The sequence below is a fragment of the Paramisgurnus dabryanus genome, chromosome 12 (assembly GCF_030506205.2).
Source record: "Paramisgurnus dabryanus chromosome 12, PD_genome_1.1, whole genome shotgun sequence".
Lineage (NCBI taxonomy): Eukaryota > Metazoa > Chordata > Actinopteri > Cypriniformes > Cobitidae > Paramisgurnus > Paramisgurnus dabryanus.
Window position 1 is genome coordinate 3,243,892 of NC_133348.1, and position 288,358 is coordinate 3,532,249.

At 37.5% G+C, this 288,358-nt stretch overlaps 8 protein-coding genes, 1 long non-coding RNA gene and 1 other non-coding gene across 23 annotated transcripts in view; 4 read left to right on the top strand and 6 right to left on the bottom strand.

Annotated features, from left to right (window-relative positions):
* Window positions 1-3,093: 3,093 nt before the first annotated feature.
* On the bottom strand, window positions 3,094-18,258 carry dnajc5ga (DnaJ (Hsp40) homolog, subfamily C, member 5 gamma a). Of its 2 annotated transcripts, XM_065256187.2 has the most exons (6): window positions 18,108-18,258; window positions 10,374-10,507; window positions 9,907-10,120; window positions 9,232-9,391; window positions 6,701-6,783; window positions 3,094-3,679 (listed from the first exon to the last, which is right to left on the bottom strand). In XM_065256187.2, the coding sequence occupies exons 2-5, from the start codon at window positions 10,496-10,498 to the stop codon at window positions 6,704-6,706; spliced, it is 579 nt and encodes a 192-aa protein (XP_065112259.2). In that variant the 5' UTR covers window positions 10,499-10,507; window positions 18,108-18,258; the 3' UTR covers window positions 3,094-3,679; window positions 6,701-6,703. The 2 variants fall into 2 exon arrangements, with proteins under 2 accessions (XP_065112259.2, XP_065112258.1); XM_065256186.2 differs by lacking the exon at window positions 6,701-6,783.
* A 1,648-nt stretch (window positions 18,259-19,906) lies between these two features.
* Window positions 19,907-42,965, bottom strand: cad (carbamoyl-phosphate synthetase 2, aspartate transcarbamylase, and dihydroorotase). Of its 2 annotated transcripts, XM_065256189.2 has the most exons (45): window positions 42,526-42,965; window positions 39,402-39,541; window positions 39,180-39,309; window positions 38,940-39,082; window positions 38,722-38,863; window positions 38,443-38,614; window positions 37,050-37,235; window positions 34,396-34,505; window positions 34,128-34,270; window positions 33,915-34,046; window positions 33,534-33,767; window positions 33,200-33,421; window positions 32,906-33,094; window positions 32,705-32,829; window positions 32,493-32,626; window positions 32,300-32,412; window positions 31,968-32,218; window positions 31,606-31,852; window positions 31,427-31,525; window positions 30,237-30,461; window positions 29,953-30,135; window positions 29,239-29,457; window positions 28,981-29,148; window positions 28,715-28,897; window positions 28,526-28,630; window positions 28,174-28,416; window positions 26,971-27,052; window positions 26,699-26,865; window positions 26,445-26,609; window positions 26,194-26,325; window positions 25,889-26,090; window positions 25,508-25,698; window positions 25,282-25,422; window positions 25,082-25,171; window positions 24,832-24,991; window positions 24,643-24,681; window positions 23,901-23,939; window positions 23,461-23,627; window positions 23,278-23,352; window positions 22,179-22,391; window positions 21,351-21,476; window positions 21,071-21,226; window positions 20,881-20,982; window positions 20,701-20,795; window positions 19,907-20,594 (listed from the first exon to the last, which is right to left on the bottom strand). In XM_065256189.2, exons 1-45 carry the CDS (start codon window positions 42,617-42,619, stop codon window positions 20,495-20,497), a joined length of 6,774 nt encoding a protein of 2,257 aa, XP_065112261.2. In that variant the 5' UTR covers window positions 42,620-42,965; the 3' UTR covers window positions 19,907-20,494. The 2 variants fall into 2 exon arrangements, with proteins under 2 accessions (XP_065112261.2, XP_065112262.2); XM_065256190.2 differs by lacking the exons at window positions 23,901-23,939; window positions 24,643-24,681 and having other exon boundaries at window positions 42,526-42,964.
* Window positions 42,966-43,744: 779 nt separating this feature from the next.
* On the bottom strand, window positions 43,745-47,090 carry LOC135738248 (epidermal retinol dehydrogenase 2). The gene is made up of 6 exons (XM_065256191.2): window positions 46,620-47,090; window positions 46,051-46,185; window positions 45,864-45,963; window positions 45,365-45,509; window positions 45,162-45,287; window positions 43,745-43,980 (listed from the first exon to the last, which is right to left on the bottom strand). Exons 1-6 carry the CDS (start codon window positions 46,983-46,985, stop codon window positions 43,812-43,814), a joined length of 1,041 nt encoding a protein of 346 aa, XP_065112263.2. The 5' UTR covers window positions 46,986-47,090; the 3' UTR covers window positions 43,745-43,811.
* A 2,267-nt stretch (window positions 47,091-49,357) lies between these two features.
* On the top strand, window positions 49,358-49,429 carry trnaa-ugc (transfer RNA alanine (anticodon UGC)). The gene has a single exon. It is a non-coding gene; the product is annotated as a tRNA-Ala (tRNA).
* A 167-nt stretch (window positions 49,430-49,596) lies between these two features.
* ift172 (intraflagellar transport 172) lies at window positions 49,597-89,109 on the top strand. 2 transcript variants are annotated; one of them, XM_065256193.2, is made up of 49 exons: window positions 49,597-49,737; window positions 49,987-50,130; window positions 50,571-50,683; window positions 50,785-50,824; window positions 50,925-50,990; window positions 51,067-51,146; window positions 51,250-51,337; window positions 51,420-51,634; window positions 51,725-51,848; window positions 52,283-52,378; window positions 53,369-53,530; window positions 53,936-53,989; window positions 54,103-54,206; window positions 55,870-55,955; window positions 57,274-57,386; window positions 57,615-57,782; window positions 59,904-60,040; window positions 60,156-60,263; window positions 61,826-61,910; window positions 62,061-62,153; window positions 62,236-62,313; window positions 62,436-62,684; window positions 65,251-65,329; window positions 65,430-65,550; window positions 65,666-65,810; window positions 65,905-65,994; window positions 67,190-67,287; window positions 68,455-68,590; window positions 69,030-69,146; window positions 69,351-69,493; window positions 69,703-69,796; window positions 71,396-71,460; window positions 71,565-71,745; window positions 72,659-72,756; window positions 73,471-73,600; window positions 75,141-75,239; window positions 75,441-75,550; window positions 78,040-78,103; window positions 78,644-78,730; window positions 78,814-78,930; window positions 80,153-80,263; window positions 80,374-80,493; window positions 80,819-80,914; window positions 81,236-81,295; window positions 82,544-82,642; window positions 82,720-82,873; window positions 83,108-83,199; window positions 83,486-83,586; window positions 88,949-89,109. In XM_065256193.2, the coding sequence occupies exons 1-48, from the start codon at window positions 49,699-49,701 to the stop codon at window positions 83,573-83,575; spliced, it is 5,238 nt and encodes a 1,745-aa protein (XP_065112265.2). In that variant the 5' UTR covers window positions 49,597-49,698; the 3' UTR covers window positions 83,576-83,586; window positions 88,949-89,109. The 2 variants fall into 2 exon arrangements, with proteins under 2 accessions (XP_065112265.2, XP_065112264.2); XM_065256192.2 differs by lacking the exon at window positions 88,949-89,109 and having other exon boundaries at window positions 83,486-83,891.
* On the bottom strand, window positions 85,937-88,942 carry LOC135738252 (uncharacterized). The gene is made up of 2 exons (XR_010528672.2): window positions 87,608-88,942; window positions 85,937-87,385 (listed from the first exon to the last, which is right to left on the bottom strand). It is a non-coding gene; the product is annotated as an uncharacterized lncRNA (long non-coding RNA).
* A 557-nt stretch (window positions 89,110-89,666) lies between the features above and the next one.
* msraa (methionine sulfoxide reductase Aa) lies at window positions 89,667-186,550 on the top strand. Of its 4 annotated transcripts, XM_065256197.2 has the most exons (7): window positions 89,816-89,955; window positions 108,179-108,284; window positions 143,846-143,914; window positions 145,051-145,170; window positions 155,581-155,685; window positions 160,001-160,107; window positions 186,273-186,550. In XM_065256197.2, exons 2-7 carry the CDS (start codon window positions 108,224-108,226, stop codon window positions 186,441-186,443), a joined length of 633 nt encoding a protein of 210 aa, XP_065112269.2. In that variant the 5' UTR covers window positions 89,816-89,955; window positions 108,179-108,223; the 3' UTR covers window positions 186,444-186,550. The 4 variants fall into 4 exon arrangements, with proteins under 4 accessions (XP_065112266.2, XP_065112268.2, XP_065112269.2 ...); XM_065256194.2 differs by lacking the exon at window positions 108,179-108,284 and having other exon boundaries at window positions 89,667-89,955; XM_065256195.2 differs by lacking the exons at window positions 89,816-89,955; window positions 108,179-108,284 and adding an exon at window positions 102,992-103,743.
* A 3,854-nt stretch (window positions 186,551-190,404) lies between these two features.
* rcan2 (regulator of calcineurin 2) lies at window positions 190,405-269,664 on the bottom strand. Of its 2 annotated transcripts, XM_065256198.2 has the most exons (5): window positions 269,478-269,664; window positions 266,726-266,939; window positions 215,425-215,598; window positions 215,135-215,306; window positions 190,405-192,724 (listed from the first exon to the last, which is right to left on the bottom strand). In XM_065256198.2, the coding sequence occupies exons 2-5, from the start codon at window positions 266,933-266,935 to the stop codon at window positions 192,570-192,572; spliced, it is 711 nt and encodes a 236-aa protein (XP_065112270.1). In that variant the 5' UTR covers window positions 266,936-266,939; window positions 269,478-269,664; the 3' UTR covers window positions 190,405-192,569. The 2 variants fall into 2 exon arrangements, with proteins under 2 accessions (XP_065112270.1, XP_065112271.1); XM_065256199.2 differs by lacking the exons at window positions 266,726-266,939; window positions 269,478-269,664 and adding an exon at window positions 228,204-228,455.
* A 3,564-nt stretch (window positions 269,665-273,228) lies between these two features.
* Window positions 273,229-284,947, bottom strand: cyp39a1 (cytochrome P450, family 39, subfamily A, polypeptide 1). 3 transcript variants are annotated; one of them, XM_073816346.1, is made up of 13 exons: window positions 284,808-284,947; window positions 284,149-284,254; window positions 283,224-283,359; window positions 282,856-283,030; window positions 282,093-282,242; window positions 281,645-281,738; window positions 281,393-281,488; window positions 281,190-281,280; window positions 280,284-280,417; window positions 279,810-279,905; window positions 278,866-278,954; window positions 274,382-274,469; window positions 273,229-274,023 (listed from the first exon to the last, which is right to left on the bottom strand). In XM_073816346.1, exons 3-13 carry the CDS (start codon window positions 283,318-283,320, stop codon window positions 273,955-273,957), a joined length of 1,179 nt encoding a protein of 392 aa, XP_073672447.1. In that variant the 5' UTR covers window positions 283,321-283,359; window positions 284,149-284,254; window positions 284,808-284,947; the 3' UTR covers window positions 273,229-273,954. The 3 variants fall into 3 exon arrangements, with proteins under 3 accessions (XP_073672447.1, XP_073672446.1, XP_065112276.2); XM_073816345.1 differs by lacking the exon at window positions 284,808-284,947 and adding an exon at window positions 284,363-284,712; XM_065256204.2 differs by lacking the exon at window positions 284,808-284,947 and having other exon boundaries at window positions 284,149-284,712.
* A 400-nt stretch (window positions 284,948-285,347) lies between these two features.
* reps1 (RALBP1 associated Eps domain containing 1) overlaps window positions 285,348-288,358 on the top strand; it is a 25,515-nt gene continuing 22,504 nt past the window's right edge. For all 5 annotated transcript variants that reach the window (XM_065256200.2, XM_073816344.1, XM_065256201.2 and 2 more), the window contains exon 1: window positions 285,348-285,500. In XM_065256200.2, the coding sequence (XP_065112272.2) occupies window positions 285,348-285,500 (153 nt within the window). The remainder of the gene's footprint in view (window positions 285,501-288,358) is intronic.

Consider the following 288,358-nt stretch of genomic DNA (forward strand, 5'->3'; position numbering starts at 1 on the left):
GAGAGCATGCAGGAGCTCAGTTCTTCTCTTCGCTCTGTTTACAAGTTTCTGTCGGCATGTTTACCGTGTCTGTGCGGTTCGTGACTTGTGCCAGGGCTAGCATCGCAAATCATAGCTTACATCAACTTTTACTAGCAGTGATTTTAAATGGATTTCTCCACATAGCATGACAAAATGAACCTTTCCTTTAGAAACTTCGCGTGGGAAGCCCAACCTGTCCTTTAGCTCACGCCAGCGTGTGAAATAGTCTCCCATAAACATTCTGGTCTTGTTTCTTTATTTATAGTCCTTTCTCTTCTTGTCATACAATTCGTAGACACTTTTTCTCTTGCGACCCTCAGACATTTTGAAAAAAACACAGTGAGAACGCGACCTTCAATGAATGGTTGAAACCGTAGCACAACGCACATACACGTGAAAGTGCGCATGTGCAGAAAGTGAACGTAGAGGCGAGCACGTACAACGGTTATACGTCAACATATAATCAGAATGATTGACATCTGGGATGACCAATAACAGTGGTGATCCACCCGGAAAACGAAAATCTTCCGCTATACCTTTAACTTAGATGAATCAATACATACATTTTTTTACACAGTGAAATGTGAATGTGTTAGCATTTAGCCTAGCCTCATTCATTCCTATGGCTCCAAACAAAAGTTTTATTTTGTGCCACCATACTTATGTGTGTAAATAATCATGTAACAGTCTTTAAATATATACATAGACTCGCCCTGGGCCCACAAATTTGCTAAATCCTCAACTATGGGTAATATACTTATGCTGCAATAGTTAGCCTGTCTGGAACCGAGCTGACTTATACCACATCACTGTGTGACACTTGCATTACATGTGAACGGCCTCTACGCTTATAGGATTTTGTTTCTCGCTCCGTTTCGTCCTCTATCCCCAGGACAATGAGACAAACAGACCCAGTTCCAGTAAATGCGATGGTCGGGCCATCCCTGATTTACTAGCCGTCCATCAACGTGATGCCCAGCTTTTGCCTGACCAACGACCACCGGCAGAACCCGTTTAATCTCCTTACTCGTTTACATATATACAGTATATACAGTATGTGTATATCTCCCAAAAGGTTTTTTCCTCCTATGACTTTTTTGCCCCCGGCTAAAAAGTCCGGGTTTTTTATCCTAGGGGTTTTTTCAACACAGGGAGTCAGTCTTCATTGGCTTAACTTAGCACCGTCTTCTACACATTACATTAGTAATACACTCGCTTATAATGTTGATTCATAGCCGCCGCAAATTCTGCTGCTTATGCTATCTGTATTATGTTATGCTATCGTTGCCAATTGATAAAAGCGCTATATAAAAAAAATTGATTTGAATTGAATAGGGAAAACATGGAAGTGTTTGTTGGTTTCTAAATTCATCCCTGTTTGGAACCATAGGACTGAATGGAGCTAGGCTAAATGCTAACACATTCATGAGGTGCTGTACAAAGATTAAAAGTACATGCATTGAAAAAAGATAGGTATGAATTAATTTGTCTAAATTGAGGTAAGGACATAGTAAAATATTGAAAAATTGGTTTTCCTTTAAGTTTGTTGACAGATGCATCTGCAGGGAGTACTGTAAGCCGATTACAAGCTTACGAGTACAAATATAGCACATGGACCTCCATTATAGAGTTGCCAAATTGAATACATAAGCTATTGTTAATTTCCTAACCAATTAAAACATGAAGGTCATATTTCGAGAAGGTCACATTACAAGAAAAGCACAAAAAGATTCACTACAAGGTTATTACAAATCCCCATTCATTTAATTCAGATTTAATAATATAAACATACAATGAAATGTGTGATGCATAACAAATCATGTTGCATAAAAACAGGAAGAAAGTAAAGGTGAAGCACTAAATGTATGCCGTGGTTCTCAGAGCACAGCATGTTGTTCTGCAGTTGTATTTTTTTGTAATTGTCAAACACACCCCTCGTCACCGAAAAAAAGGTTTTCAAACACAATTGTACAGCATTATAAAACTCAATGTGGAAGTCTTCCTCGACTTACATGATTTAAAATAGTAACTATTTGCTCCCTAAACAAGTACCAGCAATGCATATGTAAAAAAAAAATTTTGATTGCAGAAATGGGCCCTATCTATTAAAATAAATGGATCCAGTGACCATGGAAATGTAACATTGACAAAAATGCCTGAAAGACAGCAGATTGAATTCCACTACTTTCTAATGAATGTCAGTTTTCATAATATTTTGCATGAAGTTTATTTACTGAAAGCAATATCCATCCATACCAAATAAAAGAAAACGTCTTCGCTATAAGAAAATGCCCTCGAAACAATCAAAACTGACAGCTGACCACACAATGTTTTGAAAATTATATTTCTATTCACACGCCAAAACAAAACAGCCTATCAGCATGGATATGTAGTACTATTGCTATTGAGACATCAAAACAACATTTGGCATTTACTCTAATAATGTTTAGACTCTGGAGTCCTTCACATTGAACACGGCGGGCATTTCCTTATTGCTAAAATCAATTTCAAGTATACACAGTGCATCATTTCAGTCACAACATGACATACACGTTAATCTCAAAATGTTGATATATTAAAAATAAATACGATTAAAAATATTTGCGTTTTGTCGTACATACGTAACAGCATAAAGAAAACAGGTGTGATTTGGCATAGCGTTCACAAAAATTACGTTTGTTCCCATTTCAGCCCCGTTTAACAAATAAAAACTAATTTACAAGTACAGATATAATAGCCTTTCCGGTTGATAAATAGCTGTAAAGGCTAAAGCCATTAGATTTGCATTGGTGTCTTGAAGTTTGTATGTAGGTAGTGGAAAGAAAAGTGCATAGAAAAACATCTTTCACCTGCAATTTCAAGTGTTACGATCTTAGGGAAATACGGTACCACCCTTGCATATGGCACGTCGGCTGCGTTTGTCGGTAGGATTAACTACACATTTATGTGTCATTTGCATACGATGGCCGTATTGAATGCCATATAATGCAAACGCACCATGTGAGATGTGACTGCACACCTGAATCTCCCATTTTAAAAAGCAAAACGAAAAAGTGGCAAGCTGAGGCTCCATGTTTTTTTTATTTTATTAGGAGGAGGGCTTGTTCGCGCACAAGTTCAAATGCTGTATACTAGAGGCATGCGGCTAATTTTTGGCATGCACTCACGTGAACATTCCACTCACATCCATGCTTCTAACACAGAAACAAACCCAGAGCGATAAAATAAAAATAAATAGTCCCCGAAAATAAAACCCACTCCCTTCTGGAGCACAGCCTGATGGCACCGGTTTCCCAGCTATATTAATTCGAGATGTTTGGTATAGACAGACAAATGGACATACACACCAATGGAGATACGGTTTAAATGAGCTTGGCAGAGGGTTTGTGTCTTTTGGCAAACTGCCGCTTGTTTCCAGTGGGTCTGAAAAGGAATATAGTGGTGCGGCACGATGTCCTGGTGCCATGATGCCCTGCGGTCAACACACTACATTGGGGATCTCAAGTGTCTGTGAGTAGGGACCCCTCGGTGATGATGAGCAGGACCAGGCATGTGGCTCACTTCTTAGTGGTGTGGATGGGCTGGTTGGAGGCAAAATGTGTGGACTCTGGGGTGTTGACAGTGGAACTGGGCTGGACAAAAATAGGGATATTTAAGTCTACAAAAAAAAGAAGACAAAATTGACAGAATTAGTAGATGAACACCATGCGACGTTCAATAAGCATTTTTTTCACAGATGCATTTCAAAACAGCCAACTACAAAGCAATAGGTCTACAACAATTGGAGTGTGAAGCATGCATCTATTTGCTTCTGTTTTGCATTAACCCATCAGACGTTGTGGATTAGACAGACAGAACTACATGCATTTTATTGCACATGTCGTTTGTCACGAATAAACACTGGCCCTGCTTTGTTGTCAGATGTTCATCTCATGGGAATAAGCATGGATCTGCTCCTAAGAATGTACCTCCCTTCCCTGACGCAGCTCTTCCACATCACTGCCCCACTAACAAACACATCCACGTGCAGCACAGAGTGAAACAAGAATATAGTTTTTATGCCGCAAGTATGATATTATAGTATTTCAAGATTCAGGATTGTGTCTGCGGTCAATAGAAGCCTTAGGACTGGGACACACCAAGCCGATTGCTGGGCAGTTTTTTTTATATTGGTCGGTCTAGTTTATCGATACCTGGTAGGTAATCTTTGGCAGATTTTGCATCAGTGGCGTAACGTCTGGGCATGCAGGGTATGCACGTGCAAATGGGCCGCGGGCAATAGGGGGCCGCCCCAGCCCTGGGCCGCCCCATCTTTTAATTACATTTTTTTCAATTTTATTTTTATTTGTGACCGCAATAAATATATTTTTGTTGCATATCATGTATAGTGATATCTTATTTCTCCGTAATGTGTAATTTCTCCGTCATTTCTTGTTTGTGTTTATTAATTTTTTTGACTACCTTATTAAAATTATATGTTGTTAAAGGGATAGTTTGGCCAAAAATGATATTAAACCCATGATTTACTCACCCCCAAGCTGTCCGAGTTGCATATGTCCATCCTTTTTCAGACAAACACATTTTCAGATATTTTAGAAAATGTTTTAGATCTTTCAGTTGATTAAATGTAATGTTACGGGGTCCACGACCTTCAAGTCCAAAAATAGTGCGTCCATCCTTCACAAAATAAATCCAAACGGCTCCAGGATGATAAACAAAGGTCTTCTGAGGGTAATCCGCTCGGTGTTGTTGTAGAAATATCCATATTTAAAACTTTATTAACTAAAATAACTACCTTCCGGTATCGCCGCCATCTTAGTCGCGTCCGCATTCAGGATGAGAGCTTACGCAGCCTACGGAGGCTACTCTGCTGCTGCTCTGTGCCCCCGCCCTCCGAATTTGTCATACGTCACTAAGAAAAGTGCGTACACTACGCTTATACTCTCTCCTGAATACAGAGGAGTCTAAGATGGCGGCGCTACCGAAAGGTAGTTATTTACGTTAATAAAGTTTTAAATATGGATATTTCTACATCAACACCGCGCGGATTACCCTCAGAAGACCTTTGTTTATCATCCTGGAGCCGTTTGGATTTATTTTGTGAAGGATGGACGCACTTTTTTAGACTTGAAGGTCGTGGACCCCGTAACATTACATTTAATCAACTGAAAGATCTAAAACATTTTCTAAAATATCCGAAAATGTGTTTGTCTGAAAAACGATGGACATATGCAACTCGGACAGGTTGGGTGTGAGTAAATCATGAGTATAATATCATTTTTGGCTGAACTATCCCTTTAACAGACCTGCACGCCACAGTTAACAGTGCCAACGGGGAAGGTTGGGGAGGGGCTTTGGCTTAAGGGGGCCCGTAAATTTTTTTTGCATATAGGCCCGGGACTGCATCCTAAATCAGTGTCAGAGCTTGCGAGATTAGATCACTCTCATGTAGTTCATACGGTTTAAATTTTAAGAAGCTATAAAAATCCAAATATTGAGGGTGACATTTTTATCTGTACCTCCACTGGTTTTGCTGTATGAATAATGAATACAGACTACTGCCACCTGCTGTTGTGTAAATGTATGTGCTTGGCTATAATCTTTGTGGTGTTTTTGTGTCCCAGGCTTTACAGTAGCAGGTTTATCAAAGAGGTGAAGGGTTGGCAGGGTTACAATTATAAAGTGACATGCTTTACAACAGGTTGGTAAAATAGAGATGTGAGAAGTTGAACAGATGGATGTGGTGACAGGTGCTTGTGCGAGTTGTCTCATGCGATTACACGTCTATCAATGAGATTCAGCTGTTCTGACAGCTCACGGTCGCGTAACCTTCCTGAAAGAAATCCCATTACCTGACTCACTCCTGCACCCGCCGGTCTTCTAACATCTAGACCACTAGTGATACCATAAACAAGGAATTATGTCCACACGCTTTAAAAACATCCAGAAATTTTTAGGCCTTTTTATAAATTTCCTATGCATCTTGATTTATTAAGTCTGAAACTCAAGGTGTAATGGCACTAAAACAGCATGGAAATGATTCAAATCGATTCCAAACTCAGTACGGTTTGCCTGAATTGATAAACTAAGTCTGAGTCCAATGTGCCTGTTGAAAAAAGGCATGGCCTCATGCAAAACATGGACATCCAAAGCTTGCACATGCAAAAGCAAAGTTCATGGGCAGGCATAGTCAAGCAAATATAGCCAAATTGTTCTCAGGGTCTCCATGTATGTGATTTAAGGTTTCAGGTCATTGCATGAAGTTTTCGAACACAGAAAATGTCTATAAGAGTACAATCATTGTTTTATATCAACCAAACCATACCCTGAGATGACCTCTGCAAAGCATACCTGGGTATGCCGCACCCTGGTACGAAGCGATCACACTGGCCAAACAAACCGTACTTTGGGGTCAAACGAACTCGGGTATGGTACAGTTCACATAATGTAAGTGTGACTCAAGATACATGTACAGTGCGATCATCTTAGGTTTTAGACAACTACATACAGTGACCGAAACCCAAATCCTTTATAATAGACAAAGACCAAACACAGTAAATTAAAGGTTAGTAAAAAAAAAGACAAACATTGAAGGGCGGATTGCAGGGGGGGTTTTATGAGTGAAATGAAGCATCAGGAATGGGTTCTGACGGTTCGATAATTAACGTAAGAGTCTTACGAGTCATTTTGAATCCGGTAAAGTTTCGCTGCAGATTTCTTGGCCAGGACTAGATATAGGCTGGACAATAATAATAGTTTCACCTGTCGAGTAAAAGGAACATTCTTCAAATTCACCAATTTTACACTGATAGAGAAAAACATATTTAAAAAAATATATAAAGATGGCACTAAGAAAGATCATTTTAACATGAAATTTAAATAAAATAGCATGTCTATAAACCGAAATGATTGCTTAAAGGGGAAATATCATGAAAATCAGATTTTTTTCGTTTAAGTGCTATAATTTGCTCCCCAGTGCTTCTATCAACCTAGAAAATGTAAAAAAACAACAACAACAGTAGCTTAGTTTTGGTAAATCATTTTCTGCAAGCATGTGAAAAAGGTCATTAAAATTTGGCTCCCATTGTGATGTCAGAAGGAGATAATAACGCCCCTTAATCTGCACTATCCAAACACGGCACTGCCATTTAGTGCAGAGATCAGCTCCTTTGCATTTTAAAGGACACACCCAAAAACTGCACAATTTTTGCTTACACCAACAAAGTGGCAATTTTAACATGTTATAATAAATTATCTATATGTTTTTTTTGAGATAGAACTTCACAAATGTACACAAATTATACCTGTAAAACGTGCCAGAATTTGTCATCTACTTAAAGGCGGGGTGCATGAGTTTTGAAAAAAAACTTGGAAAAGGGAGTCTTCTGACTACCAAAACACACTTGGAGCAAATCAGCAGTAAGGGGCGTGTCTACTAAACAACATCTTTGCCTGGGTTGTGTATGTGTGGGGCGGGTCTATCAAAAGAAGGTCCAGATTCTATTGGGGTAGGGGTGTGTTTGTTTAGGTGATTTTAAATGTCAACATTGGCTTTCAGAGATCATGCACCCCGCCTTTAACCTAACTGTCATAAATACACAACCTATCAATAATATAAAAGCTACATTAGCAATGTCTCGGTTGACTGATGTAAGCCTCTTCAAGTAAAAGGATGAAGCCAGTCAAGAGCTGAATCATTTGACACATTCATTTTAGTATTAAAGGTCAAATGGAACAGCACACACCTTAAACTCAATTCAAACACATGGATCAGACCAGCATACATCTCTTATCTTAATATAAAATGTAAGGCAGCAGATAATGGGGTGACCCTGACTTTTCGTTTTGAATTTAAAACGCGCCCTCATCCCTTAGATCAAAAGAAATGTCCTCAATAGTATGATTTAAACAGCCTCATATTTAAAACAAAGTCAATTTTACCTATCAGAGTGCATTAATCAAACTTTAACAAACGGACATAAGTGAAGACTAAACTAGATTCACATTCGTGAAAACACAAGTGGTACTTGCTGGAAAGATGCTAAGAAAGGCCTGTAAGGGATAATAAATTAAATACGATTACACATCATTATCGTCACATTTCGTTTGGCAGTACTGTATCTATTCTCAAAAATGAAATGGATATTTTTAAAGGACAAGTTCGGTATTTTACACTTAAAGCCCTTTTTTCAGATTGTTTATGGTGAAATAGAACGGTTTTGACTGAAATTTCGACATATGCGGCTGCCCTGAGAATTTTCGGATGTTTGTGTTTCACCTCACACCTCTACAATGGGTTTAATGGTGCACTGGAACAATCCTTTCTAAAATGCATTAAACTTTTATATACAAAGATGTGAGTGGTCAGGGGTGTTCGCTGATATGCTCACACAAAAATCGCTGCAAAAGATGCTTTCCAACAGCTGTTTTAGCATTCGTTGTTAACTTGTGGACCTATTTTTCCAAACGCCTCACACCCGTACATTCTTCCGCTTAGAGCTTGAATAATAGACACTCCAGCCCAGGTGGTGGCGCTAATCCGCCATTGCCAATTGCAAGAATAGAAACAAAGTTCCCGGCGCGGAGTAATACCGTACCTCACAGCACAACTAATACAAATCAATGGAGTTGGCAAAAACTACAATAAAACCTGTTGGAATGCGTATTTTGCAGCGATTTTTGTGTGAGCATACCAGTGAAGACCCCTGACCACTCGGTGAGTTTCACGTCTTTGTAAACGAAAGTTTAATGCATTTTAGGAAGGATTGTTCCAGTGCACCATTAAACCCATTGTAAAGGTGGGAGGTGAAACACTAACCCCAAAAAATTCTCGGGGCAGCCGCATATGTCGAAATTTCAGTGAAAACCGTTCTATTTCATCATAAACAATCTGAAAACAGGGCTTTAAGTGTAAAATACCGAACTTGTCCTTTAACATAAAAATCATAGCAAGGGTCATGGCAGTTATTTTATTTACATAAACTAGATAGCATTTTTCTTATCTCAAAATAGTGACAGGAAGTACTAGCATAGGTGCGCGCCACAATTTTTTTGTGCTACGGTTTGCATATGGTGACGTGTTCCCAAAAATCCTATTATATTCCTAAAATAGGAAATATCCCAATATCACACATCATTGTGACCCACAAAGAGCGATACGTATCGCATTGCCGCTACACAGCCCTATTTATCACAATGCTCGATGCTCACCTCCTCCATCCTGCTCGGCTTTAATCTGCGCCTCCAAGTCTTCTGGGTCCACGTATTGGTAGTTCTCATCGTCCTCCGGTGGTTTGCACTTTCCACAGCAGAAGCAACAGCAGCAACAACAGCAGCAGCATGAGAAGAGGGTGCAGCACATGACCGTAGCCTGCCGCAGAGATACAGACCTCAGATCAGTGACACAACTCTCAGAAAAACACATCATGAAACACACGAGGACGACGACGGGGCCAGTTTGCACGATTTTCCAGGCATCTGCTCACAACTGGAAGTTAAATAGGAGTCTGTACCAATCGAAAGCTCCCATACTAAGACGCAAAGTAAATTATTTTACGCACATGAGCATTTATTTATAACTTTGTAGATGAAAACAAGCTGGTGTGCAATCTGCATTAAACCTATATGAGAAAATGGTCTCAGGATGATCAAAGACCACATTAACTTAAGTAATTCAAAATGGCAATGAGAACAAAGCTCGCAAATTCACAGAATGCATTTGGCAGACATGAAAACCAAAAGCAGAGGTCTTCGGTTACATCTAAATTGCTAATAAATGACTATGGAAAGTCACTGTAGGTGAACAGTGAGTTTACAGTAAATATGACGGTTAACTATGGGATATTGGTTTAAGCAACAGATCCAAAGTTGTAAACAAACTCTCACCTTGAACCACCACTTTGACATGAGGAAGTAATATTTGACACTATCTTCTCCAAACTGCTCGGAGACGTAGAGACCCATGGAGCCGTATTCATCGTAGATCTTGCGCTTGGTCTCATCGGCGAGGATGGAATTAGCGTTGTTGATTTCTTTAAACTTTTCTGCAGCTTCTGGGTTGTCTGGATTTTTGTCTGGATGGTATTTTAGAGCCAGTTTTCTGTAGATCAAACATCATTTAGTTCACTCAGGGTGTGTAAAGGGAGACATTTAAAACAAACACTTCCATTTGTTTTGTAATATAAAACGTTCATCAAGACTAACATTTTTAGATCACCTATCCTTAGAATGGATTAAACAAATGTTGTGAATGTAGTCCTCAATCTCTCCATGAACAGGATGAAGAGATTTCCACAAATTTTAGGAGGCAGCCATGCTAAATAATTGTGGGAACACCGGCAGTGTTTAACTACCTGTATGCTCTTTTAATGTCCTCTCCTGAGGCACCTTTCTCCAGTCCCAGCACCTTGTATAAACTTTCCCCTGCGGTGGACATCTTCCTCTGTGGCCTATCGGAGGGCTGCTTGGTGTCTGCCATGTTTGAATGCTGAAGAACATGAAAAACAGATTAATTATGCATCCATTTCACATCCAGAAAATGTGCAGTGTCTCTGATGTGCGATTACTCAATGTACACAACACCATTTTGTTGATACAAAAAACAATGTACACGGCAAAAGCAAGCACAAACCACTTAACAAACACACTGTGTGGACACAAGGTGTGGTGAAGACGAATTATTGTTCATGCTGAAATAAAAGGTGTAAGGTAAAAAGCGGAGTTAAGTCTTTATGCATACGTGAACGAATGTAAGCACAGCCTTGCAAAGTATAGTTTATTTGACTCGTACATGCACACAGACATTCAACATAAACGCATTGCATCACTACGTACCACATTATTCTGAAGGTACATACACAACTTAACCATACAATGAATGCAGGGTTTCAAAAATTTAGCGGTGTGTGTACAGTCACCCATACTCTTCTGATAACGAAAATTGCATCACGCGGACTATATGCTAGGGCTGTCACTTTTGAGAAAAATCAAATTCGAACGGATTTCGAATATCATGCAATGTATCCGAATATATTCGAATATCTAGCACCCCACCCCCGACCCCCGCGCGCATAAAAAAAACACCGTAATGGAGATTCAATCAGAGGCGCGGGAAGATATTTCCGGTAGGGGGTGCGGATGCAGCCGGGGGGGGGGGGGGTTTGGTATGGAGTTATAACATTTTAAAGTTGTTCACAAGCTTTTTATTCTGCAGACCACTCTACCTATAAATGTCTTCTTTTAAAAACTCACTCGCACCTCCCATCCATAAAGTAAAGATGAGCTGACGGCGCATACAAACTATATAGCCTATTGCAACTAGTAGAGTTTGATTTCTCTGCCAGGGTCGTTATTTTCTGCTACTATCCTCTAGCCGGGCCATTGATTAAGCATATTTTTCATTATTACTTTATTAGCCTCATTGGGTGGGGAGAAAGCTATGCCATATAATCAGAAATATTATATATAGACTAGGCCAAAGTAAAAAAGGTGTCCAAAAAGTTACACAAATTACAAAATGCTTTGTAAAAGTTAATAAATGCAACGCGAGTCATGTGCGGAGTCTTCTCTGGCACGCATCACGCACCGGGTCTGCTGTTGCAGCGTAGCTTAAGTGCAACATGGAGTATAAAGATGTAAAGAAAAAAAGAAAAACAGGAGAATTAATTTGAGCAAGTTTGCAGGAAAGTCGAAGGCATGGAAACAGTTAATGTATATATTCTCACTCGTGCCAGTAGCCTATACGCCTTTTTTGTTTTCCTTTGCTTAAGTTTTTACTATTTCTAAATTCTAACATGGAAACTTTATTGACATCACTCGAGTTAAGGCGATTAGTAACCTTTTAATTCACGGTTTCATTTAATTCTATTTTTACACGTAAGTGTAATATTTGTGTGTTAAGTTTTGTTTCAGTTTGCCATGCCTCCTGCACGGCGGTGTAAAAATAAGATATTTTTCGACTTTAAAATTCGAACATCATATCCTAAATTGTCGGAATATATTCCATATAGATTCATTTGAATTTATAGAGGTTTAACATTAAAATCGATGCATGGGAATAATTTATATAAATGTTTGAAATACCCACCACTCTTAAATGCGCATGTTCCTTGTTGTACATAGAGGCTTTACACTTTAGTTCCTTTCATGTCCTTTTAATCATTTAATTCAATCTTTTTTTACTTTAAAATGTTACTTTTAATGTTCTGTAACATTTACATGTGCGTTAAACACCGCGAAACAAGTTGGCTTTATTTTTAAATAGTTTTTGAAAAGATGACCTTTCTCTGATATGCAGGATGAGGAGTCAGTTGGAGAAATAACGCTAGTCCTCGGGACTTTTGGGCTGTGTGATTGAAAAAATCCAAAATTCTCTTCTGAGACATTGCGAAGCTGATAGATACAGATAGCCTAAATGCATTCGTCATTGTGGCTGTGAGTGTGCATGCTTGTCTGTTATGCTTATACGTATAGACGGGTTGCAGGTTTACTACAGGGTGCCCAGCGCGCATCCAGGAGGCAGAAAGCCCGCTTGGTGAGCTGATCCGCTACTGCAACAACCTTAATTATTGAAGCGTTCTTTATTGTATGTATATAAATAAAACTTGATTTTAGTTGGATCTGTTTTTCTGTCTTTATTTTTGCAGTGTTACTGTGATACATGTCTGAATTATAATGTTAGACTAGTAACGTAATAGTCGCATCTATGTTAACATCAGGCACCCAGCACTGACTCTGTTGGTACTATTTTCCCACGCAACAACTCCTTGGCATTTTGACCTACAGACACAGCTACTAGCCTACAACACAATGGACATATCTTCTTTCTGCCTCTCGGTTGCGCGCAACCAGTTATGTTGCCGTGCAACCCGTCTCTTCGCAGGGCTGAATCGCAATCACGTCGTCAAAACAAATCTGATTGGCTAATAAACAATTAATTAAATTAAATAATTTTAAAATTACTAAAACTATCCCTCTCTTCATCACACACCCCAAGCATGACATACAAAATGTCTTGGAACAGAAACAAACAATCAGAGATATTTATAAGCCATCATTTTATTGTCATCGCAGTTTTAAATCTTTGCCACCAGGGGGTGCAACTTCCCGCGCCCATGGATTCAATCACAAAATTATTAACAGTGACAGTCATAAACAGGGTTGTCTGGATTACTTTTTTACTTAATGTTTGAAACAGCAGGTTATTAACTTATGAATAACAAACTTATATATATAAAAAAACGATTCAGAACAGTTACAAACCATAACGTGACAACTTAAATAGCAGCAGGAGTATATAGGCGGACGCAAACGAAATTCGCGCCCGCAGATTTCGGCAGAAAACTCCGCGGAATTCGACAGATTTAATGCCCGTCATTGACAAGCACACATATCCCACGCTTGTGTAGCATTATAGATGTCTGTCTGCTAATGTGTATCATTTGTTCTCAACTTAATGAAAAACTACAGCACATGACCAAAAACGCAGATGCATGTCGCCTTAAAGCACAGTAAAAAACAATCGTCTATGCCAGAAATGTCTCAGCAACAATTTTTTTTTGAATGTTATTTAGTACAGGCGCTCGCAAACATTGGTGAATCATGAAGTGGGCTTAAAAGGTACCAATCTACCGATTAAGCCCACTCAAGACATGAGATTTTTATATAAAAAAATATATAAAAATATATTTGAAAAAAATATAAAAATATATTTGAAAAAAATTAATATACATCAACTAATTAATACATTTTTAAAATCTAGCATTTTACTAAATTATATATCTTATTAACCATCTCAATGAAGACACTCAATGAAGACACACAGATTTTGGTGGGTTTAAACCTTTACCTTAGTCTTCGAATGTTTATCATGAGCCATTATTCAGGAATTCAGTGAAACACTACCAAGATGTTAACACTCGTTGAATTGAGAATCTATAATGCATACCAGGCTACAATGGCTTGTATACTCCTATAATACCCTTGTTTATGTTAAGATGATGTCAGAGATTACAGATGCTTTATACATCTGAAACTTGTTTCCATGATAATGAAAACCTATTTGAAGTTAGAAGAAGTGTTTTGCTGAAACATAGACACACCCTGGTTAACCATATCACCACTACTTTGCGATTTATCCTTCCAGAAATGTAATTAGCACCAAAACACACCTCATTCTTTTTTAAAATGTCCTAAACACTGAAACGTTTTGTTTCCCTTTTTCATTCCGATTCCAATACCAGAATTCCATATATCAGCTGATACCAATTTCTGCCCGATACTATTGTAATTAAATGTGTATAGTGCTTTCTGCTACATCTAGTATCATTTTAAATGTTAAAATCAATAATTTAAAATGATTTACAAGTTACAGGAAACATTAGTAAATATTAATCATGACAGTGTTTAAGAGAACATATAATAGGTACGTTTAATCAATTAAGTATGCTTAATTTTTTTCTTAATTGCGTTAAACTGTCATAGTAAAAAAGATTTAGCGTGCGGATGGTTATTTTGGGAATTACGTGCTTGACCGGACTTTTTATGCACATTCCGGGTGCAGAATTGATGCGCCTAAGTCATTTACTGGGCTTTCTGGTTGCAGAATTGATGCCCTTGAAGCATCCTCTCATGGGAATCCTCGCACCGCAACGGAAAGTTAAAAGGGCAAAGGGCAAAACTGTCATGACCGCAACAATGAAATTCATTGTCGACTATTTCTATTATCGATTTTTGTCGACAATGACAAGTAAAGTATCCTGGTCTGTCCTGTGTGTCAGCACGATGTCAGTGTCCTCCCTGCTCCACGATGTATTTTTCAACGGGTGAGAACATGGTGGGGCGTGAGAGCGGCGTATTTTGTCGGACATAGAGACAGTAACTAAGGGGGCCGGGTCTTTGGGAACGGTCAATTGACCTGATATATTCGCATGTTCATGAGTCATCTGCACATCTCACTTATGCTGTTTTCCAAAGAATCAAATACAGTTGAAAACGATGTAGACCATTAATAACATGGACTGTTGACAATTGTTTTTATCAGTATTTAAACTTTCTCTTTGATAATAAATGTTTTTTAAAATATATTTTAATAACACGATTTTGGCGGTTATACAGTTCTAATGACAGTGTTCAACTATAACCGTCGACCTCAAGGTTATATAATAACCGTCACAACCCTGACAACAACCATCGCCAACTATCGTCATGGAAGCCCGCTATTGGCGATATGTCTGACGATCGTCGATATACGATCCTATCATCTATTGGCACATTCCTAATGTGCAAGCATCAAACGTTAACGCCAACACTCGTGTATGCTTAAAAAACAAGACTATACTCCAGCTTAAAGGAATAGTCCATTTTCTTAAAAGAAAAATCCAAATAATTGAATCCAAAATGTTTATGTCGTTCTTTGTTCAGTCGAGAAGAAATTATGTTTTTTGAGGAAAACATTGCAGGATTTTTCAACGGAGTTTCAAAGGACTATAAACGATCCCAAACGAGGCATAAGGGTCTTATCTAGGGCAACGATTTCATTTTTATTTTTCTTGTCAAAAATGACAATCGTTTCGCTAGATAAGACCCTTATGCCTCGTTTGGGATCGTTTATTGTCCTTTGAAACTCCGTTGAAAAAAACTGTTAAGTGTTGAGTTAAGTATTAAATGTTGGGCTCTATTAACTCTTTCACCCCCATTGACGAGATATCTCGTCAATAAAGAGAAAACGCTTCCCCGCCAATGACGAGATTTTCCGTCTTTCCGCAATACCGCTATTAATACCTTCCGCAACTTTTTAAACCCGGAAGTATTGCCCTATGGCAAGCGGCTGCATGTCCGTGCCTGTTTTGAAGATCGCTCTGAATGGGATCTCTATGAAAAGTCCGTCACAAAAATTGAATTATCTAACAAAATGTGGTGTTTTTGCAGAAACCTACCCATATTCAAAAGCTGATTACAAAAGAACCACTGAAGGTAGGATGAAACGTTTTTTTTTTGTTTGAAAGCAGAGGGTCTGTTCTTTCCTTTCGTATATTGTATGTTTATATATTTAAAGAAGAACATTTTCTGGAAGGCATTAAACTTTGGTGAAAATCATGAAAAACGCTGGCGCTGGCTGGCAACTTTTTAAAAAAACGCTGGCGGTGAAAGAGTTAAAGTCCATTAAAATGAGAAAAATCCTGCAATGTTTTCCTCAAAAAACATAATTTCTTCTCGACTGAACAAAGAAAGACATCAACATTTTGGATGACATGGTGGTGAGTAAATTATCTGGATTTTTCTTTTAAAAAAATGGAATATTCCTTTAAGTTGCTTTGGGATAAAGCGTCGGCCAAATGTGTAAATGTCGTTTTTTGGGGAATTTGATTCAAAAGAGATTTGATTCGATTCACAATTAAATGCACCCGATTGGACAGGATTTGTAATTGACGCATAGAAAAATTATTAAATTGTTACACCCCTAGTATGAAGAAAACAACTGAGATTTTTACTTCTGGTACCCTACTGACTTTAAGCTCAAAATACCTCACCTCGATTGATGAAGATCAAACATCCACAGTGAAAACGATAAACAGACAATTTTGAGTCAGTACCAGATCTTCATTAAAGAACATAACGCATCCAAAAGCCAAACAATGACCCGTATCAGACTGCAGCTGTGCAGCTTCAGATGAGGCTCTGATCATCAGATCCAAGATTATCCCAAGCTTAACTTTACAGCCAATGCACTTCAGACGAATCCAACAAAGCATTAATCGAAACGTTAAGAAATAGCAGTACGTTCATGCATTTGGCAGACACTTTTATCCAAGCGATTTATGATGCATTACCAGTTATTCCCTTTATCATTAAGCGTGCTCCTCGAGATCGAACCAATGACCTCTGCAATATGTCAACTGCAGGCAAAAATGGTTTTTCCAATTTTTTACCCTTTTAAATGGGTACAAACTACAAAGTCTTTCAATACAAATGAGTTACCAGTAAATAAGAGCTTTATATTAAGCAAATAAATCCCTGCACAAAGGTCAGAGCGAAGGGAGAGCTGAGAGAGAACTACTCTATTGGAAGTCATATGGACACCTCCAGGGCATATTTTGTGAATGAACTCAAAATACATGGTTTAATAGTAAATCATTACCTCTCCTCTCAATGACCATGACTGGGTAAGCATGTGGCCTGTCTATTTAAAATCTTACTGATAGATTAACAGATAACATTCTAGATATGATTCAGACAATAGCTGGTTCAATACTCATCATCAATAACAAACAGTGCTACTATTAATAAACTAGTAATGAAAAAGACTACCCATGTAAAATACGACTGATTTCATTTACTTAAAATCATTGATTTTTACAGGACATCATAAGTGCTTAATCAATACAGTATAACAAAGCAAAAACAGATCCAACACAAACCCAGTAACGCTCCAATTCACAGATACGTGAATCTCTCTATGCAAACACACCTGAGTCCTGTGACGTCACGTGTGTAATGATAGGGTTTATTTTTTATCACGCAATGTATCAATACAATGCAATGTATCAATACAATGCAATTGTATTAGCAGTGTCATCGTATGTATACCACTTGTTGGCCGTTATAACAGGGGTATGTCTCTGTAAACCCATAATCCATTTCTAATCTAGTACAGATTACTCTCCCTTCAGATCCCATCTTCTTTCCTTTACTCTCTCCGTTTATTCATGATTTGTTTGGTTCGACCTTAACAAATCCCATTAAAATAAATGTGCACAGCTCAGATAAAATAGTAAACACTGGAGTTTGCATAGTCGTTAAATGTGGACAAATTGAAATAAAAACACGAGACTGGCTAATTCACACACAAGTGTCACACATAAGAGCCTGCTGAAAATAAAACATCGGACATATTTACATTGGTAACAGTCATATTGAAAGATTCAGACTCTATATTAATTGATTCATTGGTTCATCATACATTACCAACTACTTTAGTCGATTAAGTAAACGGCTGACTAGGCAGCTAGCATTAGCATGCTAAACCACGACCGCGGATTTCTAATGGTTTTGATTCACAAATTTAAATATTGACGACCAAAACTCACCTTGAACTAGGTCCTAATGTGATAAAGTGAACTGTGGCTGAATCATAAAAGATTCAGCCGATTAATGTATTTAGATCCACTCTGCACAGCTCCTCATTGCTATCGCCGCATGTCCTCCCTTCAAAGAGTAGAGATTTAAGGACGCGGTCGAGCGTTGGGAGTCGACTCTTTTGAATCGTTTTTTGAACACGGTTTACACCCTTGAATTCGTAGAGCGCGATAGGCGCGATTGAATCGTGGGAGTCGTGTCGTTAAATGAGTCGTTTCATTGTTCCGATTGAAACCACTGTATGCTAAGGGGCGTTATCGATGCTTTGACTCTGAACAATGCAAACTGTTACTGAGAGTGATTGAATTTTGTGTTTCACATAACCTTCAGCAGTTAAGATAAGAAAATTTCACGGACTAATTTTGAAAGTAAGTAAGTGACGTATTAATCACGTAAAAACTAAAACTGTTAGTCCAGCCTTTATTTTTTTTAATGCAAGTTTCTCAAAATAAAAGTCTAAAAGTATATATATATTTGTGAGCGGGCACTTCTATATTGTGAGCGTGTATATATATATAATATATATATACACATATATATAAATGTACACAAACATATATACACATACATATATACATATATATATACACATATATATATACATATATACACATATATATATACATATATACACATATATATATACATATATACACACATATATATACATATATACACATATATATATACATATATACACATATATATACACATATATATACACACACATATATATATATATATATTATATATATATATATATATATATATATATATATATATATATATGGCTGTCAAAAGTTTAATCACATACAAAACAAAAGTTTGTTTTTGCATAATGTGTGTAATTATTTTTTTATATATAAATACAACATATGTATTTAAGAGATATTTACATTTATATATATATATATATATATATATATATATATATATATATATATAAATGTAAATATCTCTTAAATACATATGTTGTATTTATATATACACATAACTTGATAAATTAATTTATACATGTATGTGTGTATTTATATATACATAATAATTACACACACAAAAATATTATGTACACACAAACTTTTATTTTGTATGCGATTTGCATAATATATATCTCTATCAACTTCTAAATATTTTTATGGTTCGACATTGTGCAGGTTATTTGTACCTCTAGTGTCGTCTATGGCAGTGGTTTTCAAATTGGGGGCTGCGAGATGGTGCCAGGGGGGCCCCAGTTTTGTAACATTTTATGAAATATATTAATTTATCATGAATTCTGTGTAATTAAACCTAAAAAAAAAATAAGGCTACTAACCAAAAGCACAACTTTTTTGTATAATTTAATGTTTTTTTTTATTAAATTTTGAGTTTTAGAACAGTTTTTTGTCACAAATTTTCTTTGGGGGGCCGCAAAGGAATGCACCATACACAAGGGGGGGGGGGGCGCACGCTGAAAAAGTTTGGGAACCACTGGTCTATGGCTTGAATAAAGACATCACATTATTTCACTAAAGAAGTTTTTTTCATGTATTCAGGATTTTTTATTCATCATTCCCATTATTATAACATTTGCATGTTAAGATGACATGTTTGTGACGTTTGGATAGACCTACTGTAAACTTGGGGAATAAGGTTCATCGGTTCAGTTGTCCTATAGATATACAGTTTATTTCTGAGTAATAGATGGCATGGACTTTGTGAAGATTGACTTCGCTCATGTTGCAGGGGAAGAACAGAGAGGTAAAAACGCAGATCACAGATGCACGTTTTTATTGTCTAAAATACATTACAAAAGCAGTTGCATTACAACACATCTGGTCGATTCTTCAAGTTTCAATCAGGAATGTAGTGATAAGATTATGTCTCAAATATTTGCATTAGGAAGGTAATGCTATTAAAGGCTGGACCCCTAATAATAATTTTCTGGAATGTCAGAAGATTCAATACACTGTGTAATTTTAATATACCTGCATTTTTGCAATACACAATTGCATTCAAAAAGAGAGCAATACATAAACGGTTTTGCTGAATCTGAAAGGAAATTGTGAGCGGGCACGTCTATGAAAGACCCCAAACTCGAGAGAGTTGCACAAACACAGTACAAGAATTCAATTACAAAGCAGAAATCAAGTGGAAAGACTTGATTTCGTCCCCACTGTGGTTTATATTACCATTAAATCAAAGAATTGTTTAATTTTATTCATTCTGAAAATCACAATTAAAAATTCTTTAGCAGTACAGAGAGTACACATAACAAACTATTAACTAGTAATGTAACTAGTGTGTTGCCAGGCACAATATTTCCCTTTAATGACGAATTGTCCGGACCACGACGGCCTTCTCACCGACCCAGCACAGTGGCCAGCAGTGCCATCCTAATATACATCCCATTCTCAGCTTGTCGGAAGTAAGCAGCCCTGGGATCCGTGTCAACCTCCACACTAAAATCCAAATATATGTTTGAGATATTGCATTAAAGCTCATGTTCAGCAATAAACTTGAAAATATTTTGGTTTTGAGCATACGGTCACTAACAATTTAACAAACCTGATCTCATTGACTCTTGGGAGAGGATGCATGACCACCATCTTCCTTTTGGCTCCAGTCATGATGTGTGGTGTTAGGATGAACTGGCCAAAACACTGTCAGGAAAAGACCGCAAATAATTTATAAACGTTATAAAATTAAACAAAAAGCTCACATAGTGAATGTAACAAGATATCTGACCGCTTTGTACTCTTCTTCAGAGGCGAAACGCTCCTTCTGTATTCTTGTCATGTAGAGTACATCGGTTTCCGGAAGAGCCTCTTCAATGCTGTTAAACTCCTCCTGTGGACACAGTGGGAGAAGTTTAAACACTTAATTTAAGGGAAATAAAAGCATCTAACCATATCAGCTCCTTTATTTGACAACGCACCTGTTTAATGCCTTTGGAGGCCACAAATTCAATGATCTCGTCGGGCATGCTGAGGTTCTTCGGAGCCACGTAGCGCAAAGTGATTCTGTACTGAGTGAGAAGTCTAGCCAGAGAATGCACAGTGCGCCCATGTTTCAGGTCACCAACCATGGTAATCTGAGATGTACGCAATAAAAAAAGTCCAATTCTTAGAACAATTCATTGGCACATTTAAGCGTATATTATTTCAAAAGAGCTAATGAGATAATAGTCGGAGATGAAGATATTTTGACCAACTCACAGTCATGCCATTGACCGTGCCAAGCTCCTCTCGGATGGTGAAGACATCCAAAAGAGCCTGAGTGGGATGTTCTCCAACCCCATCACCAGCGTTGATCACCGGCCGCCGACAATGTCTTGCTGCACTCTATAAACCAGCATTAATTAATTAATTTTAATAATTTGGTACTCATCGTTTTGGATCATGAGACGTTACAGGCATAACAATAAAATATAACATAAATTTGGTTAGTATGCTTCGCACCGTGCCACATTACCACCTTGGGTGCGCATTTTTTTCAAATAATTAAACAGCCTGTCGTCAATTATTTCTTACGTAATCACTTTAAAAAACTTCCGATCTCTGGTGAAGCCAATACTGAAGTGACTTAAACTGCAATTCATCGGCTGGCTCCAAAATGAAGTCAATTCCCATAGAAGTCCATGTTAAAATGCCCAACTTTACAGTAGAAAATAATATTTACAGCCTGGCACAAAAAGTGTTTTTGGTCATTATAGCTAATTTTGCCTTTTATGACAACTGTGAGGAGGGTGAATTTTTTGTAACTCATCCGTTTAAATAATAAGCCTTAAAGTTTTGCATAATTAAGAGCGTGGCCACTTGAGTGACAGGTGAACTGCCACTGCCATCACTAGAATCCAGGTAAGCGGGCGTGGTTTCAGCAACCAGCCACATCAGCTTCACACATGGCACCGCCTACTTTAAGCTTCAAAAATGCTCTTCACAAACCTAAAGGTGACGTCACGGACACTACGTCCATATTTTTTTTACAGTCTATGGGTAAACGTATCCAATGTTATGTCTAGCCATTGATGTAATGTCATTCACCTCTACAGCTCCAGGTATGGGATGCCGCAGAACTATGACATCAGCATAGCAGCTCATGCTGTTGACAGAGTCTGCCAGAGATTCGCCCTTCTGCGTGGAGGACGTGGACTCGCTGAAATGCACCACCGTGCCACCCAAACGTTGCATGGCCGCGCTGAATGAGCTGCTGGTGCGAGTGCTCACCTCATAGAACATGGAGGCCATGACCTTACCCTGGAAGAAATTGAGCACAAGGTGGCAGACATGTAGGTCTCTTTAGCTTTTGATTAGATTTTTTTAAAATAAGCTCCAACTTGTGCTACCAAAAAAATATTTAAGTAAGTTCTAAAGTAACTTAAATGATTCGTCCATTTTCTAAAAAAAAAAATCCAGATAATTTACTCACCACCATCTCATCCAAAATGTTGATGTCTTTCTTCTCGACTGAACAATTTATGTTTTTTTGAAGAAAAACATTCCAGGATTTTTCTCATTTTAAATGGACTTTAATGGACCCCAACACTTAACAGTTTTAGTGCAGTTTAAAATTGCGGTTTCAAAGGACTCTAAACGATCCCAAACAAGGCATAAGGGTCTTATCTAGGAAACTATTGTCATTTTTGGCAAGAAAAATAAAAAAATATACACTTTTAAACCACAACTTCTCGTCTTCCTCCGGCTATGTGACGCGCCAGCATATTTTTTTTTCTTGCCAAAAATGACAATCGTTTCGCTTGGGAAAAAAAGACCCTTATGCCTCGTATGAGGTTGTTTAGAGTCCTTTGAAACTGCAATTTTAAACTGCATTAAAACTGTTAAGTGTTGGGGTCCATTAAAGTCCATTAAAATGAGAAAAACCCTGAATTGTTTTCCTTAAAAAAAAAATTCTTCTCAACTGAACAAAGAAAGACATCAACATTTTGGATGACATGGTGGTGAGTAAATTATATGGATTTTTTTTTTTTTAAGAAATTGGACTAATCCTTTTAAGATTTTGACTTTTTATTAAACAAAACATAATAATTACCATTTAAATGGTTATGATAGTCATAAGATATTAATCATAGTTGATTCCTTTTTTTTAAAACAAATTGTGTTACAACAAATCACTAAAAGTTACCTTCAAAATATCCAATGATTTCTCTTTCTGCACCAGGAGACGCAAAGTGTGTGCCACATTAAACAGATGAGACATCTGAAAATCCAACCGAGACAAAATATTATATGTAAGATACATACATACATAAAATTATCCTTTTAGACACAGAAGCTGCATTACTAAACTGGTAATGGCTTGCGTTACCTGATCCTTACTAAACTGTCGCACAGACACTATGTGCTGGCCCACCAGTGGGTGGAGCAATGGAGACGTCTGCAGGTGAGGTACAATCTGCTGCAACCCAGCCTTAGGTGACAAGATCCTGGACAAAGGAGGAGGGGGCATGGATGCATCCAATGGTGGTGCCAATTCTAAATAACAGAAGATTGGAATTAATGCTGATTGAAAATTCTACATTTTATATCAAGATGTTGCCCAAAAGCTCATTGGGATCAACCTCAATTAAAGGGCCTGGCATGCAAACAGGTCACAGAATATAAAGAAACAAACTCGCATGTTTTTGAGTTATACCTAAAGATTTACGTATTCCCATGAAAAGGAATTCAGGATTGAATCCAATTACATACAGATTAGCAGACAGAGGTCGGCAAAGCTCTGATAAAACATCACTACAAACGTCTAACCTGTATCATAAGGTGGACTTAATGAAATGTCTTCTTTATCTACTCAGATCAAATTAGAAAGTTTGAAAACATTATTAGTAATGTAACACTTCGTTTTTAATTTTATAGATTTGTAATAGAAGTTCACATTTTTTTACATTTTATATTATTATGAGATTAAAGAAATATTGTTAAGGTTATTATTTAAAAAAAATATATAATTTGAGGGCTATATATATATATATATATATATATATATATATATATATATATATATATATATATATATATATATATATATATATATATATATATATATATATATATATATATATATATATATATATATATATATATATATATATATATATATATATATATATATATATATATATATATATATATATATATATATATATATATGATAGTAAATTTGATCAAAATATATTTTAGGCATTTCAAAGAAATTAACTGCATCATTGATTCGGTTTTTCTCCAATGAAAGTAAACCTTTAAAAAGGTGAAGCCTGTACTTTACTAAAATTACATAAACTTTCATAATTTCTGCAGTGTTTGCATGCAAATTTTGGGGGAAACCCCATCCAATAAAATAAATGTTCAACGGAAGAATAGTTTTAAATAGATGTAAAACAAAACTTAATAGTTTTTATGATTTTTCAATTTGTCAATTCTTCACAATTCATTGTTTTGTTTCATTTCTGATTTTCTGAAACTTTTCATGTAAACATTGCATAGACATTACCCATCTTCTTTAGAGGTTTTATGGTGGATCTTTTGAAACCTGCATACAAAACACCCCTCACTTGAAGTATGGTAACATGCTAACTTAAACATTGATGACAGCAAACAAAACGGAAGCAATCCAGAAACAAAAAACTCAAATACAGTGATCACTTAAACACAAATGGGCTACACATCAAATCCACAGTACCTGGAGGCAGACCGGGATCAGATGCCCGGTGAATCCGGGGTGGAAGAATGAACCGTCCATCTCCGGCTGACCGGCGTGGGCTCAATGCATGGTTACGAACTGCCTCGGAAGGGAGTACGGGACGTGGTGGTCTGTCAGGAGTCAGGGCATCACTTGCACGCTGTAATAAGAGTCAACCAGGACATAGAGAGCATTAGTTAAACGTACATCAAAAGGGTTGTTTATGATGAGTTATCTTTTAGCGCATCACCTTGGGTCCTTCCTTTAACAGCTCTGTTGCTCCTGCAGGGGCCGTGGGCCATGACTTCACATCCTGACCATAACCTGGAGGTACCAACACCTTAGGATAAACAATGAAACAAAGTGGTTGTGCTGGGAAGGTCACGGAGGATACAGATTTTCTTGCCTCATCTTCCCAATAATAGACAACTTTTAGATTTGAATCCATACCTGTCCATCAATATAAGCCACCTCTCCTCTAAGCACCACCCGCATGACTTTCCCTTTAACTTTCATGCCCTCAAACGGAGTCCACTTTGACTTTGTGAACTGCATGTGCTTGGGAATCGTCCACTCTTGCTCCAAATCCACCTAAGGAGGCAAATTATTGCACTGAAATTCTCAAACGTACGACAGAAAAGCCATCGACCCTTTACACTTTTCAGCATTGCAATACCTCTACGTAGGTGTCCTCCTGAGGAGGAAGGGAGAATATTCTCCTGGGGTTTTCGTATAGCCTCTTGATGATGTCATCAACGGTAAGGCGCCCCTTACTGACGGCTGTGAGAAGCAGAGGCAGCATCGTCTCCAGACCCGGGTAACCTGGAGGTGGTTTCTCAGAGTTTTTCTCTTCTACTGAATGAGGGGCTGCAATTCAATAGAAGAAATGGAATAAACCTTTCCAGAATTTATCAAACAATGAAATTTAGACAAGGATCCTTTTCTAGAAATTAAAAGATCCTTGTTTTTTTTCTTGCCATTTTAGGCCTAATGTACTTGGGATGCATTGGCATTCTTGTACTTGTGGTACGCAGTGATTGGTTAAACCCATTATTACCATGATCTGTGGCAAAACAGTCAATGATTTCAAGATTTTCCCACAACGCCTCCATATCCTCTCGTGTACCCAGCATTGGTCGTACTTGCGCCCGACCGTCCCCAATGGTAGCCACATTATCGTCACACAGGAAGAGATGATGAGGAGCTACTTCGCACGTCACCTTGATCCCCTTTTGTTTAGCAGTTCGGATGATCAAAATCTAAAGAACAAAGCACGTTAAGTTCTTCTGGATGGAAAACATGACTAAATATAAACTACAATGTCAAATAAATCCAATTGTAGGATCATCTTGGCATGCTTACCTCTTCTTTCTTGGCAACATGGCAGATGTGAACGGATCTCTGATAAAGCTGTGCTACCATCAGTATAGCCGCCACGGTTTGTTTCTCAGCATGGGCTACGATGGGCAAATGCTTCGGCCACTTCTCAAAGTGCTGCGTAAAATTGCAAACTTGATCAATTACCTTATTCATCTGCGATTTGTCATAAAACGCACAGCATACTTTTATATTTTTAAGAAGCGTCTTGAAGTAAAGAGAAAAACGTTCCTTACCTCCATCCACAAAGAAACATTGTCCATTTTCAAAGTGGAAAATGTGTCATTCAAGTACATCTTAAGACCAGCTGTGGAACTTGCAATGGATTGAAGAAGTGTAGCGTTGTCTGATGAAGCCCCCACGAAAAGCGCATAATCGCAGCAACATCCAGCCTTGGCAAGCTACACCAGTTCAAAAAAAAAAAAAAACACGTTTAAAATGGTCATTGCTCTTAAATAACCGAACAGATCACTACTCGTGTTGACTTTACCTTCTGTGCCATAGCGAACGAGCTCGGGTCAATGATGGCCGGGTTGGTGTTTGGCATGGCACACACCATAGTGACTCCTCCAGCCAGGGCGGCAGCTGTGCCCGAGGAGAAATCCTCTTTGTAGGTGGCACCAGGCTCACGCAGGTGCACGTGGACGTCAATCAAACCTTTAAATAGAAAATAACATGAATTTATGCCTAATTTATAAAGAGACAGAACGCTTTAGTTACAGATGGGAAGGAGGCTGTAATCCAATTAAATGCGGTTCTCACCAGGCAAACAGATGAGCTTATGTGAGGTCATACTGTCCACATTTGTCTTTACACGAGGGGCGCGACCAATCTGCCTCAGTGCCTGCAACCCAAAAAAAACCATTAAAACCTTACAAGCAGTTAGGATATTAGATTTTAAATATTAAATCAAAACCCTTAGATGTACTGTATAATAAAACGCTGCATTAGTGGGAAATACATTTAAGACCTTTATAATTCAAAACGTTTTGATTAACTCTTTCCCCGCCATTGATGAGTTATTTTGTCAATTAAGAAAAAACATTTGCAGGAAAAATACCGGGATAATACCGGGATTACCCAATTTATAAAAAGTGAAGCAAATTTTTTTTTATTAATTTTACACTCCAAGTATGTTTTGATAATTGTTCTGAATCTGATTTCTAACAAAATCCCTTTACAAAAAAAGCAATTATTTTAGCTTTTTGTTGACATTTTTTTTATGTTTTTACCCATATTTAAGAGTTTATAAGCTGAGAAAAAATATAGATAGGATGAAATGTTTCTTTGTTTATGGTCTGTGTTTTCACTTGATATATTTGTATGTTTATATATTTTTAGAAGAACATTTTCCTGAAAGGCATTTAGTGAAATTTTTGGGGGGAAAATGCTGGCAGGCACACTGAAAAAAAAATGATTTTTAAGAAAAAAAAAATCTTATTTTTACTTAAAACAAGACAAAGATACAATCTAAAAATTCTTTTATTAAGATGCTTTTTCTTGATGAGCAAAACAACCAAAGAAAAAAAAAGTCTAGTTTTTGGACCAAAAATATCAAATTTAAGTGATTGTGTCCATAAAATATGCAAAAAAACCCACTAAATTCAAGAACAATTTGCTTACCCCATTGTCAAATTTTATTGCTTGTTTTATGCACAAAATCACTTAAATTTGATATTTTTGGTCTTAAAACTAGACTTATTTTCTTGGGTTGTTTTGCTCATCAAGAAAAAGCATCTTCATTTAAGAATTTTTCAGATATTTTTACTGAAAACAAGACAAAAATACTATGAAATATTTTTCTTGAAAATCATTTTTTTGCAGTGCAACTTAAAAAAAAAAAAAACTGGCCTGGTGGGGAATGAGTTAAAATGAAAAGCCATCACAAAAAAACTTTTTTTTAAAGCATTGCCTAATGATACGGTTTAGGCACAATAATAGCAAAAGGCAAGTATGGACGCTCACCTTAACAAAAAGCTTAGTGCACTTGATGTCAGTGATGAGAGGTACAGAGTAGTCGATGGCCATTCGTCGTGTGCGGTAACCTTTGGTCACAAAGGAAGACAAACGTCTTCCACCGGAGTTCCTCAAGGACAGATTGATGACCAAGTCGAAATGGTTCTCCTCCAGATAATCCATTATGTTCCTCTGCTTGTCTTTGTTTGGATAGTCACTCTCCTCTTCGAAAGGCCACTCCACGGCCATCACCTGCTCGGAAAGATAAAACAGCGAGGCATCATGTGCATGCTTCCTAAATTAAGGCTATATTTTAGGATGGAGCCAATGAGTCATGCAACTGTATGTAATTCCACTGTACCTTGACTCCATGTTCAGTGTAAAAGTCAGCGGTGCCCAAACTGGCATACAAGTTATAACCAAGAGTCTCCAGAGTCTTGATTGTGGGCAGTAGTTCACTCTTGGCCTAAAAACAAGCCAGAGACTCATTTTAATACATGACATGCAACACAATGAACCACAAAAAAATTGGAAGGCGAGATGTTTATACCTTGAAACTACCGATGGAAAGAAGAATATTCTTTTTGGGAATTTTGAAGCCAGTGCTGATTATTGCTTTTAGGTAGGCCTCATATCTGTTCTCTCCAAAGCACGCCACTTCTCCAGTGCTGGCCATCTCGACACCCAAAACCACATCTGCTCCAGCCAGCCGTGAGAAGGAAAACTGAGGAACCTGAAGGCACAGATGTAGATTTTGATTGAGACGGTTCACAGTTACAGATATACAATTAAAAATAAGAAAAAAAAGTTACAGACCTTAACTCCCACAATTCCATTTCCATTCATCAACCCAACATCCTCAACTTCCTCTCCCATTATGACTCTTGTTGCCAAGGCAACAAGATCAACACCAAGCGTTTTGGACACGAAGGGGAAGGAGCGTGAGACTCGAACGTTGCATTCGATCACCTTCAGCTGGTCATCCTGATAACAAAGCAGCAAAATGCACTTATAGGTGCAAATATTCGAAAAACATACTCGTAAATGTATTTTTGACCAAATTGATAAACGCACCTTGGCAATCAGCTGCAAGTTAAAGGGTCCGGTAACCTGAAGCTCCTGGCCGATAGCGTGAACGATCATCTTAATGCGTTCCATGGTTTTCTGGTTGATGTCCTGAGGAGGGGTCACAAGCGTGGCATCTCCAGAATGCACGCCAGCGTTTTCCACATGCTCACATACAGCGATGGCGATGACCGCTCCATCACAAGCAACAGCGTCCACATCTATTTCCTGTTGGGATCACATTGCAACTTTTGTAAACATTGTCCATAGACAGCTTGGCATGAAAGATTTAAAGCATTATTCATGTATTTAGCACACTAGTTACACATGAACATTCAATACTTGTAACTTGGGTTTAAAGGGATAGTTCACCCAAAAATGAAAATTACCCTATGACTTACTCACTCTCAAAGTATATAATTGATTGTGTTTGTCTGCAAAAAGATAGTTATATTAGAAAATTTAGTCATTTTGATGTTTCATTGATAAAAGCCTTTGTACCATAAGTCAATAGACAGCAACCAGAAATAAACCAATCCTAAATTCCAAGAGAAAATGACCTGTTCAAACCAGAATTGCTTCACCTTGTGCCAAATTCAGTAACACTGCATTTTCAATTGTATGGCACAGTAACCAACTCCTACCTCTCCCATGTATTTACAATGGTTAATTGGAATTGCCTAAGGGAGGAACACATTTCACCAAACGCTAGCATTGACTTGCCTTGGCCTCCTGAATAAATTTGGAGATGACGACAGGATGTTCCTTAGACAAAGCCGCAGCGCTTCCCAGGTACTTTTCCAGTTCACTGTCAGAAAAAGCCACGTTCATAGCAGCTCCGCTGAGAACATACGATGGTCTCACCAAGCAGGGATATCCCACCGTCGCACAGAAACCCATGGCAGACTACAACAGAGAAAAGCTACATTCATCATGTGATCCCAAAATGGCAACCATAATGAGGGCGACATATCCTTACGCAGAATGAAACTAAGACAGGAGTTTACCTCAGTATCAGACAGCTCTTTCCATCTGGGCTGACTGATTCCTATTGTGTCCAACATCCTGGAGAACTTAAAGCGGTTCTCCGCAGAATCAATGAAGTCGGGTGAAGTGCCCAAGATCCTACACTGCTGTCTGTGCAGAGCCATGGCGATGTTGTTAGGCAGCTGTCCACCCATGGACAAGATCACACCCTCTGGGTTCTCCATCTCATAGATGTCCATCACAACCTGCCGTTAAAAAGTCATGCATTTAACCCATCCCGCACTGCAAGTCAATCAAACACACGTGGAGCAGTAGGCAGGTTGCTTAAAGGCACCTCAGCGACTCGCAACCTGCCTCTTATAAGCATTATAATATACAGACAGTATTTTAGCAATCTTGACTCTAATGCTTTAAAAGGACACTCCACTTTTTTTAATATGCTAATTTTCCAGCTCCCCTAGAGTTAAACATTTGATTCTTACCGTTTTGGAATCCATTCAGCTGATCTCCGGGTCTGGCGCTACCACTTTTAGCATAGCTTAGCATAATCCATTGAATCTGATTAGACCATTAGCATAACGCTAAAAAATAACCAAATTGTTTCGTTTTTTTCCCATTTAAAACTTGACTCTTCTGTAGTTACATCATGTACGAAAATCGACGGGAAATTAAAAGTTGTGATTTTCTAGGCCGATACTCTCATTCTGGCGTAATAATCAAGGTTTGCTGCCGTAACATGGCTGCAGGAGGCGCAATGATATACATAGTGCCTGAAAATAGTCCCCTGCTATTGTAAGATACTAAGGGAACTACTTTCGGCTGCTGCGTATTTTCCTTGCACCTCCTGCAGCCATGTTACAGCAGGAAAGTCCTTGATTATTACGCTAGAATGAGAGTATAGTTCCTAGTCATATTAGACTAAAAAATCGTAACTTTTAATTTTCTGTCTGTCTTAGTACACAATGTAACTACAGAAGAGTCAAGTTTAAATAGGAAAAATATCGAAACTCTTTGGTTATTTTTTTTAGCACGATGCTAACGGTCTAATCAGATTCAATGGATTATGCCAAGCTATGCTAAAAGTGGTAGCGCCAGACCCAGAGATCAGCTGAATGGATTTCAAAACGGTAAAAATGCTTAACTCTTGAGGAGCTGAAAAATTAGCATATTTTGAAAAAAGTGGAGTGTCCCTTTAAATTCGACTTCTTACCTCAAAAGAGATCTCATCGAAGTAGAGTCTATCGCACATATCATAATCTGTGCTCACGGTTTCTGGATTATAATTCACCATAATCGTCTTGTATCCCATCTAGGAAAGAGTTTACAAGGCCAAATTAAGTAATATACTTCTAATCATATTTTACTCATATTTTTAGGGAAATTGCTCACCTTCCTCAGCTCCATAATACATCCGACAGCGCACCAATCAAACTCCACGCTGCTTCCGATACGGTAAACCCCGGAGCCGAGTACCATAACATGGGGCTCTTCGAAGACCACGTCGCTTTCCGAGCCATGATAGGTCAAGTACAGATAATTGGTTTGGGCAGGCCACTCGGCAGCCACCGTGTCAATCTGTTTGACCACAGGAAGGATCTTCCAGTCCCGCCTCATCTTCCTCACAGCCAGCTCAGTGCTATGGACAGATCAAAGGTAGCCATTTACTTGAAGTGCCCATGGTCACAATGCATCGCTCTCTAATCGACACAAAGTCTACCACATACTACACAGGAAACAATGTGTCTTGATACCTTTGGACAGCTTGGGCAATCTGTTTGTCCGAAAAGCCAAGCTGCTTGGCTTTCCTCATCATTTCCAGGGGCATATCGCTCTCGTCCCGGTTATACATCTGGAGACGCTTCTCGTGGTCCGTGATGTTTTTCATCTTGTGGAGAAACCAGTGGTCTATTTTGGTGAGCTCATAGAGACGCTCAATAGTATAGCCAGCATGCAGGGCCGCAGCCAGAACAAAGATGCGCTTGTCTGTGGGTGTTTGTAGCTCCTGAGAATCGAGACAAAATTTGAATGTACTTAAAACTCTGCATTAGCAAGATGACAGATGTCGTCCAAGTTAAGTACAAACCTCTTCAGAGACTGGTTTAATGGTGTGGTCAAACCCTACGCAGTTCTCGTCGACCATTCTCAAAGCTTTCTGGAAGGCTTCTTCGAAGCTGCGACCAATCGCCATTACTTCTCCTGGAATGAAAGTGAATGAGATTAAATCCAATGCGATTAATACATGATCAAAGCTTCTATATTCGACACGGGAAGCTCACCGACGCTCTTCATGGAACTGCCGATTTTGGTGCTGACCCTGAGGAACTTGCTGAGATCCCAGCGGGGAACCTTCACCACGCAGTAATCCAAACTGGGCTCAAAGTTGGCTGTTGTGGAATTAGTCACAGAATTCCTGGAAAAGAGTCCAATTTAAGCAACTCCGAAAGAAGAGAGGGGTACATATCTACCTATTTTTATGGATAAAACTCACCTGAGGACAGGCAAAGGTATTCCCAATCCGAGTTTAGCTGCCACATAGGCCAGCGGGTAACCTGTGGCTTTACTGGCCAACGCGGAGCTTCGTGAGAGACGAGCGTTGACTTCAATGATGTAGTACTGTCGGACACAAAGTATGGGATTACTACCACTTCTGGAGTATGAAATATTTTTGAATATTTATGGATAAACGTACCTGCTCAGATTCTGGATTTAAGGCGTACTGAATGTTGCACTCTCCCACAATGCCCAAGTGGCGAATAACTTTGATGGCCGTGTTTCTCAGCATATTGTATTCGTAGTCGTTCAGTGTCTGACTTGGGGCGACCACTATAGACTCCCCAGTGTGGATTCCTAGTGGATCTATATTCTCCATGTTACAAACCTAAATACACAAAGCATGAAATTGGCTTATGAAAAACTGCGTACGTATATACGCTTGTTTGAATCCCAAAGAAAACTTTGGATAACCAAAAGGCACGTTTCATACCGTCACACAGTTGTCGTAGGCATCCCGCACCACTTCATACTCGATTTCCTTCCACCCTTTAAGTGATTTATCCACAAGGACTTGTGACGTGTGAGCAAAGGCCTGCGTGACCAGCGTTGTCATCTCCTCTTTATTATTAGCAAAACCTGAACCCAGTCCACCTAATGCAAACGCAGAACGGACCAGGACAGGATAGCCAATTCGTTCCGCTGCAGCCAGTGCCTAGAAACAGCAAATCACACAAATCAGACTAGTGGTTCCCCTATATTTGGTAGACTGTTACACAGCACCAATTTTTGTATAATTTTGATGTTGTATTTGGAGAAGGACTAACATGCTCTACGGACATGGCCGCCTCACTGGGAGCGACATGCTCGCCGATTTCCTCCATCTTTTCTACGAAGATCTTCCGATCTTCAGTCATCTCTATGGAGGCTACTTGGGTTCCAAGCACACGCACTTTGTACTTCTCCAGCACTCCCTGTTTGGTGAGCTCCACGCCACAGTTTAGTGCCGTCTGCCCTCCGAATGTGAGCAAAACACCATCTGGACGCTCATTCTTTATCACCTGTTTAGAAGACAGAATAGGGTAAACATCGTACCATAGATTTGGTAGCGACAAACTAAACACAACCAACCAAATATTTACAAGTGAACGCCAATGTTCATAAGCTGTAAGCGGAGCACATTCAAGGTCACTCATGCTTTCTTTTACCTGTATGACATACTCTGGTGTTAATGGGAGGAAGTAGACTTTGTCTGCCAGACCTTTTGAGGTTTGCACCGTGGCAATGTTTGGGTTAATGAGAACAGTCTGAATGTTCTCTTCCTTTAGAGCTTTTATAGCCTGAAATGAGTATAACACATGAAAAATGTATCAGTCTTTATTTGTACTCAATGAAGTTAGCCGCAGTGAATCCTCGCTCACCTGAGATCCAGAATAGTCAAACTCTCCCGCCTGTCCAATAGAAAGCCCCCCTGAACCTAGAATTAAAACTTTACGAGGTCGTACAAACTCTTCTGGTTTAGGAGATCCAGGGAACGTCAGATGCTCGGTCAGTCTTTCCTTAACTGTTTATAAAGATATTCATGTCAATTATTCAAGTCAACATCAAGACTATATTAAATGTTCTCGATGGATAAAACAAAATTTTTTGATGTTGGACAGACACATCTCTAAAAAGCAAGAAGCTCACCTGATTTCCCAACTTTGCCTTCTTTAACATCTTTAACTGTATCCAGAAAGACATCAAAGAGGCTGACTAGGTCTGCAGGCCCAGCCATGTGTTCAGGATGGAACTGCACACTGAAATTTGTGCAGAACATAGACGTAAACGTAAGGATCTACTAGGGCTGTAACGATTAATTGTGCAAATGCACACTCTCTCAATGAATGAATTTTAATGAATTACAGTAAAATCCCGGCACATCCCAAAGCCAGAGGGCGCTCTCATGCAGAAACTCCATGAGTACAATTACAAACACTATTCCAGGAAATGTTTACAAGAATATTTATAATCGCTGTTCTTCAAATTGTTTTTAGGTACTTTCATGATAATAAAGAAGATTTTGAATCATTTTGTTTAATGAGTGTTGCTTTTTTAATTCAGCTGATCCCCGGTCTGGCACTACCACTTTTAGCATAGCTTAGCACAATCCATAAAATCTGATTAGACCATTAGCATCGCGCTAAAAAATAACCAGAGAGTTTCAATATTTTTCTTATTTAAAACTTGACTCTTCTGTAGTTACATCGTGTACGAAGACCGACGGAAAATTAGAAGTTGCGATTTTCTAGGCAGATATAGCTAGGAACTAGGGCTGCACGATTTGGGTATTTTTTCCCATCGCGGTTATTGATGCTAATATTGCGATGTGCGATTGCGATTATACTAAGTTGTATCATGAGTCAACTTGATGGGTTTTAAGGAAAGTCCACACACAGTTTAGCTAAAAATGTATTTGTAAAACTAGAAATGTTTTCGTATTGCCACGTGATGTAGCAACTGCTCAGTGTCAGTAATCCTAAATCCAAAATACCGCCATACAACAGACATCGTTTTTTTTTTAGCTACCAGATCACTTTCAACCTCCTCTGCATCCATCTTCGCTCTGGTATAAGTGACGACGCACACCACACACGTGCATGCCACACGTGCACTGCCTTTTTTGTTAGTTTTTCTTTCTTTTTTTAAACAGCAAGGAAAATCATCAAACTGTTATCAGAAAGTTTGTGTTAACAAGTCCACACATTTATTTATTTAATATAATTGCAACATTTTGCTGTCATATAATCGCACAGGCTGAAATCGCGATTGCGATTGCGATGCGATTAATTGTGCAGCACTACTAGGAACTATACTCTCATTCTGGCGTAATAATCAATGACTTTGCTGCTGTAACATGGCTGCAGCAGGTGTAGTGATATTAAACACTGATAGAAAATAGTCCCCTGCAATAAAAAGTTACTAAGAGGTCTATTTTCAGGCCTGCGTAATATCATTGCGGCTCCTGGAGCCATGTTACGACGGCAAAGTCCTTGATTATTATGCCAGAATGAGAGTATAGTCCTAGCCAAGGATCTGCCTAGAAAATCTCAAATTTTAATTTTCTGTTTGTCTTAGTACACAATGTAACTACAGAAGAGTCAAGTTTTAAATAGGAAAAATATCCAAACTCTTTGACTATTTTTATCACGATGCTAATGGTCTAATCAGATTCAATGGATTGTGCTAAACTATGCTAAAAGTGCTAGCGCCAGACCCGGAGATCAGCTGAATGGATTCAAAAACGGTAAAAAATCTAATGTTTAACTCTAGGGGAGCTGGAAAATTAGCATATTTTCAAAAAAGTGGAGCGTCCCTTGAACAAACATTTACGAATCTTTTTTCGAATCATTGGTTCGGAGCTTGTTTCAAACTGTTTAAAGTCACGTGATTATAGTAAACGAGGCTTCATTACGTCATAACGGTTTCGAAAATCCGACGATTCACCACTAGGGGTGGTTGATCACAAATGACCAGTGTAGGTGAATTCGGTTCAGTTTTATTGTAAAAGTTTGTAAAACATTCGATCCTTCTGACTAATAACACTACCATTTTGTCTACTTTTTGTTTATGATTTAAATAACAAAAAATGTGCATAATTAAAAAGGGAGTTCGTATTAATTATTTGTTTGCCATAAATAAAACTAAAAACACAGAATACACCTTTTATTTATGTCTTATTTAAATTAAATAATTTATTTTCTTAAAAACATATTTTTTAGCACAATCTTGCTATTATTTTGTAAAAAAAGTGTAAAATGTTTGGACAGATCTGGCTGCTTTTACACTATTTTGACCAGCAGGTGTCGCCAGCGTGTATGGTGTTTCGAACGCTTCGAAAAACTGAATCAATTTACGAAGCATTTTCGAAAAGCTTTGTTTCTCCCATCACTACTTGCCAGCTTTTTTTTCAGTTGCCAGCCAGCACCAACATTTAAAAAATTTTCACAAGAGTTTAAATCTCTTTAAATATATAGACGAATTCATTGGACACATGTGCGTTAACGTGGTTAAGAGTCTGGTCAGAACTTTACTCAAAATTTTTAATGGTCTGACTAGTTGCTAAACTGAACTCTTAAACAAATACCTCGTTGAAAATAACAAATGTTTTGGTTTCCTAGGTAATCTACGTGTTGTTTATTTTGCATGTTATATAAATAAACTACTTTATTTTATTTGTTGTTATTTATTCTTAGCGGAGTTTACCGGAAGTAACGTGTTGATCACGAAAGCCGCTTGTTTATGTTGTTACTGCTGAAACCGTTTATGAACATACAATACATCAAATAAAAAATAAGAGCAACCTGAAGAGTGGTTTGTGGTTATGAACGATGCCTTCGCTGGTTTGGTCATTGGCATTGGTGAAGAGCACGTCCCAGTCTTCTGGAAGAGTCTTGGGATCCACAGCAAAGCCATGATTCTGAGAGGTGATGTAACATCGGTTTGTTCCTTTATGAATGCAGGGCTGGTTATGACCCCGATTACCATATCTAAAACACAGGAGAGCAAACAATGAAGAACCTGCTCTACTTTTGATTTACGATTATAAGAGACAGACATAACAAACATGAGAATCTGGATCAAGTCCCGCTGACTTCACGCTTCTGAAGAAAGCTGCCACCTCATCTGGCCTTGAGCACAAGCAAACAAGGCAACTATCCCAGGACTCTTACAAAAACACAGCAGCTTATGCCAGGACCAGAGTAATGTAGTGTCTACAGGCTAGACTGCTGAACTCAGCATAAACTAGATTTCACACCATGTTTCTCTTTTTGTGAAAACTGAAAGGCATGGGAAGGCCAATGAACCAACATTTTGTTTCTCTACATACTCAATAATCCACTGTAACCTGTTTATCTCAAATACCTTACACTGCAAGAAATCTGCTCTTACTCAATACCTTTATCTTGTGTTTTGAACAAAAATCCTTAAACAAGATAATCTGGAAATACAAATTTGAACAAGATATTTGAGACCTGCGAATGTATATTGAACACAAGTTTACAGTTTTCCTCATTTTGAGAACAAACTTACTGTAACCGGATAGTTCACCCAAAATTGAAATTTCTGTAATCATTAACTTACCCTCATGTCGTTTTAAACTTGTTTAAATTATAAAAAAATATTATATTATATTATATTATATTATATTATATTATATTATATTATATTATATTATATTATATTATATTATATTATATTATATTATATTATATATATATATATATATATATATATATATATATATATATAAAAAATTTTAAAACTCTAGTCATTCAACGGCTCCAGACTAACTTTTTTGTTATTAGGAGCACTGTAGCCCCTGACTGAAAATTTTAGGAGCACCAGCTGAAAATTTAGGGCACACCTTGACTCAGCCTGCAAGCAATTATTCACATTTTCCCAAAATAACTGCATTACTGAAAAATACTAAATAGACTTAACTTTATGCAGTTGCTGCACATGTCATTATGCACAATTGATGAAACTTTCAGAATAGAAAGTTATGGACCAAATAATAATACAAAATTATTAGAACAACAACAACAACAACAAAAAAGTTACAGATTACAGCTTTAATAAAATAAAAAAAATCAAATAAATGTCCAAAAACAAGTTTTGAGGAGCATTTGCATTTAACTCCTCTTCAACATCAAATATGTGGATAAAGGCATGCAACAGGAACAGATTGCTTACTTCATTTTGTATGTCTTTGCACCAATGACCAAAGACAGCAGCTGATGGCCCAGACAAATTCCAAAGACAGGTTTGGGCTTTTCCACACACACAACTTTCCGTATATTCTGGATCGTCTCCTTACAGTACTCAGGATTTCCAGGCCCATTACTGATAAAGAGTCCATCAAAGTCTAGTAAAAGACAAACTGTATTAGTATATAGTCTGCAATGGTTTTATTGGTAAGAAATGAATAATAAAAAAAATACTGCAACATGTGGAGTACAGTATATGGTTCACCATTGACATCCAGCGGATGATCCCAAGGAACCAAGGTGACCCGGGCTCCTCTTTGGCAAAGGCAACGAATCTGGTTGTACTTTATACCACAATCTATGGCAGTGATTTTCACTGTACCTTCTGGATTAAAAACCCTTGGTTCCTTTTGAATCAAAAATAAAAACAGTTAACTGTCAGAAAATCAATTAATAAAAGTAAAAACAGAGCTAGACACTTACTTTCATGGAAACTTCTTTAACAAGGTTTCTAGTGTCCGGATTTTCAAATGGAATGTCAGATGCTGAAGTTCCTTCCACCACAAGTTTTCCCAGCATGGTTCCCTTTTCTCTGATTTTTTTGGTCAAGCGACGAGTGTCAACGCCTATTATTCACCAGGGGAAAAAAGTGTAGGATTTCAGATTAGCATTAACGCTCATAATCAAACATTTATTGTATAGAATTGACCTGCACCGACTGACCTTCTAGTCCCGGGATGCCCTGCTCTTTAAGCCACTGATCCAGAGACTTGGCTGAGCTCCAGTGACTGGGATTTTCAGAAACCTCTCCCACAATGAGAGCAGCAGCATGGATTTTGGACGATTCAAACCACTGGAGGATCACAGATAGCAAAAGCATTTATCAAAGTTTTCTGACCAGTGTGGTAGATGCATTATGTACTTCACACATATTAAAAAAAACACCTTGCTGAGTCCAAACTCTCCATCTTCATCAGCAGGAATGCCGTAATTGCCAATTAGTGGGTATGTCAGAGTAAGGATTTGAGACTTGTATGATGGATCCGTTAGAGCTTCAGGATAACCCACCATTCCTGTCTGGAAAACTGAGAACACACACACAATATATGACATGGTATGATGATTGGGGTCAGTGTGAACATGAAATTTAGTGGGGAAATATGGGTCAGAGATCTTTTAAATGGGTACATAACTTTATAAATAAATATACCTGTTTTTACTAATGGTTTTATGATTTTACACAATTTTCTGTAACAAAGATGAGTATTTATATTACTTTTCTCTCTCTATATATATATATATATATATATAATCTTGGTTTTCACAGTACATATTCATCTAGTTTGTTCTGTACTACCAAAAATGACTTTCTCCGTATTTTTGTTTTGTTTTCAGTAGAAATATCTAAAAATTCTTAAATAATAATGTATTTTCTTGATGAGCAAATGACCTAAGCAAAATAAGTCTAGTTTTTAGACAAAACGTATCAAATTTAAGTGCATTTTTGCTTACAAGAAAAATTTAGCAAGACAATTCTTATTACATTGGCAGATTTTTTTTTTTTTTTTGCTTGTTTTAAGCACAAATTCTCTTAAATTTGATATGTTTTGTCTAAAAACTATATTTATTTTCTTGGGTCGTTTTGCTCATCAAGAAAATACATCTTTATTAAAGCAACACCAAAGAGTTTTTTTTTTTCTTAAAATAACATTTTCAAAAAAGTTTCAGTGGTTCATCCACTCAAAACCGGGTGAATGGCACTTTCACATTCACTTTGCAGCCCTCTATCGGCCAAAACCGCACTAAAGAAGTTTCCAAACGTCGGGTAGTTGTCCTGTTGTTCGAGTGAAAACTACAAAAACTTGCTTTACGGCAGACCTACAATCTAATCAGAGCCAGCTATACTGCAGTATTTACGACAGTGCTAATGAACAATTACGCATCTAACCTGTAGGGGGAGCAAAGAGCAATAACTCTTTAGTGTTGCTTTAAATAATTTTTTTGATATTTCTATCGAAAACGAGACAAAAATACTAAGTAAGAAAGTCATTTTTTGCAGTGTGTCCCATATGATGAGCAAAACGACCCAAGAAAATACTAGTTTTTAGACAAAAAAAATTAAGTGATTTTGTGCATGAAACAAGCAAAAAAAATCTGCCAATGGGGTAAGCAAAAAAATCTTGAACATTTTTCTTTGACACTAAATTCAAGAAGAATTCTTGAAAAATTTTCTAACCCCATTGGCAGATTTTTTTTTGCTTGTTTTATGCACAAAATCACTTAAATTATATATTTTTGGTCTTATTTTCTTGGGTGGTTTTGCTCATCAAGAAAAAACAACTTAAGTATTTTTAGATATTTTAATTGTATATTTCTAATTTGAAAACAAGACAAAAATACTAAAAAAATTTTTTTTTTGAAAATAATTTTTTGCAGTGTAATGCATGTTTGCACTGCAAAAAAAGACTTTCTTACATAGTATTTTTATCTTGGTTCTTTGTAGTACAAATATCTAAAATTTCTTACATCAAGATGTTTTTTCTTGATGAGCGAAATAACCTAAAAAATAAGTATAGTTTTTAGACAAAAAAAAATAAACAATTTAAGTAAATTCAGGCTTAAAACAAGCAAAAAAATCTGCCAGTGGAGTAAGAAGATTTTTATTGAATTAAGTGTTTAAAAAAAAGTTATCTTAAAGATTTTTTTTCTTACCCCATTGGCAGATATTTTTGCTTGTTTAAGCACAAATTCACTTAAATTTTATATTTTTTGTCTAAGAACTAGACTTATTTTCTCATCAAGAAAATACATCTTAATTCAAGATTTGTTAGTTATTTGTACTGAAAACGAGACAAAAATACTTATATTTTTGCAGTGTGTATGTACATTATGATTGTGATACATGTTGGCATTTTGCACATTTGTAAATTCTGTCCATCCTATACAGTCTTTACAAAGATTTATTTTATTTACACTATATTGTCAATCTGTTCTTTACCATGACCAATTTATATATATAATGAAATACATTTTTATTTAAATCTAGATGCAAACTATATGGTTTGCTACAAAATGTAAAAAAACATTCTGTAAAAATGTACTTTAATATTGACAAAGTAAGGTCCTGTCAAAAATTTAAATCAATGTAAAATCAATGAATGACATCACACCGATGCACCCAATCCCATAATCAGATTGGAAACCTTTGGCCTGGATTTTAAAGACAGGGTCACATATGAGACAACACAAACAGGAGTATGGGAATTATGTAGAGATCTACTGGGAATAAGAACTTTTTTAACATACTCGAAATAAAGGGGGTTATAAACAGATTCGTATGTAGGCAAAATTAACATTTATATTTTTGTTCTTCCTCTTCTTCTTTAAGTCAACATATAAAAAAAAAGTTATGCGAGTGCTAGTCTATTTTAGGAAAATTAACCATGTTTTTATAGCAAATGTGAAGTAAGCATGGTTTTGGCATATTGATTTCTATTTGTATTACCACAGTTTAACAACAAATATCACAGTTAAACTATGGTAAGCCTACTTTACTGAAAAAGTGGTAAAATGTGGTTAATATGGTTTTGCTACAAATAAAACCAAAATAATACGTATACCATAAAAACGTTAATTTCATAAAGGGTGTAACACTTAATAAAATAAGGTTACAATTTGTTGCATCATTCCAGATTGAAGTGATAAATCTAATAAACTTTAACCTAGATAAACTGCCAATAGTCGAGGAAAAAACGTGTGTTTACAAGTTAACCATCCCCTCTGCCAAGTTGGTGAGTAATTTGTTCTGAACAATTGCGAACAAGATGTCCTTGGGTGGTGTCTGGTGACGATGCCTACTAGCAAGTGTTCACTTTTAAATATTTAAGCGCGCGCACACACCCACGTGTAACATCCTGTCGCTACGCAGTTATAAGTTTAGCAGGATCGAGCACAGGACCATTTCGCAAGAAGAAGAGGAAGATGCAGAACAAAAAACAAATCAAAGGATCGGATTGATACACTTTGAATACATTCGCTTTGAAGCCACTAGTGAAGTGATTTAACTTACCAACTTCACCAGACACAGAGGCAACGGCGCCAAACAGCCTGCCATTAAATGTCGTCCCATCCTCCAAAACTAAAGATGCCGTTTTAACCAACATGTTTGCTCGTTAGCACTACTAAAGCTTAAACGTTACCACGGAACTCGATCTATATAGCATAAACTATAAGAAGCGAACTGGATGAGCCGTGGAGCGAGCGCGCGTACTTGCCGGTGTGCCCACGTGAGAACCACGCTGCTCTCCGAGATGATCAAAAGGATGCGAATATCGTTGATTAAATGCAAATAAACGCGATATCAGCGCGGGTCAGAGACCACAGTGACCCGATGAAGATGGCGTTTATCGATCAATAGCGATGTTTTATGTTGGTTAAAGGCCGCGCGACGTGTGGTTATAGGAAAAAGGTCCACGCTCTGCTCCAGCCACAGCAGCGTGGAGCCGAGGTGCTAAACTGCACTTGCTTTTATACGAGCTAGCAAAGGCACGTCATATAAAGGAGGAGACAACGTGAAATATGTGGATTTCATTCAGTAAAAAGGAGAAGGCGTACATTTACGGCAGAAATAACAATAGTAATTCTAATGGTTTTGATTTAAAAAAAACCTACTATTATGAAGCATCAGATGTTACGATTTAAACCATTACAACATTATGTTTGTGTTCACATTTTTTATTTTGAAGATAATGATTAAAAACTTCTTAAAGGGATAGTTCACCCAAACCTTTTAAAAACCTGTATACATTTCTTTGTTCTGAAAAGACATTTTGTGGAATTTTTGTGACCAAACTGATCAGAAGCACCATTTAATTCCATTGTATCTCTTTTTTATACTATAGAAGTCAATGGTGCTTCTGATCGGGTTTGTTACAAACATTCCTCAAAATATCTTCCTTTGTGTTCATCAGATGAAATACATGTATACAGGTTTGTATTTACTTGAGTATGTTTTTCATCAATACAACCCAACACATTACCAAAGGTCCACAGAGGCCATGAGTTTCCATTAAAACCAGTACAACTCACATTATAAATCTTTTAGAATTTCTTGCAATGGTTTCTATTGTTTTATAACAGAATTTTGTTGGTTTTACACGTGACATACAAAGATAAAGTTAAAATCAAGTATGAATGAATCCTTATGCATGAAGAGGTTTGTTTTATACAATATGTAGTACGAAAAATGACAAAAAACACACCACAGAGAATTTTTTGATTTAAGTCAAAGTATACAAAGCAAAAGGTTTTGTTCATTATATATTCTATATTTTCATAATATAAAACACAGTTTGTCTAGTTGTAATAGATAAGTGGGGTCTGTGGATCACTGACACTATCATTTCTTTGGCGCTGAGGCTTTTTGTAGCTGATAATGGGTACTGGAATCCCTCTGAAGTGATCCATTAAATCCATACCACCGAAGAAGTTAATAAAGATGATGCCAAGTTTGGTAGGCATGAGACTGCAAGAAGATAAATTAAAATGAATTAGTAATATAAATGAACCTAAAACTTAAAGGGACATTCCACTTTTAAAAAAAAAAATATACTCCTTGTCCAGCTTCCCAGAGTGAAACATTAGATTTTCACCGTTTTGGAATCCATTCAGCTGATCTCCGGGTCTGGCGCTAGCACTTTTAGCACAGCTTAGCATAATCCACTGAATCTGATTAGACCATTAGCATCGTGCTAAAAAATAACCAAATAGTTTCGATATTTTTTCTGTTTAAAACTGGACTCTTATGTAGTTACATCATGTACTAAGACCGACGAAAAATTAAAAGTTGTGATTTTTTTAGGCAGATTCGGCTAGGACTAGGCTATACTCTCATTCCGGCGTAATAATCAAGGACTTTGCTGCTGTAACATGGCTACAGCAGGCGTAGTGATATTACGCACTGCCAGAAAATAGTCCCTTGCCATTGAAAGTTACTAAGGGGACTATTTAGGCTGCTGCGTAATATCATTGCGCCTCCTAGAGCCATGTTACACCTGCAAAGTCCTTGATTATTACGTAAGAATGACAACTTTTAATTTTTTGTTGGTCTTAGTACACAATGTAACTACAGAAGAGTCAAGTTTTAAATAGGAAAAATATCGAAACTCTTTGGTTATTTTTGAGGGTGATGCTAATGGCCTAATCAGATTCAATGGATTATGCTAAGCTATGCTAAAAGTGGTAGCGCCAGACCCAGAGATCAACTAAATAAATTCCAAAACATTAAAAATCTAATGTTTAACTCTAGGGAAGCTGGAAAATTAGTATATATATTTTTTTTTAAAGTGGAATGTCTCTTTAAATATGTTCTAAAGACATTAAACCAAAGAAACTGCTTTGAAACACTCTAAAAAATGGGGCTAAATAAATAGTACTAAAAGTGGTTTACTGGCTCTTTCTCGTAGGGGAACCATTTTTAGTGCTAAACATCACCTATGTAGAATCATATTGTGCTATGTTGAACCATAAGTAGTGCTATAGTCACGTTTTAGCACCACTTATGGTTCTACAGAGGTGCTATATAGATATATCTGTGCAAAAATGGTTCCCCATTATATATATTCCCCTAGATTGCAAGCTTTTAATAGCACAATTTTTTATGTATTATACCTTCATATAAGAAGTGTTTTTATGGGTGTATCGTACCTTTTGAGTGCCATCATGAAGTATAGACTTGAAGGTAACAACAGGTACATCTGCTCTCTTAATATGGCATCCACAATCTTTTTTGCTGTATCATGCTTATCCAAGATTGGAAGAAAAGATGGTCTCCTAAATATAGGTAAAATATCAGTGTTAATGCATGAGCAAAGGAGAAATTGCCAATCGAGTAAAATATTATCACTTACTTTGTTTGACATCCCGCAAACATTGTAGTATTTATAAGATAGGGGCATACTATTGTTGTTTTGATGCCTTCCTTTTGGAGGACAAGCAGCTCCAGTGCAATGGATTCTGCAAAACTCACCGCCGCAAACTTGCTCGCACAATAGTCTGTGTACAAAACACATGTCGGCCATCTTGTTTCATCATTTAATGCCTTAAAGGGATATTTCATTCGTAATTTTTGGACTCTCATGTTGTTACAAACCTGTATAAATTTCTTTTTTCTGATGAACACGAATGAAGACATTTTGAGGAATGTTTGCTAAACCGATCATGAGCCCCATTCACTTTCAAAGAATACTCTGGAAGTGAATGTGGCTTTGGTTACAATTGTTTTTTTTTTTAAACCTCTTCCTTTGTAAATTATAACAGAATTTTCATTTTTTGTGAACTATCACTAATTGCAGCAACTGCATTTAACACTAATCTTCACGTATGGATTAACAATGAAATGCATTGTACCTGAAAGGCCATTCATAGCGAACAACCCTCCATGGCACGCCACACAGACTAGATGCCCATGGTTCCGTTGTAACATAACTGGCAAAAACGCCTTGTACGTCTGTGAATTAAAATATCAGAAAGGATTAAAATATGCAAATTGTTCATCAAAAAGAGGAATGTGAAACCCAATGAAACACTGTTTTACCCAGAAATGAGCAGCAACATTAACCCTTAGTGTTCTGTCCACTAAATTGTCAGGAGCTTCAATGAAAGTATATTTTCCTGTTACCACGCCTGCATTATTCACCAGGATTGTGACGTCTCCAACTTCCCTTTTAACCTGTTGAAATATTCAAATTACATAAAAATCACGAATAGAAAAGTTACCAACATACTCCTCTTAATTTAAAGGGATAAACTGAAAATTTGTCATTTACTTTTCCTCATAACCTGTATGACTTTCTTTATTCTGTTGAACACAAAAGAAGATATTTAAATACATGATGGTAATCATACAGTTGAGTATTTTTATTTTTTTTTGCCTATATGAAGGTCAATGGGTTCCTTCAACTGTGTGAGTACCATCATTTACAATCTTATTTTGCATTCAACAAACATAAACTTTTAGAACAACATGAGGGATAATGTTCATTTTTGGGTGAACCATAGTTTAAATTATCACTACAGATGATTCACAAATTCTATTATTAATGTTCAATATATATTGATGACAAGCCATTGATATCTTTTTTAAAGCAATTAGGAACTATTTACCAGTTCAGCAACTTTGTAAACATCAGTTCTTCTGCTGCAGTCACAGGCGTAGGCATAAACACGCACATCTAATGCTTGCCGTAATTCTTTTGCTGCCTTATCAAGTGCCTCTATATTGATGTCCCATAGTACTAATGTTGCTCCATGGTGGCCAAGTTCTTTGGCAATCAGTTTTCCAATCCCATTTGCTGCTCCAGTCACTAAGGCGATCTCCCCCTCCACATCTTTTCTGGGATGAGGAATAAAGAGTCGAACAAAGGCTTCGAAAAAGTAGAAAACTGTTCCAAAGATGAGCTCAAAAATCTCTTTCACTAACCAAAGGTTAATCGGCATCTTTTCAAAGCTCCGAACAACCTTCTTATGCATGTTACCGGTCCAGTGGGCACCGCACAACAATTAGTTAGTGAAGCTAAGGTACGGCTTGTTCAAGGTACGGCATTTGCTGGTGTCTTGTCACAGTCGTGTTTGTTTGACCTGTTACCTAGAGTAGGCCTACATTAGTGAAGTTAATTTTAGATGCTGTTTCTGCAGCATGTGATCACAGTCTGATTCCATGATGACCATGAGGTGTATAGGCCATCTCTTAAAAAGCGCATACTGTGACAGTACATACTGAAATGGATTAAGTGCATACTACCAATTGTAGGCTACTGAACAGTATAGGCATAGTGAGTGCAGTATATAAATTTATGCTATGTTTTCATTTTCATGTGACTGATGTTTGTTCAAACTTTCTGTTTTTTGTAAATGTAGGGCTGTTAACTTTATTAAATAAACGTATTAATGAAGCGCTCCTCATTTCCCGTGGCCCCATGGGATAGAAAAGTTTCCATCCAATGCATATTGCCCAAATAATTCTTATATACTGCAGTTGTGTCCATAATAATAGTGGACAACATTAGTGCACTCATTAAATTCAATGATGCACCGCAAAAACGAGTGTACAGCTTTAAAGGGAGTAAGGGACACTCCACTTTATTTGAAAATAGGCTTATTTTCTATCTGCCCTAGAGTTAAACATTACATTTTTACCGTTTTGGAATCCATTCAGCCGATCTAAGGAGATTGGACCAACTGCAGAAGCGCAGAACCATACGTCATGACAGTCTGAGACCGACAGCCCCAGCCTGACAGTCTAAGGCTGGAAGTGGCGGGGTTGTAATGTCAGACCGGAGATGAACGGAGAATTATTAAACGTTAAAATCTATTAAAATGCTTTTCATTCAAATCAAATGCTCAAGCTTTATTTTTAAGATTTGTGTTAAATTTATTTTCATTCATTTATGACACATAAAAAATGGATAAGAAATTTAACAAAAAAAAAAAAACTATTAACAATTGTCTGTAGCAAATAACAATTCTTACGTTTTACATTACTTTACACAAATACATAAACACAAATAACTTACATACATACGTGTGTGTATATATAAAATATAATTCATCTCAAATGGCAAAAAGTGCCTCAGTCATTCTGAAATCGCCCTATATATTTATAAATAATATACAGTTGCATCTCAAATATCGCAAATATATATATTTTACATCAAATCTTTTTAATACATTTCTTAAAACAAGCACAACATGCACTCTGATCTCACGGTACTTTGATGTCGGGTGAATCGCTCTGTGCAAGCCCTGGATTTTTTTTTATCGACGTGGGTCTTGATCACAGTCCATGCTCTTGATATAATGGGTATGATTGGCGGTCCCACTATTAGCATAGCTTAGCATAATCCATTGAATCTGATTAGACCATTAGCATCACGCTCAAAAATGGCGGCAGCAGTGATATTACGCAATGATATTACGCATTGCCCAAAATTAGTCCCCTGCTATTGAAAGTTACCAAAGAGGACAATTTTCGGGCGCTGTGTAATATCATTGCGCCTGCTGCAGCCATGGTACGGTGGCAAAGTCCTTGATTATTACGCCAGAATGAGAGTATAGTTCCTAGCCATAACCGCCTAGAAAATCGCAACTTTTTAATTTTCCGTCGGTCTAAGTACATGATGTAACTACAAAAGAGTCAAGTCTTAAATAGGAAAAATATCTAAACTCTTTGTTTATTTTTTTGCGCGATGCTAATGGTCTAACCAGTTTCAATAGATTATGCTAAGCTATGCTAAAAGTGGTACTGCCAGACCCGGAGATCGCCTAAATGGATTCTAAAACGCTAAAAGTCAAATGTTTAACTCTAGAGTAGCTAGAAAATTAGCCTATTTAAAAAAAAAGTGGAGTGTCCCTTTAACCCCTGCTAAAAAACAATAGACACCATCACATAAATTCTATTGGTTTTATTGGGAATTTTATTGGTTCTAATGGAATATGGCCCAAAACACACTACGGTGTAGTGGTTTTTATGGTAAAAGTTAAAGGTTCCTATTGGTAGTTTAATGGAAACCATTAGAATTTTCTGTAATGGTTTTATAGTTTTTTTCAGCAGGGACGCCTAGCCACTAAATGAAATTCCGCGTCTCGACACAAGATGGCGCCCGCTGCGCACACAATTTTTCTTACGCATACTTTATTTACCATAAAGTATAGATAGAAGTAGGCGATCTAGTACACAGGGCACATATTCTGTATTTTATATTTTCTGTGTTTTCTATCCTATTTGTTCTAAACTGCACCTTCTATAAAACTGCTTGCAACAATGCAAAACTGCGAAAAGCTCTACAAAAATAACATCTTAAGTGTAGCATAAAAACATTGAGAATCTGTATGTGTGCTATGTAGGGGATGTAGCTCAGTGGTAGAGCGCATGCTTTGCATGTATGAGGCCCCGGGTTCAATCCCCGGCATCTCCACAATGTTTTCCTTTTGTTTTTCGGAATTTAACACGTCATTATAAAACAAATCATACTTAGTTTATTGCTAAAAAACAACGTTTTCGTTAATGCATTAAACGACCCAAGCACGAAGCGTTTCAATCCAAATACGTAATTACGTCATACGCAACTCCCCTGACGACGGTAACCAGGGAGAAAGCTATGTATATCAAAATGTCTGCAGCCTGACAACTATCACGCAAAACATGTCTATTTCAAACCTTTTTAGTGGTTTGTAATCGTAAAGCATGCAGCTGAAGTATCTGAAGACCCTTTTAACTCCTCAGGTAAAATGTTTTATCACGTATTTTAGCGTAGCTAACAGTGAACGCTATTTAGCTTAGCATCTCTAGAACGATTCAGTTACATGTCTAACTTAGCAGATTTATAGATTAAATGTTTAAGTTGTGCACATAAGCTATACAAATCATCAACAGTGCTATGACTGAACATTTTTACACCTCAACGACTGAATTCAGCCTTTATCTGTCTTTAAGTCTGCTTTTATTATAGTGGAGTGTCTTTAATATGTTTAGGATGGAGCTGCTAAAGTCACCTGTATGGCCTGGGCTCCAAACAATGCAAAGTTTGCAGTGTGCACTATTGATAGAGTTGTTATACTGTATGATGAGCAGGGAGAGAAACGAGACAGATTCACTACAAAACCTGCAGACCCAAAAGTAAGTCATGCATTTTTTTTCATTAATTTAAAGGGTTAGTTCAGCCGAAAATGAAAATTCTGTCATAATTGTTTCCATCCTCATTATGAAAGTATTGTGATAAATGATGAAAAAGATATTTTGACAATTGATGGTAAGCACACAGTTAACGGTACCCATTGAATTTCATCGTCATTTGTTTTTCCTACTATGGAAGTCAATGGTTAAAATCTGCTGGGTGCTTACCATAATTTATTAAAATATTCTTTTGTGTTCATCAAAAAAAAAGAAAAAGATGAGGATGAGATAAATAATGACAGAATTATAATTTTTGGGTGAACTATCCCTTTAAAGTTCATTCACGTAATTTAATGTTATATGCTTACTGTATATATCCTTATATACACAATATATTGTTCATGTATTCAAATGTAATGTTATTGCATTTTTGTTTGCTGCAGTACGGAAAGAAAACATACATGGTCAAGTCCATTGCATTTTCTCCAGATTCAACCAAAATAGCAGTTGCCCAAACAGACAACATCATATTTATTTACAAAATTGGAGAGGAATGGTATGTATCTTAGTAATAATAATTTTCAGCTTCAGTATAAACAGAGGACATGATATTTATGACCATGAATGCAATAATAATCTTCTAATATGTTTTTCTAGGGGAGATAAAAAGGTTATTTGCAACAAATTTATACAAACAGTAAGTGTTTTTTGTGATTTGATGATGAATAAAATATTAATCTTATGTTTCACAACCATCAGTAGTCAGAAATGCTTTACTTTGTGTTTTGTTTTTTTAGAGTGCAGTTACGTGTTTGGTGTGGCCATCTGAGCATCTGATAATATTTGGGCTAGCGGAGGGAAAAGTAAGAGACCTTTTTGATGCTTCAAGTCGTATATTGTAATTTCTATATGATTTACAGTGATTGTCGATCATTGCAGGTTCGACAAGCCAATACAAAGACAAGCAAGTCCTCTACGATCTATGGAACAGACTCTTATGTTGCCTCGCTAGCCACAAAGTATGTCGCAACTCCTCATCCTATGATGCTTTTTGTTCCCATGTCAAACAACATCTATTGTGTATAATTCAGCTTCACAACAAAGTCTTACCTATCATTTCAGTGTCTCAGGAAAAGGAATCCTTTCAGGCCACGCGGACGGTACGGTTGTACGCTACTTCTTTGATGATGAAGGATCTGGAGAATCTCAGGTAGATGACTGCTCAGTATTCAAATTACATGGATGTTAAAATAGTAATGATTCAATTTGTTTGGTTTTTTTGTTTCATAAAGGGCAAACTGTTGACTCATGCATGCCCACCGTATGCCCTGGCATGGGGTACCAACAGCATCATTGTGGCTGGATGTGATAAGAAGATCGTAGCCTATGGCAGAGAGGGCCATATCCTACAGACGTTCGACTACAGTCGAGATCGCTCGGAGAAAGAATTCACAGTAGCAGCTGCGAGCCCCAGCGGTCAATCCATAGTCGTAGGAAGCTATGACAGGTGAGTGATTATTTGAACAGATGAAATTTAACAAAAAATATAACATTGCTTTTATCCAAAAATAAGCCACCGTAAAATTGTGTTCCTCAGATTGAGAATTTTCAACTGGAGTCCGCGAAAAGCCAACTGGGATGAAGCTTCTCCCAAAGAGATTCCCAACCTGTACACCATCACAGCTCTAGCCTGGAAGAAAGATGGCTCTCGACTCTCTGTTGTCAGTTTGGATGAGAATTTTTTTTGGGGGGGGGGGGGGTATTGTGCCTTTATTTAGACAGAATTGTGGGCTAACGTAATTGTGTAAAATGAATGGAATGTATACAATGTTAACTAAATATCGTCTGCCAAACCTTCCTTTAAAAATATATATTTTTGTGTGAACTATCCCTTTGAACCTGGGCACACCAAAGGAAAGTTTAATTGATGATGCAGATGTGATAAGACATTGAAAAGTTTCCAGGCGCCTTTTGAAATTTCAGGTGTCAAAAGGCTGTTCTGTTTATGTATGAAGTACGCTTAATAGTTCTTCTGCATTGTACAACACTGTCATTATTTTGGCTTGCTGAGATGTTTTTGTTTCTCAAAATTGAATTATCTATTCAGACATTAGTCAAGATGCTGTTCAATCATGCATTCATCTCTAAATTGCAGGGTACGCTCTGTGGAGGAGTCGAGCTGTTCGACTGCTGCCTCCGTAGGAGTATTTACAAGAACAAATTTGAAATGACATACGTTGGACTGAGTCAGGTGAGCACCTGAAGATACTTCAGTACAGTAAAGAGTAAAAGCATGCACTAGTTCTGCTCTGGCTATTTGAAAAGTTTTGTGGCTTGGCATTTGTCTTTTAAAAAAATACTGTACTGGTGTTGTCAAGATTCCCACAACCTTTGTTCCTTAAAGGATTAGTCCATTTTCTAAAAAATAAATTCAGATAATTTACTCACCACCATGTCATCCAAAATGTTGATGTCTTTCTTTGTTCAGTTGTGAAGAAATTATGTTTTTTTGAGGAAAACATTCCACGATTTTTCTCATTTTAATGGACTTAAATGGACCCCAACACTTAACAGTTTAATGCAGTTTAAAATTGCAGTTTCAAAGGACTCTAAACAATCCTAAATGAGGCATAAGGGTCTTATCTAGCGAAAAATATTGTTATTTTTGGCAATAAAAATAAAAATATGCACTTTTAAACCACAACTTCTCATCTTCCTCGGGTCATGTTACGCACCAGCGCGACCTCACATAATACGTCCTCACGTCAAGAGGTCACGGATGACGTATGCGAAACTACACTCCAGTGTTGACAAGTGTGGAGAAAGAGGACCGTTCTGACGCTGTTGTATGTGGAATGATACTAATTAATGTCTTTGTGTCAGTTTATTGTTTAAAATAATCCGCAAATGTGCGTTTCATATTTGTAACACGTGACCTTTCGACGTCATTACGCAATTACGTGAGGTCGGTTTATTTTTCTTGCTAGATAAGACCCTTATGCCTCATTTGTGATTGTTTTGAGTCCTTTGAAACTGCAATTTATGCTGCATTAAAACTGTTAAGTGTTGGGGTCCATTAAAGTCCATTAAAACGAGAAAAATCCTGAAATGTTTTCCTCAAAAAACATAATTTCTTCTCGACTGAACAAAGAAAGACATTACCATTTTGGATGACATGGTGGTGAGTAAATTATCTAAAAAATTTTTAAGAAAATGGACTAATCCTTTAAACTTTCGTCAGGTGATTGTTAAGAATTTGTCTACTGGCACACGAGTGGTGTTGAAGTCTCAGTACGGCTATGAGATAGATGAGGTTAAAGTCATGGGGAAGGATCGATATATAGTGGCTCATACCTCTGACACGCTCCTGCTGGGAGATCTGGTGTCCAACAAGCTAAGCGAGGTAAGATGCTGTCTTGATTCACTTTTCTTTGGGCAGTATGAAAAACTCATGACTTGAATCTATTCTTGTTCTTGTCTGTATGTAATCCATCAAAAATCTGTCCTCTGTAAGTGTTTAAACAAAAGTGTAGCGTGATGAATGCCTTTATCAGCTCGGCCAATGTTTAAAAATGTCTAATTAAAAGTTCAAGGGCTGTCACGGTTCACTGTGTTAATCCATGTTTAATTGAGTTTCCAAAGTGCCCTTATGCAGGCTGAAAGATAGTTCAGTGTGACAAACAGGATATTGGTGAAGGGCTCTGACTGTGCTGTCGCTCTCTTTCTATCTCTGTCTGTGTAATGTAGTGGAAAACAAAGCTGATGACCATGTCATAGTTCAATAAACAGCATCACACTCCCATTACAGGTGGCGTGGCAGGGCTCCGGGGGAAATGAGAAATTTTTCTTTGAAAATGAAACGGTACTGTCTTGTTTCATTGCATATTATTAAGCGAGCAATGTCTTGGGATTAAATGAATCATACAACATCAGCTGATATAATTAACATCTCTGAATTATGTTGTTTTCTAATAGGTGTGCATGATTTTTAATGCTGGAGAGTTGGCACTGGTGGAGTATGGGAGCAATGATGTCCTGGGATCTGTTCGGACGGAGTTTATGAATCCTCATCTTATCAGGTTGAAAAAAAACACAAACCCATCAAAAAGGTTTTTTTGAAAAACAAACCACTTTTTGAAGACAAAATTTTATCTAATTGTAATGTAAATTTAATCATATTCACTTTTAACGTATTTCTGGTCTTGCTGTGCATTATTAAAACTTTATTGTTAAAGGATTAGTCCATTTTCTTAAAAAAATCCAGATAATTTACTCACCACCATGTCATCCAAAATGTTGATGTCTTTCTTTGTTCAGTCGAGAGCAAATTATGTTTTTTGAGGAAAACATTCCAGGATTTTTCTCATTTTAATGGACTTTAATGGACCCCAACACTTAACAGTTTTAATGCAGTTTAAAATTGCAATTTCAAAGGACTCTGAACGATCCCAAAAGAGTCATAAGGGTCTTATCTAGCGAAACGATTGTTATTTTTGGCAATAAAAAAACACAACTTCTCGTCTTCCTCTGGTCGTGTGACATGCCAGCGCGGCCTCACATAATATGTCATTACGTCAAGAGGTCACGGATGACGTTTGCGAAACTACACCCCAGTGTTTACAAGTGTGGAGAAAGAGGACCGTTCCGACGTTGTTGTATGTCGAATGATACTAATTAAAGTCCTTGTGTCAATTTATTGTTTAAAATTGTCCGTAAATGTGTGTTTCATTTATGTAACACGTGACCTTTTGACGTCATTATGCAATTAAGTGAGGTCGCGCTGGCGCGTCACACAGCCGGAGGAAGAAGAAAAGTTGTGGTTTGAAAGTGCATATTTTTTATTTTTCTTGCCAAAAATGACAGTCGTTTCACTAGATAAGACCCTTACGCCTCATTTGGGATCGTTAAGAGTCCTTTGAAACGGCAATTTTAAACTGCATTAAAATTGTTAAGTGTTGGGGTCCATTAAAGTCCATTAAAATGAGAAAAATCCTGAAATGTTTTCCTCAAAAAACTTAATTTCATTTTGTTTGTTTTCTGAAACTTTTTATTTCTTTTGACTGTCTGACTTGATCTGGACTGCTCAGACAGGAAAAATATTAAATATTAATATTAATGTAAATATAATCTACATTTAACATTGCACTTAAATATAGATGCTATGGCTATATTTGCAAGCAAATGCAACATTAAAGGGATAGTTCACCCAAAAATGAAAATTCTGTCATAATTTCCTCACCCTACTATATGAGTTTCTTTATTACACAAAAAAGATATTTTGACAAATGATGGTAAGCACACAGTTGTCAATAGTATTTGGAAAGTCAATGGGTACCGTCAATTGTGCGCATACCATAATTTATCAAAATATCTCATTTTGTGTTTAACAGAATAAAGAAACTCATGCAGATTTAAAAAATCATGAGGGTAAGTAAGTGATAAAAGAATTTTCATTTTTGGGTTAACAGTCCCTTTAAGGTCACGCTTATATTTAATACCAACCACTAGATGTCGCTATTTATCTTGTTTTTACCAGTTGGCCTTATGCTGTTATTCTGTTCTGTAAACCACTCTTGCTGGCTCTTAGTGTGCAGACTAAGTCATCCCAAATCAGCATTCATGTATAAAACCTGTCAGGTCCTGTCAGACCACATTGCTTGGTTCCTCATGATGGAGCACTGGCAGGTCCCTCAGCACTCACAGGATGTCTTTACGCCTGGATTTGTGTGTTTGTGTTCACAGTGTGCGTCTGAATGAGAGAAAACAGAGAGGAGTGGAGGACAACAAAAAGTTGGCGTACCTGATAGACATCAAAACTATTGCTATCAGTAAGTCTTTACCTACAGCTTGTACCGTACTTTAATAAAGAAGAGATTATTATTAGAAAATCATAATCATATTTCAGAGCAACTGATATAATAAACTTGCTCAACGTTCACACGCTTGCAAAGTGAAACAAATAAGAAAAGAGGCAGAGAGCAGCCTGACCGTACATTCACACGGGACAGTACCGTTAACGCTTGACGGAAGGCTTGTCTGAAGCGTGGCCAACAGCCAATTACAGTGGCCGCAACACGTGCTCCGGTCTTCCATAAACGTAATTGGCTGGCTCTGCCTAGGTTATTTGCATAAGGCAATGTGATTGGCTGACACATGCTTGCCGCTTGAAAAGTTGAGAATCGTTCAACTTATGCCGCGAACAACGGTACTGACGCGGCGCCAACGGATCCACAATTCAGTTCGGCAACGCATGACGTCACCTATTAAAAGTGAATGGGAAGCGTTAACACTTACGCCCTGTGTGAACGTACCGTCAAGACCACACCGAACACTGTGAGTTCACGCTAGAAGTCAGGACCGATGTAAAATCATTTTGCTCTGTACATAACATTAAATAAGTAGGCGGAGAGTAGCAAAGAAGTTTGCAGTTTTGAATATGGTCGACAGTGGACAAGCTCATTTGCACCTGTATTTAGCACCGCCCACTTGTGATCCGATCGACCAAAATGCATCTTAATACCAGGTGTTAACGGGGCCTTAGACGGCGACCCGCTGTGTCATTGCCACAGCTCTTTCCTTTCGCCATCTGCCACACCTCTGACCACTTCCTGTGGTAATTAAGCCCAGGCATGCTCTCTCTGTCCTGCAAGCCTTGTTGTTTTTGAGGTGGTGAAAATGAGAAACAACTTTCATCCAATTTATTTTCCTCTGACAGACAGCAGAGTGCTTTTCCTCCTCACTGCTCCGTGCGCTTAAAACCTGTTCAGAAAGTGCAAATTGGAAAGGGTTTTTTTTCTTGCTTTCATTTTCCCCCTTCGTAAGTGATGCTTTCCATCAGAATGGTTATTGTGAACAAAGAGCCAGAGATGCACAGAAGCGTCACAGAACGTGATTCATAAAAGACTCATTGATTTGTTTTTGTTAGGTCGCGGATGTACAGGGTGTGAATGAAAGAAAATGCTTCATTTTTTGCTGTTTGTCTTTTTTGAGTGCTTATGGTGATGTTCATTGCCAGTAAATGGAGCCGTCTCCAACTCTTTATCATGCCAAGTTTCCATCTAATGCTTGTGTCTGATAAAAAATACAGATTGAAACTGTTTTAAAGCATTTTCAATGTCTCTTCTGTGATCTCCGTCTGATTTTTAGTGGACCTTGTTGGTGGATACAACTTGGGCACCATTAGCCATGACTCCAAGATTGACTGGCTGGAATTGAACGAAACAGGCCGTAAATTACTCTTTAGGGACAAGAAACTGAGGGTAAGGGACAAACTGTCCAAAATAATGCCATCTTAAGCTGGTGGTAGCTATAATTTGAAGCATGTAAGCTGGTTTCTAGTTAGTCCAAGCTGCCTACTAGCTGGTCCATGCAGAAACAGACACTGTCTTCCAAAACACAGCTACCAGCTTTTAATGGATTTCCATTGGAAAAAATTTCATTTGTTTAAAATCATATTTGACCTTTATTTATGTTTCTCTCATGTTTAGCTCCACCTGTATGACATCCAGAGTAGTTTGAAGAGCACCATGTTGAGTTTCTGTCCGTACGTTCAATGGGTCCCAGGCAGTGATGTAGTTGTGGCTCAAAACAGAGGAAACCTGTGTGTTTGGTACACCATCGACAGCCCTGAGAGGGTCACAATGTTTCCTCTCAAGGTGAGATCGCATCTCAGCTAATTCACTTAAATCAGGCACATTTTGCTGGGACTATGCTAGCACTTTTGGTCCCAGGAAATTTCTGTAAACTTGGCAGAGAGCCTTCTGGGTGAACACAACACGTTTCGTAAATGTTCTGGGATTGCTTTCGTAATCTGAGGTAGCTAGTAACATTGTTGTTACATTACGGAAAGCATTATGTGTGAACAAATGGCAGAAACAATGCCGTAAGTTGCGTGATGTAGTGAGGTGCGTGTCATCGTAATAAAAAGTTTTTTGTTCAGCTCTTTGACACGGGGCAATTATATAAAGATTAACAATCGTGATGAGAAATGTCTGCAAACTGGAAGGAAACTGAGGTCCAGGATCCTTATGATCTTATCATAAACAAATAGGCACGCGCTTGGGTGATTCTCACGAAATCCAGATTTAGAGGGTGTCCAGCATCAGATTTTTTTTTTAAAAGCCCTTGAAGCCAATTTTTTTTGCACATATAAGATAACGGTCTGAACTTACTATAACCAATAGTTTTAGAGGAATTAAAAAATATTTCCTATAGAATTATTTACATTTTTTAGATTATCATTATCAAAAATGATCATGATATTACATTAAATATATGCATTTACAAACTCATGTTTCGGTAATGAGAACTAAAATGTTGTCTAGGTACTAAGACAAACAAATTATCAACTTTTATCTGTACAGAAAAATAAAAACTGCTTACCTGGTAGCCATCTTGAGTGTCACAGTCAATTATGTCCCTTCCAACATTTTTATTTTTTTGAAAATGTTAGTTCCTTGAGGGCTTAAACAATGATTAAAAATTGTTGCGGAGGATGAGAAAATTGGTCTTGGACACATTTATATTCCTTATTATTGTCTCTACATTTACCAATGATCACCAAATACCACATGTTTCTTTACTGTAAATGTTTATAGTATAACATGCACGGAAGCTTTTTATTTTTTAGATTTTTTAATTATAAATATTTCCATGTCAAGTAACCCAAATCCAGTCATGGACACGTTGCGGTAATGAAAATTTTCTCTTTAAATGTGGAAAAAACAACAAAATTGGTTTGTATGATGTCATTTGAAATCATGTGCAAAATAGTACATGAAGAGATGTTTGTAACTGTATCCTTCTTATTTTGATACTCTTACTTTGCATTTACTTTTTTATCAAAATGTTTCATGACACCTCATAAGTCTAAATTTGTGAGAATCACTCTTGGTTTCAAGAAATCACAGATTATAAGCAAACTTCAGACCTTGCGCAAAAATCTACCAAGTGCAGGATTTTAAATACATCACATGTTCTTTATGGGATGTGTGTGAATGCACACACAGATTCTGTAAAATCATTGGCTAAATCCCAGACTCATTTTCCGTGTATTTTCCGTAATTCCCGTGTTCTGGTGAGTTCGGCCTATAAGGGCGCACTCACATTATCCCAACCAAACCAAACCATGCCTGGGCGCGATTGCCACCCCTCCCTACTCCCCCAGGTGCACGCACTCACACTGTACTTCTTATCGATCCGAGTCCGGGCGCGCTTTCGTCATTAAGATGCGATTGTTTTGAAAAAGCAGGAAGTAAAGCGCTCTCTTAACACTGGAACCCACCGTAATGATAAGTCTGTGTTTTTTTATTCAGAGTCGTTTGGTGCGCCATTACAGACAGCCCTCTCACATGTCATCATATTGCTTAGTTCATCTGTCACGTGCGCAGCTCGGACATTCACGTAACCCCGCTGCGCGCATCAAAAGGTTTTTACGGAGGCAGATGAAGGTGAGTGGTCGCGCAACTGACGTCTTCACCTTTTGAATCGCGCTCAGGCGCGATTGCGCTCACACCACAGCCTTCCGCGCCTGAGCCCAAGTGAACCGCGCTCTGGCCCACCTCTGCAACCCGGCCGCGGCGCGATTAAACAATCCGCGCCCGGGCGCGGAACGAAGCGATCACACTAGTCAAACAAACCAGGCTTTGGGGGTCAAACGCGCCCGAGCGCGGTTTGGTTTGGATAATGTGAGTGCGCCCTAAGTGCAATTTTGTAATGAAATACAACACAGCGGTGATTACAGTTTTTATTGTGTGTTTAATTGTGTGGTGCCACAGGGAGATATTGTAGACCTGGGGCGATCCAATGGTAAAACTGAAGTCATTGTGACTGAAGGGGTTAACTCTGTCTCCTACACTTTGGATGAGGGGCTGATTGAATTCGGTACAGCCATCGATGACGGGGACTATTACAGGTACCACAAAACATTGCAGACACCTGCTCTGAATGCAAACTTGTGTACTCTAAAAGTATATTTTGAGTAGATACTCAAGTATCTTTATTCAAAGCCGATCTTTATGTGTGTGCAGGGCCACGGCATTTCTGGAGACCCTGGAGATGTCCGCCGAGACGGAGGCCATGTGGAAGACCCTGAGCAAACTCTCTTTGGAGGCCCGACAGCTCCACATCGCTGAAAGGTTAGACAAGCGAGACAACCACCTTTGTGACTCGACTGATGCTGTGACAGACTTAATCATAGCCCTCTGAAATGGTGCTGGTGTCACATCCGGCATTCAGTCAGGGTCCAGATTACATAGGAATGGTTGTCTGTCAGTAAAAATGCTTTGTATTACTATTTAACCATAGTAATAATTCTAACGTCAGAGAGAGGGGTCATAAAAAGTAAAAATCAAAAAAGACTAAAGTAAACCACAGGTTGAACAATAAAAGAAATGTATGTGAATAAATGTATGATTTGTGTGTTTCGTCTAATCTTAAAATCCCCGAAAACATACTAAAATATATAGTGGTTTATTAAAGGTAACCTTATATTTAGCAATGACTTGTTTAATGCATTCCATAATCATTAGTGACAAGAACCCTAAATAAAGCCGCTATTCAAGACGGCTGATCTGTCTGTTACACTTTAAAAGCTGAAAATTGTGTGTAATCTGCTAAGGAAAAATTATTTACCTCAGATGGAAAGCTTGTGCAGACCGATAAAAGCTTGGACACCAAAGAAGCTCCTGAAAAGGCTTCCAGTGATAGCAGCAGACATGTTTAGAGTTTCATTTTAATGTAAACGCATTTTTAAGAGTCTAAAGCTAGAATTTAAATGAGAAGGGCTTTTATAATGTAGAATGGGTTTGTTATGTATCTGCATAAAGCACGCAGAGAAAAAGACGGAGGAGAATGCAAATGTAGAAGTGTTTTTCCTGATCGCATGCTGTCCACCTCATTATGCCAGGGTTTTTAGGGGACATATCATGACAATCTGACTTTTTTCATGTTTAAGTGCTATAATTGGGTCCCCAGTGCTTGTATCGACCTATAAAATGTGAAAAAGAAAAACCCAGTAACTAAGTTTTGGTAAACCATTCTCTGCAAGCATGTGAAAAAATAGCTTATTGAAATTTGGCTCCCCTTGTGATGTCAGAACTAAGGGGATAATACCGCCCCCTATTCTGCACTATCTAACCACAGCACTGCCATTTAGTGCAGAGATCAGCTCATTTGCATTTAAAGGACACACCTAAAAATGACAGATTTTTGCTCACACCTACAAAGTACCAATTTTAACGTGCTAAAATAAATTATCTATATAGTATTTTGGTCTATAACATACCTACTCTGAGGACACCAAAGATTTATATGACATCTTAAAAAATTAGTGTGAAATGTCTCCTTTAAATAATATATTTTAGTTTATTTATTTATTTATATTTAAAATGTTATTAGTATTTAATAATACGTTTTTAATGCATTAGATAATAGTGTTTAACATCGGGACCACCTAGTGTTATCTCTATATACTAGTGGCAGCGTCCTGTTTAATTGTGACAGGTAGTAAAGGTTTTAAATATTAAAAATGATGGTGTATCCAAAAACTAAAATTAATGTTTGCAATATAAACTACCTGACCTGTCGTAATTTACTACAATATTGACATTTGGATGTGAAGTGATATTGCATAAGCTGTTCATTCTTTAAATTTTTGGTTTAGCCTGTTTCTTTCCCGTGCTGTTGTGATTTTCCACAGGTGTTTCGCAGCTTTTGGGGATATCTCCAAAGTCAGATTCCTAAATGAGACCAACAAGATTGCGGATGCAGTCTCAAAGGAATATGTATGTAGCAGACAAACACATCTTTATAAATGTAGTTTGAAGGACCTTTAATGGCTACAGTTTAATAGGACAATAGAAGGTCCTCAGTCTGTAATTTCAATAATGTACATTTTATTTCTTGTACTTATACATTTTAAAATTCGTTTGTAGGGTGGTGATGGTACAGACCATTACCAAGTGAAAGCGAGGCTGGCAGTGCTGGATAAGAACTTTAAGCTTGCAGAGATGTATTACATGGAACAGGTAAAGAATCAATTGCACATAGTCAACTGAGAAAATTGTATCTTCATATCTTGCTGTGAATAATATTACCGTGACCCTATAGAACGCAGTCGATGAAGTAATGGAAATGTATCAAGAGCTCCACATGTGGGATGAATGTATTGCTGTGGCTGAAACAAAGGTAACATCCATTTAAACATTAGCTTACATATATTCATAACCTCTAGTCAAGTGTGTATTGTTTAAATTGTGCATGGGGCCTAGTGTTTGAATAATAATGTGCGTTTCTCACTTTTTTTTAAGGGCCATCCAGAGTTGGACAATTTGAGACGGAGCTATTATGCCTATCTGATGGAGACGAACCAGAACGAGAAAGCCGCAGAGGTGAAAGAAAGTGAGGGAGATGTCGCGGGGGCCGTTAACCTCTACCTGAAAGCAGGACTTCCTGCCAAAGCCGCCTGGCTGGCCATGAGCAGAGATGAGCTCCTATCAAACCATGACATCATGAGCCGCATCACTGGCGCACTCATTAAAGGAGAGTTCTATGAGAGGGTGGGTTTCTCCTGAGATCAGAGATGAACATAATGTACAAATTAGTGTCTAGTGTGCGAGATGGTCGCTGTTAAGATCCACTCATTCACTCCTTTCATCTTAGCAACATCCTGCTGAAAAGACCAGCTGAGGCTAGCAAGATTTTTTGTGCTAGTTTTTTGATCAACACATCCAGTCAAAATTAACCGAAAACGATTGTGACTCGCAGGGTTTTTAGTTGGTTGACAAAAGAAGTCATTCTTAAAGGATTAGTCAATTTTCTTAAAAGAAAAATCCAGATAATTTACTAACCACCATGTCATCCAAAATGTTGATGTCTTTCTTTGTTCAGTTGAGAAGAAATTATGTTTTTTGAGGAAAACATTGCAGGATTTTTCTCATTTTAATAGAGCCCAACATTTAATACTTAACAACACTTAACGTTTTTTTTTCAACAGAGTTTCAAAGGACTATAAACAATCCCAAACGAGGCATAAGGGTCTTATCCAGCAAAGCGATTGTCATTTTTGACAATAAAAATAACAAATATACACTTTTAAAGCACAACTTCTCGTTTAAATTCGGTCGTGATGCGCCAGCTGACCCCACACAATACGTGATGAAATCAAGAGGTCACAGAGGACGAACGCGAAACTCCGCCCCAGTGTTTACAAGCGTCTTGAAAGAGGACCGTTCCTACGTTGTTGTATGTCAACTGATACTAATTAATGTCTTTGTGACAGTTTATTGTTTACAATGGTCCGCAAATGTGCGTTTTATATATGTAACACGTGACCTCCCTACGTCACTACGCATTTACGTTAGGTCGCGCTGGACCAGACCTACACGAAAAGTTGTGATTTAAAAGTACATCTTTTTTATTTTTCTTGTCAAAAATGACAATCGTATTGCTAGATAAGACCCTTATGCCTCGTTTGGGATTGTTTAGAGTCCTTTGAAACTCCGTTGAAAAAAACTGTTAAGTGTTGAGTTAAGTATTAAATGTTGGGCTCTATTAAAGTCCATTAAAATGAGAAAAATCCTGCAATGTTTTCCTCAAAAAACATAATTTCTTCTGGATTGAACAAAGAAAGACATCAACATTTTGGATGACATGGTGGTGAGTAAATTATCTGGATTTTTCTTTTAAGAAAATGGAATATTCCTTTAAACTAGGATTAGTCAATTTTCTTAAAAAAATCCAGATAATTTTTTGTCATCCGAAATGTTGATCTCTTTCTTTGTTTAGTCGAGAGGAAATTATGTTTTTTGAGGAAAACATTCCAGGATTTTTCTAATTTTAATGGACTTTAATGGACCCCAACACTTAACTCTTTCACCGCCAGCGTTTTTAAAAAAAGTTGCCAGCCAGCGCCAGCGTTTTTCATGATTTTCACCAAAGTTTAATGCCTTCCAGAAAATGTTCTTCTTTAAATATATAAACATACAATATACCAAATGAAAGAACAGACCCTCTGCTTTCAAACAAAAAAAACGTTTCATCCTACCTTCAGTGGTTCTTTTGCAATCAGCTTTTGAATATGGGTAGGTTTTTGCAAAAACACCATATTTTGAGCAAAAAGCAGAGATAATTCCATTTTTATGACGGACTTTTGATAGAGATCAGACGCAGAGCGATCTTTAAAACAGACACGGACATGCAGCAGCTTGCCATAGGGCAATACTTCCGGTTTTAAAAAGTTGCGGAAGGGCGCCACCTGGTGGATAATAGCGGTATTGCGGAAAGACGGAAAATCTCGTCATTGGCGGGGAAGCGTTTTCTCTTAATTGACGAGATATCTCGTCAATGGCGGGGAAAGAGTTAACAGTTTTAATGCAGTTTAAATTGCAGTTTCAAAGGACTCTAAACGATCTCAAATGAGGCATAAGGGTCTCATCTAGCGAAACGATTGTCATTTTTGGCAAGAAAAATAAAAAATATGCACTTTTAAACCACAACTTCTCGTCTTCCTCTGGTCCTGTGACGCACCAGCGTGACCTCACGTAATACGTCATCACGTCAAGAGGCAACGGATGACGTATGCGAAACTACGCCCCAGTGTTAACAAGTGTGAAGAAAGAGGACTGTTCTGGCGTTGTTGTATGTGGAATGATACAAATTTTTGTCTTTGTGTCAGTTTGTTGTTTAAAATGGTCCGCAAATGTGCGTTTCATATATGTAACACGTGACCTTTCGACGTCATTACGCAATTACGTGAGGTCGTGCTGGCTTGTCACACAGCCGGAGGAAGAAGGAGAAGTTGTGGTTTAAAAGTGCATATTTGCATAGAGTCCTTTTAATCTGCATTAAAACTGTTAAGTGTTGGGGTCCATTAAAGTCCATTAAAATGAGAAAAATCCAGGAATGTTTTCCTTAAAGAACATAATTTCTTCTCGACTGAACAAGAAAGACATCAACATTTTGGATGACATGGTGGTGAGTAAATTATCTGGATTTTTTTTAGAAAATGGACTAATCCTTTAATAGGCTAGTTAAGAAGAATGGGGTAATCAAAACATTTATCGGTCTTTACATCACCTTTAGCTTCAACACCATTACCATACTATATTTTTTATTGTTTAACAGGCAGGTGACCTGTTTGAGAGGATAAGAAATAATCAAAGAGCCCTAGATTGCTACAGGAAGGGGAATGCTTTTAAGAAAGGTAAGTACGCCTGCAAAAACAAAAAAGACATCAGAGCAATAGGCTGCTTTTTACATGACATCATAGTTGACCTCTGTGTTGATGCATCGTGCCTCCACAGCTGTGGATCTGGCTCGTGTTGCATTTCCCGCTGAAGTTGTTAAGCTGGAGGAAACGTGGGGTGATTATCTAGTGCAACAGAAGCAAATGGATGCTGCTATCAACCATTACATAGAAGCCGGGTGAGTTCAAGGGTCCAACAGGCCCCCCATAGATGTACAGGTATCTCCTCTCACCAGGACTTGAATCAGAATGGGTGTTAAAATTTGAATCAGGCAGCAATTTTTCCCTTTGAAGGCGCTCCACCAAGGCCATAGAGGCGGCGATCGCAGCACGTCAGTGGAAAAAAGCATTGCACATACTGGAGCTACAGGAAGACAAGACTGCTGCCATGTATTATCTAAAGATCGCACAGCACTTTGCCTCTGTACAAGAGTTTGAGGTATTTCATAGATTACATCCCATCAATGATCTTATTTTAAAAACACGATTTGGATTGAATCTGTTTTGGGTTGTTTTGTTTTGCTGTGTAACAGGTGGCAGAGCGCCTGTTCGTGAAAAGTGATCATATCAAAGATGCTATTGATATGTACACACAGGCTGGGCGATGGGAGGAAGCTCATAAGGTAAGAGTCACTTTGTGATCTTCTACAGATCGTCGTATTCATGGATATTTTAGTGGTACTTGCTAATGGCAAACATTACTACTGTTGGCGTTGATCAAATTAAAGCATTCAAAGAATAAAGCCCTCAGAATTAACTCTTTCACCGCCAGCGTTTTAAAAAAAAGTTGCCAGCCAGCGCCAGCGTTTTTCATGATTTTCACCAAAGTTTAATGCCTTCCAGAAAATGTTCTTCTTTAAATATATAAACATACAAAATATACCAAATGAAAGAACAGACCCTCTGCTTTCAAACAAAAAAAAAAAGTTTCATCCTACCTTCAGTGTTTCTTTTGTAATCAGCTTTTGACTATGGGTAGGTTTCTGCAAAAACACCACATTTTGAGCAAAAAGCAGAGATAATTCCATTTTTGTGACGGACTTTTCATAGAGATCCCATTCAGAGCGATCTTTAAAACAGACACGGACATGCAGCCGCTTGCCATAGGGCAATACTTCCGGGTTTAAAAAGTTGCGAAGGGCGCCACCTGGTGGATAATAGCCTTATTGCGGAAAGACGGAAAATCTCGTCATTGGCGGGGAAGCGTTTTCTCTTAATTGACGAGATTTCTCGTCAATGGCGGTGAAAGAGTTAAGGGGTTGTGCACACCAAAGCTTTTAAACGCGGCTATAAAATGCCTGGAGGATGCCGAATGCCAGCTGTTTTTTCAGCAGAGCGCTTTGGTTGCTGTGATACTTCTGCTTATCAGTCGTTGTATGATGTACCGGTTGGTTGTTGTGATATTTGTCCCCCCCTCCACCATGATTGGATGGCCATGTGAGAACTGACATTGACGAGCTGAGCTTTTTACCCAAAGTTGAATATTTTTCAACTCTCAGCGCAGAAAAAACGCTGAACGCCGGCTTTCAGTGCAGAAAAAACACTATCTTCTGGCTTCGGGCTTTTTGAAAAACGCAGAGCTTCCATTGAAAACAATTGAAAACATACACCGACCCCGGGGGTAAAAGCTTTGGTGTGCACGCCCCCTAAAGGAACAGTTCAAATTTTGTAATTTTGTTGAAATTTTATACAATTGCTTTATTACCAGATTCAATTCAAGAAGTTTACAAAAATGAACGATTATGAATTATAATCTATCATTCTCTCTTTGTTTTATCCTTCTCTCTCTCTCGCTCTCTGCGGTTTATCCACACACAGCTTGCAGTAAAGTGTATGACACAAGGGGACGTGTCTGCCCTTTATATCAGCAAAGCTCAAGACTTAGAGAAAGAGGGCAAGTTCAAAGAAGCTGAAAGGTAAATGCACACGCACGCACGCACGCACACACACACACACACACACACACACACACACACACACACACACACACACTGCTGTGCTTTTGATCTTGACAACTATCGCATACTGATGGCTGAAATAATTTACTGTTAACTGCTATGTTTAGTTACTGGCAGTAAAATTACAGGAGACATTTCACCGGACCTTTTAAAGATGTAAAGTAAATCTTTGGTCTCCCCAGAGTACGTATGTGAAGTTCTAGCTTGAAAATACCTTGTAGATAATTTATTATAGCATGTTAAAATTGCCACTTTGTAGGTGTGAGAAAAAATTAACAGTTGTTAGGTGTGTCCTTTTAAATGCAAATGAGTTGATCTCTGCACTAAACGCAGTGCCGTGTTCGGGTAGTGCAGATTAAGGGGCAGTATTATCCCCTTCTGGCTTCACAAGGGGGCCAAATTTCAATGAGCTTTTTTTACATGCTTGCAGAAAATTAACTGGGTTGTCCTTTTCACATTTTCTGGGTTGATAGAAGCACTGGGGACCCAAATATAGCACCTAAAAATGGAAACATGTTTTAATGATATGTCCTCTTTAACTCTTTCACCGCCAGCCAGCGCCAGCGTTTTTCATGATTTTCACCAAAGTTTAATGCCTTCCAGAAAATGTTCTTCTTTAAATGTATAAACATACAACATACCAAATGAAAGATCAGACCCTCTGCTTTCAAACAAAAAAAACCCGTTTCATCCTACCTTCAGTGGTTCTTTTGTAATCAGCTTTTGAATATGGGTAGGTTTCTGCAAAAACACCACATTTTGAGCAAAAAGCAGAGATAATTCAATTTTTGTGACGGACTTTTCATAGAGATCCCATTCAGAGCGATCTTTAAAACAGACACGGACATGCAGCCGCTTGCCATAGGGCAAAACTTCCGGGTTTAAAAAGTTGCTGAAGGGCGCCACCTGGTGGATAATAGCGGTATTGCGGAAAGACGGAAAATCTTGTCATTGGCAGGGAAGCGTTTTCTCTTGATTGACGAGATATCTCGTCATTGGCGGCGAAAGAGTTAAGGCATTTAAATTAAATTATTAACATAAACATAGTTATTACTGCGCAAGTCTGAAGATATAAATAAATAGCTGGAATCCACTTTGTTGATCAGTCTACCTTTTTGTCTATAGGCTCTTTACCACCGTAGATGAACCAGACCTGGCCATCACCATGTACAAGAATAAAAAAATGTACGACGACATGATCCGCCTGGTTGCCATACATCACAAAGACCTGCTGCAGGAAACACACGTTCACCTGGCCAAGGTTTGAAAAACATTGGTGCTGTCATTCTTTAATATTTTAGGTTCGATTACAAAACACGTTTGATCCAAATCTCTTTTGATGTAGCTTACTTTTGTTTATTGGGTACCACTTTACAATAAGGTTGTATTTGTTAACATTAGTAAATGCATTAGCTAACATCAACTAACAATGAACAACAGCATTCATTAATCTTAGTTTATGTTAATTTCAGCATTACTAACTAATTTTTTAAATCCAAAGTCTGTTAACATAAGTTTTATGCATCACAAACTAACATTAACAAAGATTAATAAATGATAAAAAACTATATTACTTATTGTTACTTATGTTAGCTAATGCATTTACTAATATTAACAAAGTACAACCTTGTTGTAAAGTGTTACCGTTTATTGCTTTAAAAAGAAATTCCCATGTATACTAAGTACTAAGATTTTCACAGGAGCTGGAATCCGAATCCAGGTTTCAGGAGGCGGAATATCACTACCTAGAGGGTCAGGATTGGAAAGACGCTGTAAATATGTACAGAGTCAACGATATGTGGGAGGAATCTTATCGGGTATGGACTTTATAGTTGTGTTATTTACATTTTTGCTTTTGTTTGAAGTCACAATCCAAATTAGTACTTGCATTTGCTAGGAATCAAATCCATGACCTTGTTTTGTGAGCACTGTGCTTTGCCAGTTGAGCTACAGATTTGAGTCGATGTAATATAGAGCTATTCAGACACAGAAGATAGAAATCCACTTGTTGTGTGCAACAGATAGCCAAAAGTCATGGAGGAGCCAGTGCCCATAAGCAGGTGGCGTTCCTGTGGGCAAAGAGTCTTGGAGGGGAGGCTGCAGTTAAACTACTCAACAAGTTTGGCTTGCTGGAAACCGCCATTGACTTTGCGACTGATAACTAGTAAGTCGGTGAAAAAGTTTTGGGTGGCATTTAATTTGTTCCTGTATAAAGAGATAATTTATGGCCTTGAAATCTAAAATGGTTATTTCCCACTGACACACTAGAGACATAAAACTTGTTTTGTAAAACATTAAATGTGTCGAAGTATTGGACAGACTGTATATGACCTCAAAAGTTTACTAACAGTAAATGTTTTTTTCATTCTTAAGCTCATTCGACTTTGCATTTGAATTGGCTCGACTTTCCATGAATCAGAAGACTCCTGATATCCATCTAAAAAATGCAATGTACCTTGAGGACCAGGTATTTCTTACCTTCCAGAAATGAATTGTGCAGATATATACAATGAAAATAGCAGATTGTCTCAGTATTGTTGTATTCATAGTTATGCTTATGATATACACTCACCTAAATGATTATTAGGAACACCTGTTCAATTTCTCATTAATGCATTTATCTAATCAACAATCACATGGCAGTTGCTTCAATGCATGTAGGGGTGTGGTCCTGGTCAAGACAATCTCCTGAAATCCAAACTGAATGTCAGAATGGGAAAGGTGATTTAAGCAATTTTGAGCGTGGCATGGTTGTTGGTGCCAGACGGGCCGGTCTGAGTATTTCACAAGCTGCTCAGTTACTGGGATTTTCATGCACAACCATTTCTAGGGTTTACAAAGAATGGTGTGAAAAGGGAAAACATCCAGTATGCGGCAGTCATGTGGGCGAAAATGCCTTGTTGATGCTATAGATCAGAGGAGAATGGGCCGACTGATTCAAGCTGATAGAAGAGCAACTTTGACTGAAATAACCACTCGTTACAACCGAGGTATGCAGCAAAGCATTTGTGAAGCCACAACACGCACAACCTTGAGGCGGATGGGCCACAACAGTAGAAGACCCCACCGGGTACCACTCATCTCCACTACAAATAGGAAAAAGAGGCTACAATTTGCACAAGCTCACCAACATTGGACAGTTGAAGACTGGAAAAATGTTGCCTGGTCTGATGAGTCTCCATTTCTGTTGAGATATTCAGATGGGAGAGTCAGAATTTGGAGTAAACAGAATGAGAACATGGATCCATCATGCCTTGTTACCACTGTGCAGGCTGCTGGTGGTGGTGTAATGGTGTGGGGGATGTTTTCTTGGCACACTTTAGGCCTCTTAGTGCCCATTGGGAATCGTTTAAATGCCACGGCCTACCTGAGCATTGTTTCTGACTATGTCCATCCCTTTATGACCACCATGTACCCATCCTCTGATGGCTACTTCCAGCAGGATAATGCACCATGTCACAAAGCTCTAATCATTTCAAATTGGTTTCTTCACAATGAGTTCACTGTACTAAAATGGCCCCCACAGTCACCAGATTTCAACCCAATAGAGCATCTTTGGGATGTGGTGGGACGGGAGCTTCGTGCCCTGGATGTGCATCCCACAAATCTCCCATCAACTGCAAGATGCTATCCTATCAATATGGGCCAATATTTCTAAAGAATGCTTTTACCACCTTTTTGAATCAATGCCACGTAGAATTAAGGCAGTTCTGAAGGCGAAAGGGGGTCAAACATAGTATTAGTTTAGTGTTCCTAATAATCCTTTAGGTGAGTGTATGAAGTCAGGTCAACACAGAGTTTTTATTTCTATTGACCATTTTCCTAGACATAAACACCACTGGTCCAGAAGCACTTCCTGTTTCAGTTTTTTGTGGTTTTTTTTTACATACAGTATACAACCAATCCTTAAATATGTTTGCTTAACATTTTGATTATATTCTAAATGTTTTGTTGAAAAAGGAAGTACTTCTGGACCAATGTTGTTGTTTACATATTGCAAAAGGGTCTTTGTCAAGGGTCTTTGTTGTTCCCATTACTTAATTAAGTTTCATTTTTCATTTTCAAGGGAAAGTTCAGTGAAGCTGAGACAGAGTTTATCAAAGCTGGGAAACCTAAGGAGGCCGTACTAATGTGAGTAAGCTTTTCTTTAAAAACTGTAGATATTTACAAAGTTATCATTGAACATCTAAAATTGAGGTTTGAATGAGATTGACGTGTCTCTGTGTTGGTTGCAGGCATGTTCATAACAAAGACTGGAGTAACGCTCAGAGGATTGCTGAGGCTCATGATCCAGACAGTGTGGCCGATATTCTAGTGAGCCAGGCCAAGTTCTGCTTCGACCAGAAGGAATTTCAAAAAGCAGAGGCCTTCCTGCTCAGAGCTCAAAGACCTGAGCTTGCCATTAAGTACTACAAAGTAAGAGTCCTCAGTCGAAATGATATTCCGTAGCTTGTTTAGTGTGTTGTCATTCGATAGCAGCTTAGCTTGCCGTTAGCTTTGCTGGCAACTGCCGTATTCCTGTGGGCGGCGGTTAAGCCGCCTTTCCACTGCACACGACATATGGAAACGACAGTCGGAGTTCTCCCCCTAGTGGCAGTCGTAATGAAGTTTCAGTTTAATCGTATATGGGATAGAAGCTCATTTCAGTGCAAGAGGCTTAATTCTAAAACGTTTACCATGGTGGAATAAATAAATGAATGCAAATGAATGAAACAACAAACAGCTATGCATGTATGACAAATATTGCCAATATTTTTGGAGAGAACATATGAAGTCAAGATTAAAATAATAACATACACAAATTAAATTGATAATGTATTTATTATCAGTAATCAAAAGGTGTTTTTAAGGATTCAAGTGTTACTAATAAAGTTACACAAAAAGGATTAATAATTTTCACAAGTTCAAATTTTTTAACGGATCCAACCGTCAAAACGGATCCGATATTTACGCATCCGCAGATGGTCGGCAGCTCACGCAGCCCCTTTGCGACTCTCCATAGGAAATTAATGACTTCCAGCTTATCGGCCGTCGTTTGTCGTGTGCAGTGGAAAGGCGGCTTTAGTCAGAAAACTGTTCTAGTGTCGTCATTAAAGCAGGAAGTAGAGGGCTGTAGTCCAAACTGGCCATTCACTGTAGGCTTTAAAAGGCGAATTCTGTTAAAGGAAATATATCGCTTAGCAGTGAACTTTGAGCTTTATCATTTTGCAGGTATTATTTATGCTATTATTGCAACATTACACGCGAACTAGGGTTTAAAAAATGGGATCAGAAAGAATGTGACCTTTAAGCTCCACTGGATTTGAAAAATCATATTTTCCTCTTTCAGGATGCTGGGATGTGGACCGATGCAATGCGAATCTGTAAAGACTATTTGCCCAGCAAACTGAGCATCCTTCAAAAAGAATACGAGAGCGAGGGGAACTGGTACTACAACTTTTTTCTTAACTTTTGCCTTACTTCTATATGCGTCTCATTGGCTGTATTTCAGATTTTGTTGTGTTATTGTTTTTTGAAAACTAGGGCTCTGCGGAAAGCTAGCAGCTCTGAACTACATTCAGATCCTTCTTTATTTGCTTGACTTCCCTCTTTTATTAATACATGGCAGCTTTTTATCCAACATTAAATCCATAATGAGCAGCTCATTAACGCGCCGACACGCAGCAAATCCGTCTCCACTGATAATTTTCCGATTTTTAATGACTTGTGGGAAAACATCAAAGGCTTCCTTGGGAAGAAAAGGGAAGCGTTTTGCATTGTCAGTTCAAGGCCCACTCAGCAGAAGTACAAGCTTCTTAATCATTAACATATTTTACTTTTTCATGTAAAGGGAAAACATGCACAATACCTCTGCTTCACACAGTAGGCACAATATGCATGTTACAAGGATATTATTTATATTCTTATAAATAATAAAATAATTATAAAACTTCATATTCAAGCATAAACCCAATGTCATAGCTGTCTAAGAGAAACTATATTGTAAAATGGTGGTACTTTCTGCTATTGTGAGCAGTGGGTGTATTTGTATTTTATCTTCCTGGGTGCAATCAATAGAGAGAGAGAAAACAGAGAATGGTAAACAAATGACAATGTCTTACACTGAAAGTCCATTTCGGATACATTTCTGTGTCTCATCAGGGGTGTGGAGGGTATGGTCGAGCAAGCTCAGGAATGGGAACAGACGGGTGAGTACGCCCGAGCCGTGGACTGCTATCTTAAAGTGAAGGACTCTTCTAATATGGACTTGCTGTTGAAGTGTTGGATGAAGGTAAGGTTTCCTCACACTATATAAAGAACACGGTAGTCCAAGAAATGGATTTTGTGACATTCTTATTATGTTACATCAAAATGTAATAACTTTTCATTTCAGAGAATGTTGAAATGTCACTGGATGTGCTATTGGGATGGTGTTAACCAATAGCCAAAGAGCTATTTAGGTATTATTTTAACAAGTTCACATTCAGTTCCCGACTCCATTAAGGAATTTCTGATGGATGAAACCCAACATACATTTTTCTTCTTGTCGAATGCTTATGCTTTGTTTGCTCTACAATACATTACATTATGATAGAAAAATAGGTTGTGCGCAATAACTCTGGAATAACTGCATTTCCATCAGAATCTCAAATTTGGATTTTAGCATTTTGGTTGAAGGTATTGCAAAAATAATGTTTTGACAATCTGTAATGAAGACCAATAACACAAATTTCTCAGCTCCTATAGAGTTAAACATTTGATTCTTACCATTTTGGAATCCATTCAGCTGATCTCTGGGTCTGGCGCTAGCACTTTTAGCATAGCTTAGCACAATCCATTGAATCTGATTAGACCATTAGCATGGCGCAAAAAAATAACCAAAATTTTAGAAGGAGGCGCAATGATATTACGCAGCAGCCGAAAATAGTCCCCTTAGTATCTTTCAATAGCAGGGTACTATTTTCGGGCACTACGTAATATCATTACGCCTCCTCCAGCCATGTTACGGCAGCAAAATCCTTGATTATTACGCCAGAATGAGAGTATAGTCCTAGCCAAATCTGCCTATAAAATTGCAACTTTTAATTTTTCGTCGGTCTTTGGACACAATGTAACTACAGAAGAGTCAAGTTTAAAATTTTTGAGTGCGATGCTAATGGTCTAATCCAGTGGTTTTCAATCTTGTCCTAGGGGACCCACAGCTCTGCACATTTTGTATGTCTCCCTTAACTGACACACCCAGTTCTGTTCATGGATCTCTCCCTTAATGAGCTGATGATCTGAATCAGGTGTGTTAGATAAGGGAGACATGCAAAATGTGCAGGGCAGTGGGTCCCCTAGGACATGATTGAAAACCACTGGTCTAATCAGATTCAATGGATTATGCTAAGCTATGCTGAAATTGGTACCGCTTGACCCGGAGATCAGCTGCATGGATTCCAAAACGGTAAAAAACTTATGTTTAACTCTAGGGGAGCTGGAAAATAAGCATATTTAAAAAAAAGTGGAGTGTCCCTTTAACAATGCAACAGCTATATTGGAAAATATCAAGTTTGCAATTCTGGATATGGGACTGCGAAATGTGTATGTTGAGTATTATCACAGATCATGAATCATTTCTATTAAAGGCACACTATGATAAAAATCCAAACATTGATATTTCAGCCTAGAATAGTTTCAAAATCTCAGCTGACCCAGCCGTGGTATGTGGCAATCCATTAAAGAGAGCTCCTCTGTTGACTTACAATCTCTGTTTCTTTAAGTACATTGCTTTTCAGATCAATTGCATACACATTATGAAAGATGTTTCCTTATCTTTTCTTGTCCTTCAGGCAGCAGAACTGGCTATTAAATTTTTATCCCATGAAAAGGCTGTAGACGTTAGTCAGGTTGTGGGACCACGCCTCATCCAGCTCAAAAAGTACAACGAGGTATAATTTTTTTACATTTTAAAAGCACGACACTAAAAGGGAATAGTGCTTTGGGCAAACTTTTGTGTCCATATGTGCGAGTGTATATTTAGGATATGACACAAAAGAAATCTGACCACAAAAAAGCTCAGAGTCTTTGCTTATTCTTTGGCGTCCTTCAAGCCGTCGACCTATTGAAGTACAAAATGTTTTTTTTTTCAGGCTGCTGAGCTCTACCTCAACCTGGACCTCATTAAGAACGCCATCGACGCATTCATTGAGGGGGAAGAATGGAACAAAGCCAAGAGAGTGGCCAAGGAGCTCGATCCAAGGTGAGCTCTTTGCAGACTGGTCGCCCCTAACAACGCTTCAGCCAACAACGTGACAGCAAATCACAGTTGCACGCTGTCAGAAAAATCACTCACTGGCTTTGTGTTTTCATGCACTTCTGTTGCAAAAGCACAAATCTCAGAGGTGCAGGTGGTGGCCTTCATGGTTTATCTCTGGCTGTTTTTTATTTATGGTAGGAAAAATAAGAATTTGGAATCAAGTCTAAATACTTTCAAGTCCTATGTGAGGTTTATCTTGTTTTATGTTTTATGTTTATTGCTGTGTTAATGTTTTTCCTATCGAAGTTTGGGTGGGACATCTAGTCCTTTTTTTGTAAGTTAGCCCCTTTAAAAACATTGTAGACATATGACATGATTTGCTTTTACATGAAGAGCACTTCATTTGCAGAACTTCCGACCTTGGGCGCAGTAATATTGACGGCCATGTTTTGTTTTGTGCCACCATATTTACTTGTGTCTTTAAATCAGAAAAACTTGGAAATGTTTGGTGGCTTCTAAATTCATCCCTGTTCGGATCCTAAGGAATGAATGGGGCTAGGCTAAATGCTAGCACATTCACAATGTGCTGTACAAAGATTAAGTGCATGCATTGAATAAAGATAGGTATGTATTAGGGTGATTCTCACGAAAACTTGGTTTTAAAAATGTCAAGCAGGAAATTTAAACACTTTTACTTATCATTTAACACTTTTTGTAACATAATTAAAAAAATTAGTCCTAAAAAATCTCATTACCGCAACAGTCAGAAAACATCAACACTGACATATTTTCAATATGACATGACAAACCTGAAAGAACATAATTTGGAGATTCTGCACATGCATTTAAAATCAAAGTATTATGCTTCTATTAATTAAATTAACATTTAATAAGCATCTGTTGCGGTAATGATAATCAAAATGTCGTGTAAGCATTCTGACAAGACAATATTTCAAATTAACTGTAAATAAATGATCTTACCTGATAGCCATCTTGAAGTAACTGGTCCATGTGCTTGGTCACTCAAAATCAAACTTTATTAAAATTCTGTATGTGTGCTTAAACTGTTCTCAAAAAGTGTTACGGAGGATGAGAACATCAGGCATGGACACATCATTTTCCTAATTTTTCTTCATTATTATTATACATGAATATTCAGTAAATATTTTTTCTGTCATCTAAAGTAGTCAAGCAAAACATCCATTTATTTTTTTCTAAATATTTTTGTGTTAATTTGATTAAATTACAACATAACGCATGTTCAAACACAGCCGGACACATTGCGGTAATGAGAATTTCAGCAGAAAATGAGATCAAATTGACACATTATAAATTCTTATGTTGAAATCACACATTGTGCAAGGTAAAACACAGTATTGTGTTAATTCTGATGCTTTTTAATATTACTATATTACACATTTTATAGCTAAAATCATTAGTGCCGTGGTGTTTCAATGGTTTCGTGAGAATCACCCATTAATTTGTCTAAGTTGAGGTAAGAACATAGTAAAATATTGAAAAAGGGTGGTGTTTTCCTTTAAATATGTTTAGCCATCAAAAATGAGGTAATAAGACCTGTTTCTGATGTTTTTGCATAATTTAAATAGTGCATTGTACATTTCTCTTCAAATCTGCTTAATCCCGGCCTCAGGCCATTCAGAAATACAGCTTTGTTCACAGAATGCGTTAAAAGCCACAACGATTTTTCAGCAAAGTCCTCTTAAGTGCACAGAATAAGATGAACGATGACGTGCATATGTTGGATTTCAATTGTTGAGCTGCAAGAGTTTTTTTTACCAGTTTTAAGGAATATATGGATATTGGATAGGATAAAATAGGATATTGACTGAATTTTTAAGCCTTTTAACATTATTCAAAGGCGACAGTGAAGAGTGACTGGAAATGGAGATGTTTGCCAAAAAACTATCGGTATTTAAATTTGTTAAAGGAACAGTATGTAAGAAATTTATATCAATTAATCATTAAATGGCCCTAAAATGTCACTAGACATTAAGAAATAATTTTCATTTCAAATACTTATATCACTCACAACAGCGGTCTGGCCAGGATATTGTCATTTAAAAAGTGGAGTTGCAGCCCTCAACTGATGTTTATGTTGTCGTTTGGTATATTGGCCACCAGCTGTGTGATTGCAGTACCAGTTTTAGCCACACGTTTTGTGATTGCAATACCAGTTTTGGCCACAATCCTACATACTGTTCCTTTAAATACCAATGAAATGAATAAAGTGACATTTTTGCGAAAATCAGGGATTTCAATTAATGACCAAAAACCTTTCAATTGCTATTAAAGTGAAAGTACTGAAGAGCACTAAAAAATGCTAATTTACAAGAAAACATGTTTGATTATTTTTTTAATGATTAGCAGTTCACCTACATGTAGATAAACTAAAACATAGTACATTATTAAAGAATAGTTTTGCTTTAATGGTTAACCCATGTATGATTTTATTGCCTTTCCTCTCCTCACAGGTTAGAGGTATATGTGGACAAACGTTACAAAGACCACCTGAAAAATCAAGGCAAAGTCGACTCTGTAAGTTCACCTTATTAATGAAACAGAATTCTGCTTAGGTTTTTATGCTAACAGAATTTCCTAGCAGTGGTAGTAAAAATGCTTTAAATGAGCATAACACAACACTACAGACAGCAGTTCCTTCACAAGGTTACTTTATTGTTTTCGGTTATTGTTGTGAGGAGGGGAAAATGGAGATGATTGCCTTGATTCAATTTAGAATAACCGATATGAGTCACCAAATTGATGTGAGCGCTTGCCTCTCATTGCAATGCTTCACTGGCAGCGCAGTTACACTGGCAGTCATTGAATGATGGCCAGGGGCTTTTTATTGAAGAGAAAGATGGAATGTTAACTGCGAAATTAGTTAAATGCCCAAATGTTATATTTATAAAGTATAAAGAGAAATTTTACCGTATTAAAGCAATAAGTCCTGAATGGCTATGCTTTATAGTGATTAAACATGTTTTTTAGGCAGGTTTGTTTTAGGCTTTGCAGAATGTTTTTGCATAATTTAAATCAAGTCAAAATATAACAGTTTGATTTTTGTTTTTGAATCAGTTGGTGGGAGTAGATGTGATGGCTGCCCTGGACATGTATGCCGAAAGAGGCCAATGGGAGAAATGCATCGACACGGCTTCAAAACAGGTGCCAATCTGCTTTTTTACCTCAGAACTGTCAGTGTAGAGGCTCAGTCATGTTTTGTTTATTTGCTTTTGTCTTTCCAACAGAATTTTAAGGTGTTGCACAAGTATATCGCCTTATATGCCACTCACCTGATAAAAGAGGGCCAGGCAGAAAAAGTGCTCAACCTGTACGCCCAGCACGGTGTGCCGGCTAATTCACAGGTATATACAGAAAGATCCACCTTTGACATACATCATTAAAATGGTCACACATTGTAGCATTTGTTTTATCTCCTTAACTCATTCCCCGCCAGGCATTTTTTTTTTTTAAGTTGCCCACCAGCATTTTTTTGTGATTTTCACAAAAGTTTCACAAAATGCATGCCTTCCAGGAAAATTTTCTTCTAAAAATATATAAACATACAAATATATCAAATGAAAGAACAGACCCTAAACAAACAAACAAAAAAAGTTTTATCCTATCTAGATTTTTTCTCTGCTTTTAAACTCTTAAATATGGGTATTTTTCTTTAAAAAAAAAATTTATTTACAAAAAGCTTAAATTATTGCATTTTTCTGAAGGAATTTTGTTCTTATTTTGTTTTTATTCAAGTGGAATTGCAAATTTACATAAAAATTAATCAGAAACACATTTTTATGTGAATGTTTTCTCTTAATTAACAAGATAACTCATCAATGGCAGGGAAAGAGTTAAACTGATTGACCCTTGCAGTGAAAGACAATAATTTGCTACTTGTTAGGTTAAAGTTCTTGTAGTATTCGGGGTGACAGTCTCATTCCAGAGTTTGCAATGCAACATTTTCATCCGTTTTATCATAAGAAAAAGACTTGAATTTTTAAATGCATATATCTGCTAAAGGTTAAAGGGATAGTTTACCCAAAAATAAAAATTCTGGCATTATTTACTCACCCTCATGTTGTTACAAACCTGTATACATTTCTTTGTTCTACTAAACTCAAAGAAAGATATTTGTAATTAAGCAAGATACAGAAGCACCATTGACTTCCATAGTAGGGGAAAATAATACTATGGAAGTCAATGGTGCTCAAAAACTGTTTGGTTATAAGCAATGCTTAAAATATCATGAAGAACAGGTTTGTAACAAATTTAGGGTGTGTAAATGATGACAAAATGTTTATTTTGGGTAAATGTTCCCTTTAATAACGTCCTTTTAAAGTAAGGGGCGTTCATATGTAGCATATATATCATGATTGGCTATCACAAATAAAAGCAAAATATAAACAAAACCAGCGTAAATAAAACTTTCAGTCAGTAGCATATGGGTGGGCTTAAAGTAGAGCTTTATATTATAAATATGTTCACATTTAAATAAAAAATTTTTAATTCTGTTTCCCATGATATGTTCTTCTCAGTGAAGTAAATGTTAATTTAACTTTCCTCATCTTTCCTCCTTTCTTATAGAATTTCAACATCTACAAGCGGATATTTCTTGAGTTAGTGAGCCTTAGGGACAGGGATTGCGCGGAAGCTTATCGGATGTGGGCCAGTCTGAGGGACGTCCTCCTCCTGCTGGTAAGCTCTTGGTTGCTATGGTTACTTATTTACATCAGCATTATTTAGGGAGCACTGGCCGTTCAGGTGGGACCGGTTGACATACTCAATCTTATCTCTGTGGTATTCAGTGTGAAAACCTGACCAGATCTTCAGAGGCTAATTCGCCAGCCCATGAGGAATTTGAGCAGATGCTCCAGGTCGCTCACTATTGCGCCACCCGCTCTGCAGCCAGAGGCATTGACCAGCTGGTATGTATATTTAACAAGAAATCTTTGCAAACAGAAACATCACGCATCAGATATCCAGATGTTCTTCTAGAGTGTACACATTTTGAACGATTTAAAAAAATAATATGGTTTCCTCCATCTTGTTATCCATTAGTGCGACAAACATGCTATTCTTTCAGCAATATTGTCAAGATGCACAAATAATACAACTGCAGTGTTAACACTCTTCAGGATGTCAGCCTAACAATAGCTTACGTTTAGTCGCCTCTGCATATTGAACTGGAAAATGAGAAAGTATTTAAACTTGCGTGTCATTGTCAATTTGCATGTGTTTGTTTATCTACAGAGTCCTGTGGCTGCCAAGCTGTCCATCTCTCTCCTGAGGCACACCGAGCTCATTCCGGCCGACAAAGCTTTTTATGAAGCCGGCCTGGCTGCCAAGGTGAACTCATAGCGAGCCCAGCTCCAAACACACATAAACACGCTTCAACCAGTCATGTAAGACGGAGAACAGGAGGTCAGTTCGGAGCCCTGGGAAATTGGCTTAATTCTCTATCGCTTGCCTTCAGTTAGAGCTCACAGCCAGCGTGAATAATTTGATTCGCAATGCGGTCCGAGTTGCCTCAAATTTCGAAGTGGAGGAGGCAACTCGTCGTCTGGTTTCAGTTTTTTTTTTATATTTCTTACACTTTTCATTTTTAATTTGTTGACATGTCAGAGTTGTTTCAGCCTTGTGTGCCAGTGATGAATATTTCTCATGCAGGCTGTTGGTTGGGAGAACATGGCTTTTATCTTTCTGAACCGCTTCTTGGATTTGGCTGATGTAAGTATAAGAGTTTTGCTTTCGTCTGCAGTCTGATGAATATCTTTCAAGTTAGACTCCGGGCTATGTAGAATACTCAGATCATAAGTTGTGCCTCGAAAGTCTTGGTTATTAGGAAATGTACTTGAACTCGACAAACTGCAAACAACCTATAAATTAATAATCATTAAATGGACATTCTACTTTTTTTGAAAATATGCTATTTTCTCAGCTCCCCTAGAGTTAAACATTTGATTTTTACCGTTTTGGAATCCATTCAGCTGATCTCCGGGTCTGGCGCAAGCACTTTTAGCATAGCTTAGCATAATCCATTGAATCTGATTAGACTATTAGCATTGCGCAAAAAAAAGAGTTTTGATATTTGTCCTATGTAAAACTTGACTCTTCTGTAGTTACATCGTCGTGTACTAAGACCGACTGAAGCAGGCACACTGCCTGAAAATAGTTCCCTTGGTTACTTTCAATAGCTGGGACTATTTACGGGCACTGCGTAATATCATTGAACCTTCTGCAGCCATTTTACGGCAGCAAATTTCTTGATTATTACGCAAGTTTGAGAGTATAGTTCCTAGCCATATGTGCCCAGAAAATTGCAAATTTTAATTTTCTGTCGGTCTTAGTTCACGTTGTAACTACAGAAGAGTCAAGTTTTAAATAGGAAAAATATTGAAACTCTTTGGTTATTTTTTAGCGCAATGCTAATGGTCTAATCAGATTCAATGGATTTTGCTAAGCTATGCTAAAAGTGCTAACGCCAAACCTGGAGATCAGCTGAATGGATTCCAAAACGGTACGAATCAAATGTTTAACTGCTCAAATGAGCATATTTTCAAAAAAAGTATAATGTCCCTTTAAGGAGATCAAAGGCGTTGCTAGAACCTTTTAGAAGGGGCTTAAGCACCCCCCAACCACCTTTTCATCTCATTTATAGTGCCATTGTCTATCCGAGTAGTCAAAAAAATAACGCTTAAAGTTGGGGTGTTCAGCAAATACGTTTTAAAATTTAACATATTAAACAGATACTTTTGGTCCTGTATGCTTAATTTATGACCTCTTCATAATTTCATTTATTTTTGCATTTAGCAGACTTTTTCCCCAAAGCTACTTGTAGTGCATTCAAGCTATACATTTTTTTCAGTATGTTTGTTCTCTGGGAATCAGACCCACAACTCATCCTTAGGGATCATGATGTCTTTACCTCATTGCTTGATTCATCTTTATAATTTCTATATTTTGGGTTTGTCATAGGGTATTGATGAAGGCACGTTGGATGCTCTGGATCACACAGACTTCCAGGACACAGATATCCCATTTGAGGTTCCAGTACCTTCGAAGCTGCATGTCACAGTAAGTAAGCCCTCACTGCAAACACTGTACCCACTTTGGAGTGTTTTAAAGGCCTCATCCCTTTACCTGTGTTTCAGGTAGAGAAGAGGGAGGAGATTAGAGAATGGGTTCTTACTGTTTCTGTGGACCAGCGGGTGGAGCAGGTGCTCCCCAAAGATGAGCGGGACACGTACGAAGCCTCCTTAGTAGCGGTCGGCACTGGTATCCGGTCCCTACCTTGTATCATCACAGGTGATGCATCCTGCAAAATTACTATCCAATGGATAGTCCCTATTGGATTGATGTCATCTTGTTTATGACCTCATTGATTTAAACTCCAACCTAAGCAGTTAAATAATGCATACTTTTTTTATAAACGTCCTTGCACACTCCTTAAAAATATGTGCTGGTAAACTGACTCTAATAATAAAACTGTAAATAATTGTTTATAAACGCATTTTTACTTTTGTCTCGTGTGAAACACAGGTTACCCGGTTCTGCGCAATAAAATTGATTTTAAAAGACCAGGGATGGCAGCAAATAAGGATGACTGGAATAAATTCCTGATGGCTACAAAGGTACGTTTCATCACTTCTGTCTTTTCACTATCAGTCTTCAGTCGTGATGCAATGAATTGGATTTGTTTCTGTATCATAAGTTAACAGTCAGGGCTGATTTTATTAGTATATGTTTAGTCAAATTAAATGCAGAATTTCTTTCAGATCATTCCATCATCAATTGTAATATTTATCCTCTGGGTGAATCAGTACTTTTTGCATTACTTAACAGTTTTTCCGCCATTATGCATGCCTGGGGTCGCCTGCGATTCTTTGATTGTGATTGTTTTTTTGTTTTGTTTTTTAGACCACTCACAGCCCCGAATGTCAGGATGTGCTGAAATTTATCTCGCAGTGGTGCGGCGGTCTTCCGACGGCTGGATTCTCCTTCCAATAAGACCGGGGAAGGTGCACAATATCTATTTCTCTATCTCTATTTTGACTTGTTCACCTCTCAGCTGTCACTTTAACAATTAATCAGCCATTTAATCATCAATTTTTTGTAAATGTTCCGTTCTTCTGGACATCTTTTGCATATAAAGTATCAGGATCATGCAGTGATCAGGGTGTGAAGGTCATGCTGAGACTGTGTGTGTTTTGCATTGCATAGAAAAACCCTTTTGATGTTTAAAGTATCTGTATTTATATATTTCTTTAATTCTTGGATATTTTAATACTCAAACACAAAATAAAAGACACATATTTCATAAAGATTGCTAGTGTTTTTGCAAACATTTGTATCGGCAAACTTCAAAGGACAGATTTCAAAGATGTATTGAACTGAAAAATTGCTCATGTCAAATTATTGTTACTATATGTTACTATTATGTAAAATAATCCCCTTAGCTTTCTTAAGACATGTGACATGGCCTGTGCCTGTAAAGATAATTAATAATTCACCGGTCACACGACGCCACCTCGTGGAGATCATAACGTGTTGGGTGTGAGAGGGAAGACGCGCGCGCACACACACACACACACACACACACACACACACACACACACACACACACGCACTCGGCCTGGTACAGTTTCAGCTCATATAGCCTCTAATAATGTAGAACATTCATTTTTATTTTTAGTCCAGATACCAAAAAAAAATGCATTAAACACAGCATCAACTAATATTTGAATAAGTGTGAAATGAATAAAAAAGAGAGTTGTGCATTTCTGGTTTTGATTTCAGCTTCTTCACATAAACCAGCGTTATGCAAATCAGAATCATTGCACTGTTGGTGCTTAGTTGTTTTTCCTCAATAATTTGACACAATAAAAACATTGTGAGGAGTTGTACAGTTCATGTATTTTAAACTTATATTTATTTTTACTTTATGAGCCCCAAGTGTTTGTGATCAATGTGACTGACAGTTATCATACAGACATTAACATTGTCTGTCCATATGCAATTGTCGCGTTATCTGCCTTTACTATAAAGATATTTATAAGTTTTCCTTTTCTGTTTCATTTAAAACCCCCAGCGCAAATCCCACTGAAATGACTTACATTTGTGTCACGCGCAGTGTCCTCGCGTCCTTCAAGAATCAACATTTACAAAAATGTCTCGCTGATTGAAACATAGGGGTCGCTGAATTTAATCTGCGACCTAAATATTCCTTTGATTAATTATGTTAATGTAGGCTACACCTCTGCGTAATGTGCTTGATGTGACATTATACAGTGTGTCCTTACATACCCTTTAAAGGACACACTGTAGCTTTGCGACAAGGCCGCGCTTCGCATCTCTTATTAAACCCGGTAGTGTTCATCACCATATGTCTGCTTTATATCATCTACAATGTCTTTGACGATATAAGGGCCATTTTAGTTTACATCATTCACTTGCAGTAGAAGGCCTATATCTTCCAAATTGCGTAAATGAGACAAATTAAACTTTAGCTCAAGCACGTTCTTTATATTTCCTTGACTTGTAAATAAAATAAAATAGTAATCACGGAATTTACATCTTTCTAAACACACAGTAAGAAGGCATACAAATTCACTTTATTAATACGTTAATATTAAAAATAAATTTGTATGCGTCCTTTATGCGTATCAGTAAAAACGTAAGCGCGTTAAATAGTATTAAATTCCTGGAAGATAATGACTTAATATTTGAAATTCAAAACTTGCATGTTTGCCTGATGGATTTAAGTTTCAGTTTAATGTGAAAAACGATTTGGCAGAAGCCATAGGCCTACATTTCCAAAGGCATCCATTAGTTAAATAAATGACTTTGGAAATCTGATCCACAGATCCACACATATAAAGAGATGATATGAAACATTGATTTGGATGTACAGATATGTCCCTGAAAAAATTAACAACGAAATCCAATGCGCATAGAATTTTAGTGTGCGTATATGTATTTGAAATCCGCTTCTGTTTTCATCACCTTATAACAAAAAATATGAATCGTATTTTTACATTATTGTATGTAATAGTATTTTAGTTTACAAATCATTTAAATGCATACGTTGCGCAGCTGCACGCATTGTAGACTATTTTCACATATTTGTCAATATTTGTCTTAATGTCTTCTTTATTATATATATAAAACGCAGTTTAAACGTTTAAGTTGTAACGTCACGTCTCTAAATTACACATCCAAGCCTGGGGCCTGTAGCCTAAATACGAAATATCAATATTATTTTGTGAATTATATGTGCACGCAGATGTAAGAATAAAGTTAAAATGAACAAAAAATATAAATATGTAGTAGGCTAAACATTACAAAAGAAAAAAAAAAGAAATTGTCTGCTTCATGAATTCGTGTTTTATTGACAGCCTAAAAATGTTTACAGATCTTTCAGAATCATGGATACATTACAAACGAACATTGGAAACATGCTGAACATTTTGTGATGCTAATGCCCACTGATTCTGACACCATATTTCTATTAAACTTTTACAAAAAAATCAGGTATCCGGTTTGTTTAATCTGCTTGGCTGTCATTAGGCCTCACAACTTTCCTCACACATTTGTCATCATCTTCTTAAGGCGGTTCTGTCAAAAGATTGCGGCATTTCTATAGGCTGTTTTTCTTCGCAATCTTTAAATCAAAGTGCTCTATAAATAGACCAAATACGAGGGTATAGGCTAAATAACAAAATGCATAATGTCATCAAGCCTCAATGTTAATCTTCTGTAGATCCTCTGAATGTTTATGATGTTAAATGATAAGCACTTTTCCTAAACAAAATTTTTAAATAGATTTGCACAAATCTATAGACGCAATCAGTTTGGCCGCATTAATGCGTCGGTTTGCTTTAACACACACACACGCGCGCGCGCGCTGTCATTAAACCCTTAAAAAAAAAAAAATACAACCAAACTGTCATGCATTGCAAAGCATCTACGTCGTGATCTTACAAAAATAGTCATCGATGATATTTGCCATCTCTCTTGGCATTCACCGCGTGCCTTAATTGTATGGACATTTAAATCAAGGTCCGCTGTGAACACGAAGAGAAGCGGGCCTGTTTTCAGCCTCAATATTCAGAATTGCACAACAGCGCAACGATGTTGCACCAAAATGTCTACGTCGTCTGTCGACTGGAGTAACATCAGCATCCAGCAACGCATAGAGCGTCATGCACCCCTAAAGCATCGGTTGCAGATATGTATCTAAAAATAACACATAATGTAGAAAATACATGCACGCGTTCTCATATTACATTACCCATAGTTCGAAAGCGTATGGCACGAGCGCGTTATTTCCATAGGACGATGCGCATCTCCTCATCATGATGTGTTGGTGCAACATAAGGCCCGAATGATGGCAATAAAAAGAAAGCGCTCAATGGCTTGCTGCAGTTGGTCCCTTGCTCAACTCCCATGAGATACAAAAAATAGTAGAGGGCCCATCTGGCTCCTCACCAGCTTTGTCAAGTCTCGCATACGGTAAAATGCTAATGACCTACATAGCTCATGCAAAATGCAGCAGAGGTAAGAAAGAAGGGGGGAAACTGTTGGACTAAACCAGAGACAACGCCGCCTCGCGTGGGGGGTCGGGCGGGGTATATGTTAGAAGGTGGGGGCAGTTGAATGCACCTGCATCAGGAGGGGGTAAACTAAATATTGGGAAAAAAGTGGAGGGGACCATTTGTCAAAGCCCAACCTTGCGCCATGCACAAAAAGAGAAACGGTGTCCCCGCAAATAGGATTTTAATTAGGCGATGGGTTCGAGCATCCTGACGTCCATTCACTCTGAAAAATCAAAGAAGCTATTAATATAGCCTGATACAGTGGCACCTCAATCAATGCATTAACAGTCGGCACTTATAAGAGCTATTAAAACAAAAACAAAACAAAAGAGAGAGAGAGAGAGAGATAAAAGAAACATGCTTAATTTGGTCAAATATACGCAGTTTGTTGAGATTAACCATTTGTCAAATCATTAACAATTACATCGATTTCATCAAAACTTACACAAACACACCTTCCGAAGCGGGAATAAATAACAGGTTTATCCCCCCATCAAAATTATTGTCCATATATCCAGTTTAAGGAAATGTCCACGAGCCAGATGATGCTGAAGAGCGTCCGTCCAAAACCATCACCAGAGCGTTTGCGCACGGTGCACCCTGGATGTTGTTGCATGTAACATAACTAATTTTCCCTTACAGTGTTACAGCACAAAAGGTTCTTCACGATAAACGAAAACACAAAGCAAAATGTTGTCTGAAGGAGATAGCCAGAGCAGAAGGTTTCGATGCTTGTTAACGGAGTCGGTCATCATGTGAAATGGTGTGATGCAGAGCGCGATCTGACAGAGAGGAGGAGAGCAGCCCAGTTTATCACAGATACTCAAGCTCTCCGTCCTGCTCCTCTGTTCCCTTCCCATCAGAGAGGATTATACTCTGGTGGAAAGAGGTGGCATCTGTCGGGTCACTAAACAAGTCGCCCTTTGGAAAATATTGGGAAATATTTGCTGCAGTTTTCTTTATTTCACATGCGCCTCGAATCGTCGCTACGACGCACTTGTTTCTTACTGTTTCCTATATTCTTGATGCACATTTTAATGCAGAAATTACGATTAGTAATTTGGTTCAAGTAAAAAGCAAGCAATGGTAAAACATTTACAATTTTAATAAACATTCAAAGCTCAAAAATAAATAATCTACCATCAGCACAAAATCACTGCTCTTAAGGAATGCATACACTCAAAAAAATGCTGAGTTGTTTCTACCCATAGGTCAAATATGGACATTTTCTAGGTTTGGTTTGTCCATGACCCAACCATGGATTTAAACAACACAGCATTTTTAGGCTACTGGTAAATACGCTACAAGCATCATAACGAAATACGGCCATGGGCCATGATTCCAGTTCATGTTCATGATTCGACCAATATTTCGTAAACACGGTAATGGACCTTTATAGACTATTTAGCATTAGTTTATAAAAATTGTGTCCAAAAAAGAAGGCCGACTCCATAGCTTGTCGTCTGCGCGTTGCGTCCCATCCCCCACGCGCGCTCATCCCTCATTGATTTATCGTCGAATACATAAATTGATTTGTTTTTAGCTTTTTCCATTTTATTGTTACATGAACACATCTATCTATCTATCTATCTATCTATCTATCTATCTATCTATCTATCTATCTATCTATCTATCTATCTATCTATGAAAATTAAATGGTTATTGTAGTAAAACTATGGTTACCACAAAATAACCATGATTTTCGTAAGGGATCTATCTATCTATGCATTTTGAATCTGTGCACTAAATCTTTATGTGGGCTTTCTGTCCCTGCGCTTGCTTTAAGGTCACCAGAGGTCTCCTGATCCTCTCTTGTGTTGCAGTTTTAAAGGACCGTCGTCTGCCGCACGCGTGTCTCAAACAAACCCATTCGACACGCAGTGCTCTCCAGATGGTAAAGCTTTTCAATCCACCCTTTATGCTTAATGCTGACGACACATGGATAAAGACACCGTCTACCAGACAACCAGCACCTTCAATGGCTCGGGAATATCATTGTGTTCAACAAAAGAGACGTCTTCTCATGAGTTTGTTTTAATGTTAAGTTTATTTCACATACTCATTACGCACTGTTAACAAAATGCAATGGGATATACGATTAGCACATATAATAAACAATCCAAGCCTTACATTATTTATTTAAAATGATCTTATTATCTATTTGTCCAAGTTTAACTTCAACACTTGATATGTGTGATTTTCATAAACTAATGTTCTAAAAAACCATATATGCCACTACATTTGTTTTTTATAAAAACAGTATATTATCAATTACCGTAAATTGTTACCAATAATCAATCATATACTGATACAAGCATACAAGAACAGAATAAAATGACAAAAGTGCATATTTTTGCAATTTTATTAAAACCATCGTACATTTTTTGCTGACGTTTTAATCCAAATCAAAATTCAAAGCTTAAAACACGATTTACCTGTATATAATATTTTCATTTCTGTTATAAAAATGTATTATTTTTTATATGATATTTTATTTGGCATCCCACGAATCCTTTTTTTGCGCAAGGTTAATAAGATCAGTCTTTATAAACATTCTTATTCATTTACAAAAAGCAGTTGTTAAGTAATTCGGCGCGCGCTTGTGTAACCTTGCATACAGTAGTTACAAAAGTCCAGCGCGTGTTGAGTTTGCCCTCATGCTAGCACGCACACTGGTGCGTTTGTTTCGGCGTAATTTTATCCTTAACGGAATGGGAGATATGTCCACCAAAATGCAAATGCCATCTCCGGAGGACGCTTTACCAGGACGAGAACAAAGCTTGAAAGTATCAGGTACCGTATTTATGAATTTAATCGACTTCTTCAGTTTGGCGTTCACGTGCTAACGTGGCTATGCACGCCATAAACGGCAGTCAAATAAAAAACAACGAATCTTGTCTGACCGAAAGCGACACAAAGTTATCAATAACAATAAAACATAAAGGTTGTTAACGTCATAAAAGTGCAAAACGTACGAAAAACATAAGTTGCGATAGATGCTTTGCAGAAGAAGCTGCTTGTTTACACTTACTGACTTTGCGAGTCGCGCATGCGCAGTGCCTGGTACACACTACACAGAGACGCATCTAATCCCCCCCTTTTTTAATTCTAGAGATATATTTGTGTTTTAGACGACCAGTCACTCTTATTTTTATAAACTGTTATTTCCTTACTCAATTATTCATTTTAATATTATTTTGTTTGTTTCTGACACTGGCAGAACCAACAAAACACATCGATTTTTCTTTTTCAATTTTTTCCCATCCCCAATTTATTAAGGAAAACAAGGTGAAACAAAATGTTTTTTACTGAGTAATATGCCCAACACTCATGGCATTAAATATTCAATATTGTTCTCCTCAGAGGCAGGAGTGCAGAGTAGTAAAGGGTAATAAAAGGGAGGCACACTTGCAGTGCAGCAGAACAGCTGACTCAGGCTCTTACATAAAAATGGTAATGCTGCTTGAAGTAGACTGAAGAGCTCTGATGGGAACAGCAGACCTTCCATGAATGTTAAATCAACCCGGTTAAGTGACATCATTCACAAGTGAAGAAAAAGAATAGTTACAGTTGTAAGTTTAGAAGATTATTTTGTAGACATTGGGCTACCTAGTTAGTCTTTAAGCGTGTCCCATTATTAAAATCATTCCAATGCACAAAAGGTTCTCAGAGTGCATCATAAAAACCAGTGAGCGTTGGCTGCTCATACTTATGTCCTCATGTATTCTGTAGTCTCTCAAATGTGTACCTATTATACTGGTTTGCATATAATAATTCATAACTGGATGTTTTCTATACCCCATAAAAAAATATACAACAAGGATATAGGTTACATTTTAATGTTTAATGTGCGAACCTTGTAAACATGTCGCAGGTCATTGTTTCATCGATGTATGTCCTAATGGTTATTGAAATAAGACCTGTGCTAGTGCCCAAATTTAGGTTGAAAAAAGAAAGAGCACATTTTATTCAAAGCATCTTTTCAGAAGAATTATTAAAGGCCCAATAACCCTGAAGCAACTTCAGCTTTAAAGAATGGAAATAAAAAAGAAAGATAGAAATAATAAAGAAATATATTGGTTTAAGACTGATTATATAATTTATATAAAGTCATTATTTGTTCTGCTTTCAATCTCTTTGTAGGACTATGACTCCCAGTTCTGTTACATACTGTCAACACTGTTACTCTATCTTGGTAACAGAGTCTGACAGTAACAGCATTGACACAAAACTAATTTGGACAACAGGAAATCATGTTTTTCAACTATACAAGGCACTTTAAATTATTATATTGTTATGGCCAATAACTTATTGTGTTCCATTACAATGAGTACCAAATTAATAAAATAATGATAAATAAAACCATTTGAGAAAAAAGAGACTCAAATGTACACTGAAAGAAAATGATTCAGTAAAATTACTCAATTTTTTTAAGGTAAGTGGCTGCAATCAATTTATTTAAGCAACATTTAAACAAAAGTTTTTTTTCTTTTATTTTTCAATTTTTTTTTGTTTAAGTGTAGTTTAAATTATTTGATTGCAACCAATTACCTTAAAGGGACACTCCACTTTTTTTGAAAATATGCTAATTTTCCAGCTCCATTGAGTTAAACATTTTAGTTTGACCTTTTTGGAATCCATTTAGCTGATCTCTGGGTCTGACGGTACCAGTTTTAGCATAGCTTAGCATAATACATCGAATCTGATTAGACCATTAGCATCGCGCAAAAAAATGACCAAAGAGTTTTGATATTTTTCCTATTTAAAACTTGATTCTTTTGTAGTTACATTGTGTACTAAGACCGACAGAAAATTCAAATTGCGATTTTCTAGGCCCAAATGGCTAAGAACTATACTCTTATTTTGGCGTAATAATCAAGGACTTTGCTGTCTTACCATGGGTGCAAAAATAGTCCCCAGCTATTGAAAGTTGCCTAGTTGGGGACTATTTTCGGGCGCTGCATAATATCATTGCGCCTGCTGCACCATTGGAAATATATTGAAACTCTTTTGCCATTTCTGAGTGTGATGCTAATGGTCTAATCAGATTCAATGAATTATGCTAAGCTATGCTAAAAGTGGTACCACCACACCCAGAGATCGGCTGAATGGATTCCAAAACTGTAAAACTCAGATGTTTAATTCTAGGGTAGCTGGAAAATGATTTATTTTCAAAAAAGTGTCCCTTTAAAAAAATTGAATATATTGAATGAATAATTTTTTTTCAGTGTACCTGTAGTTATATAATCACCCATATGTGTACCTTAAAAGGATAGTTCACCCAAAAATTACAATTCTGTCATCATTTACTCACTCTCATGTTGTCATTTTTTTTGTTCTTATCACTTTTGACTTTTATATGACTTTATAGTATCTTTCTTCCGATACTATTGAAGTCAATGGGGCCTCTGATCGGTTTGGTTACAAACATTTCTCAAAATATCTTTCTTCATGTTCATCAGAACAAAGAAATGTATACAGGTTCGTAACAGCATGAGAGTGAGTAAATGATGACAGAATTAAAAATTTTTTGGGTGAACTATCCCTTTAAGGGCACAATGGCATTAACTCTTGCTTTTTTGTGGTGCAAACCAGTAACCTTCCAGTGATCATCTCTGTGCTATAGGCTCAACATCACACAACATTATCCCTTCCTCACACCCTCAGTTTTGTAGATGTTGCCTTTGCATGCAGATTATTTGACTTATTTACATTTAGCAGAAATCTTAAAACTATGTGATTCATTGATGTATAAAAGCATGAACACCATTTATGCATGCATTTGATACGTCTGGTGCATCTGCAGTCTTTTTGACATGCGACTCGTGCAGCGTGCCCATGCAGAGATCCACCCCTTCAGACCGCAGTGAACTGATTATCAGCACTCGGGTCTCTAGGCTTCCCCTTGGCAACAGGACTCCACCACGGAGCTGGAAGGTTGCCAGGTAACACCCGCATCACTGACACACACACGTGTCTCGCTTTGAAGCGGTAATGAACCTGGATGAAGGTTACAGACCACAGAACAGATGGAGGAATGAGATCAGAGCTTAGGGCGGTATGATGTCTCTTTGAACAGCTTTTCAGCTCTTACTTAAAACTTTGAAGGTGCTTGCGTTACATCCTTAGGGAACTATTTCAGTTCTTTCAGGTTTAATAACACTGAATTCAATCTGTAGTTGTGTACAGATAAAGTGTATGTCTGCAGTTATAATGAAAATACAACAATAAACGCCCCAGTCCCAGTTTTTAAGTGATATAGTGAAGTTTTTAAGACTGTAGTAGTTATGGTAAATGGACTGCATTTATATAGCGCTTTTTAACAGACCTATGGCCATCCAAAGCGCTTTACAAGTTTTTGCCTCACATTCACCCATTCACGCACACATTCATACACCGACGGCGGTGTCAGCCATGCAAGATATATGTTCAAGATAGAAGTTAGTGTAGTGGCTGTTCCTCTGCGTTGTGTTAATTTTTGATGGTAAAATAAAAGGATTTTCCACACAAAGCTGGTTTGGCTGATTGATTTATTTTCTGTGCCTGTGTGGTAAAACACACAAACAGACAGGCACTGTTATCTGCTACACTCATTTAGTTGTGCCTCTCCTCTCTAGTGTTATTGCAGGAAAGAGAGCAGCAATACAAACACATTTTACAACACACATTATATAAAAATAACTAAAAATAAAAATAATAGCATCAATGTTTCATGAATACTAATTTACATACCTGTGTGGTAAAACACACAAACAGACAGGCACTGTTATCTGCTACACTCATTTAGTTGTGCCTGTTAACCACAAAATACATATTAAGTACACAGGATAATTAACAACAGAACTTACAATAAATGCAATGTATTAAAAAAAATATTAATGGGGTAGGATTTAGTGTGCTTAGAAAATATACATAAACAGTGTTTATTTGAGTTGTTAGCCACTTAGCTGCTAACACATCTCATTGCAATCTCACTGTTCACTTGTTTACATTACTCAAACAACCTACATTTACAAAGTTGATAACTTGAACTAATGGTCAAATATAACATCACATAGACTACTCTCTCATATTTAATCATTTAAACATGACATGAACACTTGTAACAGCATTTAACATCATATCAACAGAGCTCATGAAATCGTACCTCTCCTCTCTAGTGTTATTGCAGGAAAGAGGACGAACTCTAGATTGCGCTGCGAGTTGAATCTCTCACTACATATGACGTCAGACGCAACGATTTCAAAATAAAAGACCCAAAAACAGATGGTAATAAAAACAAATATAAAAATAAAAAAATAACAAATTATTTATAATCTGGTGTAACAACATATCCCTGCTACATCCACCCCCACTGTTTTACACCAGATTATGCATCACATACAAAGTCTTTCATCATTATAATGATGTCACTTTTTCTGAAATCACATTAGATTTGTTCAGTTTTTAACTATCTCTTTCGAGATTAAGGAAACCCAGGGGTAGCTAATCCCCAAATTACCCATAGAAAACCATGCCTTGTACATAGTTCAACACATGACATCCAGAAAGTACCAGTTACTGTAAATATACTCAGTATACTTGAAAAATAAGTAAGATTAATGAAAACAAAAAGGAAAGAGAAAGAGAGAAAAAAAAAATCAATTTGTTTAGCACTTTAACAAGCCTTTATGTTCTTAATTAAACAGTTCAAACATCACGAATTGCATAAACTTGCTGTGTAGACATTGTCTGTATAAGTCTGTTAACTGGCTTAAGCAATCTCCCAAATCTTGACCTAAAGCCATCTTGTAGACCAGAGACACTCTCATTTCCTTGATCTTGCACAATTGACATTGTTATAGGAATTTCTGCAACAGTTGACATACACTCATCAACTTCAGAAACACTGACATCACTTAAACCCGCTAATACAGAAGAATCATCAGACACCAATGAAGGTACAGATAAAGAAGGGTCAGGCAAGTTGTCTGAATTTGCCTTAGTCACACGTGCCCCAGTCATTTCAGAGTCACAATTCACAGCTGTATCCCCAATAGCATCACCCTGATCAGCAATAGGGTACTCTACAGACTCTACTTGTGTCCTATCTGTGGAAACATTAAGATCTGCAACCCAGCGAGAGGTTCGATCATCACTCTGAGTTTGATCATCATCACATGATACACGAACAGTGGAATCCTCGACATCATCAACACTATCACTGCCTTCCTTCCAAGCCGGCACTGGCAGGAAATTGACAGGCATCAATAGATTGCGATGTACCGTCTTGATACGACCAGTCCCAGAATTTCTTATCTGGTAAGTGTTCAGTGCACCCCTTTTTCCCACAACAACATACACAACCTTTTCCCATCGGTCTGCTAACTTCTTTTTTCCCCGTTCACCCTTATTCGCAAGAAGTACTCTGTCACCCAACTCAAGAGAATGACCTTTACCCTTACGGTCATAATACTCTGCTTGTTTAGCTTGCTGCTTTTTAGCATGCTCCTGAGTAATTATCATTGCTTCCCTCAAATCTCTCCCAAGAGACTGTACATACTTGTTAACATCAACAGTCTCATTGTTCAACATGACATTTTCAAACATGATATCCACTGGTAACCTTGGTGTTCGGCCGAACATCAAGAAAAATGGTGGAAACCCAGTGGTCTCATGTCTTGTACAATTGTACGCGAAAGTAAGTGTGTTCAACATTTGTGGCCATTTGACTTTAGATCTTGGAGGCAGCGAACGAATCATATCACCCAGGGTGCGGTTAAATCTCTCCGTTTGTCCGTTACCCATGGGATGATATGGGGTTGTGTGCGATTTTCCCACTCCTGACAATCTCAACAATTCGACCATAAGCGAGCTCTCAAAGTTTGCACCCCTGTCAGAGTGTATTCGCCGAGGAAACCCATAAATACAGAAAAATTTGTTCCACAAGACACGTGCAACAGCTTCCGCAGTCTGGTTTGGGCAAACATAAGCACAAGCAAGCTTAGTGAAATGGTCAGTGACCACCAATACATCAACCGTCTTGTTGTTAGAATCCTCTGCTGACCAAAAGTCAATACAAACCATTTCAAGGGGGGCACTTGTGTGTATTGATACAAGTGGAGCCCTTGCCTCTGGCTCAGGCCTCTTACTCAAAATACACCTCTTACACTCATTAATGTATGTCTTTATGTCCTCTTCCATAGACTCCCAGAAGAACCGCTGCCTAGCCAACCACAGTGTGCGATGCTGACCCTGATGGCCAGCATTATCATGTACCCCCTTCAGAACAGTACCTCGAAGAGCTGTTGGCACCACAAACTGGTAAGTTTTTTTCTTAGACACTGGGTTCTTAGACACCCTGTACAATACACCCAACTTTAAGGTAAGTTTACCCCATTGACGTAGAATCTTCACAGTTCTTTTAGACTCAAACACTTTTTCTCTGCGAGAAGGACGTCTTCCTCTTTCAACAAAGAACTTAACTCTGTCAATCGCAGGATCCTGACTCTGTTTTTCCAACAATTCCTCAAGAGTCAGACTACGGAGCTCACTTTGCTCTACGTCCGTCAGACTCTCTAAATGCTGCACATACGACATACTTCTAATAGCCGCACCATGCTCCCAGTCACTTTGAGAATGGAGAACAGCTGACAACTCCTGATGTGAGATTTTCCCAGTAAGGTAAGTGGACCCTACATAAACATTTTCACCTACATTTATAGGCTCTGACAGCCCATCTACCGCTTCACCATCCCCAAGATCACACGAAATATGGAACATATCCCGCACCTGCTCAACGGCAACAGACTCGGCCTCATGCAGCAAAATGTCGTAAGGTGTCCTCGTCAATCTGTGCAAAATTCTCGAAGTCGCAAAAGGTTCCCTGCTTAATGCATCTGCCACTATATTTCTAGGCCCGGGGATATACTGAATATCAAAATCATAAGGCGCCAGTTTCGCTACCCACCGTTGTTCGCATGCATCCAGCTTGGGCTTTGTGAGAATGTACTTGAGTGGGTTATTATCAGTCCACACAGTAAATCTGTGTCCCCGCAACCAGTGACTGAATTTATCACAAATAGCCCACTTCATCGACAAAAACTCAAGTCTGTGTGCTGGGTACTTCGACTGCGCATGATTTAAAGACTTTGACGCAAAGGCAATAGGCCTTGCCACAGCACATCCCTCCTGAACCTGTGACAAAACTGCCCCAAGCCCACTAGTGGAGGCATCCACAGACAACAGAAACGGCTTTGAAAAATCTGGGTGCGCAAGTAGAACCTGACTTACCAAGGCAGACTTCAGACTCTCCAGAGCTGCTCTGCAGTCATCAGTCCAATCCGTTGGAGAAAGTGTACGACTGTTCTTCAGCCGTTTCACACCCCTCCCCATTCTAGGTTTTTTTTGTCCTGTCAACAGCTGAAACAAGGGTTTAGCCAACATAGAACAATTTTCTATGAAATGCTGGTAGTACACCACCATACCTAAAAAGGACCTGATCTTACTTGCTGATGGTGTAACACAATCACTCTCCATCAAATCCTTCTCAGATATTTTCACAATTGCCTCAATTTTTGATGGATCACTGGCCACCCCCTCTTCAGACACAACATGACCCAAGAATTTCACAGACTTCCTCAAAAACCTACATTTTGAAGGCGCCAATTTCAAATTGTGGTCTTGAAGTCGGCGAAACACCATCTCAAGCCTGTCCAAGCTCTCCTGTTCTGTCTTTCCAAAAACTAACAAATCGTCCAAATAACAAAGAATGCTCAAAAAGTTCTGGTCACCAAACACAGTCAACATCATTCTCATAAATGTTGCTGGGCTGTTGCAGAGGCCCTGAGGTAAACGGTTATATTCATGAAGCCCCATTGGTGAACAGAATGCCGTGAACTTCTTGTCATCTTCATGTAACGGGATGTTATAGTAGCCAGAAGTCAGATCCATAGTACTAAAGTATGCATTCCCACCTAGCGCTGCAAGAACATCCGCTTGGTGAGGAAGGGGATGAGCATCCTTCACTGTGCGTGCGTTCAACCATCGGAAATCAGTGCATATCCTTAAATCACCATTTTTCTTCCACACTAAGACCAATGGTGACGCATACTCACTGCTCGACTTCCTAATGATCTCCTTATTCTCCATTTCATCTAAAGTCTCTTTTAACTTTAAGTAATGAGCGGGAGAAAGACGCCGGTATGGAAGACGAAAGGGCCTATCATCTGTAACTCTGATACGATGACAAAAACCTTTCGCCTCACCGCAGTCCAAACTGTGCCTGGAAAACACACACTCATACTTCTCAATGAGATCAACTAATTTGTTCTTCCAAAAGGGAGACACTTCACAATCACTGACATTCAGGTTGCTCAGCCCCAGGACATCCAACCTACTGTTGCCTATCAAACTTGCTCCAGATTTAGAGCCACCCACCGTAAGACTGCCACATGACCTGTCAGAATGTACTACATCTGCATTTTGAATAACCACTCTCTCAGTGGTTTGATTAAGGTCCTCTAAAGCGACGCAAGGGTATACATCAGCCACCTTCGCGTTTTTCCTCAACACAATTTCAGCGTTGGTCGGGTTGATCATCTTTACTGGCAGCCAGCGATCGCCCCACAAAGGTGAAACAACCCTCCCAATCAGCACATTCCGATGTACGCAACGTGAAGTACTTGGTTCGATGACTACTGTGCTCCCTACTGACAGTACGGACCCTGCAGGCAAACGACCCCAAACAAGATGTTCGCTCCTTGGCTGGAGTGTCACAGATGACCTCAGTCTCAGAGTACCCACCTTGTCCGGAATCAAATCTCCCCTCCATCTCTCTATACCTGAAAGCATGCGCAAAAATTGGGCATTATCAGATTGCACAATAGAGTCAGGTTTCTTTACCACCTTCCAAAATTGGTCTGTATGCTTCATCTGACTTATTAGAGGTTTCAATACATTTGTGCCAAGTATGATTGGGTCCTTTTGACCACTCACAATCAGAACCGGGACAATGAAACTGACCCCATACACTTCAAGCTTCAGATTACACACACCATCTGGAGTAGTTTGTTTGCCACCACAACCCACCAAGACAATATCGGAAGAGCACAGGATATCCTGGTCCAGCACCCCAGCATCTCGAAGTCGAGGAAGTACTTCCGCACTCAGAGTGGTTGCCATGGAGCCACTGTCTAACATCCCCTGAAGCTCAACTTTGTTCTGTAGTAACACACTTGCATAAAATAAACTGTTACTTTGTTCAACTTGCATGCTGTTCTGAAAAATTACTGTTTTTGTTTTGCCAATACTCTCACAGAAAAATGAATAAACAGACTCAAAATCATTCTCAGAGGAATTACTACACAGCCCCACCTCGCCCTCTGTCCGAAGGGAGCTGTCTAGTTTCCCTGAGGCATGACATTGTCATGCTGACCGGAACCCACCCTGGATGTTACTCTTTGACTTTCGCAGTTGTAGCTCGCGTGTCCAGCTGCGAAACACTTGAAACACAAATTATACATTTTACAATGAGCAGTCGTGCTGTGTTCACTGCTCTGACACACTCTGCATTCTCGAAACTTATTGCCAGTTTGTTTAGGCCAGGGGCCCCGTGCAGACTGATTATTGCACACCAGCGCTTTTTCAAGCAAAGACAGAACTTTATCCAATGCGTTCTCACCAGTTACGCCCACACCCTGTTCAGGCTTAGAACACGAGACAGAGACGTCAACATCTGGCTCTGAGACAACTGTGGTGAATTGTTTGACAGCGTTAGTCGTCAACTTCCGCTCTCTTAACAATTCATCAAGCTGCTCTTGCACCTCAGATGCGTTCCACGACTGTACAGGCTTACTTTTAAAAACAAAAGCTAACTCTTTGTCAGGGCAGTTACGAATGAACATAACTGCTACCTCTTTGCTTCTGTTATCCAGAGTTCTGCCTTCCCATTTTAAACTTTGCTCAGCTACATCTGCTGCCTTGTTAAGTCTTATCCAAAAGTCCCAAGCACTCTCCCCGTGATATGGTCTCACAGAATAGAAGTCAGCCAACGGAATACCAGAACTGCTCTGGTCCCCAAAGTGCTGCTTCAAAACAGAAAATACAGAGTCAACAGTGGGAGTTGTTGAACCATTACGCAGCCATACTCTCATTACATCTCTGGCCCGCCCCATAACTCTGTTCATTATCTCATCAACAAGTTCAGAATCTGTCACATCAAGTTTGTTCAAATACACCCTCATCATATCTTCCCATTCCATGACCGAGTATTTGTCTGAACTATCTCCTCTAAAGTGTGGTGGTGCGGACACCTCAGCTTTCAAGATCAAGTTCATTTTTGACGCATCAATTACCGTAGTATTTGATGTGTCAGTCACATGCGCACTGACACCTTCATGAAATGTCCTAGCAGATGTATGATTAGAAAATTCAGGCCTCATCAAACTTTCTCTAATTGATTGCCCAATCTCAATACCAATTTGTTTTATGAGGTTACTCATTTGTCCAGACATTTCTGACTCCCGAGGGCTGAACTCATAGTTACTTGCTGCAGCGCCTGGACTATCACACATTTCAACTCTCCCACTGGCGGAAACATTGATCGTCCTTCCCCGTCCTGTACTACAGTACTCAGGATCTCCAAACAGCCTTGTTTTGTCAGGCGTATTCACAAGACTGCCCCGCCCTCTACCAGCTGTAAATGTATTGTCCCACCCCAAATCACTTCGTTTGGAAGCCATTCTGTTCAGGCACCTCAATACTCTCAAAATACAAAAATATTAACAAAACTTGATATTTGGAGGGAAAAAAATTTTTTTTTGACCCACAATGGAATAAAAAAAATTGTGAATATGAAAAAAAAAAATCAAATGTCCTTAAACCTCATATAAGATGCAGTTCACTTTATACTTTATCTTTTACTTAGTCCTCAAAAAAAAAATGATGAAGTAAAGTACCTTCAACACATAGTACAGTCAAAACAGTTAGATGGTGACTCTCCTCGACGATCCGACCCGCTGCTCACTCGAACTAGCTCAGTCACCACTCACCAGTCCAACAGTCTATACTTTGTCCACCTGCACCTTTAACGTTTAAAATCTGCAACACAAACCATCAGCAGGCTCCTTCCAGGCACAGCTCAATCCATCATATATCAGCACATCTCGAAGAAACGGTAACAGATGACAGAAGATCCGTCTCGCCTCCAGCTCCCCACCAACGATCACACTCCACGTCAACAAACCCGGCGGTCAACAGCGATCAACCAGTCGACGGGTCACGGCACCAGTTTTGTAGTGGCTGTTCCTCTGCGTTGTGTTAATTTTTGATGGTAAAATAAAAGGATTTTCCACACAAAGCTGGTTTGGCTGATTGATTTATTTTCTGTGCCTGTGTGGTAAAACACACAAACAGACAGGCACTGTTATCTGCTACACTCATTTAGTTGTGCCTCTCCTCTCTAGTGTTATTGCAGGAAAGAGAGCAGCAATACAAACACATTTTACAACACACATTATATAAAAATAACTAAAAATAAAAATAATAGCATCAATGTTTCATGAATACTAATTTACATACCTGTGTGGTAAAACACACAAACAGACAGGCACTGTTATCTGCTACACTCATTTAGTTGTGCCTGTTAACCACAAAATACATATTAAGTACACAGGATAATTAACAACAGAACTTACAATAAATGCAATGTATTAAAAAAAATATTAATGGGGTAGGATTTAGTGTGCTTAGAAAATATACATAAACAGTGTTTATTTGAGTTGTTAGCCACTTAGCTGCTAACACATCTCATTGCAATCTCACTGTTCACTTGTTTACATTACTCAAACAACCTACATTTACAAAGTTGATAACTTGAACTAATGGTCAAATATAACATCACATAGACTACTCTCTCATATTTAATCATTTAAACATGACATGAACACTTGTAACAGCATTTAACATCATATCAACAGAGCTCATGAAATCGTACCTCTCCTCTCTAGTGTTATTGCAGGAAAGAGGACGAACTCTAGATTGCGCTGCGAGTTGAATCTCTCACTACATATGACGTCAGACGCAACGATTTCAAAATAAAAGACCCAAAAACAGATGGTAATAAAAACAAATATAAAAATAAAAAAATAACAAATTATTTATAATCTGGTGTAACAACATATCCCTGCTACATCAGCATATGTGCTAATTGTTTTGATGCTCTGGGTGTTCATTATATGTTAAATGTCACAACACATGGCAACAGTATTGAATAGAGGTGCATACAATGTTATAGCTTGTGTTCCATATAAGTGAGGTTGTTGTTTGGGAAGTACGCCCCTGGGCCAATCCCGCTTTGGCATCTCTGCCATGTCCCCAAAAATGGCAGTAGTTGCACATCAGGTACTGTTTTGGCACACTGAATAGATGTGGTGCTGAAAAGAAGAATAGCAGTTGGATTTTTCCCTCTTAAGACAGTAAGTGAAACTCTTGAGTGCCGATGGCTAACAAAGATGGAGCGGACCGGCCGTGGATGGAGGGAAGCTGGAGGTACGAGTACACGCGGGAGATTGGAATGACTGGCATTCCAGTGTCCTCACGTACCGTATGTGCATCTGGATAGAAAGGAGGGGGGTTCGATCTGGATGGTGGTGGCAGGAAATGACAGAGAAGAGAAATTAATTTGAGATTCATTTTGATCAATTTGCCTAAATTGGCGCTGTTTTGGGGAGGGGAGGCAGACACGGGCTGGAGCTCCGCCAGGGTTTCTCGGGAAAGTTGCCATGCCGAGAGTGTTGGAGCAGAGAGGGAGAGAAACGGCAGAAAAAAACCAAGGCGAGACTTGGCAGGGTTCTATCGCAGCTCCCTTTGTCTGTTTGCTCAGCAAAGGAAATCAAAAATACCCCGAGTGTAGGAGCTCAGATTTAGTGCTGAAAACAAAATCTTTAAACAAAAGTATATTATACTTCGCAGGGAGCCGAGGGCAAAAGGGGCGCGCACCACAATCAGTGGGCTGTCCCCGAAAATTCTGGATTTTGTTGCACCTATTGGTTTTGGATGGGATTTGCGGAAGTTGTTTGCGGCAAGAGCTTCAGGACCATAACTTTTGGATTGACCAAGCATCTTGAACTCTAAAGGTTTTTTTTGTCGTTTTAAGTTATTTTTTTGTATCATCAAGTTCTCAAGGATACTTACTAGTGGCTTCCAGTTTACATGCTTGTTTGGAACTACAAAAGAAGTGCCACAGAAAAAGTTTCCGCCTCAAGTGCAATGATTGGACTGTGTAGTTTTGTTTTTACTTTCATAAGTTTTTCACTTACATAGTAGAAGCCAACATCACTTGGTCCTGGGTGAGAATTGGATGCGTTTGACGAAGAAGTTAGATGATTTAATTAATTCTTTGTATCTCTAGAAGACCAAGAGCAAATTGTAATGTTGTAAACATTACAGTCTTTTCTAACTATTATGGAATTTAATGTTTTACGAGCAGGGGATGGATTGTTGGTCAGCCATTTTGTTTATCAAACTCAAAAGCTTGGTCAACAGCAGTTGTCTGGAAAACAACGAAGGCCTTGGATGTTAATGTCACCAAACCTACTGTATGTAAGTTCCAACTTTTTTAAAGTAAACTTTTTTTAAATATGGAATGACATAGTATTCATTGAAGGGACACTCCACTTTTAAAAAAAAAATATGCTCATTTTCCAGCTCCCCTAGAGTTAAACATTCGAATGTTAGCGTTTTGGAATCCAATCTCCGCGTCTTGCGCTACCACTTTTAGCATAGAGACGCTAAGCAATGATATTACTGAGTCCCCTGAAAATAGTCCCCTGCTATTGAAAGATACTAAGGGGACTATTTTCAGATGCTGCGTAAAATCATTGCGCCTCCTGCAGCCATGTTACAGCAGAAAAGTCCTTGATTATTACGCCAGAATGAGAGTATAGTTCCTAGCCAGACCTGCCTAGAAAATCGCAACTTTTAATTTTCCGTCGGTCTTAGTACACGATGTAACTACAGAAAAGTCAAATTTAAATAGGAAAAAATATCGGAACTCTTTGGTCATTTTTGACCCGATGCTAATAGTCTAATCAGATTCAATGGATTATGCTAAGCTATGCTAAAAGTGGTAGCGCCAGACCCGAAGATCAGCTAAATGGATTCCAAAACGGTAAAAATCAAATGTTTAACTCTAGGGGAGCTGGAAAATTAGCATATTTTCAAAAAAAGCATAGTGTCCCTTTAAGTTTAGTGTTTCTTTACTACGTGGTAGAAAAAACTATTTTGCTCTGTCGACATGTTGTTATGGAAGTTCTTACCAATGTTGGATTATATTACTGTTGGGTTATATCATATATGAGGTTCGTGTGGAGAAATAATTTCTTACACAGTAGAAATCAGCCGCCTTCTGTATCTTTAGGGTTTCTTTTATTATCATACCGCTCTTATATTTGGTTACAAACAGATACACATTTGTCTTTGCTTATTTGTATTTCACAAGGATTTTGGCTGCATCAGCAGGCATCCAGGTAATAACTGTGAAAAGGGCAAAAACATAGAGACAGAGAGATTTGGATGATTCTGTGCCAAGATGAATTTGCCAGATGTGTTTCATCTACGACAGGTGTCCGTGCCTGATAGAACAGGTGCATTGTGATGTTTGCTGTTATATTTTGATAATGTTTTTTTTAAAGGCCCCTAAATTAAAAAAAGTCAAGGCCTAAACCTTTTTAATCACCAGTATCGCTGACCTTTTAAAGATGAATGCAAATTCGATCTCCATTTGTAATTTCTGATTTGTTTCATGGAACTTTTTAGCATCTCATAACAGCTGTTTGGGAAATTGCAAAATGCCAGAAACTCTTCATTGCTTTCTATTCACATTCAAAAATGTTGAAATGATCAACAAGATTATTCATGCACCACCTGGATAGATAGAAATGACCTTGTTTGGCATTTCAATGCATATTTGTGCCTTTTTGAGATTCGGGATAATGCATGCCTATGGTATATGCTGTCACATCGATGTTTGTATAGTGATGGACACTACAGGTGAACCCGTTAATAAGGAATAGCTAACCGTTGGATATGATAGAGCCTCACTATTTTGTTCAAACTTTTGTAACTGCCTATAAACTTGTCGGCTATTCTGACAACAAAGAGAGGAGTCCAGCCATGCATGTGTAACCGTGGCTGTGAATTATTCAGACCTTTTATCACAGATGATAGCACACCTGATGTGTTTGTGCAGATTTTCTAAGGAAGACAGTGTTTCGAAACTATAAAGTGATCTTTAAATTGTTGCAGAAAGCCAGTGATGGGTTTGCTGATGGATTGTTGTGTATGTCGAACCAATGTTAGGTGAATTAATGGCTTGTGAATCTATCTGGCTTTTACAGAACCTGTTATTTATATTTGCAGACAGAAAACCCTAAAAAATATGATTTAGTTTTTGAACAGATTTGTGATTGTATTTGGTCCTGCGTAACTCCTGCAATCTTAGTCTGTGTATGTGATGTTATTAAGTAGTTAATAAGCACTAATGTACTTTCAACTGAAGTCTATTAGGCAAGATATTTTAAGCAGAATACACTTTAAAAGTGTTTCAAAACTACTGGATTTAATAAAAGCAAAAACATTTATTAGTAATTATTATATTATAAAATAGTTGATCTACTACTTTTAAGGGTTCCCGTGGGTCCTTGAAATCCTTGAAAGTTTGTGAAAATTCAAGGCCCTGGGAAGTTTTTGAAAATATGCATACATAGATACAGGTCATTGAAAGTTCTTGAATCTATTTTATGCAAGACGTTTTCTGGAAAAAAATCCATATTATTCCCTGTGTAGTGTAGGATAATATCATAAAAATTCTAGACTTTTTTTAAGAACACGTGCTAAACTGTTCACTTTAAATGCTTATATCTTCTGTATGCGAATGTTGATTCATACCAAAAATGCTTTTTTGCATAGTTGTGTTTGACACATGAAAACGTCTCGGGTTACGTGTGTAACTGTTGTTTCCTGAGAAGGGAACGAGACGCTGCGTCTCCCTTGCCATACTTCCTGCGTCCCTGTAACACCGTCTTTGGCAATATTTCAGATAGCGATATACTTCCTGACTCCTGCGTCACCCTGTCTTTGTCGTTAAGCCTCACCATTGGTTGAATTTGATATACGCATTCAGACCTGGAGGCGTCCCCAAAGTGTCACCGCAGTGGCGCAGTGCGAGTTCCCTCGAAAGTGAACTGTAACAATGTATCTTAAAAGGTGTTACAATGTAACCTTGCTCTCACTTGAAATGTGTCCCCACATTTAGTCCTTGAATTTGAGGGTATTGGACCTGGAAAGTCCTTGAAAGGTCTTTGAATTTTAAGTTAGCCAAGGTGTGGGAACCCTGACTTTTACAACTCATGTTATGACCACATAATACAGAAATTCGCAGAAACTATTTACATATAAAATGCTGTTTTATGTTTCAACCCATAGTTGGGTAACAACAACCTAGCATATTGTTATTTATAACCCAACAGTTGGATTTGTCTATATTTAAATTATAAAAAGTAAAGTTGAAACATACTTAAGATAATTTAACTTAATGTTTATAATTTATAGCAGTGGTCTCCAACATGGTGCCGCGGGCGCCAGATTGCCCACACCGAGTCTATGAGTTGCCTGCCAAAGCACATTAATAGCCTTCATTTTGATTACATATTTTTATATTAGCTTGGCTTCTTTTATGTATATTAACATTTTAAACAAAGATAAAACATATCAACAAGTAAAATAAAATAAAATCAACAAGTAAAACAAAAACGTTTTGAGTAGACTATATCAAAAAGTAGCCTCTGGATTGTTTAATCTACAAAAAGGTTGGAGACCCCTGATATATAGCAACCCTTAGTAGCAGGGCTTTAAACCAGATTTCTTTTCCGATTGGTTAGTTCCGAACAGAAACAGTATTTTTACATTTCCGGATTTTGGTTTAACCCTAAATTTGACTTTCCTGAACAGGTTAGAACAAAAAATTAAGTTCCTGAACCGGTTAATAATTTTCCCAGTCAGCTATAGGACATGCAAATAAGTAGGCTGATCATTAGGACATTAAACTTAAGTCTCTATCTTTCATCAAACATTAAAAAAGGCTACATTATGTAAGCAGCATAACTGAAATTCTGACGATTTGTTGCAGAATTATACATGAATTAAGACAACGACAATTTCTGCCATGTCGTTAATTGGCAAACAACTTAAACAAATATTTTTAATACAAAAAGATAACTGTGGTATTTCGAGATCATTTTGTTTATATGATATAAATTGTATAATAAATTATATTGTTTTATCAAGAACAGAAAAATTGTTCACTTGCTTTTTGAAACGCGTCTCTCCGTGTATGCACTTTTGAGTGCACTTAAACGGCGTTTCGGGAAGAAGATGCAGCATAAACAGTCCCTCCACATAAAGTGAAAATTACGTTGTTTTTTTTAAGTTTCTGGTTTCGTTTCTTTTCCTTGCAAAACATCAAAAGTTTCTGGTTTTCGTTTTCGTTCTGTGAACTTGCTAAGTAGTCAAGGAAGTTTAAATGAATGGTAAATTAAAGTTAATTACACTTAAAAATGTAAGAATTTTTTACAGTGTAGACTTTTACTATAAACCATTGCCCCATAGACATCTATTAACAGTAAATTATCATCTGCAGACAGCATGCTTTAGTTTTTTTATCTGAAAAGTTTAGATCATGGTGCTGATGAGTTAAACAGCCCTTCAAATTACTTTCAGATGAATTATTTTATTTAAAAACTTGTACGTTCATATTTTATCAACGTACTGTAATATCATCATTGTTAAAGTTTTGATTGATCTCTCTCTGCAATATGGAGCATATGCTGGAATTTCTTAGAATAGCAGTATGTTTGTTTGGTGATGTCATACGATGAAACTTTTAAGATGCATCAAGAGATCCAAATATTTTTTCTAAAAATGGTTTGATGTGCACAAGATATATAAAAAACCTCTGTTTGTCACTTCCTTTGCTCAGAGCAAGCAACACCCCAACTGTTTTTGTGAACAAAGAACTGAAGGAATGAAAGATGTGATGCGTCCCTGGTCCTGGAGTGTGCTTCGTTCCTCTGTTTTTACCTCTTGTGAGCAAAACCCCCTTTAATCTTAGCTCCAAAGCACTGCACTGCCGAGCAGGTGTAGAGCGCCAGTCGCCATGTTTGATGTTGACACATAATCGCAAGATGAAGGTTGAAGGAAGCCTTTTCACTCACAAAGAGATCTGCTCACACCTTCACCTCTCCGGCCGCAGGTCTGCCCATTAACGGCTCATTAGTGATCCTGTGATAGTATAGGATCAGGAGGGTAAAGCCCTGACTGTCGCACATGCCCTGCATTGCAACACGAGAGCTGTCGGTCCGATTGATCACGGTAACATTGAGGCTGCTGTTTTTTGTAAGAACGAAGAATCTTAGCGTATGTGAAATATGCCAGGCTTTGCATATATTGTATATTAACTGGCGTTGATAAAATGTGTAAATCACACAACGATTCGAATAAAATTGAACACACAGTAATACGAAAATTCAATGATTATATTCATAATAATGCTCTGGATGTTCGATAATCAAGACACACATGTTTTGTATGCACAAGATTACCAGATGACCTAAACCTTAAACCACAATGTTTATTTCGACTATAAAATAACAAACAGAGACAAAGATGGCAAAATACCCCTGTCTAAGACGATAACCGGATGCCACTCGCTGAAAAATCAGGTCATGTGACAGAAATGTAGCGTAACGCTGTTTGAAATGTTTAGCATAGCATAATGTTTTATATACCTTATATCAGTACTCTAGTATTTTAGTTAAAGCATAGCCACTATCTTTTTAATCACCATGACAAAGGAAGTGATTTAAGTGATGAGCATTATAGACAATGATAGTCTTTTGGCAGTCCCTGTTTCTGTGGGTCACCAGATGCCGTTACCCATGGCGACCATATCAAATGAACCGAAATGAGCTCTTTCGTTTCACAGCTACATATGAGATATTTTAAACGCATTAGGCATGTAAATATAGCTTTGTATTTTATGTGGTTTCTTGCTCTGATTTCGCCTTTCTGTAGCATCTCCGTATCTCTGCTGCCTTCCCCCCACCCTCCTTCTGATTGGTCGAATTAACTCTGCAGCCTCCTGTTGTGAATAATTACTTTTGATCCAATGCGGATCTCTCTCTCTCTCTCTCTCTCTCTCTCTCTCTCTCTCTCTCTCTCTCTCTCTCTCTCTCTCTCTCTCTCTCTCTCTCTCTCTCTCTCTCTCTCTCTCTCGCACACTCTCACAAATCCTCTTTAACCATTATTTTCTAATTTTCTCCTTAAAGCAACACTATGTAGTTTTTTTACCTTTAAATAATGTCTCTAAAATTATTTCAGTGATAGAACAACTTTTAACTGGACAAATTGTACTGTTGCTGCAACCTGAGCAGCCTCCTAGCTGCTACAAGCACACTCTGAAAGTGGCGGTGGAGGGTAGAGCACACGGCCCCGCCCCTCCCCCTGCCTGCAGAAGAGTGTCTGATACCAGGCACTGTTGCGCTTTTCAACCACATGGGGGAGCTGTAAGTCATTTTTACATGGAAACTACATAGTGTTGCTTTAAGATTATCTTCCTGTCACATCCACATACAGTGTGTACACCAGTGGTCTCCAAACCAGGTTGCCCGCGCAGAGTCTGTGAGGTGCTCACCAAAGCACATTCTATTAATAGCCTCAATTTTAATATTTATTTATTACATATTTTTTATATTAGCTTGGCTTATTTTATGTATATTATTAACATTTTAAACAATGATAAAACATAAAATAAAAAATCAACAAGTAAAACAAAAAAGTTTTGAGTAGACTACATCAAAAAAGTAGCTCTTCAGATTGTTTTATCCATTGTAGCCCTTGATCACAAAAAGTTTGGGGACCCCTGGTGTACACAAACAGAAAACACACACACAGTGCTAAAATGTATAGACGGTTTCATCGGACGCATGATTTAATCATTGCGGAATTTACAGAAATTTACATGTGGACCATGAAAGCCGCTTGTTTATGTTGTTACTGCTGAAACCGTCTATATCTTGAATGCTGTATTACGCTTTGAATCAAAGATAACATATACATATACAATCATATATAGTCCGTTGCCTTGTTGTCAACCACTAAGAAAACCTACTGAACGACTAAATAAGGGTCAGATCGAATAACTAACTTTCAAGTATTTGTCTTTACGCGGCACAAAACAGTAATGGGTTGGATAAATAAAGCATGAAATGGTGTTTTGCATGTTTATATGCTGACTGGTGCATAGTTGACAAGATTGTCATGACAACAGCAAAAACGCATCCAAATGCTCAACCAAAATGAAAACTGCAATCGTTTACTCATCCTTGAGTCATTTCATCCATTTGACTTTCTTTTGTCTGTATTCTGTCTGTTGAACACAAAGAGATGTTAGCTAGAATATCTACACTGCTACTTACTATATAATAACATTGAATAAGGTCCAGTGGGGTTGTCAAGCTCTATAAATACAAAATCTCCATAAATATACAATAAACACTATACATATGGCTTGAACACTATATATTTAGTCTATATATTTATACTAATGTATTTTTAAAGTCTTATATAAAAGTATATGTATTTTTATATATCTGTAGAAATTAAAAGGCTCTCTTTAAAGGGGACATATTATGAAAATCTGACCAAGTGTTCTTCCGCCATAAAATATAGTACTCGTTTTTTATTCAATTTTTCAATTCAATTCAATTTTATTTATACAGCACTTTTCACAATTGGTAATTTTTTCAAAGCAGCTTTACATAAATAAAAGCAGTGAAAGCAAAGAAAATCGACAGATAGCACAACATAATACATGATAGCATAAACAGCTAAATTTGCTGCGGCTATGAATCAACATTATAAGCGAGCGTATTACTAATGTAACGTATATTACCACGTTTTGTTTTGTGCCACCGTGTAACTACTCATGTAACAGTCTTTAAATAGGGAAAACATGGAGGTGTTTGGTGGCTTCTAAATTCATCCCTGTTTGGATCCTAAGGAATGAATGGGGCTAGGCTAAATGCTAACACATTCACGTCACGCTGTACAAAGATGAAGTGCATGCATTGAATAAGTATTAATTCATCTAAGTTGAGGTAAGAACATAGTAAAATATTGAAAAACAGTGGTGTTTTCCTTTAAATGAATTTTAGCTTTAAGTTACTCAGTCTACCTATTAAAGGCGGGGTGCATGATATCTAAAAGCCAATGTTGACATTTGAAATCACCTAAACAAACACACCCCTACCCCAATAGAATCTGGACCTTCTTTTGATAGACCCGCCCTACACATATGCAACCCAGGCAATGATTTTTTTTAGTAGACACGCACCTTACTGCTGATTGGCTACAAGTGTGTTTCGGTAGTCGGGCTGATTCCCTTTTCCAAAGCGTTTTTTAGAAATCGTGCACTCCGCCATTAAAATATTACGATTTGTCAAATAAAATATGAATGCTTATATTTCTATTTCATTAATAGCGCAGAATAAAATCATAATTGGCTCTAGTCTGGGGGGTCAGTGTCCCCCCTGCCCCCTTCCCCAAAACTCCGGCTATAGCCACACCAGGTTTATTTGTATGGAAACTTGCATGGATGTTCTGGCCTTTTGTGTTTCACAGAAAATATACTTAGAATGGATTGACATTAAAGTGAGTAAATAACAAAAATCACTAATGGTGAAACTATTTCTTTAAATGAGAAAAATAGGGGTTTTGCCTATATTCTTGTTTCTGATCTAAACTACCCCATCTCCTCACTTCTGTCTTCTGAAAATGGCAGGACACCTCTGGACAGTCTGACAGGTTGGAGAATCAGCATGTCCTACACATTCTGGCCTTTCTTGATGTCCTTAGTGGACCACATGTCATGCCTGCACCCCTCTGTTCCGCCCGGCCGACCTGTCAAAAAATGTTCTAGTCACACAAGTGGGCTTCTACAGTGCGGCCACATGGAAATGACTTGGCACCTTTGCATTAATTTTTCATGGGCCTCACCTTTAGATGTTTGAAAATCGGCTATTTCAAAGGCTCAGCCCTGCAGACAGACCACGTCACTCCCGCTCTGTGGCAGAGGGTTTTAAATGCAACGTGGGGCTCCCATGCTGGCAATGAAACAACATGGAAGTTGCCCACCTGGTGCATCAATGTCGAGATGCATTGTCGTTTATGAGCGCTATAAATAGCTTTCCAATCAGACTTGAGCTTTTCCCCTAGGATGGAAATTGCTTTAAATGTGCTGGCGAATAGGTAAGTTACGTCAGTGGGGGAGGCTGAAGTGTCTTTGGAAATGCAAAGAACGTGTCAGCTGGGAACACTGGGAATTGAATTACAGGAAAGCATAATGCAATCCTTGATATCTACCTACTCTACCTAATGAAATCAGCAGATGAAAGCACAGCTGGACCATCTTGCAGGATATTACTGTGGGAGAAAGTGCTTAGCTGGCTGACTGAGGGTGGGTGGAGTGCACCGGCACCTTCGAGAACAGCATGTGCATGTTCTCATACCAGAAAGTCGGAGTGATTTTCAGACGTTGTTGTGGCTAAATATGATAAACAAGGTTCACGGCCTCTATCTGTTGAATTATAGCGATGGACTTGAGTACTCGATCAGGAAAACAATGTGTTTATTTATTTTTTTTGGTGGTTATGGTGGCATTTGGAGGATTGGTTAGCGTCACAAGCGCCTGTGGTAGTAAAGACTCGGTGCATGTTTGACATCATGTTTAGCTGCGCAGACCGGCATATGGCATTAGTTCAAAAGCAACCCAGCCGAATTGCGCAATGTTGTGAAGCCGAACACACCTCATTACCATCGTGAATTATCTAGAAAGCGTTTATTTTTCTGTCATAGTTTCTTTAAAATCAAGTTTTATTTAAATGTTTTAATAAACATATTTGGGTGATTCTCAGGAAATCCAGATTTCGAAGGTGTCCAACATCAGAATTTTTAAAAAGCCCTTGAAGCCATTTTTTTTGCACATATAAGATTAAGGTCTGAATTTACTATAACCATTATTTTTAGAGGATTTAAAAAGTATTTCCTATAGATTTATTTAAATTTTTAAGATTATCATTATCAAAAATTATCATTACCGCAACATGATATTACATTAAATATATGCATTTACAAACTCATGTTTCGGTAATGAGAACTAAAAAGTTGTCTGGGTACCATGACAAACAAAATCTCAACTTTTATCTGGAGAGAAAAAATTAAAACTGCTTACCTGGTAGCCATCTTGAGTGTTACAGTCAATTATGTCCCTTCCAACTATTTTTTTTTTTTTTTGAAAATGTTAGTTCCTTGAGGGCTTAAACAATGTTGAAAATTGTTGCGGAGGATGAGAAAATTGGTCTTGGACACATTTATATTCCTTATTATTGTCTCTACATTTACCAATGATCATCAAATACCACATGTTTCTTTACTGTAAATGTTTATAGTATAACATGCACTGAAGCTTTTTATTTAAATTTTTTTTTAAATTATAAATATTTCCATGTCAAAGAACCCAAATCCAGTCATGGACACGTTGCGGTAATGACAATTTTTCCCTTAAATGTGGAAAAAATAAATTGGTGTGCAAAATAGTACATGAAGAGATGTTTGTAACTGTATGCTTCTTATTTTGATACTCTTACTTTGCATTTACTTTTTTATTATCAAAATGTTTCATGACACCTCATAAGCGAGAATCACCATGACACGCCCCTTTGATTGCCCCACCCCCAATTAATCGGATACTCGTTTTTCTTTGGATTAATCAAAATGAATGAATGACATACATGCACATTCCTACTTAGTTACTAAGTTTGCAGAGCATTGCATTAGTAGCTTACCTATACAAGATCCAACACAATTTCATGGAACACACCTATTTTATAATTTACATCAGTTTTAGTATGATCTGCTTTTTCCTTTGTGACATTGGGGTAAGAGGTGGGATTTCGTTTGTGCTTTTTTAGATTATCGTTCATTTATCGTACATATCCATGTGAAATCACAACCTTGTACAATATAAATGAATTTTCCTGTGAGATCAGGTAGACTAAATCCACTCATTTTCAAAAATGTACAGAATTTTTTTTAACATAGACAATAATGGCACACTTCGCCTTTTACATGTAATTTCATATATATTTGATCAGTCATGTATGTTACTGCTTACGGTAATTTTGTGGTGTAATACAATAAACGTAACATTATATACCACAGTCCTTCCAGCATCTTACATTTGCTCTCTATCTTCATGCCAGAAGAGAGAGTCATATATCATACAGATAATGGAATGTGGCGTCTTAAGCCCACCGCAGTGAAGATCAACTTATGCATCTGACTTGTGCTTTTAAAACAATTATCTTTTTAGTTCCCTTTAATTGCAGGTAAAACAGCCCCACCGATCTGCCCATTCTTTGGCAGAGGAAAGCAGCAGACTTTCCAACACAAGACATCTTTTATTCACGGTTTTAGCTGCGCCACACAATAGCAAGTAGGAGGATGAGAGAACAAGCATTGGAGGCTTTCATCTTTAGCTTACGATAATGGCACAGTCACAAACTGAAACAATCTTCCTCTTGACTTCAAACACACATTTGTCGTGCTGTGCTAACGCCTGCGCTAGACAGATCATAAAATATCGGCTGCTTTTTTCACCGTTTTCTGTGCTTATTTGAACAATTCACCTGATTTGCTTCTTTTTAACTAGATAGATGTATTTTGTACTGTAAAGACATCATTAATACGCTCTTTTACAAATCATAAGATAGTTTTACAAGAGATGGTCATGTTAACACAGTCATCATCTTAAACAAAGTTGATCCAAATTGGCATCTGATGCAAGCCTTTTGGTTTATTTGTGGTATTTGGAAAGGTAAGCATCACTACTATTATTAATATTTAGATTTATAGATTTGAACAGACCCCCAATTCGAAGTATTAGACTTCACAACATAATATTTTGTGATAAATAAATAAATGATTGTGTAGCGTATTGTGCAACATTTATCAATGATCATCAAATACCACATGTTTCTTTACTGTAAATGTTTATAGTATAACATGCACTGAAGCTTTTTATTGTTTTATTTTTTTTAATTATAAATATTTCCATGTCAAAGAACCCAAATCCAGTCATGGACACGTTGCGGTAATGACAATTTTTCAACATAATATTTTGTGATAAATAAATAAATGATTGTGTTGCGTATTGTGCAGCTTCCTGAAAATTTTTTTTTTTAATAATTGTTTTTTAAATAATTTTTATGTTTTATATTATATAGTTACTTTAATTGTCATAATTATGACAATAATATTTTATGAATTGTAAGATTTTTATTAAAGAGCACCTATTTCACTGCTAAAAACAACGTTATTTTGTGTATTTGGTCTAATACAATGTGCTCGCGTGGTTATGGTTAAAAAAATTTTTTTTCCACATACCGTACATTTTGTAGCACCAGATTTTACTATTTTCCTAAAACACATGGATTTTGTTCAAAACTCATTGATTTAAAAAGCACCGTGTCCCTGATTGATCAGCTAGTCGTTGTGATTGGCCTGAATACTACTGATGTTACCTGGAAATGTGTCGCTCCTTACCATGTTTGAAAGATTCGCTCACAATGCAATGCTAACAGGAGTTAACTTACAGGCTGTGAGACAAAGTGGGAGGAATTATATTAATGTCGGTCTTGTCTACATCACCAATCCCAGGAAGTAAACTGTTGCATACAATCTGTGTGTTTGTTGTAGTCAAGCGTGCCGCACAAGCCCTGAAAAGTGAAGCCAAAACGTCTCGCCTCCCAGTGACTGGTCCCAGCATAGGTCATAAATCCCGCCTCTCCATGTTATTCAATGAGACTTGAGACCAACTAAACAATTTAATTACACTACAATTATCTTTTTCCCGTAGCTAGTTTCTGTCATTTACTGTAGTTTTTATCACACTGATGTAAATTCAAGTGTTTTTAGTTAGTTATTTAATGCTATAAAAACGGTGGTGTCACGTCATGATTGACAGCTGTGATATGCACATTCTGCGAGAGCGAGGGCAGAACTGGTCCCGAAATCGCTACTGCGCAGACTCAAGACCCAAGATGTCAGCGCCGTGTCAGGACACTGACGGCTTCACTTTTCACCAATGGAAGAGAGCGAACGGGCGTCGTCCATCTTTTTTTACAGTCTAAGGTTGTTATCCAAGAAAAGAGATTTACGTTGGAGACGATAACTCGCGTCATTTGTTTACTTTGGGGTATGTACCTTTTGCATATCGTTAACATGTACTAATACACACTTACCGTGGGTTCACACCAGCCGCGTTTGAGGTGTCAAATTCGCGTCTATCGCGTCTAGTTTGCCACTTGAACATTTTGAGTTTACTTGCTTCATTTGCGCGTGAAAGCCTCGCATGAAATTCTAGTCAATGAGACATTCACGCGAAAATTTGCGTCAAGGGAGGGGCTTCGGCGACTCCGCTCGCTTTCTGTAATCACGTCACTACTAAAGCAAGTTCCTGATTGGTTAACGCGGTGCGTTTTTTCTGCAAAGTAAAAATTTTTCAACTTGCGCGTTTCCCGTGGCAACGCTCAATTCGCGTGAACTAGATGCGTGAATGAGGTGGAATCACGTCTACCGCCTCATTCGCGCACATTGAGATCACTCGCGCTTGACGCCTCTACCATGGCTGGTCTGAACGCAGCATTACATATGTAAAATTGTGAATCGGACAATAGGTGCTCTTTAAAAAAGTAGGTGACAAAATTCCTGCAGAACCAAAATACTACAGAGCCAATAAGCAACTACTATATAAGCAATTATGATTATTAGACTAAAAAAAAATGCGTTGGGTCAAAAAGGGACAAACCTGCTGGGTTGTTATTTAACCTACTTTATGCTGAGTTGTTTTCAACAATTTTCTTTACGGCTGGGCTTGTCCCTTTCTGACCCAACACTGGGTTAAACCCACCAGCATTTTTCAAAATAATCAGCATTCAGTTCAAACAAGCCTTGTTGTGTGTATTAATAAGTGTTTGTTTACATCCTAAATCTGGCATGCTAGAGAGCAGTCTGTTTCTTTCTAAAAGCTCCCTGTGCCCATTCCAAACCGGCCTGGCTCACCCCGGAAGTCTTGCCCCAAATCAGACCCCCTGACCAGAAGGGTGACGCATGCAGGGCTGACACAAGAGTGGATAGCACATGCCACGGTGCCTGCTGGGGATATCATCCCTCCCTACACAAAAGCTTCATGCCCTCATCATCAGCTCGCCCCCCCCCCCCATCCGCTCGGCCAGACCGTCGTCCCCCTGTCCTCGAGCAGCATTTTGTTGAGGAATTTTCTATTTCCTATAAAATAGTTGCCAGCTAATGGACTTTTCCTTTATTCATTGGATGTGCTGAGCGATGACTCTCTCGGTACTTCTTAAAGGTGATTTACAATTAAAGGGACTCAGGCTATTTTCTAATGATTCTTTAGCTGAGTGGGTTTTATTGCACTACTAAGCTGCGTTATTAACAAACGCCGCTGTGGCCCGTCCCTGTGGGACATACAGAAATGCTTTGTCCTTTTCACTGTTAGTGAATAAGCCCTTTCTCTGTCTTTGAAGCAGTCCAAAGCTTTTACAGTGTCATGAAAAAAAGATCCTGAATAGCTCACATTCCCATATACGGGGAAGAGACACACACACATGCTGCATTAGCTCATTACAATGTATTAATAAGCAAGCATCACAAATATTCTTACTTATTTTTGTCAGTGTGTACAATCTAAAAAATGCTGGGATATTTTCAACCCATGCGTTGGGTCAAAAAGGGACAAGTAATTTAATCTATGCTGGGTTGTTTCAGCTCAAAATGAATAGTAACCTTTTCTGGTTAATTTACATAAAATACTGGGTTGAAAAGAACCCAGCAAGTGTATATACATCTTGTATCCTCCTGTAATACGACTCGCTTGAGCTCTTACTGTGTGTTTGACAAATGATGTCCTGTAGTGAAACCTCAGACTTCCTCCGAGTCTATGGGACCCGGGTTCTCCAGCGGTTCTCCGGCCAGCTTACGTCTAAGCTGCGCGAGTTTGTATGTGACGGAGCGTCTGCTGTCTGATTGAGGCGTCAGAGCCCCTGCTTCATTAAATGGATGCAATTTACAGCGTAACAGAAGAAGCTAAAGTGTTCTGAAAGTGTTATGGATCGATGTCGAATGCGATCTTATTTTCTCGGACAGAGCTGCACGTGAACGCGTTTAAGCCCGCCCGTGTTTTTTATCCGATTATGCGAACGAGGGCATTACCTCAACGTTCCGTGGATGTATTCTAAATCACCATCTCCTCACAAACCACATACGATCAACTGCTGGAGAAGAGGATCTCCTTCTTGAGTAGGTGGACATCTGGGAACCTATTGACCAGCTTAATGGCAGCACATTAAAAACATCCTGGATGACATGGCCTTTCCAAGTGCCTTGTCTCCTCTTTAAGCCCTGTAATGGATAAAGGCCCGGTCTGAGTCTCATCTTACCATTTCCTCTTCGCACAAAAAGACCCAACTCACCTCCAGACAAAGTGCTCTTAAGACCCACATGGACTGAATCTTCTCTGAGTTTTAGAGGAAACTAATGCAAAAACTATTCTCGTCTGTTTCAGGATGGCAGCACTGGGTTTAGGCGGTGAGTGGCAGGTGGAGTTAGCACACAGTGATTTCTTCCCCTGCATAGGTTTGCCGGTGTTGTCTCGTCTTTTTGTCTGATTATGTTGTGTTGGCAGCCACAGACGCGCCGCCGGTATAATCAGCTAAAACAATGTGCCGTAATGGCTGAGAGCGTAGCCGCTCCTCTCATCAGCTCTTATTATAAACACAGACGCCGTGTTGCAAACTCTAGACGACACAGACATGATCGAAGTGCATGCTGGGAGACGTGCATGATGACATCATGCTCTGAAAGTTTATTGTATGGCTGCTATCAGCAGCACTTGTGGTCTGTTTTGATAGTCTGGTTGACCAGTGTTGTATTTTCTTTCCAGGCACAAAACAATCTTTCTCCTATAAGGTTAATGTATGTTAAAGACGAGAGTGTTTGGTTGACCATTGATAATATGCAGCTATATGGACCATAAGAGCCATGCATAAAGCTTGTTTTTCAATTAAGTTGAACAAATAAACCTTTTTGGGTGGAGTGGGATGTGAGGAGCTATTGCAGCCCTTAGTACTGTCTTAGGGTGACCATACGTGCCATTTTCCCTGGACACGTCCTGGCCAGGATATCTTTCAGGGGGGGTTTACGGAAGTTGGATTGGTCGACTGCATACGTCATAAAGTTTTAATATTTTAGGTTATATTTCAGAAAAGCAACCGTTACCATTTAAGGTAAGAATAAAACTACAATGATTGTATGTCTTAAAGGGACACTTCATTTTTTTTTGAAAATAGGCTCATTTTCCAGCTCCCCTAGAGTTAAATTTTTTTTACCGCTTTGGAATCCATTCAGCTAATCTCCGGGTCTGGGGGTGTCACACCTTAGCTTAATCCATTGAATCTGATTAGATCATTAGCATAGCGCTCAAAAATAACCAATTTCGATATTTTTCCTAATTAAAACTTAGGAACTATATTCTCATTCCGGCGTAGTAATCAAGGACTTTGCTGCCGTACCATGGCTGCAGGAGGCACAATGAAAGTACACAGCAGCCGAAAATATTCCCCTGCTATTGAAAGTTACTAAGGGGACTATTTTCGGGTGCTGCGTAATATCATAATAATCAGGTCCTTGATTATTACGCCGGAATAAGAGTATAGTTCCTAGCCATATCGGCCTAGAAAATCGCAACTTTTAATTTTCCGTCGGTCTTAGTACACGATGTAACTACAGAAGAGTCAAGTTTTAAATAGGAAAAATATCGAAACTCTTTGGTTATTTTTTAGAGCAATGCTAATGGTCTAATCAGATTCAATGGATTATGCTAAGCTATGCTAAAAGTGGTGCCGCCAGATGCGGAGATCAGCTGAATGATTCCAAAAATTGTATAAATGAAATGTCTAACTCTAGGGGAGCTGACAAATGTGCCTATTTTTTTATGGAGTGTCCCTTTAAGAGAAAAATATTTTTCTTAATTTTATAATGTTTTTAAATGAAATGTGATTACCTCGATGACATATGCGGTCAAAAATTGCAACTTTCAGAGGACATCCTGCTCAGGAAAAATGGCACATATGGTCACCCTAATCTTATGTCCGTTAGTAAAAGTTGTGTTGGCCAAACATGACCATTGGGGTATCTGTAGTGCAGTCTGGGAAAACACAGCTAAAGTAATTTTTTGTGATTTATTGATTTCTACATAAAATCAAATGTGTTCTTTAAAATGTAAAAAAATATTTGAAAAATATACTCTTGATATCTCTTAATATTAACTGAGTATGGCCATGCTCCTCATCTCATTATTTCATAGATTAGATAGATTATGACCTGGATTTCACAGACAGTGTCACATTTATTCAACTATTTACTATTCTCACATTTTCTGACAGATTCACCAATTTTTGTACCTCTATATACAAATAGGCAAGAGCTATACTCACATGGCTCAAAATAGCTGCAGGAGAGCATGACCAAGATGGCTGCCAAGCAGACTGACTTGCTCCTAAGAGGATTTTATTTTTCCTTATGTGGGGTTTTACTTGAGGATACAATGAAAGATGGGGAGGAGGAACATGGGTGTTAGTGTGGGAATGTATCTGAATGCATATGCAGGATAAAGAAACCTCAATACAAGGCTTATTTCGAAGTCTGCTAGCATTGCAATTACATTGCAGCTGTGAGAGGACGCAGTGTTGTCTTCTTTTGAAAAGCTCCATCTAAAATTCAATCTTTTAGTCTCCGTCTTTTATTCTGTCTTTCCCAGATTTTCTCAGTCTCCAATCTTTTATTCTGTCTTTCCCAGATTTGTTCTGTATCTTTCTCTTTTTCTCCTCTTCCTCGTTTCCTTTCAACCCCCCGGTTGCAATCTGTCAGTGATTGCCGCGTCTGCAGTGTCTCCAGACTCATCAGCACTGCTGGTGTAATGGTGTGGAACTAGCCAAGGTGAATGGTTATTACTTATTGAGCTACTGATTGCTGGGCAGAGACTAGCAGGCATTTATTAGCACTTGAGCAGTATGGGCCCTGAGTCAACATCTAGACTTACCGGATCTGTTATTTGTGATGTGTTTAATATTGGTAGTAAATCTGTGGCGCTGTTATGTTAGATTTTCTTTCTTTGCTGATTGAGGACAGACATGAGTGTGGTCATTACATTACTTTTACATTCATGTATTATTTGGCAGATGCTATATACAAAGTGACTTACAAGGTATATATGTTTTTATTAGTATGTGATTCAATCCCATAATCATTGTGGTGCTAATGCAGCGATTTACCAATTGAGTTACAGGAACAAGTTGTGTATGAATGCTTGCTTTAATGTTTGTATTCAAACAGGGAGGGAATAATTTATGTAAAAACATTTGAAACATTTTGAGTATTGCATATTTGTGAGAAATTAGGAAATGCATTTGGCAGAGGCGTTTATTCAAAACTATTTACAGTGCTTTTAAGGTATACATTTGATCGCTTTGCCTTTCCAAGGATTTAAAGGGACACTCAACTTTTTTTGAAAATATGTTCATTTTCCTGCTCCCGTGAAGTTAAACAATTGATTCTTACCATTTTGGAATCCATTCAGCTGATCTCCGGGTCTGGCGCTACCACTTTTAGCATAGCTTAGCACAATCCATTGAATCTGATTAGACCATTAGCATCGCGCAAAAAAAATAACCAAAGAGTTTTGATATTTTTCCTATTTAAAACTTGACTCTTCTGTAGTTACATCATGTATGAAGACGGACGGAAATTAAAAGTTGGCATTTTTTTAATCTGATTTTTAGGCATTTTAGTCGCGTCCGCATTTAAGATGAGAGCGTACGAATTTTATGGAGGGTTCTGTGCTGCTGCTCTGTGCCCCCGTCCTTCGAATTTGTCATACGTCACTAAGAAAAGTGCGTACACTACGCTAATACTCTCACCTGAATACAGAGGAGTCTAAGATGACGGTGTTACCAGAAGCTAGTTATTTTCGTTTATAAAGTTTTAAATTTGGATATTTCTACAACAACTCTGCACAGATTACCCTCAGAAGGCCTTTGTTTATCATCCTGAAGCTGTTTGGATTTCTTTTGTTAAGGATGGATGCACATTTTTTGGACTTGAAGGAGTGGACCTCGTAACTTTACACTTGATTAACTGAAAGATCTAAAACATTTTCTAAAATAGCAGAAAATATGTTAGTCTGAAAAATTATGGACATATGCATCTTGGACAGCTTAGGGGTGAGTAAATCATGGGTTTAATATTATTTTTGGCCAAACTATCCCTTTAACATGGCTAAAATGTCTTTCCAAATGTCTTCTTGAAATTGTAATTGTGTCACTATGGGCATTAAAGCATTTTTATTTGTACTGCTGCTTTAAAACAAGGATGAAAATATGAATATTATACATTGTTTATTATGCATTTATGAAATTTTTTTAAAGGTTTTTTACTGTACACAAAAAAATAATACAACTATACGCACCAAAGCTGTTGTTGGGACAGTACCCTTTATTGTATGTACCATTAAAATTACAATGTAAAATTAAATTCGAGGACTTGATTCAACCTCACGCGTCCCTCCTTTTTAACCTTGTGCTTAATGTAGTTTGAAGGACCTAAATCAAGGCACCTTTCTTAAACAGGAGACAGCAAGCCAATCAAATATCACTTGATGTTCTTCTTTTTTAAAGAGATCAAGCAGACCCCAAAAAATGTACTAGGCCATCTATTCATAGTGGCCCAGTATGCATCTACAGTACCTAAAGGCAGGACAAAAGCTTGTTTGTGGGGAGCACATATTGAATGGGATGCAAGTTGTCTTGATAGAATCTGGAGATATATTTGGATCTGTTGATGGCTAATTGCACCGAGTGCATTCAGAGTCCTTTTCTTCAGCAGCCATTGACAAAACGGGCTCCGCAGGGCCACGGTATTGTGAGGACTCTACCCCAGCCCCCCTTACAGCACACAGATTGTTCACTAACCCTTAACTCAACTGATGCCGGACGCTCTTCCTTTTGTTAAGGGTGCATTTGGCCCCGTCCCCTCGTGATGGCGTGGCTCTTAATGGGTTTCCCCATGCATTGATCGAGTCAAGTCCACAGGGAGGCCGCTAGACCACTGAGGGACCAAAGGGCAAGTCCGGAGGGAGCCGGAGGGACCCTTAACAAGAGACACAGCAGTAACGGTCTGAACTCATGTGGCACCATCACTACTGCATCTTGATTCTCTTTCAAGCATCTGTCAATCAAAACCAGAAAGAATAATAACTGCTGAACGGACACTGGTTTACAAGCGGCATCTGATAAATAATTTGTCACCTTTGGGTAAAAATCAAATCACTCCAGAATTGGGCAGAGAAATAATACTTTATTTAAATGACAATATGGAGTCAGACATACATGGGTGATTCTTGTGAAATTAAACTTATGAGGTACATAAAACATTGTGATAAAAAAGTAAATGCTATCAAAATAAGAAGCATACAGTTACAAACATTTCTTCATGTACTATTTTGCACACGGTTTCACATCATACTAACCAATTTTGTTTTTCTATTACCGCAACGTGTCCATGACTGGATTTGGGTTCTTTGACATGGAAATATTTATAATTAAAAAAATCTAAAAAATAAAAAGCTTCAGTGCATGATATCCTATAAACATTTACAGTAAAGAAACATGTGGTATTTGGTGATCATTGGTAAATGTAGAGACAATAATAAGGAATATAAATGTGTCCAAGACCAATTTTCTCATCCTCCGCAACAATTTTCAATCATTGTTTAAGTCCTCAACAAACTAACATTTTCAAAAACAAATTGTTGGCAGGGACATAATTGACTGTGACACTCAAGATGGCTAGCAGGTAAGCAGTTCTTATTTTTCTCTCCAGATAAAAGTTGAAATTTTGTTTGTCATAGTACCTAGACCACTTTTTAGTTCTCATTACCGAAACGTGAGTTTGTAAATGCATATATTTAATGTAATATCATGTTGCGGTAATGATAATTTTTGATAATGATAATCTAAAAAATAATTAAAGTAAATAATTCTATAGGAAAAATTTTTTAAATCCTCTAAAAATAATGGTTATAGTAAGTTCAGACCTTAATCTTATATGTGCAAAAAATTGGCTTCAAGTTTTTTTTTTTTTTTAAATCTGATGCTCGACACCTTCTAAATCTGGATTTCGTGAGAATCACCCACATGTGCGTTAAATATTGTGTTTTAGGATATATTTGTATGTGAATCTGTATGACTACACAAGGAATTGTTGCTTTGCTGTGAATTAATCTGGTTTAGCTACCAAGAATGTTCTATGTCAGGTCATTTTGTTGATGCTCTCTGAGTCCCATTTTGAACTAGGAGAGAGTATTATTTTGTTATTACTTTAACTACCTATTCAAGCACCACAATAATGCATTTAGGGGCAAGTCAAAGAAAACAATCTTTGTTGTGTCCGTTTCTGACCTTATAAGAAAGCTTTTTGGAGAGGAAATTGTTGAACTCTTGGTATAGATGCAGAGAGAAAGAAAATGTCCTCCATCGGGTTAAACAGAGATCTATTTAGGGGTAATAATAAGGGACTGAAACTTCTGACCTCGAGCACTAAGCTTGTATGACTCCTAGTGACATTCAAAAAGTACATCCTCTATATGATCCAACACAAATCTATATGATGTGTTTCATAACTGTATATTTTATATATGTGTTTTCTGAGGTAAGAGAAATTTGTAAAATGCATACTTTTTAATAATAATCCAGTTGAATATGACAAGTATGTTTTTATTACTATTATATTGGTAAAAGTGCCAGAACACATAACATTACTGTTTCTTATCTTAATGTGAATGTCCGTAATTGCAGATGGTATGTTTACCATGTAAAATGTTTGGCCCATATAAATAACAGTAAATCTACCATGAATCCAATTTATAATAATATGAAAATATTAATTACGCGTCTTATTTACATCAGTTGATTTTATTTCTTTTAGTAAGGATTTTGTACACTTTAAAAATGCTAAGTTATTTTCAAACCCAAGCGTTGGGTCAGAAAGGACAAATCGGTAGCCGCTGGGTTAATCTAACCAAGAAAATATTGTATTTGACCCGACAATAGGTAAAAATGTAATCAATAAATACAAACCAAGTAATTGTATGCAAAAGGATAGTTAAAATAAAAATGTTTAAAACATATTATTTTTGTTTGCCTAAACTCATATAATTCTGTACGCAATGCACACATTTAGATTACTTGATCTACTTGAAAACAAACAGTCCCATCTTTGTACAGCAATAATCACTGAGCTCTTGGTAAATAAATTGGTAAATAAAATGCAGACATTGGGGGGTAAGAATTGAAAACTAGTTCAATCTGAACATGGTTTAAAAATGAGTCCTTTGTCGTGTTGGTCTTCAAAGGAGCTGGAGGGTCTGACTTTGAGCACTATGCAAGATTGTATGACTTTCCATCACATTGCACATTGTCTATAGTTTCATAACCATATATTTTCTAGAAAGCTTGACTTCTGCAATATATTTTTGGATCCTCCTGTGTACAAGTTATTGCTACTGCTTGGAAATTGTGTATAGTTTTGAGAGATATACAGAGCAATAAATCAAGCAAAGGCCAATAACTGCAGCAAAAAATATTTGATAGAATGTCTTATGGGGTTTTCTTCCTGACCTAATGATGTCGCCTTGAATTAACTGTTTATCTTTCTCTTCAAACAATTAGAAATCTTCCCAAAATCAAGCAAGTGAGCTTGAACAGCGTTTGTGTGTTGCTTGTTGTACTCCTACTGGGAAATGTATTTAGTTTTTTTTTTTTTAGTGGGGCTATTACGCACATTAGGAAAAATATGCTTTGGGTGGGTGGGTCAAGTAAAGCATTCAGGTAGGATAGTACTTGTAATATATGCACTCTTAAAAGTAAAGATGCTTAAAAGGTTTTTCAAAGCGATGTCATAGAAGAACCATTTTTGGTTCCTTAAAGGGACTGTAAGTAGGATGTTAAGTGTTTTATTAATCAAAATCAATGTCTTTATTCATAAATATGTCCTCGTTGGTGTCAAATGACCTGACTTCTCTTTGTAATCTTAGAATTTCTTCTCTTTACTTAAATTGAACGGGTAAGTCCAAGGTGGCTTCCATGTCCTTCCGCCATATTGAAAATCTATAATAGCAGAGAGGGACAAAAATCACTAGCCCAACAAAGCATTTCCACAACGCGTTTTCATTCAGAACACATGAACCAGCTGAAACAGACAAGGAGATCAGTGATTACATAAGGGCTACAGTAGATGTAACACGCATTTGGAAAAGCGAGGCGCTAGAGAGCACTATTCGTCTGAATGCAAAATACAATTTTACCACTAGATGGGGGTGAATTCTACTTACTGTCCCTTTAAATAACCATTCAGTCAAAGTTATTTCTTTCTGGGGACACACTGCGATTTTTACATCTTAAATTATTTTAAATCTATGGTATACCACAGACTCAGGGACAGTGTCAAGCAATTTTTACCAACATAATCCTCAGAACGCACACACAGAATGATTCAATGAAGTCGATATTCTTTCTCAGTACTCCTCATGTCATGTCTATGAGTGTCTTGTTTTAGCTATTAAAGGGGACATATAATAAAAATATGACTTTATCCATGTTTAAGTGCTATAATCGGGTCCCCAGTGCTTTTATCAATATAATATATAATTTTGGTAAACCATTCTCTGCAAGCATGTGAAAAAATAGGTCATTAAAATGTGGCTCCCCTTGTGTGATGTCAGAAGGGGATAATACCACCCCTTAATCTGCAATATCCAACCACAGCACTGCCATTTAGTGCAGATATCAGCTCATTTGCATTTAAAAGGACACACCTAAAACAATTTTAACATGTTATAATAAATTATCTATATGGTATTTTGAGCTAAAACTTCACATACCTACTCTGAGGACACCAAAGATTTATTTGACATGTTAAAAAAGTCCCCTTTAAAGCATGCAACATCCGGTTGAACCGTCCACGCTCTCATTGGCTATTCCAGTTGTTATGTGAAAGGCAGCACGTTCAAGAGTCGTGAATATTTACGATTTGGGTTGAGGGAGACTCCAGCGTGATCAGGTGCAGTAAAATAATCACAATGACACCACACACCTGAGTTTTTTTTTTTTTTTGCAAAAATACCATCTGCGGTAAATCACTAATCAGGTCACGCCCCCTCTTGATTGCAGTGGGCTTAAAATCTTCATGTGTGTGGCCAGCCTTATTTAAAAAGTGGGTGGGGGTATAATTAGAAAAATCTGATTATCTCTTCAAAATTGGGGGTAAAATATACAAATGTAAGAAAGGTATCAAACTTAAAACAGAATATAATCTTTTCATTGCCATAGCAGAGCCAATCAAATCTGTTGTACAGTAGATACTAAAGAAAATTCTAAAAGTTTCCACACCCCTGAACACAAGCAAAATTACTTATTTTTGCAAAAAAAACCTAGCAAACTTAATCTTGGGTCTGTTGATGGAGCTCAATCTATCATTTGTCTTTTTTGAATTAAGTCAAAGCCTGATGACTCTCCTGAGCGCTGGGTCTATGCCTAAATGTTTTGCGGTGTTTGACCACATTCTCATTTCCTATCCTAGCCCCTGCCGAGGAATCAATGCGGCAAAATACCGCAGGGTCTAATCTGTTTGAATGCTCGGTGCCTACAAATTGCCCATCCTGACTCAATGACGTATTTTAATAGCACATTCAGGCCTATTTATCTTACAATCCACTCTTCTCGTCATTCCAGAAAACGTGTAATTAACTAGACTTTTCAGAAAATCAAAATGAATGCATTTAGATATAGTGCGTGTGAAATTCAAGATGTGACAATAAATAAACCCGTCTGAGAATGTTTTGTTTATTAATTGATGTCACTTTGCATGTGAATAGATAATTGTGGCTCTCTGCATAGTTTGTCATCTCCATTAGCAGTCCATTAGTTTATAGCAGTAAAATGTGCTTGAGTATCGACAGGCCGTATGTATGGCGGAAAGTGTGCATGGTCTGAAGGTGACCGGGTTCTCCGAAGGGCCTTTGGTTGAAGTAATTAACCTCCTACTGCGAACCCTTCGATGCTCTTTCCATCCGGAGAAATTAAAGATATAAGATATAACAACAGAGCGATAAGAGACTTTATTTTATTGTAATTAAAATGAACCGTTTATATGATTGTATTGTATGACCCTGTATAAGAAAGTCATTTTTTATGTGATTTACATAGTCTACATTTTCAAAGATTGAAATCAATGTGGATGGATGCTCCTAATCTCATATTTGAGATTGAGACTTTTCACAGGCAGGGTCACATTTGAATGAAGACCATAATGGATGTGGAGACATTTATATAGTGTGTATGTGTATCCTGTATAAGACCTGAAAGTCTCAAGGCTTGAAATAAGTTGATCAAATTGCACACTATTTCCAAGTTTCACCGTAACACGTTTCTTTAGTTTAATCTCATCCGTCGCCTTTCAACTCCTTCCCTTTTTTCTCCAAAGAAGCACTAATGTTGCTTTAAGCAGAACTGTAGGTAGCCAAGCTAATTTCACCTAATTTCTCTTAGTGTTTACCTGCTGTTTGTGTTTGCCACTCACAGGTCTGCGATGCGGCACTCTCAGATCATAATGGCTGTTTCCTGCATCAAGACGCTCTCACTTCGCTAAGATAATTGCTATTATGGCTCACAATAGCCGTAATGGTGCTAACGCTCGTCGGGAAGAAATGATGCAGCTGATGATGGCCACTGGGTCTGTTATTAAAAAGAAAGGAGGCTGCTCCAATCAGCCGCAGACCGCCATTAGCCTAGCATGCCCATTCATCACTGTCACTCTGAATAGAGGCGGTCATGATGGGGGAGGAAGGGGATCGCCGTGGAGGGGGATGGGCGGAGAGGTGAGCGGTACCCAAGTCCCCGAGCCCGTCGTCTGGCTGCGTGTGCACTCTGACTCCCAGGCCTCTTGGGCCTGCTAATCTGCAGGCGGGGGGAGGACGTCGGAAGGGGGGAGGAGAGGTGCACGGCAGAGATAGCATATCGCCTCCTGCACGCGGTGCTCCGCGCAGACCGATCCCTCCGGCACGACCGTTTCCAATCGCCTTTCACGAGCTCTCTTCATCAGCGAATGAGAGAGAGAAAACCGATGCTCCATTCTCCGGTTTTCTTTTTGATGCGCGGCTCTTTTACCTACGTAAGGGTTATTTTTGAAGTTGCTTGGCTTGCTTTCTTGAGCTGTGAGCCAGCAGTTTATTCAATATTAAACATTTTAATCCATCCTTCATTTGAAGTGTTTCAGTCTCTTTAAGCCACACTTTAAGCATGCTATGTTTATTTAAGGACTCTAGGCCAATTCATTTCTGATAGATTTGTATTAGATTCGCAAGTTATTTACTGATACACAATGAATCCTGTGATGCTTAAATTTCAATCTTTTTCTCTGGAAATGTGTGTTTATTTTGTTTTCTCACCGGACGTTTGTCAATGTTGAGAAAATCAGCAATCAGGACAGCGCGCAAAACCTGGTCGGCCAGATTTCCACACAGTTTGAAATTTCCTGTAGTGCCTGCGGGCAATAGCAGGTGTTATAGAAGTGTGCATGCTAGAGGAACGTTGGAGACCTGGGGCTTCTTGTTGTAGACTTAAAACACGAAAGGGTGAAAGAGCTTTGGTCTTGTGTTGTGCGCTCGGCTTTAAGCTTTAAAGTCGAACTGTCAGAAGATTGCAATAGCAGATCACAGAGTTGTGTTGTTCTTTGTTTGCTTTTCATAAGGGAATGCTGTAACACTTCACGATAAGGTTTCATTTGCCAACATGAACGAACAATAAGAAAAAGATTTTCATTTATTTATTTACCATATGGTTTTTGTTCAACAAGCCTTACAAATGAGGGAATATTCAACATTTAGCCTCAACAGCATTTTTTAGTCATAGTTACATATACTGTGTTGTTTTACCCCATGGTTGGGTAAAATATGGACAAACACAACCAATGAGGCTTTGTTTGTACAACGATTGTACTGAAAACTTAAGTTTTTCCTTTGTGTTTGTGAACAATTTCACATGTAAAGGACAACGTTGTCTAAACAATCTGCCTTTACAGGGTAAAGTGAAAAAAACTAAAAATGCTGTATAATGCATGCCAGGCCAATGGGTGGCGATGTCACTTAACACTGCCAAAGGCCCTTTTCACTTGGTGCTAAAAAGCTTGTAATCATAGGGTAACTCTTTTTAGTGCTATACAGTATAATACCCATAGGTTCACAATGGGCGTAAGCGTTAACGCTTCCCATTCACTTTTAACGGGTGACCTCAAGCGTTGCCGAACTGAATTGTGGATACGCTGGTGACGCGTCACTGCCGTTGAACATTTATCAACTTTTCAAGCGGCAATGTGTGTGTCAGCCAATCAGATCGCCTTATGCAAATAACTTAGGCAAAGCCAGCCAATTACGTCAATTACGCTTCAGACAAGCCTTCCATCAAGCGTTAACGCTTCTGTCTCGTGTGAATGTACCGATACAGCACATATGAAGAACCATATGGGGTGATATAGCACCACTATAGCATCACTTTTGGTTCTACAGAGCACAATACGGTTCTACACAGGTGCACCCAAAATGGTTCCCCATGATTACGAGCCAGTGAATCACTTTAAGTGCTATTTGACATGTAAGGAAATGATAAAGGAGCAGCTTGCGGAAAGAAAACTTCAAACAAACAACATGGCGAAAGCCGCTGACAGTTTTGTATGGTTTGTTATTTTAACTTTTTAGCAACACAATCATAGTCCGCCATTGTTGTGTGTGCAGGTGAAAATGCACATGCCTGTAGACGGAAGAATTAACACGCATGCACTTGACGTCATCGCTTTCACAGATTGCCGTTTTTGCCATTTACATGGAAACGACAAAGACGGCGTTTTCAAAAACGTGAACACATTTTCAAATGTTCGCGTATTCGTGACCCCAAAATGGTGTTGTTGTGACAACTAACTTTTTTATTTTCAGTTGAAAATGTTGTCATGTAAACGGCAGTGTAAAATAAATTTTAGAGTATAAAATAAAACAATAAATACATTTAAAGAGCACCTATTTCATTGCAAAAAACAACGTTATTTTGTGTATTTGGTATAATACAATGTGTTCGAGTGGTTTATGGTTAAAAAACATTATTTTCCACACACCGTACATTTTTGTAACTCCAGATTTCACTCTTTTCCTGAAATGCACAGATTTGAAAAGCGCTGTGTCTCTGATTGACCAGCTAATCTGCACGTTGTGATTGGCCTGAATACCTCAGACGTCAACCGGATACGTGACGCTCCTTACCATGTTTGAAAGATTCAGTTGCTAACAGGAGTTAACTTACAAGCTGTGAGTCCGTAGCGGGAAGAATTATGATAATGTCGGTCTTGTCTACATCACCAATACTAGGAAGTAAACTGTTGCCTACAATCCGTGTGTTCGTTGTAGTCCAAGAAAAGAGATATACGTTGGAGACGATAACTCGCATCATCGTTTACTTTGGGGTATGTACCTTTATCGTTAACCATAGTGTTAACATGTACTACTACACACTTACACAACAAAGGAAATGTAAAAACGTGAATCGGACAATTAGGTGCTCTTTAATTAAAAAAATTTGAAATATACCTTGTATCTTTTAACATTACACTCTAAAATTGTTTGGGTTGCATTAACCCATTTTTGTTGAAAATATGGACAAACCCAACGGTTTGGTTTAAAATAATCTTGAAAATGTCCATATCTGAGGCAACCAAGGGTTGAAACAACCCAGCTTTGGGATGAAACAACCCAGAATAGGCTTATTTACAACCCAACAGTTGGGTTTGTCCATATTTTACCCAACCATTTGGTTAAAACAGCCTTGCAGTCTAATTAATGCACTCTAAAATGATTAACTGTAGCTATTTGTATTCACTACATTAACCAAGTTTGGGAAATGCTGAAAAACATACTATGCAAAATGCAACCTGACCTTACAAATTTCCGTGAAATAGTCACGCATTATTTTGCTCAGGTTTTTGTGGCATTGTCACGTATTTCCACCATTTTACATGCCCATGCCATGCAATGCATTTCTTTTCCGTGTCATGTATTGTTTACTCAGCTGTTTTTCCCATTTTTAAACAATTGTTGCTTCGGTTTGGGGTTAGATTTGCTGTTTGCGTTAGGATGTCACTTTAAGTATTGGTTCACACAATTTTTTCGTATGCTTTTTAAACCATTGTCGCCTGACATTAGGGTTAGAGTTGGGTTTGGATGTCATTTTATGTAATAGAAAGTTGTTCTAACTCCAAACCGAAGTGACAATTGTAAGAAAATAGGAAAAACAGTTGAGCAACCATGTGTGGCATGGGCACATGAAATGCGTGGCATGGGCACGTAAAATGGTGGAAATACATGACCATGCCACGAAAATTTCACATATTTTGTGAGATCAGCCTTGCCAAAATACATTGCTCATTGTCAGTTTATGTTATTTGATGTTAACAAATGAAACCTTATTATAGGGTGTTACGGGAATGCTGTTGACTAATAGCTGGCTGGCCGGTTTCACTACTGGGACTCTGCCTGAAGTGCTGTTGGGTGTTTTGACCACATTTTCCTCATTCATTACAGTCACCGCAGAGTAATCAATGACTTTCTCTGGCTACATTGGGCCTGGGTTTTTTTGTTACTTCCTGTGGACATCAGGACAGCTCAGCATGTTCACTGAGATAGAGTATTGTGATATTGTAAATGAGACATGTTTCTTTATTTGAGCACATTTGTGCTTGGTGATTTTTAAAAATAATTGTGCATTACTTTGCATTATTGGCATTCGTTTGAATAAGCAAGAGTTGATATAGTAAAGAACTGATGGTGGTTTACTGAGAGCAGAGCTAGAAAACGTCAAGGGGACCTGATGAAGGAATGTTAAAGAAATGAAGATGGTTGTAAATGAGTATAGCCCAGCTTGCAGGATCTTCCCAGCGAGAGGGAGGCAAGATCACGCTGCTAGCCTGAATTTTCAAGCAGTGGATCACTCAATACTCCATCTATTATAGATTAATACGTCTCGCTACTGTATGTAACTAGCTATCTTGCTAGAGATGAGAGAGCAGATACTGGCTAAAAAGAGCATTCATTATATTATACAGATCAGATTTAAGATTGGTTCCACCGAGTGATGGATTTTGTGCCAATGTTTTAGGTCATGGAGATGTGAAGATGATATTTAAAGTAATTCAGGTCCGAATGTGGAATATGTGTTTTTAACAAGTACAGGATTTTATTTGAGGTCTGTAAAGGTATTTTTTAAATGAGCTGTTTTCAAATACTCACTTTAATTCAGTTCCTTTGATTGTTGGTTTTAAATCCAAAACACGTTTCCATGGAGTTTAAAGTGACTGTAAGAAAAGATACCCATTAATTATGATGACTTAAATACTAATTCATTTGTTTGACAGTTCAAGTTGGCTTTTCTTTAAGGATCTCTACATATTTAATATAATATTTATAGCTGTGGTGAAATAGAGCATTACTAACTCGCCAAGCGTTGCGGAGGAATGGCATAGGATGCCCAAGAGCGCAAATGCCAGCACAGATAAAGACTTGCCCATGATTAGCCTCATTATTCCGACAGATTTTTCGGCTTTACCAAAAGGGCTCCTAGGCAGCCTAGTTACTCATCCTAAACCCGGACAGAAGAGTTGAAGAGCAGAAATGTTTGCTTCAGGGTTGGTACTGTCATGGCGCGGTCGTATTAGACCCTATGTGTTCAACCATTTTTATTATGTTGTAAATGTTGGATTCACGTGTCAGTGATTTGGTTATTCATGAAAATGGGCTTTTAAGAGAGCAGCCACTTTGGTTAATAACGTTTCAGATTGTTTTCAAACACCCACAGAGTTATTTTGGCGTAAACTTTTCTTTGCGTCCTTTTGGAAAATGTACTTTAGGGACAGCGTCTATGAGGCTGTTTACACTTGGCATTAACATGCGTTTTCATCGATCGGATCACAAGTGGACGAGAGAGACACATTACGTTTACACCTGGTATTTAAATCCGTCTCTTTTGTCCACTTTCGACCGCATCTGTCCTGAATACTGTGAGGGGGTGGTATGTGAGACGGTGGGCGAGTCTCTCTGCTGTCATTCAAACCCGAGCGGGAGTAATTATGAGTTTATATGGATGCAAACTAATATTATGTCGGAGTCCACTGCTTGTTTAGCAAGTATACGTGCTGCATATTGTTTTGTACGTTTATATGTTGGAGCTTTCTCTGAATTTTCAGCGCAATTGATGAAATAGGATCGCGCAACTTTCACGCTTTCAAAACGAAACTATGGAGAACACCCGCAGTAGTTTTATCAATGAAAGACTAAAAAATAGCGCTGTTCACCGTATGTTAACGCCAGAAGTAAAAAAAGACGTAAAATTTGTGTTTAATACCTCAGATTAGATAAATGGGCGGAGAGAAGGCGGTCGCGTGTGGCTGTTCGAACGCATTCAACCACATTGCGTTCCGCAACTCCAAAGCGATCCGATCGAAAGTGGTTTCGACTACCTCTGAATGTGGTTGAAAGTGGTCGAAAGTGGACAAGCTCAAAACGTTTTGAACACCGTTTACACCTGGCATTAACGTCGTCCACTTGTGATCCGATCGACGAAAACGCATGTTAATGCCAAGTGTAAACAGCCTCTATAAGCACAAGGGTTTCCCTAACCATAGGTTCTAGACTTTGTTACCCCCACACCCTACCAATGTGACAGAATTTAAATGAAAAAAAAAAATGGGCCTGTTACAGGAAGCATATTGCATCATTATGGATATCATGCATTTTAAAGCAGCACTAAAGAATTTTTTTACCTTAAAATAACGTTTCCAAAAAAGTCGTTCATCCACTCGAAACAGGGTGAACTGCACCTTCACATTTGCCTTGCAGCCCTCTATCGGCCAAAACCGCACTAAAGAAGTTTGCAACCGTCGGGTCGTGGTCCTGTAGTTCGAGTGAAAACTACAAAAACTACAGTATTTACGACAGTGGTAATGAACAATTACGCTTCTAACCTGTAGGTGGAGCAAAGAGCAAAAACTCTTTAGTGTTGCTTTAAGCACTACTGCCCAAATTTTTTTGGGCTTATAATTTTATGCGTATCCTTCCACACTTGTATAGTCATATTTGAATGTCTTCAAAAATTACCTTTTCAGAATCATCATTTTTTCTGGTTTGTATGCACAATTTTGAATAATGTGGGTTGGGCAAATGAAAGAACCAGCATGGCACATGTTACTGGAATAAGGGGGGTGGGGGTGTTTTCTAATGCACCCTGTACTCGCTCACCCCTCCGTTGTTTCTTTCTCCACCAACCTCTTGGGCTAGGCAAAAGCGTGCCGCGTGCGGCGTGCCACGCTTAGATTTGAGTCATTAATATTCTGTCTTGACTCATTGTCTTTGCCTGCTGACATTTACATTTAGATTGTTTATCTGACTGTGGGGGGTGTCCGACCATTAATGAATATGCTTCTGTTGTTCCAGAAAGGCGGCAATTACTGGCTCTGTGTTAAAATAATGAAAGTGGAGAGATGTGGTAGGTGGGCATTAGCTACGGCAGAGAAAAGGCCTCAGTACGGTTGTTCTTTTTTGCCCTATTGCAGTGAGGGAAGAGAAACAGAGTGGCCTTTGAGACGGTTGCCCATGTCCCGGTCTCTTGGTTAGCTATAATGAGGGTTTGCAGCTTTTATCTGCCATGCTTCTGTATATAGTGCATGCTTGCATTGTGTTTTAATAGAGTCCAATAAAATGGAACCAAACTAGCTCCTGTTTCACAAAAAAATAAAAAGGTTTTTCACAGCGATGCCATAGAAGAACCATTTTTAGTTCCCCAAAGAACCACTGAGTCAAAGAGTTTAAAAGTTTCTTACCTTTTAATAGTCTCAAAATCATTTTTTCTAATAAAAGGAAGCAAATCTTCAGATGCTGAAGGTTCTTTATGGAACCATACAGCTAAAATGGTTCTTCTAAGGCATTGTGTAGCACATTTATTTTGTAGATTGTGAGAATGTAGTTCTTAAGGTTTTTTTATATTTAATTTTTTCAAATAATCATTTTTTTCATGGTTTTCACATCAAACACTACACTTCATAAAAGTTTTTTTTGTCTGGTTGTCTGGTTTTATAAAGAACCTGTAAAGGATTAGTCAATTTTTAAAAAAAAATCCAGATTATTTACTCACCATGTCATCCAAAATGTTGATGTCTGTCTTTGTTCAGTAGAGAAGTAATTATGTTTTTTTTTTTGAGAAAAACATTCCAGGATTTTTCTCATTTTAATGGACTTTAATGGACCCCAACACTTAACAGTTTTAATGCAGTTTAAATTGCAGTTTCAAAGGACTCTAAAAAATCCCAAACGAGGCATAAGGGTCTTATCTAGCTAAACGATTGTCATTTTTGGCAAGAAAAATAAAAAATATGCACTTTTAAACCTCAACTTCTCGTCTTCCTCCGTTCGTGCGACCCACCAGCGCAACCTCACGTAATACGTCATCACGTCAAGAGGTCACGGACGACGTATCAAAACTACACCCCAGTGTTTACAAGTGTGGAGAAAGAGGACCGTTCCGACGTTGTATATCGAATGATACTAATTCATGTCTTTGTGTCAGTTTATTGTTTAAAATGGTCCACAAATGTGCGTTTCATATATGTAACACGTGACCTTTCCACGTCATTACGTAATTACGTGAGGTCTCGCTGGCACGTCACACAGCTGGAGGAAGAAGAGAAGTTGTGGTTTAAAAGTGCATATTTTTTATTTTTCTTGCCAAAAATGACAATCGTTTCGCTAGATAAGACACTTATGCCTTGTTTAAGATCGTTTAGAGTCCTTTGAAACTGCAATTTTTAACTGCATTTAAACTGTTAAGTGTTGGGGTCCATTAAAGTCCATTAAAATGAGAAAAATCCTGGAATTTTTTCCTTAAAAAACATAATTTCTTTTCAACTGAACAAAGAAAGATATCAACATTTTGGATGACATGGTGGTGAGTAAATTATCTGGATTTTTTTCTAAGAAAATGGACTAATCCTTTTAAGGCGGGGTGCATGATCTCTGACTGTTGACATTTGAAATCAGCTAAACAAGCACGCCCCTACCCCAGTACAATCTGGACGTTCTTTTGATAGACACGCCCAACACATACACAACCCAGGCAACAATTTCAAAGTGTTTTTCACAAATCATGCACCCCGCCTTTAACATCCACAGATCTTTTTTTATTATATACAAGATTATTTGTGGTGGGAAAAGGTTCTTTTGATTATAAAAAAATAAGAAAAAAATGGTTCTTTTTAGGTTTTATAGGGAACCAGAAGTGCTTTTTCAATAGCATTGCTGTTAAAAACCTTTATTTTTAAGGCTGTATCTTGATGCCCCCAAAACTCAGACACCGTTCAAACACCAGGTTTAACACAACCGAATCAAGGTACAAAAGCTTCTTAAAAAGTTCACCTTTGCACCTAAACAGTGCATATTTGTACCTCGAGGTACATTTTGATTCCTCAGAAGTACATCTCTACCTAAATGGTGCATACCCTGTATTAGGACCTTTCCAGAGGATACTGTGCCAGTGACAGCTTTTGTACTATTTCCACTATTCCTTCTTCCTTTTTTTAGACAAACTCCATTATTTTCTTTACAATCTCGGCCTCCATGCATCTGTCATTCCAAACATCTACTCAGAGAGTCAGTGGGAGCTGAGTGCTTTGGATTCAACATGATGGAATGGGTTGAGCTATAACCGTAGACTGTAGCGTTGAAATACAGCTGAGTTGAGTGCTGGCCATTAGAGAGCAGAAGCATGGTGAGAGGGTAATAGATTGCTCTCTAACTCAGCGTGGGCAGTGACCTGGTCACTCTTCTCACGCTAAAAGTCAAAAGTGCAGCCAGCGATCCACCCCTCAACCCTTGCCGTTAATTCTTGCGAGGTTTTCAGAGCTACTTTCTTGGCATGATGTCCTGCAGATCAATACGTCTATACCGTTCCATCTCATATAGGCCTGAGCAACATATGGTGCATGTTCAGAGCGGCTTAGCCACTGGCTATTTTCTTTTTTAACTATGGGAGCCTTTACTGTACTGTATGTACCAGGGCTTGGTTTTCATAAAAACTATAGATTTCAACTTTTTGACTGTTTGGTGTATGAAGGTCATAGTAAAACAAGAATTTTTTTGCAATACATATAATATTAATTCTTTTGGCTATTAAAATGCATTTCTTGTATATATTTTATTGCTTTCCTCTTGTCCCAATGCAAGAATCTGAATAATTTATTGTGTTTATATATTAAATGCTACTGTTCACAAAAATGCACTGAATGCTACAATACTGTACATCGTTTTGAATGTAATGGAATTAGATATTACATTTTAGTGGAAATGCTCAGGGTGTTTTAAAGAGCACCTATTTTCCGTTTATGTTTTTACATTTCCTTTGGTGTGTAAGTGTGTATTAGTAAATGTTAACGGTATGCAAAAGGTACAAACCCCAAAGTAAACAATGACACAAGTTATCGTCTACAATGTAAATCTCTTTTCTTGGACTACAACAAACACACGGATTTTTAAGCAACCGAATTTTTCAAACTCGGTAAGGAGCGTTATGTTTCCGGATGACGTCAGAGGTATTCAGGCCAATCACAAAGTACAGATTAGCTGGCCAGTCAGGGACAGAGAGCTTTTCAAATCTGCATGTTTCAGGAAGAGAGTGAACAAATTGTATTATAGACAGTTTCAGCAGTAACAAGATAAACAAGCGGCTTTCGTGGTCATCACGTAACTTCCGGTAAACTCCGTGAAGAATAAATAACAACAAAGTCCTTTTAAAGTAGTTTATTTATATAACAAGCAAAATAAACAATACATAGATAACATAGGAACGCAAAACGACGAGGTATTTGTTTAAGAGTTCAGTATCAGCAACTAGTCAGACCATTAAACAAACAGAAACCGGAAGTATAGCTCAGACCAGACGCTTATCGCGTCACCACACATGCGCCCGATGAAATGGTCTATACAGAGCCCCTAACGTGACATTGGAGTAAAAAAATCTCACGTGAAACTTTCATGTGCTCATGCAAAACCTTCATGTGCAGAATTTTTGTAGTGTAGTTTCGCGTGCTCGCATGAAACTTTTGTGCGATGAAAGCGATAGTTTCAGGTGCGCACGCGAAACTAAACGTGATAGTTTCACGTAGGCACGCGAAACTAAATGCGATAGTTTCACGTGGGCACGCGAAATCTAAACGCGATAGTTTTACGTGGGCGCGCGAAACTAAACGTGAGTATCATGTGCGCACGCGATAGTTTCACATGAAACTAACGTGCGCACATGAAACTAAACTTTAAAAAAAATTCTGCACATGAAAGTTTCACATGAGCACATGAAACTAAACTTAAGATTTTTTATTCCAATGTCACCTTAGGGGCTCGGTATTATTATACCAAGTACACAAAATAACTTTGTTTTTTAGCAATGAAATAGGTGCTCTTTAAGTGAAATGTCAAAATGTCCTACAATTCATTTATTTACACCAGGGGTACACAAACTTGGGCCTGGAGGGCTAAACTTTGCTTAACACTGGCCCTGACATACACTGTTGCTGTATATGTATACTGTGCACCATATGCACATTTTACAATTTTGTATATTGATACTAATAAATTATAAACAAATATGGATACTTTATTGTATACTGTGCACCACACTGTAAAAAAGATTAGTTTTACTTTAAAAAAAAAAAAGATACATGGACTTACAAATATTAACTTAAAAATATTAGTAAAGATAACAATTTTTCAACTAATATTTTTTATTTTTCAAGAACTCAAGTAGATAATTAACTTTTTTAAGTTGAACCAACAAATCATTTTTCACAGTGCATATGGAAATTTGGTAGAAAATGAACAAACAATCACCCTAATAAGTGACCCTAATAAGTACTTTTAAGCTTAAAATCATCCTACATAATGTAAGCATACAACCTTGAAATCTTTAATATTGACTGAGTATTAAGAGCATGTTAAAGATTGAAATCAAACTTTGATGCTCCAAATTTCATATTTGAGATTATGAGACTTTAACCTGGATTTACATCACCCTTTCATTTCGATTGGGTAACAGAAATGTGTTTACCCGGTTCATCTTAAATAACTGCAATCCTGATGAAGTGTTTTTATCCTCAAAGCAGTTTACTGTACAGTTTGAAAGTTAACAGTGCGCTACTATTCATTTATACTTGTTGTCTAATCCTGGTCTACGCTAAGTATACCAATAATAAAACAGCTTTGCATTTGCCAAATGAGAAAGATGTATACGCTTATACTTTAGTCCATGGTAGTGTTGAACAGCATAGTGCTAAAACAGATCAGCACTGACACTCAGACTGTAAAAAATGATTTAATGAAGTCTATTATAATGCTTCTGCTCAGTCCACTTACAAAGATTAAATTAAATCTCTGGCTTCCACAGAAAGCCTGTCCATTCACAGTGTTATCTGAGTACCATTAAAATCCTCAAATGGAGAGGTTTACTGTGCCAAATGAAGATTTTCACTCTGTTTTGCCATCAGTTTGGTTATTTTGTTCATCTTTTATGTATTTAATGCAGGAAGGCCTTTTTAAAACACACCACTGACCTTGGTCGCAGGCATGTTTTATAGATAACTGCATGTATAGACTGCAGCACATGGAGGATATGATTATGCAATGGCGGAGAATAGACTTGACTTTTTTCCATTTAAACCAATTACAATTAATTGTTCTTGAGAACTGGATACTGCAAATCATAATGGATTGTTATTTGTGGACACTTTTCCCACAATTTAAAGCAGTTAATTTCTTAATTTGAGCCCTGAGTGAGTTAGAGAGCCGCTACATGCCATGGCTGTAGGTCTCCCATCAATCTGAATGTATTGGCATGCACTGCTGCCATGGCAACATACTCATACAGTACATGCATTTATGCGCTGATGAACCGCATGACTGCGCCCAGATGTTGAACTCCGTACCCTCCATCTATTCTAACCCACGCTGCGGTTCTCCTGCGCCACGGCCCATCTGTATCCCTGTCACATGCTGAATCGACGCATTGACATACATTAATCCAGCCAGGTGACATTTACTTCCTCTCAGAGGGCATGTTCCCAGAGGAAATGTGAGAGGCGGAGCCCTCTAAAAATAATTCAGATGAAAGAATAATCATTGGTTTGAAAATTATGATGATGCAATATTATGAAACGTAAGATAAAATAGTGTGTAAATCATTGTGCCGCACTAATGGCCGTCTATTATGCTTGAAAATTGACATATAAAAGTACTAAAAATGGACCCATTCAAACTCGCCCATTCAGACATCACACATCGGTTGTCAGCTAGCACTCAGCTTTGTTAAGTTAAATTAAAACAAAATACAATTTTAGCTACGCACTGCAGCCCTTCGTGCTTTTTTAGAATTTGATGGCTAATTATTAGAAGTAACGAAAAAAGCTACACAAAATTTTCTGTATCATTATAGTTATTATTTTTTTAAAGGTGCATTGTGTAACTTTTAGAAGGATCTTTTGACGGAAATGCAATATAATATACATAACTATTTTATCTGTGGTGTATAAAGACTTTACATAATGAACTGTATTGTTTAAATTACCTTAGAATGAGACATCTTTATCTTCATACATCACGGGAGACGTAAATTTTGTGCCGCCGTGTTTAACCCTAAATGTACAAATTGTTTTGTAGAGCGTGTTTTGTCACTACGCTGTCTCAGACCATTATGTATTTGTCCTGTGGTGGCTACTGTAGCTTCTCTATGCATTTTGAAAGGGAGGGGTGAGCTGTGGAATGAGCCGTTGGTTGTAATTCACAGTCTCACCGCTAGATGCTGCTAAAACATCTACACACTGGAGCTTTAAAGGGACACTCCACTTTTTTTGAAAATATGCTCATTTTCCAGCTCCCTTAAACATTAAACATTAAACATTTATTTTTACCGTTTTGGAATCCATTCAGATGATCGCCGGGTCTGGCGCTAGCACTTTTAGCATAGCTTAGCACAATACATTGAATCTGATTAGACCATTAGCATCGCGCTGAAAAATAACCAAAAAGTTTTGATATTTTTCCTATTTAAAACTTTTGCAGCAGCAAAAAATTGTCCCCTTAGTAGTTTTCAATGGCAGGGGACTATTTGCGGGCAGTGCGTAATATCATTGCACCACCTGCAGCCATGTTACGGCAGCAAAGTCCTTGATTATTACACCAGAATGAGAGTATAGTTCCTAGCCATATCTGCCTAGAAAATCACAACTTTAATTTTCTGTAGGTCTTAGTACACGATGTAACTACAGAAGAGTCAAGTTTTAAATAGGAAAAATATTGACTCTTTGGTTATTTTTTTGTGCAATGCTAATGGTCTAATCAGATTCAATGGATTGTGCTAAGCTATGCTAAAAGCGGAACCGCCAGACCCGGAGATCAGCTGAATGGATTGCCAAAAAGGTAAAAATCTAATGTTTAATTTTAGGGGAGCTGGAAAATTATTTTTTTTTTAAATAAAATAAATGTTAATATAATAATAGCATGTTGACACACTCTTAAAAATAAAGCTTTTTTAAATATTTTTACAGTAATGCCACAGAATAACCATTTTTGGTTCCTCAAAGAACCATTCAGTCAAAGGTTCTTAGAAGAACTATTTCTTTCTTACCTTTTTATAATCCGAAGACCATTTTTTTCACTAAAATGAACCTTTTGTGAAATGGTTCTTTAGGGAACCATTCAAGACAAAAATGGTTCATCTATGGCATCATGATGCACCTTTATGTTTTTAATAGTGTACTGTATGCACCTGCTGTCCCAAAAGCTTTTAACCCAGAATGTTAAATTCAAATTACATCATAATTGATTTGTATTGCACAATTATAATTTACAGATAGAAAGAAAGGTATCTATACTCTTTATTTCAGAAGACCACCACAATCTCCACTCCAAAAATAGTCGTCGGTTGTTTTAAGGTACTGAGGCTTGACAGCTTGTAAAAAATGACTAGGAAGTTGACTGTGGTTCGACCTTGTATTCGGTTTCCTGAATGAGTGTTTCCTCTTGTAACCTTCCCATTGTCATCTTCCCACCTTACCCTATTTCTAACGTGAGAAGATAACAGAATCAACCCAGGTCGTCTGTGTTGTATTTAATGAGGTGCAGAGGAATATCACCGCTGCCCCCCTGAGAGCTTCTTCCTTACAGTGAAGTGTGCCATCTTGCTTTGGGAACAGTGCATTATGAAATCCTGTTGACATTGTGTTGATTTATAAGGGCATTCTCTCCATTGTCTCCCCCTGTGTCCTGCAGCTAAGCACGATGTGAATGGTAACAGGACAGTGCCTCCGTTCCCAGAGGGATTGCAGATGGTCTTATTTGGTAAGTGATCCGAGCTGGAGATGTCCGTGTGTGTGCGTGGCGATCGGAAAGAGTATGAAGTGTGTGTGTGTCATCTCGTATGGGGGTAGATCCGACAATGGCGACCAGCAGTGAAAGGTAATTAGACGCCCCCATCACCTCCAAGATGTGCAAAAGCAAAACTGAAAAAGGTTGAGGAAAATAAAGGGGAGGGGTGCGCAGATTAATTGCAGAAGCTCGATAAGGATCTCTTTAATAAATCCATTTGTTCAGCCTCTTTTTTTATACTTAGGTCTCAAACTGTGTAATTCATAATGGCAGACAGGAATTAAATGGCCTTTTATGCAGTGCACCAGTATTCAAAGTATGCATGTGATTTGTGCGTCAACTGAATAGGCCAACTTGCTTACTAGCTCCAAACTCCGAACCTTTCATGTCGTGGGTTTAAAACATGCAGTGCATTTCCTAATTTTGTTGCACAAAAGGCTATACAATTAGAATAAGCTTTTCAATTTAATTTTGAAAATTACAAAAATGTCCCTTTTTTACATATGTACAGCACACACTCTCATTTAGGGAACATTACGTCCCTATACAAAATCTTGATCTTGGAGTCTGGGCGTTCCCCTGGGCCGATGTAATTGAGCCCCAGGTTCTAGATTCTCCTTTAAACTCCTTATGCTCGCTTCTCCTCGGCAGCTTGTAAATCAGTGAAATCTGGTCAAGCAGACAGTCGAGAACGTATTTTTTTTATCCAATTGAATTATTCTCCGCCCATGGGACGTTATGGTAGATAACGATATAGTAGTTACCCCCTAATTTATTTTTACTGTTATAGAGGGAAAAGTATTATTTGGTAATAAATGCTTACAGTGAATGTTATTTTTATGGTGGTTGATATGTTTTTATTGGCCTGGGATAAATGTGTGATGGAGGAGTCTTTAGTTTTATGGGATTGTAAATTCATAGCTAAAATACAAAGCGTTGAATTTTACCGGTTGATTTAACTCCACCGGGACCCAGCTGATCATGCACACGCAAACAGCAGAAATGCAATGGGTTTTGTAAGGAAGACAGATAAACAGTGTAAAGACGTTCCTTAGTGGCGAAAGTGAATTATTTTATTTTGACTAAAACCTTTTGTGTTTTTTGCACAGGTATGGGCTGCTTCTGGGGGGCAGAGAGAAAGTTCTGGAGGCAGAAAGGGGTCTACTCTACTCAAGTGGGCTACTCTGGGGGTTACACCCCAAACCCTACATATAAAGAAGTGTGTACAGGTAAGCACTAATCCTCAACTTGATCCAAGGAAAAGACATGTACATGGATGTTGAAATCCCAGGACAAAAAGGGAGATGTTACTGTATAGAGAGTGAAAGGTGATGAAATGCTGGGTGAAAGTAAGATTTAGCAGATCCTCGGTAAAGCATACAGAAATCTCGATCCACAAGAGAGTCACACAGATCATGAGAGAGGGAGAGAGAGATTCTTGACACTCATAAATTATTAACCAGACAAGGCACATTTCTCCTTTTACACCACATATCTGCATATATCCAGGTGGCATATATACATACGCTTATGCTCACTCATATTTCAGTAATCAGATTGCTTAATATACCAGTACAAATGAACAAATGGTCATACTGTACAGCTTGGTTATGCAAAAATCATCACAGAGCTTTAACCTAAATGCAGTAATCAAGATGAGCAGTTTTGGCATGGGTAAAATCGCGCCAGCTGTGCCAGCTGTTGGCCTATTATTTTTAATTCGAGCTTCCTCTCACAAACCCTGTGTTGCAGGATTTAGAATGTAATGAAAGAGAAAAACTGATCCTCGGTGCAAAATGATGGCCAGTGCATATTATACAACAAATTTAAATAAATATGTAACCCTGCCTGTAAAAAACAGTTTTGTGTTTTCTACACAATCTTAACATTGTGTGAAAATATAACCTTGATATCTAAAATTATCTGGATTTTAAAGCGACACTCCACTTTTTTGAAAATATGCTCATTTTCCAGCTCCTCTAGAGTTAAATATTTGATTTTTACCGTTTTGGAATTCATTCAGCCAATCTTTGGGTCTGGCTCAAGGGCGTAGGTTTGATTCTGGCATTGGTGGGGACATAAATAAAATGGTCGGATTGCAAAAACTGTTTATCACCGTTTACTTGACATAAACAACAGACAACTCAGTATGCACTTTACTCAGTGACATCTGACTCGCCACCCCTGGTGCCATCCCAAATTTAATGTAAATAAACAATTCGTTATGTCCTAGAGCCTTATAAACAGTAACTGTTTAAGTCTTTGTCAAAAAAAGAAAATCACATTGTAACATATATGAATCCATATTAACTTTATGAAGAATATGCAATTAATATTTAATTCTTAATTTAATTTTGCCAAAAAATCCCAGTGTTGAAGTAGGTATGTATATCATGCTGTTTCCTGAACAACATTTATTAACGTTTCTGTAGTTCACATTAAATCTTCTTTTCATTAACAGACAGTTAATCAGTGTGAAAAAAATAGTTTAAGTTTAAAATGCAACCTTACATTATGTCTACATCTGTGCAAGTAATGACCACAGTGCAGTAATGTAAAGTATTCAGCAATCATGACATGAATTCATGTTTTTACCATGTTGGGGTTATTTTCTTTCATGGATTAGGGACCCTCTAAATAACCTTGCCACCCCATTTATAAAAGGTTGACACAAGTTTGCAACTCCTCAGGTTAACATGGGATTGTCGTGTATTGGTGAAAACACTAGCCTTGAATCATTATGTGACACAACTTTTTTGTGCATGAAACAGTTACAGTGGGTATAATAATACTTTCTTCCTCACTTACCTGTAGCCCGAATAATCACGCGCGTCTTGTTGAGTGAACTTTGGCGCGTTGTACAAAGTGAAACCATCCTATCACACGTAGCGAGTAAAGACAAGCCCATCAAAAAGTGATGTGCGTTAGAGAGGCGGGACTCAAGAATGCTAATCCAATCATATTAGCAATGTGCGTTAGAGAGGCGGGACTCAAGAAATGCAAAGCCAATCATATTAGCGATGTGAGTTACGGAGGCGGGCATTGCAGAGAACGAAAGCTGTTAACCGTTTGTGTACCACATAGAGCGTTATTTTTACAGAACAGGATTGCAAAAGATTTCTAATCTAATTTAAATTATTTCTGACAAAAATATAATAAGTAAAAAATAGAAAACACAAGAACAAGACGGACATTAGTGGTTATATATGAATACAGATTAATTGTTTGGTCGAAATTATTGCTAGGGACAATTCGGTCTTCTCTGAATATTGGTAGGGACATGTCCCTAGCGTCCCACCCTAAATCTACGCCCATGGTCTGGCTCTACCACTTTTAGCATAGCTTAGCATACTCCATTGAATCTGTTTAGACCATTAGCATTGCGCAAAAAATAACCAAAACGTTTTGATATTTTTCCTATTTAAAACTTGACCCTTCTGTAGTTACATCGTGTTCTAAGACCGACAGAAAATTAAAAGTTGTGATTTTCTAGGCAGATATGGTTGGGAACTATACTCTAATTCCGGCGTAATAATCAAGGACTTTGCTGCCGTAACATGGCTGCATGAGGAGCAATGATATGACGCAGCAGACTAAAATAGTCCCCTGCTATTGAAAGTAACCAAAGGGGACTATTTTCGGCTGCTGCGTAATATCATTGCGATTGTGCTAAGCTATGCTAAAAGTGGTAGCGCCAGACCCGGAGATCAGCTGAATGAATTCCAAAATGTTTAACTCTATGGGAGGAAAATGAGCATATTTAAAAAAAGTGTATTTCTTTAAGGCTGTGTATCGGCAAGAATCTCACGATACGATACCTATCACGGTACATGGGTTGTGCTGCAATATGTTGCAATGCTATAACGCAGAGCAATATATTGGGATATTTCCTTTTTTAGGAAAATAATTGGATATAATATTAGGAAATCTGTCATTGAGAACACACCACCATATGCAAACCATGGCAAAATATATGTGGGGCAGATAAAAAGAATCTAGTGGTCGGGATGTAAACTCCAAACGAAACAACTGACATGAATCTTGTAGGATCAATTAATTTGATGCTCCTAATATTACAGATTGAGAATTTTGCCTCGATTTCACAGGTAGGGTCACATAAATTATGTTTTTGCAACCAGATAATTTTTATTTCTTTTTAATATTAATTATTTTATTATTCTTTATTTTTATCTAATTATTATTTTCTTTCTGAACTCTCAGGAATGCAGAGATTATACAAATAATTTCATAATGCATTGTGAAGACAACTGTCTATGTAGGACTCGTTTTGGTCCAGAGCCTCTGCTCTGATGTCCTGACATCTACAGTTGAGGAAAAGCAGAACTTCTGCTCCAGTCAAACTATAGGGCTTAAGGCTACTTTTAGACTAAAATGGATATTTGAGCTGTCTCTACTGAAAACAGCTTGCACTGACATATCTTAAACTTTATGAGTGCCATTGTTTTGTCTTAAGATGCACATCGGTAATGGTTATTGTAAGGTATGTTTGTAGAAACTACCTTAATGTCCTAATATATCTAAGGCCTAGTCCTGGTTTAATCTAAACCCTGTCCAGGAAAATACCTTTTGGTGTTAGTTTTCCCTGTGCACTAGTTCAGTCACAACGATTTCCTATCAAGTAAAATTGCTGTAATGGTCTCTCACAGGATACTATGCTGCTACTATGCTACAAAGGCTCTTGGGATGTTAAAGGATGTAATGGTTTTTCTATGGCATCATGCAGCACTTTTATTTTTAAGAGAGTAAGCTCAGGAGGAGCTGTCCATTGTTTGGTGCTGAAATGGTTGCCAACCCTATGGTTGCCAACCGTCTGCTCATCCACAAGGTTTGAATGTCACATACCTTTACATCGAGCAATTCTCGATTTAAAACTGTTTTAAGGAAGAGTGAAGTTTGTTATGCATATAGATATTTGTAATGATCTGCAATTGTGGGCAATGCAAAGCTCCTGACATACAGTACTGTGCAAAAGTCTTAGGCCACCACCACCAGACTTGTTGTTTTAGAAGTTTTAAAGCCCATCCATATTTATTTTTCAAGCTATTTATTAAGATATAAACAGAAAATACAGGAAATATGTTAAAAAATAAAAATAAATACATTTTTAGGACTAAATGTCTTCTTTAGGCATCTTTGGTGTTTAGTGTGACCTCTCTTCACTGAAAAAATGATTCATTGAATTTAATCAATTTTTTGAAGGTAAGTGGTTGCAATAAATTTATTTAAGCTACATTTAAACAAAAAAGATTAGTAAAGTAAAATAAAAAAATGCAGCTTAAATAAATTGATTGCAACCACTTACCTTAAAAAATTGATTAAATTCAATGATTATTATATTTAATATATTTTTAATAGGGTTGTACATTGTGAGTATCATGATATTTCGTTTGGCAATACTGTGTTGACCCCCCCCCCCAAAAAAAAGCAATATCGATATATTTTAAATACAAATCATACAAAATTCATGGCAGTTGTTTCGTTTGGAGTTTACACCCTGACCACAAAATAGCATCATTCTTATCTGCCCCACATTTTTTTTTGCCATGGTTTGCATGGTAGTGTGTTCTCAATGACAGCTTTTCTAAGGCCTTGTCCACACAGACACAGGTATTTTTATAACCGTGGCTTCGTCCACACAAAAACGCAGTATCAGGGCACTGAAACTGAACATTTTTGAAAACCCCTGCCAGGGTGAGGATTTTAAGAAACGCCGATTGCAGTGTTGTTGTGTAGATAGTAAAACCTGGGTTTTTGCCTGACGATGCTTTTATTAGGCTTCTGATTGGCCAAGGTGGCTTTACAGTTTGGGTTAGGGGTGGGCGGAATGGCCAAAAATCTATTTCACGGAATGAGTCATTTTATTTTACGGAACGGAATATTTCACTGTATAAATGTTTTTGCCACTCACTGTAGCTTTTAACTAAATGCTCACCGCATTTTTAATTATGAGCAATTTAAAGTTAACTCTTTCACCGCCAGCGTTTTTAAAAAAAGTTGCCAGCCAGCGTTTTTCATGATTTTCACCAAAGTTGAATGCCTTCCAGAAAATGTTCTTCTTTAAATAAATAAACATACAATATACCAAATGAAAGAACAGACCCTCTGCTTTCAAACAAAAAAAACCCGTTTCATCCTACCTTTAGTGGTTCTTTTGCAATCAGCTTTTGAATATGGGTAGGTTTTTGCAAAAACACCATATTTTGAGCAAAAAGCAAAAATAATTAAATTTTTGTGACGGACTTTTCATAGAGATCCCATCCAGAGCGATCTTTAAAACAGACACGGACATGCAGCAGCTTGCCATAGGGCAATACTTCCGGTTTTAAAAAGTTGCGGAAGGGCGCCACCTGGTGGATAATAGCGGTATTGCGGAAAGACGGAAAATCTCGTCATTGGCGGGGAAGCGTTTTCTCTTAATTGACGAGATATCTCGTCAATGCTCGGTTTTAAAGAAATCTCTGTCCTCATGAAAAAGCAAAAACACACTATCAAGCGCTTTCAAGAGCATGCCACACCAGCAGGCGGTGATATAACCCAAACTAGGGCTGGGCGGTATGACGGTATATTCCGTTACCGCGGAATAAAATGTCAGACTTAACAGATTTTTCTATTCCGTCTATTCCGCGGAATGCAAATAAGTGGGCGTGGCTAACCCTCCCGCACGTTAGACTGAGTGTGACGGAGAAACATGTCAAATAATTCACTCATAAAAAATGAACGGATTATTTCTGTAATTTTTATAATAACTGCCAGTGAATCCACCTTTCATTTTGGTATATCTCGTCAATGGCGGGGAAAGAGTTAATAATGTTAAAGTGAAAATGCCCAGAAGATAACAACAGATTAAGTCTTCTTGATAAGACAGAATCTTGTTTATAATTGAGTTATTCATTTTATAGACTATTGAAGCTATAGTATTCCTTCATTGTATTTTGTATTTATGCATACATTACATTAAAAATAGGCAATATGTAAAATGAACAGGTATAAATATATGCAAAAACCTAAAAACAGGATGAATACCTACAGTAGGCTATAGCCTTTATGAGAGAAGAAGCTCTAGATATTATAAATATGACAGGTGCTATGATGTGATGATCATGAAGTCTGTTTTAAGGTCTTGACACCCTTTACTTTCTATTAGACCTTAACATTTGCGATTCTTTCTTGTATTTCCGGTCAAATAGACTATGTTTGTGTAAGCAAATGGCGCGTCAAACTACATCGCTCCACCAGTGCACGTGTCACTGATATAAACACGAGTTTGTCTTGGCTTGCTTAAAGTTGAGAAAACTTTACAACTATTAGCATTATGTGCGAGAAGAACCCTTTATTTGGCGTCGCGCAGCTCCTTGCGCGTACCTAGAGACCTCTGCACGTGACCGTGAGAGACCAGCCGGCTGCTGCATGAGAGAGAGAAAGAGCGAGCGAGCGAGAGTCTCGCTGCGAGACCCGCGGTGGATTCACTGGCAGTTATTATAAAAATTACAGAAATAATCCGTTCATTTTTTATGAGTGAATTATTTGACATGTTTCTCCGTCACACTCAGTCTAACGTGCGGGAGGGTTAGCCACGCCCACTTATTTGCATTCCGCGGAATAGACGGAATAGAAAAATCTGTTAAGTCTGACATTTTATTCCGCGGTAACGGAATATACCGTCATACCGCCCAGCCCTAGTTTGGGTTATATCACCGCCTGCTGGTGTGGCATGCTCTTGAAAGCGCTTGATAGTGTGTTTTTGCTTTTTCATGAGGACAGAGATTTCTTTAAAACCGAGCATGTGTGGACAGATATTTTTAGATTAAATACCCGTGTCCGTGTGGACTAGGCCTAAAATTATATCCAATTATATTCCTAAAAAAAGGAAATATCCCAATATATTGCTCTGCGTTATATTATTGCACCGTGATATGGTATCGTGAGATTCTTGCCGATACACAGCCTTAAAGAAATACTCCACTTTCATTAAAAATCCTTATAATTTACTCACCCCCTATATGGAGAAAAATCCTGGAAAGTTTTCCTCAAAAAACGTAATTTCTTCTCGACTGAACAAAAAAAGACATAAACATCTTGGGTGACATGGGGGTGAGTAAATTATCTGGATTTTTTAAATGAAAGTGAAGTATTCCTTTCATTTTTAAGATTTAATGAATAATAAATTCATAAAAAATTATCATTTCATCTGCCATCTTAAATTTTGTTTGCATGAGCTTGTTACAATGCATTCTGGGATTGCACACTGCTGCCTAAAATTTGCTAAAATCTCCAGAGGCGGCATAATTAGGTTGCCTACCTTTTGAAACATCTATTTAGCATCCACAGGCAGCTCACTAAATTTCAGTACAGAGCAATAGATTCATGCACAGGATTTTATTCACACATCGGAGAAGAGGGGGCTATCAACCTCTCTCTCTCTCTTTTGTCTATGCACTCATTCTCTCTCTCTCTCTCCCCCTCTCTCACTGTTAATCTCAGCCATGTCTGTACAGGAGCTTGTGTCAACAGGGGATTAAAGGGTACAGACATGTTCACCAAGCAGAGAAATGCACTAGAGATAAAGCCACTGACACAAATAATTACAGAAATAACATTTTAAAACTGAAGCAGCCTGTAGTTGCTCTTTCGACCATTTTGTGAGCCTGAGTCAGAGCTGTATAGAGACAGCTGGAGACGATAGCTTGCAGCTCACCTCTTATAGGCTTCCAGTGTTACATATAACCATTACCTCTGAATATCACTTTTATTGATGCCTTGCATGAGACAGTTTGGTCGGTGCAGATTGAGGTATTTTTCTATAAGTCCCTTTAAGGCAAGACAATTCACCCGGCAGCCATCTTGGTTGGTCGCAACCCCATGCAGCTATACTGCATTTTCTCTGTGGTTGATATGCATGCAAGTAAAGTTTCTATATATTTGATCAATATTTAATTATTTAGCCTTTTTAATATTTAGCCTTTTTATACAACTGGTCTATCTTATCCAGACAGCGAGATGCCTGCCTGTGTTTGACCTTCAACGCCTTTAGCAGCGCAACCCAGCAGCAAGGAGGGTGCGAGGATTGATAAACCAACAATATTGGGAGTTTAAGGATTTAAGCTGAAGGATGAAATGGAATAAAAAGTGGGAGATATAGTTTAAAGAGGCAACGAAGAAGGGATAAAAGCCACGGCGAGAACGAGAAACCGAGTGGGTTGCGTGTAAAGAGAGAGGAGTGGGGAGTGTGAGAGCGGGTTCGGCGAGTTCATTACTCTTCCATAAGCCAACATGCATAACACAGTTTGAGGATTATCCTACCGCACTTACGCCTCCATTAGAACGCTGTTGTCTTACCGCTGGATGTACAGTATGAACATTTGCATAAAATACTGACAAAGGTCTTGATGAGTGCAGAAAACATACTGTACAGTTTTGCATTTTATTCGCTTTCACGGATCTGTCCTGCAGCAGAGAAAACATGAACTTTCCTCCACTGTCCTACAGATTTTCCATCATCACATTGAAAATGAATAAATTATAGATAAATACACAGAAGATGTATCACTAAATGCATATTTACACTTTTGATAGTATGGGGACGCTTCTATCAAATGTTGTCCTGCTGTGAATTGAGTGTGTGGGCAATGGCCCGCCTTTGGTTTTCCATATCTGAGCTCTGATAATGTTACTACCCCTCTGCTGTCTTGCCTGGTAATGAAAATAACCCCACAGGTTAGTCCTTTATTACTTTTTTAATATCACAGCAATATAGATTTACTGGAGATAACATAGAGGGTGGCTCCCCATAAGACTAAGGCAGAGATTATTAAGCAGAGTTCTTTGGTAATAAACTAATGATGGAGGATGTGGAATTAGGGCCTCGCTTTTTCAGTTTCGGGGTTCCAGTCAAAGCTGTTTTCAGATTTATTTGCAAGATAAACTGTGTACAAAAATACATCTGTATAAAAATAGCTGGGCGATGTTATAAATCCATGTACCGTAATGTACGGAGAGACACATGCTGTATGATTTTATAAAATATAATTTAAGATGTGCACATTTCAAGTGCTTGTTGTTTAAAAGGGGACATTTCACAACACTTTTTTTAAGATATCAAATAAATCTTTGGTGTCTCCAGAGTACGTATGTGAAGTTTTTGCGTAAAATACCATATAGCTAATTTATTATACTATGTTAAAATTACCACTTTGTAGGTGTGAGCAAAAATGTGATCTTTAAAATGCAAATGAGGTATTATCCCCTTCTGACATCACAGGGGGAGCCAATTTTCATGCTTGAAGAACTGGGTTGATCTTTTTCACATTTTATAGGTTGATAGAAACACGGGACCCAATTATAGCACTTAAAGGATTAGTCAATTTTCTTTAAAAAAATCCAGATAATTTACTCACCACCATGTCATCCAAAATGTTGATGTCTTTCTTTGTTCAGTCGAGAAGAAATTATGTCTTTTAAGGAAAACATTCCAGGACTTTTCTTATTTTAATGGACTTTAATGGACCCCAACACTTAACAGTTTTAATGCAGTTTAAAATTGCAGTTTCAAAGGACTCCAAGATCCCAAACGAGGCATAAGGGTCTTATCTAGTGAAACAATTGTCCTTTTTGGCAAGAAAAATAAAAAATATGAAACGCACATTTGCGGACCATTTTAAACAATAAACTGACACAAAAACATTAACTAGTATCATTCCACATACAACAACGTCGGAACGATCCTGTTTCTCCACACTTGTAAACACTGGGGCGTATTTTCGCATACGCCATCCGTAACCTCTTGCTGTGATGACATATTACGTGAGGTCGTGCTGGCGCGTCACACGAACGGAGGAAGACGAGAAGTTGTGGTTTAAAAGTGCATATTTTTTTATTTTTCTTGCCAAAAATGACCATCCTTTCGCTAGATAAGACCCTTATGCATCGTTTGTGATAAAAAACATTAAAACTGTTAAGTGTTGGGGTCCATTAAAGTCCATTAAAATTAGAAAAATCCTGCAATGTTTTCCTCAAAAAACATAATTTCTTCTCGTCTGAACAAAGAAAGACATCAACATTTTGGATGACATGGTGGTAAGTGAATGTTATGGATTTTTTTAAGAAAATTGACTTATCCTTTAAACATGGACAAAGTCTGATTTTCATAAAATGTCCCGTTTAATACCTTATCCAGTAAATATTCTTTCATTATTCACTCATCCTATATTTTATCTTAACACAAACTCTTACATTTTGAAGAATCTTTCCACGTAAGAGCTTTATATATTATCTACGTTTGTTTAATACACAATTTCTCCATGTTTGCTGACCCAAAACGATTCATTTCTCATTTACCTGTGCCCTTTACCTCCCTCTACTTGTCTTTTATCATTTTCTCTGGATTTGAGAGCGATTGCAATTATTTTTCCGCAACCAGCTGAGTCTGTGAGCACGGTTCGACTGCTATGATGGGGTCAAAAGACACAGGTTGTAAAATGAATCACTGTAGAGCACTGACCTCACCACACGACCCGTGATGACCGAACTGGAATGGGAACGCAGGACACCACGCGTGTGCTCACTGTGAGTCTTCTTTGATGATGTTTTCACGGTCACCTATGCTTCTTTCACTCGCGCAGGTAAAACAGGACATGCAGAGGTGGTTCGTGTGGTCTACGAGCCAGAGAAAATCAGCTTCGCGCAGTTGCTCAAGGTATTCTGGGAAAGTCATGATCCCACACAAGGTAACATTTCCCAACACAAAAACACACTGCTACATTTTTTAATTCAGTGCCAGACCTTGACAGAAAGCATCTGCCAAAGCAAATGTTGTTCTGCATGATAGTGTAGTACTGAAGATATCAAGGTTATATTTTTGCTGAATATTCCTTACATTATTTAAGAAGATTTCACAAAAAAAAACTTCAACTGGGTTTTCACAGGCAGGGTCACAAAATTAGGTTAATGTTCAGGCTTGCTTTTAAAAAAAGTAATTGTTCATGAGAGCTGTCAATCTCCAAAAAACACAATTTTATGTTATTTACTTTCCCATTCACACTAATTGACCACTGAGTGAACTGTTCCTTTAAGATTAGGTTTAAATCATTAAAATGTGCACTAGACAGATTAGTAAAGTGTTAATTTAAGAAAAGCAACATTTTAACTTAAAACAGTTCCAGTAGTGTGAGAGACATGAGAGGACCATTATGAATTCACATAGAAGAGAGGCAACATTTGGAGTGGCTGCAATCATGACCAGAGGATTCAGGACAGAGATTAAAGTGTCTCAGTCATCCAATCACATTCAGACTTATCCAGATTGTATAACAGCCTGATTGTGTCTGCAGTGGTGATGACTAGTGCTCATTCTTAAATCAGCTTATACAGAAATCATTCTGGTTTCCTTTAAGTTAAACCACTAATGTAAAGAAAAGTTATATAGAAAAAAATCAATATTACTTTTGACAAATGAACATTTAACTGATGTATGTACCATAACCGATGGTTCCAGTAATATTAGTGTGAACCACAAAACCAATCATAGTCGCACGGGTATTTATGTTGCAATAGCCAACAATACAATGTATGGGTCAAAATTATATATATTTTTTCGCCAAAAATCATTAGGATATTATGTGAAGATTATATTCCATGAAGATATTCTGTAAATTTCCTATATATATATATATATACACTGTAAAAAAATTCCTTAGATATTGCATCTGAGTTGCCGGTACCGTAGATTTAAATTTATGTTTTTTACTGGGAACATTTTGTTCAAAGTTAAATGAACATTAAATATTTACAAGTCTTTGTCTTTACAGAGTAAAACTAAAAAAAATAGCATCAAGCAAAACATTCTTGGAAACAAAATCTGAAGCAAAAAAACAGAAAAAGGTTGATGATGATTTTTGGTTCCCAGAATGCTTTGCATGAGGCTGTTATTGTATAGTTTTATTCTGTAAAGATAAAGACTTATTAAAGCAACACTATGTAGTTTTTTTTACCTTTAAATAATGTCTCTAAAATTATTTCAGTGATAGAACAACTTGTAACCGGACAAATTGTACTGTTGCTGCAACCTGAGCAGCCTCCTAGCTGCTACAAGCACACTCTGAAAGTGTCGGTGGAGGGTAGGAAACACAGCCCTGCCCCGCCCCTCCCCCTGCCTGCAGAAGAGTGTCTGATACCAGGCACTGTTGTGCTTTTCAACCACATGGGGGAGCTGTAAGTCATTTTTACATGGAAACTACATAGTGTTGCTTTAAAGTTTAAAATGTATTCAACTTTGAACAAACTCTTGCCAGTAAATAACATAAATTTAAATCTACGGTAAATTACCGGCATATATATATATGTGTGTAGTTAATTGTTGTCCTTTCCCAACAAACCATACATCGAAAGCTTCTTTATTTGACCCTAATGACTTTTTGCTATTACATTGTACATTTTATTGCCTCCTGTCATGGTCGCTGCCATGTTGAGATCACATCACATGACCAGGAAAACACGTGACTAGCAGAACACTATTTAATAAATTATTAACCCTGCGATGCATGAATTAGAAAATATAGTGCTGTGTATTGGCAGTTTGCACAAAAGCAATATCAATTTTTTTTTTTTATAGCTGTAAAGGCCTCATGCTAAATAGAAAATCTTACTGTGGTTAAAGTACTGAGCAAAGAGGCAACATTTACTCATACATTACATTTATTTTCCTGTTGCTATATATTTATTGTGAAGTTTATAGTTTATCGTCATCTGTGTGAAAGCTGCAGTATTATTTTATTTCAAATAGGCTTTTAAAGGGACACTCCACTTTTTTGAAAATATGCTCATTTTCAAGCTCCCCAGAGTTAAACATTTGATTTTTACAGTTTTGGAATCCATTCAGCTGATGATATTCAGCAATGATATTACGCAGCGCATGAAAATAGTCCCCTTGGTAACTTTCAATAGCAGGGGACTATTTTCGGGCACTGCTTAATATCATTGCGCCTCTTGCAGCCATGTTACAGCAGCAAAGTCCTTGATTATTATACTTTAATGAGAGTATAGTTCCTAGCCATATCTGCCTAGAAAATTGCAACTTTTAATTGAATTTTTAAGAGTCAAGTTTTAAATAACCAAACTCTTTGAGAGCATGTGAGAGCATGTGACAGCTGTACGCATTGACATGTTAGGGGGTGACTATTCTTGTGTCCACTGCTTTGGTTGAATGGACATTCTCAGCCCTGCAACGAATTAAAACTTATGCCAGAAATACTACTGGACAGTCTCGACTTGCAGCATTAGCCTCTATTATGCTATGAAATTGCGGAAACTTGCCAAAATTGCGGGAACTTGCAAAAACTGCATGAACTTGCAAAAACTGTTTGCAGCTTTTGCAGATTTTTGTTGATGTTCACTTTGCGTAATTACGTCACTTCCTAACATTCCCATGACAACAGGGGACATGGCTGCGCATGTGTGAAGTAAATGCAACATTTTTCAACTTTCTGCTAAGATATATGACTTTTTGCTACAAAAATGTGTGGATTATGAAATCATGCAAGCCCTGCATATTTTACGAGCAGAAATCTGCAATGAAATACCGCGAAAGTGCGATGCATTTAAAAAATGCGGCCCCCACATATGTACAGACTTTGGCATTGAATCATTCGATCGTATAATTGCGTTTTTCTGGAGGGACTGTTTAGTAAGCAAATAATATTTTTTAAATGTACATCTTGTAAATGTCACTTTTTTAATAGTAAACCTTTAAAAATCTCTTTGCATGAAAATCTGTTTGACTTTCAACAAAGTAATTTGTTATACTTTTAATTCTTCAAAACACTTGGTAAGATTTTTCAAGAATCATTTATGCAATTTCTTTAGCAGAAAAAAGAGAAGAGTTTAACTTCATTTTTAAAAACCTTTCAAATGGGTTTCTGTATAATATTTGCTGCATTTCATTTTGTAGTGTCTCTTTTAATAAAGTAAAATTTGACTGTTATTCCTTGAGGTGTAAAATACAGTCATTTCTATTTTACTCCGCTATTAAACTGTTGATGTGTTTCTATTGCCGTAACGTCGTAATGATAGTATTACAATATGGAGTAATCCACATAGGAGACCACTGACGGCCTATGTGTGAAATGCACGGACCGCCACTGAGGTGCACACATGGTTCCCTTCTTTTGATCGTTTTTAGATCTTTGCTATAACATTTCGAATCTGTCCTTTAGTTTAATGTCACCAATTAAATTCTGAAATCTCTCATGAACAGCACTTGGTCCAATACAGTACAACATGACTTCTGGCTATCCAACAAAGAGATTTTTTGTGGAAAAAATAACCCTCGACTGTAAAGCTATACTGTAGCTAGCTATAATTCACATCTAGAGCAGGATCAGATAGAACAGAGCTTTAATTAAAATTACACCCTTCCCAAAGATTTTAGATAGGCTCACTTTTGCCTGATTGGAAGTTTGTTTCCCAAGTGTCTAAGCGCCGATAGTGGCTAATTTTGTACCCAGTGACTGAACGATTGAATGATTACATCAAACGCCTTGCTATAGTTCTCAGATGTCTATTCAGAGTTCAGAAAAAAGTCTTATATAAATGAAAAGAACGGTTTAACAAAAAATGATAATTTGATCATTATTTACTCACCCTCATGTCATTCACAACCTGTATGCTGTTATTTCTTCTGGAAGGATGAGGATTCAGGACTCACAAACTTTCAATTAGATTGTTATCTCAGACCCACCTTACTGTACCAATCACGTGTTTGCTTTAACCATACAACATTTGCATTTATGCATTTGGGAGATGCTTTATTCCAAACCGACACACAGTGCATTCAAGCCGTATATTGTATTTTATCAGTGTGTGTGTTCCTGGTTCGAAAACCATGATGTTTGCGCTGCTAATGCAATGCCCTAACTGAGCTAAAGGACCAAAAATAAATGAAATTTTATATTAACTAATCCTTTTAACTACATAAAATGTTTGATGACAGACTCTGCGGTGCAGAAATGATTTTACATTTACGCAGCTCTGTCCTTTCTTTGATAGGGATGCGCCAGGGCAACGACACCGGCACGACCTACCGATCGGCCATCTACGCATACACACGCGAACAGCTTGACCACGCAACGTGCTCAAAGGCTGAATATCAAAAGGTATCTCAACAGCAACTTTCATTTCTATCATCTTCATGCACGAAGTGACGCCTATAGTGACCCTCGGGTGATCCGCCAGTTCAGATTTTTGTACAAAACAAAGGTTGTTTGTGTTGACTGCAAACTCGGCTAATTGAATACAAACACCTCTGCACCCGTGGTCGCAAAAAAGTGACACTTTACACAATAGGAGTTATCTGAAAAGTTTTCTGCAACTTTTAATACATAATAGCAATAAATGCTACGATTATAGTTGAGAAAGGGTTGACCTTGTTGCTATAATACGTTGACTTAGTTGTGATGTGGATTGATGACAGCAGCCATGGTCTTTTTTTAAGGTTTTTGGAAGTCTTCAAGACCTCATTTTTATCTTTGTCATTTTTTTGTGTTTCTCTTAAATTTAGATTCGACACTTTAAGTTAACTGGCGTTGTCCTGTGAGCGGGACACCTAAGTTTACTTCAATATTTTTCCTGTAAATGTTAATCTTTTATGACAAACTATATATTGTTGGAAAGGTCTAAAAAGAATGTAGTTTTCATATTTCAAAACCTTTTAGCAGTAATAATAATGCAGTAACTGTAATATATTCATTTGTGACAAGAGTATGCAGCAAACCTCACAGCAAACCAACACAAACCTCAGTTTTTTGAGAATTTGATGTATTAAAAATAATACTATATTGCATTTTTTATTTATTACAAATAAATGTAAACTGCTATAAAAAATAGATATTTCACCTTCAGACACTTCAGTAAAAAACATTAAAGTGTATTTAAAACAAGACCAAAATTTGGCTTCTAGACCAAAAAAAATGCCAGAGTTAATTTGAAGGTGCACATCACCTTTTCACCACCCCCCACTAAAAAATGGCTGTACTAGTTAAAGGGTTAAATTAAAAGTATGCTGAAAAAATTCACCCATTTTTCATGAGCTGAATTTAAAGATCTAAGACTATTTCTATGCACACAAAACTCATATTCTCCTTTTAATGTGGCCAGCCTAAGGCACACCTATGCAATAATCATGCTGTCTTATCAGCATCTTGATAAGCCACACCTATGGGGAAAAGTACTCACTAACAGATTTAAGAACAATATTTGAGAGAAATAGACCTGTTGTTACATTAGAAAACGTTTTCGAGCTTTTAGTTCAGCTCATTAACTCTATCCCAGCCATTGACGAGTTATCTCGTCAATTAAGAGAAAACATTTACATTAAAAAACGTGTTCCTGGTGAGGTTTTATGTTAATCTGTAATACCGTGATTATTCACTGCACTTACCCAATTTATTAAAAAACGAAAGCAATTTTTTTTTACTAATTTTAACTCTGTGTATGTTTTGATAATCGTTTATAAGCAGAGAAAAAATATAGCTAGGATGTAACGATTTTTCCTGTTTTGTTTGTTTGTTTATTGTTTGTTTGAAACCAGAGGGTCTGTTCTTACATTTGATATATTTGTATGTTGTTGATTTTTTTTTATTCTGGAAGGCATTTTGTGAAACTTGTGAAAATTACAAAAAATGCTGGTGGCGAATGAGTTCAAAATGAGGGCAAAACAAAAGTCTTGCGTTTATAATTTTGGTCAGTGTAAGTTTCAGGTTAAAGATTTTTGGTAAATTCAGCCTTTGATGCCTCCATCTCCCTTAGATAACCTGCAGATCCATCCCAAACAAAATGGGTTTCCTACTATGCAGATATCCACATGATCTTACACATAAAATAGTAATTTGGTTTGTCTTTTAGAAAGGTTTGTCTTTTAGGCAGAGAAAGGAGGCTCCAAATCCGAGCATGATGAGGTTCAAAGCCTTTCAGAATAGACGGCGAACCTTCCATGTGCATTATGCATTATGCATATATTTTCTATAATTGCGAAAGATTTTGAGGTTTCTTGCTCTCAGTGGTGCATCGCAATAGAGACCTGCATGCATGCAGTTCACGCTACCAACCCCACCCTTACCGTCGAAGCATAGCCTGTTGGAACAATAGAAGCAGAGGAATTGACTGTGGTTCTTGCAGCTACTAATCTACCCCTGTAGTCTCATTTTCTTCCTTGAAACCCTCCCCCCTTCCCTTGTGTATGATCGTACTCCGTATTTCATGGCGTTTCCCTTTTACATTCTCCACTTTCATTCCCTCAGATCGAATGTCTGTCTGAAATGAAATTACAAGCCACGTTTTCCGTACCTGGTCGTAGGAGCCTCGCTCGGACACGTTACAGACGGTGTCGCTTGAGACGCGTTTGACTATTGATAAGATAACCTTGACTGTCTCAGTGTCCTCTCTTGTTCTGCACATGCATCACATCAGACATATCTCACCCGCTTTTGTGCCGATACGAAAGGTTTCCGCCGCTTTTCTTTTCCATCTCACAAGAATCCAAATGAACGGCACAGTTTGTCTTGCCTAGGTGCACAATTTTGAACAAATGTGTTGAACACAATATCTAATAGCTTTTTCTTTGATATGGTATCGTACAAATTGATTCTTGATCTATTTTTGACAGTATTTTGACTACACACATGCTAACATGCACTCACAGCCCACAGGATGAGAAGAAGGGGTGGGAGCCAACGAAATAGGAAAAGCATATGGGTGCGATTTGTCTCTTCATGCAGCATTGGTTCCAGCTGATGATGCCCCCCCCAATGCCCTGTACCTTTTGCTGCCCAAAAAAGCTCTTTGACCTTATGTTCAGCTGCGCTATTTTTAATATCTGGTGCTTTTTGAATTTAATATTTTATTGAATCCAATAAGGTACCTATGACTGTCGTATATTCTGAATGTATAGTCATGGCTTAAGGGGTTTTAGTCATGACTATATTAGCAATATTAAACATTCACATATTTAGAAACAACCAAACACATTTTTTTCAATGTAAAGTGATTTATTTTGTAGTTCTGGAATTGCTCCCAAATAACTCAAAAATAGGTCACGAAAAAGGCTCAGATGTTTGTGCGTGTGTGTTTTTGGACAAACAGATCCTTTCCAGTTCGCAAGTTGCATGGCTGAATGCATGTTCATGCAGGGCTTTTGCATAAACGTTTATATCCAAGAAGAGATTTGCTAAAACTTTTTTTTAAACAGTTGCCTCTTTTTCTTGCCAAACCTCTTTTCAAACTTTCAGGTTAAGACCCAGTGTTGCCAGATCCTTCCTATAAAAAACAGCAACTTTCCTCACAAAAATTAGTTTTTGTGTGTTTGTTGGAAAAAGGAAAATTGCTTAGTTTATATAATTGAATGTATAAATGATTATATAGCATAAAGTGCCGTTCAGATTATAACGATGGAAATAACGTTAACTATGACGATAGTGTCCACATTATAACGATAACTTTATGCTAATTTGCTCACGCGCGGGGCACTCGCGCAGATACTTGCCTTTAATAACATTAACATTTATTAGATATTTCTTGTAATAAAAACTGTTTACATGTCACTGAATATGTAAATATTTTGTTCTTGTTGCATTTACACAGCGGGTAACCATGCAGATTCAAATAAATTTGATTAGCTGTCAATGGTTTATCGTTCATCAGGTGGGGGGAAAATCGTTCAGAAAGTGATCCCGATATCGTTCGCTGTATCTTTATTGTTTTAGTTATGGTGTGAACTCCGCTTTTGTCTTTAATGTAAAGCGATTTTCAAAACTATATTTTTTTTATATAGTTATCATTATAATGTGAACGGCCCTTAAATGTGTGAAAACGTTAATAATAATTGTGTTCTTTTACAGAAATAACAAAAAGTGCTTTACATACACAATTGGCCATGCAAATCAGTGATTAAAACACTTGGCATATGTGTCATTGTAGTGGGAGATGAAGTGTAAAATACAGAAACACAGGAGAAAAAGCCAAACAAACTACAGTGTTATGTAGTGTGCAACTCAAACTGTACATCGGATATTTGGCAACTGCAAATAATACCCAAGCCCCCATTCCCAAAAAGCACTTACAGTATATGAAGTTGACATGGCAACACTGGTTTTAGCTTTAAGTTGCATTATGTGCTGCATCTCTCATTGTGTTCCTGTTATTAGACTGTCGCAGGTTCACAGACGCCCTCTACTGGCCATTCTGCGTTTGCATTCATATCGGTTTCCCTTTACTCTCACTTATTCGCTCCATCCTCCATTGTCTGCTCTCGCTCTCCACCCACTCCACCCCCTGCCGAGCCATCTGCGATTCGGCAGGCCCTGTCGCCATGGCAACAGGGGAGGCCGCTCTGCCTCCTATTGGCCCGCTGCCCGAACGGAGAGGCTGCTGGGGTCGAAGGTCATGTGTAGAGTGCCGCCTCACTGGTGTTCTAATCAGCTGTTGACCTCATGCCACAATGAAATGAGTGTCAGAAGGCAAGGGGTTAATAAAGCTCGCTCTGACTGGCAGCTGGGTCCATTATGAGTGAGGGACGGGGAGCTTTGGGGGGGGGGGGTCGCTTGGCTGGGATGGTGGGGGAGATGGGCACAAATCTTGGGATGGGGGCCGTCTGTGTTGCGTAAGGGAAGATTTGATGTCACCATGTATCTTGTCTGCAAGGGTGAAATGAAAGCTGTGGGATTGTAGTGACTGTTTTTGTATGGAGGACGTTGGGAGTCAGAGGACTGTACTCTCTTAAAAATAAAGGTGCTAAATAATGCTTTTTTGGCTATATGGTTCCGTAAAGAATCTTTAACATCTAAAGGATCTTTGGACAAAGGTTTTTTAGACAACAGCGCAAGAACCTTTGACTGAAATGTTTTTTTGGGTAACCAAAAATGGTAAAAAAATCAAATATACATATACTGTATACAATATACATCTTTCAAAAAATAGAATTTCTGTGAATTGAACTGGTTATGCACAAACCAGAAGCAATAATATCCAACAAATGTAGAAGGGATGGCTCTTCAAAGAACATAAAATATTTATGCATTTATTTATTTTTGTTTGTGCATTTATGAGGAAGAATTAATGTTATGGATGTGACATTTTTTCATGTCAATTCTGAAAGATGCACATACATGTAAATATTAGGGGTGAGATGAGATACTTAATCCACAAGACGAGACACTAGGTTTACGAGAACGAGACGAGATTTTTACACTTTTTTAAAAATTCTCAATGATAAATTAAATGAATGGGAAACTGAAATCACATTATTCTGAAATGTTTGAACTAATTTAGGACTTTCCATAACAATTATTTTGCTAATTGATAATAAAGTAATTTAATGTTTTTTGGTAATAAAAATAGACCCAAGTGAGCAATAACCTTTAAAATTACATAATAATGACGATGCAATAATAATTTGTTAAAATAAAGTATCAAAACAAATAAACACATTACATTAAAGGGACAGTTCAATAATAATGACTCACCCTCATGTCGTTCCAAACTCGTAAGACCTCCGCTCATCTTCACAGTTTAAGATGTTTTATATTTAGTCCGAGAGCTTGTTGACCCTTCATTGAAAATCTATGTACGGTATACTGTCCATGTCCAGAAAGGCAATAAAAACATCATCAAAATACATTTTGGTCTAAAAATAACAAAAATTACGACTTTATTCAGCATTGTCTTCTCTTCCGGTTCTATTGTGAATCGCATGCACGAGACTAAAGTCACGTGACTGCAGTGACGTGGCTGACGTACGACGTGGCTGACGTGTTATCTGGTGCGCCCCAGCTGTTCTTTTTGTGCGCCCGAGCTTCGTTTACAGTCTGAGGGAGACGCATGCAGATATTTAAATAATGCATACGTCATCAAGCCTCATTTATTTCTGTTAAGTGAGCATTACATTTGCAAGTCATAAGCATATTACAACAATTTATGATTAACTAAATATAATAGTAAACGTTATATTTGTTAATATTCTGTAATAAGACCGTCTTTATGACGTGCAACTTACAAATGCATCCTCCAAAGGAGAAATCTCGTGACACATTTAATTTCGCAAGACATGTTTAATCTCGCGAGTGTGTTGGTCATTTTGTAGTGGTGTCCGAAACCTGAGTGAACAACTTCATTCCCTACATTCGTTTACTACTTTTTACCCACAATGCACTTTCATTTTGATGGTACATTCGATGTACACTCGCTCACTCATATTTCCCATGATGCAACAGTAAGAAAGTAGACTTTACCATTTCACAGTATAATCAATAAAGCCACACAAGTGTAAGGGTTTATGACGAACCTCTGCGACAGCTCTCTTTGACGCATGGTATTTACGTCAGCGAAATCGCTTACTCCTTTTCATTTGCTTCTTCCCCATATAGTGGACTCCATTGTCATTCCCCAAATAGGGAATAGTGAATGAGTGAACAAGGGGCCAGTTGATCCATACACAGCTGGGGAAAGGGCATTGCATGTTTTTGGCCTGTGGGATGATGGATATATATCAACAACCAATATAGCTGGAAAAAAATACATGTCCAAAGATGATGTAAAAATTTCAGATCTATAGGACAAGCAGTTTACAAAAATTTTTATTTTGAAATTTCTTGGCTACACAAACTGTCAAATACTGACAGAATTTCATAGAGGAACTTATGGATCTTTGAGTCGAAATATCTTCCCCAGGAGAGAGACTCTTGTGTGAAATGTCAAATCCTTAGTTCAAACGTGTAGCCAAGCTAGGGTTTTGAATATTGCAGATTTAACTGCTAGTTGCTAGGCAACCATACATCCCATGCATGTCATAATTACACAAAATGCAAATAGCCACAGAACCTTCATGCATGCAAATTTGGTAGTTTTTACTATAGGAATACTAAGTTATAACACCGAGGAAGGATAAAATAACAAGACCAGAACACAAATTAGCAGTCGAGTTTCTTCTCAGCTTCGCAAATCTACTGGATAAATCTCGCTTCACTTGAGTCGTGTGCTACAGTCACATTCCTAATGCAACACCATTCAATTGTGAACCTTGTGTCTCCATTTAGGTCACAGCCTAATAACTACGATCACCACAGTCTAAATCACACTAGATAAAGAGAAAAGTAAAGATTACTCAGGGTTTAAATGTTAACAAAAGTAAATTTGTTGGATTTAGCATGCAAGTCATCCGCTTTATATTGTTTATAGAGGCTTAGATCATAAGAATAGTTCATCTATATATGAAAATTATCTTATTATTTACTCATCCTCATGCTGTCCGAGATACACTCACCTAAAGGATTATTAGGAACACCTGTTCAATTTCTCATTTATGCAATTATCTAATCAACCAATCACATGGCAGTTGCTTCAATGCATTTAGGGGTGTGGTCCTGGTCAAGACAATCTCCTAAACTCCAAACTGAATGTCAGAATGGGAAAGAAAGGTGATTTAAGCAATTTTGAACGTGGCATGGTGGTTGGTGCCAGACAGGCCGTCTGAGTAGTTCACAATCTGCTCAGTTAATGGGATTTTCACGCACAACCATTTCTAGGGTTTACAAAGAATGGTGTGAAAAGGGAAAAACATCCAGCATGCAGCAGTCCTGTGTGTGAAAATGCCTTGTTGATGCTATAGATCAGAGGAGAATGGGCCGACTGATTCAAGCTGATAGAAGAATAACTTTGACTGAAATAACCACTCGTTACAACCGAGGTATGCAGCAAAGCATTTGTGAAGCCACAACACGCACAACCTTAAGGCGGATGGGCTACAACAGCAGAAGACCCCACCGGGTACCACTCATCTCCACTACAAATAGGAAAAAGAGGCTACAATTTGCATAAGCTCACCAAAATTGGACAGTTCAAGACTGGAAAAAAGTTGTCTGGTCTGATGAGTCTCGATTTCTGTTGAGACATTCAGATGGTAGAGTCAGAATTTGGCCTAAACAGAATGAGAACATGGATCCATCATGACTTGTTACCACAGGGTTTCCGCGGGGTTGTAAAAAGTAGTAAAAGGTAGTAAATTAAATTATGCCAAATTAAAGCCAGTAAAAAGTAGTAAAAAGTAGTAAGCGTCATCTGACGAGGTAGTACATTTTCGATTGCCTTTTGTAATGTTATGATGCCTGGAAATTAGTTCAAATCACCTGCATATCTGGGCAAATAATCAAACATCTTTCATCTCTGGGATGTGATCAAAGCCTGAAGTGGAGCCAAATCACGTTCCTCTCTCCGCTGTAAGCGTTCTGTAATCACTACGGACCGGATCCACTCCGGGTTTTCTGACTGTATCACGTTAAGCTGAGGTAAAACTTTTTCAGCTAGCATGGTCAAACTTATAATGCAGGAAGGCTCCGATGTTTTGAAGATCGATAAAGGTGTAAAAGACGATTGACTTGGCTTAGCGAAATAATGAAGATTGGCAAGCCTTTCAGTTCGTGGGCTAAGAAAACCAAACAGGTAATTGCGTGTCTTTGCACAGTATGACTAACGTAAGGGGTCCTGTATTTTGGGGGTAAATGATTTCTCACGTTACTGATCATCCGCGGCACGCTTTTACATGCTATGCTGATATAGCCAGTGGCTGGTACAACGGGTTTGTTTAACTCGTGGGTAAACTTCATGTGGATCCACAAGAACCAAGAGGCAGATGACATCCAAATCCTGTGAGAGCGATTGACGAGGAATCATAAGAGGAGACTGCTTCCGAAATGCTCTCGCGGGACTTTGATGTCATCCACCTGTCGGTTCTTGCAGTTGCATTTGCGTGTGGTCACAAAAACGTAACATTTGTACATATATTTAAGCACAGCAGTTTAAAAACAGGGGTGTATTCCAGAAAGCAGGGTTAACTTACCATCAGATAAACCCTGAACTCTGGGTTGATCAACCCCAAACTTGCTTACTCTGGGTATGTCGATTACAAAACATAGTATAAAAGGTAGTTCAATCAACCCGCTGAAAGTAACCCAGAGTTAACGCGTGCTCACGGTAACAACATAAAGGCATTGTCAATGGATCACAGATTTCACGAGTCACCATGGAAACGTCAGATAACTTAGAAGTTTTTAAATGAGAAATAACATTATAAACCAATACTTTCTGACAAAATCAACATTTTATAACGTTATATAAGTGCGTGATTACAAAACAGGTAAAATTAATTAATTAATTAATTAATACGAACCTATTTTACCCCATTTAAGTCCAATATTACATGTGTCTCAACGAAAATACACATTATTTAAATATTATTTAAATATATTAATTATATCGAATTAGATTTTTCTCTTACAAAAATTAACAATGGTTTTACTACAGTTAAAACAAAACAAAAAACATGGTTACAGTAAAACCATGGTAACCACAAAATAACCATGGTTTTGACACCATGGTTTTCAAAAACCATAGTTAAACCATGGTTAGTGTAGTAAAACATGGTTCCCACAACTTTACATCAGTAAAACCATGGTTAATTTTCGTAAGGGTTGTGGCACATAAAGTGCATAAATCTGTCATAAGGCTTATTTACAGGTTTTTTTTTTTTTAGATATGATTGTGTTGTGTATGCATAAAATGCACTATGATTATATTCACTATATTGTACTTATTTCACTTCTGCTCCTTTGGGTGACCCTGTTTAGTTTTTGGACTTTCCACACTGTATCATCATTTTTAACATTCACTGATAGCTGATAGATTAATGCACCCTCTTTTAATATTTTCAATAATTTTGTGTAATGCTTTTCAGTACACTACACTAAAAATTATCATTCATTTGCATTGGACGATTAGGATCTGCTGTGACAGAAGTGAAGAATAGAAATGTTACATTAGCGCTCATAGTAACATGTTCTAAAATGTCCTGTATTATCTAATATAACCAAATATCTCAATTTCCCTTTGGCTCAAAAATTATAGCTCAGGAAAGCACAAAAGGCCAATTTTAAAGAAAAAAAGGTGATTTAGAAAAAGACCAACTATGGATCAAATGTAGAGAGGGGGCTAAGGATCTAAAGTGCAAGTTTAAGAAATAAATAATATACTATGAATAATATATTTATAATTTCATTTCATTGTGTACATGATTCTAACTGATAATAGAAAATATCTGACCACTATGCCATGTCTGTGATTCAATGGTGTTTCACCTGATGAAGTCTGTGCTTCCCCTGTGCCACTCTGTGGGTCAGTGTTAAATCGTGCCTGTGCTTCATGGGTGTCATTCTGTGGGTCATGCACATGCCTATCAGAGACTGCAGGCAGGGGTAACTTCTGTCCCTCAGTAATTATTATTATGATAGGCATCATGTGTTTCTATTTGTTACTCCTTTACAGTAACATTGCCACATTGTCACTTAAGTAACATAGGTTAAGATTTCTGGCTCAATAATGACAATGTATTTGCACACACATTTTTTAGAACTTTAGATTCATCTCAAATGATCTAGTAAGTGAAAGATGAGGTTATTTATGAATTTAAAAAATGTATATGGAAATGTACTTTATTGTTAACATTTATTAACTGATGGAATTGTGTTTTATACATCCACTGATATTTGGAGATATATTAATAATGAACATAATTAAATGTATAGTATTTAGTCCGAACACAAATATGAATCAATTTTTATTAATAATGGACATAATTAAATGTATAGTAATTAGTTCAATCACAAATATCAATCCATGTTATTAAAAAAAATGTTTCTTTAAAGAAATATCATAAATTTTTGAAGACAGCAATAAATATTCGCGATTGTAAATGTAATAAAATAAATAAATGCTTTAACATTGTAATATTATGCAAAATATATGCTTCCACGCCTGCTGCAAGCTCATCATAAGTCGCGCATGCGCAGACATCCTCCGGAGCCTCGTTTTATTATTTAAAATGAACTTACCCTGCAACATAACCTGCTCCGGAACAGGTTATCTTCAGAGAGTCAGTTGCTATGGTTACTTACATAACCCGAAAGTTACCTCCGTTTTTGGAACCGAAAGCAGAGGTTATCCGCTTACTTACTCCTAAACTTACCCGGATAAGTCACATAACCTGCTTTCTGGAATACACCCCAGGTGATTTTAAGCCATTCAAACACAAACAACAGTGCGTCCGCAGTTTCTGTGTCAGAAGAGCATGCAAGCCGCGCATTCGATTCTCATTGAGCATGTGTTGTACGTATTTTTGCCGCTTTATTGGCCTTAAATAACACATATGCCTCAGAAATCCCGTCTTTGCAAATATCCTCATATAAACACGACCATTTAGGTCTTAGGAGAAAGTAAACAGCAGAAACATCGCGCATAAACTAGCACATCAGCGCTGCCTCTATTTTAACATAATAATTTGTTGATAAATGTACAGTCATTCAATTAACAACATTCACTATGGTTACAGACATCCTGTGCGAATTCTACACGAGTTTGATTCGAGTTACTCGTTCAGGGTTTATATTCATACATAACGTTACTGTATTAGAGCTGTGACTGTAAACTGTTGTGTGAACAGAACAGACCCTGGATTATTTGTTTATGTTTCCTGAATAATATGATATTAAAAAGTTGTATTTGTTCACATTAGTAAATGCATTATATAACAAACAAACAATGAAAAATATAGAGTATATAAGCATTAATTAATTCTTGTTTATGTCATTACAGTAATTGACCGTGGTTCATGGTGCATTCACTAATGTTAACAGTTTCAACTTTGATTAAAAAATTATTAGTAAATGCTAAAATAAATACATTTACAATTAATAAATAATTAATAAAAGATTCATTAAAGGTGGTGATATTCATGTTTTCTTTTTATATAGCGAGTTATTTAGCTGTTTCGCTTTAATCTGAAATGCCCTGCAAACTACAGCTACCTATATGCCACATGAGACTTCAATGTGGAATTTATGGCAAAAAAAATCTCCCCTTAAAATGCTATTGGTCTCGCCTACATAAAGTGTTAGGTAAAGGAATATGACTTGGCCTGAAAAATATTTCAGTCAGAAGAATTTTTTCAATTTAATTCTTTTTTTGTATGTTATATATGTCAAAATCTGTGTAAATAATAGAAAGGTCGCTGATTAACACTTGCAATTCAGTGTCGTGATGGTTTTAAAAAATATTCTGAAGGTAGTAAAAAAGGTAGTAAAAAGTAGTAAATTTAACTTAAGGATTTCTGTATAAACCCTGTACCACTGTGCAGGCTGGTGGTGTAATGGTGTGGGGGATGTTTTCTTGGCACACTTTAGGCCCCTTAGTGCCAATTGGGCATCGTTTAAATGCCACGGCCTACCTGAGCATTGTTTCTGGCCTTCCTCTGTTGGCTACTTCCTTCAGGATAATGCACCATGTCACAAAGCTCGAATCATTTCAAATTGGTTTCTTGAACATGACAATGAGTTCACTGTACTAAAATGACCCCCACAGTCACCAGATCTCAACCCAATAGAGCATCTTTTTCATAGCATAATAAAGATTGGCACAGTAAGTTTAAATATGTCGGCACATTGTTAACGAATTTCATTTATTCTTGCGTGTCTCAAGACCTGTTATTCTATTTCATCACGAGAATACATAAAAGTTTACATAAAAGCAAATAAATGGTGTTTTATTAATGGCAACTTTTTATACTTTTTGAGAAATGTAAATGACGAAAAATAACAAATTCCTTGTCTAAAGTTCCTGGAAGTAGTTTTTTTCATTTGTTTTGGCATAACATCATATTGCTACAGATTTTCACAATTTGTCTGGAAGAGGCAACCACAAGGGGGCACCATGTCCTGTTCACATCCATCTCTCCCTTTGTGCTCCTGTACTCTCTCTATCTCCTTCTCTCTCTTTCTCTCTCTCTTCTTCTCTTTCTCTCTTACTGTCCTCACGTCTCAAGAACTTAGTGTGGCATGTTCCAATCTATTAGCATCTCAATTAAGGGCTAACAAAAGACAGGTTTTTTCCTCTGAGGCCTCCACATGTGCCCGTTTACCTAGACTCTGTGTGCCCTGAGCAAAATCCAGGTGATTGACTGCACTCCACCAATTACACAACCACATCAATGTCTGTAAGAAATCACAATGGCCTTAATTAGCTCCTGCAGATCCTCTCTATTACACGCTAACACTCTCGCACTTAGTCACCAGGCTCCCATGGATAATGTGGCCAGAAATTCGAAGGAGGACGTGTAACAGAAATGCACATTTGTGCAGTTTTTACTTGAAAAAAATAAATAAATTGCGTTGCTTTCAAAAGACAGCTAATGGATTCTCAATCATTTCACACCATTTCCAAAATGTTTGTATGATATAAAGACATGTAGTTTTGTATACACTATTAAAAATAAAGATGCTCCAAAAGGATGCCAAAAACGGTCTCTATCTATGCTATCATGTAGCACCTTTATTGTTAACGTGAATGTAGTGTGTTTTAGTTGTTTATGTTGTAGTAATAAACACATTATGTTATATGCATGCACACAACTGCTTTAGTATAACACAATTCACCAAGTTGATGATGTCTCCATATTTTGGCATCCAGGGGTCCATGCTAGAAATACTGTTGTTATTGACAACCACTAGAACAGACTGGGAGAGAAAATAAATGCAAGAATAGACTTCAGTTGGCCAATAAGAATAAATCCAGTACACAAGGCGACCAAAGTGATTGGACGGGCATTTTTCTAGATCGTTCCATCTGTGTGAGGTGTCAAATATACCTGAGTGGCACTCAGTCTCATTATAGAGCGGCGGTGTGTGTATGTGTTACTTCAGGCCATGCGTGGGTTAATTAGCTTTTCCCCGGCTGCTCCTCCATCGCTCCGTTATTTCCTGACCAGCTTGCCAGGCCGGCAGCCCCTCTTCCCTTCCCCCATGTGTGGTTGTTCTAAATGGAGACTCAATGCATGCTGCTCCCCGACATCCTAATGTACCCGACCAGTTGGTTTAACAAACACGGCACTGCCAACCATCTGCCGGCCAAATCTGTCTTCAAATTGCTTTAGTAACAAACTGAACTTTTCTTTGCTCCGTGCAGATCTCACTTCCTTCTTCCCGTCTTTCTCACATCGCTGCTTTCTCCTGTTCTTCTTCAGCCCTGCCCTTTCTCTTCCTTCCCTTTGTAACCATTCTCATCTCTTCTGTTAAAATCGTTTGTCTTCTCATTACATCTGTTCTCATTATCATCTCTCTTCAATTCTTTTGTAATCTGTTCTCTTATCATCTATTCCCATTTTTTCTTATTTCACTTGGATTTATTTCTACTTATCTGTTTTATTTCTAATCTACTTGTCTAATCTGTTCTCTTTTCATCTCATCTGTTCTCATGTCTACTCATCTTTGTTCTTTTCATTTCTGCTCTTCACGTCTCATGTGTTCTCATTTCTGCTCATCTCATCTGTTCTCTTCTCTTCCCTTCTCATCTTATCTGTTCTCTTCTCGTCTAATGCGTTTTCATTTCTGCTTTATTCAACTCATCTGTTCTCTTCTCATTTCTTCTTTTCTCGTCTCATCAGTTCTCATTGCTGCTCTTTTCATCTCATCTGTTCTCTTCTCCTCTCCTGTGTTCTCATTTCTTATCTTCTCATCTCATCTGTTCTTTTTGCGTCTCCTCTGTTCTCATTTCTGCTCTTTTCATCTGTTCTCTTCTTGTCTCCTGTGTTCTCATTTCTTATCTTCTCATCTCATCTGTTCTTTTTGCGTCTCCTCTGTTCTCATTTCTGCTCTTTTCATCTGTTCTCTTCTTGTCTCCTATGTTCTCATTTCTGCCTTTTCATCTCATCTCATCTCATCTGTTCTTATTTCTTTTCATCTCATCTTGTCTCCTCTGTTCTGATTTCTTCTCTTCACATCTGTTCTCTTCTTGTCTCCTCTGTTCTCATTTCTGCCTTTCATCTCATCTGATCTGTTCTCAATTCTGTTCTTTTCAGCTCATCTGTTCTGTTCTCATCTCATCTGTTTTCTTCTTGTCATATCTGTTCTCTTCTCGTCTTTTCTGGTCTCCTTTCTGCTCTTCTCCTCTCATCTCTTCTCATCTCATCTGTTCCCTTCTCGTCTCATCTGTTCTCATTTCTGCTCTTCTCTTCTCATCTGTTCTCTTCTCACCTCATCTGTTCTCTTCTCATCTCATCTGTTCTCCTTTCTGCTCTTCTCTTCTCATCTGTTCTCTTCTCACCTCATCTGTTCTCTTCTCATCTCATCTGTTCTCATTTCTGCTCTTCTCATCTCATCTGTTCTCTTCTCGTCTCATCTGTTCTCTTCTCGTCTCATCTGTTCTCATTTCTGCTCTTATCATCTCATCTGTTCTCTTCTCGTCTCATCTGTTCTCTTCTCGTCTCATCTGTTCTCTTCTAGTCTCATCTGTTCTCTTCTCGTCTCATCTGTTCTCTTCTTGTTTCATCTGTTCTCTTCTCGTCTCATCTGTTCTCATTTCTGCTCTTATCATCTCATCTGTTCTCTTCTCGTCTCATCTGTTCTCTTCTCGTCTCATCTGTTCTCTTCTAGTCTCATCTGTTCTCTTCTCGTCTCATCTGTTCTCTTCTCGTCTCATCTGTTCTCTTCTAGTCTCATCTGTTCTCTTCTCGTCTCATCTGTTCTCTTCTAGTCTCATCTGTTCTCTTCTCGTCTCATCTGTTCTCTTCTAGTCTCATCTGTTCTCTTCTCGTCTCATCTGTTCTCTTCTTGTTTCATCTGTTCTCTTCTCGTCTCATCTGTTCTCATTTCTGCTCTTATCATCTCATCTGTTCTCTTCTCGTCTCATCTGTTCTCTTCTCGTCTCATCTGTTCTCTTCTACTCTCATCTGTTCTCTTCTCGTCTCATCTGTTCTCTTCTCGTCTCATCTGTTCTCTTCTAGTCTCATCTGTTCTCTTCTCGTCTCATCTGTTCTCTTCTAGTCTCATCTGTTCTCTTCTCGTCTCATCTGTTCTCATTTCTTCTTTTCTCTTCATTTGTTCTCGTCTCGTCTAATATTTTCTCATTTCTGCTCATCTTTTCTCCTCTCATCTTATCCGTTCTATTCTCTTCTCATCTGTTGTCAATTCTGCTTTTATTGTCTCATCTCTTCTGATTTCTGCTCTTCTCATCTGTTCTTTTCTTGTCTCATCTGTTCTCATTTCTGCTCTTCTCATCTCATCTGTTCTCTTCTAGTCTCATCTGTTCTCTTCTCGTCTCATCTGTTCTCATTTCTGCTCTTATCATCTCATCTGTTCTCTTCTCGTCTCAACTGTTCTCTTCTCGTCTCATCTGATCTCTTCTCATCTCATCTGTTCTCTTCTTGTCTCATCTGTTCTCTTCTTGTTTCATCTGTTCTTATTTCTGCTCTTCTCTTCTCATCTGTTTCTACTTCTGCTTATCTCATCTTATCTGTTTTCATCTCGTCTCGTCTCGTCTCGTTTCATCTGTTCTAATTTCTGCTCTTCTCTTCTCATCTGTTTCTACTTCTGCTTATCTCATCTTATCTCTTCTCTTCTCTTCGCATCGCATCGCATCGCATCGCATCTGTTCTTTTCTTGTCTAATCTGTTCTCATTTCTTCTTTTCTCTTCATTTGTTCTCGTCTCGTCTAATCTTTTCTCATTTCTGCTCATCTTTTCTCCTCTCATCTTATCCGTTCTCTTCTCTTCTCATCTGTTGTCAATTCTGCTTTTATTGTATCATCTCTTCTGATTTCTGCTCTTCTCATCTCATCAGTTCTCTTCTCATCTCATTTGTTCTTTTCTCGTCTCATCTTTTCTCATTTCTGCTCATCACATCTGTTCTCTTCTTATCTTATCTGTTCTCGTCTCATCTGTTCTCATTTCTTCTCTTCTCTTCTCATCAGTTCTCTTCTCATCTCATTTGTTCTCTTCTTGTCTCATCTTTTCTCATTTCTGCTCATCACATCTGTTCTCTTCTTATCTTATCTGTTCTCGTCTCATCTGTTCTCATTTCTTCTCTTCTCTTCTCATCTGTTCTCATTTCTGCTTTTCTCATCTCATCTGTTCTTTCCCGTCTCAGCTGTTCTCATTTCTGCTCTTCTCATCTGTTCTCTTCTCGTCTCATCTGTTCTCAAATCTGCTTTTATTCTCTCATCTCTTCTCATTTCTGCCTTTCTCATCTCATCTGTTCTTTTCTCGTCGCTGCTCTTCTCATCTCAGCTGTTCTCTTCTCGTCTTATCTGTTCTCAATTCTGCTTTTCTCGTCTCATCTGTTCTCATTTCTGCTCTTCTTGTCTCATCTGTTCTCTTCCGTCTCATCCGTCTTTTTGTTTCTTCTCATCTCAATATATTATAAATTATGTTGTTATCTTATCAGTTTTCCTTCCGTTTTGTCTCGTCTCATCTGTTTTCATTTTAACTAGTCTCATCTGTTCTCTTCAATTTCAGAAAGGACTTGGCATGGTTGTTTTACATACAATATTGCCAAAGCATCCTACATATACTTATACACATAAATTGTGTTGTATTTCATAGCACAGTTCGACACATTGTTTCTCATGAAGGGATAAAACAAGATTATTTACAACTGTGACATCTAAAGCATAATTAAACATTCTCCCACAAACCAAAAAAGTAATCTGCCAAATGTATGCCCAGATCCATTCATGACAGAACTACTGTTTCCAGATCAGATGGTAAATCGGCTTTATGCGTTTGCTTTCTGTTTTCACCATCTGACCACTGATCCCCCATCCCATTTCCTCCTCTGCTCGCTCTATCATCTGCGGACAATCCAGGTTTCATTTTCCGTGATGATATCCACACGAGACCTCAACAAATGCTATAGAACAGATTTTTGGCACCAGAATGCAGATAGCCCTAAACATCATTATGGACAGAAGCACAGAGCTGCCAGAACGTCAATGATGCCACCTTCCTCTATGCCAAAGTCAGTGCCAATAGAAATGTTCTTAAAGTCATAGACCCTGCTCTCAAGGGCAAACAGAGCACAATCACAAAAACATTTTTTGTACCTTAAGATATTTACATTAAAACTGATTTTAACTCTAGAATACATGTATAACTCAGGAATGTTAGATAGCAAGAAGCATGTACTTTATAATTGATATCTTTTGTTCCTTGTACAGTAGCTCCATCGATAATGCATTGCATTAGGTCTTGACTTTGATCCACAGGGAACACATACTGATAAAGTATAGCTTGAATGCACTGCAAGTTGTTTTGAATCAAAGCATCTGCCAACTGCAAACACCAATGTGATCGTGTTATGTTTTACTAGTTGTTATTATATTTTTCTCTTTTGCTGTGAGTCGATAAGTCAATGTTGTGTCTGTACAGCAAATGTTTCTTTTACCATTGTAGTATTTGTGTCTCTTCTCTATGGGTTGAATCAAGAGTCAATATTTGAGGTATTAAAGGGTTTATTTTGCATATGTGTGCATATGCCACCAGTTTCTACTCTACCTATAATATTCCTCTTCTTAATTCAGTGCTGGCTTTATGACATCCAGTGTATTTTTTATTCCTGCCCTCTAATTTTACAGTTACCCCTACAGCTTCAAATTGCTTCACCCCCCCCAAAAAAAATTAGGCTCCTTATCGCTGCCTCTCACATTTTTTCTTCTTTTGCATATCCAGGACATGCAGGTATTTGCATATCAAATGACTGCTCTGTCTGACATGCAAATTAATTAGTCTGATTTTTATGCATTTAGCTGCATGCAAACAAAACACAGGAACTTGTCACTCAACAGCTCAGCATCGCAGCGCTGCATGTTTCAGAGTCACACCATAGGCGTTGATGCCAAAGATGTTGGATTTAACAAGATTAAGCACTCCTATTACTAGGGGAAAATGCAGTGCTCAATATGGCTGCTGTGGGGACTGAAGTCCCGCCCTCGATTTAAAAGAACCAACCATCAAACGATAAAGACTGATGATCGTCTGGGGGAGTGGCTTACCAATCTGTGCACATGTGTAGACTGCAAAAAAAATGACTTAAAAAAAATCTAATTGAAGTGAATTTGTGTCTAAAACAAGCAAAAAATAATAATATGCTTATCCATTAAGATATAAAAAATCTTGAATTTAGTTTTAAGAAAAGTAAACTTATTTCAAGTAATAAGTAATATTCAATAAAATAAGTAATAAGTCTTATTTTTAATTTTTTACTTGTTTTAAGCACAAATTTATTAAAAATTTATTTTTTTCGTCTAAAAATTTGACTTATTTTCTTAGGTCATTTTGCTTATAAAGAAACAATCCTCTCCATTAAGAATTGTAGATATTTGTACTGAAAACAAGACAAAAATACTAAATAAGAATTTCAAGAAAAGATTTTCAAGAAAAAATATTCTTAGTATTTTTGTCTTGTTTTCAGTAAAAATATCTAAAAATTCTTAAATGAAGATGTTTTTTCTTGATGAAAACGACCAAAGAAAATAAGTCTAGTTTTTAGACCAAAAAAAAGCTACTTTTTCTTGCATTTTTTTTTTAATTGAGATTTTTTGCTTACCCCATTGGCAGATTTTTTTGCTTGTTTTATGCACAAAATCACTTAAATTTGATATTTTTGGTCTAAAAACTAGACTTTTTTTCTTGGGTCATTTTGCTTATAAAAAAGCATCTTAATTTAAACATTTTTAGATATTTTTACTGAAAACGAGACAAAAATATTAAGATTTTTTTCTTGAAAATCATTTTTTGCAGTGTAGTACTTGAAACGACATTCAAATAAAAGTTATGGTACAATTGATGTCAAGTTTATTTTTTTGGTCAGCAATGTGTTTTTTAATTGTGATTTTCATGTGATTTAAGAGAAATCTGTCTTTCCCCATTGAAGTACAGTAGATAGGACTTTAGTATTGCATGACTGAAATAACTGCCCAGAGGCTTTGCAAACATGGCCGCCTATTGGTGCGACTTCTGTTAGGGAAACTTTGGTGCATATCCGATTTGACAGAGTCATAATTTTCTGTAGTTTCTTGTAGAACCAAAAAAGTGATCATTTTGACAGTTTTAAATATAATTTCTCTTAGTCAAACTAACCCATGTGTCAGTGGCACATGTGGTCAGCGCTGACATCATCCATCACAGAGTCAAGCTAAAGGTCTTTGTATAACTTCTCTTCATTCTGCACAAGCTGCGCACAGGGTCATTCAAATCTGGCCCCACGCGTTTGTCTGGAGATGAGGCGCAGATCGTGTTTGTCTAGCCTCTTTGTTTTAGAGGACTCTGGGTCCCTGTAGTCTAGCGACCCCCTTTTTTAAGCAGCGTGATTTGAGCATCACTCATGGGTGGGGTGAACCACAGGGTCCCTGGAGGCAAAGTGACCCCTGACCACGGGTGGCGTGTGGCATAATGAAAATCTGATTGAATAAGTGAATGAATGAATAAAAGATAGAAACTCAGAGTAAAAAGACGACCTCATGTGTCCAGTGTCTGTCTGAGCTGATGAGCTGCTTCTCTTTGTCCTCTGATTGAAGTAGATACATCCTTCCATTAAAGACTTCCTAGTTCCTAGGATTTGTGAGATACCTGTGATTAGTTTTGTGTTTGATTCATAAACAAGGATGTATCCTCAGAGAATGAAACTGTATCTACAGAGAATTGCTGTATCACTAATTCTTTTTTCTGCCTCCCAGAAGTTTTATATGAAAGAACTGGAAATTGCATTCCTTGGCTCCTAAATTGTTTTCAAGGTATTAAATAATTATACAAGTTATTTGGATGTTTTTCTTCACATAGCTAGTGTTCTGTAAATTCTCTACAGACAATAAAAATATTGGTTAATACAATTCCAACTCGCATATCTATTCTATATACAGTATGTGAAAGTAGGATTAGTTTTAAATTAACTAATTCCCTGCCAGGCATTTTTTTAAAAGTTGCCCACAAGCATTTTTGTAATTTTCAAAAAAGTTTAAAAAAAAGCCTTCTAGGAAATATATATTTTTAAAAATATATAAACATACAAATATATCAAATAAAGGAACAGCCCCTCTCCTTTCAAACAAACAATAAAAAAAACTATCAAAACAGAGGAAAAAAACGTTTCATCCTATACTGCAAAAAAATATTTTCAAGAAAAAACAATCAAAAAAAATCTGCCAATGGGGTAAGCAAAACAATCTTGAAAATTTTACTCAAACACTAAATTAAAGAAAAATTTGCTTACCCCATAGGCATATTTTGTTGCTTGTTTTATGCAAAAAATCACAAAAATTTGATATATTTGGTCTAAAAACTAGACTTATTTTTTTGGGTCATTTTCTCATCAAGAAAAAGCATCTTAATTTAAGAATTTTTTAGATTTTTACTGAAAACAAGAGAAAAATACTAAGAATTTCTTTTCTTGAAAATCATTTTTTGCATTGTATCTACATTATAAACTCTTAAATATGCACTGAAAAAAAGATTTTCAAGAAAAAAATTCTTAGAATTTTTGTCTTGTTTTAAGTACACATATCTAAAAATTCTTAAATTAAGATGCCCAAGAAAATAAGTCTAATTTTTAGACCAAAAATATCTGATTTGAATATCTGATTTCTTCTTGAATTTAATGTTTAAGAAAAATGTTCAAGATTTTTTGCTTACCCCATTGGCAGATTTTTTTGCTTGTTTTTTGCACAAAATCACTAAAATGTGATATATTTGGTCTAAAAACTAGACTTATTTTTTTGGGTCATTTTCTCATCAAGAAAAAGCATCTTAATTTAAGAATTTTTAAAATTTTTACTGAAAACAAGAGAAAAATACTAAGAATTTATTTTCTTGAAAATCATTTTTTGCATTGTATCTACATTTATAAACTCTTAAATATGCACTGAAAAAAAATGATTTTCAAGAAAAAAATTCTTAGTATTTTTGTCTTGTTTTCAGTAAAAATATCTAAAAATTCTTAAATTAAGATGCCCAAGAAAATAAGTCTACTTTTTAAACCAAAAATATCTGAATTTGAATATCTGATTTTTTCTTGAATTTAGTGTTTAAGAAAAATGTTCAAGATTTTTTGCTTACCCCATTGGCAGATTTTTTTGTTTGTTTTTTGCACAAAATCACTTAAATTTGATATTTTTGGTCTAAAAACTAGACTTATTTTCTTGGGTCGTTTTTGCTCATCAAGAAACAGCATCTTAATTTAAGAATTTTTTAGATATTTTTACTGAAAACAAGACAAAAAATACTAAGATTTTCTTATAGAAAAACGTTCTTACTTGTTTTTTTGTCTTGTTTTAAGTACAAATATTAAAAAATTCTTAAAGTAAGATGCCCAAGAAAATAAGTCTAGTTTTTAGACCAAATATATCTGAATTTGAATATCTGAATTTTTCTTGAATTTTGTGTTTAAGAAAAATGTTCAATATTTTTTTGCTTGTTTTTTGCACAAAATCACTTAAATTTGATATTTTTGGTCTAAAAACTAGACTTATTTTCTTGGGTCGTTTTTGCTCATCAAGAAAAAAGCATCCTAATTTAAAAAAAAATTAGATATTTTTACTGAAAACAAGACAAAAAATACTAAGATTTTTTTATTGAAAAACTTTCATACTTGTTTTTTTTGTCTTGTTTTAAGTACAAATATCTAAAAATTCTTAAATCAAAATGCATTTTGTTGATGAGCAAAATGACCTAAGAAAATCAGTCATTTTGTTAGACCAAAAAAAAAATGTAAGTGAATTTGTGCATAAAAAAAATCTGCCAATGGGGTAAGCAAATTTCCTAACTGCGGTGCTTTAATACGTGCAAATATTACGTTTTCGTGAACACGCACACAGCAACGTGACGTGAGCAAGTATAACCTCGATAGAGACGATAGTCCAAAATCTATACCGGTTGACCAATTTCTACCCGTTTATCATACCAACCGGTTTATCGCACACCTCTACAGTAGTTCATATTACCAAGTTCATCATTTTAGCATGTGGTAGAAGTATGCAAGTTGGGCTGTAGATTTAGCAAAACTGTCATCATAAATCCAAGAGTAAATCTTACAGTATATCTGTAATGTTACTGGATGATGTGGTTGGTCAAAAAATTGATCTGTCATCTAAAGTGAATAGCATGCAGTTGTTCCCTTTTGTTTTGTGATACTGACAAGCATGCATATACTGCAGACTGACAATTTCACACACAATAGCATCAATGTTTTTTGGTTAGTTGTCTTGTTTTCTATGTGCAATTCTACATATGACTTTGTCTGCACTGCACTGTTCCTATCCATTCTCAAAAAATGTCAAATATGTACATTTATGCATTTTGCAAACACTTTTATCTAAAGTGACTTACAGTGCATAAGGTATTTGTTTATACAATATGTGTTCCCTAGGAATCAATCCCATGATCTTTGTGCTGCTAATGCAATACACAATAGGTTTTGATGTGCTATTTTATCAGCGTGTTGGTCAACACCCACCCCCTTTTAGCCTAACAGTACATTATGTCCATGGTGACGCTTCTTGCTTATAACTGCACATGTGTTTAAGCGGGTTTGTTTATTGGGTGAAGCCATACCCCGCATAGGGCATCAGAATGTTGGCTTCAGTTCATTTATTGTATGCCAGTTTGGCCGGCTGCCGGTTGGCACTTTACCCACTGAGAGCTGTGGTTGATGGTAGAAACCTGCGGTTGTTTCACTGGTGTTTAAAACATTGTTCAGTTTAATCATTTATATTTACAGTATACATCAAGATTGTTTGTTTCGAGTGAACATGAATGACAGATGTTCATTTCATGAATATATGCTAATATACATTTATGCATTTGGCTTTAAAGAGTGCATTCAAGCTAGTGTGTTCTCTGAAAATCAAATCCATTGCTTTTTGTTGCACTGCTAATGCAATGCTCTACCAACTGAGATACAAGATCATATAAATATACATAATGCATCATGCATGCAGTTTTTAACAAACAACGTTTCTTGACATGTGTCCGGAAAAGGCTAGCATGGCTGGTCACCAGCATGTGTTGTTTTGGATGCTGCAGTGTTGTTTGTCCCACAAGGCTGTGCCAGGAATCCAGGCTGTTTGATCAGAGATGAAGTTTTTCTGGTGACTGGCATAGCTGCACGTGTCTAAGCACCAAACCAGAATGCACCAGAACTGACACACGAGCTGTCTTTTCAGCTCTTTATTTTAAAATCGAAGAGTTTTGAGCACTATATAAACTTTGTCATCCAGTGAAAGCCGGCACATTTTGCACATCCCACAAGTCAAACTCATATTAATTTGTCTACTGGGCACTGGCAGCGCTCCCTGTGCACCCTTAGGGCACCTGATGGATGGATGTACGGGTTTTGCTCTAACTTATAAAAAGAAAAATGATATATCTGTACCAAGCTCCTGTCTCCTGCAGCTGCTCCTAACAGGTGCATAACTGCCTCTTGCCAGATGGTCAGCAAAATGTGAAATTTGGCAGGTTTCTTCATAGAATCACCCTGCCTGAAAAATACATTTTCAAGAACAAACTCAGAGATGGAGGGCGGAAGGTTCAAGAATGCGAAAGGTTGTTCACAAACAATTTTAGTGAGCAAACTAAATCATTCATTTTTAAACTTGGTGCAGAAATGCTGCTTAAAATGTTATAACCATGGCTAAAGGGTGTAAACCTGTTAAAGGAAAACACCACAGTTTTTCAATATTTTACTTTGTTCTTACCTCAACTTAGATTAATTAAAACATACCTATATTTTTTTTAATGCATGCACTTTTAATCTTTGTACAGCGCTTCTTGAATATGTTAGCATTTAGCCTAGCCCCATTCATTCCTTAGGATCCAAACAAAAGTTTTATTTTGTGCCACCATACTTACTCGTTTAACTACTCATGTCTTTAAATAGGGAAAACATGGAAGGTGGTTTCTAAATTCATCTCTGTTTGGAGCCATAGGAATGAATGGGGCTAGGCTAAATGCTAACACATAAATGAGGCTCTGTACAAAGATTAAAAGTGCACGCATTGAAAAAAGATTGGTATGTATTAATTCGTATTCACTCAAAGAGAGAAAAACAAACACATTCAGATCAATAGAGAGACCATATGCACAGATTATTAGTGGGGTGTGTTTTGATTCGGATATTAGGAGTGCCCGCCCTTTCCACAATCCTAATGGACTATTTTGCACATCTGGAACATGAGTGTACATCTGTCCATCCCTCTCAGTTTAGAGATTCCCATATTTCTGCTTCTCTCACTAAATGAATGCTTTCACAAAGCATCCAGCACAGTCCTGGCACAGAACAGCTGACAGCTGAGACTCTTAAACATCACAACTCTGATGGGTGGGCTGTAGTTATGAAATCATGTGTCTGCGGTTCATTTAACAAGGACACATCATGAAAATATGACTTTGCATGCCCTTTAAAACTGCATAACTTTTGAAAGAGACTTTTTTGATTGGAAAGTTGAGTTCATTTACATGTAGAATCTAGAACTTAAAAAGATATTTTTTATAGACAGATGGCTGAATCAAATAAATCTTATGATAAACTTTTTACTTTTTGTCTGAAGTTTCATTTACATTTATGCATTTGGCAGATGTTTTTATCCAGACCAACTTGGGCCCTGTCCCAAATGGCACACTTTGATGACATCATGTAGTGCAGACTTTAGGGACCCTTGATACAAGTCCACGTGGGTGCACCCAAATCTTATTTTGGGACAGACTCGAGCGTCACACCGGAAATAGGTAGAGAAGTTGCCCGTCAGTGTGACTCCTCCCTCCTGTCGTCTGATTGGTCTGATTGATCTTTCGCAAGGAAAGTGTGCGAAGTCTGCTGCAGTGCAGGCTTCGCTGAAGACTGCACCAAGGGGGCAAAGGAGGCGCTGATGAGCACACTTCAAAGTGTAAAAATGACAGATGGGACACCCTACGGACTCGTAGACTAAGCAAGCATGCGCAATTTAAGGCCACAAGACCCGAAAGTCCACATAAAGTGCGCCATTTGGGACAGGGCCTTGCAGTGCATTATAAGGTATCCGTGGTAGAGCTCAGTGGTAGAGCTATCCAGGCGCACAAGCAGTGCAAAAGGTCATGGTTTTGAACCCAGGGAACCATATTGAACAAGTGTATACATTGTAATGCACTATAAGTTGCTTTGGATCAAAGCGTCTGCCAAATATGTAAATGTACATTTTATCAGTACTGTTCCCTGGGTTTGAACCCACAACCTTTTGCACTGAGCAAGTTATACAGGAGGAAGTTTAATCCATCTTGCAGATTAATCTATTTTTATTGTTATAAATAAATAAATACAGAATGTTCTAAAATTTATGAATCACAAGTTACCTACAACAATACAGCAGTCTCAGCAGGTTAAATACACTAAATGCACTCCATATTCAGCAAAATTGGCCTTTTTTTTGACAGGTGCTGACTAAAGAGGGTTTTGGAGCCATCACCACAGAAATAGCCATGACCAAGGAATTCTACTATGCAGAAGACTATCACCAGCAATACCTCAGCAAGAATCCCAATGGGTACTGTGGACTGGGTGGCACCGGGGTCTCCTGTCCAATAGGATTGAAGAGTAAAAATTAACACTGTGATTGGATCCATTTATATTATCTTGCCTTACCTGAAACTTGAATATACTGCTACCCAGGCCTTCTGATCATTGCCAGATTTAAATAAAATTATAAAGTATCTGTAGATGTAGCTTTTTCTTCTTTACAGTATGTGTGCGTGCTAAGGATGGGATGCACAGCATTAGGTCTGTTCTTAAAGGGACATTTTTTTTTAAATATGCTCATTTTTCAGCTCCCCTGGAGTTGAACATTTGATTCTTATCGTTTTGGAATCCATTCAGCCGATCTTTGGGTCTGGCGCTACCACTTTTAGCATAGCTTAGCACAATCCATTGAATCTGACTAGACCATTAGCATCGCACAAAAAAATTACCAAAGAGTTTCGATATTTTTCCTTTTTTAAAACTTGACTCTTCTGTAGTTACATCTATACTAAGACTGACGAAAAATTAATGCTAATGATCCAATCAGATTAAATGGATTGTGCTAAGCTATGCTAAAAGTGCTAGCGCCAGACCCGAAGATCAGCTGAATGGATTCCAAAAAAGTAAAAATCAAATGTTTAACTCTAGGGGAGCTGGAAAATTTGCATATTTTCAAAAAAGTGGAGTGTGTCTTTAAAATGTGGACACTTCTGTTTGTAGCACACTGTGTGTGTGTTTGAAATATCCATCTGTCTAATTCATTTGTATACATATCTATTTGTCCCTCCATCTGTCTGCTACCTATGCCCCATCAGCACAAACAAGCGTTCTCATTCCCATCTAAAAGTGTCATCACATATTTAATTTCAATTAAAAAATTGATAAACAAACGCAGGCTCTTATATTTGCATGGCATATGTTTTGCATTGACCAGAAAGCTCAGGCTTAGTTTTCATTCACTTGATATCTTTAATACCTTTAGAATGCAAGTGAATAAAAAAAAGACTGTATAATAACGTAAATTAAATAAAATTGTATGAATAAGCAAAGTTGTAAAATTTTTTATAAATTAGATAACTGAGCAAATAGAAAGCAATATTCTTCTCAGGTGAGTGAAATACTCAACACTGTAAGATTTTTCATACAGCATGAGTGGGTGATGGGAAAAGCAGTTGGAATTTATGGTTGATTTTGAGTAGTGTGTGCTTTTGGCTAATCCTCTGAGCAGGTGGCTACCTATTCCTCTGTCACCCTGAGAAAGCCTCCATGGGTACAGCTGGCACTGCTGCTCAGGAACCCGGCCTGGCTCCGCTTCTAACACACTGCTATCAGCAATGCTGTAAGACAAGGACACTCTGTGACGCAGGTACTTTGGCCCTCTTACCTGGAACTGAAACACGCACACACCATGTTCACTTTAACTGGCCAAGTTGCTCTGGCCACAAATGCCCTAAAATAAATTTAGAAAGGAAACCCAGCTTAGGGGTGATTATTGATAGCTCTCCCTATTGTTTCCTAGTGCCAATGCTATATAAATAAATATAACTTTTTATTCATCTAGTGTATTCTATAAAGTTAGTGTAAATTTTTTAAAATTTCTTAGCATCTGTTACTGCCATCTTCTGGTGAAATAGTAAAATTTCAGTCCCAAAATGAAAATTCTGTCATTATTTTCTCATCTTCATGTTGTTTTCTAAACCTGTATTCCATCTTATTTGTTTTTCATATTATGGTAGTCGATGGTTACAATCAGCTGTGTGCTTATCATCATTTATCAAAATATCTACTTTTGTGTTCATCAGAAAAAATAAATTTGTTTAGAACAACATGAGGATGAGAAGATGATGACAAAATTTTTATTTTCGGGTGAACTATCCCTTTAATAAAATGGACCAAAATGCATGAGAGATTTATTTATAAGAAGCATTATATTAAGTTTAAATGTCCAAATTTAGCTCTTCTAAAATAACGAGTGTGTCTCCATTGATGTTTAATTCCTAAATTGAACCGGGGTATGGATAGCTTAGCTACACAATGATTTATTCATTTTGTTTTTTGTCTGAAATTAGTAAATGCCTCTTAATTATCTGACATATATTTGTGAAACTCACATATAATATAAAGGCCTAAATGACCATTCATTGTAGTAGGGCGACATATGATTAAAAGTGCCAATAAATATACACTCAAATGTAGTTATTGTTTTATTTATTATGAGCCATTGTGAAATAAAAAAACCTGCTATTATGAAAATGCTTTCAAAATAATAGTTCTTGTCTATTGTAATTTTGGCCTGTTAACTATTAAGGGTGTTGTGTCAATACTCCTCCAGCAGAGGTCAGTGTCGATACATTTCTGTGTCATGAGTGACGTCACTCACAAGATTGGTTTGACTTTAAAATCATTATTTCATATCTAGCAACTTATTAGGGAGGATGTTTAAAAAAACTAAATTACTTCTACATATTATTCCTAGTTTGACAAAACTCAATTTAAGGGAGAATCCAGCCTTTTAATTTGACCTTGGCTATTCTCTTCTCGAGGATACGGTCAGTCTTCAAATATAAATACATACATAAACATTTAGAGTACATTTTAGGAAATATGTAAACCATGTTTTTGGCGTATTGATTACTATTGTTTACCTACAAATATCATAGCAAAAGGTTACTCGTGAGACAATGGTAAATGTGGTTATGGTTTTTGTAGATATAAAATACAGTTGAACTTTAAATTGAAGAGTATATTTATACCGTAAAACACCGTCAAAATACAATACATTATTTTAAATATTTTTTGGTAGGACTAGTGGGACATTAATGAGCCATTAATGGTGTGAAAATAGGCTTTTTCGCATGCTGCATCGCAAGAACCGACAGGCTGATGACGTAAAAAGGCTGATGAAAGTACCGCGAGAGAGATTCAAGAAATCTTTAGTGCCATTCACATTATAACGATAACTATAAAAAATGTAAAGAGAACACCGGAGTTCACACACAAACTATAACGATAAAGATACCACGAGGGATATCGTCGGAATAACTTTCTTGGAGATCCCCCCACTGATTAACGATAAACCAATGACAGCCAATCAAATCTTCAAGTGTACGGATTTAAATTGACAACGTGTAACGTTACCTGAAGTCTATAACATAAAATTACCTCAGGTAAGTTATCCAGCTCTGATCAGTTGCTGTGAAATTGACTACGTAATGTTTTTTATTCTACTACAATGATCACGCCAAAAGGTAAGATATTTTTATATACACAAATTACAAGATTCACTACGCAAACGCGGCGTTTTAAGGAAATCTGCTGGTTAGCCGAGGTGTAAACCTAACAATAGCAGCATATTTATACATTTAATGACATGTAAACAATAACAAACGTTTTTATTAAAGTAAATACGCAGTATTAGTTAATGTCATTTAAGGTAAATGATTATTGCACGAGTTCTGCGCCTCGAGAGCGTATTAGCATAAAGTTATCGTTATCGTCCTCTGGTGTGGACACTAAGGGGCGGTTTCCCGGACAGGGATTAGACTAGTCCTAGACTTAAACACTTCTAAGAGCTCTCCAAACTGAAAACAACTTGCGCTTACATATTTTAAAATACTTCAGGGCCCTTTGTTTTACCTCAAAATGCACACAGGTAATGTTTTAGTAAGGCATGCTTGTTAAAACTAGTTATATTTCCTAATTAAACTATAGGCCTAGTCCTGGATTAAGCTAATCCTGGTCCGGGAAACCGCCCCTAATAGTTATCGTTATAATCGGAACGTTCCTTTAATGAATAGTTAAAAAAATTCGAAGTAGTATAATTTCGACCTTCTTCTCGCGGTACTTTGACGTCATCCGCCTGCCAGTTCTTGCGGCGCCGCATGAAGTCGACACACCATAATCAACAATTGCGACAGAGGGAGCGCGAGAGTGGGTTAAAAATTACTTAGCATATATAGAAAACGGTACTGAATTATCATGTTATTTTAGGTTCATACTGGTACCATGCTAAAACTATTGCACACTATTTTAAAATAAACACACCAAAGATTTAAAACCAAACTTTTTTTTAATACTAACAAAGAATCATCTCGACTACTTGTACATGGCTACCATGAATATTTGTACAAAAATGCAGTAAAAATATTATTGATTAATATATACAGATATGTCTCCATAGTGTCTGCAGGCAGGACGTACACGTATATGACAAGAACACAGATCGTCTTGCACAAGTATGCACAATACAGATATCGTTTCCCAACATCAGTGACACAAACTCCAGACTTTATGAACAGAGATAATAATATCATGTCTTCAGGAGTACATGAAGAAAACAAAATACAGTTACTGAATGATACAGTCATGTGAAAGTGCAATACAGAACAATACAAAAATCTTAAATTACAGGACAGCAAGGAAGGCTGGCACCGTGTGAGACTGCAAGAACATGTGTAGATCGTATGAATCGAGTATAGGGAAGAGCAGATTGGCCAAGCAGGTACAGTTATTTGGATTAAGGGTGGGTTTTAGTTGTTATATATTGCTCTCATGCCTTTCTGATCCTATATCCGTTGTTACATGTTCAGGTTTCCCTAACAGAGATTAGGTTATGCAAAGAAGCACAAACTAATGACTGTGCATCACATTGCAGACTGTGATGTCATAGAGCAGTAAATACCCTGTTTACACAACAGTGAGAGTCATTGCTTTAGAAAAACTGCAAACTGTGAACACACAGAGTTGGGATGTATTTTACATTCAGGATAAAGGACACAGCATGACAAACAAATTCCTTCAATGACATCCAGTGGTTTTGAGAAAACACAGTTACCGTAATAACATTGTGAAAGTTGACACTGTGGCTACCACCCCAACACAGCAATAACACTGAACAACAGACTATTCATCCAGATCACCTCTTTAAATTTACAAAACAAATATATTCATACATAGGGTGTAAGTCAGGTATCACAGAAATGACATCACAGTGTTGATGTATTGTCTGGGACGGGACTCATTTCATAGTCTTGGAAGAGGTTTAAACATAATCTTTATACTACAACTGTTTACATTTTGCGGCACATATTTAGGTCGTATTACATGCCTTTGTGATGTGTCCTGTGCTTACGTACATCTATTGTGTTTAATTAGATAAACCATAATGAATTAGGCACAGCAAAAGATAAAAAACTGACATCACCCTCCTAATATTTGCGTTTATGACACCCAATGTGTAATAGCACTTGGAAGATCTGTCTTATTGTATTGTACTGTTTTTATTTACGTGATTATAATGTGAATGAAGTCTCACAGACCACGAGGAAACCTATGGATGGATCGCTCACAACGACATTAACCTCAAGAAACAAGTAACCATGCATATTACAGACGTCATTAAATGACACACCGGATTAGCCGCTGATGTAAACTAACCCGGAAAGTGATGTTGTCATTTTCAGTTTCCATAAGGGAACACAGACACTTGACCAAAAACTCATACGAGAAGCAACAGTTAGGTTGTATTGAAAGTTGCATGAGTATACAATAAAAATATCAGCTCCTTGTTTGAAAAAAGCATCGTTTTTTGTAAGAACACTGTTGGCAAGACACTGACAATTATACACGGCTGGAAATAAAGTAAATACATGCGCTGGCATGATGGAAAGGTTCCTGTGGTCAACTGTGCCCATTGCCTAGCAGGATTAACCATATACCATAAAAGGGTTTATTGGAAAGAAATGTACAGTAAGGGTTTCTGGGCCACATGCATGCAGTGCTGGTGTTTAGCCACATTTACTGGCTAGCATGCCCTTATGAAGAATGCACTATAAATGGCTTAATTGGATACAAATAGTACATACTTGTGGTGCAAGAGCAAAGCCAATAGGCACATTTGACACTGTTACGTGCAGCCAATCAGAAGGAATGGGTAGGGCTGCCTCTATCTGTGACAGGATGATATTACCATGAACTAAGATTGAGAAACGGATACATACTGTAGAGCGGCCAGATTTGACACCGAATATTGCCAACGTAAAAAACGCCGTGACACACATTGAAGATTGTATACTTGTGTGCTCTGGACGAGGAACGCGGATCTGAATCCGTCAGACCCTGGTTGTGTGTTTAACAAGGTTCTGAAGGGGCTTGACAGAGGTCCTGTGAAGAAAATGGGGAGGGTACAGATCCTCCTGCGGGGAACTGTAGAGTTCTCAGTGTGAGACGGGCAGGTCCGGGCGTCGGGTCTGGATGATTTTTGGTTTAGGGTTGGTCTTTGGTTCCTCCTCTTCATCCGCGTCGCTGTCGCAGACGTGGACAACCACGCTGGGCGTCGACTCCGTGCCCGCATGAAGCTCAAACTTCTCACCTGCATTTGGAGAAAAAAAAAGAGTGTCTAAATACAATGGGGGCTAGGGGTGGGCAACATGACCAATATCATGATGACTATATGCATCATGGTAAATGTTTTTTATGTTTTAATAAAGGTTATTAAAATCTTTAATACCATAGAAATGTTCATAATTCTCACAAAAACCTTGTACAAGCATAAAAAAAAGATAAAAACAAACAAAACTCAAGCTCTCTAAAGATAAACTGTCAATGGTAAATGAATAATAATAAATAATTATGTATGCATGTGAATATATTTTTTATTTAAGGTAGAAAAGTGATTTAGTCAAGAGCAGGGATAGATTTTCTTTCAATGTTGTTTGATAAACATGAGTTGCAGACAGGAGCAAAATTAGGTAACTTCCCCTTTAAGACCGGATCCAATATACTGTTACACATGCATTTTCTTTTTAAGCTGTTCACTTTTTCTTAAGCCCTAAATGGTTGTGTTTTTGAGGATACTTGCAAAGAAAGACAGGAATTTTGACGCATATATGTACAGTGTTGGGGAAAGATACTTTTAAAAGTAATGCATTACATTTAAAGTCACTCCCAAAAGAAGTAACTAATTGCGTTACTTGGTTACTTTTCATTGGAAGTAATGCTTACGTTACATTTTAGTTCTTTTGCGTTACTTTTTCTTGGCCAAGGCTTGATCTCTTTCAGGCCTTACAGGTGTTTTTTATGACTGAAAAGTTCTGCATTCAGAAATTGCATATTTCATCACAAAAATGTCGAGCTCTGGCCTACCATCTTGGTTTCTGATTCAAACTGTTCCCACACAGGCGTGTTCGCATAGAGTGCATAAAGTAACTATGTTTAGTTTATTTCCATACATATTTTTTTTATCAAATTAATTAAACTAAAAAAGTAACTTGCATTATTAAAGTAACTCAAATATTAATGTGTACATTTAAAAGGTAATGCGTTACTTTACTCGTTACTTCAAAAAAGTAATATTATTATGTAATGCACGTTACTTGTAATGTGTTACCCCAACAATATATATGTATTGAAAGCCAATAAAGCGGGAAAAATGCTCACAAGCTTAAAGGGATAGTTCACCCAAAAATGAAAATTCTGTCATCATTCGCTCACTCTCATGTTGTTTCAAAGCCGCATAAATGTCTTTGTTCTAATGAACAGGAAGGAAGATATTTTGAGAAATGTTTGTAACCAAACCTTTTGTGGACCCTATTCACTTCCATAGTAGGAAAAAATAATACTATGGAAGTAAATGGGGTCCACGAACGGTTTGGTTACAAACATTTCTCAAAATATCTTCCTTTGTGTTTATCAGAACAAAACAATTCATACAGGTTTGTAACAACATGAGAGTGAGTGAATAATGACAACATTTTCATTTTTGGGTGAACTATCCCTTTAATCAGTAGCAGTTGCATCACTTGCGCACTCCTCACACACAGAAATAGCAGCGGTTGCGCCACTTGCGTACTCCTCACACACAGAAAGAGCGCACGCATCTAGATCTGTTGTTTGTGTTAGAATGGCTTAAAACTGCGGTGCTGAAATACGTGTACAAACATAGGAGCGTGACGTGGGCGCGTAACCTTGATAGAGAAGATAGTCCAAAATCTCTACCGGTTGACACATTTTTTACCGGTTAATCATGTCTATCGCACACCCCTAATGGGGGCTATTTAATAACATGTTTGTGTCCACATTCAAGCATTTGGGTTTACTTTGCACAGCATTTGCAGAACATTTATGTCCCAGAAGACTCCGGGCCAGATCCGCGCCTAGATCAGCAGCTCCGGTGCAGATCCGGCCTGGAGTAGTCTGGTGACTGGGGTTGTACAAAATGTTTTTTAGACTATGAAACATAAGAAATGTACCAACTGAACCAAAAAAGGAACTTCTATAGTATCAGAGAGAGGAACCTGTGTAGCACCTTTATTTTTATGAATAATATGTCACCCAGAATAAATGGTAAGAGTAAATGGTAAACAGTTAATTTAATAAAATATGGTCTAATCATCTAAATAAAACAATAAAGCTTAAAAAAATAATGCAACCAATTTATTTTTGTCTCTTCAAACCTCATCTTTCAGGCTTTGGACAACATAACATCTTTATGGTCAGAGATATTAAATGGGAATCTATCATGCAAAATTATCTACTGTAGTAATTCTTGCCATATAACGAAAATCCACATCTAGAGGGCGCTCTCTCCCAAGACATCACTGTGAGAAAAGTCACTGGTGGATATTTTAGGACTGTCATAATTGCAGTGATAACCAAAAGAAAACTGCAGTGATCCATAGCTCTTAAATCATTCCTCTTATAACACAAAATCCACCAGGGAGTCAGAATGGTACTTTATGAATGCACTGTAAGTGGCTTTGCATAAACGTGTCTGCGAAATTTGCATAAATGTAAAATGACAAAATGCTTTTCTACATCCATCATGGTTGCACAAAAAAGACTGGAAAGTGTGCAAATATTTTACACGTGCCAGACAAAAACCGGCTTTATGTATGTGTGTATGTTTGCAGGACAAAGATGAAGCAAATTTGATCACATTGCCCTTGGGCGGCATGGATGTGCAGTGCATTGTGGTTACCCAACACAGTATATGCCTTACAAACATTTACATTTTGCCAGAAACTTTTATCCAAAGGGAATACAGTGCATTCAAGCTATACATTTTTATCCTGAAGTGTGTCCCCTTAAAAAAAATCAAACCCATGTCTTTGGTGTCCTAATGTAATGAATTGAGCTACACAAACACAAACATGACCTCTTATCTATTTTATCTTGCTCCACCTGCCTCTCTCTCTCTATTTGATTCGATATTATGCTTTTTCACATTCACAAACTGCTTCCTGACTGTTTCCCCCTAATTCCCCTTTCAGTTTTATCCACAACCTGCTTGTTCAAACAATTGCACAGCCTATGTGCTCCTACAAATAAATCCATTTCTTTTTTGTCCTCCTCCACTCTCTTCTGCAGTCTCCCGAGTGTCTCTCTCTGAACCTGGTGGTGACGTCAATGCTGCATACTTACGTCAAGGGTCAGACAGTCAGGAGCACGCAATCAAGTTTATTAAAGCAGCCAAAAATGCATACTTCACAAATAGACCTCCATAGTTGACTTTCAAAGAAATTGTAAGGTTAGTCATCCCTGACAGACATAAAAGGGGCTGCTATAAATACAGCATCAAAAACGACCCTATTACAACAGCACTGATGTCATTGGCATGCAGAGCACATCTCCTCGACTCTACCCTGCAGTTCATGAGCACCGCTCATCGTGAGCTGTACGTGTGCTCGCGACAACATCTGAGAAGGACAGAGGGGGTAAACGAATGGAAAGGCCATATGGATTTCATCTGGTTAGTGTAGGGCTAGCGGGCCGGCACAAGGAAGTGGTATTTTTAGAGCATCCTTTTGAAAGAGGGGTAAAACACCTCCCTTCATCCTTTTAAAGCCCTCCTCTCAACCCCCCCCCCCCACAAACGACAATTTCTGCATTCCTTAGCAACCGTCCAAAAATAAACTCCTCTTTTGATAAAAAAATTTAACCCTTTATTGTGGAAATGGAAAGCAGGAGTGATCCAATCTGCACAGACTGAATAAAAGTGAATTTGCCAGGAAGTGGCAAATGGCTTGCATCAGTTGCCACGTATTTGGTGTCAGCCATCAGCCACCATGCTTAAAAATATACACAAATTGTATATACTGAGGAGTTATGCTGTGCAGTGCTTTGATCCAATGAAATGATGACTGTTTCAGACTTGCATAATAGCAGAAACGAAACAACCCTTTAGCAATACATTTGACCTTTCTAATCAAAAGTAATGTTGTACTGAGTGTTTCCATAGCTCAATTGGTAGAGGATTGTGTTAGTAGCACAACATATAGATACTAAATGCATACAGATGTGGCCTTTAAAAATGCGCGTCTCTGAGACCAGAATGCCGCGGAGACTTCCGAAATTCTGCGAGATCCCGCAAAAGGGGGGTTCGGTGGGGGACGCAGGAAATATAAAAACCTGTAGAGGGCAGGCGTGTTTCTTGTAGGCCATACTGACGACAATGTGTGTGCTCGACTTCATGCTGAGCGTATACTGTATGATATTGAAGTAACATGACACGGACTTTGATGTCATACAAATGCATGCTTTTTGGCAAACATTTTGTTGGCGAAGTTTTCTTTTGCCAGTTACATAAACAGTCACATATTCTTCATAAAAATCCGACTCAAACGCGGATCATTTGTCTTATTTTTTCCGTGTACTTACAGTAGAAGAGACGTGATGTATGATAATCGAGTCTTATAACAAAATAATTCGCGAAGACCTTTGAAGAGACCGAGCGCATTTACGCAATATCATTAACTAGTTTATCTAATTTTACATTTAGTTCATTTTTGCATCTGAACGTTTTAATAGCTTTAACATGGTTGTGGTGCGCTTTTCTGCATTACTGAACAGTAGGCTACTTTTTATATTATTATGTTTCCCTTTACATGGTATGAAACACGATAAAAAGTATGCATTGGTGTTTAATACATTTCACTGAGAATTTGTATAATATGTTATACTTTTGTACTAAGGAAATAAAATCATATTGTGAGTGTAAATATTCATAAATTCGAGGAGTTTCTGATGTGTTTGTCATCGGCAAAATGCGCAGTTTCTTTGTTGCTGATTAAAAACCGTTGGCTATGTGATTGTTTAAAATTGACATTTTTTCTACTTATTATTAATTTATTTTTTTGCCTACATTTACTCAAATAATATCAATGTGAAAATATAAGTAAATCATACTTCAAGTTAGGCGTAAAACGTACACATTTTTGATGTCAAATAGAAATAATAATAATTTGAAATATGCAATTATTACAGTTTTAAAAACTTAAATATATTACTCTGACCTTTTTAAATATATTGACTAAAATAATCTGTAAATGTAATACTTATATTATTAAGGCGTATACATCAAATAATATATGTACATTTTACACAAAATATCTGTTCTATTTTTAGTAATTTATTTTCCAACTAAAAAAATCGCATAACTGCATTAAGAGATTTTATTAAGTTACTTTAATCATTTATTTTAGAGATATTTACAAAGCCACTGAATCATTTTTAACAGTGTGTACATTATGACCTTATTATTAAATGCATATAAATAAAAATATGTAAAACTAAATAAAAAAGATATCATACACGGACTGTATGTAAGCATACGTTTTCTTGTTCGGTGCACGTGGGTTTAAATGCCGTTTTTCTAAAGAAGAATTTTAAAACTTTATTGGTGGTAGTTGAGAAGAATTCCTTTTTCCATTTCTAAATCATTTTGAGCGCAATATAAATATATCATATTGTTATTCTTATTATATAAGAATACGCAATTTTTACAAACTTTTTAACATATAGAAAATACACGTTAAGCATGTTGTGTGTATTTCCTAATTACAAGCTTTTGATGAAATTGCACCAAAACTAAACGTGCATAAAAACATAAAAAAGTCATTTAAATAAGCGAAAAAATATTTTTATGAGCTCAAAAATTTGAATATAATGTGCTATTGCTGAAAATTGCCCATCTCTAAAGGAGAATATTCATCTTTAAAGTTTAAGAAACAAAAAAGTACTGATAAGCATTCTCAAACATATATATTCTGTAAGCACTCATTTATCCATAATGATGTAATTTATTTTTTAATAACATATTGTCGCTGTCGGGCAAAGATACTCTCTGGACACCAAGACCATGTCTATGGGTTCAAGAATAACAGAATATTGGCCATTTGAAACTCGAAAGTCATCACTTTATTTTGTCCCATTGTTTTCCATTTTGCGTGTGGTAAAACTCCTGTGCGCGTCGTTCAAATTCATTGAAATTTCGTACACTTGTAGTTTAGCAAGTATGTATAATACAGTCTGCACATCGTCTGAGGAAATCCGAAGTTGCGTCGAGGGGAACCAAGCTGACAGCCGCGACAGCAGAGATTGTCACGTACCTACAGAAGGGTATTGGAAAAAGCTTGCATCTGACCTGCAGCGATATCATTCTGGCTTGGTGGGATGTCAGACAGCGAGAGTCCTCTGATTCTGACCTTGTTCTTTTACTCCTTAGAGTCTAAAACCAGGAGGGCATATTAAGTATTCATTGTATTTTCATTTTAACAGAGCAGCTATGGTTGCGCGTTTCACACACCTCTCCAAACCACGTTGTTAACACTATGCTTGTTCGACTTCATGCGGCGCCGCAAGAACCGACAGCCGGATGACGTCAGAGTACCGCGAGAATGATTCAAGAAATCATATTTCGCCTCGCTCTCGCGATACTGTGACGTCTTCTGGCTGTCGATTCTCGGGGCGCCGCATGAAGTCGAACAAGCCTATTGACAGCAGCAAAAGCTACGCATGCGCTTTTAACTTGTAAAACTCAAAGGTGAATGGGTAATGTAGTCTCTGCTCTCGGTGGGACGAATTAGGTAGCTTGCATTGTGAAGGGCGCTTTGAAAAGCGGCAGCGCAGCCAAATAATTAAATTAAGCCTCTGATTTAAACAGATGTGCAAACGAGCGTTCTGGTACGTTAGAAGTAGGTTCTGGGCGCAGGGAGAGGCGGTGGTACGCTCAAGAGCTATATTTGGAAGTGGCGGTACTGGCCCACATTAAAGCACTGGCGGTAGCAAAGGTAGACGGCCCTTTGAAAAGCAAAAGAAAGCTGATAAAAATGAGAAACCTACACTGAAATAAATTGGAGTAGGATTTAGGCTACTTAACAAAATCTAAACATTTTTCACTCAGAAAATGCTAGTAAATTTAAACAAAATTATCAGCAGCTTTATTTTTATTACTTTTTTAATTTTAATTCACTCTTTGTTTCAGCGATGTTTATAAATGTACTATATTTTTGCATTTTGATTACAAACTGTTCTACACTGAAAAGAAACTAATGTAACCTGATTTAATCACGTAAAACATGAGTCTAAACACAAGCACCACTTTTCTGAATGATGATAATCACAAACATCCCAGAGTTTGTAAATCAATTGTTTGTAAAACATATTTAATGCTAACTTTACTTAAAAATTCAGAAAATATTTTTTACAGTGTATAAATAAAAAGACATGAAGGAAGTTAATTCCAAAATGTAATTAATTGTACATGGTTTAGCTGCTTGTTTTAGCAGCTACCAGTGACAGAGAGTCAAGAAATTAAAAACCACCCACCCCTAGGTCTGCCAATTCTTTGCCAACCCCCAATGCTAATCGATCACCTCATCAAAGAAAACCGGTTTATCCAGTTTTCACCAGCGTGTTGGGTTTTAATATCAACCTTTGCAGTTTCTTTGTTAAAATGTAATTTAAGCAAATAGGCCTAATACATAAGCTGTATGTTTTTTTAAATGAATGTTTATAACTTATAAAATTAAGTGGATATCAGGTAACTTAATTTGACATATGTTGATATAACCTAGGCTCTTAAGTCCCACGCAATCGCCATGAGACACACGCATTTCTGTCAGTTCACACGCTCACACACCAAACCTTGTAAGCTATTTATCACGCTGAGAAGTAAAATAGAACTTTTCCTGCTATACAAATTAATAAAGGAGGTGCTGGTATACAGAGCATTTCTGTCGAGTTTAGCAGTACATTTTTTAGGTGTGGTCAACTTTACGCAGCGCCACAAGAACCGACAAGCAGATGACATCAGAGTACCGCGAGAAATAAAGCGGAGGAGGTTGGTTTTAAATCGCTCTCGCGGTACTCTGATGTCATCCAGTCATGTTTGAGTCTGTATCAGATGAAAATACAGATTTTGAGGAACAACTTATTGTTTGGAGATTGTCAATGGACGTTTCTGAGTGGTATGTTTGTTTTTTCAGTGTAGACCTGCAAAACGCCAAATGCATAAAAATTAATTAATATGGTAATGTCTTAGCATGATATGTTTTCTAAAATGTTTAAAAATGAACAAATCAGTTGTGCGAAACTACACAGAATTTTTTTTTAATGAAACATATTCAATGGTTACAGTGCCTCATGGTGGGGTTTAACCCCTGGTTCAGTTTACCCCATCTGTTTCACTTTGCCCCACAGCCACCGTTCTGGGAAACTGCCTAGCTTAGTAATTCAGGCTAATCTTTAGCTAAATCATTCACATGGTTTTATACATTAGCCTATCACAAATATTTATGGTATGAATATTTAGACCTGGATAAATCTACTTTAACATAACAGCCTTTATACCTGGTATGTATAAATTTTACTTTGATAGGATAAAAACTGTTTTTTTTTTTGTTAAAAAAATCATACTTTAATCATAACTCTTTAATTTGTCCTTCTCTTTAACATATAAATTATGGTTGCTACCTGTATTTGTGGTCACACGGCTACAAATCTGTATGGTTGCCTAGATAAAGGGGGTGGGTCAACTTACCCACTGGCTCACTTTGCCCCACTCTCCCCTACTTGGTATTGAGAAACGGTGTTTATCGAAGCCGGAGCGCGAGCTACAAACTACAGAGCGAGTGCGCGGGTGCACAATGGTGAAAGAGCAACACACGATGTAAATAATTATACCAGTGCTCGCAGTACAGACGCTTTATATTTTAGCGTACTGCGTACCTTCACTTTCTTTTGCGTGCCACCACTTCTCATGTTGCTGGTACTTTGCCTTAAAGAGTCAAAGGGCGTTTCTATGTGGCGCTGCGCAGACAGTTCGGCAACGAAGACATCAAAGTACCGCGAGAGCAAGTCGAAATGTTACAAATGGTCCGACTTTACCTTTGCTCTCGCGGTACTCTGATGTCATACGCCGACCAGTCAGCGCCGCACCATTTAAAGTCGAAAAAATATTTTTGAAAAAAAATGCACTAATAAAGATATTAGACAAGTTTTTCATGAAAGGAAGAGAGTTACTCCAAGAGGAAAATTTTATTGGAATTCCATTCTAAGAGATGTAATTTGGTGTAAAGCATGGTTGCTGCCCTATAAATTTTGTATTTCAAATAAAGTGAGAGAAATTCATTTGAAGATATTACACAAAATATACCCAACTAATTTACTACTTTCTAAATTTATGGACATTGGGAACGAATGTTCATTTTGTAATAATACTGAGGAGTCTTTATGTCATTTATTTTTTGATTGCCAAAATGTTCAGGCATTTTGGAATGAATGTTTTTCTGTCCTATCAACTAAAACTAACACAGTCATAACATTTAATATGAAAGATATTATTTGTTACTTTGAGAATGATGATAAAAACATTTACAATTTGGTAAATTTCTTCATTTTGTATGGCAAATTCTTTATTCATAAATGTAGATTGTTAAAATCTTATCCTTTACACCTGGTTTTCTTAAAAGAAATCACTCTTTTAATGAAGTCTCTTAAACTTGTTAAAAATGTAAAAGGTACATGTATTGTTAATGTCTATGAGTCTGTATTTGGCGTCCTGTGAATGTCTTCTATTTTATTTTTATAACTATTTTGTTATTCAACTTTGGAAGTTTCTATTTTGATGCCTGTTTTCTGTATTAATGTTCATATGTTCTCTAATAAAAAAAAAAAAAAAAAAAAAAAAAAAACATTTAAAGTCGAACACACAAAGCGTCAAGGCAGGGCCGCTGGAAGTCATTTTGAACAGGGGGTGCTGTGAATTTTTTAACCAAAAAACCTATGAGCCTATAGGCCTATTTAAAATACATTTTAAAAATAAATACATTGAGATTTACTACTTTATTGTCATATACACTTCAGGGCACACAGCCAGGGTCTGAAACACACAGACATCATCAGTTCTCAGATGAATATGCGCTATTAATCAGAAGCAAAAATACTTATCCCAGGGGGAATTACTTTCGTTACAATTTACATACAACATATAATATTATAACAACATATAATATTAATTAAACTTCACAATTTTCAATGTCCATGCGGACGAACATATTTTACTTTCGTTTTTAAGTTAGAATCACACGACAGATGTAAAATATTCTCACATTAACATACCTAGTATATTTTTATATAGATCTTTTTTTTTTACTAAATAGTACTATTACTGTCTTTTTTAAACTTATAAATAATTCATAATTTCAACAAAAATAATGATGGGTTTAGTTCTGATATTGTATACTTTTATAAAGAAATACATGGTGTATAATTACATTTTTAGAATAGGCTTTATATAAGGTTTGTACTGTAAAAATACTCTATTTGTTACAAACAAAAGATAAAGAATTTACAAACGTGTGGAGAGCCATTTCAGCACTTGGACAGCGAAATGTTTTTTTTAAAAGCATTACTTAAAATGTTTTCTCATCTCACCATATCTACAGGTGCAGAGTCATTATATACAATAAATCCGTTGGGTAGCATTTAAAAAAAACATTTAAAAGTAGATGCATTTGTTTAAAGCAAAGCATTTATTTACTTAGCTACAGATGAAGCAGCTATTTAAGCCTTCTAACGTCTCATAATTGATCATCATTTATGTCCAAGAGACTCAATAATAATCTGTTACATTTTAATCCTTTAATTTTTCACATTAAAAAGCGTTTTTGTGCTGCTGCGCATCCATGTATGTAATAAACAAACCCGCGTTGTCATTCCGTTAATACGCATATTATCAATGCGCTCTTTACTCGCGCAGAAAAAACTCGCGTCGCGCATTGCGCCGGTTGTATAATAGAAATTCCAAAGTCTCTCATGAGCTAGGGGACGAATGTCCAGGGAGTTCAGTATTTCTGTGTGGGCATGCATCAGGGAAAGGTGTGTGAGTCTTTTCTGGGTCATGGTGCTGTACCAATGTCTTTAAAAGACGCAAGACAAAGAAAGTGCGCTCGGATGAGGCCACGGATAGGCACAGTAATGAAATTAAAATCCAAAATACACGTAATAACCTACGTGTGTCAAAAATAATTTCCTAAAATATTCATAAGTAATATATCAATTGTGCAAAATATTTTTACTTAAAAAAAATATATTTCTCGCTTTTCCGCGACCATGCGTCAAGGTCTGGAGGAAAAGGATACCCGCTCGGTGCCGATTGAGCATGTAAGCATATGTTTTCTTGTTCGCTCCACGCAACACGGGTTTAAACGCCGTTTTTTTTCTAAAGAATAATGTTTAAACTTTATTGGTGGTGGTTGAGAATAATTTATATTGCAGAATAATGTATATTGCATTTTAGCGCAATATAAATGTATCATATTGTTATTCTTAATATAAAAGAATACTAATATATTTTTTACAACATTTTTAACTTTAAAACATACATATAAAGATGCTTTGTACAATAGCTTTGCTTCTGACAACAATTTTCTGTAATAAATCAGTAAATCAATCACAAAATGTGTTGAAAGTGGCGAATAAAATGCTTGTCAATTCAAACAAAGGTGTATAAAACCGCTTTAATTAACAATAACTAAACTGTGCTCTTTTGCATACCTCTACTTTTCTCATGTCTTTCTTTATGCCACCTTTATCTTTTTAAAATCTTGCCACTTTTAGAAATAATTTGTTTGCATTTTTTGTATACTGCACACTTTATTTGCATCAACTATACCCATAATAACATTTTCTACGTTTTTCTTTCAATAAAAATAAACATATTTATTATTGTCTTAACTTAAAACTTTGTTTTTTAATTTATTAATTAGATTTTATATAAATAAGTTTTAAAAGTGTTGACTGCGAACGTCTGAGATAAGATATCTGGAAGGACCTATAATATACGCCTATAATATATGTACATTTTAAATTAAAATGTCTGTTCTATTTCTAGCAATTTATTTTGTTTTGACCAACTAAAAAATACATAAGTGACATTAAGAGATTTTATAAAGTTACTTTAATCCATTATTTTAGTAATATATTTACAAAGCCACTGAATATTTTTACTGTTATGAATAACGGCTGAAAGGATAAAAAAAATCATAACACTGACTGCCTATATGCGCAAGAAAGGTATTATTAAAGTTTTAAATATGTAAAACTAAATAAAGATATCATATGCCCACTGTACAGTATGTAGGCCCATGTTTTCTTGTTCGCTCTGCGTGGGTTTAAACGCCGTTTTTAAAGAATATTTTTTAAACTTTATTGGTGGTGATTGAGAAGAATTCCTCTTTCCATATGTAAAGCAATTTAGCGCAATATACATGTGTCATATTATTGTTCTTAATATATTAAGAACAATAATACTACTATATTTTTACAACATTTTTAACTTTAAAACATGTATTTTTATACCACATGAATCTCTTTAAAATATTAATACTTTTAGAAAAACGGACATAATTATTAATATTATGAACAAACAATGAAACGGTGTCAAAATTCGACAACACAAATAATTAAGATATACATTGTAAATAGAGTTTAGTGTATTAGGCTCACACTAAATTCTTTGTTGCACTTAGTATAAATGCCCATTGCACGTACAGTCATCTTTATATATGTATGCGCTGTTATGCTGGCAAGAATTGGTTGACGTCACTTTGCTGTTTTAATAGAAATGTTAAATATTCAGCAATGCCCTTATTAACTTCTGGAAACAACCGACAACGCATATAAAAATGTAGTTTTTTATGCGCCACCTGGTGGATTTTCTGTGAAGCGAAACACATTAAGGGAAAAGGGAAAGTAGCCCCCCCGAAAACACTTGCAGAATTCTGCGTGACTCCGCGAGACGATTTGGCGAATGCCGCGGGAGAAAACGCGCGTTTTTAAAGGCCACATCTGTAGCTTGTAATGCATAGTCACTTTGGATAGAAGTGTCTGCTAAATGCATAAAAGTAAATGTAGAACCGGGACGAAAGTAACAAAGCAATTTTCTCAGAGCCCTGACTACATTTGTATTCCGAACTATGACAGAATTTTTTAGCAAGCAACCCTTGACAGAGCTGACAAATAGCGTGTTAAATCGCCATCTTTTCCTGCGTGTAGGTCCGGAAAGCTGTTTTCGACCATGTTAACTCTTTCGCCGCCACTGATGAGTTATCTCGTCAATTAAGAGAAAACACTTCCCTGCCAATGACAAGTATGGAATTATCTCAGCTTTTTGCTCAAAACTTGGTGTTTTTGAAGAAACCTACTCATAATTGAGAGGTGATAAAAGAGAACTAATGAAGGTAGGATGAAACTTTTTTGTTTGAAAGCAGGGGGTCTGTTCTTTCATTTGATATATATGTTTATATATTTAAAAACATTTTCTGGAAGGCATTAAACTTTTGTGAACATCATGAACAATGGTAGCCTGGTCCAACCAGACTCTCGTACATTCATTTCATTTGTACAGAGAGTCTGGCCACGCTCCATTGCAAAGCATTACGTCCTCTAAGGAGGGTCCTCTGTTGAAGTTTAAAACTATTGGATCTGCCCAGAGTCACTCAGGATCTGCCATAGGCGATCGCTAACGTGTGGTCGTGACGTATATCATGCACCGAAACTGGCCGGAAACAACAAGTCAGAATAATCAGACCAACAAAACTTAGCAAACCTGGTTCTTGCTCCGGCTTTAACTTCTGTATATTCGGCAGTTTTGCAACAATGGACCGAATAGCTTTTCTCACATCTTTCTCCGCTGCCATTACTGAACTACAACTCAAACTGACGCACGACCTCAACGTCATCATTCTTAGCCGCCCCCCTCTGTTCGCTGATTGGTCCTGCAGATTTTTGCAGGAGAAAACGAAACTCTACAGAGCGGTCCCAGACGTAGTACTGAAGCGAAATGAAAATTAAGCGGAAGCACATAGGAGGGCGGAACAATGGTGGCGCTGGCTGGCAATTTTTTTTTAACGCTGGCGGTGAAAGAGTTAAGTAAATTCCTAAGTAACACTTGTTACTTTTGTCCCGCTGCTAATACTGTTGAATTGTTGAAATTTTATATTATTCTAATTTGATTTAATTTAATTTTCGTAGTGTTTAAACTGTTTTAATTTTTTTTATTCCCAATTCAAGTTTGTACTGTCAGGTTGCTATTAAAACATTTGATGAATCGGATATTCAAAATGAAAATGTAATTTAATAATTTTTTGCAAAGATAAACGTCAAAAACAAGTGTAACATAAAAATCTGTCTTGTATTGTTGTGTTACTTTTGTCCCGGCTGAGGGGGTCGAAAGTAACAATGCGTAACTTATGTTCAAAGTGAAATAATAAAACAGGCAGTTCTGGCTCTTTGTTCTCATTGGTTGAAACACGTTCTTAGCCGTGATAAAATACCCGGGTAAACCCATGGTTCAGACCGCATTACATATCACTGTGCCACTGTTGCTGCGTACTGATTTATGAAAATAAACACCATAGTCTTTAATCATATTTTTAATTTGTCTAATTGCACAATTAATGGCGATATATCCAGATAAATGTCAATAAATATTGTTGAGTCATCTAATCAATAAAGAGAAAATGCTCCCTGAGGAGTTTCTACCTCAAATTCATATTTCCGCTATCCACTGGGTGGCTCTCTTACCCAACTTAAACTCTGAGGCATTCAATCAACACTAAAACAGCGTGTTTTGATCATGGCTCTGAATCTGATCTCTTACAAAAGTTCTTCACAAAAATTGAATTATCTCTGCTTTTAGTTGAAAATTTGAGAGGTGATAAGAGAACGAATGAAAGTAAGATGAAACAGTTTTGTTGTTGTTGTTTATAAGCGGATGGTCTGTTCTTTAATTTGATATTTTATGTTTATTTGAAGAAGATCATTTTTCTGTAAGGCATTAAACTAAAACTGGGTGGCATCTTAAAAAAAAAAAAACGCTGACGGGGGAAAGAAGCATATTTGATCATCATTTCAACAGTTACACGATATAAATGTTAATGTATAAATTAGATTAATGTTATAATTTAGATTTATAAAAATAAACACCGCAGTCTTAAATTATATTTTTATTTTGTCTTTGCTGCGTCTGTGTTGGTTGGGAACTGCGCTCTGTTTCAGTCACACTTGAATCTGAGAAACTACTTTAATTGGCGGAAGAGTAATATTTGTACTAATATAATTACAACTTATTTGTTTTATTATGAAATCCTGCTATGCATATGAAGTAACCGTTTTATAAAAGCAATAAGCCCCGCAAAGCAGTGGGATTACAGTGCATTTTATAACAGCTAAGGGGCGTTGTTAATAAAATGCACTGGTAACCCACTGCTTCTTGGAGCTTATTGCTTTATTATACTGAAGTCGTTTTACATTTGTTCAGAATTCCAGCTGGTACTGATAGACCACTTGTGAGTTAGTTAAAAATATATTTTTGTCTAAAACATTATCTTTTAAAAATGTTTTTTCTGAGAACTTTTGCCCCTGCTTTCCCCTATTGTAAGTCCTGTAATGTCCTCACTGTTCTCAATAGACATTTGTATAGAAATAATATTCCCTATGTATATTGCAATGACTTATGTTTATAAATAAATAAGCTTTCCATTGATGTTCGGTTTGGTAGGATAGGACAATATTTGGCTGAGTTACAACTACAGTATTTTCCGTACTATATGTCGCACTTTTTTTTTTATAGTTTGGCGGGTCCTGGAACTTCAAAATTGATAATGATAAATAGATTTTTGATATAGCAAGAAATTTACAAAATATCTTCATGGAACATGATTTTTACTTCATATTCTAATGATTTTTGGCATAAAAAATTTTACCCATGCAATGCATTGTTTGCTATTGCTTAAAATATACCCGTGCGACTTATGACTGGATTTGTGGTCCAAGGTCACGTATAATTATACAATAGTTTAGCGTTAGCTTGTATGTCAAGCTTTAAGGTGTGCAACCTTCCGTCTCATGCTTACCTAAACAGCTCCTTTCTAAGCCCTGCACGGCACACATGCTTGGCTCCAGGTCTTTTATCTAAGCATCCACAGATGCAGCAGGAATATTTCATTAACTGCTATTGGTTTCTCGGGGTGAATCGGCTGGGTATGTGCCTTGTAAACAGGGCAGGGAACAACAAAAAGCATTGCTTTAATGAGCTTGAGAGCATGTGTGTGCATTGTTGTACTGTACAATTTCAGTGTGACTCATGTGGAGACAGCATCTCCAACACAAAATTGTGTATGGAAACAGAGAAACGCACACAGACACGCACGTTTAACAATGGAAAAAGCTTCCTTTCACAACAACCACAATCATTATTGCCATCCAACAGCAGTGTAACACAGTCAAAGGGCCTCATTCAGAAAATGCGGCGCCAAATTTGTGTACATCAAATGTTTCACAGAAAACATGCGTACGCCTCACTTTCAGATGTGATATAAATCGCAAACACTCCTCGGAAGAGGCTGTGAAACAACATCATCCTGGAGTGATGGAGTGCTTTCTTTATCCTTCTCTGGGATTACGCAAGAGCATGTGAACGACTCTTACACAACCTTACAGTATGTTTATGTATACAGTACAGTACTACACCAGCATGCATTTTCCATCAAGTTGGTTGTTTTATAAATCTCAGGGGTCTGGGGTGTGTCCTTGACCCCAATAAGAATTAATGCACCCCTCAAAGTCACTGCTTGATCAACCTTAACTTTAAAGTAGCCAAAGTTGGTTAAGACTCATTGCGTTACATACAGCTGTTCTTTTTTAATGTAAAGCAGTATGAATAGTGCCTTAAAAACACTGACTTATTTGTTTACATGAGGCATAACTCCATTACATAAATAATGTAGGTTAAAACATTAGATTTATGCTTGAACATCTCCCGTAGTTATTTAGAGAGACCCAGAGATAGAGATTTAAAATTCAACAGGATGTTTTCATGGGATTTTGAAATTGATCCCTTGAGGGTTTGATGGCTGAGAGTCCATAATGCCAAGTCCTGTTGCATAATTTAAATGTTCCTACTTCATAATCCCCAAACGCCTTTTTACACTGTCAACTAAAAATAGAGCAAACAAACAGTGGGTGACATTCAATATTGACCTGGTTTCATAAGAGATGTACCGCCAACCACGGCATTTAGGCCTGGATTCCTGGAGCCTGGTTGTGTACCGCGGTAAGCCTCGTGCAAAGCATGCTCAAAGCTGCAAAACCAGGCCAAAAAGATGGCCAACATGTGTCAAACAGCTGTTCAGATGATTCTTTGCCAGGAAAGCAGACGGATCAGAAATAAATTAGTGAAATTACCGGATTCTCTTATGAGTGTAAAAAGTCTCTATGATGGATTTGCTGTTGTTTAGTCTAAAACAGCTGTGAACATTACTGATGATAACAATGTCGTTTTGTTTTGATTTTTGGAAAAAGTCCTGCAGATAGAGGGAATAAACATACAGTAATGGACGCTAATTAAAGTTGGCATGATATCGATTGTCGATAAAGTGAAATTTTGGATTCTTAATGCAAATTTGTACAGCATTTAAAACTGATATGCTAACAAAAAATCCCTTTTAAACAAAGTTTAATATTATGATCTAAGGCTTTGTCCACACGAAGCCGGTGCATTCCCTATCCGATCATTTTTTTCCTCATTCTAAAATAATAATCCGTAAACACGGCGTCGTCTCAAGAAATATCTGCGCACACACGAAACCACTGAAACCGACTGAAAGCGGTGTAGTATATATTCCAGACCAGTATGGGGCGCTATAATTCTGCCACAGATATACACTATACACGGAGAAGACGACTTTGAGCATGCGCATAACCTTGCGCGCTGTATACGAACCAAGAAGAAGAAGTGATGGCGAACGCAACAACTTTAAGAGCAAGAGTGGAGTCTTTCTCCTGGTTGTCTTCCGCGGTGGATCAAAGAGCATGTGGCGTATGGTGTTGTCCATTATCGCTTGTTGCTCACCACAATTGCATAGAAGCAATAGATTTTGCTGTAATAAAGCTAGTAGGCTTAGTAGCTTCTGTAGCACAAACACAATCATGTAGTCCGCCATTATTGTTGTTGCTGTTACGTGTGACGCTGCCGACACGTGATGTGATGACGTTTTCGCTTCACAAAATATACGGATTGGCTGTATACACAAAACCGCAAGGGTGTCGATTTCAGATTTATCCACTTAAGGACCCGGTTTCAAAAAAATAGCGGTTCCAGTCTCCCAAAACGCCGGATCCATATGGACGAAACGCCAATACGATAAAAAAGTGTATACGTATACATTGATACACGTCTCCGTGTGGACAGCCCCTAAAAGATGTTGAGTTTTTTAAAGATATGAACAAACCAAACTGATGCTTTAAATGAACTTACAAAAATCCAAATGTGTATTGAAGCCACCCAGCAGAGATTGGGTTTGTCCATGTGTTGAAATATAATTTAGTGTAATATAAATAAAACACATTGGGCCCTATCTTGCACCCAGCGCAATTGACTTTGTCAGTGACGCATGTATTATTAGTATTTTGCACCGGCGCACGTCGGCAAACTAGGGAATGAACTTGCGCTCCCTGGGCGGTTCAGCGCAAAAAAGGAGGCGTGTTGCGGCGCAAACCAACACTGACGCTATTTAGCAGTTTCAAAAAACAATTGCGCCACTGACCATAAAAAAACTAGTCTAAAGTCAGTGGCGCGTTGCGCGTGGTTCATTATGCTATTTTAAGGGCGCATGCTTGACCATAATGTATAGCATGCACAACGCGCACACACTTTGCTTATCTAATCTACACAGATGCAACAGTTATTGTAAAAATTGTTACAATAAATTGTTACAATAAAAAATATTAACACATGAGAAGATAAGGGGATTCAAAGTGGTGAGCATTGTGTTGATAGTTTTTAATTATTGTGTGGCTGCGTTAAAAAATTCTCATGCAAATAACGATTAAAATATTTAATAAGTTTGTTGTGTGGCTGTATTACGTTTATTTTATGTAAATAATAATTAAAATGTTTTCATAAGAAACCTTAATGTATATGAACTTGATTTGTAAGTGTTCTTTGGGGTTGGACCTTGCTTGCGTTTCTTGGGTCCGATTTCAAAGCCCCCAAACCCATTCAGCGGTGAGGGTGGATGCAGATCTGTGTAGAGGCAGATCCACCTCCCGTTACACGGCGTGCCCGATTTATGCTGGCAAGCTTGGGATTCCCCCGTCTCTTGACATCATTGTAGCGCTTGCGGTGCAACGTCCTGGGGATGCCAGCTGATGAGACAATTGCGGCTATTTCCTCTCACACCTGTTTAATCGACGCTGATTTGGGCCGGTTTCTCCCATCCCCAAACAAAACAACTTCTCTGTCGTTGACTGCTCTTACAAGAACGTCGGTCTCCTCGGCTGTGAACCGCTCCTGGCGTGCGCCTGGTAAATCCGTCATAATAATAGCAACCCGCCATGGAACTTGCGCACTTGCGTTTAAAGGGAATGTTGGATAGCGTTCTGATTGGTTTATTTGACGTTACGCCCAAACCACACCTATGAATAATGAACCTACTTCAGACCAACCCCTTATTGATTTGCGCCTGGTGCAAGAGTTATTTCTCCCGCCGGGAAGATAGCAACAGCACCCAAGATCCGCCCACAAACTCACTTGCGCTTTGCGCTTCGCACTTGCGTTTCAGATCGTTAAAATAGGGCCCATTATATTAACACAATTTTTATTTGTCTATTTTGGTTGGTTTTAATCATTATTGCAGAATAACTAAGCTGATGTCTGGGTCTTGCAGGGAGTATATTTAAAATCCAATTGAAACTCCAGACCGTATTGTTTATATGAGGTCATTGGAATGGATCTGCTGCTGTTATTACTCTGAGACGATATTCATTAGGCAAGAGTCAATATTGGCAGATCTTCGGTCGTAATGCATTATGCATGGGTTACCTAGTAAAAGCAGGTCAGTGGGCTATTTCTAGCATGTGCAATACATATCAAATGCATCATATGCCGGCCCTGTAACATAATGGCTGTAGGTTTGACATTAATTTGAACCATTTATGCCACTATACTCTTACAGATAAAGGTTTCTCTGGTTGTATTTCATATCATTTTAAATGGATTTAATGTGATGCCCCGAGAAACTCCACTGAAAATTGTTAGTTGCTCATTAACTGGTGACTGAAGGTCCACAGACCCAGGAGACCACACATTCGAAAAGGTCACCCATCTGAGCTTTGTGTGTTTATTTAATTAGAGATAGCAGGAGAGCTAAAATGTAAAAAATATATTCTTATATATTTTACTGGCTACCAGTTGCTGCACTTTCACAGACAGTTGCTGTTAAGGGTGTGGTGAGATCTCGTGCGACAAGATCTCGTGAGATTTGAACGCCATGCTGGGACTATTTTCGGGCAGTGCGTAATATCATTGTGCCTTCTGCAGCCGTGTTACGACAGCAAAGTCCTTGATTATTACGCCAGAATGAGAGTATAGTTCCTAGCCATATCTGCCTAGAAAATCACAACTTTTAATTTTCCGTCAGTCTTAGTACACAATGCAACTATAGATGAGTCAAGTTTTAAATAGGAAAAATATTGAAACTCTTTGGTTATTTTTTAGCGTGATGCTAATGGTCTAATCAGATTTGATGGATTATGCTTAGCTATGCTAAAAGTGCTAGCGCCAGACCCGGAGATCAGCTGAATGGATTCCAAAACTGTAAAAATCAAATGTTTAACTCTAGGGGAGCTGGAAAATGAGCATATTTTCAAAAAAGTGGAGTGTCTCTTTAAGAGAGTACAGTATTTACAGGCATGCTGAATCCCTACTATAGGTTTGTGTGTGTGGTCCATACCAAACATAGCACCCTGTCCACATTGTCAAACACACAGATAAGAAACATCTTCATAGCTGGCCTAATCAAAACACACCACAGACTCACAGGCACTTACAGTAACAATTACACACACGCACACGCACACACACACACACACACACACACACACACACACACACACACACACACACACACACACGCACACACACACACACACACAGATGAAGGTCACCAGAAGAGATATCTATGATTGGGTGATGTTATCACCTCTACCGCGTTAAGAGGACAATTTAAGACAATGGCTGAGCATAATGGATAGTGATGTGTAGCATTTTCTAATGAAAAACAGTATTGCTCAGATGTTGCTCTTTAAAGGGATAGTTCAGCCAAAAATTAACATTTTGTCATTTACTATCAACATCACTCTCATGTTGTTACAAACCTGTAAAAATGTCTTTGTTCTGATGAAGTTGAAGGAAGATATTTTGAGGAATGTTTATAACCAAACCAATAAGAAGCCCCATTGACTTCCAGTATTTTTTTTTATCATACTAAGGAAGCCAATGGGGCTTCTTATTTTGGGTGATCTATCCCTTTAATAGCTTGGGAGACGTATTTAAGTCCTGCTCTTTTGTACTGACTTCGTCTCAGATGTTAAATTAAATAAAATTACACAAATGAGACTATTCTTAAAGGGGACATTTTAGAAGACGTTTTTAAGATGTAAAATAAATCTTTGGTGTCCCCAGAGAATGAATGTGAAGTTTTAGCTCAAAATACCCCATAATTTATTAAAACATGTTAAAATTGCCACTTTGTATTTGTGAGCAAAAATGTGCCGTTTTTGGGTGTCCTTTAAAGTGCAAATGAGCTGTTCTCTGCACTAAATGGCAGTGCTGTGATTGGATAGTGCATATTAAGGGGCGGAATTATCCCCTTCTGACATCACAAGGGGAGCCAAATTTCAATAACCAATTTTTTCACATGCTTGCAGAAAATGGTTTACCAAAACTAAGTTACTGGATTGATCTTTTTCACATTTTGTAGGTTGATAGAAGCACTGAGGACCCAATTATAGCACTTAAACATGGAAAAAGTCGTAATGTGTCCCCTTTAATAAAGTATGGGGAGGTTTCCCAGACAGGGTTTAGATTAATCCAGGACTAGGCTTTAGTTATATTGGGCCATTTTGGAAGTTTTTACAAACAAACCTTACAAAAAACATTACTGGTGTCTGTGCAACTTGAGACAAAACAATGGCACTGATGATATGACAGTGCAAAGCATTTTTAAATTAAGGCAGCTCAAACGTGCATTTAAGTTTGGGACTAGGATAATCCCTGTCTGGGAGACCGCCCCTATAAGTATCTTCCTTGGAAGAATATAATGAGAAATTATTGTTTATATGGAAATCACTGACTTTTTTCCTACTATGAAAGTGAATGGGGCTCATGATCAGTTTGTTTACATTCTTCAAAATTTCTTCCTTCGTGTTCAATTTATACAGGTTTGTAAAACATGAGAGTGAGTAAATAATGACAGAATCTTCATTTTTGGGTGAACGGTCCCTTTAAAAAAAAGTATTTTTTTGAATAAACTATTGTATAGTTACCCTAGGATTAAACCTTTATTTTGATAAAGTTAGTAAAATGTCTAAAGTGGACTACTGAAATAAAGTGTTATCTCAGTTTCGACAAAGTTTGATGTGATGAGTTGTTTCTGACCTGGGCCGAGTTTAGCAACTGCATACAGCAGGTCGTAGTTAATAACCGGTTTGGCTTCATCGATCTGTTGCCAGCCTACTGGTGGTGAGCCAGGAGGGGAGATGAGAAACTGTTTTGAAGGCTGGGGAGGAGCCAGGTGTAAATTATCTCCTTCAGATGCTGGGTTCTGCACCTGAGAGCCAAAGAATAGAGATACTTAATAAGAACATTTGGTGACAACTATGTGAGGTGCGTGATAAGTCTCTGAACTGTATCTTTTTTATAGTATGCAAGCTGAAGTCAATTCTCACCTGGGCAAAGTAAAGTTTAAGTTTTTTTCCTCTGAATGGTGTCTCATGCAGTTCTATTCTGGCGCTTGCTGCTGCTTTGGGATTACTAAAGTTGATTCGTACACGTCGGAAGCTCTTAAACTGCTGGAATGTCACACCTTCATCGTACGCGAGGAAAAGCGCCTCGAACATTTCCTGAAAGACAAAAAAAAGAAGGGAAATAAATGGAGATGAATATTCCGATTCTGTCCACGAGCAAATGTCAAAGCATGAATAATTCAGAGAGGACAACGAAAGTCAAGCAAGCAATAAGAAAAGCTTCACACTGGCCCAGAAACAAGCATGAGCAAGGCCAGTATGGCGATATCAATTTTATCAGGGCCATAAGAAAATAACTGCTATTAGTGTCAGTGTATCACAGAGTGAACATCATTGTATTGTTTTATAAGACAAAGCTTTTTGTACTGGAGAGAGAAAATATGCTCATTTGCCAGCTCCCCTAGAGTTAAACATCTGTTTTGGAATCCATTCAGCTGATCGCTGGGTCTGGCGGTACCACTTTTAGCATAGCTTAGCACAATCCATTTAATCTGATTAGACCATTAGCATCGCACAAAAAAATAACCAAAGAGTTTTGATATTTTTCCTACTTAAAACTTGACTCTTCTGTAGTTACATCGTGTACTAAAACCATGTTACGGCAGCAAAGTCCTTGATTATTACGCCAGAATAAGAGTATAGTTTATTAATTTTTTTTTTTGATTGGGACAGTGCATGTTAATGAACAAGCATGACAATCATACATCTAAACATGCCGGATTGTAGCGAAACGCTAATTTCCATCTGTAGTCCCAAGAACTAAGATCACACTAGTTCCTAGACATATCTGCCTAAAAAATCGCAACTTTTAATTATCAGTCAGTCTTAGTACACGATGTAACTACAGAAGAGTCAAGTTTTAAATAGGAAAAATATCCAGGGTTCCCACACTTTAGTTAAATTCAAATTCCCTTAATATCGAAACTCTTTAGCGTGATGCTAATGTTCTAATCAGATTCAATGGATTATGCTAAGCTATGCTAAAAGTGGTAGCGCCAGACCTGGAGATCAGCTGAATGGATTCCAAAAAGGTAAAAATCTAATGTTTAACTCTAAGGGAGCTGGAAAATGAGAATATTTTAAAAAAGTGGAGTGACATTTACAAAAAATGTCATCAGATGTGCATAGGCTATCACAATCCTGACATCATCTACACATCATATAGTACATAGTGATTATATAATGACAGAATGTTTAAGTTATCACTTATAATATAGTGAATGTCCTCTATAATTATACATTAAAGATTATAGAGATGATGGATGGATCGCTGGAGCAGCTTTACTCAGCAGCTTCAACTGGCCAAACACCTTGTATCCTGTCACAACCTGTAAAAAACCTCTAGTCTTTTCATCTCCGTTCCAAGAGTGACTGTCCCTGGAGATGACAGCTGTGGATGTGTCGTGTCAGGATGTGAGGTGTGCATCAGCAGTGACAAGCGGGCCGTCTCTCAATGATGCCAGATGAGTTTATGAGAATGTTGGGCAGCATATGTGCAATTCTATATTTTGCTTTGTGATTCACCCTAAAATTTTAAAGGAACACGCCCACATTTTGGGAATTTAGCTTATTCACCGTATCCCCCAGAGTTAGATAAGTCCATACACACCTTTCTCATCTTCGTGCGTGCTGTAACTCTGTCTGACGTACCCCCCGCTAGCTTAGCTAAGCACAAAGACTGGAAGTGAATGGCTCCAGCTAGCAAACTACTCCCAATTAGTGACAAAATAACGCGAACATTTTCCTATTTATGTGTTGTGATTTGTAGAGTCACATCGTGTACAAATAACAAGGTCAAATGAGACACAGCCATCTTTTAACCATATACATACTGGGAACTATATTCTCAGAAGGCGAAGCACTGCTACCTGAGCACGGTTTGGTTTGGATAGTGTGAGTGCGCCCTTAGAGGTGTACTTTTTGAAAGGGTATTGCCCTGGTGACAGCTCAGTGACAGCTGTCCGCAGTAGCCCCCATACCTCATTCACTATAAAGGAACATTTGTGTAGCTCTGAAGTGGCTTTTTCATTACTCAAAGACAATACTATTTACAGATAATATTTCTAAAATGTAATTCCTAAAATTTCTTTTAAGAAATAATAATAGACCCAAATGAGACAGGTTTGATATACAGCATGAGTAGAGCTCTTAAATGAATGTACCGGTAGATTAAATATCTCGCCCTCTTGAGATCTCTTCTACAAATCAATAAGTTGGAGGATAGTTAGGAGTTCAATACAGCAAACGATTGCCACTGAGTTACATTGAAAACCTTTCACAAACGTTTCAAAGCTGAGCATTTGTTGTGGAAAAAACGACATTCCTTTACAAATATGGACACTAAGATGAAGGATGAGGATGTGGGGTTATAGATGGAGTGGAATATTTTGCTCCAACTTTCTAAAAATATGCCTCTATCTAATCAGAAAGGATCTGGGTATGTTGGGATAATATTTCAGCACTTTAATGTAGCTATAAACTGCACAGCAAGGACAATGTGGCAGCTCTGCATGTTTTTTAAGAGCTGGTTAGTTTCCTATTATGTGTGCTTCGCAGATAATCACTTTATAAGGAAGTGATTTAATCCCACTGGGCAACATTCATCCATTTCTGAATAGTTTTTTTTTTTTTTGCATGATTCATTAGTATTTATGTATTTATATATGGAACATCTCAAAAGTAAAACATTACATTAACGCATTAAACATAAACGTGTATCCAAAGCGACTTACAGAGCAAACGGTGCTATATAGCACCAAAAGTGGTACTTTGCTCGTAATCATAGAAGAACCGTTTTTAGTGCAATATAGCACCGGTGTAACACCTGTGTAGAACCATATAGTGCTATGTAGAACCATATGTGGTGCTATATGGCCCCTATTTGGTTCTACACAGGTGCTTTACAGGTGCTTCACCGGTGCTATATGGCACTAAAAACGGTTCTTCTATGATTACGAGCAAAGAACCACTTTTGGTGCTATATAGCACCGTTTGTTTTTAGAGTGTATACATTTTTATCAGTATGTATTGTTGTCTGGGTTCGAACCTTTGACCTTTTGGGCTGCTACACAATGCTCTACCACTGAGCTATACAGGAGATACATTATGAAAAATACGCTGTTATGTACTGTATAGCCACAACATGAAAAAGAAAGTGAATCATGTGTTTTGAAAGCTGACGTAAGGACAAGCACACATAAGCAACCTGTGTTGACGTCCTGCATGATCTCAATCCAATAATGCATGAAATTACTGCGGTGCAACACACTAAGTTACCAGCTTTCTGCCATCAGTGATAAGAAAGATGCTAAAAATAACATATCACTTAACTTCAGATTGATTAGGGGATGGAAAAACTGCATCAACTGACAATACTAAGACATGCAAAACATGCATGAGATATGAAACCCTGTCTGTGAATCCAGGCTTATAATCTATTAGAGCATCAAAGTATACAGACATGACTTCTTTAACATTAATTTCAATCTTAATCAATAGTAAAGATATCAAGGTTATATTTTTACAGAATGTTTTTTAAATGATGATTTTTTTTAATTCACCATAAATGATTTTAGCTGGGTTTTCATATACAGTATGAGCAGCACAGGCTCCATTAGAATCAAGCAGCTGTACTTCATATCTACAAAAAGCGAGGTGTTATGATGTTTCTCTCTTCTTTGAGGGCGGTGTGGTATGCATGCGGGCATTAAAGCAATTACAGCTGTTCCTCAGCCAAGCCGTGTGTTTACTGTTCATTTAGCGGCATGCAAAAGGTCCTTAACAGGGGGTGGAAGAAGAAAAACATAAACTGAGTCTAACCTTAACATTCATCTCGAAATGAATGTCAAATTTAACAGTCCCCTGCTTTTAATTGAGTCCAGATCCTCTGTTTGCTGGGAGATGAATTAGCCTCATATAGGGAAGGAGGAAAGGGGAGCTTTTTAAAAACAGTCTTCCTCTTCATGGAGAAACGCTATTTATCTTAAACCGATTCCTCAGCCAGATCCCCTTAAGCGCTTCATGTTCGTGTTCAACTTTGACCTCGGCTAAATATAACTTCTTAAAATGTGCAACTATAAAACATCATAATGCTCCTCTTGGGAATACAAGCTTAAAACTGCAGAGATGAGTTTTAGCACTGGGATCGTATTTTCGTAGCATTCGAGACAATCTATCAGATGCTGAAAACATCTGAAAATAAATATTACTGGGGAAATGGTACTCAGTGGAGTATAACATTATGTCTGAATATGCGTGAAGCGACAGATTTATCTCCTCCACCTAAATCTGAGTTTTTGTCCTTACCCAATGTAACAAGGGACAGCATGTATGTACATTTTATTGCTCAGTGTGGTTACACTTTTAAAGAGATTGGGTGTTTTTAAAGATTTCATTTATATTTCATTCAAATGTCAATTTTTTTTTAGGTTAAGGCTAGGGATCGACCGGATTTTTGAGTGCCAATCCCGATTTTTGTTTCATCAGCCTTAGCCGATGACCGATACAGGCTGCTGATTTTCTTGAGCCGATATTTGGAGCCGATACTGCTTTTGCTCACTCAATTAACATCATAAAAATGACACGATGATAACATTTATTGAACTTAAAACTATACTATATTTAACAAATAGTAGAAACAGTTGAGGGTGCAATGGAACCATCTTTCGATGTTGTCATGTTTTTAGTCACATGACCTGCAATCGCTTGCAGCTTCTAGCACTCTGTCTGTAAATAATGCCAGAAAAAAAAAATCGGCGAACACGGCAGCCACGTATCGGTTGATGCCGATACACATAAAACTCGCAAATATCGGCTTATCATTAGTTAAGGCCATTGACAGGTATTTTATCCAAACTGACTTACAGTCCATTCAAGCTTTATGTTCCCTGGCGATAAACCCATGACCTTTGTGGTGCCAATGCCAATTCAGATACTTTAACTCTTTCGCCGCCATTGACGAGATAACTCGTTAATTAAAGGGGACAATGAATGAAAAAACATTTTCACCTTGTCTTTGATGAATAATGGTAGTCTACCCGCATTCACGAACACACAAAAGTGCTAGACATGCTAAACATCTCAGTCTCATAGAAATTCCTCTTTTAGAAATGTCAGCCAGAAAACGACCCAATCTGAAGAACTGATGCTTATGACATCACAGGCATCTAACTGCCCCTCCACTTTAAAATAATTGCCAACATTTTTTGAGTGGCAGCAAAGTCAGCCAATCAGTAATGAGATTGCAAGTTAAGCCAGTAGGGGGAGCCAAATAGGTGCAAAACCACTTGTTTAAAATCCCCCACCCTAATAGAGCTATCTGAGAGAGGTTTTTAGGAAGCTTCTAAGGCATTACAGACCCAAACAAAAAATTTTTGTCTACATGTCACATCACAGAACAAGCATAAATACCCCGTTCAATCATTCTATGTCACCTTTAAGAGAAAACGCTTCCCTGCCAATGACGCACTTCCACAACTTATACAACCCAGAAGTAGCGCCTCACGTGAAAGAGAAAGAACTCTGTGTATGTTTTAAAGATCGTTCTGCTTCTGATCTCTATCAAAAGTCCTTCACAAAAATTGAATTATCTCAGCTTTTTGTTCAAAATTGGGTGTTTTTGAAGAAACCTATACCCTTATTTGAGAGGTGATAAAAAGAGAACTAATGAAGGAAGGATGAAACGTTTTTTTTTTTTGTTTGAAAGCAGAGGGTCTGTTCTTTCATTTGATATATTGTTTGTTTATATATTTAAAGAAGACCATCTTCTGGAAGGCATTAAACTTTTGTGAAAATCATGAAAAATGCTGGCGCTGGCTGGCAACTTTTTTTTAAACGCTGACGTGGAAAGAGTTATAACATGTAGCAAGATTTCTGGTGGGCCAAAACAATGGTTTCTAACTAAAACAGGGAAAGTTTTGAAACATTTTGGCAGTATGTTTAAATGAAAATGACGTTTCGGGGTCGACAAACTTTTGAAGATGGGTTTCCAAGTGCAAGTTTTTGATAACGACACCTGTGCTGTGTCTGTGTAAACTACATAAACTCAAATGTGTAATAATGGTGATGTCATGCGGATGTGTTAATTCAGTCTATAGGCATTCATGAGTATAGACAAAACATTACCCAGTCTCACGAAAATACGTACCTTTAGACCGTTTCTTCGGCCGCACGTGCGGTGACGCGATAAGCGTCTGGTCCGAACTTTACTTGTGGTTTCTGTTTTGTTTAATGGTGTGACTAGTTGCTGAAACTGAATTCTTAAACAAATACCTAGTTGAAAATAACAAATGTTTTGGGTTCCTATGTAATCTACGTGTTGTTTATTTTGCTTGTTATATAAATAACTACTTTAAAAGGACTTTGTTGTTATTCATTCTTCGCAGAGTTTACCGGAAGATACGTGATGACCACTAAAGCCACGTGTTTATGTTGTTACTGCTGAAATCGTCTATAGTCACGTAAATTTTAGATTCTTTTTCGTAATACTGTCACGAATTTCCGCGTTTTATTAGTGACCATATCACGAATTTCGGTTTACATGTCATTGTCACGTATTGGTAACTAAGCTGCTTTTTCCTATTTTCAAACCATTTTTGCTTCGGTTTAGGGTTAGATTTGGTGTTTGCATTAGGATGTCACTTTAATTATTGGTTTATACTATTTTTTTCAGATTTATTTTTTTATATTTTCTGATTTTTAAATCATTGTTGCCTGGCGTTAGGGTTGGGTAAGGATGTCATTTTATGTAAATCTAACCCTAAACCGAAACGACAATGGTAAGAAAATAGGACAAAACAGTTACCAATACGTGACAATGACGTAAACAGAAATTCGTGATAGTATCATGAAAAAGAATCAAAAATTTACGTGACTATAGGTACGTAATTTCGTGAGACTGGGCTGCCAAAACAATAATCGCAGCCTACAGGACTGTGTTTGTGCTGTTTATTAACGCTTCTCTGACAAAGTTTACTAAATTTTGACGCTTAAAGGTTAACTTGTATTAAAAAACCTAGCTCGTTGTCCATTTAAACAAAACAATTTGATGCTTTTGCCTTCTTGATTGCTTTTATATGTCAAAGAATAACCCAGTAATTTAGTTTTGGTAAACCATTCTCTGCAAGCATGTGAAAAAATAGGTAATTGACATTTGACTCCCTTTGTGATGTCAGAAGGGGATCATCTTAATACTGCCCCTTAATCTGCAGTATTTAACCAAGGCACTGCCATTTAGTGCAGAGATCAGCTCATTTGCATTTTAAAGGACACACCCAAAACCGGCATGGCACATTTTTTCTCACATCTACAAAGTGGCAATTTTAACATGCTATAATAAATTATCTATATGGTATTTTGAGATAGGACTTCACATACGTACTCTGGGGACGGTAAGGTTTATTTTACTTTTATTAAAAGTCTTGTGAAATGTCCGCTTTAAAGTAGCCTGAGAAGAGAATAAATAAGCGAAAGTTTTATTTTACACTCTGTAACTATTTTCATTATATCTAAGAGAAAAAACTGAGATATTACTAAAGTATACATCCCAGGGTTTAATAATAATAAACCGTGACTGATCCTTGCAGTCTGAAGATTCCAGATGAGAAGACTCAAATCACGAGTAAAACAAATTGGTCTGTGATTTGATAGTCTCTGGCATGACAAAAGAGAATGATCTCATTTTGCAACATAAGATAATGGCCAACATTAAACCGCAATCTATTTCAAGAGTCTGGCACTAACAAGCAGTGGACAATCAAATGCTTCTTGATAGTTCCCTCAGTCTGCAAAGGACGGAAAAGTACTGATCTAATATTTGGATGACTATTCGTTGAACCGTTATGACAGGAAATTAAGTCTTTGCTGAAGAGTATAAGATGTCCGCACTGTTATTAGAAGAAGCAGGTCACCTCCGTGACACACAGAAAAAATGAAAGTGACCTTCTGACTTGCAACATTCCCTGCGAGGAGCAAATAAATGTGAAAAGCACAGAAGACCTGCCGCTCTTCCTGCTTTTACTCAGCATTAGGAATTGAGCTCCAGTCACGGCACAGACTGGGAAACTTGAGAGGCAGGACAAGAAACAGGGAGGATGAAAACACTGCATGTTCTTATTATAATCATTAGCAGTGATGCTTATGGGGAGTAGCGGCCGGTGACTTATTTTTTCCAGGGCGCACGATGCGAAGTTCGTCACAACATGCATGTAGCCCGTCATATGTGTGTTTCGTAATTTTTAAATATGTGTTCTGCGCATCGAGTGATCCTATGTGCATCACGTGTCTTGTCAAAATAAGTGCCTGCTGCAGATGCGTCTCAAGGGTTTATGATAAAAGAGACGCTCACGGTTGCCAGATAATCGCATAATCTCATGCGTAATCAGAGTTTACCGGTAAGGGAGTGTCTTGTTTGTATTTTGTGAACGTGAGTGTCTCTTTTATCATAAACGGTTTAGACGCATGTGCAACAGGCACTTATTTTGACAAAACACCTTGTGCACATGGTTCACATGTTCACAAATTTTGAAACACGAGCAAAACACATGACACTCCAACACATATTTTGAATTTGCGACTCTCTGAAGAGCAGTCACGAGCAACCACTGGTATCATTCAAGTACAGCAACCAAAAAACAGACCGGCCCAACGGTAATTCTCCTGGTCCTCTCAATTAGCCAATCAGGGAGTGTCTCATACCTTGTTGCATAGAAATATCTTGGTTGTGTTGTAAACAACTCATTGGTTCACATTATTTAAGTTACACAAAAAACACATCCTCGCTGTAAGTCATTTTGAATAGTTGTATAAAATTCAATAAAATCCTAATGTAACCAAGTCCCATTCTAGATCCGCTCTGAAAAACATTACAGACGTGGATTTTTCCTTTGTAAATGCTTCCATGATGACAAAAATTCCTTTCTATTTCTATTCCCTCTTCTCCAGACAGATGGATCTTTGAAAACATTCCTTACATTTTACAGTAAAATACCAAACATAGTCGCTATGCTGTCAGGTGACAAAATACACCAAAGATCTCTCGGGCTCCACCAGATTTGGCCACGAAGGTATTATACAAGGACATTTTACTGCTCCCAGACGTGAACCATTAGAGCTTGAACGTAAACACCAATCCAAGTAAAGCATGTGACATCAATAACGACCCTGAAGGTCTGGACAGGAAGATGCGAGCATCACAGAATTCAGAGAAAGATGGGGAGAGGGGCAGAAAAATGATGCACCGCGAAGAAAGTGATTTTTCCTAATGAATGGTGTGTAGTGTGAATGAAAGAGCTGTCACAACAACAGTGTGACTCATTGCATACCTGCTCACAGACAAATACCTCTGAGTGCAATATAACCAGCGGGTAGCAGCAAAACATTCGACAGAAAATCATTTAAAGAGGCCAGTTTACAAGAACATTCACTCGAAAGACACGAGATGAAACGTTCCTCTGTTATTACAGTAGAGCACAAGGTTTTAGTTCACAAGCTTTACAAAGTCTTTATCTGAGATCACACAGGACAAAATAAAAGCACAGCAATGATCATCCTAAACAGCAATGATCATTTATATTGAATAAATAAAGTTTTTTGGACGAAAGAGAAACTGGTGATCTCACGTTTCTCAGAAGTGTTTTAGAAAAAAATCTCTCAACAATATATCAAACTGATCTCAAATTTCATTGAAAGATTTTTATATGGACTCATTTCTTAACAAATTCTAGTCATAATATGTAACCCTGGGGGCGTATTACAGAAACATTCTATCTTAGGTATTAACTTAAGATATGATGTGTTAAGTTAAGATTTTTCACAAATTCATATTACAGAAGCAAATCTTAAATTGATTTAGGATTCTCATCTTATTTCACCAAATCTTATCTCATCTCTAGTTAGGAAATCCCAAATCGCTTAATCATGTTCGGCTATCAACTGTCATGTCTGTTACCAAGCAACCAGCAATGCGTGAGCTGCTGCTACAGTAAACAAAAGAATTGTCCTTTTAATTTCAATGGGCCAGAAAAATACATTTTATTAAATTCATAGTAATCATAGTCTGTGTCTTTCTGTATTAGTGTTTTAGCACATCATCTATCAGTTACCATTCAATTTAAACATTTAGCAAATGTGACTTACAAAAATTAAAAAAATTATTCTTCCTAAGTGCTAGGATACTATTGTACATTTCAACATTTGATAGAGACATGACAAGAAATAGATGCTGAGTCAAGTGTGTACTGTATTCTCCCGCAGCTCTATCATAATGTGATTGTTTCAGCTGGCTCTCATTAAAGTTTTAAGTTAGGACACGTGTGAGGTTACCCTAAAGTTAAGACTGTTTTTAGGATGTTTTGTCAAGTTAGGATGCTTCTGTAATACCGCTTTCCTATCTGCAGTTAAGATAAGATAATGCATTTAGGAACATCATTCTGTAATAGCTTTTGTCTTAAATGAGGTCCTAACTGAAATTACCATGGTTACCAAACAGTTAAGATAAGATTTTAAAGTTAGGACTTTTCTGTAATACGCCCCCTGGACTACAAAACCATAAGGGTATTTAAAAAAAAAAAGAGATTTATACATTATCAAAAAAAGAAGAAAAAAGAAATAGGCCTTCTTCCATTGATGTATGGTTGGTAATGCTGCGTTCACACCAGCCGCGTTTGAGGCATCAAGCGCGAGTGATTTCAATGTTAAAGGGGACAGAGAATGAAAAACCATTTTTACCTTGTCTTTGTTGAATAACGGTAGTCTACCCGCATTCACAAACATACAAAAAGTTCTAGACATTCTAAACATCTCAGTCTCATAGAAATTCCTCTTTTAGAAATGTCAGCCAGAAAACGGCCCAATCTGAAAAACTGATGCTTATGACATCACAGGCATCTAACTGCCCCTCCACTTTAAAATAATTGGCTACATTTTTTGAGTGGCAGCAAAGTCAGCCAATCAGTAATGAGATTGCAAGTTAAGCCAGTAGGGGGAGCCAAATAGGTGCAAAACCACTTGTTTAAAATCCCCCACCCTAATAGAGCTATCTGAGAGAGGTTTTTAGGAAGCTTCTAAGGCATTACAGACCCAAACAAAAAATTTTTTGTCTACATGTCACATCACAGAACAAGGATAAATACCCCGTTCAAGCATTCTATGTCACCTTTAAGTCAATGTGAAGACACGTTGACGTCTGGAGGTCTCGCAGCGTGAATGAGGCATTTAGTGCAGTGCGGTAGACGCGATTCCGCCTCGTTCGCGCAAATTGAGCGTTGTCGTGGGAAACGCGCTGGTTGAAAATTTTGAAATTTGGTGGGAAAATGTGCCACGTTAACCCCTCCCATGATGCGAATTTCCATGAAAATGTCTCCATGATTAGAATTTCACACGCGAATGAAGCGAGTAAACTCAAAATGTTCAAGCAGCAAACTAGACACGGTAGACGCGAATTCGACGCCTCAAACGCGGCTGGTGTGAACCCACAGTTAGGATTAGACAACATTTTGCGAAGATACAACTATTTGAAAAATCTGGAATCTGAGGGTGTAAACAATGAAAATATTGAGAAAATCACCAATGTTGATATTTGAAATCACCTAAACATACATGCCCCTACCCCAATAGAATCTGGACCTTCTTTTGATAGACCCGTCCCACACATACGCAACCCAGGCAACGATGTCGGTTAGTAGACACGCACCTTACTGCTGATTGGCTACAAGTGTGTTTTGGTACTCGGCCCGACCGCTTTTCAATATTTTACTATGTTCTTACATCAACTTGAATGAATTAATACATACCTACTGTATGTTTTTTCAATGCGTGCACTTTTAATCTTTGTACAGCGCTTCTTGAATGTGTTAGCATTTAGCCTAGCCCCACCCATTCATTCCTATGGCTCCAAACTAAAGTTTTATTTTGTGCCACCATACTCACTCGTGTAACTACTCATGTAACAGTCTTTAAATAGGGAAAACATGGAGGTGTTTGGTGGCTTCTAAATGCATCCCTGTTTGGAGCCATAGGAATGAATGGGGCTAGGCTAAATGCTAATACATTCACGAGGCGCTGTGCAAAGATTAAAAGTGCACGCATTGAAAAAAAGATAGGTATGTATTAATTAAAAGTTAAGGTAAGAAAATTGTAAAATATTGAAAAACGGTGCTGTTTTCCTTTAAAGTTGTCCAAATGAAGTACTTAGCAACACATATTACTAATGATAAATACATTTAAATTTACAAAATATCTATATTTTTCTCCTAATGATTTTTTGGCATAATGTATTGTTTGCTACTGCTACAAATTTATCTGTGTTACTTATGACTGGGTTTGGGGTCCAGGGTCACATATTAGTATTACATCTCTTTATTCTCTTAAATGTCAACAATTGTCTTATTTGTGCATATTAAATTTAAGACAAATGTTAGAGACCAAATCTTCTTTTTGGAGGGGATTACATTTTCATCTGAGATAAAGTTGAAACCAAATTCACATGACTAAAACATCTTATGTTGTGTACTTTATTTTAAAGCATCCAGTCTGAATTTACTGTTCCCCCTCAAGTCTAAACATTTTAACCCTTCTTTATTTGTACTTCAAAATGATGAATGAGCCAGTAACATCGCCTAAATCTCTCTCTAAATCAGCTAGACTCACACTCATCCATATATCCTAAAAAAAACATGCAGTCACGCTTGATGTTCCTGCCCTACCTTGACCTCTTGATAGGTGAACACTTCCACGTCCACCGCACAGGCGATGAGGGTGGAGATATTACAGTCCACGCTTCTGGAGGGCATGCTGGCCTCACTCAGCGTTCAGAGATGTCCGGCCCCTGACAGACAGTGTGTGCGGAGCGTGTCTGGATGCACGCGAGCCTCTGTGTTTAGATGTGCTGGTTTCCTGCTCTGAAGAGCTTGCTGTAACTCTGAGCGTGTGTGCGCTCTCGGCAGTTCTGCAAGAGCGGGCGGGCGGGCGAGCTAGTGAAGCGCAACCCCCCCCTACTCACTCGCTCCATGCGATGACATCACTGCCTCTTTTATGAATGCTTGCTCGCCAAAGCTGCGCTTATTTAGTCATACACTACATCCTATTCCTCTTACCAAATAAGAAATTGCACATGAGATGCATTTGATATCTCTGTAAAATGAAAGGAAAACTTTGCTTAAAGGGACACTCCACATTTTCCAGCTCCCCTAGAGTTAAACATTTGATTTTTACCTTTTTTGAAATCCATTAAGCTGATCTTTTAGCATAGCTTAGCATAATCCATTGAATTAGACCATTAGTGATATTATGCAGCGCCTGAAAATAGTACCCTTAGTAACTTTCAATAGCAGGGGACTATTTTCGGGCAGTGCCTAATATCACTACGCCTGCTTGCAGCTATGTTACAGCAGCAAAGTTCTTGATTATTACACCAGAATGAGAGGATAGTTCCTAGCCATATCGGCCTAGAAAATTGCAACTTTTAATTTTCTGTCGGTCTTAGTACACAAGGTAACTACAGAAGTGTCAAGTTTTAAATAGGAAAAATATCCAAACTCTTTGGTTATTTTTTTAGGGTGATGCTAATGGTCTAATCAGATTCAATGGATTATGCTAAGCTATGCTAAAAGTGGTAGCGCCAGACCCGGAGATAAGCTGAATGGTTTCCAAAACTGTAAGGTTTAACTCTAGGGGAACTGGAAAATGAGTATATTTTCAAAAAAGTGGAGTATCCCTTTAAGTCTTCTATACATCTCAAAGAAGAAGAAAAATACCCACAAATCACAAAAAATGTCTCCATTGGGGTTTCCGAACGCATCAACAATGTCACAAACTGAGCTCAGATTTTAAAGTCTGCCTTCAAATGTCAATATAACATCTCCAACAGCTTATTATTGAATGTCTGTCTCCCTCTTACAGTATTTGTGTCACTTAGTCAGATAGTGGCAGGCAATATATTAGTGGCAAGGTTGGCTGATGGTTACAAAACAGGACAGCAGTGTGACTCAGCACTGCAGATTTATAAGCAGTCGCGTCATACACACCATAACCAGTGAGGGAATAAAAGCAGGAGGTCTAAAATAAGATAGGCAGCGCAGGAGAGACAAAGAGATGAGGTCTATTTACCCACTCATGACGAGTGTATTATTAATATCTCAGACTGACATCATTTACCAGTCAACAAAAAAAAATCTAAATTTAGGAGGCTATTTTTGTTTCAGACGTTCAACCATATGAACAAAATGTCTATTAGAATACAAACATTGTTTAGTCACAAATTACTCCATGTACAAGTCAACAATGCTGATGTGTCTCCTATCATAAAGCCCAGTTTATAGTCGTGTGCAAGCTCTACGTCTGTAGGTTATCCGTAGGCTGACGTGCACCTCGCAAAATTTTTAACAGCGCGTCAGTTCTTCGCGGACCGCAAGCACTGTGATTGGTCCACCAGAACCCTTCCCGTCAGGTAAAAAAAACTGTGTCATAGGTATTTCCGTTTGCGACGGTGAAAACAAAGATGGGCCAAGTTGAGGAGTGATTTAACTCAAACCGCAAAAGTCGCTGTTTATTTACTTCACCATCATTGCTGGTCTTCTCAAATCATACACAACAAGTTGCTGTTTCTCCTTCGTTTGTGGGTTAAACTTGCCAAGCTGCTTCTTCATTGACGGTCTCGCTGCTACTGTGGTTACACGCGTGGATACTGCCTACCAGCGGTCTGCAACAACGCAAAAGTATAAATGAAAACCGACGCAGAACCTACGCCGTTGAGGCTACGACGTAGGACCTGCGCACAACTATAACGAGCCCTTAAGAGGGAGGTTTATTTCACTTTATAAAACGGGCAGTTCTGGTTCTTCATTCTGATTGGTTGAAATGCGTTCTAAGCCGTGATAAAATACCCCGGTAAACCCACGATTCAGACCGCATTACAGAAGTATCACTGCGCCACTGTTGCTGCGTACTGATTTATGAAAATAAACACCACAGTCTTTAATCATATTTTTTATTTTTCTACAATTGCACAATTATGGCGATATCCAGATAAATGTCAATAAATATTGTTGAGGCATCTCATCAATAAAGAGAAAACGTTCTCTGAGAAGTTTATAAATCAAATCCGTATTTCCGCTATCTGGGTGGCGATCTTACCCAACTTAATCTCTGACGCAGTCACTCAATACTAAAAACAGCGTGTTTTGATCAGGCTCTGAATCTGATCTCTTATAAAAGTTATTCACATAAATGGAATTATCTCCACTTTTAGCTAAAAAATCTGAGAGGTGATAAGAGAACAAATGAAGGTAGGATGAAATGTTTTTTTTTTTTTTTTTTTTTTTTTTTGAAAGCGGATGGTCTGTTCTTTCATCTTATATTTTATGTTTATTTAAAGATAATAATGTTTCAGTAACACTTGATTCTGAGGAACTACTTTATTTGGCGGAACAGTAATATTTGTACTAATATAATTACAGCTTATTTGTGCTTTATTTTATGAAATTCTGCTAAAGTTATGCATATGAAGTAACCGTTTTATAAACGCAATAACCCCCGTGAAGCAGTGGGGTTACAGTGCATTTTATAACAGCTAAGGGGGTTTTAGGCAACGCCCCTTAGCTGTTATAAAATGCACTGGTAACCCAATGCTTCTTGGGGCTTATTGCTTTATTTTACGTGGCTGTTTATTAGACCTATCGATATTGATCATTGGAGGGAAATGCAATAATTTTACTCGCTAAATAATATTAGGCAACAATGTAAAATATCTTAGTTAACAAATGAATAAAACATTTTTATGATCTTTTATTCATGAATAAACTAGCATATCTTACAGCAAGTCGTGTTATAGGCCCAAAATATTTGATACATTTATTCGTGTTCATGGCACGAAATTCAGCTATTCTTTGTGCCTTGAGCACAATATCTTTTTCGTGTCACTCAGCACGAATTTCTATAAATAGTTTTTCATCATGTCCGTGGCACGACTTTTTTTTCTTATTTTTAAATCATTGTCGCGAAAAAGACATTCGTACTCAATGGAACAAAATAGAACAAAAAAGAATATCATGCCACAAACACAAATAAATTAATCAAATATTTTGTCACTACAACACGTAAGATTATATGATAAAGAAAGTTTTATCAGACGCACATGCCTTGTCGCAGTTACGCGTCTGGACGGAACTTAACTCATTCCCGGCAGCCTTTTTTTTTTTTTAAGTTACCCGCCACCATTGTGACTTTCACAAAAGTTTCACCAAATATCTTCCAGGAAAATTTTCTTCTAAAAATATATAAACATACAAATATATCAAATGAAAAAACAGACCCTCTGCTTTCAAATAAACAAACAAACAAACCGGAAAAAAGTTTCATCCTATCTATATATTTTTTTCTTTGCTTATAAACTCGTAAATATGGGTGTTTTTCTAACAATTTTTTTTGTCAGAAAGCTGAAATAATTGCATTTTGGTGAAGGAATTTTGTTAGAGATCAGATTCAGAACGATTATCAAAACATACACAGAGTTTAAAATTAGTAAATCATTTTAGTATATTTTAAATAAATTGGGTAAGAGCGCCATCTAGTGGATAAGCGCGATATTACAGATTAATATAACTCATCAGGAACACATTTTTTCATGCAAATGTTTTTTCTTAATTGACGAGATAACTCGTCAATGGCAGGAAAAGAGTTAATGGTTGTTTATGGCACCATAAAGCCTAACAAAGAACTTTTAGGAACCTTTATTTTTTGGAGTGTACAGTAGGAATCTGCAGCTCTAGCTGTTTGATCCTCTTTTACTTAAAGCAATTATACATTACACAAATATCTGACCACCGAATGCTGCAATTGACATATACCAGACAGCATGTAATAAAGCAATCTAAATCAGGGTAAGATTGGAAAAATATAGCATGTGAGTGCTCTGTACTAGTGGGACCAACAAAAAGGTCAGTCTCTATAATAAATGGACTCGAGCAGACAGTTGACTCATCACATTGTCTGCACTTGCCTCTCCAGAAGATCATGTTTACCTTTCCAGCACTCCGAGAGCTGATAGAAGGGAACTGTGAGAGTATGTTTCATCGTCCTTTACCGATGAGAGCGCTGGTTTTATCTGAGCGAGTCAATAAACGGGCTGCTTTAATGACTTTGGCACCAAGACAACCTTGAGAGGGGAAATGGTCTCATCACATGACACTGGCGCAGGAACGTCTATATGGTTGCTGCTAATCTGAGCAGGCTTCACTGTAATGGATGGATATGAGACTGCTGGTACTGTATATATTGTGCTCTCTGATAGTGACTGTGCAAATGACATTATGGTCCTTGAGAATGACAAGGAAAGAGCAGAGTAATACTTACGAAAATGTCATGGCATGTTTTTATTACAGAGAAGAACAGCAATGATTTTTGTAGTAACCATGGATTTGGTGTATTAATTACCTTTGGAAAACCATGGTTAATTTTCGTAAAGGATAATCACACATACAAATAAATATTACTGAAAGGATTAGAAGTTGTATCATGCACTATAAAAATTCATCGCATGAATGCAGTACCTGCATTTTACGAGTTGGCTAATTCATATGAATGCGTACAAAGCGAATCTGAAAATGTTGAAAAACATAGGATTATTATAAAAATCAATTATTAAAGCCCAACCCTAACCGCAACGTCACAGGGGGGAAAGCAAATCGTACAAAAATTTACAAATGTGGTCGTACGGATAAATGTGAAATACAATACACGAAATACAATTCATTTTGAATTGAACTTAATTTAGAAAAAAATATTTTTTTGACATAAATTACAAAAAAATATCTTGAAAACTAGCGTGATTTACTACTCGCAGTCCCGAGTCTAGACACATTCATAATCCAGACACATTCACACATCTGGCAGCGTTTTAATCCAAAACACTTTATAACTTTATCACCACACTGCAAAAAATGACTTTCTGCTTGGTATTTTTGTCTTGTTTTCAGTAAAAATATCTAAAAAATTTTAAATGAAGATGCTTTGTCTTGGTGAGCAAAACGACCCAAGAAAATAAGTCTAGTTTTTAGGCCAAAGAAATCAAATTTAAGTGATTTTGTGCATAAAACAAGCAAAAAAAAAAAAAAAAAACTGCCAATGGGGTAAGCACATTTTGAATTTAGTGTTTAAGAAAAATTTTCACGATTTTTTTTTTGCTTACCCCATTGGCAGATTTTTTTTGCTTGTTTTATGCACAAGATCACTTAAATTTTATATTTTTGGTCTAAAAAACTAGACTTATTTTCTTGGGTAATTTTGCTTATCAAGAAAAAGCATCTTAATTTAAGAATTTGTAGATATTTTTACTGAAAACTAGAAAACAAATACTAAGAAAATGTTTTCTTAAAACTAATGTTTTTGCAGTGAATGTGTGTTTCCTTGGATCAAACCCGTGACCATTGCACTGCTACCAATGTGCCACCAACTGAGGCTTAATCATACAGATTGTGATTGAAATGATTTATTAAAAAGGATCAACAAAGGTTGCTGAAATGCAATGATGTTAGGGACTTTGTTTGGGGACAATGTGTTTAGTATCCTTCCAACAGGATCACATGGAAGAATGAAAAAACTAAAAATATTTTGTATTAATATTTGAAATAATATAATATGTTCTGAATCAGAAACCATGGATTCAGTTTTAAAGTTTAACACCTAAAGTTTATGCTCTTTAACTCTTTAACTCTCTTTAAATTTTCCCCACCATTGATGAGTTAACTGGTTAAGAGAAAACCTTTCCCTGCCAATGACGAGTTTTTCAGACAATCAGAATTTCTGCTATTATCCACCAGGTGTCGCTCTTACCCAACTTAAAAAAAACCAAAAGTATTCCCTAAGGGCAAACAGTTCATACTCCGTGTATTTTTTGAGGATCGCTCTGAATCTGATCTCTATCAAAAGTCATTCACAAAAATTAATTTTTTGCTGCCGCTGGTTTGCATCTTTTTTTTAAAACGCTGGCAAGAGAATATTTTAACTACTATTTTAATACAATTATTAGTGGAACATTTTATGCATTTTACTTGTTCTTAAAGCATATCGGATTAAGTGCCCCCTCGTATACTCTGGCGCCCCGCTAAAGGGGGGCTCGGACCCCAGGTTGGACCCCACTAGCATAGCAGACGTGACACATGTGGACACATATATTTACAGCCAGACTGTGTCAACATCTACCTCAAGATAAACCTTGTTTTTCTGCACTAATGTCACATCAGGTGAATCCTTAAGCTAGAGAATCACTTGACCGCAGGCAGTACGGGAGAATTGTGACATAATAAACATGCAGTCTCTCTTTTTCTGTCTGTCTCACAGATTGAGTGCTGTCTCAAGGGTTAGTGACAGTCCACAAGTGTTGAATCACAATAGCAGTGGCTGGGAATCTAAACCAATCTGTTTGGGCTTTGTAATGGAAATGCTGTAATCTGTCACTTCTCCACTGAACACAGAATGCAATAAATCAACACAGACAGCAATTCAGCTCTCACACTATACAGAAATACACTACGCTAAAAAAAAAGATAGATTGGAAGTGTGTCAGACACTTTCAAGTTGGAAAGAAAATAGCTAGAAGTTTAAAGAATGTATATAACTAAGATCAATTTACTTTCTTAAAGAAATCATTTATAAATATGGCGGAACATCGATAATGTTGAATCTTACTGGTTCTCATGTGTCTCACAATTTTAATATATAAAATGTTTAATATAAAATAATTTTTCTGTGTTTAACAAAGTTATTTTCATGTTTGGATGAACAATTTTTTTTCTGGTCTTACTATCTACAATTCTGTAATACAGTTCATAATGCTTACAAAATAAGTAAAGTACTTCAAATTCTACTGACCGGTTTAATATGGACACATAAACACGTGGATTCACACTCAATTTCTGTGCACGGTTATTATCAGATCCACCTCAAGCAGAATCAGGTTGCCAGATGTCCTTTATTTCCTCTCTGGACAAATTTAATTTGATGAGGCTGATAACGTTCCTGCATGTGCAGGGTGCGAAGAGCAGATGATTCGCTGAACTGAAACCACCTGAATACACTTAATAGAGAAATTCTGCGTTTGATAAAACACAAGGAGAAAGGTCATTGAACTGCTGGCAATTTTCAGTAATAGATAGGTGGATGAAGATTACGTTGATATGTCTGTCTGGAATGACGATCCGAGTTAGGGTGACCTTCAGAGTGATTGAATTCCCTGGATTTAAAGGTGCCATAGAATAAAAAAACTGTATTTATCTAGGCATAGATGAATAATAAAAGCTCATGGTAATGACATATCGGGCTCTATTTTAACGACCTAAGCGCATTGTCTAAAGCGCACAGCACAACGTCTAAATGGGCGTGTCCGAATCCACTTTTGCAAATTTAAAGTCGGGAAAAATGGTTTTGCGCCGAGCGCATGGTCGAAAAGGGTTGGTCCTGTTTTTTAATGAGTAATGGGAGTATTTTGGGCGTAATGTGCAATAAACCAATAAGAGTCTCAGCTCTCATCCCCTTTAACTCTTTCACCGCCAGCGTTTTTAAAAAAAGTTGCCAGCCAGCGCCAGCGTTTTTCATGATTTTCACCAAAGTTGAATGCCTTCCAGAAAATGTTCTTCTTTAAATAAATAAACATACAATATACCAAATGAAAGAACAGATCCTCTGCTTTCAAAAAAAAAAAACTTTTCATCCTACCTTTAGTGGTTCTTTTGCAATCAGCTTTTGAATATGGGTAGGTTTCTGCAAAAACACCATATTTTGAGCAAAAAGCAAAAATAATTAAATTTTTGTGACGGACTTTTCATAGAGATCCCATCCAGAGCGATCTTTAAAACAGACACGGACATGCAGCAGCTTGCCATAGGGCAATACTTCCGGTTTTAAAAAGTTGCGGAAGGGCGCCACCTGGTGGATAATAGCGGTATTGCGGAAAGACGGAAAATCTCGTCATTGACGGGGAAGTGTTTTCTCTTAATTGACGAGATATCTCGTCAATGGCGGGGAAAGAGTTAAAAGCCTGTTGCGCTGGCGCTTTGTCTAATATCTATTTAGATGACGGACTTTGTAAACCGAAAAACTAAGCGGAGGAAGAAGATCCCCAGTTTAGGATTAATTTTAAATATTTGTGTTCTTTTTCACGTGCATTGAAATTGTAATTTTTTTATTAAAAACTTTAAAACCTGTTTTCTTTTAGTCATGGAAGTAAAAAAGCAGGCTTTTAATTGCTTTAAATGTATGGCTATCCAATATCATAAAAAAATAATTTACAAGTATGTAAGAAAAGGTTTGTACTCTAAAAATACTTTATTTGTAACAAACAGGAGATAAAGAATTTACAAACGGCTCTCTGCACGTTTTAGCACTTGGACAGCGTCAGTTTTTTTAAGCATTACTTAAAAATGTTTCTCATCTCACCATATCCACAGAGTCATCATATACAATAAATCTGTGAGGTAGCATTTAAAAAAAAACATTTTAAAACAGATGCATTTGTTTAAAGCAAAGCATTTATTTACTTACCAGGCTGCAGGTGAAGCAGCTCTTTGTGCCATCTAACATCTCATAATTAGTCCTCATTTATGTCAAAGAGACTCAATAATAATCTTTTACATTCAATCCTTTAATTTTTCATATTTAAAAGCGTTTTTGTGCTGCTGCGCATTCATGTTTGTGATAAGCAAACCCGCGTTGTCATCCCGTTTATAGGCGTATATTACTAATGCACTCTTTAAATAACAAAAAAACATATTGCGCCATTGACTTTAGACTTTAGACCAGGTTTTTGTTGGTCAATGGCGTAGTCTATTTTAATTGCCTCAATATAGCAACGCGCCAACAATGCGCCTGAACACACCTCGTTTTCAGACCAGAACGCCCATGGGCGCAAAAGGGTGCGCAAATGCATTTGCTATTTAAACAACGTGGCGCTAAACTTGAAAATGATAATTGCGCAGGGTGGAAACTAGCAAAAGACACTAGCGTCGCGCATTGCGCTTCATTGCGCCGGGTGTAAGATAGAGCCCATCGTGAGCCTTAAATGCATTTGGTTCTTAATTTTTATTTAAGCCTTGTGCAAGCAAAGACTGCTGGAAAACAGGCCAATCTCAACATAACACTTTCTGGATAATTTTTGCACTTAAAGGGACATTCCACTTTTTTGAAAATATGCTCAATTTCCAGCTCCCCAAGAGTTAAAAATGTTATTCTTACTGTTTTGGAATCCATTCAGCTGAGATCGGCTGAATGGATTCCAAAACAGTAAGAATCAAATGTTTAACTGTGGGGGAGCTGGCAAATGAGCATATTTTCAAAAAAAGTGGAGACAACGATCCCTGGTGCTATTATGAGCATTGTCAGTTCGAGTCAGAGGTCATAAAATTAATTTTGATGAAAAACGGGTAACACTTTTCAACAAGATTGAAATAAGGTTTTAGGGTGTGTGTGCACAACAAAGCTTTTAAACGGGGCTGAAAACGGCAGGCGGACACCGACTGCATTCTCATACAGCATATAAAAATAGTAGGCAGAGTACTGTACTGTATATGCTGAGTAGTACGCTAGTATTCCAAACAGAGTCAATTAAAGATAAAGAGGAATGAATGGAGAACACAAGTGAGTGTGGGATAAAAAGAGCAGTGAAACATAGCGACAAACACACAATGAAAATGAGTGAGGCAGTGACTACTGCAGCACAATGATTAATGGCACTGCTGATGAAAGGCTAGTATTGACGTCAGACGCACAATAAATTGAGGAAAGAGAGAGCGAGAGAGAGAGAGACTTTTACTTTATCTTGCACACAATATCCATGAAATATATGGACACGTAATTCCATCCAAGTACGCAATCTTACATTGTTTCACATTTTGCACACTTTCAAAGCAGGATAAATGTATCTTTGATCAGCGCTCGGCGAGCTTCTTTTCATTTTAAATCACTGTTGAACATTGCTTTATAAGACTGAGTCATGAACTAAAGCATCATATAAATTGCCACTTTACACTGAGCCACGGCCTAGTGGTTGGCACACAGCTCTGAGACAATGATCCCTGGTGCTATTATGGGCATTGTCAGTTCGAGTCAGAGGTCATAAAATTAATTTGGATGAAAAACGGGTAACACTTTTCAATAAGATTGAAATAAGGTTTTAGGGTGTGTGTGCACACCAAAGCTTTTAAACGGGGCTGAAAACGGCAGGCGGACACCGACTGCCAGCTTTTTTCCCCTTACACGGAAGACACCATTTCACGTCGGCATGTTTTTACAGCAGACTTAAACGGACCAACTGTTATATAGAGCGTGTTTTCTGACTATACGTTGTCTCAGACGATGACGTGTTTGTCCTGTGGTGGCTACCGTAGCTTCACTTTGCGTTTTGAAAGGAAGGGTGAGCTGTGGACTGAGCTGTTGGTTGCAATTCAAAGTCTACACAGTGGACCATTAATGCTTTATCTAAGGCCCTGTTTACACGGAGGGTGAAAACGTAAAAATATTTTATCGGATGTGCGTTTCATTTACACGGTGACAGAGTTTTTGGGGCTTAAAAACGCAAAAAAGTGAAACCCCCCTCCAGAGTGGAAATCTTAAAAACGCTCTAGCGTCTCATTCTCGTCTAAAGAGTAAAAACGCAAAAGTTTGCTCACAGTGGCTCCTGTCGCATACGCGTTTACGCCACAGGCATGCGCCAGTTCAGGAAATATGTGACCAGTCACGGAAAGAAGTGACACAAGTCGGATCTGGGCCATCATTGAATCTGATAAGATTTGGAGAAGTTGTGGCCATTTGAATACAGAAACTCAGAAATACTCAAACCGAGAAAATCGAGATGAAAGAAACTCTTCTTTCCAACTGGGGGAGACAACAGGGCTCATTGACATCTCATTTAGCTAAGCCATACCCCCTGTAAAGCCGTTTTGAGATACAGATGTTCTAGCATCATATGTAGTATTTTATGACACAAGTCCAAATGACAACATGCAAAAATAAACATGAGTCTTTTTACCTTTGTGGGGATCACAAGTCGAATCCAGTCTGTTTCAGATGTGTGAATCCTCCAATGACCATTTTTGTCCACAAATGCGTATAATCCGTGAAATATAGATGTATAGTCTATTGTTTACATCAGATTTCGCATGAAGTCTGGTAATACAATATAATATACAATCTGAGGACTATTTACATCTTAACATGTAAGGGTATATCAGATTACACTCCGTTAAACACATGAACCCGCCTTCAAAGTTTGTATTTAAAATAGGGTAACACTTTATTTCGATAGTCCACTTTAGACATTTTACTGATTATAAGTAACTTTGCAACTACTTATCAAGTACTTATCATCTACTAATCTTTAGATAATTAGTAAACTGTCTGCTTAATATCTACTAACACTTGATTGCGATGATATCTCAACAGACATTCAACTGTTTAGAAGTATCTTTGCATGTGCATGTCAACTTATTCCACTAACCCAAACCTCTTCCCTAACCCTAACCCTTACAGTCTACTAATACTCTAATGACAGTTAGTTGACGTATAGTTGCAAATTATTGAAAGTTAGTTGACATGTAGTTGTAAAGTTATTTATAGTTAGTGGAATGTCTAAAGTGGACTATCAAAATAAAGTGTAACCCTGGGTAGTATAATAGATAATCCAAACAGCGACGTCGAAAACTTGATGTCCTTTAGAGATGTTACCAATCGCTCGCTCATTCCTCCATCAGCCAATGACTTCATGGAAAATATTGATAGACAAAACATGTAGCCAATTATATAAAGAATACAACGATCTCTGTGTAACTTCTGTGTGTTTGGACCTTGGACTCATTCTGCGCTGCAAGAACTGACAAAGAGATGATGACAAAGTACAGCGAGAGCGAGTCGAAATTAAACTACTCCGTAAGATTTCTTGAAGAGCTCTCGCGGTACTTTGACGTCATCCGACTGCGGCGCCGCATAAAGTCAGTGACGCGGCTGACGTACGATGCGGCTGCCTGTTATTTGTTCCGCCCCAGCTTCTTTTATTTTTCTTTTCTTTTGTGCGCCCGAGCTTTACAGTCTGGGGAGACGCACGCTATAAGTTTGAAAAAAAAAAAAACTTAGCAAACATGTCTGAGGAACGGGGCAGCCACGTCACTACAGTCACGTGACTTCACGCTCGAGCCAGAAGAGAAGACAATGCTGAATAAAGTCGTAATTCTGCTATTTTTGGTCCAAACTGTATTTTCGATGCTTCAACACATTCTTCTGCCTACTAGCGGTCTGTGGGTGTGTTTGCACGTCGACGCTGACGACGATGGAAAAGTATAAATGAAAACCGATGCGGAACCTACATCGTAGGACCAACGCACAACTATAATAAACATTAACAGACTTTATTAATAAGACTATAAAACTATACTGATCACTGATAATTCATGATAGCTAATGCATTTACTTATGTTAATAAACAGTGGTATAGTGTGACTAAAAGTTTTACTGAAATTATGTCAAAAATTACCACTTTTTGGAGAGGTGGTCATCCAAAACCATGCTGGGTTTCTGTATGGGCACTGTCTCGACTAGTTCAGTTTTCTTTGTTGTATTGACATTTCTTTTATTAAAACATGCCGTAAAATAAATATTACAACTGTGTTTTTAATAAATCAGGGATTTTTCTAAATGGTGCATCAAAAGCAAACACCTATGGTATCAAGATATTTTAGATCAAACATCATCGCTAGTAATATTCTCATGACCCGAATCTTTGATTATAACACATGCTCAAGGTCAAAATGCATGCTGAAGGTCTACCATCTCTGGCAACATAGACAGCCTGTTACCTTGGTGACATGAGTCTACCAGTGGGGCGGGGTGGGACTATTTGCAGGCTGAACCTAAAAAATATCATCTCTGAGACTGGTCCCTAAAGGATTAGGGCCAATTTCAAAGAGATTAGGGACAATTTCTATGGGATTAAATACATTTCATATTGGATTCGCGTTGACCCGGGAACAATTTATGGCTGGGATTATACAGAGAGTAAATCAGGTTGAGAACGGACATGTGCAGCTGCAAGAAATCCAAACTAGCCGACAGATGTGATCACCTTAAGAAAACCTGCAGATTTTAGTGAGAGATCTGTGGTTTGGGGAATAAGAGGCGATCTACATGACAAATATATTTAAATATATTTCAATTATCATTAATGGTTAATTGTGAATGTGTTCCCTGGGATCAAACTTATGACTTTTTGCGCCGCTAAAATTGGGTTATATTTATACCGGGCAGAGATTTCAGCCAATAATGCAGCCTCATAAATCTCATTAATAGTGTGAATAAACCCATGCAGCTTATGCTGTTTATCCATTGAGCATTCTTGATGATACACTACATGACTGCTTAGATCAAATGCAATTTGGAAACACTGTTTTACAAGCTCTGATCGGTTGCCTTGTTGAATGATGTGAAACGTGCTTATTCAATTGGGCTGAAATCTAAACAGATAAACCATGGGAAGTGCTTTGTCTATGAGGCAAATGGGCACTGAGGAACAGCCAGCGTCTATAAACAAATCTGGGGCTGATGTGTTCGGTGCACAGCAGTGATGCACTGAGGGTTTCAGTTTGAGATGCAGGTGCCTATATTTTGACAAAAGTGAATATGTGTTTGTGATTTTTTTTCCCCCTGTAGGGCATTTACAAACCGGTTACACGTTGCTTGGCACGTACTGTAGGATAGCATGCATACACAACTGATAATGCCAGGAAAAGGCCTGTTTACACAAATGATCCCTATCTGCATGCAAAACACAAACAGCTGCACAACAGATACACAAAAGCTCACTCCCATTAACACATACATACAAATTGAATAACATGCAATATGAGATAACTTACTAAATGATGAACTACCTGTCTCACATAAGTAATAAAATCAGTTGTTACAATATGCATACTGCAAAATGCAAATGCAGTTTATTTCGATAATGTATCTTTCTGTCATAATACACACACCTGTTTTAGATCCACACTTTCTTTTAGCAAACGCAGCCCTGCATGCATCCATTAACATATGCGCTCTCGCTAAAACTGAGACAGCGAGGTAAACTGCATTAACAACTTTACGTCCGAGTGCTGACTATAAAGGGCACCTGTTGCCTGCGAGTCACAGCGGCTCGAAAAAAACTCTTTGTGAACACCGAACATGGCAGCGTTGGCGTATAACGCCAGTCAAGCATAAGACGGCCAATGTGTGCAAACATCACTTTGGTAACAAATAGACTTTGAAGTGCACCATAAAACTACTAAAGGCAATATGTTACATTCTCAAGGAACGCACATAGATACCCTTAAAGATTTCTGGATGGTGCTTTGTTTGGCTGTAAAAATGGTTAAAAAAGGTCCCTAGCTGTCACTGGGGCAGTAAAACGTCATAATATGTACCGTTTTTGTACAGATGTGTTTATAATTTTTACTGTTATGTACCTTTGGGATACTTTGATGTATTAACTTATTCCTCACCAGCCATTTTTTTTAAAGTTGCCCGCTAATATTTTTTGTGATTTTCACAAAAGTTTCACAAAATGCCTTCCAGGAAAATTTTCTTTTAAAAATATATAAACATACAAATATAAAATGAAAGAAAAGAGCCTCTGCTTTTAAACAAACAATAAACAAACAAACAAAAAGGGAAAAAAGTTTCATTCTATCTATATATTTTTCTCTGCTTATAAACTCTTGAAATATGGGTATTTTTCTTTAAAAATACTTTTTTTTTGCAAAAAAGCTGAAGTAATTCTGGTAAGTTAATACATTAACTAATCTTAAATAATGAATTATTGTGAAGTGTTAACGGAAATTTGTTAGAGATCAGATTCAGAATGATTATCAAAACATACAAAGAGTTTAAAATTAGTAAATAAAGTTTTGGAATCATATTTTTTATTGGATAATCACGGTATTGCAGATTAACATAAAAATCATCAGGAACACGTTTTTTATGCAAATGTTTTCTCTTAATTGACGAGATAACTCGTCAATGGCGGGGAAAGAGTTAATATAATGTCTTTGGTACCAATACAGTATGTAGCTTGGACTTTTTAGGTACAAAGGTTTATTTTTAAAGGGTACTGCCCCAGTGACAGCTCGTGACCATTTTTTTTACCATTTTTTCTGGCAGTGTAAATTAATGTAAGGTGATTGTTACCATGTTTTGGAAGTAAAAACCCCAATGTGAGTTTATTAGCAAAAATCCTATCCACAGGTTTCCGGGGGGCGTTACTGTAAAAATGAAAGTGGGTAAAACTTCCGGTGAGGCAGTGGGAGTAGTATATTAATGGTATTATGTGTGGTGTAATAGCGAATAGGTTTGGTGTTTTTCGGATAATTTTTTTACTATTTAAATTCGCAAACCTTTATGAGAGATGTTGTTATGAAGCTCATGGACAACATGTGCTGTTCGTGGTTGTACATACAGTATAACCGGTATAAACAGTCAGTGGCTTAAATGTGAGTGTTTTGAACATAAGCCTAAAACTAAATCGGACTGCCAATGACTGTACAGTTTCCATCACCTCCCAAAAGACGACGAATCAAAAAGAATATGTCTGAAGAACTTTAAACTTAAAAACATCCCCAAAACACTTGTGTGTGTGCTCATTTCACTTCGTGGATAAGAAGCCAACACAGGATAACCCGTACCCAACCATCTACTGCGGAGGGTACTGTTATTTCACCCTTTTTTATTTCGTTGAGGTTGTGTTCCCACATCGTTAGACGTTAGCAAGTTTGGATCGCTATATCTTTAGTGACAAATTAATCACGTCCCGCTATGCTTCCTGCTTGTTTACTTCGTACCGGAAGACGCGCGCACTTTTGACGCAGGAAACTTGTGGATTATATTTACTTCTATCATATTTGAATACATCTGTGCAGCCAACTTCATGTCATCAATACGTTGGTCTCATGAGGTCCTGACTGACATGAATGAAAAAACGAATGCCCTTATTGCATTTGCATCGAAATGAGAAGGAAGATCTGGCAGAGCTCTGCTGCTGAGTGTTTATTTGTCTGGACTTGCGAGTGAGAATTCAATCTCATCAGATCTATTTTAACTCATAACTCATCACTTGCTTATTTGAACAGAAAACGAGCCTTGTGCTCTATCAAATAAACCAGTTCCAGTTCTGAGAAGCAAGTGTCTGAGCATTTATCATTGTCTATCCAAAGTTATATAAAGAATGTCATCATCAACAGAAAATAATCGGATGACGACACCCGCAAGTTAAAAAACAAAACTGATCTCTAAAAATGAGATTAAACTGAATGAGATTTACTCATCCAATTCATCTAGAAATCTAGTACAGCCCATTTTTAACCCAGACCATGCCAAATATGCCAGTATCAAAGCAATAAACACCCAAAGTAGATGCACAATCCCAGGAAAGGGTAAATGTGAGTGTGAAATTGCCCAATAGTGCAAGCAGCCCTATATTGTAAGAGATCCTGGTGTTGGCCTGTATGCAGTCACAGATGAGATCTGAGCATGCTGTGGCTCTGTACACAGACAGAGATTAACAAAGCCCTTACATCATTATTAGAGGATAATCCCAGGCTTTCTGCTGTGTTATTGTTTGAGAAAGTTCTTCCATTTCATTTCAGTAGACTGAGTTATATTTAGATATCTGTAATACCAGAGCACTTGAGCCAGCGGCACTGGTATTAACAACCCTGACTGATTGTGTGGACAGTGGATTCAAGGAGGATTTTGGTGAACAAACTTGGTCCTATATAAATAGAAAGCATTATACAGTAATTTAACTGGTTAATACAAAATATTAAATACACTGTTAGAAAAAAAGCCGTCACTGGGGCAGCCCCCTACTGTATATGTACCAATATAAAGAGGTGGTAAACCGGCTTTTTTATATAGGTTTGATTGTGTTTATAGGGTGCACTCTAACGTGTTCATGCTTCGCATTATTTTTAACATATTTCACCTTTTTTCTACAACGCTGTTTGCATTCTCTGAAAAATGGGCCGTTGAGTTCTTGTTTCTATGAAGCTCCTCCCTCGAAAAATACGTAATATGCCCAGATTGGTTAGCTGGTTAAGTGTACTGCGATTCAATAACCAGCAATTGCACATTGTTCGGAAACAGCACTCCCCTCACCATTACGGGTATTTGCATGTGCCTGGTATATCGCAAACAGTGGCATCAATATCGCCTATTCAGTTTAAAGGGATAGTTCGGCCAAAAATGATATTAAACCCCTTGATTTACTCACCCCCAAGCTGTCCAAGTTGCATGTCCATCGTTTTTCAGACAAACACATTTTCGGATATTTTAGAAAATGTTTTAGATCTTTCAGTTGATTAAATGTAATGTTACGGGGTCCACGACCTTCAAGTCCAAAAAATAGTGCGTCCATCCTTCACAAAATAAATCCAAACGGCTCCAGGATGATAAACAAAGGTCTTCTGAGGGTAATCCGCGCTGTGTTGTTGTAGAAATATCTAAATGTAAAACTTTATTAACGAAAATAACTAGCTTCTGGTAGCCCCGCCATCTTAAACTCCTCTGTATTCAGGAGAGAGTATTAGCGTAGTGTATGCACTTTTCTTAGTGACGTATGACAAATTCGGAGGGCGTGGGCACAGAGCAGCAGCAGAGTAGCCTCCGTAGGCTGCGTAAGCTCTCATCCTGAATGCGGACACGACTAAGATGGCGCTGCTACCGGAAGGTAGTTATTTACGTTAATAAAGTTTTAAATATGGATATTTCTACAACAACACCGCGCTGATTACCCTCAGAAGACCTTTGTTTATCATCCTGGAGCCGTTTGGAATTAATTTGTGAAGGATGGACGCACTTTTTTTGGACTTGAAGGTCGTGGACCCCATAACATTACATTTAATCAACTGAAAGATCTAAAACATTTTCTAAAATATTCGAAAATGTGTTTGTCTGAAAAACGATATGCAACTCGGACAGCTTGGGGGTGAGTAAATCATGGGTTTAATATCATTTTTTATAAAATGTAATAAAACTGGGGCCCCCCGGCACCATCTCGCGGCCCCGCTGGGGGCCCCGGACCCCAGTTTGAGAACCACTGGTTTAGTCTTTATAGAAGGAGTGTTGCCAAAGATCTGTCACCAGAATTATGAGCCCATTACGAAGACAAACCATGGATTTAATACAGGGGCCAATCAAAACACAGAATCATGTTTAGCGTGCCTGTAGCTATAGGACCATCAAAATATAATTTACACTGTTCACACAAACGCCAACAAACACCAACATTCGAAGGTTTGCAGGTGGGCGTTTGTCAGATGAATTAGCATTTAGCTAACTGGCTAGTGGAGCCAAACAGAGTTGTTTTTTATTTACGTCCTTGATAAAAGCATAAAAATCAGCCTTTGTTGTTTGTCCCCGAGGGCAGGGTTTGTGTAAATTTTGGGGTTTGTGATGTACTATCCCAGGAAGAAGCTCACTGTAGGTTTTCCAGCTGTTCTTTTAGAAAATATCTCCCTTAGCATTTAACTTTGAGCGTTGTAACTTTGTAAGATGTTGTTTATGCTCAAACAGCAACATTATACACAAACTGAATTTCAAAAAGATTATGAAATTATAATTAAGGAACCCTTTAACAATAACAACAACAAAAAATTTGGATGACTGGAAATTATAATGCAGGTACTTTTGGCTATGCGTTATTGATTAAACATTGATTCCATTATTGCTTGCAAACTGCACATACTGTAATTTGCTCTGAATATAACTATATTAATAAAATAAATAAAGAAATATGTATGTAAGGACAATACTGTGTACTGTATAGACCTTCCTTCAATTTATATGCATTGCACACAGTCCAGATTTCCAAGTTTTTTATTTCATTTTTAAATTTTCTATTTGTAGCTGACAACCTGGTGTCTTTTGCTCCAGGTCCATTTGAGATGTTTAACCTTAGAAAATCGTAGTCCACTGACAAACACACCTGTTCATAACTCACTCTACTAAACCACATATGACAATCCAAGCTTTGATCCAAATATGTACAGTATGTGTAATGTGTATTGGTCGTTTCGAGGCTTTCAGATGTGGAAACGTGTGCGAGAAGAGATTACAAAAAACAGCTCCAATACACACAGGGCTCACAACGCTTCAGATTTATAATTTGTTGTGGTGCCCATTCTTAAAAAACAATTAACCTCTGCTGTCTGGGTCTGTTTGCCAGGAATTTGCCAATTATAGAGAGGAAAGAGCATACAATGGGATTACATATCGCTGCCCTCCTGGTTGCCTTCTCACTGTCCTGTTTAAAGTGCTTGCTCTTTCATGGGTTTACAGTGGTACATTGTTTTAAATATGTAACTGAAGTGGTTTTGAATATTACATTATGTCTGGATAAACTCCACCACAAGTTTTATTGTTTATTGCCCTTTTAAAGCTTGATCTTTTTAGTGAACTGCTCCTTTAAGAAGTCACTCTCAGAAAAAAACTAAAAAAAAGTGGTTACTATGCTGGTATCCTTTAAAAAATACACCTTTGTGTTAAAGTGTGCCTAATACCTCAAAGGTACGTGATAGGACCTCTTTAAAGGGTACCGTCCCAATGACATCTTTTGTATCTTTCTTTTGAGAGACCAAGGCATTTGACTGAAATACTTCCTTTACTCAAACGCAGACATGACCAAAGATTTTCAACTGCTGATTTATCCAATAAATTCATTTTAATCTGTCTTAATCGTTTCTATGAGTCACAATACCTGAGAGACATTGCCGTATATTATTCATCACTTTAGAAATCATTAAAGGATCTCCAGCAATACTGTGAAACATCTCTCCCTTTGAAATATTTAGGGAAGTGAACAACTTTCCAGAAAGTTATCCAACTTATCAAGTCTGCCATCTAGTGCTGCTTCTATGCTAACAAAGAAAGTGAGAGACTTAAGTCACTTAAACCTTAAACTTATAGGGGATGTTTTCCCAACAGAGGACATGTTTGAGCTGCCTTCATTTAAAAACATCTTAACATATATGAGTATCATTGTTTTGTCTCAAGATCCACACCAGTAATGATTTTTTCTAAGGTATGTTTGTAAAAACGACTTGAATGTCCTAATATAACTAAGGCCTAGTCCTGGGTTAATCTAAACCCTGTCCGGGAAACCGCCCCAAAGTCACTTTAGTCACTTAATCTAACTTATATTACTGTGTTGAGCAGAAAATAGTATAGTATCATTTCAGTTAAAGACATAAGGGGCTCTATCTTACACCCGGCGCAATGCAGCGCAGTGCGCGACGCAAGTGTCTTTTGCTAGTTTCCATCCTGCGCAATTATAATTTTCACGTTTGGCGCCACGTTGTTTAAATAGCAACTGCATTTGCGCCCCCTTTTGCGCCCATGGGCGTTCTGGTCTGAAAACGAGGGGTGTTCAGGCGCATTGTTGGCGCGTTGCTATTTTGAGGCAACTAAAATAGACTATGCCATTGACCAACAAAAACCTGCTCTAAAGTCTAAAGTCAATGGCGCAATGTGTTTTATGTTATTTAAAGAGCGCATTAGTATGTGCCTATAAACGGGAGGACAACGTGGGTTTGCTTATCACACACATGAATGCGCAGCAGCACAAAAACGTTTTTAAATATGAAAAATTAAAGGATTGAATGTAAAATATGATTGAATCTCTTGGACATAAATGAGGAATAATTATGAGACGTCACGTTAGAAGGCGCAAAGAGCTGCTTCACCTGTAGCCTGGTAAGTAAATAAATGCTTTGCTTTAAAAAAATGCATCTGTTTTTAAATGTTTTTTTTTTTTAAATGCTACCTCACGGATTTATTTTATATGATGACTCTGTACCTGTGGATATGGTGAGATGAGAAACATTTTTATGTAATGCTTTAAAAAAAAAATCTTGTGATGCTGTCCAAGTGCTGAAACGTGGAGAGCTGTTTGTAAATTCTTTATTTCCTGTTTGTTACAAATAAAGTATTTTTAGAGTACAAACCTTTTCTTACATACTTGTAAATTATTTTTTAGCCATACATTTACAGCAATTAAAAGCCTGCTTTTTTACTTCAATGACTAAAAGAAAACAGGTTTTAAAGGTTTTAATAAAAAATAACAATTTCAACACAACTATTTAACATTAATCTTAAACTGGGGATCTTATTCCTCCGCTTAGTTTTTCAGTTTACAAAGTCCGTCATCTAAATAGGGATTAGACATAGCGCCCGCGCAACAGGCTTTTAAAGGGGATGAGAGCTAAGACTCTCATTGGTTTATTGCACGTTACGCCCGAAATACTCCCATTACTCATTAAAAAAAATTGGACCAACCCTTTTCGACCATGCGCTCGGCGCACAAACCAATTTTCCCGTTGTTAATTTAGCAAAAGTGGATCCGGACACGCCCATTTAGACGTTGCGCTGTGCGCTTTAGACAATGCGCTTAGATCGTTAAAATATAGGGCCCAAGATGTAAAACGTGTTCTGTTTCACCAAAAGGAACTGCAAAATATAGTTTGTTTTCGAACATGTATCCCCACATCTGCTATTGCTTGACCGAAAAGATAATCCCACTTTAAATTTACATCATTGGCTAAGCCAGTGTTGGACTGGTGAGGATAGTGTTTCAAGGAAATCCACACTTTCTATATCCACATTAAACCTGGTAAGTATAAATAATTTAATGTGGAAAACATTGAAAACATTACACACATCATCTAAGATTTCTTAATTTGAAGGAAATTCACAGAAAAACAGTATAGAAATAAGCAAAAACTAAGAATTTATTAACTATACAGTATAGCAGTGTTATGGCAAATCTTTCATAAGATGTGCATTAGCAGTATTAACTGTAACAATTATTGTCTGTACTAGATGATACACAAACACATTTCCTTTAAACATTTTAAGGGAACACTATAGAGGGTTTCAGCAGTAACAACATAAACAAGCGGCTTTCGTGGTCCACCCGTAATTTCCGGTTAACTTCGCTATAAATAAATAACAACAAAGTACTTTAAACATTTTTTATATAACAAGCAAAATAAACAAACGTAGATTACCTTGGAAACCGAAACATTTGATATTTTCGACGAGGTATTTGTTCATGGGTTCAGTTTAGCAACTAGTCAGACCATTAAAAAAAACTGAAACCGGAAGTAAAGTTCGGACCAGACGTGTATCGTGTCACTGCACGTGCGTCCGATGAAACCGTCTATAGATATAACATTTCTGTTATTTTTTTGTTTTGTTATTTTGTGCAGACAATGAGACCCATATGCAATAATATAATCTTTGCCCAGACACCCATGTGTCTGCTCCCCACTGCCTGGCAACCCTTTGCTTTGGCTCACCCGCTGGTCGCACACTAGCACGATGACACCAGCACTGCTCTTGTCAATGCCAACATATGGCCCTGCGTCTGAAGCCCCCTGAGGGTCTCCTGTGCCCTAAACCCATTTATATCTCTGCATGGCTCCTGAATGCGAGTATGAATGTCAGGGAACAGCATCCTGTTGGATACGGGTGATGGTGAACTGAGACAGCAATCCCTGGACCTGGTCTGAGATCAGTTTGTGCTTTAGGCAATCCAAGCAGCAGCAGCTGTCTTTCTAAAAATGCTCCAGAGTGGAGGTCATAGAAAGTACAGTTTGAAGGAAAGTAGGTTTGAAGTTAAGCTCATGTATACAAACATTTACATGTAAAAATAACTGTACAACTTGGTGGTACAGATGCGGTAGCCTATACTGTGCAGCCATAAATAGACTTAAATAAATAATTTTCATTGACATATCTTAACATATATCAGTGCCATTGTTTTGTCCCAAGATGTACACCACAGTAATGTTTTTTGTAAGGTTTGTAAAAAATACTACTATGTTCTAATATAACTGCTACCCAGTCTCACAAAATTATGTACCTATAGTCACGTAATTTTTTTATTCTTTTTCGTGATACTGTCACGAATTTGCGCGTTTTTTAGTGATCGTATAACATTTCTGTTTGTGTGTCATAGTCATGTATTGGTTACTTAATTGCTTTTTCCTATTTTCAAACCATTGTCGCTTCGGTTCAGGGTTAGATTTGGTGTTTGCATTAGGATGTCACTTAATGTATTGGCTTATAGGGCCTTATCTTGCACCCAGCGCAATTGACTTTGTCAGTGACGCATGTATCAATAGTATTTTGCACCGGCGCACAGCGGGTTTTTCCCTCCACAGACGCACGTCAGCAAACTAGGGAATGAACTTGCGCTCCCTGGGCAGTTCAGCGCAAAAGGAGGTGTGTTGCGGCGCAAACCATCCCTGATGCTATTTTGCAGTTTCAAAAAACAATTGCGCCGCTGACCAAAAAAAACTAGTCTAAAGTCAGTGGCGCGTTGCGCATGGTTCATTATGCTATTTCAAGGGCGCATGCTTGACCATAATGTATAGCGTGCATAACGCGCACACACTTTGCTTATCTAATCTACACAGGTGCAACAGTTATTTTTGCAAATCATAAATTGTTACAATAAAACATATTAACACATGAGATAAGGGGAATCATAGTGGTGAGCATTGTGGTGATAGTTTTTATTTATTGTGTGGCTGCGTTAAAAAAATTATTTTAATCAAATAATGATTAAAATATTTTTATAAGAAACCTTAATGTATATGAACTTGATTTGTAAGTGTTCTTTGGGGTTGGACCTTGCTTGCGTTTCTTGGGTCCGATTTCAAAGCCCCCAAACCCTTTCAGCGGTGAGGGTGGACGCAGCAATGTACTCTGCTGGCGTCAGGTCCTGAGGCAGATCCACCTCCCGTTACACGGCGTGCCCGATTTATGCTGGCAAGCTTGGGATTCCCCCGTCTCCTGACATCATTGTAGCGCTTGGCGCAACGATGGGGATGCCAGCTGATGAGACAATTGTGGCTATTTCCTCTCACGCCTGTTTAACCTACGCTGATTTGGGCGGGTTTCTCCTATCCCCATACAAAACAACTTCTCTGTCTTTGACTGTTCTTACAAGAACGTCGGTCTCCTCGGCTGTGAACCGCTCCTGGCATGCGCCTGGTAAATCCGTCATAATAATAGCAACCCGCCATGGAACTTGCGCCCTTGCTTTTAAAGGGAATGTTGGATAGCGTTCTGATTGGTTTATTTGACGTTACGCCCAAACCACACCTATGAATAATGAACCTACTTCAGGCCAACCCCTTATTGATTTGCGCCCGGCGCAAGAGTTATTTCTCCTGCCGGGAAAATAGCAACAGCGCCCAAGATCCGCCCACAAAGTCACTTGCGCATTGCGCTTCGCACTTGCGTTTCAGATCGTTAAAATAGGACCCATACTATTTTTTCTGATTTATTTTTTTATATTTTCTAATTTTTAAACCATTGTCGCCTGGCGTTAGAGTTAGAGTTGGGTTTGGGTAAGGATGTCATTTTATGTAAATCTAACCCTAAACCGAAGCGACAATGGTAAGAAAATAGGACAAAACAGCTGAGTTACCAATACGTGACAATAAGACATAAAAAGAATTCGTTGATACGATCACGAAAACGCAGAAATTCGTGACAGTATCATGAAAAAGAATAAAAAAATGACTTAACATATACATGACTATAGGTAAGTAATTTCATAAGACTGTATAACTAATGCCTAGTCCTAGATTAATCTAAACCCTATTTGGACTGTAACATAAAACATAACTACAGTCAATACATGATATGTTACATGACTAGGTGCACAAGACAAGACCAAAAGAATAACAGAAAAATCTCAATTGTTTTGCTTAAATTGTTACTGGATGGACTAAACTGATAATCCGCTACGCAGCTTTAAGAGCTTCAAAATATTAACATTTAACCATGTTGTCATTTAAAGCAATGCAAGATGGAATAGCTTTTATTCAAACCACAAAGGCTTGTAATAATATACACGGGAGATGACAACAGAAGAATAAAATCCTTAAGTTATTATTTTCTTGGTGAGCATCAGAGGTTTAAAAAGAGCTGTCACATGTCAAACAGTGGCCTATTCAAATATCAAAGATGCTCCTCATTTATAAAGAAAATACAAACCAGGATACTGAAGCAACTGTCAGTATCATTTATTGTAGAAATATAATGACCTATTCTTCACCGTAATGCGAATGTGGGTTAAAACACTGCACTAGTAGAAACAGTTAAGCAAAAATATGTTAAGACACTTAAATAAGTTTAAAAGTTTATAGTGTGTAAATATATACACACAGAATATACGTCTATAGAATATATAGTATACAACATTAAAGGTTAATAATATGCAGTAATTTAGAAAGTTAAACTTTCAGGACCTCGGAGAGCTCCAATGCCTCCCCAATACAATAAAACACACACACTCGCGCACACACACGCACACACACACGCGCGCACTCCTCCAGAGTGGAGATGATTATGGCACATACAGCGGCCCTGGGCAACCGGGACACACTCTGGATATTTCCATCAACTTTCCACTCCAAAGCAACATGGCAGGAAAAAACCAGCCCAGATTTTCCCCTGCAAACCCAACACACACACATCCACACACACACACACACACACACACACACACACACACACACACACACACACACACACACACACACACACACGTTGACTTCCAGATAACTTTTCTCCCTGTCACTGAACTTCCTCCTTATCTCACAAACACGGTTACACTGCTGGTAAACAAACTAAATAACAATTTTATGTCAGAGCAGTTAAAGTAAACACAAATACACCGAAACACATTTTCATATAAGCCACATGTCAGACTGAATCAAAGCATTCCAGAATTCTGTTTCACATTTTGTGCTATAAGCTTTCCCTGATCCCCGGAAGAAGAGATCTGTGAATCTCCCAACTGTTACCGCATAACAATCTGCACTGCTGTTTACCCATAAAAGTACATTATCAATATCAACAGATAACACAATACAAATACAAACCAAATCAGTAATATTGAACAAGTGAAAAAAAGGTTTATGTCTGCATTACAGATGTAATAAACTCGCAGGCAAAACTCACCAAGGTATTGTAAGTGGTTGCCTGGGAGGTTAGGGCATTGCAACACTGTCAAGAAAAATTGTCAAAATCTGTACACCAGCTGTTACTGATGTGGTACCCTTAAAAAAGTATTGTTTTGCACCTAAAGAGTTCATATATAGATAGATATATACCAAATGAAGCTTATTAGTATCTCAAAGTAACATATTGGTACAAAATTTATACATATCTGGACCTAATGGTACATATTATGACCTTTTTTAAATGGTACCGTCCCAAGTGACAGCTGGGGTATATATTTTGACAGTGTAGGTGCTTGCTATAGTCTTGGGGTTGATTGCCATGAAGAACCATTTTTGGTTCCTCAAAGAACCTTTCAGTGAACCATTTCTTTGTTACATTTGCATAATCTGTAGAACCATTTTTACAAAGGACCGTTGGTGAAACTGAAAGGCTCTTCAGATGTTAAAGGTTCTTTATAGAACCATTTCCCCAAAAATGGTTCTTCGATGGCATTGTAAAGCACCTTCATGCAGTGAGCAATAGAGGGACACAACTGAATCACAGAAACAGACTGTAATGAAGTATCATATTAGGAAAATTGTTTAGTGATGATCTTGACGTGAGAATTGATGAAAATATGTCAGTGCTGTCACAAACTCACTATCAACATTTGCTTACACTTATTTTCTGAGTAAGAGCTGAGATTAGGGTATTCTTTAGAGAAATCAAAATGTTATTCTGAAAAATGATAAAGGGTCACAAACACTGACCCAGACAAAAAAGCTTGCTAGACAAACGAGAAACTCTTGCCGAGATAGAGGCTTTGGGAAATCATGTGTTCCCTAAGGAACAGCATGAACTCAGAATTATTTAGTTATATAAAAAAACATTGAGATTATGTGTGTTTCATAGGGAATGAAAAACCAAAAAGAAATTGATGTAAGTTTGTGGAGATTTTTGATATGTGTTTTCTAAATATTACATTTATACCTTAGAAAATGTTGTCAGATGTGAGGGTGGTCAAAAGAATTTCCCCTTGCTGTCACTGGGGCAGTACCCAAAAGTGCACTTTTGCAAAGAGTTCATTTTATTATCATTTCATATTTTTACCAAGTTTTTAAAGGGTACTCCCCCAGTGACAGCTAGGGACCATTTTTAACAGTGTATGAGATTACATTTTTTTAGCAAATAATGCCTCGTTTTATTCTTCATGTAAATTCATTTTTTTATTATAACTGAACTATCCTTTCAATGTGTGTGAAAAGGGAAGATATTTATGTCTGGTATTTACAAGCTAAACTGTAACATTTGCATAACATCACTAAATAAATCAATGTTATGTAACTTGTTATCCCTTCCCACAGTGTCTGTGCCGTTTATATCACATTGTAAAAAATAACAAAATATGACTCAGTGATCTGTTTAAAAGGTTTACTCTGGCTTTTCTTAGAATCAGATCGACAGACTGAGTAAAATCCCTGTCACGTGACAGTGGCGTGGGTGGAGTAATATTACATCTAGTTCCAGTTACGACTGATCAGAGATCAGACCAGAAACGTAACTTTATGCTGATATTAGGACAGTGGCCATTTCTCAAACAGAAAGCTGCATCCTCCGGAGGTCGTATCATGCAGGCTGCATTATACGTCATCAAGCCTGGTTTATTTCAGTTAAATGAGCATTAAATTTTCAAGTCATGAACATACAGTATTATAAAAAAATATATAATTAATTTTGCGATATCTCTCTCTCTCTATATCTTGTACAAAATCTCGTCACACCCCTAATTGGTACTATTAACTGGAAGGCAGATTTCAGTCGCCAGAGCGGACATACGGTATTAACTGATATGTAACTGAACTTAAAGGGGCCATGGCATGAAAATCTTACTCCATGTTTTCCATGTTTAAATGCTATAATTGGGTTCCCAGTGCTTCTATCAACCCAGAAAATGTGAAAAAGATCAACCCAGTAACTAAGTTTTGGTGAACCATTCTCTGCAAGCATGTGAAAAAATAGGTCATTGAAATTTGGATGTCATAAGGAGATCTTATTATAATAATACCGCCTCTTAATCTGCACTATCCAACCAGGGCACTGACATTTAGTGCAGAGAGAAAAAGAGAGAGAGAAAATAATTTACAGTAGGGCTGAACGATGTGAGGAAAAGTTGCGATGTGCGATGACATTGTTTAATGTTGCGATGACGATGTGAGTTGCGATAAATATATATAGTTTTTTTTCATGTTTTAGGGGCCATTCACATGTCGCGCCTAAAACACGTGGAAAACACTAGACACGTAGGTTATTGTCACATGAACTGCACGCTGCGCTTGTGTCATTCTGAAAAGTTAAAATGTTTTTGAAATACCTGGAAAAACGAGCGTGTCGCGACCGCGGCGCTCCAAGAGCACACATACATTTGAAATAATGAACTTGAGCGCGCAATAAACGCAATATGAGAATCACCGCTTCCACAGTACCTGTGTTTGCGGCGTCATCTCTCCTAAATCCAAAATAATTCCATGATATAGCTGAAGTGCTGTTCATTTTCACCACAAGGTCTTCGTCTGACAACACATTTTCCTCACTCTTCTCTCCTTCCTCTGCCATAGTTTTTGCTAACAGGCACAGCGTCGCAACTGACACCTCACAAATCAATCTGAGCGTAGCTGACTTGGGGGTTCCCCTGATTGGCCTCATAGCATGAACGCGCAAACCATCGCTGCGTCCGAAACCGCCTACTTCCATAATATATAGTAGGCAAAGTAGTGCTTTTTGCATACTATATAGTATGGTAGTAGGCGATTTCGGACGCAGCACATGTCTTCAGGACTAAACGTGATAGGTCAAACGTTTATTACATGCGCTTACTGTTTTCCCTTCATTCATCGCGTCAAGGCTGTCTGTTGCGATGTGTTCATCACGTGAGTTCATATCGCGATGACGATGAAAATTCGATGTATCGTTCAGCCCTAATTTACAGCACAATTAAGTTTCAATTTCAACAAACCACCTTTATTGCGATCAGTTTTTGAATTTCATCAGCTCATTTGCATTTTAAAGACACACCCAAAACGCCAAATTTTTGCTCACACCTACAAAGTGACAATTTTAACATGTTATAATAAATGATCTATATGGTATTTTGAACTAAAACTTCACATGTTTACTCTAGGAACACCAAAGATTTATTTCACATCTTAAAAAGCCTAAAAATACACCTCTTAACATTAACTGTGCATAAATATAGTCTATATCTTAAACGAGAATTCCTGGAACGAATGGGTCCTGTCCCAGTTACACAGTTATTACTCATAGTTCACTCTCACACTGATAATGTGTGTGGAAATTGTCAGGGCTGGGAGTCACAAAAGCACTAATCTCTGCGCAGGGTTCTTGAAAAGAGACTCGTTGTGAGTAATGTGGATTGAGTGAGTTATTTTCAGCACACGGTGCAGTCAAGATCTGCTCTTTACCCTGACTCACCGTACATGCTTCAGGAGGACATCAATATTTGAACACAGCATTATACTGTAGCTCACAAAAATGTCCGCACGTCATCTTTCTATATTCTAGTCACAGCAACACACTTAAAATCTTTGTAACAGTGAGGGCACATTTAAGCAACAGTTTACATTTTCAATATGCCTCCTGAGAGTATATACATATAGAGGCCACATTCTGCACTCGAATATTTTTTTTATTAGGCTACTTCCCAAGTCTGCATATGATGTTGGTCTTGCATTTTTCTTTGAAAATACTAAAACTAGAAGTATTGATAAAAATATCTAAAAGCATTTTTAAAACCTCTCATTTTCTAAGCCTAATGGCACCAATGTGACAAATGAAGAACTTTTTTTATAAATTGTGCTGCTGATCCATGTAACAGCTGCATCTTAATAGACACTTTGCAGCCTTTGATTACAATAAATCAAAGGCCGGAGCTTTCTGGCTGTCCGTTCAACAGGGTTTGATTTGTGGTCTTGATTCGAGAGTGACGTCATTGCCCTTGCCTACAGTTCAGTGGTAGACAGCACTGGGGTAAAATATATCTAATATGGAAAAATTATAAATGACTCACGCTACAATTAAATACGGATATCCGTGATACTGTACAATAGTCGTCACCACCCTACTTATTGAATACATGTCTATACAGTACTAATACTGCCTCTGAGATACGTACTGTACATTTTCTGCATGCATGAAAAAAATGGATGACATGTATCAATGCACAATGCACATAATACAGTACAGCATCCCACAATGCAATGGTCTCAAGGAAATTATATTTCTATTGTGACATCAAAATATAAATTTCTTTAAAGGGCACCTATGGTCCAATTCACGATTTGACATTTCCTTTGGTGTGTAAGTGTGTATTAGAGTACATGTTAACAATATGCAAAAGGTACAAACCCCAAAGTAAACGATGACACGAGTTATCGTCTCCAACGTAAATCTCTTTTCTTGGACTACGACAAACACACAGATTGTAGGCAACAGTTTACTTCCTGGGATTGGTGATGTAGAGAAGGCCGACATTATCATAAATCCTCCCGCCTCGGACTGAGCCTGTAAGTTAACTCCTGTCAGCATTGCATTGTGAGCGAATCTTTCAAACATGGTAATGAGCGTCACATTTCCGGCTGACGTCAGAGGTATTCAGGCCAATCACAACGTACAGATTAGCTGGTCAATCAGGGACACACAGCACTATTCAAATCAATAGTGCCCAAGGCCAACACCGTATGTGTTCAGTGCAGTGCATTATGGGATTGCTTGCAATGCAAAGAATGCTTTTGGTACCCAACCTGATCTCCCAGGAATTCTTATGTATTTTTTGCAGTGCATGTAAATTTATGCAACGTGAATTGTAGAAAAACATTGTAACCTTACCACTAATCCTGTCCCTAACCCCAACATCAATGAGGCAAAGGCAGATCATACAAAAATGTACGCATGTGATTGCACAAATTACCACATAGTGCCATGAGATTGTGTCGCCAGTCAATACCTTAAAATTTCACCAAAACAATGTATTTCGTGTTTTGGTTTATGGAATAAAGTATACATACAATACATTGTAAGTTATCGAGTATCACTGACCCTAAGAAATACAAAAAAAAATGGTGGATGAAAGATGAAAGTCTTATGTAACCAAGTGATCAGACAGCAGGGAGAACGTGGGGAGAGAGAGAACATTATGACATGTGTAGTGAGTGTGACGAATTAAACCCTTCCGGCAAAAACACTGAGCACAGGTAAAGTGGGGAGGTCACGCATGCGTCACGCACAGCTCCGCATGAGTGAGCGGCATTAATGCTAATAGATCCCCATTCAAGTATTTAACCTTGACAGGCTGCAAAACAAGAATCGCAGCATCACGTATCAGGGCTGGCCAGAGCAATAAAAAGAGTGACACTGGAATGTTAATGACTCACTTGAGGATAACATTAGCCTGTTTGGTTCTGTGTCTCTGCACTATATAAACGTCATGCAATAGAGCAGACGTCTGATATTTCTGGAGCGTTGCATTACTGGGTTACGGTTTCAAGCGTTTCGTGAACTTTAGCCAACCTTGCATGCAAAAGCTTGGGGTTACACACACACACACACACACACACACACACAGACACACACACAGAGAGAGAAACAGCTATAGTGCTTGGGTCTCGGGAAAGGAATTCATGCAGAACAAAAGGCCATACTTGTAACTCCACTTAAAACTCATATGCCCATATAAAGCAGAACCCAAGGCCAGCAAGCTGAATTACATAACTGATGAAACCAGAACTCTTCTGAACTTAAGATTCCTCTTTTTTTGTCAGGAGTCCTTAGTGGGCTAGTTATTTTTAACCCATGCTGGGTAAATATTGGACAGGACACACCACTAGGGTAAAATTGCCCCAATGTTGGGTTGTTTAAACCCAACTGCTGGGTTATTATAACCCATGGTTGCATGACAACAACCCAACATCGAGTAATTTTTAATCTAGCATTAGGTGATTTTTAACCCAACATGTGTTCTGTCCAACTCTTATGAAATTAACTATGGTTTTATTATGGTAAAAGTGTAAAAAACCATGTTTTTTCGTGTATTGATTACTATCAGCAAAACCATGGTTTTACTACACTAACCATGGTTTAACTATGGTTTTTGAAAATCATGGTTGTCAAAACCATGGTTATTTTGTGGTTACCATGGTTTTACTACAGTAACCATGTTTTTTGTAGTAAAATCATGGTTAATTTTTGTAAGGAAATATTTACCCTGCATGAGTTTAAAACAACCCAGCCATTTTTAAAGTGCGGTTTTAAGCAGAATGTTCTTCCCTTCCAAAAATTAACCATGGTTTTACTACAAATAAAACTACACTTAAAAAATCTCCAGTTGCACATGATTAAATTAAATTACATAGATCCAACAATTTTTGCAACAACAAAAAAAACATTTAAAACTACATTTTTTTTTAATTTAAAACTTAATTTAGTTTTCTTAAAATGATTTTTCTTAAAAATATTGTTGGATCTACGTAATTTAATTATGTACACTAGTTAAACATGATTGAATCAAGTTTTCAGAAAATTTAATTAATTTTTTCAGTGTAAGAAAAACATGGTTACACAATGGTTACCACAAAATAGTCATGGTTTTACTACCTTTACACTGCAAAAGTTATTTTTAACAGAGCATTTGGTCAAAAGGGGAAAAACCCAGCTGTTGAGCTAAATTAAACCAGAAAACGTTTACATTTGACCCAGCAATGGGTTACAACAATCCTGCATTTTGGGTTAAATCAACCCAGTATAAGTTGAATTACAACCCAATGGGTTGGGTTTGTAACTTTTCAACCTAAGCGGGGCTGAAAATAACCCAGCAGAGTGTAGCCATAGTAAAACCATACAGTAGTTTTACAAATAGTAATAATCAGTACACCAAAAAACATGGTTACTAACCAAAGGTTAACCATTGTTGGTCACCGACATCATGTTGGTTCCTCTACCAGGCTGTTTATACTGTAGCTTCACAAGTTCGCCTTTACATCTAATCTGATTGCATAATTATAATCAGTAAGCATATTTTTGCGTGCTGTCCCGGGGGAGGGCTCCGGGTCCGGACTGTGGCCCGAACGCCGAATCCGGGGTACGGTCTGAACCCGGAGAACTCCCCATCCCTAAAGTGGAATAAAAACAGATTAGACTGAGGAGTTGGGGTGGAGGAGGGATGTCGGAAAACGTTCTCAGGACGGAGGTACTGTAGGTAGTGTTTAGGCTGGTTAGTTAAATGAATTGTATCTGTGCCGTATTGGTTAAATATCTGATTGTGCTCCTCCCAAACTTTGTTAATAAAACATCATTTATTTTTGCTTACCATGCTAAACTATTGTTATCTGTAAAAATTTTAAACCATCTAAACTCTTATTTGTTTGAGCTAAGTCACATGTACTGTATCACTGTAGAAAGATTAGTCAGCATTATACTGTACATGCAAGTATAAATCTTGTTCTATATTTCTGCAGGACTCCTTCGTCACTGACAACATTTCTTTTGCGTTTGGCATGCCAACAATTCAAGGCCGCTAGTAAGTAAAACATTTTGTAAATCATGTTTGGTTATGTGATGTTTTCAAACTAGAGATCGATTGTATTGATGCAGGCCAAGCTCAAGAGAGACAATTTCTATGTCAGATCTATGCTGGATGATGTGCATCATTCTCTTAGTAAATGTTACTGCAATAGTGTATGAAAGAAAAATTTTTATTATGCTTTTATTGTTAAAGGCAGGGTCCATGATCTCTATTGTTGACATTTCAAATCACCCGCCTGTAAACAAACACGCCCCTACCCCAATGGAATCTTTTTTGATAGACCCGCCCTTCCCTAAAGGAGGGCGGGGTTTATGACTTGTACTGCAGCCAACCACCAGCAAGCAGCTTCACTTTTTCAAGATGACTTTCGGCCACTTTGACGCTCTCACCGGTTGCAGTGTGAACGCACAGTTATGCTGTCATGTAACCTATTCTGAAACGTCCCTAACCAAAGTTTGTATGATAACATTATTTTTGCTCCATCAAGCCCACATTATTAGAACGGAGGACATTTAGTCTTAGTCCTGTAATAGGAGTCAAACCATATAATTCACATTGCATCAGCTCTCTGCGTGGGCTCCAGACAGTCTGATTTCGTAAAAAACCTGTTAGATTGCTTTCCTATTCTTAGGGAACTAATATCGGCACGTGTCTTAAAATAGATCCTATGCATCACCTGAACTTTCATGGGGTTAATATAATCACAGCCTACTAAATTGATTCAGTGGCTCAGATGCACAAGCAGCAACTCCTCCAGAGGTGCCAAACACACTCAAACATTCTGACAGCTCGGAGAATCATGCCTGAAGCCAACGACAGAGTACTGATGCTCCTTTGACACGCTCTGACCACCCTTGATCAATCAGCAAAGTGGAGGCATTCGACAGCGGGCCGCTTCCTGGGGAGAGGCGAGGCAGAGACACGAGAATAACAACGGTCTTATAGCTGTCATCTGTCATTAAGCTTCATGAATCCGGAGCATTCCATTGCTCACTGCACTAAAGGTCACTGTTAACGATTTCCCTGTATTTTTACAGTACGGTACTGGCAGCACGGTTGCCAGTAAGTTACTGTATTTTGGTTTTACAATACTGTACTGTACAGTTTTACAGTACACAAATTATTACTGTATAGCTATAACGCAGTACTTTACTGTATTTTTTTTTTACAATATTTTATACTTTTTTCAATTTTTGCTGTATTTTTACTGTAATACCTATATTGACACATACTATTTATTTTTACTGTATTTAACTGTAATACCTATATTGACACATAAATACTATATCATTCCGCGTGAGCAAAGTGCATATCAATGTGGGTCTGCGTGACAAGTAGGCTGATTCTTTGGGTTGTGAGCATCTTGAGCAGTACAAATCAACCCGATTTTGTCTATTTTACTGTAAAACCTATATTGACACATAAATACTCTTTATTACTTATTACAGTAATATTATAAACAGTAATATCACAAAAAATAATAATACTGCACTAAAGGTCGAGTTGGGCGATACTGACCAAAATATTCATATAAATTCAAATTCCTGTAATTTTGGGATAAATGGAGATTTGTGATAAATATATTCTACAAAGTGAAATGAATATTATCCGTATGTGAGGCTTCTTAACGTTTTTTTTTTAAGCAGGGGAGTGCTTTATGCATTAATAAGGCTACAATATAAACTACCTTTTAGCAAAGACACTCATACACAACCTTGCCCCAATCCAAACTAACAGTGTGGTACAACAAGTCTCTTATTACGGATCACTAAGCTCACCTTTAAAACAATAACTTTCAACACTGTTACTTGTTATGTAAGAAAATTAACCACATGCAAAGTCAGGTTCAAGTTAATGTGAAGCAAGGGGATACTTTTCAAGAATTGCTGAGTGCATGTTCACATTAGTGGAACCATTAATGGGGATAGGATAGAGCACTTGCTCTGTTTTATAAGGAACCCTTCTGGTGACTGAACAGAGCGAAACACAGACCACCTTTTACATCACCCATGATCCAATGATTTAGTCTGTCTGAAAGAAGCTGTCAGGATATATCAGTGTAAGAAATGTGTGCATGTGTGGTGCAGCCCAGTGTAGGTCAGACCTGGCAGAGCTGAACGTATCACATGATCTATGGTCTTTAAAACTATTCGAAGAAAGTCAGAGCTAAATATTCCACTTGAGGTCAAATATTCAGTAACTCCTGTGTTTGTTGTTCCAAGTGATGCAATGTGCAGGGGACTGAACTTGAAGCAACTACACAAGCTTGAGTGATAAATCCTACAAGACTAGTTCCCACCAAAAATTTAAATTCTGTCTTGATTTATTCCTCATGTTGTTAAAAATCCATGTTCTTATTTTTCAAGAATGAAAAAATATATCAAAATAGACTTGTGCTGCACACTATATTCAGTCTTCTGTAGTCAGACAACTACATTTTATGTTATTTGCTGAACATGTTGCATTACAATGTAGCTCTCTAATGTTCCCATAACATAATTATAAAAGTTAAAGGTGTAGCGGAGGATTTTCTCGAATTTTAGAAAAGAACATACTTCACCACTTTTTTGCATGGCTCGGTTGGCAACTGTATGTATAATGATCGAGCTGAGAGGGGCAAAGGCTACCTCTGCCCTTCCAAGCTCAACAGCGCCCCGCATATAAATTTGTGATGAAAAATGTAAATGCAGCGAGCCCTAATAGAGAGCCATATGGGCAGATTTGAATCCGCCCCTCTAGCTTTTACGTTACCTAAACGTAGTTCCGGACAATACTATATCATTCTGCGTAAGCAAAGTGCATATGAGTATGCTTCTGCGTGACAAGTAGGCTGATTCTTCGGGTTGTGAGCATCGCAAGTGGTACAAATCAACCCGATTGTCATGAACAGTTTCATTACAGAATTCGTTTGAAAGATAGTCAGTTAATGAAAAAATAGACTTCAAACAACTTTGCCCTAACAAGCCAGATATAAAAATTGTGCAACAGCCAAACAACCAATGGTAAGCCGTTCAATAGGGCATTTAAAAGGTCGTGGGATGAAATAATGCTTTGGCTGGTTGTACTAAACAGAATAACGTGATTTATTTGCCATGCTTACTTTTTCATTTTTCAAACACTTATCAAAAAGGCTAAAACCAAATGCAGCTTTAGAGCGCCCCCATCAGGTGGAATTATGGAAGGAGACTAGAAATTTTGGAATTCAGTCAGCCGATCTCCGAGTCTGGCGGTACCACTTTTAGCATAGCTTAGCATAATCCCTTGAATCTGATTAGACCATTAGCATTGCGCTAAAAAATAACCAAAGAGTTTCGATATTTTTCCTATTTAAAACTTGACTCTCCTGTAGTTACATCGTCTACTAAGACGGACGGAAAATAGGAAAAAAGTTGCGATTTTCTTGGAGGATATGGCTAGGAACTATACCCTCATTCTGGTGTAATAATCAAGGACTTTGCTGCCGTAACATGGCTGCATCAGGCGCAATGATATTACACAGCGCCTGAAAATAGTCCCCTTGGTAACTTTCAATAGCAGGGGACTATTTAAGGGCACTGCGTAATATCATTGCGCCTCCTGGCTGCAGACACCTATCCATATCGGCCTAGAAAATCGCAACTTCTAATTTTCCGCGATTTAGCAAGATGCTAATTGTCTAATCAGATTCAATGGATTGTGCTAAGCTATGCCAAAAGTGGTACCGCCAGACCCGGAGATCAGCTGAATGGATTCCAAAACGGTAAAAATCTAATGTAAATGTAAAATTAGCATATTTTCAAAAAAAGTGGAGTGTCCCTTTAAATGTTAAACATGTACCACTAGCAGTTAATCATAGGTTAGTCATATTTACAATACCACAAAGAATCTCCCCCACCTGCCCTATTTTTTCCCCAAATTTATATAAAAAATGAAGCATACTTTCATTTCATTCAAAATCTGTGACAAAATAATGTTGAATGAAAATAGGCATAATATGATAGCAAATGAGGGTTCATCTGTTGTAAACATAGACGTCCATAGGTCATCATAATCAAATCATACCAGCAACAAAATCACAAACAGGCTTTCACATGAAGGATATAAACTGTGAAAGATACTCCCTTGTTGCTAGGTGTAAATTCATTGCAGATGGGAAGAAAAGCTGTGTCGACGAGAGCCCACAAGCCGAATTTTGCACCTGATGTGGCCCACGTGGATAATTGGTTTGGAAAGGCCTAATTCACAATCATGTAGGACAGGTCGAGGGAATTGCTTTTCACTGGAGCATTCTAGCATACCTGCCAATTACATCGCCATTGTTCCAATGTGGAGCATTTACTATGCTAATTCATCTAAATAGTCTTCATTTTTGTAAAAGAATATAAGCATTTATCTGTTTTTATTTGTAGGTATAGAAATTCTGTTGTTGCTGTCATATGCATAAAACAGTTTAATAAGACTAGTTTGTCCAAACAATAGAAGACATGGGTAGAAATGTTTTTAGAAAAATATTCCCAAAAAGGTGAAGAAATCACACATGCTTACTTCTAAAGAAGCGACTTTTAAATCAAGTAAAGTCCAGTCATTCAAGATGAAGCAAGTTTTGGATGAGTAATGTAACCATACCTTGTCTTCCTGGTCTTCAAATACTGATTGGTCCACGTTGCAGGCGAATAGGGATGTGGGGAGATCATTGAAGTCGGTGATTTGATGAAAACCTAGTGAAGACTCCCCTACGGTGGGCAGCAGAACGACCAGCTCCTCTCCCCCTAGCAGATACACTCGCTGGAGAAATGGAGCGCTTCTCATGTTGCCAAATAAATGCTCTCCCTTCATGGCTCTAAGGGACATAGGAAAAGAAACTGAAACCTCCAGATTTCTTCTTCTTCCTTTATTTCTTAACGTCATTCCAGTATCTACGGCTATATTCATGGCGAGAACCAGGTAATCCATACACAAGTTTAATCAGACAAGTTGATTTATACACAAGTTGGGGGAGGGACAATTTGGTATCTCCAATTTGCCTAACTTGCGTGTTTTTTGGCCTGTGGGAGGAAACCGGAGTACCCGGAGTAAACCCACGCTGACACAGGGAGAACATGCAGAAACTCCACACAGAAAGGCCACCTGCCCTAGCCGGGGCTCGAACCGGAAACCTTCTTGCTGTGAGGCAACAGTGCTACCCACTGAGACACTGTGCCACCCAAACCTCCAGATTTAAAGATTTTATTTTCAATTGAACTCAAATGCTGGTAAAACAAATGAAAAATAAACAAAACAGTGAAATGAATTAAAATTATTTCACTAGTGGTCTTAGACTTTTGGTCCCAGCTGTGACATAAAATGTTAAACTCAGAGCATCATGTTTTCTATAATATGACCTCTTTAAATGACATATTGCATTTAAATTTGTTCACGAGGGGAGTAAGATATCCGTGAAATGTTCATCAACACAAAGTAAACTGTAGGCTAACTTTTCACATAGATACATCGCTCTAAGTATTGAAGTAAACCCATTTTTACTCAAAAACTAATGAGAGGTTAAAGCTGTTTAAATTATCTTCAATGCATTGTCATACAGCAGGGGATACAAACAGCTTGTCCTCATGACAGGTTAAAAATGAAACTAGAACAGTTACCTCCCAGTACCCCCCCGAGCAGATGTTAACCCCTGGCCCCAGTAACTAATGCTCCACCAAAAGATTAGGTGATGGGCTTAAAGCAGAGCCGGTCTCTTGTCAGCCCACACAAACAAGGCCAAGCGGGTAACAGCTTGCACCCATTTCCATAAGTCTGTTCCACATGCCCATCCGCCCTGTCAAGCCGGGTCTATGGGCAAAGCCAGCCCCGTCGCCAATGTCACACGCGCCATTAAATCTCCGGCAGCTATTTTCGGATCAATAGGCCATCGCCAGCCTCGCTCTCAAACACAAACGCTCTCGCTTTCTCTCAGGGCTATAGATAGCGGCTGGTGCTGTCTGGTTCAGTCTTGCCATGTGTAAGCGTGGCTAAAAATAGGAATAGGACTAATGAAATGCAGAGATCGTGAGGCACTTGATGAAAATGAAGGGTTCCAGAGCTCCATTTCATGTGCAATATCAGAATGACCCCGCTTTGAGATAAGAGAATTAACATTTTATGGACATCCATAGTATTTAGCATAAGCATCTTTAAAGGATACAGTTGGTTATCTCAATAGCATTTTATGCCAAACTAAGGTCACCAACCACAGGAAAATACATAGATGCTAACTTCTCACATATAGCATAAGTATCAGTTTATTTCACCAAAACGTCTTTGTGCCTGAACAGATACCAGAAATAAAGTAGTGCATGACTTATAGAGGAAATAATGAGTCAATAATTTGAAGTTGTTATATTTACAGTATACAGCCATGTAACAACGCAATTTAAAGCTAAAATAGAAATGGCCTTGCAGTTTTAAACTCTGCTGAGAAAACAACATAAACTATAGATTTTAAAATAGATTTAATGGGAATTGTATTTGTTTTAATGAAAACTATGTGGGTCTAATGTGTTGGGTTCCATTGGTGGTATATTTTCTGTCAGATGGGATTAAATAGAACACCATTAAATCCTATTAGAATGAGACCATTAACACACTACATAAAGCAATTTTGTAATGGTTTTAATGGTAGCTGATGGTTCACAATTGTATAAAGAAAACCATTCGAATTTCTATTGTTATTTGATTTAAAGAGACTTTACCTTACAGACAAGAAGGCTATATAAAGATATATCGTACAGCATTACGCAATTCACGGATTCAGTGCGCAAAGTACACACTAAAAAGGGTAAGTGTCAATCACAGCGTACTGCAACCTGTTTGCTGCATCCCTCCTTGAGTCATCACTGCCTTTGTCGTCATCACCTCACGCTCACTTTTCTTGTCTTCGCTACAATGGCATAAATTTGGCTTTAAAATCGTAATTTCTCCCTGATTTAAGCAGAAAATAAAGCATATTTGCTCCAAAGACGATATATCGACCTGTTTGCCCATCCGTCAATAAGGCGCACTACTTGCTGCGACTGTCAAGGTCAAGTAGTGCACTTCAGAAAGTAGGCTAGTATTACAAATCCAGTCTCATCAAATGGCTCTTTCTAGGGAAATCACGTCCATAATATGCGCAAGTTTGAAGTAACCATAAACTATGTAAAAGTTATTTATTTAAAAGCAACACGCTTGGAGCAAAACAACGCAAAATATATGTACATACTATATAGATAATAAATATTTTCTGTATTAATTTGAACTCTATATGTGCCATTATGAAGCCAAAAACACTTGTGAAAGCAGAGCAGTGCACACGCATTAATGATGTAATGGAGAAAGTGTGCATGTCTGTCGGTAACGTTACCTGTGCGTGATGTGGCAGTCCGGTCCGGTGTGCGTCTCTTCAGCGCCGTTGCTTTGTCTGAATCAAGCTCGCATTCCAGCTGCGATTCACAAATCTCCTGACGTTACTGCAGACGCGCGATTCACCAATGACCGCCTCCCGCCATTCAAATGATGTTTGCGCTGCCCGCTAATGAAATACAGAGCGGCGCGCGCGCGTGTGATTCTGTGACCAATAGCGTTATCCTTACATGAATATGCAAATGTAAGAAGGTACGTCAGTGGTTTCGCCAGCAGTTGATGTTGCGTTGCCGTGAAACCTTCAGCAGGTTGTGTTTGAAGAGGACGTGAGGGAGGGAAAAGCAAAGATTTTTCAAAGTGATGAATGATGGGGTTCAAAACAACACAGGTTGAACGATGGCATAATAAAATGCAATAAAATAACTGTATATGGGGCGATTTCCCTCTAGTGCTAGACTAAAATGCATGTTTGAGTATCCTTAATTTTACCTTACATATCTGATATCTTAACATATATCAGTGTCATCATGGTTTTGTCTCAAGATGCACACCAGTATTGTTTTTTGTAAATAGGTTATTTTTACTAAAACTATTAGCCTACCTACATAATTGAATATTTCAAAAAAATACATTTAGATTTAATATGGCTATATATTTATTGTTAAATATAATTCTATACCAGTCCAGTAATTTTATTATTAGTATTATTATTATTATTTTATCATTTTTTTTGGTGATTTACCATTTTCTACATAAAATCATCCCCAATAGCCTAATGTAAAGTTAAAAAATAAAAACATCTGTGAAAGTATAACCTTGATAAATTGACAGAATAAGGCAATGTCAAAGATTGAAATAAAGTAAAATCAGTGATAAAAATCAAAGTTTGATGCTCCTATCTCATAATTAGATTATGAGACTTTAACCTGAATTTCACAGAATAATAGAATAGATTATTTGAAAAGAGTGAAAATGAAATGAGAAAGAGTAACATACATATTAAATTTCACAAAAACCTTACTGATGTTTTAATTAATTAAATCACACAACTTTTAAATATTGTATACAGTATATGTTTTAAAACAGTGTTGGACTGGGGCCACACCTAGGGGTCCCCAAAATGACTTTGGTCTATAAAAATAAGACAATACAAGCATTCAAATAAACATATTTCTTAGTGTTTGGTTATTTTATAATACAAATACAAATATATATCTTTCCACTTATGCCAAACAGGATATTTTATTGGGCAAAATTGACCTTGTTGTGCTCAATGGAGGGGTCTTAAAGTGACAGTACACCAAAAAAAAAGAAAATTCTGTCAAAATGTACTTACTATCATGTTTTACAAACCTGTATACATTCTTTGTTCTGACGAACACAAAGGAAGATATTTTGAGGAATGCTTGTAAGTAAACCGATCAGAGGTCCCATTGTTCCATATTCATTTTCCCTGTGTTAGCCAGAGTTTATGTTGGAGGCCTCCCGCACCCCTCAAATTTTTGAAAAAAAAAGTGTTTTTCTTACTTTCTTACTTACTCAAATCATTTAAACACTAAAATTTACTTTATAACTAAAATGAATGTTTTTGCAAACATACCTCACAAAAAACATACTGCTGTGTATCTTGTGACAAAACAGTGGTGCTGATGTTAAGATATTTCAGAACAAGCTGTTTTCAATTCATACATGCATTTTTATCTGGGGCAGACTTAACCCCTGTGCCCCTATTTGGGAAACCGCCCGTTATTTACTTAAGTAAAAAAAAACAATGTAATTTTTTTCAGATAGGTATGAACAGGATTACCCAACTGAACCAGTGTACATTATCTGTACTGTAGGCTATGGATATATTATGTATAGCAATGCCTTACATATGCACAAATCAGCTGCTACTAAAAGTAAAAAGTAAACATAACAGTATTCATTATTTAAAAACTAATAAACAAAGATAAAGCAGAACTTGGAAGAAACAGAGAGTTCAGATAGCATACTTTTATTTTGAACCCCATTTTGTTTGTTCTTTGACTTTGAATACAAACTTTTTTAAACTTTGTATTTTAATAGTAAACTCCCGAAGCAATGCCATCATGTATGCTCAATTAAAGTGTCTGTGCAGTGCTTTTTTTACCTTGGCATGAACTGGCAAACAATCTATCATGAAGTGATGCTGATGCCATAGAACAAAGTCCAATTTATTTTTACAATGCATTACTAGTCAAGACCACCTAAACCGAGACCAAGTCATGACCAAGACCAAGACAGGCCGAGACCGAGACAAGACCAAGACTTTAAAGGGTCGAGACCGAGTCAAGACCAAGACAGGCCAAGACCAAGTCAAGACCAAGACCATTGCAAGTCACTGCATTAAAACACTTATGATAAAATGTGGAATATGCAAATGATTAGGCACTTATTGTCTGTGTGTGTGTGTGTGCGCGCGCGTGTGTGTGTATTCCATTAGAGAAGTTATTGCAGATATATGGGAATTTATCTTTGTCTATAAGCAAATAAAAGTGGAACAAACACTAAGGAGCTGAAATCAACTTAACCATTTAATCTGAACTGCTTGCCATCCACTTAACACAATGAAGGTGTTTTTAGTAATAAAATTAGAAAAACTGTCATTGCGAGAGACTTAAACAATCCTTAAACAATGCCAACATCATATGCCAAACCTGAATAAACTGCATAAAATTAATGATAAAAAATAAATTTGTGATGTGCACTGCAAAAAATGATTTTCAAGAATTTTTTTATATGTTTTTGTCTTGTTTTCAGTAATAATATCAAAAAATTCTTAAATTAAGATGCTTTTTCTTGATGAGCAAAACACCCAAGAAAATAAGTCTAGTTTTGAGTCAACAAATATCAAATGTAAGTGATTTTGTGAAAAAAAAAAAAGAAAAAAAATCTACCAATGGGGTAAGCAAAATAATCTTGAACTTTTTTCTTAAACACTAAATTCAAGAAAAATTAAAGAATTTGTTGCTTGTTTTATGTACAAAATCACTTAAATTTGATATTTTTGCTCTAAAAACTAGACTTATTTTCTTGGGTCGTTTTGTTCATCAAGAAAAAGCATCTTAATTTAAGAATTTATAGATATTTTTACTGAAAACAAGACACAAATAACTAAGATTTCTTTTCTTGAAAATCATTTTTTTGCAGTGTGCCATCAGTTGTGGTCTTAGTCTTGAAATAAAATTCTGAGTCCTCTTTGACTGGGACCGAGACGAGACCGAGTAAAAATGCGGTCGATTCCAAGACGGGACCAAGACTTTTAAAAAGTGGTCTTGAGACCGAGACCAGTCTTGAGAACTACAAAACTATGCATTACAGTCACTTCAAAATACCTGCATCAGTCTTTGGCTGCCTGTTAACCATTTAGTTTAGCGGGAAACAAAGAATGTGTTCGTTTCAGCTCCATCACTGACTTAAAGTCAGAGTTTTGGATGTTGTTCACTTGCATTCAGAGAGTGGGACTTGTTTTGAAACAGTGACATGAGTTGGTTTCACTACAGGTGAGTGACATTTAATCAGTCAATGTACAAAGAGCTTAGCCTTATTCCAACACATTTTGAATGAAGGGGATATCAGCTATTTCCCTGGTGTTCACATTCTTTTGTCCATTCCCTGAAAGATGACCCTGCTTGTCAAAATCATACTTGCAAAAAAAAATATTGCATTAACAGACAATTCAGAACCAAGCTCTTTTCTGAAACCCAATAAAACCTTGCCAGAAACAAAAACACAGCAAAACACCACAAGGGTTTATTGTTCCAAAATGTAAGACACCAGCAATGTCACTTGATTTTACATTTTATTAATGTAAACATTTTATTTTCCTTACAAATTAAGGACACTTCAAACATATAAAAATTGCTCATTGTAAATCATTCCTTATAATGTGTTAGAAAAAATGAGTGTACACAGATGCAGTAAAGCCCATACAGACTAAAAGACAGATGTGTTTATAAAAACAATCCTTTTTACCACTGCAGAAAAAAGAAGCACTGCTAAAGCGATGTTTATAGATGTAATAATGTGTTTACATAGTTTTGCTTCACAAAGGAGAACCACCACTTAGATACATTGTCTATAAACTTTGGCTTACTTTGTCTATTTCACATACAAGATGTTTAGGAGTCACATACCCATGAACCTTAATTTACTTTATTACATACTTCCTGAATATGATAAAAGCTCTCGGTCTGAGAGAGGAATTTCCACAACATGCTTTCTGAAATCTATCACCTCTATTATGCCATTACTTATAAAAGAGGTTGACACAACAAATCTCCAAAATATATACTGTAAGAGCTAAAAATACCTTTAGGATTCATAACTTCCTGGTTTCCTTTACAAAAATACAGTGTTGGCCCGTGTCTAAGTTATTAAATCATGTTAATGCTGATTCTTCAAACGTCTGAAGATCATCCCAGGATACAACGACTTTAAACAAAGCACTAAGCACTCTATCTGTGCTTGTATTTCACAGCGAAGGATCCTTCGGGCTGCTGGGTTCCCAACAGATGCAGAGGGCTCTAAAAGAATCATACATGTGACATATATTTAGTAAGTAATAATAAAATATTTCATTATATTATTAACATATATTAAAACTAGTATTTTGTTCTTCTCCAAAGTATACTTTTTTGACCCATAAAATAGGCTCGTGAGATGTTGGTGGGATAAACTAACAAAGTTATTTTTGGGCAGCCTGAGAATTGCAAGAGGAAAGCGCAGGATGGTGCTTAAGCATTAGACTGGGCTGTTGTTGGGTAAATACTGCCATAGGAACACATCTGGAAATGATTAACCTAATGCCTACTTTGAAGCCATCTCTTTCAAGGCTTATTTAACCATTCCGCATTGGACATTCATCTTTCTCGGCCCACTTACCGGTTTAGGCACCGGATCCAACAGAGTAAATTCAAACTTCTGGAGAATCATGGCCACAAACATATGCAGCTCCATAACGGCATACCACCTGTCGACAGTAAACAAACAGGTATTGACACCTATTTAAATTATTTCTATAAAGTGCTCTTGACTTTCCAAGTCTGCTCGAATTGCTCCATATATTAGTATTCTGATCGTAAACTGCATGTAGCTGCCACCTCCTCTTAAGCGCAACTGAATACTAGGAAAACGAACAGGCAAAATGTGAATAATGCTCCAGTTTTGCGTTTAAATGTTCAAACTCCAAATGCATTCGTAGCCATTGCTGAACCACAGGCCTTTTCTGGAGGTAAGAGGGGTTGGGCAGTGCCGGCCCGAGCCTCTTAAGGGCCGGGTATACTTTTTTTCCGCGTCCGCGTCCGGCTCGCGCGCGCACGCGTCCGCGCAGCTTTCCGGGTATAGTCCCCGCGGCTACACGCGGATGGCCGCGTTCGACACTATACGCAATACAAATGATTTCTTATTCAAATTATTAGTCTAACAGGCTGTCAGTGCAGCACTGATTTTGTGACATTTAGAGTACATTAAAACATTAGGATAGGTGAAGAAAAGTAACTGATCCACCATTGCAAACACAGTTTAGAACAAACAAGAAGACAACAAAGAACAGGAATCAAACAAACATGCTCCAGAGCTTTCTGTTCTTGGAAGAAGTAAAAGTTAAAGAAGAAAAACGATAGTGTGTGTGCAAATGCTGTTTATTTCCTTTGTATAATTGTTTATAGTGGAGTGTCCTGTCTAAATATTTTCACGCGCATGCGCTGTCGTACGCGGACTGTACGCGCACTGTCCGCGCGGTCTCAAATTTTGGGCTGCACGCGGACGGTCCGCGCGGCCGTCCGCGCACCCTCCTGATGACGAAAATGACGTCATGCGGACGGCGCGCATACGCGGACGTCCCGAGTATACTTTCGGCTTTAGGGGCCCTAAGCAGAATTTGTTTGGGGGCCCCCATAACCAATTTTTTAATAAAAAAATAAAGAAATTACAAACATTTATAAAAAGAAAGTAAGGGCTAAAATTAGCATTAAGTACAGAAATCAAATCAAATGAATCATAACCCTGTCTTTATTGTATGAATTAAATATAATTATTATTTTTTAGAGCTACAGAAGTGATTTTCTCTTTGTCTTGGATTGTTTGATTAACATTAATGACACAGACTTGAGTAGGTTAATTGAGGTTACTGTCTCCTTAAGAGAAGCACGGACCTGGTTTCTGCCTAATCTATACATAAACCTAAGACATAAACAAATGTGTTTATTGAAAAAAGAATACTGTGGAGATCATTTTGTTTGTATGTGCCCCGTGCTTTCTGAAATGCGTCTCTCTCATGTGTGCACTATTGAGGGCACTTAAACGCGCGTGCGCGCACACACAGATGTAGGACGAATTACAAACGGTGCAGCATAAAAAGGTGTTTTTTTGGCTCTATTCGGCAAAAGTATGGTAATGGACTACAGTATGACACACAGTAGCGTAACTCTCTCTAAAGTTTAAACATCAAGTGTTCTGATCTCTGAAGGGCATAGTGAGGATAACGTATGACTGGAGCAGGACCGGACACATTCAACCGAATGTGCGTCCATAAAGCTGCCCACTTCAGCGCCTTTTTGCAGGTTAAATGGTTTAAAATCACTCGAAATGTTAACATTTGCAAGCCTTTGAAACACATGAAATGATAAACTTTCCCTATTTAAATGTGTGTATTAATCTGCAAATCGCATGCGAGCCAAACTGTGGGTCGATAACGGATCAACTGCGATCTGTCACACCACTTTTTTTATTTTTTTTACTTTTTTCACCTTTTCTTATTTCTCTTTTTGGCACCAGAGGGATACATAGCCTACTTTTTTGTGACATGGTTTATCATTTATTACAGTTACGCGCACTTGCACGCTGACGCGAATTGTCAATTAACGTGAGGTGTCTATATTGCGCATGACTCAAACGCTAGCACTGCAGACACACAGTAGTTGTCTGCAAATCAGATTTTTTTTGTCTTGAATTATTCATTAATTAATTCATATTCATTAATTCATTCATGTATATTACTTGTTTAAGTTATTTAATTGTAAAAAAAACAATTGGGGGCCCCCTGGTGGCCATGGGGCCCCATGCAGCCGCTTAGTTCGCTTATGCCTTGGGCCGGCCCTGGGGTTGGGAAAGATATGTTAAATGCTTAGATTGCATTTGATGGTTGGCAAATATGTGGTGGTTCCTGTGAAAGTGTGAGAATGAAAGTAACAAAGGTAGACAATAAAGAGAAAGTGAGATTAGCTGGTCGTCTATCTTGAAATAATTAGCCAAAGTAACCTTGGGGACGTGATTAATTCGGGGGCATTGTATTGGTGACGCAAGTAACCTATCTCCTGAAATGATCGAAATCAAATCACATTGGGTGAGGAAAATGAAATGTAGTCATTCATGGGCACGATCAGCTAAAGCTCATTATTGTTACTGTGACCTCTGTCTAAGAATCAGACTAAAATCCTTATGACACTCTAAAATAACACTCATATGGGGCGGTTTCCCAGACAGGGCTAGTCCCAGACTAAAGCATGTTTGAGCTGCTTTAATTTAAAAACATCTTGCACTGACTTATCTTAAAGGGGATATATCACGAAAATCTAACTTTTTTTTTGTTTAAGTGCAATAATTGGGTCCCCAGTGCTTCTATCAACCTAAAAAATGTGAAAAAGATCAGCCCAGTAACTTAGTTTTAGTAAACCATTCTCTGCAGCCATGTGAAAAAATAGGTTTAAGAAATTTGGCTCCCCTTGTGATGTCAGAAGGGGATATCACGCTCCTTAATTTGCACTATCCAACCATGGCACTGCCATTTAGTGCAGAGATCAGCTCATTTGCATTTAAAAGGACACACCCAAAAAACAGCACATTTTTGCTCAAACCTACAAAGTGGCAATTTTTACATGCTTTAATAAATTATCTATATGGTATTTTGAGCTAAAACTTCACATATGTACTCTGGGAACACCAAAGATTTATTTCACATCTTAAAAAAGCCATTAACATATATCACAACCATTTGTCTCAATTGTTTTTTTTATGTTTGTTTGTAAAATCTACTTTAATGTCTTAATATATAACTCAGGCCTAGTCCTGGATTAATCAAAACCCTGTCTGGGAAACATTTGAATGCAGTAAGTTTGCAGCCACAGATGGAAACTGATTTTTCCTCAGCAAACATGCTGGCAACACTATCATACTTCACTGTTATTCTTTCATATTGCTGTGATGCCCTAGCTATGCTAATACATTACATGACCATAAAGAGGCTACGTGTGATGCAGCTCAGTTGCAATACTGATAAAATGAATAATCCAGGTGATATTACTGATTTTGATTTCATCGTAGTAAACAGCAACATTTAAGTTTTCGGCTGAAATGTTTTACAGGGCATCTCTCCCAGATATATTTTCAGTGTGATAAAGGCGGAGCGTGTCTGCATCTATTCTGAAGGGACTGTGGACAGGCTCCAGAAAGGTCAGTGGACTGTGCCTTTGCTTTTGATCTTCATGTGCAGCTGGGAATGTTTCCCAAGTCTTTATATGGCTCTATTAACGTCATACTGACCATGGCTGCACAATCCCCAAGGACCCTGATGATGTCATTAGCAATCCATATCCTCCTCAACCTTCTTGTACCAATTTCTGGTTTTATCTTGGCGTAAATAATGGAAAAGAACGGAGATATAGGGCAATAGAGTTAAAAGGAAAAGCATGGGCTCCTGCAGCTTGTGCCATTTGGTAAGTCTCAGCCTTTGTGCAAGCGGATACATCAGTCTTGCCCAAAATATGCATAACGTTGCATTCAATAAACAGACGGAGAGAAATAGAGGTAAACAACATGTAGGTCATGTAAAAAAAAACATGGGTCTCTTAACAATGGTGTTAGATGCTGAATGATGTTTATGCCTAGACGTCCATCTTATGCATGGACCAACATTTAAAAAGGAGGCAAGTTTTTGGGAAGGAACAGCCACTCTTAGAATAAAGGTACAAGAAGGTACCAAAGCTGTCACTGGGGCGGTACCTTTTCAAAAAGTACACTTTTGTACCTAAAGGTGCATATTGGTACCTCAGAGGTACACATTGGTACAGTAGGGGTACATACTGGTACCTCAGAGGTATATAAAGTATCTGTACCAAAATAGCACATATTAGGACCTTTTTAAAAGGTACCGTCCCAGTGACAACTTTTGTTGCTTTATTTCTGAGAGTGTACATATGAAAAATATATCAATGTCTTCAATAAAAGTGTAATAGAGTTTAATAAAGTTCATCTCAAAATGGCCGCTTTAAATCCTTTTGAAAAGATTATCGATTCAGCTGTCCAATGAAAAAACAATTATTAGCACATAAAATGAATATTATTTGCATAAACATAAAAGTTTTTCTAACCTTCCTGGACACTGATTTTTCCCCCCTCCAAATGCCACGAATCCCTCCAAGAGCACATTCTTTTCTAAATCTGCCTTTTCCCATCGTTCCTGTGGGAAGACAAGTTTAATCAAAAAATAATCCATGCAGGCGAGGTCGAGTTCAGAACACACCCTATAAACCCCTATGAGTCCCAAAGGTATACCAATACATATTAACAGTAATCTTTAAATAACTTTTCATAAAAGGTCCATCAAATGATAAATTATAATCGACAATCAAACTTTAAAACACTGTCAAAAAGTTCCAAGTTTTCACAAATTCTATAATTGTCTAAATCATGAAACCATGCATATCAATTTAGACATCAAAGTAAAACTGAATAAAAAAAATTCCCTTTATAATGTGATAAAGAGAGGTTTTGCTTGCATGGTGGCTCGGCTTTTAAAGTAAACAAATGTCTTGCTAAAAAACGATGTAGGACTGACCCGGTCCACTATTTCCCTCAAGCCAGAATAGCATTAGTAGACAGGAGCGTAATGGAATCTCTATAGGCGTTTGCCGGAAGGTTAATTGTGAAGATAACTGTCAGGCGTTTCTCGAACACATAGACCTATTATTCCCGCTGTAATGGAGCGCAGCTGGAGTTTTCCAACACATTCTGAATAGCACTCCATAGCTTGCCAGACAAAAGAAAAGTGGGAATTTTTATTGAAAGTAAATACCAATAAAACGGATGCCAGTTCCATTTTTGATGCATCAAAGAGCAAAACAAAATAAAAAGACTCCTTTGGTAACGCAATACAAAAACATTCAATATTTAAGGACTTTACCTATTGGAAAAACTTTTTTATGAGCATGTGTCTTCTGTCTGTTTAATTCTTATTTTGGTTTATAGTGGAATTTGTGTTAACCTCTTCCTGTGGCTGAGATCATTCAGAACGAACAACAGTGAAATTACTCACAGGTTTGAAATCTTCAGGATCTGGGAAATATTTGGGGTTACGATGAGCCCAATAAGGAGACAACATTAGCATGTCTCCAGGTGGGATGATGTAATTCTGAAAGACAAAAAGCATGTACACATGTACATATTTCCATAAACACGGTAAGCCAAGAGAAAGCCTGATAATGTTTGCTCTGTTTAATGTAGCGAGTCAAAGTGCAAATGCAAATCCTATATTTTATCTATAGAATGGTGGAGCCATTATCTATTGCAGTGGTCTACATAATGCTTCAGATGTCTAAAAGGACTTTTATTGTCCTACTATAAACAGCCTGCTATTAACTGCACTTAGAGCTTTTCTGTGACAATTCTGTCTCAATACGAATTTGATTTACACATGAAAGTTGCAGTTGGTCTATGTGCTGCACTCTGCATAAATATAATGGAAATGCTTTATAGATTATAAATATATGAATAATCTCTAATGGCTGACCTGTAATTTGAGGGGCCGCACTACTTTACGAGCAATGGCTCCAGGGGCCCTCAGCCGAATGGCTTCCATGATACACCACTTCACATACGGCATCTTCTGTAAGTCATCTAGAGTCACCTTTGTCTTCTTCTTGTCTTAAAGGCAAAACAAACACTAAAGAGACTATACACAGCCCCAGCTATTTTGTATGAATCTGTCACGCTCCCTCCCTGTCAGTCCTCCTGTTCTGTTCCCATTGTATTCACAGTTTGCCTGCATGCCTCACTATCATCCTTCACGCTCCCTCACCTGTCTCGTGTCTCCAAATATCCTCACCTGTCAGACATTATAATCATCATCTCCTTGCGATTTAAGCATGCCTGTGGTTGTCTGTTCTTAGTCACTTGCCACAGACTAGTCACAGAATGTATAAAGATTATATATGATTATCCTTCTCCCTTCATACATACCACTGCGGCCAGAATAGAAATTGGGTGGCAAATGTAAAAAAAAGTCAAATAAAAACAGTAAACCAGCTTATAATACGTATAGTTTGACCTTGACCTCCATTTACCAGAATAATTGGGCTTATTTTATTGTACATCCAATTCCTGAAAAGTGGCATATGATAAATAACGCCTTCAACTTTGACAGTGCCAGATCCTTGATAAGATGCAAAAAGCCAGACAGTACTTTAATTCAAGGCCAATCTAATACAATGCATGCATTACTGTAGTCCAAGGCCAATCAAATGCAGTGCATGAGTTACTTTAGTTCAAGGCCAATGCAATCCATGAGTTTGCTGCCCTCTTGTGATATTGGCAGGAAATGCAAGCATAACAGGTGTCTAAGCTTAAGGTATTATATTATTTAATGCATTAATTATAATACATTTTAAACAGCTATATATAAACTGAAACTACTTACCTTGGTCTTTGAAAGCATCTTTGATCTGTTCCATTGCCATTTTATATACTTCAGGCTTAGACAAAATAAAAGCAATGGCCCAAAATGTTACCTAGAATAGTACACAATTTTATCGATGGTGAGAGTAAGCCACATGATACAGGTACTGTTCAATCTGAATAATTAGATAAAAAATACTGAGATTATATAAAATTTTCACTTACTGGTATAGCATTTGCGAGGGACGCCCAAAGCATTAACAAACCGTAATTGGGCAGATATTTGTCTGATATTGATGTAGCGAGGCACTGTAGTATTGTCTAAACAAAAACAAAAAAACTTTGGTATTAAATACAGTGTTTAATAAAATAACTTGATGGCTTAAGCCTGATTTGCAAAAGTTGGTTGATGGATGATTCAGAGCTCAAATGGACCAAAGTCATATAAAAATGGTAAAGTATTCAGTTTATTTTTACCTTGTGACCATTCTCACTTGAGAGGGTCTCCTCTGCTTTTATAACCATATTTTTCAGGAGAGAAATAAGCCACTGCTTTGAGTTTGCCCATTCCCTGTTAAAGGATGGCAACTTACATGTAAGAAACATCACAAACTGTTTGCATTGTTTTTCAGTATCTATATCTTAACATTGTATTTTTTTATGTACAAATCTATCATAATTAATATAAAACAAGAGAAGAAAATTATTTGGCCTATAGGGTAAGAAAAAATGTAATATGATTAATATATATATTTTTTTTAAATATTTTTATCCTTTCTAAAGCATTTATCCAAAGCGACTTACAGGGTATAATTTTCTTATAATTTTTTATAATTATGCATTGTGTTCCTTGGGATGGATTCAACAACCTTTTGCTAATGCAGTGCTCTACCAGTGAGCTACATGAACACTATCATGGACATACTTGAGGAATATGTCTGGAAGTTGAGATCCATACTCAAATCCATCATCATAAGTTGTGAACTTATCCAGGAACTCCTGCTTGGTGAGGGGGGTGCTAGGGGAGTTACACCGGCCCAGTAAATTGCTTATTACTGCTGGATACATAACACTCCTAAAAAATTAGACGGTCAAGCATGATTTACAAACCTACATTTAAATGCATTTGTTATAATTGTCTTACCGTACTTATTATCTCAAGGTCATATCAAGATATGTCAAGTATGTATTGCTATATTTTACAATACTGTAATCCCAGTGTGCAAAAAAAAGGGGAGTAATAATTCAAGCAATCAATAAAGACCTAAACAACACAGATTGGGTTATCAGTCCTGATTTATAAGTTTATATAACAGATAAGATAACAATTACTTAGAATTTGAAAATCCTTACAAACACACAACAGTTCAATGTTACAGCTTTTACTGCACTCAAAAATCGCACTAAAAGTGATTCACTTATTGGGGAACCATTGTTAGTGCTAAACAGAACCATATTGTGCTATGTTGAACCATAAATGGTGCAATAGTCATGCTTTAGCACCACTTCTTGTTCTTTACATAGGTGCTATATAGCACTAAAAATGGTTCTCCTATGGTTTTGAGCTTTTGGTACTACTTAGCACCATTTGTTTTACAGTGTTGTTGGTGCAAAATGTATGGAAGGTGCGTCTGCTGTTCTCTAAGTGAATGGTGAATCTAAATAATTGATGTTAGGAAAGACTATACTTGATAAGCTCATTTAGTTGTCCAGATCCTTCACTTCCTATGGTCTCCAAATGGTCATTAAATTCTTCACAAAGGGGTCCAGAGAGCATCGCTGTGTTGCCAGGTGTCAGTCTGCCCTTGACTATGGCCAAACAGGCTGGATGGCACTCATAAAAACTCTCCTTGCTGACAGAAGCTGAACAAGAATAAGATGAGTAATCATTTTATCACATACTGCAACATTAATGACATCCAGACATAAAATATATTGGAGAAAAGCCATTTAAGATCCGCTATAAATTATGTATTGAAAAAAATGTATAGTAACTTTTTTAATATTTATAATCATACATTAAAATTATATAAAAAGTTATTTTGAAGCATTATACCTATGTTATAAACGGGTTCTTGTACTGCTTGTTCAAAATCAACATCTTTGGATGTAAAAAAAACTCGGAAGTCTTCGTGTAGAGTCACAAATGTCATTCTCTTTCCAGCTGCTAAAATAGTGAAAACTGGTCCATACTTGAGAAGAAAAATAACAATTAATTAACGGTTCTGTTGCAGCTGCTTTCATTGCTATTTGATAAAACTAATGCATCTTCTTTTAAGGTCCACCATCACAACAACAAAGCACTCAGTCCATCCTTTATTAAAAAAACATGTCATTAGCTTTCACAGAACTGGCACACCAAAACAAAAATTTTGGCAGTAGAGGAACTGTGTACGGCTTTTGCAGTCTGCCCTAGTTGCATAAATTAGTTGTGCTTAACACATTTCCCAAATTCGGTAAGTGGCACAGTTCATAAACAAAACACAGGACTCCGTGATAAAAAAAAATAATTAAATAAACAAAGAAAAATATATACTGCTTATATATACCTAGATAATGCATTTAAGCTATTTTTATTGTTTGTTTGTTTGTTTATTTATTTATTTATTTATTGCTGTTAACATAAAAACAAAATACCATAAAGATAAAACCTAAGCATGATAGACAGCTCTGAAAATGTAACTGTTAGCAAAATTTGCATGTGAACAGCTGGACTTGGACTTCAACCCACTGGCAGATCAACCACGGGTGATTTTGCAATACATAAAAATGTCATTTGTCAAAAGATCTAATTATAAATTGACCGATTTATGCCACAAATGCTAAATAGGTTTTTTTTTAACAAAATATGCATAACTAAAACAAAAACTGTCTGTTTGCACCTAAGTTCTGCAAAAAAAAAAAAAAAATCAATACCATAATTTTTTGTGTAATAATGTAGATCTATTCATGCAGAGAGTTTCTTAAAAGCTCAAACTTACTGTGTCTCTGGCTTGCTGTATAAAATACAAAGGTGCCTTTCCAAATTCAAAGGCAGCACCGAACCAAGGTATCCATCCTTTTATGCATGGAGGGGCGTTTGGATGACTTTTACCAAAGAAAAGATTAATAGAAATTAATAAAATAATTACACACAAAATTAAAGTAAACCACTCCATGGCAACCCACAGACGAGTCCTTAGACGCACAACTCACACGCCTCAAGTGACAGTGTGGGAATTGATACTGATGATATATACCACTGGGTCGCATGGCAGACACGATTCCTAGATTTCCATCTTTAATAGTGTGACACTAAACTCCTCCTACCAGATCGTGAACTCACATACCCTCCTATTAATAATATTAAGCTTTCTTATAATTATCCGAACCCCTTCCACTAATGCATAAACTCCTCCCACTAGACCTACAACCTATCTCACCACGAGACTAGTCCCTCCCACCTGGTGACAGGTGCTCACAACTGTATTTTGACGTTGTTTTATTTTATTTATACTATTTATTGGTAACAATCTTAAATAAACTAAAAACAAGTAAACACAAAACATTAACAACTAGTTGTGTGTATAAACGAATTTTATATATTAATATATAAAATTACATTAATAGATCTCAATGAGTTATAAATTATACACTTAACTGCTTTTGAGGAAATAAAGTGATGTACGCATTTGTATTTAAGTTTAAAGTCTGGTTTTAGAAACAAGTTTGCGTGCTGACGACACGCCTATGACGCCACACTCCATCCGGGTCCTCCGCGCCTAGGCCATGACGTCACGGGGTCCAGGAATGGCGGCGCTGTCTGCAGAGGGAAGCAGCCCGAAGAGCCCGAAACTTTATTCTTAATGTAACCCGGCGGATACGCGAACTCCACGGCTCCACCGACAACTAAATCTGCTGCTTAACGAGCCCGAGCACCGGCGGAAACGAGTCGCGGCGTCGTTACTACCGTAATCCGACGCCTCAGACTCTACTAGTTTGCTTGACTTTGCGAGGGCCAAAAGACAAGAGCAAAGACAGCGACTAACGGTCCATAAAACAACAACAATCGCCACAAAACATTCTCTTCTGAGTCCGTCCGTCTCGCTGAAGGATCTTTCTTGTGTTTGCGTAGTTTCCTGTCTTGCACGTACACTGTAAAGCACGACACTGGCCCGATAAGGTGAAGCCACCAGCTGCGATGGAGAGTTTAACGCTGACCGATGTCGAGCAGAAATATTACTCTGAACTCTTCCTGTCCTGTGATGTGGATAACGCAAAGAAAGTGGCGTCCAATGGCAAAGTTCTGGACCTGTTTCGGGCGGCCCAGCTCTCGACTGAGGTGGTCCATCAGGTAGAGTATGAATATGATTCATATGTGTGTGTATTAGTCAGCAGATCTGCGTTGTTGTGCTGTAAAACCGAGTGGGGGTGATGGCTCGAGCTCATCATTAGAGACATACCAAGTGCACTTATGGATCATTAGGGCATTGCCAGGAGAGCTTTTAAAGCGGACTTATGAATGAATCTCGTTGACCTTAACAGGCTGATGCATCTCTAAGGGTTGTTTCCTGTTTTGCAGTTATTCTGCTGATTTATTACTTGTGCCTACTCCCTCTTAAATATGACATATTGTCGATTTCTTGTTTTGTCAGAAGGTCTCTACAATGGATATAACATTATTTTCAAATGCTTTAAAGATAGTCATTATATAAACAGCCACTAGTGTGTTTATTCTCCTTTAGCCCTTGTCATGATATAAGGCCAGTTGCACAGAAAAGCCATATACTTACTGAGTCCCAGACTAAAATGCATGTTTGAGGTGTCTTAACTAACATTAACTTGCAAATCCTAAATATATCAGTGCTGTTGTTTTGCTTTAAGATCCACCGCAGTAATGTTTTTAAGGCACATTTATAAAAGCCACTTAAATATCCTCCTAATTTAACTTAGACTTACTAATTTCTTAATCTAAGCCCTGTCAGTGAAACCAAGCCTTAATGTAACGTGAGTTTATTCCTGGAGGGACTTAAAGGCATTCCATGCAGTTTGACGTTTTTGTCAAACAGCGACCCCTAGAGTCACTGGGGAAAATTTGCAACTGTCGTAATTTCGCACCCCCACTCTGTATGTACCTGTAAGGATAGTGTTGGGCGTGAATATGCAGAGATGGACTCCGAAGATAATGACCAGGGAATGTTTCACAATTTCATACAAATATTAGGCTACTGCATGTCTACTAAACTACAGATGATGGTAATAGGATAATAAGAAGTTTATGCCAAGTGTAGAGTAGGCATATAATAATAAAGTAGCCTACCGCGTTTGCTGGCTTATTACGTTTTTACAAGATTGCAGCTTAATCACAAGTAAACAGTCTATAGTCTAACGTTATGTCTACTGTATAATTTCATTTGTTATTTAATTGTAAACATTACAAAATCCATTGACAAAGTTAATTGTAATGTATACGTTGCATTATTTCATAACATTGGCCATTATTCGTTGGCCATAAGAAATCGAAATTAGACAAATGACTACGTACACATCACAACACAACACTTGAGTTTAGATGGCAAAAAAAACATGTAAGAGAAACGAGTGTTTGTTAGCAAGTCTGCTAAATGCTCTTATGATCGTAAGCTAGCTAGACCCATGTTAAAGTTATTTTACTGGTCTAATTATCAACACTGGATGAATGAACAGCAAAAAATACGCAAGCAAGCGCAACCACATACAACATAGACCGCAAACAAATTTACAAATAAGAGATTTACTTACTTGTCCATCAACAAGATCGCCAGATCCGCATCTCTCTTGCATCCAGTGCTGTCTATTAGCTCACGCCAACGAGTAAAAACCTGACCGCGTGGGACTCTTGTCCGGTTCCTAACTCGGTCAGATTCTCTTTTTCGCTTTCTACTCTCTTCCGAACGGGTTTTCTTAGCTGTTTCCCTCATCGAGCATCACGTCTCAAATGCGCGCGTGCAGTTGTTGTTACAGGCTTGTTTGACTTCATGCAGCGCTGCAGGACCGACAGCCGGATGACGTCAAAGTGCCGTCTCGGATCATTCTCGCGGTACTTTTACGTCATCCGACTGCCGGTTCTTGCAGCGCTGCACGAAGTCGAACAAGCCTAACGTGTGTGACGTCGTTGCCGTAAAGCAAGTCGTGATTCTCGCGAGATTTGTCAGGGGCGGTTTTCTCAAGCTTGCATTGCTGGTTTTGCTAGCGGCGTCCTCCCCGAGCTTCAACAGGAGGATGATTCGCCATACTATGACTTCGTTTACCATCGAAATGACTTTGAAGCTGTTATATTAAGGTAAATTAACTGCATAGTGTGTCTTTAATAGGTTATCCGGATGTGATGGAGTGATCTGTTAGTGAGATAAGATAATAATAAAATTCATAATAAAAGTTTTTCATTACAATCATATATTGAGATGTTAAAGCGGTCATATGATGCAATTTCATGTTTTCCTTTGTCTTTGGAGTGTTAAAAGCTGTTCGTGCATATAGAAGATCCATAAAGTTGCATATTCTTTCTAAAAGTCAAGCCTCATCCACGCCTTTCCCTGTGTGGGAAAATTTGCATAACATCTCTCAAATATATACGCAAGAAAGAAGGCATAACTTTTATTCTCGCTGTAATGTTGTTGTCGCCACCATCATGGAGATGCTGTGGAAGCTGAAATTCCAAATATGGTAAGGGGTGTAACTTTCCATCACATGCTTGAGGTATTTGGCCAGTCACAACGCACTAGATAGCTGGCCAATCGGAGCACACCGTGCTTTTCAGAATGATGAGCTTAAAAATGGACTCCCTCAAAATTGACATCACATTTTGTGGTTCAATCTATCCAATAAAATGCTGATCAACCAATCAAAATAAAGCACACTGATTAAACACTGGAAAATGAGGTCTGAAGGGGTTAACGCGATTCAGAAAGGGGGTGCATGGAGGAGCAACAATAATATACGGTATGTGGAAAATAATCTGTTTTTTGAACCTTAAACCGCATAAACACATTGCATTACACCAAATACAAATGACTAATTTAATAACATTTGTGGCTGCAAGCTAAAACAATAGATAAAGCAGGAGATCATCCTTTATCCGTTCCTCAAACACGCTTGTCTTCTGAAGGGCCGGGTGGGTTGTTGCCTGTCCCAGCATCTCGAGCCATAAGCATCATGATGGTTCGCTATTAC

Coding starts and splice junctions, on each gene's coding strand:
- cad (XM_065256189.2), bottom strand. CDS start 42,619: ATGTTGGTTAAAACGGCATCTTTAGTTTTGGAGGATGGGACGACATTT. Junction 27,053..28,173: donor GCACTAAGCTTTTTGTTAAG/GTGAGCGTCCAT, acceptor TTTGGGTTGCAG/GCACTGAGGCAGATTGGTCG. Junction 22,392..23,277: donor AATCATTGGATATTTTGAAG/GTAACTTTTAGT, acceptor AATTTCTTCCAG/GGTAAGGTCATGGCCTCCAT.
- dnajc5ga (XM_065256186.2), bottom strand. CDS start 10,498: ATGGCAGACACCAAGCAGCCCTCCGATAGGCCACAGAGGAAGATGTCC. Junction 10,121..10,373: donor GACATTAAAAGAGCATACAG/GTAGTTAAACAC, acceptor TTTGATCTACAG/AAAACTGGCTCTAAAATACC. Junction 3,680..9,231: donor AGCCGAGCAGGATGGAGGAG/GTGAGCATCGAG, acceptor TTTTTTTTGTAG/ACTTAAATATCCCTATTTTT.
- LOC135738248 (XM_065256191.2), bottom strand. CDS start 46,985: ATGCATAAGAAGGTTGTTCGGAGCTTTGAAAAGATGCCGATTAACCTT. Junction 45,964..46,050: donor ATGTTGCTGCTCATTTCTGG/GTAAAACAGTGT, acceptor TTTAATTCACAG/ACGTACAAGGCGTTTTTGCC. Junction 45,288..45,364: donor TTTGCGGGATGTCAAACAAA/GTAAGTGATAAT, acceptor ACCTATATTTAG/GAGACCATCTTTTCTTCCAA.
- ift172 (XM_065256193.2), top strand. CDS start 49,699: ATGCAGCTGAAGTATCTGAAGACCCTTTTAACTCCTCAG. Junction 51,147..51,249: donor GTTGCCTCGCTAGCCACAAA/GTATGTCGCAAC, acceptor CTATCATTTCAG/TGTCTCAGGAAAAGGAATCC. Junction 60,041..60,155: donor GATGACGGGGACTATTACAG/GTACCACAAAAC, acceptor ATGTGTGTGCAG/GGCCACGGCATTTCTGGAGA.
- msraa (XM_065256194.2), top strand. CDS start 89,820: ATGCTAGCACGCACACTGGTGCGTTTGTTTCGGCGTAATTTTATCCTT. Junction 145,171..155,580: donor ATATAAAGAAGTGTGTACAG/GTAAGCACTAAT, acceptor TCACTCGCGCAG/GTAAAACAGGACATGCAGAG. Junction 155,686..160,000: donor AAGTCATGATCCCACACAAG/GTAACATTTCCC, acceptor TTTCTTTGATAG/GGATGCGCCAGGGCAACGAC.
- rcan2 (XM_065256198.2), bottom strand. CDS start 266,935: ATGAAGGGAGAGCATTTATTTGGCAACATGAGAAGCGCTCCATTTCTC. Junction 215,599..266,725: donor TTGAAGACCAGGAAGACAAG/GTATGGTTACAT, acceptor TTTGTCTTTCAG/GAAATGTTCGAGGCGCTTTT. Junction 192,725..215,134: donor AGTTGCTAAACTCGGCCCAG/GTCAGAAACAAC, acceptor CTCCAAATGCAG/GTGAGAAGTTTGAGCTTCAT.
- cyp39a1 (XM_065256204.2), bottom strand. CDS start 284,325: ATGGAGTGGTTTACTTTAATTTTGTGTGTAATTATTTTATTAATTTCT. Junction 281,489..281,644: donor CAAGTGAGAATGGTCACAAG/GTAAAAATAAAC, acceptor GTTTTTGTTTAG/ACAATACTACAGTGCCTCGC. Junction 281,281..281,392: donor CCCTCGCAAATGCTATACCA/GTAAGTGAAAAT, acceptor GTACTATTCTAG/GTAACATTTTGGGCCATTGC.